Consider the following 230,145-nt stretch of genomic DNA (forward strand, 5'->3'; position numbering starts at 1 on the left):
TAAGAATATTAGGGGGGTGGGCAGGCGAAGGACTAGACTATGTGAAAAATGAACATAATATTTTAGCTGCAGTTCATTCATTTTCAACTTTGTATCCTTGTTATAAAAAAAGCGAGCCTAGACATGAAGTTGTTCCACCCATAACTTACGTTTAAGGTGCCATTTAGCTCCTAGCTTTCATATCTCAGTTTCTAACACTGGACTTGATGTGTCAAAAGGAACATAAAACAGAATTGCACACATGGGGAGTTCTTTACATGGCAATCCCACCCCACCTTTTCACCACAGCAGTCTTCATTTCCTTATTTCTAAGTGTATATATGAGCGGGTTCAAAAATGGGGTTATTGTGGTGTAGAACACACAAACCACAGGATCCATGGAGTCCTGAGAAGCTGGCCTCAGGTAGTGATAAACCACAGGTAGGTAATATATTCCCACCACAGTAAGATGGGCTGTGCAGGTTGAGAAGGCCCGTCGACGCCCTTCCCTGCTGCTGATCCTCAAAATAGCTGAGATAATGTAGACATAGGAGGTCAATATAAGGAGGAAGCAAGTCATTGCCACACTGCCAATATCTATCAACACCATCATCTGATTGAACTCTGTATCAGCACAAGCCAGCTTCAACATTGCAGGGATGTCACATAAGATATAGTCAACATCATTTCTTTGCCCATATGGCAAACGGAAGGTGAGGGTTGTCTGTATAATTGAGTTCAAACAGCCTCCAATCACTGTCCCCAAGGAGAGGCCAAGGCAGGCTTTCCAATTCATGATGTTGGTGTAATGGAGAGGCTTACAAATGGCCAAGAAGCGATCATAAGCCATCAAGGTGTAAAGGAGACTTTCTGCACATCCGAGGAAGTTGAAGAAAAATAACTGAGAGACGCAATTTGTGAAGGAGATGACTTTTCCACCGGGGATAAATCCTGCAATCACTTTGGGAACGACGACAGAAGAGAAAGCCATGTCCAGGATGGACAGATGGCAGAGGAACCAGTACATGGGCTTGTGCAACTGGAGGTCAGAAGCCACCACCCAGAGAATGAGAGAATTTCCAGACAGGGTCAGCAGGAACATGAGCAAGAAGAAGAGAAACAATGGGACCTTCATTTCTGGTGGGTATTGGAACCCTGAGAGGACGAACTCTCTTGGTGCTGTTTCATTTGCACACTCCATTGGTAAGATATTAATATCAGTTAGATAAGTTTGATTAACATTTTGGGAAGTGAATGAGAAGGTGAGATATCACTACTGATGACAACGTTTTCCAAAAGTAGGTGACACCTATACAGTTGTAGGGAAGGACATGATCTATAGAAGCAGTTGTTGGCCTCCTCCCAGCACAATGGAAACAAGTCCATTAAGGTGAATGGAGAACCGCCAAACCCACCTCAGTCTGCTCTCAGCCAATGCCCACCTCCCTGTCTTCCTAGTCACAACTGATCCAAGGGCCTGCCTGCTTCCTCTTCCTTTGTCTCTGTCTTGCCCAGAGGAGTTCTAGGGAAAACTTGCATTCGTTCGCTCTGTCATTGGCTCTGGCACCACCCACTGTCTGTCTTCTTGCCTTTTCCCCTACCATTTCCAATGGGCACCACTGTCCCAGCAACAACTTAGACCTTTGTTAATATCTTAAGGAACCCAGGTAGCAGATAATTGCTGAACAGCACAGGATTAGTGGTGGTAACTGCACCACAAGAGACAAAGAGGTGTTGCTTTCCACTCTTGTTTCCCTATGTGTTGTTTGAGAGAAGGAAGGAGGGTTTCCTTTCTAACTGTGTTAGAGAAAAGAACAGAACTAAAAGGCTCTCTACATTCAACTGTAGGAACTAGCAACAGGCACTAGGAAGAGCCCAGTTTTAAAAGGCTGAAAAAATCTTGGCTTAATAAGTCAACGTCAGGTGAACGATTGGCAATAAATCTCCTTGTCAGAATCAGCCAGACATAAAATCCATCATCAGATTTGGTATGGAAGGATGCATTCACCCAAGGCTTGGCTATAATGTGGTTCTGACATCCTTTCACCAACTTGTGTATCCATTACAAACCACTTGGTAACAAATGTGGGGGGAAAGCCTGGCTTTTCCACTTGAGTTCAGTTGGCTTCTGCATCCATAGGGCCCACTCCTCAACAGTTATTTCCTGCCCTTGAGTCAGCTTATTGGAGTTCAGTGATAAGCTGGAAAAAACAACAATGCATACAGTCACATATAATCCAACATTAGCATACTAATGCTTTTGCCATGATACAGCTCTTGAAAGACTATTCTCAATTTTTTAATCTTATTATTTATTAGATGCATATCCTGCCCTTCGTTCCATCTTCTTCCATAAACACAGTTGGGAGATGCTATTCAATACAGTTTTCGGACAGCTATTGGCTAAATTAACTCTTTGATGACACGCTTGCTATAGAACCTGGTGATAGTTCCAAGAGGAATGGTGAGAACTTCTGGCAGAAGCGAATTTGTTGTTGTCAACCTTAAATCATTTATATCATTTCAGTTTGTTTCTGTTCAGAAGACTCACCTGATGTTTCACCAAGAGCCAAGGTGGCCCCTCAGTGCAAGCTATTTCATTGGAGTTGCCGCAGATGTACCTTCACTCAGACATAACTTCAGCAAATGACAGAGGGAATCCTGAAGCTATATTCCCTTCCAGAGTGGTAGCTGTGTGATCTGCTGCAGGAGAGAACATGGAGGGTATTGGAACACCTTAAAGGCTTTCAGCTATGCTGTGGCTAGGTCAGCCCACAAATCAGATTTCCTTTCATTCATATTTGTTTCTTCTGAGATGCAGAAAGGAAAAAAAAGTTGGCATGAGGATAGCTGCAGGGGATAATCAGCTCAATGTTTTTCACCAAGAGAGGCACCATTTCATCTTCCCCCTGTATCTTTATAATACTGCAGCTTCAGTGAGTTTAAGAGCAGATCCTTGTTCGTTCCCTCTGGAGGGAATGTGCCCATCTGAGAACATGTTTATGCCCTATGGTTTCATTAGATTCCAGACAGCGTCATTTATAATATGGTTCATTTGGAGGGTGGAAAGAGAGACTGATAGTTATTATAAATTCCACTGGGGAATAATTATTTGCAATCAATGGTTTTGGATGGTCATGAGCAAGAGTCTGGGGTGAGACGGCAACTAGAAACCAGGACCTATATGAAACAGGTCATTGGCCAGAACTGATGAGCTGGAGAGGACAGTAGATTAAACCAAGGCTCAGCATGAAAGAACCACCAAAGAATCATGAGAGCTGAAGAAGAACTGGTTAAACAAAACCCAAAGGGAAGCCTGGGTGGGCAGTATCAGTCCAGAAAGTTCTTCACTGCCACCTGCAGTTCATTGGTTGACCACAGGTGGCAGCCACATACACACACAAACATACAAACCAGGAGCCCCTGACAGTTGGTCTACGTTCAGTGCCTATGAAATCAATAAGACACATTGGCATGACTGGTGCAGTCACACTGGGTGTTGCGTTGCAGGGGGTGACAAAAAAGCACTGTAGAACAGAACGTGAGAAGCAAGGGGTGCCAAATTTTAGCGTCACGCAGCCCAAAGTCTGCCAGTGAAAGCTTCTTTTATGTGTTGTAAGAAAAACTGCTCCCTTTCCCTTATGGGGTATTCCGGAGCCCATATAGAGTCCTTAAGTGTGTTCCCTATCAGTAGGAGAAAACAACATCCAGCCACTGTATATTAAGCAAAGCAGCTAGTAAGCCTGATCTTTATCAAACTGTTGCAGCAGGGTCCCCATTCACCACATGCAGGAGGGAGGAGAACCTTGAACAATGGTGTGCAAGCCCTTATATAGACTTTTTAAATTGCCCACCCTGTAGCCCAAGACCACCTCCCAAAACATCATACACACATCACAGAAGGAGGCGGTCTACAACAGAAATCCTGTCTGCCAGGATACCTGATAATGGTCACTGGTTGCATTACCTGGCCATTCTTTTGTGATGGTTAATCCTTTAGTTCCTGAATCCAGGTCACAGGCTCCCCATATTCATACACAAATACACCCTTAAGACAGGGTTTGCAAGCAAAAAGACAATGGGAAGGCTTTCCCCATTTGCCTCCCTTACTGCAGCAGAATATTTGAGTTCATTAGGAAAGCCAAAATGGCTTCAGGATTAGCTCTCCCATACTATTTCAGACACATGGTTCGTATATTTAGATATGTGTGCATTTATGAATGTTTATTTTGTATTTGAGACCTTAAAATTCTTATGGCATTCAGGTGTCCTGAATCTTTCAACATTCAGCTTCATTCAATGTCTATGAGTTCTAGTTTTATGGAGGGGGGATAAAATTTCTCTATCCACATAATTTTATAAACCTCCATCATTGAAGAGGCTTTAAAACTCTAAACTTTCCCTGCACAGTACGCAAATTCTAATGTTCTTAAAATCTAATTTCAAAAGCAACATTTGAAATTATTTCCCCTTACGATTACCAAAAGAGAGAGAAAATATATAAAATGCACACTGGAGCCCAATCATTGCAAAAGGCCTAACTAGCTGTTGCAAGAAGCAGAAATGGGGGGGGGGAGAGATCAATGAGCTCATTAACATTGAAGAACCCCTTGAGTCTACTCTAATCAATGCTTGTTTGGAATGTTAAAAAAAAATGTTTAATTGTTCACCCCCTGAAAGAGTTTAGACAGGTAGCCCAAAGGACCATCACTGCAGGGAGCTGGGTCCTGATGGACTCAAACCAATTTAAAAGATGGGACTGCTGAGATATTAGGATAGTGAAGGCTATGGAGGAGCACTGGAATTAAGCCTCTGTGTGAAATTATAATTGGGTGCAGCATTGAGTAGTCTGGGAACGGAGTCACCCTCGAGCTGTGCCCAGAGAACGTAAAACGTAATGTATGTCTCTCTTCACCAGTGTAGATAATTGGGTTCACAGAGTAAATGGCAATTTTCTTTGTCTGCCAAGCTGATGGGAACAGAGGGCAGAAAACATGGAAGAGGAATTGTCCTATCCAACTACAGGCTAAGTTTTAATATTATGGCTGTTGTCCTAAATTGAGTTTGGTCCGAAGACTAAGTACTCTGTCACTCCCTCCCTGGAGCTCTTACACTAGATGGGCAGCAGTAGAGACAAAAGGGATTGAAAATACAATGTGCGATGTAATTGGGGGGAGGGACTGTTGGTGTTTTTGTCCATGGAGTTTTCTTGGCAGGGATACTGGAGTGGCTTGCCGGTTCCTGCTCCAGGTGGATCACATTTAGTCAAAACTCTCCATTATGATCTGTCCATCTTGGGTGGCCCTGCATGGCATAGCTCATAGCTTCTCTGAATTATTCAAGCCCCTTCGACACAACAAGGCAGTGATCCATGAAGGAAGGACAGATCCTGAAGCTGAGGCTCCAATACTTTGGCCACCTCATGAGAAGAGAAGACTCCCTGGAAAAGACCCTGAGGCTGGGAAAGATGGAGGGCACAAGGAGAAGGGGACAACAGAAGACGAGATGGTTGGACAGTGTTCTCGAAGCTACGAACATGAGTTTGACCAAACTGCGGGAGGCAGTGGAAGACAGGAGTGCCTGGCGTGCTCTGGTCCATGGGGTCACGAAGAGTCGAACACAACTAAATGACTAAATAACAACAACAACAGTTGGTGTGGGGAGCAGGCTGGGTGAAAGCCAGGAAGAGGAAGGACAGAGCATGGTACTTGTACCTCTTCTGAGGTCCCATTCAAGGACATTTGGGACTTTTTAGATTAGAGGAAATGTGTGTAAAAAGGCAACATGAAATGAGTGTTTAAAATTAAGGGTAGAAAGAAATCTTTCTCCCTCTCTCATAATATCAGAACTCATGAGCATCCAAAAAATCTGAATGTTGGAAGATTCAGATCAGATAAAAGGATGCTTGGGGGGGGCGGTGTTTTAAAGGCCTCACCTCTGTCACATCTCATAGTTAAATGAAAAGGAACCTAATTCTATGGGGTTTAAATGCAATTGAAACATGTGCAGCTTTAGGTCATATGAGAGAAGGGTGCAGGGGGTAAACAATTCCAGAATTCTTAGCATTTTCCATTTCCCTTCTTAACAAAAAGAATGAAGTGCCATTTTTAGAGTAACCAAGAGGGAATAGGGAGGAAAGAACCATTTTGTGACCATGTATATATTAGGCTATATTCATACTTACAGAGCAATCCTAACCATGTCTACTCAGAACTAAGTCAATGAATTAAATGAAGCTCACGTCCAATTTACGGCCTCGGTCCAGTATATCTGAAGGAGCGTCTCCACCCCCATCGTTCTGCCCGGACACTGAGGTCCAGCGCCGAGGGACTTCTGGCGGTTCCCTCACTGCGAGAGGCCAAGTTACAGGGAACCAGGCAGAGGGCCTTCTCGGTAGTGGCGCCCGCCCTGTGGAACACCCTCCCATCAGCTGTCAAAGCGATAAACAACTACCTGACATTCAGAAGACATCTGAAGGCAGCCCTGTTTAGGGAAGTTTTTAATATGTGACATTTTAGTGTATTTTTCATCTTTGTTGGAAGCCGCCCAGAGTGGCTGGGGAAACCCAGCCAGATGGGCGGGGTACAAATAAATTATTATTATTATTATTATTATTATTATTATTATTATTATTATTTAGTGAGGTTCGGATTGCAGCCTTCAGCACTTCAATAGGACTTATGTCTAAGTTAGACATGGCTAGGATTGTGCTGACTAAACCCAAACCTCAGAAACGATGCAATCCTAGCCATGTCTACTCAGAAGTATGTCTCACTGGGTTCAATGGGATTTATGTGCAGGTAAGTGGAATTAGGATATCAGACTTATTTACTGTTACATTGTTGTTGTTCTGTTTTTTAAATGTGAACTTTTCTCCCTGCATTTGCCCCTAGGAGAAATGCTGGCTATACTGCAGAGATTTAAATACAATGGGATTATTATTATTTTCTCCCTTGAGAAAACTCTTATTTTTATTTAACAAGGAGATCTTATAGATAATATTTGCTTACAAGTTCTCAGTATGTCTCAGTTTAGGTTTTTCTCCCTTCAGAGTAGATTTTTCCATTTTTCTAACAGTTAAAATGTCTAGGGCACAATCCTGCTCCAAACAAGCAATCTAAATACAGTAGTATTGATTTTATGTGCTTAGCTTTTCTTCTACGGTGGTGACCCGCTTCATTTTGCCTCGTTAGAATCAAAGGTACCATTTTCTTCTTCTTTTTTGCATTTGGGGAAAGGGAGATACTGTTGTTCTGGTAAGCCATACTCTTTTTATACTAAAATTACAAGCATGTTGTTACTCTGTCCGCTGTGTAAGAAGTAGGAAGAAGCAGCTGCTCCTTTATTTATTGGATAATATGCAAACGGCTACTAGCTGAACCTGAGAAAAGCCAAATAATTAAGCACCTGTGCTATCATTGCCATGTGCCACTGGTTGCACCAACAGGACAATCCTAGACTTGTTTACTCCAGAAAAAAGTATTATCTTCTAGCTCCATGGGTCTTGATCCTTGGCAAGTGGCTTTATGATTGCAGCCTCCATGCTTACTAACCTGTTCTCTGTTGTGGGGTATTCCCCCTTCTCTTGTGGTGAAGAGCAGTAGACTCGTAAGCTGGTGAACTGGGTTCGCGTCTCCACTCCCCCACCTGCAGCTGCTGGGTGACCTTGGGCTAGTCACACTTCTTTGAAGTCTCTCAGCCTCACTCACCTCACAGAGTGTTTGTTTGGGGGGGGGGCAGAAAGGAGAATGTTAGCTGCTTTGAGACTCCTTTGGATAGTGATAAAGTGGGATATCAAATCCAAACTCCTCCTCCTCTTCTTCTTCTTTTTCTTCTTCAGGGATAGGTCCCATGGAGAAAACCTCACGGTGGTGACCCACTTCATCCTCCTTGGTATCCCCCATACAGAAGGTCTCCAGAACATCCTCTTCCCTGTCTTCTTACTCTTCTACATGTGCACTTTGCTGGGGAACCTATTGATCATGACCGCTGTCCTGACTGACTCCCGTCTTCACACCCCCATGTACTTCTTCCTTTTCAACCTCTCCATCCTTGACATTGGGTTCTCTTCCGTTAGCACCCCAAAAATGTTGGCCAACCTTTGGGGGCAAAGCCGAGTCATACCGCTGGGCGGATGTGTATGCCAGGTCTTCTTCTACCATTTCCTAGGGAGCACAGAATGCCTCCTTTATACCGTCATGGCCTATGACAGATACGTCGCCATCTGTCACCCACTGCGCTATCTCATCATCATGAACTGGAAGGTATGTGCCATCTTGGCTGCTGGCACATGGGTCACCAGCTCCTTCCATGCCACCATCCTCACAACCTTGACTTTCACCCTACCCTATTGTGGGCCCAGTGAAGTGGACTACTTTTTCTGTGACATCTTTCCCGTCGTCAAGTTGGCTTGTGCCGACACCCTCATCATCGAGACGGTGAGCTTCACCAACATTGGTGTTGTGCCCATGACCTGCTTCATCCTCATCCTCACATCCTATGTTCGCATTGTCTACTCTGTCCTGAGGATGAGTTCCGGGGAAGGACGGCGCAAGGCAGCCTCTACCTGTGCCTCACATTTGACTGTGGTCACCCTCTTCTTTGGCCCCTGTGCTTTGATCTATACTCAGCCGTCCCTAAGTGAAATCTTGGTGACCCCTGTGCAGATCTTTGGCAATGTGGTGACACCCATGCTCAACCCAGTCATTTACACACTTCGGAACAAAGAAGTGAAAGCAGCTTTGACTAAGCTGACAGGGGCAAAGAGAGTGACTCAGACTATAACTCACTAGCTCAGTGGTTTCCAATTACCGCCCTCCTCCCCCCGACCACTTAAAAATTGCTGAGGGTCTTGACAGACCACTTAACGATTTTACTGCCTCTTGTAGCCATTGTGATGCACTGTTTTTAGTTGTATTTTTATTGCTTCTTTTATTTATTTCTACCTTGTTTTTTATTGTATGACCTATGAATTTAAAATATAATGCAATAAATATAAGAGATAAAAGAAGCATTATAAACACAATTTAAAAAATCAATATGAATAGGTAATAGGTAAATGGTAAAGGACTTCTGGACAGTTAAGTACAGTCAAAGGTGACTATTGGGTGCAATGTTTGTCTGGCTTTCAGGCTGAGGGAGCCAGCGTTTGTCCACTGATAGCTTTCCGGGTCATATGGCCAGCATGACTTAACTGCTTCTGGTGCAACGGAACACCATGACGGAAACCAGAGCACACGGAAACTCCATTTACCTTCCTGCTACTGCAGTACCTATGTATCTACTTGCACTGGCATGCTTTCGAACTGCTAGGTTGGCAGAAGCTGGGATAGAGCAACAGGAGCTCATTCTGTCACAGGAATTTGAACCGCTGACCTTCTGAGCAGCAAGCCCAAGAGGCTCAATGGTTTAGACCACTGCGCCACCCACATCCCCTGAATATGTAATGCAGACATGCCACAGGCCACCTGAATGAAGCTTGTGGACAACTGACTCATAGACCACATTTATCACTTCTTCAATTTCTTATATTGTATTTTTATTGTGTTGCCATATGAATTCCATAGAATGCAATATAAAATGCAATACTAAATATTCAAATGCAATATAAGAAAGAAAAGAAGCAATAAAAGTACTATTAAAAGTTAAGATGAATAGTGAATGTGCTGTGCTCGCCATTCACAGCCACTGCTTCAATCACTCTTCCCAGACACACAGCGTGAACCCACCTGAATGACAGACCACAATTTGAGAACCACTCCACTAGTTCATTGAGGTTGCCATAGCTAGAGTGTGAGCTGTTGACAAGAAAACCCCGGGTTCAAATCAGCAGGTTGTTCATTTGATGACCTTAATCAAGTCACTTTTTCCTCAACTCAGCCTGCTTTAAAGGACTTTAAAAGCCCGTGTGTCTGATTCTTCTTTGCTTTTTGATACACTGTACACACTGAGATTTAAAAAAACTTTATAAGTGTGCATTTTTGTGATAAATTCAACAGTTAAAATGTAAATTTGGTGTGGGTATTAAAATGCAGATTAATGTAGAACAAGGAAATAAAATATTTTGGAATGAACACCAGGGAAATTGGCATGGACCAGAGGTACACTGATTTATCCATTCTTTGTTGTATACAGATGTGCCTAAGAGCCAAGCAAAAAGCAAAAGTCAGATTAGCTGGGATGCTAAGGAATGGTTTTAATGCTCTGAGGAGAACAGCAAGAGGGGTCTGAGGGAGACAATGCTGAAAACAGTAGTGGAATATTTATAAAAGATTGGGAGGATGCTGAGGGGGAGAATAAAGTTAGTTAGTTAGTTAGTTAGTTAGTTAGTTAGTTAGTTAGTTAGTTTATTAAAGTAGTCAGATACCGCCTATTACAATCTGCCTCAAGGTAGTGTAGAAGTTAAAAATGATGAAAGACTGACATCACAAAAATATAAATAAAATACAGCTGATGATGCAAGAGCATTGTGTTATACCTGACATTAAACTCTTTGAAAAGCTTGAGTGGCCAGGTATGCTTTTCACAATGGCCAAAAAACACACATCAACATTGGCACATGTCAAAGCTCTGAGGGAAGATGATTCCACATAATGGAGGCCATTGCAAAGAAGCTCCTCCTCATGACTGCTGCTAATTGAGATTGTGGCGCAACCAACAGGCTTAACGCAGCTGAGCTCAATGCTTAGGCAGGGCAATGGAATGACAGAGGCTCTTGCAAGTATTCTGGTCCCAAGCTTTGTGAAAGCTTTGTGACAGGTCTCATGTGGCCCAAATGGCACCACATGTGGAGCATAGGTGCCAACTCCATGGGGCCTGAGGGGGCTCGAGCCCCCTCAAAAAATTTTTTTGGGGGGCTCAGCCCCCCCAATAATCTCGGGCGCCCTTCCAGCAGAGCGCCGCCGCCGTCCCCCGCCTCCTCCCCACCTGCTCCCTCGCCAGCCAGCCAGCCAGCCAGCCGCGCGCCCTAGTCAGAGAGCCCCGGCCGTCCCCCGCGAGATTAGGGAATCCCCGGGGGCGGGGGCTCCTGCCTCGCTGCTTCGCAGCACCACCGCCACTGCCAAGGCACTGCCGGGGGGAATTTCCTTCCTCCTGGCGGTTTCAGCGGTTTAGGGCCGGAGCGGAGGGGGCTCGCCCTCTCTTCTCCGGCTAGCCCCACGTTTCCCGCATATCAGCTGTTCCGGAGCTGATTAATAGGCGCAGCACGCTCTCCCCTATTCGCTCACGAGGAGGCGGCACCACTTTATTTGCATATTCATGAGCTTATTTATTATTCATGAGCTTTCCCGGGCCCCCCCAATATTTTTTATAAGTCCGCGTCCCTGATGTGGAGAACATTTAACAGAGAACAGAAGTCTTCAAGGAAAACCAGAAGAAAACTATTTTGTAGCCAGTGAAGCAGTGTGTTGTGCTCTTGAGGATATGCTATCTTGGAACCTCTTCCACAAACGACTAACTCAGTTCCTGACTGAGATGCAGTAGCCATGTAACCTCGAGGTCTTCCAGCAGGCCGAGAGTAAACACATAAGGTTTTAAAATACGTGAGAAGTGGATGAAAGGCATGTGCATGTCAGAGCTCAGAAGGTCTGTAGACCTTTTTCTTAAATTTTCCAGGCTTTATTATGAAGTTAAAATAACAATCCAGTGAGAAATGTGATATTAAATAAACAAAAAAAGAATGAGAGAGAGAAACTGTACCAACCCATGGTACATGGGTTCATGGCCTTACCTCAAAAAATTAAGCACCTTCTCAAGAGACCACACCGTGAATTAGATGCTGCAACAAAACCCAACCTGATGCAGAAAACAAATGTTATGGATACCAAAGAAAGCTTCATTTCATTGGGATTTGCCATCCCCGTGACCGGCCTGTCAGATAATCAATGCTTTTTTCTGGGGGGGGGGGCGCAGGGATACGCATACCCCTAAACATTTTGCGAATCTTTGTACTTTTGTCCATTTACTGTATTTATTTTTCCCAATTTGAACTATAAAATGGTGGTTTTCTTGAGTGAAAATTAGAGTACCCCTAAGCATTTTTAAAGAAAAAAAGCACTGATAATAATAATAATTTATTATTTATACCCCACCCATCTGGCTGGGTTATCCCAGCCACTCTACAAATGGCCACCAAATGGAGGCAAAATCCATAGATGTGACTGCACTCCAAAATGCCCTTAATTTACAAGTCAATTTCTCGGAAATGAGGGAAAAACTTTATTAAACCAAAGATGTAAAGAAAAACCAGATGACTCATTCCAGCCCTGCGGTCAAGCAAGCAGCTGTAGCCTTGCCTGCTTCAAGATCAGGATGATGGACTCATTTACTTTTCTAATCCATCCTGCTTTGTTAAAATAGAGGAAAATGTGTTTTTATAATAAAAGGCCTAAAGCAAGGCTCTTGGTCAAAGCAAGACTCTGTTACAGAACAAGGTTGCTTGAGATTAGCGACCATCCTGCCCCCTGAAAATTTGAGGCTAGTAACAGTGCCGGTCCCCCACATTCTAGGGAAATGATATTGCTCGTGTAGGAGGTCCTAGGTAAAGGGACCCCTGACCATTAGGTCCAGTCGTGCCCTACTCTGGGGTTGCGGCGCTCATCTAGCTTTACTGGCCGAGGGAGCCGGCACACAGCTTCCGGGTCATGTGGCCAGCATGACTAAGCCGCTTCTGGCAAACCAGAGCAGCGCACGAAAACGCCGTTTACCTTCCTGCCAGAGCGGTACCTATTTATCTACTTGCACTTTGACGTGCTTTCCAACTGCTAGGTTGGCAGGAGCAGGGACCGAGCAACGGGAGCTCACCCCGTCATGGGGATTCAAACCGCCGACCTTCTGATCGGCAAATCCTAGGCTCTGTGGTTTAACCCACAGCGCCACCCGTGTCCCAAAACCACCTAGGTGCCACAGTGTAACTCACAGAGTAACTCACAGTGCCACCCGCGTCCCTTGTAGGAGGTCCTAGCCTCTCACATTTTCTGGTGAGCAACTTCTTCTGATGATACTTTGGGATTTTTTTAGCATCTGCCTCCTGGCAACATTTCTTATCCTCCATCCCCATTTTTGGATGACTACAGACTTTTAAAGAGCATGAAGGTTGGTGCCTTGCCCCTCACATTCCCTGTGCCATTGGGTTGGTCATGTAGTACAGCTGTGGCCGGTGAGGCACCATTTTTCTCCTGGCTTCCCAACACAGTAAGTCACTGAGAGTGAAATGGGATATGTGACGCACAGAGAGCTTGGCCTGGTGCAGTGCATGGCGGAGGGGCCCATCCAGGGATCCCAGCACCATATGCTGCACCAGTCCAAGCTCCCTTCCCTTCTCGGTAAGCGCTCTGTTAATAAGTTGGGAGAGCAACAGTGCCCCATCCATGTTGCTTCAGCGGCCACTTTCAGTGGCCAACCAGATGCCTCTGGGAAACTCGTAAGCAGGACTAGAACGCAAGGTCACTCTCTCCTCCTGTGGTTTTCAGCAACTGGTATTAACAAGCATTACTGCTTCTGACTGTGAAAGTCCAGCATAGCAATCATGGCTAATAGCTATGGACCTTGGTTCAGCAGCCTCTCATCTCCCAGTGTCAGATTCACTGGGTACCTAAATCAGTGGCCCTGTAGATTCTGATTTGGTGTCCTGGTCACTGCTGGACTCCAGACTCATGAAACCTCTCAGTCTAATGTTTCACAAGATTCATCCCCATTCCTGTGAGCTGATTACATCCGCAAACAATTGTTTACAAAGAATAGCTTCTCACATCGAGGGATTCCACGGCAGATACCAGCCTGCGCTGCAACCCATTGCACCACATGGACCTCACAGAGCTCCATACTAGAGTGCCCTCCCCGTCAGTTTTAGAAGGGCAACTTTTATATCTTTGTTCCTTAGAGTATAGATTATGGGGTTCAGAAGTGGAGTCAGTGAAGTGTAGAACACAGCCACTACCCCGTCCAATGGATCCTGTGATCCTGGTCTCAGATAAATGAAAACAAGTGGCACATAATAAGTCACCACCACGGTAAGATGAGCTGAGCAGGTGGAGAATGCTCGCCAGCGCCCTTCAGTGCTGTGGATTTTCAGTATGGCAGATAAAATGTACATGTAGGAAGTCAGGATGAGAAAGAAGCAAGTGGTGGCTACAAAGCCAACATCAACCATGGTTACCACCTCGTTGAGTGCCGTGTCAGCACAAACCAGCTTCAGCACTGCCGGGATATCACAGAAGATATAGTTCACCTTGTTTCTCCACCCAAAGGGCAGGCGGAAAACAAGGGCTGTCTCCATCACAGAGTGAAGACAGCCACCAAGCCAGGTACCCATGGCGAGGAAGAGGCATGTCCTACGGTTCATGATGGTGCCATAATGGAGTGGCTTGCAAATGGCCAGGAAACGGTCATAGGCCATCAGAGTGTAGAGGAAGCATTCCGTGCAGCCCAGGAAGTGGAAGAAGAAGAGTTGGCACACACAGCCCCCAAAGGAGATGCTCCCACCACCCTCTAGAAACCCAGCAATCACCTTGGGGACAATCACAGTGGAGACCGTCATGTCCAAGAAGGACAGGTGGCAAAGGAACCAGTACATGGGCTTGTGGAGCTGGGGATTGGACATCACAACCAACAAAATCAGAAAGTTTCCAAGGAGGGTCAGTAAGTAGATAAGCAGGAAGAAGATGAATAAAGGACCCACCAAGTTCTTGGGGTATGGAAAGCCAACAAGGACAAACTCGGTCAATGGAGTTTGATTTTTGTATTCCATCTCTGTAATGTAAAAATCATGGGCAACGTCAGTAAGTAAGGGGTGAAGAACAGAACTAGCAACAACAACATGCAGAACAAAAGTTATGAGTCATGAGCTAATCAGGCCCTCGATGAAATTTCTTAGAGGAGATCTAGACCGTACGCTTCAAGAACATCCAATACATAGTTATATCACATGACTTTCCCCCAAAGAATCCTGGGAACTGTAGTTTGTTAAGGGTACTGGGAACTGTAGCTCTGTGAGGGAGAAACCATAGGACTGAGTGGGGTAGTCACATGTTTTAAATGTGCATTGGAGATGCTCTGAATATATGGTGTGGATCTACCCTTAATATTGGTTTCCTTCTTGTATGAGGATTGCTAATGTATTGCTCTGTATAGCACAGCATACTTTAATACCACATAGCATAGCAGGTAAAAGTCCTTTGGGTGAGAAGGGGCTGAAAAAGGTGCCCCTTCTCAACCACACACTATATGTGATCTTAAAAGCAACACCGGGCCCCTGTTTCACATTGGCTTGAGCGGGAATACACTAAAGCAATTTGTTGCAGGTGCCACTTGAGGGAAAATATTGTGGCTGTGTTGCTCAGGGATGAGACAAAGGCATTCTGGACATACGTCAAGCCACTCCTCTTCTGTATATTTCTTTTTTTTCCCCCAAGGGTCTCAAAGTGTTTTATTGGTATTAACATTACAATAAATTCAGCAAGTTAGGTCACAAAATGACTCATAGAAAGATCATATATGAGCAGACCAAGGGTCTCCTGACTTATACTCGTAACCACCACACTAATATGCAAATCTTTTTGGTTCAAGATTTTGTTCATGGGGATGCTTCAGAATCCAAATAAATAATGAACACAGATATATTAAAGGATGCAATTTTACTGTACAGGGGCATGCTAAGCACCCTGGTTATCCATCTTAATACAGTAAAGAACAGTAACCAAGATGTTCAGGTGAATGTCCTGTCCACTAGGAACCAGTTACCTACTAGTCTGTTCATTAGAATGCTTCCAAATTAGTGCACAAACAGCTTTATCTCCCCTTTCAGAAATTTTTCTACAGAGTGCTAAGATGTTTTGTGACGCCATTCAAGTGAGTATAGAATTGCAGCCTAACTTAGATCATTCTGTGCTTGAGAAATGATGGTAAGCATCAATAACTCTTGATCTCAGCCCTTTATTCTAGCACAAACATATCTCAACCACAGACTTTGCCTCTAAAGCAAAGAAGAACTACAAAACAGCTAGGGAGTTAAGAGGAGAGCTTTCAACTTGATCTAATAAATTATTAGATGACACCTTATCTCAAAGTGTCTGTTGGCCATCTGCTCTTGGTGGAGAGAGAAGAAGCCTCTCCAAAGATGGAATCTGTTCAGAAGATAAGTCCAACTCTTCTTAAGTTAATAATCCTCTTTTGCTACTGTTGCATTCAGCTGTGGTATTCCTGACATCCTTTTCATGGTCTTTGTTATGTCAGCTCTAACCCTACCTTAAGACCCAGAAGTCTGCAGAAGCCCAGAAGGTCTCTTGTTCTGCAGACCTTACTCAAAGAGTATGGTTGCTCCCTTTCATCACAGGATGAAACTCTTTTTTTTTTTCTATACATGTTCTCCTCTGCCTGCATTTCCCCCCTCTCCCTCTTTCTTGTCTTTCCTCCATCCACTCTTCCCTTATAGAGTTTCCTCTCCTATCTCATCTTGTACATTCCTGCCAGCCTTTTCACCCCTTTCTCACTTTCTGGCTCCCTTTCCATCCTATCATTCATCCTCTTTTCTGCTCTTCATTGTCCTCACCGAGGCAGCACTGTTTCCCTTTGAAGCTCGCTCCTTTTCTCTCTACCTCCTCCATCTTCTTCCCGCGTCCCTCTTTTCTACTGCCGCAGTCTCTTTGTCTCTTCTGCGTTCCTCCTCTTCTGTGTCACTCTCCTCCCTGCCTCTTCCTCCTTATCCGCATCCGCAGCACGACTTGGCTCAGGCACTCTCACATGCTGACAATTTAAGAGTTGTTGAATGCTCTCTGGTTCCTCCCAACATGAGGCACTTGCACCCACTAGGATTCCCTCAGAATGGTTTGTGGCTATGGCCCCATGTGGTGCCTCTCTCTGTCTCCCTCAACCCCAAATGTATTTATATTCCTTAAAGCCCTATCACACCAGAAGCACAGTGACAAACAAAAATGCCATCTCCAAGCAAACTCCTTTGAGATGTTACTAGTTCAAGTAAACTGAAGTGTCTAAGACCCCAGTGATCATATCCCTATGGCTCTTTGATTGCTTATACAGTGGTATCTCGGGTTACAGACACTTCAGGTTACAGACTCAGCTAACCCAGAAATAGTACCTTGGGTTAAGAACTTTGCTTCAGGATGAGAACAGAAATTGTGTGGCAGCAACAGCAGGAGGCCCCATTAGCTAAAGTGGTACCTCAGGTTAAGAACAGTTTCAGGTTAAGAACGGACCTCCAGAACGAATTAAGTTCTTAACCCGAGGTACCACTGCATAAGAAACAGCTCTTAATAGTTCAAGTATATTGCATAACACAGGGGTCAGCAAACTTTTTCAGCAGGGTGGCCGGTCCACTGTCCCTCAGACCTTGTGGGGGGCCGGACTATATTTTTTTTGGGGGGGGGGATTAACAAATTCCTATGCCCCACAAATAACCCAGAGATGCATTTTAAATAAAAGGACACATTCTACTCATGTAAAAATACGCCAATTTCTGGACCGTCCGTGAGCTGGATTGAGGAGGCGATTGGGCCGGATCCAGCCCCCGGGCCTTTGTTTGCTTACCCATGGTGTAACACCTCATTATCATCAGCATTGCAGTCCTTTCAGGATTGACAATGACAGCTTTCACATATATCCTTTTTTTAAAAAAAAAAGAGTATTATGAAAATGCAAACATACAAAAAAAAAGGAAAATAATAATCATAACATAGAATCATAGAATTGTAGAGCTGGAAGGAACCCCAAGGATCATCTAGTCCAACCCCTTGCAATGAAAGAATCTCACCTAAAGCATCCATGAGAGATGGCCATCCAACCTCTGCTTAAAAATCTCCAAAGGAAGGAGAGTCCACAACCACCCGAAGGAGACTCTTCTACTATTGAACAGCTTTTGCTGTCAGAATCTCCTTTCTTGTAACTTGAAGCCTTTGGTTCAAGTCCAAGCCTCCAGAGCATGAGAAATCAAGCTTGCTCCATCTTCCATGTGACAGCCCTTGAGATATTTGAAGATGGCTGTCATATCCCTTCTCAGTCTCCTCTTCTCTGGGCTAAACATACCCAACTCCCTCAACCGTTCCTCATAAGGCTTGGTTTCCAGATCCATGATCATCTTGGTTGCCCTCCTCTGCACTTGTTACAGTAGGGTTCCTCAACCTCGGCCCTCCAAATGTTTTTGGCCTACAACTCCCACGATCCCTAGCTAGCAGGACCAGTGGTCAGGGATGATGGGAAGTGTAGCTTCAAAACATCTGGAGGGCTGAGGTTGAGGAAGCCTGTGTTACAGCTTCTCAACATCCTTCTTAAATTGTGGTACCCAGAACTGGACACAGTATTCCAGGTGTGGTCTGACCAAGGCAGAATAGAGTGGTATTATTACTCCCCTTGAAGTAAATCATTGTACTTTTGTTTTAATAGGATTTTATATTATGACTATGAAATATAAATGCTTTGAATAACAAATACAAATAAGCAATAAAATGGGATCAAGTCAGCATACAAAAGCAAGGCAGGGCATTTAAAATTATATGCACTGGAAATAGTTACACCCAGGATTAACTCATATTTCTCAAGATGGCAAAGTGAGTCTGAAACATAAGAAATAAAATGCCACCAAACAAGAGAACGGAAAAAACACAACAGAAGGTAGGCATTAAAATAATATAAAATGAACACCTGCAGCAGAGACTTTTTCATCAAGCTGGAAAAACTATCTTAGTTGTTTTATGGTACATTGATAAAACGCCTTGTGAGACAGACACGAAAGGTCATTCAGAAATTAATAAATGGAGACTAAAACAAGAATAATGACATTTTGCATAGACGACATTTGCCCAAATTCATCTCCTCTCTTATGTAAATCATTTCATTTGGTTCATATGTAGTTTGGGAGGAGATGTCCTGGACTCCCAACTGGAATGGTATATTTTAACTGAAAAATATCCCTGGTGGTTAGACACTGACGTCCAGAGATTATTTGACCATTTCCCCCTACCATCACTGCTTCTGCTAAAGACAAATGTTGGGTCCAACTAAAATCAGGCTGTGTCTCAGTTCTGAAGCAGAGAGAGAGAGAGAGAGAGAGAGAGAGAGAGAGAGAGAGAGAGAGACCTTACTTCTTTGTGTTCCTCATGTTTCCAAATTTGTCTTCGCAGATATCTTCTTATCTCTAGACAACATGTTTGTGTCCCCCAGAACAGCAGTGTATAATGCCATGAAACATATCAGCACATTAAAACCAGTGGGAAGTATTCTTCTCAAGAAAAATAGGCTATAGTTGCAAGAGTGCTTAGCCTTCTCAGGATTGAGTTCTTTGGTCACATGGAGTTCAATGCAGGCTAGTCTAGGGTTCAAGCTAGTCTTGGATATCACACTGAGTTCAACAGAAGCTTACATAAATGTGACTAACTTAATCTGGATCCAACTGCAGAGACATCCAGAAGCCTTCACTTGAGGAATCAAGTTTGGGGTAGCAGTATTCAAGCATTCGAAAGAATGGGGGCTCCACTGAATTCACTGGCAGTGCACCAGTGCAACTGTCTAATCCATCCTAGAGCAGTTTGGTTCCTTCCAGACTACAGCTTCCATCATCCATAGGCAGCTTGGCCAAGGGTGATGGGACCTGCTGTGCAAAGCCATGTGGAGGGCACCAGGTTGACAAAGGCTGTTCTAACAGCACCATTACTATATTAGGAATGATAGGGGAAAGAAGAAATCTCCAAGATTCTTGACCACCATACCATGTGCTGCAGAAAGCAATATACTAGTGATACATTCATCATTACATTTGAAGAGGATATGGCGGCCAAGAGGGCCAAACATGGAGTCCAGCACTCTTCCGCTGCGCAGCTTGCAAACTGTCCGTGCCGATCCAAACGTCCTTCCTCCTCTTTGGCCGGTAGCAGAGCGATCACAGCGGTTAGAAGCAATTGCAGTGTGTGGGTAATAATTCAGAACAAACACAAGGCGTTCCTTATCTCCTTAGCCTTTAATCATGTAGTATAACAGCATAAATCACACCCGGCGAAACCTCGCACATTCTTCCTCTCGCATAGCGTACAAGACACAGAACAGACTGAAACACTCAGAGTAAACCACTCCCGTACAAGTCTGTGACCATGCCTCAGGAATGTGAGACGTCACTCAGAACTCTTTAACCCTGTGAGTTCTGAAACCCTTCACACCCCCTCTCGTCTTGCATCCTGAGGGGAAACTGAGGACCCCTATTTACAGACCTCTTTGAGTTCAACTCACCTCCCATTGCCTTTTGCCTCCCACTGGCAACTATCCCAGGCAATTGTTGAATCCCTTCCACACTCCCAGAATCACACTGTGCGAAACCAACCCACGCACTGGTGACCTGAAACCTTTCAGGTGGAATCCCCTTTGTGGTGCGAGTTGACCGCCGGAGCAAGACGGACACTGAATAATTATTATTATTATTATTATTATTATTATTATTATTATTATTATTATTATATTTTAAAAATTGTATACCTCCCTACATTTGCAGGTCTCGTGGTTCACAACATAAAATCACATCAGAAAAACACAAAATGCATAATAAAAACAAGAACAAGAAGAACCCAATAATCCCACACAGACATTTTATTTTTTTTATTTTTCAAAAAATATATATTAATTTTCCACATTTATAACAAAAATAACAATTAACTCCTTCAATTTACTATCTTCCTCTCTTTTCTTATTGGCTTAAATCCATATTACTATACAACGTTCTTATTCTAATCCTAGGCCTATCAGATACTTTCAGGTATCTTCTAATTATCTTATATTACAATATTTAACTAAATAGTCTTTAAATTTCTTCCAGTCTTCTTGGTGCTCCTCTTCTTTCTGATCGTGGATTCTCCCAGTCAGTTCTGCCAGCTCCATAAATTCCACACACACATTTTAAAAGGGCATTGGATGTCAGTCAGTCAATGGCCTGATTAAAGAGGAACGCCTAAAGGTGTATAATGAAGGCACCAGGCGAACCTCCCTGGGGAGAGCATTCCACAAACTGAGAGCCACTGCAGAAAAGGCCCGTTGATGTGGATCCACCCTCCGGATCTCTCACAGAGGAAGCACACTAAGAAGGGCCTCACAAGATGATCTCAGGGTCCAGGTAGGTTCATATGGAGAGAGGAGATCCTTGAGGTATTGCAGTCCTAAGACATTTAAGGCTTTGTAGGTCTAAACCAACACTTTGAATTGGGCCCAGGAACTAATTGGTAGCCAGTGCAGCCCAACCAGGATAGGTGTACAGTGGTACCTTAGTTCTCAGATGCCTTGGCTCTCAAATGCCAAAAACCCAGAAGTAAGTGTTCCAGTTTTCAAACATTTTTTGGAAGCTGAACGTCGAGTTCAGCTGTCGGCTATTGTTTCCAGAGCACCTGCACCAATCAGAAGCTGCGCCTTGGTTTTTGAACATTTCAGAAGTCAAACGGACTTCCGGAATAGATTGAGTTTGGCGCTTTTGTTTTTGCTATTTATTTTGCGTTTTTATTTCTGAGGCTTTTTCAGTTAATTTGTTTTTGTGACTATGTGGAACCCAGTCCAGCTACTGATTGATTGATTGAATGTGTGACTGTGGAAATGGATAAAAGCCCCCCATCTAAACAATGACTATCATCTTTGCAGGTAAAAAAAACATTTTTTTAAATTTTTATCATCTACAATACTGTCTTATTTATTTTATAGTACAGTACATTAATTATTGCTTTCATTTTATGGATCAATGGTGTCGTTAGAGAGTAAAATTCATGTTAAATTGCTGTTTTTGGGGTTGTTTTTAAATTACTTTCTATGGGAAAGAGCGCCTTGGTTTTGGAACACGTTGGTTTTGGAACAGACTTCCGGAACAGATTAAGTTTGAGAACCAAGGTACCACTGTAATATGCTCAAATATGCTCAATAAAAGGCCAAAATGTTTATTCCAAGCATGCACCCTTTAGGAACATGATGTTCCTTAATGTGCCATCAACTGTGGGACTGTCTGCCTCCTCATTAGTTTCTTCAGGGCTGCTTTCACATCCTTATTGCGCAGAGTGTAGATGACTGGGTTGAGCATGGGTGTAACAACATTGCCAAAGATCTGCACCGGGGTGACCAGGACCCCACTCAGAGACGGCTGGGTGTAAATCAAGGCACAGGGTCCAAAGAAAAAGGTAACCACCAGAAGATGGGAGGCACATGTGGAGGCCGCTTTGCGCCTCCCCTCCCCAGAATTCATCCGTGCGATGGAGTAAATGATGCGGACATAAGACAAGAGGATGAGGAAGAAGCAGGTCACACCCACAATGCCAATATTGTTGAAGCCCACAGCTTCGATGGTGGTAGTATCTGCACAGGCCAACTTGACGACTGGGAAAACATCACAGAAGAAATAATCTATTACATTAGGGCCACAGTAAGGCAATGTGAACGTGAGGCTGGTGAGAACGATGCCCTGAACAGAACTGGCGAGCCATGTACCTGCCGCCAAGATGATGCACACCTTCCAGTTCATAATGACCATGTACCGCAGTGGGTAACAGATGGCAATGTAGCGATCATAAGCCATGACGGTATACAGCAGGCACTCAGAACATCCCATAAAATGGTAGAAGAAGACCTGGGACATGCACCCCCCTACGGAGATGGTCCTGCTTTGTCCCCAAAGGATAGATAACATTTTGGGAGTGGTGACGGAAGAGAAACCAATGTCTAGGATGGCCAGGTTGCAGAGGAAAAAGTACATAGGGGTGTGGAGATGAAAGTCGAGGAGGACGGCCGACATAATGGTCAGATTTCCCAGCAAAGTGCAGAGATAGAAAGCCGAGAAGACAGCAAAGAGGATGGCCTGGAGGCCTTCAGTGTTGGGGATTCCGAGGAGAATGAAATGGGTCACTACTGTGTGGTTCTTCTGGTCGGACCCATCCCTACAGCAGCAGAAAAATAAGAATGTTCATGTTGTTTCTCCTCTCGTGCTCTGAATCGTGATAGGAACATGGGAAGCAGCCTTAAACCACATCAGGCTATCTGGCGCAATATGGTCTACACTGACTAGCAGTGTCCCATACCCTCCAACCTTTATCCGATGAAAATAGGGACGTCCCATTCCATAATGATAATTTTACTGTTTATACCCTACACACCTTACTGGGTTGCACCAGCCACTCTGGGCAGCTTCCAACATATATAAAAACATAATAAAACATTAAACATTTTTTTAAAAAAAACTTCCCTATACAGTATTGCCTTCAGATGGCTCAAGGGTCCAATAACTCCATACCCTCCAACATTTCTCCAATGAAAATAGAGACTTCCTAAGGAAAAGCTGGACATTCCAGGATCAAATCCGAAACTCGGATGGCTATTGTAAATCAGGAATGTCCCTGGAAAATAGGGACACTTGGAGGGTCTGCTGTCATGTCAGGACAACTTTAATCCACTTTAATTGCAGAAACCTAAATTTCCTGTTATGCCCTCCTACAAAATCCAGGCAGTCAGCAGCCACCTGTCTCTGAACCCTAAGGTTTCATTAAACTATTGTAGCTAATACCCACTGGTGCCCTGCCACTCCCTTCATTTTTACACTACCATTTCAAAGCCACCTAATCCTGCAACTATTGGCACTTCTTGAGCAGCAAATCCCATAGTTGTTTTATGCATTTATGTGAAGAAATAAAGCAATGTTTACCGTGCAACACTGGTGACGTGGAAAACCAATTCAGGTGCCAGAGAAATTTGGATGCAAAATGAAGCCAATTCCCCATAACTCCTTCACCATCATTGTGATGCCACCAGCTATTCTCACATCAGCCACAACAATTTGGTTGTGGAAGAATGCCATCTCTCACAGATCTACTCACACACACATCTGCCTTTTGACTTACCTACAGGATGCATTCAGTTTTCCAGAGCACATAATTAGTGCAGAAGAAATTAATGTTCTAATTCAAACTCATGCACAACTAATGGGAGAATGAATTTTAGAGACATTACTCATGAACACCATACATAGTGCCACACTGCTCCTTAACTCCAGTGGCTTCACTGCTTTTATGCCATCCTCTTTTGCTCATCCTGGTGTCTCAACCAGGTTTGTTTGTTGTTTAATAGTTTGACAACCATAAGGGACTTGATCCCTGATGGCTCACCAGTTTCCCAAGCCTGAAACCTCCAAGGAGATAGCAAATGAAGTGCAATGGTTTCATCATTTCAGACATTACCTTATGCAAGATGCATATGTTTCCCAGTACGTTTCCGAGCACAATTCAAAGTGTTGGTGCTGACCTTTAAAGCCCTAACTGGCCTTGGCCCAGTATAGCTGAAGGAGCGTCTCCACCCCATCCTTCTGCCCAGACACTGATGTCCAGCTCTGAGGGTCTTCTGGCAGTTCCCTCCCTGCGAGAAGTGAGGTTACAGGGAACCAGGCAGAGGGCCTTCTCGTGGTGGCGCCCGCCCTGTGGAACGCCCTCCCACCAGATGTCAAGGCAATAAACAACTATCTGACGTTTAGAAGACATCTGAAGGCAGCCCTGTTTAAGGAAGTTTTTAATGACTGATGTTTAAATGTACAGTCGTACCTCGGGTTACATATGCTTCAGGTTACGTATGCTTCAGGTTACACTAACCCAGAAATAGTACCTCGGGTTAAGAACTTTGCTTCAGGATGAGAATAGAAATCGTGCTCCGACGGCGTGGCAGCAGCAGGAGGCCCCATTAGCTAAAGTGATACCGCAGGTTAAGAATAGTTTCAGGTTAAGAACTGACCTCCAGAACGAATTAAGTATGTAACCAGAGGTATCACTGTATTTTTAATCTTTTGTTGGAAGCTGCCCAGAGTGGCTGGGGAAACCCAGCTGGATAGGCAGGGTATAAATAAAAAATGATGGTGGTGGTGGTGGTGGTGGTGGTGATTACAAGATGGGGAAACATCACAGAAGAAATACCACTTCTGGGGGCTCGTGACCAGGACTCATGAACAGAGGTGAGGGATTGGCGGAGGAGGCTGAAGAGAGTGAGCTTGTGTCTTTTGGTTTAAGGCTGGTTGGTTGTCTGAGCTGTTTGGAGATTTGATTGTGAGTTTGTTTGTGGGTGTGGCTGTGTGCTCTACAAGAGCACAGGGTCTGAGGGGGAGGGGCTACTGCTGAGAGGAAGGCAGGCTGAATGAAGAAGTGAGTTGGGGGAGGAGTTAGCAGCCAGCAGCTGTTCTACTTAGCTGTAATATCAGGCAGACACTCTTTACACCCCTTAATCTGTATGTCTCCTAAAAAAAAGAAAGTCCCATCTGGCAGCTATCATTGCAGGGCAGGAGTCCTTGCACATTGTAATGATATACGCTTTAGAACGGAACTGCGTTATGGGTGGATTTTTGCAAAATCGGTAAAACGTTCCCCCAAAAAGCTCAACAACTTTGACCTAAACAAAAAAAAACTCAACAATTTTGTCCAGATTTTCACTTTCAGGAATACTAAGAGCATCAGCATTGAGGCCCAACAAGATGTGATGTTGGGAGACGGTATGTCTACCTAATAATAATAATAATAATAATAATAATAGCAGACACACGATGCTGGATTGGGATCACATTACTTTGGAGTGAAAGTTAACCCTTTCTCTCATGTTTAATTTTTTTTTTTAAATCTCTCCCTAAATTTATTTTCATTCTGCGAAGCAAAACGTACAGGTATTGTAAGTATACCTGTATGTGGTGCAAATAACAGATTCAGTTTAGCTAGTGTGAATCAGGAAAACAGGCATGATCCCAGTCTGAATCAGGGCCCCTCACAACTGCAATTTATATAAGTAATAAATTAAAAGGCAACTTTCTCAAACTTTTAAAAAACTTTTAGAAACAGATCCTGATCATTGATCTCTTGAAACATCTACTTTGACTCCGAATAATTATATTAATAGAACAGTAAAGCATACAGATGGGTGAACTTGTAATTTTTTTGTTAATCTCCATTTCTCCTCTTTCTCTCATTTCTCCACATTTCCACATCAGCTTGCAATTTCTTTTTTTAAAAAAACTCATGAAAACTCATCATATTAGGGGCAAATTCCTCATAATATATGAACTTTTATACATGATTGTGCTTAACACACACATTTTTGTATACATTTTTGTAAACATTCATTTTATGGTCACTTTATCTTGCTGTATATGTTTTGGTACACATTACAGTATTTGCAGTGCAAAATTCAGTGCAAATTTTGAAGGATGTGTTTTAGTTCATGTATCATTTCAGGAAGTGAGAACTAGGTAGGTCCACCTTTAAATGTGAACTGAATCAGATGTTTCACCCCAGTGAACGAGGTGGTGCTGAAGATACCTCTCACATGCCTCTAATGTTTCTGATACAAATAAACTGGCATGCAATCGTCATCTTCGGAATTTCACTTGTAGAACTTGTAGGAATTCCACTTCTCAGATGGAAGAAAGTGGACAAACACTTATTCTCAACAGTGCCAGAGAGAAGAACAAACTTTAATGGGCTCAAGTTACAAGATGATCAATTCCACATGAACCTCAGGAGAAATTTGTTTATGGCAATGGAGCCAGTTAACTACAGGCGTGGTAAGCTCTGCGCTGCTAGAGGTCTTCAAAGAGAAGCTTGGCAGCCATCTTTGTGATGATGGATTTATTTTATTAAGCAGGATGCTGGGGTAAATGGTCTACAAGGCTTCCACCAAACTCTATGACTCTGTATCCTGATTCAAGCCATTTGTCATGGCAATGGTGCATGTTGTGTGCATGTGTAATAAGCTATACTTGCCATCCTTCTTTTGCTTGAGGCAAGATGGTGTTAGGATATTTCCGTTCCACCTTAAAAGGGAGCAGGCTGTGAGTTACAGAGTCTGCGTATTTCCTGTTTTCACAGGATGTTTCTGTTGTGTCTTTGCTTTTGTCTCTCTCTGTGTTGGAGACACTGACGCAGGCAGTCATGTCTTTCTTTGCACTGATCAAGTAAAACTTGTAAATAGTGCTCTCCTGAGTGCGACTTTTGCTGTGCATTATCTGCTGATAAGAGTGTGCATGAGCTCTGGAATGTGGCAAGATATTTTCTAGAAACTCATGTCGCTAATTGCTGATACTGCGTGCCTACGGGAGATCGATGGATCGTCCGGCAGATGGCTTGGGGCCATGATGGACTTTGTCTCCCTGGCAGTATCCCAACAGATGGTTGTCCAATTGAATCACTGCAAGAGACGTTCTCAGGCAAACCCATAATAACAAGGCTGAATTCTCCAGTGCACCTTCCTTCCTCAATCCCCGATTGCAACGGCAAGAAAAGCCCACTGGAAATGTGTGAGTGGATGCTCACAGGTCAAGCATCAGGGATGGAGGCTTCCTACAGCTTCCACATCCCCTCAAAATACTTGACTGTGCAGCCAGTTCACTGCTTAGCCACAGGTCAACAAAGCATGTTGGGCACTTACACATGTACATCAGTTACACACGTTTGTCCTGTTGGGGAAAACCATGTGCTTGAGATGGTTTGGATATGACTACGGCTTGGGTAGGCAAACTAAGGACCGGGGGCCGGATCCAGCCCAATTGCCTTCTAAATCCGACCCGCAGACAGTCTGGGCATCAGCGTGTTTTTACATGAGTAAAATGTGTGCTTTTATTTAAAACGCATCTCTGGGTTATTTGTGGGGCATAGGAATTCATTCATTATTTTTTTCAAAATATAGTCCACCGCCCACCCCCACCCCTAAGGTCTAAGTATGGACAGTGGACTGGCCCCCTGCTGAAAAATTTTGCTGACCCCTGGACTACAGTCTTCTACTCAATCATTTCTCCAAGCCATTTTCAGAATACGTCATACTATTATTATCATTATTATCATTGTTATCATAAGAATAATCTTCATCAACATTGTGGTCATTGTCCAAAGATCCATCTAATCTAGCATTGTGTTCTCACATTGACCAAGCAGATGCCTATGGGAAGCCTGCTAGCAGGGCATGAGCTAAACAGCACCCTACTTATGATTTCAGAGACATACTAGTAGCCATTGGTAACTTTATCTCACAATAATTTTTCTAAAACCCTTTGAAGGCCATCCAAGTTAGTGGCCATGACTATATCTTGAAAGTGTAAGATGCAACCAGAAACAGACCTTAGAAAGATCTGTCTGAGCATACACATGGGAGAGGAACTATGCTTTCCTGCCTCCTAGTCTCAAGACAGCAGTTTTCATCTCCTTGTTTCTCAGAGTGTATATGACAGGGTTCAGGAAGGGAGTCACTGTGGTGTAAAACACAGCCACCACCCCTCCCAGTGGATCTTGTGCTCCTGGTCTTAGATAAGTAAAGGTTAGAGGAATATAGCAGATCATTACAATAATGATATGGGATGTACATGTAGAGAAGGCATGCCGTCGCCCCTCAGCACTACGAATCTTTAGGACTGCCAAAATAATGTACATATAAGAAATAAGGAGAAGGAAAACACAAGTCATGGCTACAAGACCGACATCAATCAAGGTCACCATCTCATTAAGGGTTGTATCAGCACAGGCAAGTTTCAGCCCAGCTGGAATGTCACAGAAGATATACCTCACCTCATTCCCTGGTCCATAGGGCAAGCGGAAGGTGAGAGCTGTCTCCATGGCTGAGTGCAAACAACCACCTGCCCATGTGCCAATAGCAAGCCAGAGGCAGGCATTGCGGTTCATGAGGGTGCCATAATGGAGAGGCCGGCAGATGGCCAGGAAGCGGTCATAAGCCATCACGGTGTAGAGGAAGCATTCTGTGCACCCCACAAAGTGGTAGAAGAGTTGGCTCACACAACCAGCAAAGGAGATGGTCCCACCACCCTCCACAAACCCAGCAATCAATTTGGGCACCACTGTGGTCGAGGTGGCAATGTCCAAGATGGACAAGTGGCAGAGGAACCAGTACATGGGCTTGTGCAGCTGTGGTTCACCTATCACAGCCAAGAGGACCAGGAGATTACTAAGGAGGGTCAGCAAGTAGATGGACAAAAAGAAGCAAAATAAAGCAGCATGTAGCTCAGGTGGGTATGGAATCCCCAAGAGGACAAAATACATCAGTGCTGTTTGATTTTCACACTCCATTCTTTGAATGCCTTTAAGGTTTGTCACTACAATGTACAAAAGAGAGTGACAAAAAATATGAAGCTGTGGCAAGCTCTGTGTAACATTTTGGATATCACACCAAGCTCTTGTCATTTGTTATCTGAGAGAAGGGAAGTGGTGAGATGTGGAATATCCATCTTTTCCACCCTAAATTCTAAAGATTTATGCGCCATCTCAGAGTCTTGGTGCAACAATCATGCTACTTCATCCCCAGGGTTCATTTCAGTCACGGTTTATCAGTACTTTCTTCCAGAAGCTATTTTCAGATACATTCCGCATATAAGCCAGGAAAATGCAAAAAGAGAATGCTTTTAAATAACGAGCACCATACCTTCTCCACTCCTATCCTTCCTCCGGACATACAAATGGACAAAATAAATTGTGGGGAAAGAGTTCTAGGTTGGAGGACATGATATAGCCAGACTTGAATGCTGGTTTCTCTACATTTAGTAGTTGGTCACTTTTCTCCCGCATATTCCATGCAACTGAGGAAAAGGTTGTAATCTGATAACAGTCCTTATCATAATGGAGATTCTTAGGAAAGAGAGGTCTAAGCAATACAGGTTGTGGACTTAAGTCCTGAAGACACAGAATCCCACCTGCTTATTCATATTGAGATGCCCAGTAGAAAATGTTCTGTGCCTTTTTCGTGCCTTCACTCAACTATCTGGAGAGACAGCCAAGTTTTAACCCTGAAATAACAGATGGTGTTCAATGGCCAGCACAGCAGAATGAGTGCTCTCCTCTAGAGGTCCAAGTTTCTCATCATAAATCCATTCCTAACATTCTTCCACAGCTCTGGATATTTCCTATAAGTTCTTCCCTTTTTTATAGTACTGTGTTTGTGTCTGATCTTCTTTATATCCTCTCCCTCCCTTGTGCATTTCTTTCCTCCCTAGGTTTCTGATTTCCAGGCTTTGGGGATTTGAAGGCATTTCTGAACTCATGATTGTGCTGTGTGTTTTGATCATAACTATGTAACTTGGGCTTATAATAACTCCATTTGGAGTTATATCAGATTTTCAAAACATCATCATGCCAAAGTGAAAGGCCATAATTCAGTGGTAGAGCACATCTTTTGTGTGCAAAAGGTCCCAGGTATTGTTGGCAATACTATGCTGGATGGACCAGCTGGATGAACCAGCTTCCTACATCCACGCTGAATTTACTGTTTCAAAATACAAGCTGTGCTTCCTTTCCCCCATACATGTTCATGGCTTCCTTTAGTTTTCACGGGGAACAGTATTGCTGCCGAAATTAATAACAGCAAACAGGCCTGTTGCCTTTTCGTGGTTGGTAGGGATGAAGCCTGGAAGACCAATAGGAAGAGGAGCTAGAGACAACGATAGGCAAAGTCACTCCCTGATTGGTTGGAAGTAAGAAGGCAGGCAGTTGCGGAATCACCGACAACAGACTGAAGCTGGCACAGGGAATACCCAATTCACCCCAATGAACCAATCTCCACTACTCTTGTCTCTTGCACATAGATTTTTATTATTTGTAGCTCGAACCAAGTTTCTACATAACAAAGTCCCTACCTGAAAGCAACTGTATGATCTAAGAGACCTTACACAGGAGCAGGCGATCTTTCAGGTTACCTAGTCTCTGTTAAGAATAATTGTTTAATGCAGTGGCATAGCGTGGGTTACCAGTGCCCGGGGCCATGCAGAGGGGATAGTGGTAGGGAGGTAAACAGGTGGAGTAGGCATGCACATTCAACTGCCTAATAGCATCCGCATCACCTGGGAGATCACAGCTGCAGAGATACAAAAAGAGTCATTCATTGTCTGCAGAGGTCACTTCCTGGTTCACATGGAGAAGCTGTTTTCAATGGAAACCAGCTACGGAAGCAAGCAACTGTATTGAGGCAGCACCGGATGTTGAAATTTTGTATCCCCGAACAATATTGCACCCAGGACAACTTGTGACTCCCCCCCCCCATGCTATGCCACTGGTTTAATGTACATTGAAATGGAAGATTGAAGCATATTTTTGGAGTGGAAATTTTTTTATTTTGAGATAAGAGCCAGTTTTTGTTTATCCAGCAGCTTCTACACGAACAAATAAATAATAATAATAATAATAATAATAATAATAATAATAATAATAATAATACAGTGGTACCTCGGGTTAAGTACTTAATTCGTTCCGGAGGTCCGTTCTTAACCTGAAACTGTTCTTAACCTGAAGAACCACTTTAGCTAATGGAGCCTCCTGCTGCTGCCGTGCCGGCAGAGCACGATTTCTGTTCTTATCCTGAAGCAAAGTTCTTAACCTGAAGCACTATTTCTGGGTTAGTGGAGTCTGTAACCTGAAGCGTATGTAACCTGAGGTACCACTGGAAGAAGAAGAAGAAGAAGAAGAAGAAGAAGAAGAAGAAGAAGAAGAAGAAGAAGAAGAAGACCTCTAAGGTGACCTGGCAGCTGATTGTCAGCCAATGCACTTCTCTCAGTACAGGTATAATAGATGCATATCCAGTTGCTTCACTCGACAGCCTGCCTGCACCAGTTCTGCACCAGTTGCTGCTTCCAGGACCTCAGGACCACATTTCCCCATGTCACTGGTACCAACATGCACTCCAACCACTGAATACTTCCCTTCCCTGCCCTGACTCTGTAGTGACATCTCTTTCCTTCCTGAGAAAGACTTTCATTTAAAAAAATTTTTTTAAAAAACCTTAACTTCACATCACCATTTTCTCACACTGCTTCACATAGTCAACTACAATTCAATGAGTGATGTGAAGAGTTACAGCTCCATGGTACAGTATCTGCTTTGTTTTCAAAAAGTCCCAGGTTCAATCTCTAGCATCTCCAGCTAGGACTGGGAAAGGACTTTGTCTGGAACCTACCCCTCCCTCTCTCCTACAGACACTTTTAAAAAGCCATAGAATGTTAATCAGCCAGACAACTGGCTGAAGGGAAATGTTTTCACCTGGTGCCTAAAGATATGTAATGAAGGTGCCATGCAAACCTCCTTGGGGAGAGCATTCCACCACCGAAAAGGCCCATCCTCTGGACGTCTCATGGAGGAGGCACTCAAAGAAGGACCTCACAAGATTATTCTTTATTATTCTTTATTGAACTTATATACCGCCCTATACCCGAAGGTCTCAGGATGCTGATTACTGATGATGATTGCAGGGTCCGAGTCAGTACATATGGGGAGAGGCAATCCTTGAAGTATTACAGTCCTGTGCTATCTAGAATATCCATTTCCTCCAAGAGCGCCTGGATCTGGTCCACCCGCTCAAGAGCCTTGTCAAGAAGGGGAGATTAGCAACTGGCCGGTAGTTACCGTATTTTTCGCTCTATAACACACACCCGACCATAACACGCACGTAGTTTTTAGAGGAGGAAAACAAGGAAAAAAATATTCTAAACGAAACAGTGGGTGTATGATTTTTGTGGTTCATGCTGTGGCCACAGACATGTGATCTGACAGTGAGTTTGGAGTAGCCCAATGCAAAAATCCTGAAGATCCATGTGGATCCATGCTTTGTAACCATGTTTTAAGTGGGGAGGGAAGGAAAAGCACTCAAGGGACAAGGAGCACGCATGGGGTGTGTGGAGAAGGATGCTGCTAATAATGAAGAAGAGGGGTATAAGGGGAGAAGGCTCCTCTCCTCTCCCGCTTTGCTCCTTTAAAGCAAGCAGGCTCTCTGTCGCTCTCTCCTCCCCACTCAGCGGCTCTTCTCCTGCTTTGCTGTTTCAAAGCAAGCCATGGAGGAGGGAAGGAAGGGGAACCATGGATCCTCTGCTCACGACTGCAGCAGATCCCCCCCGCCACCCGTAGGCATTCGCTCCATAACACGCACAGACATTTCCCCTTACTTTCTAGGAGGAAAAAAGTGAGTGTTATGGTGAAAAAAATACGGTACTTAGATTTTCTGAATCCAGGGTTTACTACTACTTCCTTTAAGCAGGCAGGGACCACCCCCTCTTCGCTTCCAGCCCCGCAAAGCAAGGGCAAGGAAGGGGTCAAAGGGTGCATGGCTGTTGCTTCTTTCTCATGCCACCCTCCACTAGCCAGATCATCCCAGCCTCGCAAAGCAGATTGGCGCTGGCGTCACGTTGGTGGCAGGGGTTGGGCTCGTGCATCCACACCCACCTGCCAGCCCTGGATGCCAGGAAGACACACTCCACCACTGCCCTCTTGCAAGAAGGCATCGATCACTTCCCTAGCCCAGACAGCTGCCCCATTTCCTGCTACAGTGGTACCTCAGGTTAAGAACTTAGTTCGTTCTGGAGGTCCGTTCTTAACCTGAGGTACCACTTTAGCTAATGGGGCCTCCCGCTGCTGCCGCGCGATTTCAGTTCTCATCCTGAAGCAAAGTTCTTAACCCGAGGTACTATTTCTGGGTTAGCGGAGTCTGTAACCTGAAGCGTCTGTAACCTGAAGCATCTGTAACCCAAGGTACCACTGGACTTTTAATCAGCCAAGAAAAGCAAGTGTCTAGAGTACAAGTGATCGCCCTGACCGATCCAAGCAGTTTGTCGACATGCTTGGGCCTTACGAACTGAAAGTCACCCAACACAACAGGACCAGACAGGGCTCTGGACACCCCTTGAGATTCACCTGCTATAAAAGATGATTAATAATAATAATTGTTTTTATTCCTCTCCTCCTTGCTAAATAATCTTGCTTCACTGGGCCTTATTTCAGATGCATTCCAGACAATCAAAATCACTTCCTGAGAGAGGAGATGTGGCCTGAGAAGGTACATGGAAGGCTGTATTTTGCTCCCAGGCCTGAGGATCCCAATCTCTGGAAGACCAATGTGCCTTCATGTTATCATATTGTGCCATCCAGAGGTGAGAAGCTTAGTCTGATGTTCTGTTTCCAATTTGTTTCCTCCTCTTCAACGGAAAGGATCTAAGCACCCTTCATCCTCTTGAAAGCTGCCTGAACCTCCTTGTTCCGCAGAGTGTAGATGATGGGGTTCAACATTGGAGTGACCACATTGCAGAAAATCTGGATGGGTGTAGCTAACACATCGCTCAGGGACGGCTGGGTGTAGAGGAGAGCACAAGGCCCAAAGAAGAAGCAAACGACGGTCAAATGGGAAGCGCAGGTGGAAGCTGCCTTGCGCCGGCTTTCTGCCGAACGCATCTTCAGGACCGAGACAGCAATTCTGACGTAGGATGTGAGGATGAGACAGAAGCAGGCCATGGGCACCACGCCAATGTTGGTGAAGCTCACCGTCTCGATGATGTATGTGTCAGCGCAGGCTAGCTTGACCACTGGGAAGATGTCGCACAAGAAGTAGTCCACCTCATTGGTTCTGCAGTACGGCAACGTGAAGGTCAAGCTGGTCAAAATGGTGGCATGGAACGAACTAGTGAACCATGTGCCCGCTGCCAGAAGGGCACATACTTTCCGGTTCATGATGACTGTGTACCTCAGTGGGTGGCAGATGGCAGCGTAGCGATCATAGGCCATGACAGTGTAGAGGAGGCACTCGGTGCTTCCCAGGAAGTGGTAGAAGAAGACCTGGCACATGCAACCGCCTAAGGAGATGGTTCTGCTCCCTGCCCAGATGTTGGCCAGGAACTTGGGAGTGCTGATGGAGGAGAAGCCCAAGTCTACCACAGAGAGATTGCAGAGGAACCAGTACATGGGAGTGTGGAGGCGAGCATCAGTGATGATGGCAGAGAGGATGAGGAGGTTGCCGAGCAAAGTGATGAGGTAGAAAGATAGAAAGACGGCAAAGAGGATGTTGTGTATGCCTTCAGTGTGGGGGATTCCAAGGAGAATGAATTCCAAGATTACGGTGTGGTTTCTCATTTCAGATCCAACCATGTTGCTAAAGGGATATTTTTTGGTTGGGGGGAAGAGAAAAAACACACAGTCTTGGTCAGTTCTTCAGAAATCTATTTAGGATACTGAGTTGCAAAGGATCTACATCTGTTGTGAGGAATCTGTGGCCCTCCAGATGTTGATGAAATCTCAACTCTCATTAGACTCAGCCTGCATGGCTGATGGACAAGGATGATGGGACTTGTAGTCAACATCTGGAAGGTTCCCCTTCTACAGGAGCTGGAAGCAATTCTCCAATGTTTCAAACAGAAGTCTTCCCCAACCCTACCTGGAGGATTGAACCATTTGCAGCGTTTGTCAAGCATATACACCCAGAGTCAGCTCTAGATATTATTGGAGGGGTTGCAGATAAGAGTCCTAGCTCATCGTCTTCCTCCTGTCCTGACTGGCTATCTGACATAGGAGGGACACACTGTAAGGCAGAGCCTAGAATGAATAGCAGCTGAGGGAAGGAAAGCACCAGAGGTTGGGGGCTGGAAACAAGTGAGCAGCGGAAGGGAGAGGAGAGGCTGCAAAACAGATCGGAGCATCAATTGGACTGCAGATCCCTTTGAACTCTTATTTCTGAGTAGGCTACATCCTCTTAGAACTTACTTCTGAGTAAGCCAATAGGATTTGCAGCTAGGTAAGCATTTTTAGGATCAGGCTGTAAAGTGCTGGGGTGTCCAGCAATGTGCATAAATGTGTGAACTGTGCAAGTTTCTGCGGAATCTCGTTCACAGATCTTTTCCAGATAATCTTCAGGCAAAGCACCCATTTTGTTTGCTATCAAGCTTTCAGCACACTCCATGGGAATCATTCCAGAATTAGCCCTGCAGAAATCCGTGCCATGAATTCACTGTGCACCCTTTGGCCTCAGTTCCTCCATCTCTAAAATGGGAAGCTGCCCACCTCATCAGAAGGGCAGGTTGTAGCAGCTGAAGTGGGTGATCAAGGCTAAATTAGGTGCCTCCAGCAGCTAAGAGCCTGGGGTAATTCTGCAAGCATTTCACCAAAGGACAGGGTGAAGATTTTAAATGGATTTTGCAAATGCAGAAGTTATATATGAATAATAATGCAGTAAAGGCAATTATCCTGAATCAGGCTGCAGCAGAGTGAGAGAAATTCTGCTGAGAAGCCAGCTCTGGCAGGCTGCTCTCTCCATCAATTGTCACCTGGAAGTAGTTTCAGCAGAAGGAGAGAAGGGAAGCGGGAGACTCTTTTAATTAAGAACTAATTCTGGGCTCATCCACACTTACCTTTTGTCCTGCACTTTCTAGGCATGTGTTAAAGTGTCGTGTCCCAGTGGATTCCCTGCACAAACCTGTTCCGAATGCTGAATCAGAACAAATGACAATTTGGATTTTCCACATATTGCAGTTTGCTCCAATTCAGCAGTAAAGAGCAGTTTTTTTCATCCAGAAGGCAGCAGGACACAAAAAAAGTGCTCAGATATCATAGAATCATGGAGTTGGAAGGGACCGTGTGGATGATCTAATCTAGGGATGGCCAATTCCCAAGAGACTGCGATCTTCTCACAGAGTTAAAAACTGACAGTGATCAACCCCATTTTGGGGGGCTCAGGTCAAAGTTGTTGAGCTTCGTTTTTTTAGGAGGGAAAGCCCTGTTTTGGGGGGGTTCAGGTTGTTGAGCATTTTTTAGGGGAGCCAAGGTTGTTGAGCTTTTTTGGGGGGAGTCAGTGATCTACCAGTGATCTACCGGTAGATCACGATCTACCTGTTGGACGTGCCTGCCAACGCCCTGCAATGCAGGAATTTTTCACCCAAGGTGAAATCTCGCAACCTTGAGATTAAAAGTCTACCAGCTGAGCTATCCCAGCTTTGTGGCTCATTGACGTATAAACCTATTCCTAGAAACATGGCACAAAAGGAAGTCCAGATGAGCCCTCAGTGGTGAGAAACATGTGTACTACCAGGTCTTTTTATTAAGCTCCAACTCCCATCAGCCCTTGCCAGCATGGCCAATAGTCACGGATGAAGAGAACATCTGGAGGACCGCACCCTGAACTAGCACCTTAGTTTGTTTGTTTTCCCTCCTCCCTTCCTATCCCTTTTTCCCTTTGTGTCATCCCTCCTAGATTGCAAGCGGAAGAGTAGGATCATTGACCTTTGCAAGCTGTTCAGCCAGTTTGTACTGAAGAACAGGGCAAATACATTTGGTGAATTGGCAGCAAAATGGGACCTTTTGAATAAGGAAAGGTAGATGTTTAAAAAGCATTTCAACAACAAAGAAAAGGAGCTGGAGAAAAGAAATATTCTCTTACCCTGCATGCATCGAAGACAGGGAGTTACTGCATTACTTAGTTCTTCTCTCTGATGCTGAATCTTATCATCTCAGCCCACCACCAGCACCTGTTTCCTTGAAATAAAACTTCTACTGATTGATCAGAGCGGGTGGCTTCCCTTCTTTCTTTCACAAGAAAATCTACTTTGCTCTTACATCAGTTCAGTAAAAATGCAGATCTCCTGCGTTGCAGGTTCTGAAAGTCTGCACGGCCCCAGTCTTCTGGAGGCATCTTTACATCTTCTGTGTCCTTCTGTAGGGATTTGAGACTCTGGAGAATGCCTTCCAGTCTCCCTGTCTCATGGCAGTGCTCAATGAAATCACCAGCAGTGTTGCATCAGTTGTTTTGAACAGTTAATTAGCTGCCTGTAAAATGGATGGGGAGGCAGTCGTCTCTTAGAGGTGGGCTGTCAAACAAAGCCTGGGGCCTTTAAAAGATCTCTGTGGCACCCTTAGCACTCTCCAAGGAAATGATCATCTCCAGGTTTAAGGATTAGTGACTTGATAGGAAAGTAAAGGAGTTACATGTGACCTCTAAAGGTTGTGAAGAATGCACAAAGGCCATGATGGCTATGTCCTCCCTCCAATGTCACAGGCAGTATGGCTCTGAAAACCTGTTGCTTGGAATCAGAATTGTGGAGAGCACTGCTGAACTCCTGCCCTCCTTGCAGGCTTCCTATATGCATCTGGTTGGCCACTGTGAGAAAAGTATGCCAGACCAGATGGGAGCTGCAGTCCAACAGCATCTGGTGTGCCCTTCATTGGTTACCCTTGGAGTGGACGCGAGTGGCGCTGTGGTCTAAACCACTGAGCCTCTTGGGCTTGCTGATCAGAAGGTCGGCAGTTTGAATCCCTGAGACTGAGTGAGCTCCCATTCCTCCAGCTCCTGCCAACCTAGCACTTCAAAAGCACACTAGTGCAAATAGATAAATAGGTACCACTGTAGTGGGAAGGTAAATGGCGTTTCCGTGTGCTCTGGTTTCCGTCACAGTGTCCAGTTGCACCAGAAGCAGTTTAGTCCTGCTGGCCTCGTGACCCGGAAACCTGTCTGTGGACAAATGCCGGCTCCCTCAGCCTGAAAGCGAGATGAGTGCCACACCCCATAGTCACCTTTGACTTGGTAACCATCCAGGGGTCCTTTGCCTTTTACCTTTTACCCTTGAAGTAGCCATCTGGACTGTGGGAACAAAGGGTTCTATCCAACTAAGTCTTATTCAGAGTAGGCCCACTGAAATTCATGGACTTAGTCATGTTCATTAACTTCTTTTTTCCAATTATATTTTATTAAGTTTCAACACAGCATATACAATTACATCTTTTTGCTTATTTGTGTTGATTTCCCACCCAATTTTCCATGGAATTGCTGTTTCTTCCCTTCTGCTGCCCTACCTTCTATCTACCAAATCATAACCTCAATATTATAATCTAATTACTTACGTTGCTCATGGCTCAAATCCTGCTCACGGGTTCGTCATATGGTAGCATTTCTTTAAGCAGTCCAAAAAGTCATGTTCATTAACTTCAGTGGGTCTACGCTGAAGTAAGCATTGGACGGAACCCAGAAGGCTGGACCAGACAGACCTTTCATCTGATCCAGCAACCTCTTCTTACATCCTTCTGTGTGACAGTGGATCAGAGTGTCTTGGAAAGGAATAGACTCTTCTCCATTAGAAGTTGACTGTCCACCTATCAGGGATGCTGCTGCAGCTGTTTACTGACAGGAGGGTGGACTGGAAGATGTTTGAGGGCCCTTCCAACTCTAGGATCCTATCAATGGTATCCACAGCAGGGCATTGTGCTGAGATTCTGCTCCAACAGCAACACTGAGCAGGCTGGTAGCTTTTGTGCAGACGGCGCCTGGCTTCCTTCCACTGTGCCACTCATGGCACAGAAGTATACAGCAGCGTCGCTCAGTCTTGCCACGTCTTTTTTCAGCGTGGTGCGGCGAGATTCTTTGATCACGTCTAGCGTGAACTCCTCAGCAGCTGCAACAGACTTTCCATCATAGCTGTGTCCCAAGTAGGACATTGTGCTCCCAGCCTGCTTGTACCAATACATCGTGTCGTGGGACGCACTTAGGTTTTGAGTACAGTCAATCAGGATCTTGCCTCCTTCCAAGGAGAAGACTTCCTCAGGTTGCATGACTTGGCCAAAGACAAAGCACTGAGCCACTGTGTGGAAAGAGATGGTGATTATAGGAAGAAGATGCTGAAGGAAGGGCTGTAACTCACTGGGGGTGCAGAAGGTCCCAGGCTCAATCTTTCACAGCATCTACAGGTAGGACTGGGAGAGACACTCTGTCTGAAATCCTGGAGAGCCTCTGCCGGTTGATGTAGACAATATGGAGCTAGATGGAATGGAACAATCTTTGTCTAAGACCCTGGAAAGTTACTGCTGGTCAGAGTATTGGACTAGATCAGGCTTAGCTTATATGGCGCCCCCCAGAGTTGTTCCTGGACCACAACTCCCATCAGCCCCAGCCAGCATGACCAATAATAATAATAATAATAATAATAATAATAATAATAATAATTGTACTCTGCCCATCTGACTGGGTTGCCCCAGCCACTCCGAACAACTCCCAGCATATACAAAAACATAATAAAACATTAAAAACCTCCCAATACAGGCTGACTTCCGATGTCTTCTAAAGGTTGTGTAGTTACTTACATCCTTGACATCTGATGGGAGGGCATTCCACAGGGTGGGCGCCACTACCAAGAAGGCCCTCTGCCTGATCAGAAATGATGGGAGTTGAGGACCAATAATATCTGGAGGACAGCACATTGCCTAGTCCGAGGCTAGATGGACATATGGTTTGACTCGGGCCACACCGTACATTGATAGCACTATGATAGCACTTGAAACATCCATGGCTTCCCCTGAAGAATTCTGGGTGCTGTAATTTGTTAAGGGTGCTGAACGTTGATGGGCAGCTCCCTATTCACCTCACGGAACTACAATTCTCAGACTTCCCTGTGAAAGAGGATTGATAGTTAAACCATTGTAGTAATTGTATATCTGAGGGGAATAAGGGTCTCCTAATGATGTTCAGCATCCTTAACAAACAACAGTTCACAGGATGAGCTCGACTTCCAAGAGCAAATAGCAGGCTCACCAGTTGTGAAGAGCAGGGCCAGGAACATCTTTAGGCTCAAAGCTGAAGAGTAGCTGTTCCGCTGAAATGAGGAGGGTGCCTGGCCGCCCCTAGCTCTTAACAGATCCTTCTGTCAAAAGATCACCACATTATGACAGAAAGCGAGTTTCCTGTAATGCTCTGAAAAGCCTACTGATCTCGGCACACCACAAACCACCACCACAAACCGATGCTTTGCTTTCACCCTGTTTCCCCTTCTTAAAGCTGAAAATAGGAATGATCCAGAACATTCTACATACAACTCATGACCAATTGTGGAATCTGTTGTAGTTTTCTTATATAGCAGCTGCGGGGTGGCTGGGTGTAACTTAAACCAGGGAAACAGTACGGATGAAAGGGTTAAAAAACCCCATACCCCTAATCGCGCTGCTCCTATGATATTTGTAGCCCCTTGTGCGTAGAGAGCACCCTGCTTCAGTGTCTAACATGTGGAAGAACATGTGGAAAAGAAAAAGCTGTCTCTTTAAAGTCAAGAAGAGTAGAAGTTGGCCCCCTCTTCACCACACATTTAAAACAATATCCTATCACTTTAAATGGACATGGCATCCCCCCAAAGATTCCTGGGTGCTGGACTTTGTTAAGGGTGCTAAGAGTGGTTTAACAATCAATCCCTCTTCCCAGGGAATCCATGAGGTGAATCGGGGTCTCCAAATGACTCTCATGCATAGCTGTCAACTTTTCCCTTTTCTTGTGAGGAATCCTATTTGGAATAAGGGACTTTCCCTTTAAAAAAGGGAAACGTTGACAGCTGTGCTCTCATGCTGAGCGGAATTGGCCTCTGTATGTTTAGAACAATGGTTAGAAAACATGTTTTAGCCTCCATTTACAGGGGCAGAATTCCTTGGAATGAGGGAAGGAAAAGGATGAACAGGTGTGATAAAAAATTAAAAAGGAGGCCCATGTTTCAAGCTGGGGTGAAGGGAGGAGTGCAGCCTGTTCAACACAAACCGAGCATTAAAGGGTATGCCTGTACCTTCAGTTGCTGTAACTTGCTCTTCTAGATCCAATGTGTGAGACAGAGACTAGCTAGGGAAGTTATCATCAGAAACAGATACATGAAACATGAAGAAGACTTACATTTCTCATTGTTATGGGCTGTGATGTCCATGATGTAATTTGATGTCGGGACACTGGCAGGCCCCGTAATGAGATCAGAAGCCTCTCATTCTGTTTCAATCACACCTTCATCTCCTCTTCATCCTCCTTTTTTTCCAGAATTTTATCCTTCCTTATCACAAAATTTTAAAAGGCATTGATCATTCCTGGTTGTTTTCTGACCCCTAGTGGTCACTTTTGTCATTCTCCAAGCTTACCTAAAATTCGAAACAGATGTTGGGGGTGAATATAAACACCTCCTCTCTCTACTTGTATCTTCCTTCTTTAAAAACATAAGAAGGGCCTGCTGGATCAGCCATCTAGTCTAGCATCCTGTTCTCACAGTGGCCAACCAGATGAATGTGGGAATCCTCAAGCAGTAAAAAGGTAAGGGTACCCCCTGACCATTAGGTCCAGTCGCAGACGACTCTGGGGTTGCGGCGCTCATCTCGCTCTATAGGCCAAGGGAGCCAGCGTTTGTCCACAGACAGCTTCCAGGTCATGTGGCCAGCATGACTAAGCCGCTTCTGGCGAACCAGAGCAGCACACGGAAACGCTGTTTACCTTCCCGCCAGAGTGGTACCTATTTATCTACTTGCACTTTGACGTGCTTTCGAACTGCTAGGTTGGCAGGAGCTGGGACCAAAGAACGGGAGCTCACCCCGTCACGGGATTTGAACCGCCAACCTTCTGATCAGCAAGTCCTAGGCTCTGTGGTTTAACCCACAGCGCCACCCACGTCCCATGACCTCAAGCAGTACCCAAGCACAATATCCTCCCCACCTGAGGTTTCCGGCAACAAGCATACAGAGGCATTTCCTCCCCCAACCACAGTGATTCTTCAACATCAACTTCATTGGACTGGTCATTATTTGAATGCCTAATTATCGTCTTCCAAAGCAACTACTCCATTCCAAACTTAAAAATGGACAGTGTAATGCTGGTGGTCAACGAAAGAGGTTTAAAGACTCTCTCAAGGCAAATCTTTTAAAAATGTAGTATAAACACAGACAACTGGGAAACACTGGCCTACGAGTGCTCCAGTTGGAGAACAGCCTTTACCAAAGGTGTCATGGGCTTTGAAGATGCTTGAACTCAGGACGAAGGGAGAAACATGCTAAGAGGAAGGCACGCTTGGCAAACCCTCACCGTGATCAACTCCCACCTGGAAACCTATGTTCCCACTGTGGAAGGATGTGTGGATCCAGAATTGGCCTCCACAGTCACTTATGGACTCACTGTTAAAACCATGTTTATGGAAGACAATCTTACTCAGGTATGAGTGATCGCCAAAGAAGAAGAGTCAGCTTTCTGTCCCTTCTGAGCATGCTAAGTCCTCACTGAGCTTCGCTGGGTTCCCCATCCACCACCTTTTTTATTTTAAACAAGCCTAATTATACATGCCACTTCGGTGTAGATGGTGCTGGTTTGGCTACAGAAGCATTCACAAGCATTCACTGTTAGGCCCTGCCTGCACCACACATTTAAAGCAGTATGATATCATTTTAAAAAGTAATGGCTTCCCCCAAAGAATCCTGGGAAGGAACTAAAGTTCCTTGATGGGTTCTTGATGTAGTTCTTGATGGGGTTTTAATTCCTCTGAAGGAGCTTGGGGGTACTCCTGGATCCTTTGCTGTCGCTCGAGGCTCAGGTGGCCTCAGTGGCCTGAAGTACCTTCCATCAGCTTCAGCTGGTGGCCCAGCTACGCCCCTATCTGGACAGGGATAGCCTAACTACTGCTGTCTATGCTCTGGTAACCTCAAGGTTAGATTACTGCAATGCGTTATACATAGGGCTGCCTCTGAAGACAGTTTGGAAACTTCAGTTAGTGCGGAATTCAGCGGTCAGGTTGCTCACCAGAGCAAGACAGTTTGAGCATATTACACCAACTGCACTGGCTACTAATTAGTTTTTGTGCCCAATTCAAAATGCTGGATTTGACCTCTAAAACCTTGAAATGGCTCAGGACCGCAATGCCTCAAGCACCACCTCTTTCCATATGAACCTACCCGGACCCTGAGATCATCTTCTGAGGCCCTTCTTCGTGTGCCTCCTCCTCGAGAGGTGCGGAGGGTGGCAACACAAGAACAGGGCCTTCTCTGCAGTGGCTCCCCGTCTGTGGAATGCTCTCCCCAGGGAAGATCGCCTGGTACCTTCATTATACACCTTTAGACACCAGGCAAAAGCGATTCTTTTTAACCAGGCCTTTGGTTGATCCAATTTACATCCTATGCCCTTTTAAAATGTGAGGTTTTTTGGGGGGTTGTTTTTATTTTGAATATATATTTTGTGGTTTTATATTTTGATTTTGTTCTGTGAACCGCCCTGAGACTCCAGGTATTGGGCGATATATAAATTCAATAAATAAATAAATGTTTGTTAAGAGGTGCTGAGAGCTGCTAGGGGACCTCTGTTCCCCTCACAGAGCTAAAATTATCAGAATGCCCAGTTCTTCTTGACATGGAACTCTGGGAATTGTAGTTCTGTGCAGAGACAATTGTGGTTCCAAGAGAAAAGCAGTTCAGCTCTGTTTTCTGCAGCCAGTGAGAAAGGCACCCTTTTCCAGGGAGGGAGTTTTGTATGTGTGTGTGTGTGTGTGACATCACATGTCTGCGTTGTGGCAGTGGGCACCCATGGGCCTGAGAGTGAGATGCCACCCCTGACGCACTTTGATGAGGTTGCCCTGGACCCCTCTAGTTCTCCAGATGTCACTGAACTCAAACTCCCATCAGTCCCAAGCAGAATAGCAAGGGATGATGGGAGTTGTAGTCCAGCAACAACTGCAGGGCCAGAGGTTTCACATCTCGGGGAGGGGCATGAATAGGTTGAAATTGGGGGGGGGTCAGGCTTGTGGGCTCTTGCCTTCTCCTCACCACCATTACTCAAGGGCTCCTTCATATCTCACCTCACCGGGCAGCACAAAAGCACATTCACATTGGATCATAGAATCATAGAGTTGGAAGAGACCACAAGGGCCATCGAGTCCAACCCCCTGCCAAGCAGGAAACACCATCAGAGCACTCCTGATATATGGTTGTCAAGCCTCTGCTTAAAGACCTCCAAAGTAGGAGACGCCACCACACTCCTTGGCAGCAAATTCCACTGTCGAACAGCTCTTACTGTCAGGAAGTTCTTCCTAATGTTTAGGTGGAATCTTCTTTCTTGTAGTTTGGATCCATTGCTCCGTGTCCGCTTCTCTGGAGCAGCAGAAAACAACCTTTCTCCCTCCTCTATGTGACATCCTTTTATATATTTGAACATGGCTATCATATCACCCCTTAACCTCCTCTTCTCCAGGCTAAACATGCCCAGCTCCCTTAGCCGTTCCTCATAAGGCATCATTTCCAGGCCTTTGACCATTTTGGTTGCCCTCCTCTGGACACGTTCCAGTTTGTCAGTGTCTTTCTTGAATTGTGGTGCCCAGAACTGGACACAGTACTCCAGGTGAGGTCTGACCAGAGCAGAATACAGTGGCACTATTACTTCCCTTGATCTAGATGCTATACTCCTATTGATGCAGCCCAGAATTGCATTGGCTATTTTAGCTGCCGCGTCACACTGTTGGCTCATGTCAAGTTTGTGGTCAACCAAGACTCCTAGATCCTTTTCACATGTACTGCTCTCAAGCCAGGTGTCACCCATCTTGTATTTGTGCCTCTCATATTTTTTTTTGCCCAAGTGCAATACTTTACATTTCTCCCTGTTAAAATTCATCTTGTTTGTTTTTGCCCAGTTCTCTAATCTGTCAAGGTCGTTTTGAAGTGTGATCCTGTCCTCTGGGGTGTTAGCCACCCCTCCCAGTTTGGTGTCATCTGCAAATTTGATCAGGATGCCCTTGAGAATCCAGAACAGCAGAGAATCCAAATTCAAGAATACAGTTGTTTTTTCCTTCCCCTTGCAGAGAACAGCGATGCTGTACAAATGTTCGGAAACATCGTGGAAGTTTTGAACGTCCTAACTATCTCCCTTGTGGTGCCTGTCAGGAGTTCTGATCTCTGCGGGGCTGACTTGCTAAAGAATGGCAACAAAGTGAAGTTGGCAAGAGCCTGGATTGATGCAAAACAGCAGAAGGTTATATATCCTGAGAGAAGCAATGCTGCAGCCTGGTTCTTAAACTTTTCAGAAGACAACAGTGGAGAACGGCAGCTATAATCCCGAGGCTACTGCAGGTCTTTTTTTTATTTATCATTTGAAAGCATGGATCACTTGAAAAGATTTAGGGGTTGGTTGATGCTAAAATAACTTTCTTAGAGGTTTGAAATAAGACTCCTTATCAGCTTCTCCTGCTCCTCTTCTTCTTCTGCTTCTTTTAAGATAAAATAAATCTTAAGCAAGGATGTGGGTGTGAAGGCAGTTCAGACCAGGGGAAAGAGGTGTTTAATGCTCCCCAAAGCAGTTTTTCTGATCAAAATCACACACACACACACACAGCTCCTATTTCATTTGCCCCAATGTACGAAAAAAATCTGGATTCATTTTTCTCCAGCAAAATTAACAGCAGCTCTCTCTTTGTGTGTGTGAGAGAGAGAGAGATTTTGATTTTGATAGGGAAAATCTCAAGGATGGCGAGGGCTAAACAGTGTGAATTTCTCCGAAGAAACAGATTTTGTATGCAGTTTTGACTAGAGTAAACATTTTTGCGAGCACTTGCTCCTAACGTAACGCATTTTCGTATGTCATTTCTACTGTTATGTCCATTCCCCTAATATATGCATTTTTGCAAAGCTTCGTTGGCCAGAGACCTTCACTGCAAGATTTAGATAGGTGTGGATTTTGATGGATGGCTGTGTGTCGATGCTTACATTGTTTCAGAAAATGCGAAGTTAATAGGTTCATCTTTAAATGTGGCCTGAATCAAATCTCTCCCCCATCCCTTACCACCTCTGAATTAAGGTGTACTTTGGCCCCTGTATGGTTACCATAGTGAAGTTATAGCAACAATGATCTATATTTCATTTGAAGGCAATCTGGCTGCATTGCCTTATTTCTTTACCACTCTTTACAATCCTTCTTCTCCTCTCCTCTCTCAAAGGAGGGGGATTCTCCCAAAGAATCCCAGGAAGGAACTGTAGTTTATTAAGAGGTGCTGAGAGCTATTAGTAGCCCCCTGTTCTCCTCACAGAGCTAAAATTATCAGAATGGCCAGTTCTTCTTCACATGGAGCTCTGGGAATTGTAGTTCTGTGCGGAGAGAATCATAGTACTGAGAGAGAAGCAGTTCAGGCACCCTTTTCCAGGGAGGGGGGCTCAGAAGTGGAGGAAGAGTTGTGTGTGTGTGTGTGTGTGTGTGTGTGTGTGTGTGTGTGTGTGTAATATCACATGTCCACCTTGTGGCAGTGGGCACCCACAATCCTGAGGGTGAGATGCCACATATATGGTTAACTAAGAGTTGGTGGTAGGGGACATGGGTGGCGCTGTGGTCTAAACCACTGAGCCTTGGGCTTGCCGATCGAAAGGTTGGCGGTTCGAATCCCCGCAACGAGGTGAGCTCCTGTTGCTCAGTCCCTGCTCCTGCCAACCTAGCAGTTCGAAAGCACGTCAAAGTGCAAGTAGATAAATAGGTACCGCTCTGGCGGGAATGTAAACGGCATCTCCGTTCGCTGCTCTGTTTTCACCAGAAGCGGCTTGGTCATGCTGGCCACATGACCCGTAAAAACTGTCTGCGGACAAATGCCGGCTCCCTCGGCCAGTAAAGTGTGATGAGCGCTGCAACCCCAGAGTAATCTGCAACTGGACTTAACTGTCAGGGGTCCTTTACCTTTACCTAAGAGTTGGTGGTATGTGTGTACAGGGGACAGAATACATGGGTGGATAGGAAAATCATTGTGTTAAAGATCTATGGAGAAGCAGAACAGGCTTCAGGATTTTTCAGCACCAGGGTGGATAAAAATCAATGATGTTTTTAAAAAAAAACAATGGTTTTTTAAAAAAAGTAAAAATTGGATTTTAAAAATTTAAATCGGATTTTATTTTTTTAATTGGATTTTTTTAATTTAAATTGGATTTTAAAAATAAAATGCTTTTGGAGGAAAAATCTTTCTAAATATAGTTTTCTATTTAAGTTACATTATAGTCCAAAGGATTCATCAGGAAATAAGGATTTGTTTTAAGTTTTTCATGTTTGCTAAAACTCAGTCTAAGGTGTTTTTTTTAAAAAAAAAATGTTTAACCACATCAGTTAACAAACATGGATACATATGGTGTAATGTTACTGTTTTAGTTAAATAAATTGTTTAAATTGTTATTACAAAAATGATTATTTTTCTCCTTGCAATAAAGTACAGAAGAAAGGTTGTCCAAACATAAACAGTTAACTTATTAAACCTCACAAAAATTTCATAATTATCTGTCTATGTATTTCTAATAGTATAACCAAATCAGTAATTTTTGATGTAACTGTAAAAACTACTCTGAAAATTTATAATTTCAAAAATGAAACCTTCATGTGGTTGTAAATATTAAGATTATATCAGCAAGAATGAGTCTTTCTGTACAAAAAAAGATTTAAATCAAGTCTTACTGACTAGTGATTTAAATCATGATTTAAATTGATTTGATTTAAATCAAATCTACCCTGTTCAGCAGCACAGTGCCAAAGAATATATATTTACATGTAGAAGTTTCCAGACTCAATTCCTGGCATCTCTAGGTAGGACTGGGAAAGTATGTTGGTGAAGCCCTGGAGAGCCACTGCTGGTCAGAAGAGGCAGGTTGTGGTGCAGAACCTCAGGGCTGGTGGCTGAAGGTGGCTCTCCAAGCCTCTTTGTGTGGCCCTCAGTGTTTTCCATGGGCCATGCACCCTTCCCCAACCAAACCCATTCCTAGCCCTTCTTCTGCAGCCGACCTGAGTGATTTTGTCAGGCTAGAATATCCCGTTAAACTCGGATCCTGCCTCTTGTTTCAAGGCTCGGTGCGGCTTAACAGTCAATCCCTCTTCTCTGGGAATTCTGAGAATTGCAGCTGTGTGGTGGGAATAGGGGCCTCCCAATAACGCTCAGCACCCTTTACAAACTACAGTTCCCAGGATTCTTCATGGGAAACCATGGCTTGCTTGAAAGCATGGTGTGGTACTACAGTACTTTAAATGTGTAATGCATATCATTATTATTATTTAGATTTGTATACCGCCCTGTACCCACAGGTCTCAAGGTGGTTCACAAGATAAAATCACAATATAAAAACACAAAATGCATAATTAAAAACAAACCAGTAACCCCTCCATAGACTTACCATGATAGCTATATAGAACCTCCATTGTCAAAGGCAATTATGCCATTAGAGGCCAATTTATAGGGAGCCAATAGTAGGAATGGGCCATTGCTTTCATGCCCTCCTTGTGAGCTTCCCAAAAAGTCTGTTCACAGCCCGAAAAGTTCATAAGTAGAGCGCCACTACTGCACATGCATGAAGCGTAATAGAGCGCTTCTGCGCATGTGTGAAGCACACAGATCGCTTCTTTGCATGCGTGGCGAAACCCAGAAGTATACACAGGGCACAGCCTGACTCCCTCCTTTGGCAATCTTCACAGAACTTTAGCCTAATGGTTGCCATCAATTTGAGTTGAATTAATTTTATAATGAAATGATTTTAGAATGTTGTACTATTTTCTTGTTGCTAGCCGCCCTGAGCCCGGCTTCGGCTGGGGAGGGCGAGATATTATTATTATTATTATTATTATTATTATTACTACTACTACTACTACTACTACTACTACTACTACTACACTTCCGGGTTTGCTGCGTTCGCAACCCGAAAATCCGCAACGTGAAACGAATACAACCAGGGGTATTACTGTACTTTACAAAGTTGTTATTGTTCTTCACCAGATCTTCACCTGTTACAGTATTTGTAAGAATGGATTCCAAATATCATTGAATTTGTCCATGTTGCAAGTTTGTATAAATCACATATCTTCAATACATTCCTTCTGTAAACAGCTCTGAGGGTTTCTCTTTTCAATCAAACAGTATGTAGAGTGTATGAAATAATAAATAAAGGACCTTCTAGGTCACTCAAAATGTTCTTATGCCTTTTCCCTTTCTCTAGAACAGAAATGGAAGAACGTGTGGTTCCAAACTGGACTGTGGTAGCCCCAAACCAGACCTCGGTGACCGAGTTCATCCTCGTGGGGCTGTCCAATGACCCTGGGACGCAGCTGGTGCTCTTTGTGGTCTTCCTGGTGGTCTACCTGCTCACCTTGGCTGGCAATATTCTCATTGTGGTCACCATCATCCACAACCAGGGGCTGCACACTCCCATGTACTTCTTCCTGAGCAACCTCTCCTTCATCGACGTCTGCCATGCCACAGTCACTGTGCCCAAGATGCTGGCTGACTTCCTCTCAACTGCAAAGACCATCTCCTTCGGGGGCTGCGTGGCCCAGATGTTCTTCCTCCACCTCTTTGCCTGCACTGAGATCTTCCTCCTCACTGTCATGGCCTATGACCGCTATGTGGCCATCTGCAACCCGATGCATTACCTCACCATCATGAACCAGAAGGTCTGCCTCCTGCTGGCCGGCACGATCTGGTTGGGTGGCACAGTGCACTCTCTCGCCTTGACTGGCATGACCATCAAGCTACCCTACTGTGGGCCCCAGAAGGTTGACAACTTCTTCTGTGACGTCCCCCCGGTCATCAGGCTCGCATGCACAGACACCTACGTCATTGAGATCCTCATTGTTTCCAACTCGGGGCTGATCTCTGTGGTCTGCTTCGTGGTCCTGGTGGTCTCCTACGGCATCATCCTGGTCTCCCTCCGCAAACGTCTTGCGGAAGGCCGGCGCAAGGCACTCTCGACATGCGCAGCCCACCTCACGGTGGTGACCCTCTTCCTGGGGCACTGCATCTTCATTTATTCCCGCCCCTCCACCAGCTTCTCGGAGGACAAGGTGGTGTCGGTCTTCTTCACTGCCGTCACCCCTCTGCTCAACCCCATCATCTACACGCTGAGGAATGAGGACATGAAGCAGGCGCTCAACAAACTGTTTGGCAGGAAGGTGACGGCGGAGAAAAAGTGAGGGTCCGGCTGTAGTATGCGGAGGTGCAGAGGGAAGGTGGGGAGAAGGGCCCAGTTGAAATCTCACCACAGCCAGGGTGAAATCGGGCAAGCGAGCATGGATCTCAAGCACTGCACATCTTCCATGGGTTCACCGTGAAAATGTGGGGTTTGGAACATAGAGGAGAACCTGGCACTCAGAGCTTTTCAACTTGGGTACATGAGTTAAGACAGTTTCCTGATCCCCCTGATCAAATTTTGAACTCCTGCAATCACAAAAGACTTATCCTTATTATGTTACTGGGTGAGCACTTGCTGTTCACTGCTACGTTTCAAGAGTCTATGGATCAGAGCTTCTAAATGCTGAAGTGTCCATCTATGCCAACATGGCCCCTGGCAAACTTGCAAACTCTAGATTCTGTATATGGAGCAAATGAAAATAAACATGAGCAGTAAATGTTGATGAGCAAAATGCGTATTTAATAAACTTACACATGCATCTAGAAATGCCACTTGACTTGCACACTTTAGCTTGGATTTCAAACTGTGGTGGTACCTCGGGTTACATACGCTTCAGGTTACAGACTCTGCTAAACCAGAAATAGTACCTCAGGTTAAAAGCTTTGCTTCAGGATGAGAACAGAAATCATGCAGCAGTGGTGCAGCAGCAGCAGGAGGCCCCATTAGCTAAAGTGGTGCTTTAGGTTAAGAACAGTTTCAGGTGAAGAATGGACCTCCGGAACGAATTAAGTTCTTAACCCGAGGTACCACTGTATTTTGTGGAAGGGGAGGGGGCCTTCTGCTTGCTACAGAGGGGTGCATTACGGTGCACAAACTGTGCAAGGGAATCTAACAAAATCCCTGCAGCCGCCTGAAACAACTGAAGGATTTCGCCGTGTTACTTTAAAGGTCTATACAGGAGAGGCAGTGTGGCTAGGGGAAGGTTGTAACTCAGCGGCAGAGCACCTGTTTCGCATTCAGAAGGTCCCAGAATCAATTCCTGGCATCTCCAGACAAAGCTTTTACAGTGGTACCTCTGGTTAAGAACTTAACTCATTCCGGAGGTCCGTTCTTAACCTGAAACTGTTCTTAACCTGAGGTACCACTTTAGCTAATGGGGCCTGCCACGCTGACACTGCACGCTTTCTGTTCTCATCCTGAAGCAAAGTTCTTAAACCCGAGGTACTACTTCCGGGTTAGGGATGTGGGTAGCGCTGTGGGTTAAACCACAGAGCCTAGGACTTGCCGATCAGAAGGTCGGCGGTTCAATCCCCGCGACGGGGTGAGCTCCCATTCCTCGTTACCTGCTCCTGCCAACCTAGCAGTCTGAAAGCATGTCAAAGTGCGAGTAGATAAATAGGTACCACTCTGGCGGGAAGGTAAACGGCGTTTCCGTGCGCTGCTCTGGTTCGCCAAAAGCGGCTTAGTCATGCTGTCCACATGACCCGGAAGCTGTACGCTGGCTCCCTCGGCCAATAAAGCAAGATGGGCGCCGCAACCCCAGAGTCAGCCACGACTGGACCTAATGGTTAGGGGTCCCTTTACCTTTACCTTTTACTACTTTCGGGTTACCGGAGTCTGTAACCTGAAGAGTTTGTAACCCAAAGCGTTTGTAACCCGAGGTACCACTGTATTCATTTAATAAGATTTATATACTGCTTAGTTTTTTTAAAAAAAAAATCTCTACACAGTTTACACAGAATAGTATATAATATTCGTTTTTTTAAATGGCAGCAAAAGCAGAAAGACGTAGCAAAATTACGGAAATATAAATGCAAAAGATTTTTAAAACCAATGCACTGTACATAATAAAATTACATGCCCGTGTAGGCTTGCCTATTTTTAGCAGACATTAACAGCACCAAGGAAATGCCTGCCTAATATCCAGTGGCAGGGAGTTCCAGAGAACAGGCACACTAAAAATCAAGCCTTCATTAAGTGTGAAACAGGCACTTGGCAATGTGGCACTTGTAAATGTGCCCGCCCCATAGAAAGAAAGGTTCTTCCAGGCCAGCATACCTTTTTTGGAGGTATATCCTGCATCATGTGCTAGCTTTCTGCATGCAAGGAGTTTTCCCCTATAGAGGACCTGCAGTCTGAAGTGGTATAGACTGGGTGATCAGTAGAGGGTCAGCCAAACTCAAACATTGTTGGATCTCCCAGCCATACTTTGTTTCCTTTCAGGCTTTTATTCTGCCTCTGAAAACCAGTTCTTGGGAATCCCAAGTGGGGAGAGAACTGTGATTCTGAAGTCCTGCTTGCAGGCTTCCTGGAAACATCTGCTTGGTTACCTGTGAGAATGGGATAGTGAAGAAGATGGGCTTTTGGCCTAATCCACCCACCTTTGGTTAAAATGATCTAGCTAGTGATCCTCACCAGTGGCGTAGCGTGGGTTGTCAGCACCCGGGGCAAGGCAAATAATTTGTGCCCCCTAACCCGTGGATTTGCGCCCCCTAACCCGTGGATTTGCGCACCCTAACCCTAACCCCCAGATGTTGCGCCCGGTGCGGCCGGCCCCCCCCTGCACCCCCCACGCTACGCCACTGATCCTCACTGCATCCCCTGTTCTAGACCTGTGCCATGAATGGAGTTAGACTGGCTGAGTTTCCGTTGTGCAATTATGGCCAATTGTTGTGTTGTTCTCTGTCCAAATTGACACACGATTCCTCAAAACCTAAGAGGGCTTGTTAAATGACGCCAGGCTTAACTTTGACGTTTCTAAAACTTTGGGGCAACTTGCGTAAGACCTCCCCCGTGACTTAATTGTGAGAACTTCAGCTTGCAATCCTTGCTTTGATGCTCCAATTGGTGTTACACATTCTTGGCTATGACAGAATAAGAAGCATATTGAGGGAGGAAAAGCATAAAGGATCTCCAGAGCTGGCAACGAGAGGAGGCAAAGCAACATGTCATGAGTCTTTTTGCTTCCATTACTTATGGGTTGGGTAGTCCTTACTTTAACCACAACTCCTTAGGTCTCTCAAAAAACGAAACTTGAATGAAACTGAAGACTTGGATCCTTTCTATATTTGAATTATGCCAAAGGAAAACCAAAATGTAGAGACCTGATCTGGATCTAAACTTCATGTTAGTTTAGAGGCAATTTATATGCAGGATTGTTCATTTGGCCCAAGACTACACTTTATAGTAGCAATTTTATACAAAGCAAATTCAGCTCGGACTGTCTTAGAAACGCAGCCTGGAAGGATCAAAATGTGCTTTGAAGAGAGTGTAGAAATTACAAGTTCTTCTCTCTGATTCCCTTGAGCTGATCTGCGTGGCCTTCAGAGGCAGTCAGAAGAAACTGTTTTTAAATTGAACATTAGACGCTTGTCCAAAAATATCTCCACCCTAAGAATCTCCAGCACCTCCAGAAAGAAATGTAAGTGACATTTTATTCATTCAGTTGCAGAAGGGAGGGTTTGGGATTCTGTGAGTGGATGCACAGCATTCCCTGAAAGCACATATAATGCACATTTAAAGTACATTAATTCCCACCACCTCCCAAGAATCCTGGGAACTGTCATTTGTTAAGGATGCTGGGAATTGCAGCTGTGCAAGAGGGAAACTACAGTTTCTAGGATTTGTTGGGGAAGTCATGTGCTTTCAATGTGTGCAGGATGTGGTTTAAATCTATCCTATGGATTTGACCAGATCTTAAAGGAACAAAACTTCTCTGTTGAAATTCTATATGGAAACATACTCGAAATCACACCTGTCACTGAGGTCCAAAACTGGGACAAATTAGCCAAGTCCTAGCACTTGTTAATTTTTAAGTGGGTGTCAATGCATTGTTCATCAAGGGAGCCGTGTGTATTCTTCATTTGCACTACCAAAATGCAGAAATGAGATCCAGCATAATGAGAATAACATGCAGGCAAAATAGCACACAAAATTGCATATGTTAGGAGAAATTTGCACAAAAATGCTGGTGACTTTTCGCAGGGACCTTTTTGTAAAGGAAAAAAAAAATCATGAACTGATCCAGAAATGTGGAGAAATGAATTTAGGATTCAAAAATGGAAAAACTGAGAGAAACTGAAATTGAGCGATTCATCCATCATTAGACTGAACTAATGCCATCTTGAGGGACACACTTCCTTCCTTCCTTCCTTCCTTCCTTCCTTCCTTCCTTCCTTCCTTCCTTCCTTCCTTCCCTCCTCTCTCTTCTTTGCTCTTTCTGTTCTGTCATTTGCTGTAGTGTCCTTTGCATGGGCTGCTGCTGTTTTACTGTTGGGGGGGGGGGTTGTAGGTTTTTTTAGGATTGCTAGGGAGCAATCTTATGCACAAGGAGCTGGTTGGTGTAAATTAAGCCAGGCTAAAGTTACACCCTTTATAACGGGAAGGTAAACGGCGTTTCCGTGTGCTGCACTGGTGCCGGTTGCCGGAGCAGCTTCGTCACGCTGGCCACGTGACCCGGACGTGTCTGCGGACAGCGCTGGCTCCCGGCCTCTAGAGTGAGATGGGCGCACAACCCTAGAGTCTGTCAAGACTGGCCCGTACGGGCAGGGGTACCTTTACCTTTACCTTTAAAGTTTACCTTTACTTTTAAAGTTACACCAGATCCAACCCCTGTTCAGCAGCTGGGTTCCCACTGCAGGTCTGCCTAGATCTAGCAGAGGGGAAACAAGCCTTTAAAACAGTAGTTTACACCAGATTCCCTGGTTACATGATCGAGCAGAATTTTCTTAGGATCCAGCCTAGGTCCCCCACTCTCTGGTCCCACCACACTGCACAAAGACCCCCTTTTGGGCACTTACACCGGCCTCAACTTAGCCAGCTGTGCTGGGAAATTATGCCAGTATATCTCTGGCTGAACCCAGGTTGGGAATCAGCCAGCTGAGGTGGAGATCCTCTGCATCTTAAGCCACTCATACCAGCAGATCTTGCCACAGGACTGCCCCTTTGCCCCTGTTATTTGTTTTTATCTAGCCTTCTTAATCATAGTCAAAGTGGATGGCGCCTTTTTTTTTCTTGAGCCTCCTCAGGTAAGCTATGACTCAGAAGGTGGCATATCCATAAATCTATCAATAGAAATAAGTATATCTTTTTCCCCTCCTCATAGTAGGGGCATAGCAGAGAGGATGGAATTAACCCTCCTCTCTCCCACTGCCTTAGCCCCAAACTAGATCTGAACTCTGCGGCTGGTTTTTAAAATTATTATTATTTATACATTTCACTGATTTTACAATCATTTTGACATTTTAAAACATGGGTAGGCAAACTAAGGCCCAGGGGCCGGATCCAGCCCAATCGCCTTCTAAATCTGGCCTGCTGATGGTCCGGGAATCACCGTGTTTTTACATGAGTAGAAAGTGTCCTTTTATTTAAAATGCATCTCTGGGTTATTTGTGGGGGATAGGAATTCATTCATTTTTTTGTTTTTTTCCCAAAATATAGTCCGGCCCCTCACAAGGTCTAAGCGACCCTGCTGAAAAAGTTTGCTGACCCCTGTTTTAAAACCTGACTTCCTTCCACCTTTTTCTGCGGTTTCTTAAATTTATTTTTAATATCTTCTGCATATCCAAATTCACTTAACTTGTTTATTTATCTTCTTTCAATATATACTCTTACGTAACTGCGGGTTATTACAATAATCCTGCCAGTGTTTTTTATCTGTTTACTGTAAATGTTCCATAAACCATTTCCATTCTTTTATCAAAAGTTTGTTATCTTGATTACTTATTCATCCGGTACGTTTCACCATTTCTGCATATTCCGTAAGTTTTTGGATCCATTCTTCCTTTGCTGGGAGTCTGCGGCTGGTTTTTTTAGCTTAAAAAAAATTTAAAAATTCAAGGTTTCTGAATGCCACGTAACACTAATCACAGGCAAAAGTAGATTTCAACTTCCTTTTCCTTTAAAAAAAAAACAAATCAGGTCCCCTCTCCTCTTCCTGTGTATTTGGGGTGGTTCTGTGTGTTTTCACCCAAAGAGACTCCAGGCCAATCAGAATTTCAGTTTCTCATCCTCCCTGTTTCTGTCCTGCATCCCTTCCAGCCTCCGCCACAGAGATGGATGCAGTACCAGATAATGTCACTACGGTGAAGACATTTGTCCTGTCAGGCTTGACCACTAGCCACAGCACCGAACTGGCACTCTTCGTTTTCTTCACAGCTATCTACTCCCTGATCCTAGTTGGCAACGTTCTCATCGTCGTCACCATCATCTACGACCAACATCTTCACACGCCCATGTATTTCTTCCTCAGCAACCTCTCCTTCATCGACGTCTGCCATTCTTCCGTGGTCATGCCCAAAATGCTCGCTGACTTCCTAGCGGAGACGAAGACCATCTCCTTTGGGGAATGCATAGCCCAGATGTTCTTCCTCCACCTCTTCGCTTGCACGGAGATCTTCCTCCTCACCATCATGGCCTACGACCGCTATGCCGCCATATGCAATCCTCTCCATTACGGCACCATCATGAGCCGCCGGGTCTGCCTCCAGTTGGCTGTGGCCATGTGGCTGGGCGGCTTGCTGCACTCCATAGCCCTGACACTGTTGACGCTCAATGTGCCCTACTGCGGTCCCAACAGCATCGACAACTTCTTCTGCGACGTCCCTTTGGTCATCAAACTGGCCTGCGCCAACACTTACGTCTTCGAAATCCTCATCGTCTCCAACTCAGGGGTGATCTCGGTGGTCTGCTTTGTTGTTCTGGTGGTCTCCTACGTGGTCATCCTCGTTTCCCTGAGGAACCGCTTCTCTGAAGGGCGGCGGAAGGCTCTGTCGACTTGTGCTGCTCACCTAACGGTGGTCACCTTATTCCTGGGCCACTGCATCTTCATCTACCTCAGACCGGCCAAGAGTTTGGCTGCGGACAAGGTGGTTTCTATCTTCTTCACGGCGGTCACCCCTCTGCTCAACCCGGTCATCTACACCCTGAGGAACGAGGACATGCTGAATGCCCTGAACAAGCTGCGAGGCCGACAGGTCAATCTGGAAGGCAAAGGGCATTAGGAGGAAGAGGGGTGAAATGGTGCATTCATAAAAGCGCAAAGCTGCTTTATTTCGGACATCATTTGCAAACTAGTAAGAAGGAACAGCTTTTGACTACAATCAGCAAACAATATTTCATATCGAACTCAGGTATACCCCAGGATTCAGCAGTGGATATGAAACCATGTTTTTACTGGATTTATTTCAGTGCAGGCTCCCTACTGATCTTTGGAACTCCCTGCCTATTAACATCAAGCAGGTCCCTTCACTGTACTCTTTTCAAGATTTGCTAATATATGTACTGTATTTTTTGCTCTATAAGACTCACTTTTTCCCTCCTAAAATGTAAGGGGAAATGTGTGCGCATCTTATGGAGCGAATGCAGGCTGTGCAGCTATCCCAGAAGCCAGAACAGCAAGAGGGATTGCTGCTTTCACTGCGCAGCGATCCCTCTTGCTATTCTGGCTTCTGAGATTCAGAATATTTTTTTACTTGTTTTCCCTCCTCCAAAAACTAGGTGTGTCTTGTGGTCTGGTGCATCTTATAGAGCGAAAAATACGGTATATATTTCAGGCAAGCCTAGCTAGAAATGTAGAATGTCGACATGTTCTTTAATCTGGTTTTTAGCTTGTCGATTTTAATTATTTTTTATATGTGCTAAATAGTTGTTTTTAAACATTGTTTTTTTAACTGATGATTTCATTATTTTATTCCTTTTGTAAAATGCTTTGAGGAGGTTTCTTAAAATCTTCATGAAGTCAATCAATAAAATGCCCTTCAGAGTCTGCGGTCACATCTGCACCATATATTTAAAGCAGACTTGCTCCACTTTAACCCTCGTGGCTTTCCTCAAAGAATATTGGAAACTGTAGTTTCTTAAGAGTTCTGGGAATGATAGCTCTGTGTGGGGTCTCTCAACCAACTACACTTCCCAGGGTTCTTTGGGGGAAACTTGTGGCTGTTAAAGTGGTATAAATATGTTTTTAATCCAAGGTGCGCTTACAATCTGTGCCTGCTCCATGATGGACCTGTATTGGACCTTTACAAATGGAGGGGTGGGACCATAAAAGCCAGGGGCCTAATGTGGCCCTCCAAACTTCTCTGCCTGGCCCTTGAGTCTCTTCCTAGGCCATAATCCCTCTTCAGCCATTCCTCTCTCCTCAGGCCATGGCCTTCACCTGTTCTACTTCACACTATCCTTGAGTGGTTTTGTCTTGCTGGAATTTGTCCTTGAGCTCTGATAATGCCTGGTTGGAGACCAGAGGGGGTGTGAAAGCATCTGTAGGAAGTAGCCCAATGTAGCAAGGTAAAATTCATCATATGCTGCTTGGCCCATTATCAAACCCTCCAAGTGTCCCGATTTTCCAGGGACAGTCCTGGAATTACAAAAGCCATCCCGGCTTCTGATTTGATCCTGGAATGTCCCTATTTCATTTCCCCCTGCTGCTGCTGCTGCTGAGTTCAGGGAGGAGAATGACATGGTGCTTGTTCTCAGCTCCTATTGCCTCTCCACAGCTGCCACTGCCGGCCTCCTTTCTCAGACAGCTCGTAGCGGTTGCTGGAGAGCAGGTGAGGAGGAGAAGAGACCACTGCCACCAAGGACCATGAGCAACCATGAGGAACTGGCTCTGAGGGGCAGGCAGAGGGCAGAGCCGTCCTGGGTGGGAAGAAAGGAGGAGTGGAGCACAAGGAGTCTCGATGTTTATTTTTATTTTTAAAATGCTTTGTTAATTGTGCCCTTTCCTAATATTTATTTATTCGTGCCTTGTTTCTCTTTTTGTCAATCTACTGAAGAATAAAATAAAATCGGGGTGAAGGGGTTTTCTCAGGATGATGGAAGTAGTGGCACTTGCCCTTCTTCTGATAGGAAGGTGGGCAATAAATGGGGGGCTGAGGAGGGTCAGTTGGGGTAGAGTGAGAAATGTCCCTATTTTCATCTGAGGGATGTTGAACGGTCCGCATTATGCCTCTGGCTCTTCCCACCACCACTGGAATGTGGCCCTCTGGCACACCAGGCACATCCAGGTTCAGGTGCATTATGATGACATCATCACCGCAGGCCAGGTCCTGGAGGCTTCAAACCTCGCTTCAGCCTTCATGCCATGAGTTGAGAAGTTTCTAAACAAAGGTGGAGGGATGGCTCAAAGAATCTTATTCATGGCATAGAAGATGCCAGTTTCACTCAGGCCTTGGATACTACACTTGCCACTAGAGTTACCAGGACTCCTGACACTCAGATTTTGGAGGGGCTGGTTGCTCAGGGATGGTGCCTGTTGCAGTAAGGGCAAATCCTGAAGGCACATGTTGAGATAGATAGATAGATAGATAGATAGATAGATAGATAGATAGTAGATAGATGATAGATAGATAGATAGATAGATAGATAGATAGATAGATAGATAGATAGATAGATGATAGATAGATAGATGATATAGATAGATAGATAGATAGATAGATGATAGATAGATAGATAGATAGATAGATAGATAGATAGATAGATAGATGATAGATACACACACACACACACACACACACACACACACGAGGGGAGGCATGTAACTCATTGGTCAAGTAGGTAGCCAATAGGCTGTCCTCCACATATTATTTGAACATCCCAACTCTCATCAACTCCACTCTACATAGTTGGTGGTCAGGACTCATGGGGTTGTAATTAGGGTTTGCCATACAACATTGTTGACCATTTTTCTTAGGGGGGCACACAAAGTTGTTGAGCCTTGGGCTTTGGGGTATTTTTGATGTGCTCTTCTTAAAAAGTCGCCCTAGTTGCCATACGTCCAGGTTTTTGCCAATTCGGACACCATTTCAACAATGTTATTTCCAGACATGTCCAGGAAAACTCAGGTGTATGGCCGTCTTAGTAGTAATCCATCAACATCTGGAGCAACACAAGTGAGCCCGCTTTGCCCTAAGACCTAGCAGTCCTATTTGCACGAGCCTGTGTGGTGCATCCAAGGTAGCTAAATATCTTGGGAGCTGGAGGTCAAGACTGGGGAACCTGTGGCCCTTCAGATGGCCTGCAACTTTCACCACCACCCCACCTAACCATGGCCTGCTTTGGCTGCAGCTGATGGGAGTTGGAGTCCCACAACATCTAGAAGCCATATGTTCACTTCCCCCTTGGTTGATGAAAACCAAAAACCTTAACACCCACTCACTGCTCACTATCAGTATTGCTAAAGGGTCAAAGGTTGCTTTGGGCTTTGGAACACAATGGACCCACAAATGGGGTGAAGGGGAAAGATGTCTCCAAAGGAAGATGCAAAGCATTGCCGTTATCTATGTCTCTTTCCATTTTTGGTTGCGGTTCCAAAGGGGTGACTCGGGCATACACGTTTCTGCACCTATGTGCCACCTCAAGAATGCAACCCCTGTGCAAGACACGATCGTACTGTAAACAAAGCATTGAGGCCTTTGTAATGTTTGCATGTAGCTTATCTTAGAGACAGTGATATGAGGAGACCAGAACCATCCCTGGTTCCATGTAGATGAGGGATAGGGAATAATTTTCAGCACACAATTGCCTTCTGGGGGCCATATGCCAGAAGTGGGCGGAGCCAGAGGCAAAGGTGGGTGGGGCATTGGATATAAATGTTCCCTGGTTTCTCTACATTCCCCACCTCTATCCAGGTAAACCAAAGACATCATAGAGTTCAAGGGGACACTCTAGCCAGCTAAAAACCACTCTAGGGACTCAGCTATACAGCTGCAAATATAACGTTTTAAGTGCGCTTTAAGTGTATTATACAAATGTGACACTAGATGGTGATGGTGGGCTTATGGCAAATTCAATATATTTTTCAAAACTTTTTTTTTTTTAGCATTTTTGCAGCGTTTCTTTGTATGTGTCTAGATTCCACCTAGGAGAATAAAGTAAGGTCAGTGGTGGGAGTGATCTGGGGAGTTGGGGTGTGGCTGAATAGGGGGAGTGGCCTGCAGAGTATCCCAAGAGCCAGATACAGTGGTCCAGGGGCCACATTTGCCCCTCCCTCCACCCTAAGGTTTCCCGTCTCTAGCCTACACTGACTGCTAGTGGACTGAGATCTCCTCCAACCCTACCTAGAAATGCCAGGGTTTAAACCCAAGACCTCTTGCGTATACAAAGCATCTGCACCCCCAACTAAAACACCCACTAAAACACCAACTCTTTTTGCTGGCTCATCTCACCCTTCCTGTTCAGCTTTCATTAGTACAAAAGGGATATTCCTCTCACACACACACACATGATCCTTGCAATTCTTTACATCGAGAGATCATTTGGCCCCTGTCTGCGTCATGTCGTCCCACAGCAAGAAAAGAAAAAGGAAGTCTTCTTTGCTCTAATCAACTCCCCCTGGAACCTATTAAAAGTTTCTTTGATGAGGAACGGTGGATGATGAAACTTCACCAGCAAGTTTCTAAGGTTTTAATTAAACGAAGACAGAAGTTTTCGTGAGGTGGAAGAGTGATGGGCAAAAGTGCATGAGAAACTTCATAAAAGACTGTGAAGAAGGAGCTGGGGTGGAGGGAGAGATCTGCTTAAAGTGTTATATTGGGGAAGGAATAAACCTTGCAATCTGTGTCTTGTTTTGTTTTGAATTTAATGTCCCTGCCATCCTAATGAGACCGTCTCAAGCTGTTGAGTCCCAAACAGAGATGCTGTGGAGAGGCTAGTTTGACCTGGGAAGTTTTACCTCAGTCTTTGGAAGGGAAGAACACCTAGTAAAGAGAGGGAAATTCTCTGTGCATGGTCAGAGGCAATCCTTCCATTTGTTGCCGCTTTTGAAATTGCAAATTCATTTGAGGGGGGGGGGAGATTGAACTCTGGCGTGATCAAACTTCAGGGAAAGTCCACTGCTAACCTAGATGGATCAGTTTAGTATTCGTATTGATATCATGTTGTATTTGATATCATATCATGTATCATTCGTATTTGATATCATGTTGTTGATGCTAGTCTGCCCTTCACCCTAACATCCCAGCATACAGGCTGCCATAGAGAATCAAACATTTGTTTATGGAACAAACAAACAAAGAAAGAATATTTCATTTATTATTTATTCATCGCTTGCCTTTACAGCCCACCTTTTCCTCCAGGGAGCTCAACGTGGCATACATAGTTCTTCCCCTCCTCACTTAATCCCCATAAAAACTCTGTGAGGTAGGTTAGGCTGAAAGGTGTTGACTGGGCCATGACATCCAGTGAGTTTCATGGTGCCCTTTCTGTGGTCTCCCAGGGCCTAGTCCGAGGCTCTAACCACTACACCACACTGGTTCTCTTCTACCATAGGTCCACCTAGCTCAATATTGTCTACACAAGGGCTCTCTAAGGTATCAGGCAGGGAACCTCTCCCAACCCTACCTGGAGGGGAAATGGGAAGCTGAGAGAAAGCAAAACTGACAGATTCACCATCTGTACCATCTGCCAAGAGGAGGACAGCCACTCATTTCCTCAAAGAGAAGACCTTCCGGTCCCTGAGTTTCTTCATGGCGTGCTTCACCTCTTCGTTCCTCAGCGTGTAGATGACCGGGTTGAGCACGGGAGTCACCACGGTGTAGAAGACAGCCACCACTTTCTCCATGGAGAAGTTCGAGACAGGGCGGGTGTAAAGGACAAGGCAAGGCCCCAGGAACAGCACCACGACAAGGAGGTGGGCAGCACAGGTGGAGAGGGCCTTGCGCCTCCCCTCGGCGGTCCTCCCTCTTAGTGATACCAGGATGATGATGTAGGAAGCCAGGAGGGCCAAGAAACAAACCAAGGAGATCATGCCACTATTGGACACAATCAGTAGCCCTGTCAAGTAAGTGTCAGTGCAGGCCAACTTGATGACAGGGGGAACATCGCAGAAAAAGCTGTCTATGACATTAGGGCCACAATACGGGAGGCGGATGGTGAGGACAGTCTGCACCAAGGAATGGACCATGGCTCCCACCCACAGGGCGCCCACCAACCAGACGCAGACCTTCAGGCTCATGATGGACATGTACTGCAGCGGGTGGCAGATGGCAACATAGCGGTCATAGGCCATGATAGTTAGGAGGAAGATCTCAGCACAGGCACTGAGGTGGAGGAAGAAGAGCTGGGCTATGCAGCCGCCAAAAGAGATGGTCTTCCGGGCAAACAGGAAGTCGTGGAGCATCTTTGGCGCGGTGACGGAGGAATGGCAGATGTCGATGAAAGAGAGGTTGCCCAGGAAGAAGTACATGGGGGTGTGGAGACTCCGGTCGCAAACCACGGTCACCATGATGAGGAAGTTACCTGCTAGGATGAGCAGGTAGATGATAGAGAAGATAGCAAACAAAGCCATCTCAAGTCGCCGCCGGTTGCCAGTCAACCCCAAGAACACAAAATGGGTCACTGTGGTGTGGTTTAGACTATCCATTTAAACAGAGCAGAGGGAGGTCCATGCGACGAACCTGAACACAGAGGGGGAAAGCACAGATTGTCTATATATTTGTCTATAAAACACAATACTGTATTGGCCCGAAGATAAGCCACACTTTTTTCCCCAAATTCCGACCGTGAAATGTTAAAGTGCGGCATAAATTCGCAACCTTACAAAAACTGGTTTTTACGATATCGCTGCTGAAACAGACATACGGCAAAACAGAACCAAAAAAAAAATGTTTTCTTGCCGATTTGCGAGCTTGAGACTGTTGTGCAATTAACCCATAGGATTTTCTTCTACATTTGCCATTTAGGGTGTGAGTGCCTGTGGAACTGTAGCAACTGAATAGCAATTTGCAATTTTAGTGATCGTGCAGTAACTTTTGCGGGCTTGAAAGATCAAAGACTTAAGTTGGCTCGGAGTTACAATTCTACCAACTGCAGCAATTTTCAGCCTGTAACCCAATTTTAAGGGAGCGGCTTATATTTGGGTATTGTCTTTTTTTCTTTTCACCCCTTGAATTTTAAAGGTACGGCTTATTTACAGGTGCGGCTTATATTCTGCCCAATACGGTGATTTATATTGTATATCCTACATCATTGACTGTTTCCTCAGAGACTGGACAATAGGCAAAGCTGGCCGGAGACATTTTGGTTACGGCAAAGGGAAAAGATATTTCCTCCCCGCATTCCATGTACAAAAATGCCAGAGCTGCCTTTGTATACTGTATTTTTCGCCCCATAGGGCGCACCAGCTCATAGGTCGCACCTAGTTTTTTGGGGGGGAAATAAAGAAAAAAAAATATTCCCCCCCCAGGTGCGGGGCTGGGGTGGGGGAAGCCCAAGCTTCCCCCGACCCCAGCCCCCAGAACAGGGTGCTATCCGCAAGCTCTCCCACGGCTAGTGGAGAGCTTCCTGAAGCCTGGAGAGCGAGAGGGATCGGTGCACACCGACCCCCCTCGCTCTCCAGGCTTCAGTGAAAGCCTGCATTCGCCCCATAGGACGCACACACATTTCCCCTTCATTTTTGGAGGGGGAAAAGTGCGTCCTATAGGGCGAAAAATACGGTATAAGGCTGCATGCACATGGTACATTTAAAGCACATTCACAGCATGAAAGCTGCTGCATTAGTTTAGAGAAAAAGTGAGTAAAAGGGCACATGATAGAGATGCAGACAATTACCATATTTTCCCATGCATAAGACCCCCCCCCCCATGTATAAGACCACCCCTAAGTTTTTAACCCCAAATTAAGAAATTAAGTTGTTTAGCTTTTCGGGGGGGTCACTTCTGCCAATTGCTCACCCGCCTGCCCGCCACTGCCAATTGCTTGCCACAGCCACAACCAATTGCACACCTCACCACAGTTGCCAATTGTCTGTCCGCTCACCGCCACCAACAGCCCACCTGCCCACTTGCCACAGCCACCAATCACCTGCCCAATCGCCGCTGCCATTCTCCTGCTCGCTGCTGCCATTAATCGCACGCCCCCCCCTCTGCATTCACTATCCATGTATATGACGACACCCAATTTTTGCCTAATTTTGCTTAGCAAAAAGCATCGTCTTATACACGGAAAAATACAGTATGCATAATGCTGAGAAAACGGGTACAGAAAGGTTTTCCCCTTCTCTTATAACACTGCAACTTGTGGGCACACAATGTACCTGAACGTTGGAAGTCTAAAGACGTATAAAAGAAAGAACTTTTTTTTCCATATGGTGCATGGTTAAACTATGGAGCTCATTCCCACTGGAGGCCGTGATGGTCACCAACTTGGATAGCTTTAGAAGATCAGACTAATTCGTGGAGAAGGCTTTTAACGGCTACTAGCTGTGATGTTTTTGCTCTGCTTCCTGAGCTTGAGGCAATAGGCTTCTGAATACCAGTTGATGGAAACCGCAGGAGAGGAGAGTGCTTTTGTACTGGGCTGCTGCTTGTGGGTTTCCCACAGGCATCTGGGTGGCTGCTGTGAAAACAGGATGCTGGACTAGAGTCCTACATTCATATCAGACCCTCCAAGTGTCCCTATTTTCCAGGGACAGTCCTGGATTTACAGAAGCCATCCCAGTTTCTGATTTGATCCTGGAAGACCCTGCTTTTCCTTAGGAAGTCCCTATTTTCATCAGAGAAATGTTGGAGGGTATAGTAGGACGTCCCTATTTTTATTGGAGTGTATGAAGTTACATGACCCCCCCCCCCAAACCAAGGCGATAAGTTACTATACAATTTTAGAAGACGACTGAAGGCAGCCCTGGATAGGGAAGTTGTTTAATGTTTTATGATGTTCTTATATATGTTGTAAGTTGCCCAGAGTGACTGGGGCAAGCCAGTCAGATGGGCAGGGTATATTATTATTATTATTATTATTATTATTATTATTATTATTATTAAGGACATCCCTATTTTCATCCAAGAAATGTTGGAGGGTATGTCAGATGACTTCCCCACAAAAGAATCCTGGGAATGGTGGTTTGTTAAGGGTACTGGGAATTGTAGTTCTGTGGGGTGTAAACTACAGATCCCATGATTGGGAGAAGTCATGTGCTTTTAATGTATGGTGTGTACACAGCCTTACCTCAGTCTCCTCCACTGTGCTTGAGGAGCAGGCTATCTTAGACACATACACACACACATGCATGCATGCATTCATGCACGCACACACACACACACACAAACACAATGTGCATCCAGACTGTCAGTATTTTGTGGGAGGGATTCAAGTGCCTAATAATGAGTAGATTATTAGTAGTAATAAGAAGTGGCTTAAAGTGCTCTGTTGCCCTAGTGCAGAAAATCCAGTTTTAGGAAGGAAGGAAGGAAGGAAGGAAGGAAGGAAGGAAGGAAGGAAGGAAGGGGCTTTTGTGGTTAAGAAAGTGGCAGGGAAGTGCATTAAAAAATATAGAATGATCAAATGCTTAATGGAAAGATGTATAAACACGCTGTATGCAAATCCAAATGAAAAGAGGAACAGTGCTTTTTTCTGGGGGATGTAGGGGCACGCATACCCCTAAACATTTTGTGAATCTTTGTACTTTTGTCCATTTACTGTATTTATTTTTCCTGATTTGAACTATAAAATGGTGATTTTCTTGAGAGTACCCCAAAACATTTGGGGGGGGAGCACTGAGCAGGATAAATGCTCATTTTCCTATAAAATTCCTGCAAGTAAATCAGAACAAATGCTTAATAAATGCAAAATATAATCTAACTTTTGCATAAGTGTTTTGCAAGCAAATCAGGGTGAATGCTCAATAAATAGGCAGTCTGCAGAAGCCAAAAGACACAAACACATGTAAACACACACACTAAGGACAGTAGCAATTAATCTCTTTGTCCTATCTCTTTGCAAAGCAGCCTTGCCTGCAGACACATTCTATAGATTTCCCTGTACTGGTTGTGGTCGTTGTTTAGAATTTTTTCAAATAGGACAATATTTGCTCTGATACAATTTAGTCAGCTACCGTCATCATCTACCCTTGGTTTTAACTGTCTGCTAACTGACTGCTGCTATCATTCTGTTTAAACTTATTACGTTTCATTATTAATCCGTGCAAAAATGCAAACTGTGTTTTGTTGTTGTTTTCTTTTTCCTGGGCAAACTGTGTGGATGGGTTGTAGGGGGTCCATATGGACATCCTGATGAATGAGCGTCTAAACATGATTAGATCTCCTTTGACCTCAGCTCGGCTCAGAAAACCTCAGGTGCCTTTCTCAAGGAGAAGTCTGTCTCTGTACTGGAGAAGCAAGGGGGTGGGATGGGTGTTTTGCAAAATCAATGAAATGGGTCACACATTTGCTGCAGATGATGACAGCAGTCACGAAATTAAAAATCACCTGCTTCTTGGGAGAAAAGCAATGACAAACCTAGACAGCTTCTTAAAAAGCAGAGACATCACCTTGCCAACAAAGGTCCGTATAGTTAAAGCTATGGTTTTCTCAGTAGTGATGTATGGAAGTGAGAGCTGGACCATAAAGAAGGCTGATTGCCGAAGACTTGATGCTTTTGATTTATGGTGCTGGAGGAGACTCTTGAGAGTCCCATGGACTGCAAGAAGATCAAACCTCTCCATTCTGAAGGAAATCAGCCCTGAGTGCTCACTGGAAGGACAGATCCTGAAGCTGAGGCTCCAATACTTTGGCCACCTCATGAGAAGAGAAGACTCCCTGGAAAAGACCCTGATGTTGGGAAAGATGGAGGGCACAAGGAGAAGGGGACGACAGAGGACGAGATGGTGGGACAGTGTTCTTGAAGCTACCAACATGAGTTTGATCAAACTGCGGGAGGCAGTGGAAGACAGGAGTCCATGGGGTCACGAAGAGTCGGACACGACTAAACAACTAAACAACAACAATAAGTTGGTAACATGCTGGCTAGTTGTCAAGAAAAAAAATGGAAAAGAACAGTAGCTGTGGAGAAGGAGCAGGTCTGTTACCTCTTCATTCTCGCTAGAACAGACAGTAACCTGAGGCAAGATGCCTACTTCATGCATACTTCATTGGGCAATTACAAGCTCACTGGATGTTCAACCAGCTCTGGGCTGGCCATTAAAAAAGTAAACAGTAACATTGTTTTCAAAAAGCTAAAAGACCAGATTGGGGATAGTTACATTTAGTAAAGTGAGAACTGAAGCAAAATGGTCCAGGTGATAAATTCACCCAATCCTAATCCAAACCAATTTTGGCAAGAATTACATTATAATGAATTAGATATATAATGAATTGATTATATACTAACCTTTTATGCTCTTCCACATTCGTTTAATGCTCCTAACCCTTCTTTTAGCTTCTTTTAGATTCTTATAGTCTTTTATATATACCTTCTGTTTTAATAATTTTAGCTTTCCAAAACGTCTTACAGATTTTAAATGATTGTACCCCGCGCTACTTATGCTGGTCTATGACTGTAGTAAAGATTTGATTGATTGAAGAATTAGATTACATTCCTACCACTCGCTGCCCCTCAAGATCTGCCGCCTGAGGCAGCTGTCTTACTCTGCCTCATGGTAGGACCAGCCCTGTTAAGAAGGAAACTTCAGAAGAGTGCAAGATATTACCGGCCTGGGCTACACCAGGGGAATGTTTTATTGCAATATGAAGATTTATGATCTCTTTGTTTTTCTCCTTACTTTGCTCTCTTTCATCTGCCATGCCCATTTTCCTTCCTTCCCAGTCTCTCTCTCACAAATAGCCTTGTCACATATCTATGGACGGCATTCAGCTAAGTTGTTGTTGTGTGTGGAATGAGGTATGCGCATACAATAGCACCTTCTTTCCCTCTCCTCTCCTCCCTTCACACGCCACACGCCCCGTGCCCCATAAATCTGCTCTGGACACAACTATCTTTTGAAATACCAGTACACACTTCTCTGAATTTTGTAGTACAGTTCTCCAGTCAAATAATTGTGTGTGCGCGCGCATGCATCTGTGCATGCATGTGTATTAGGTTAAAGAGTACACATAACTGTGCATAATCAAAAGTAACATACAAAAATGCCTCATAGTAGGAAAAATTGCCTTGCAAAAATGTGTGTACCAGGCAAAATGGCATGCAATGAGGTACAGGTTAGGAGAAAGTCACAAAGTGCTGGTGGTTTTCATAAGGACTCGCAAAACCAAATCACAAACACATATGGAAATGTGGGAGACTGCAAGTTAAGAGTGAAAAAATGAGAATCTGAATCTGAAACTGATAGATTCACCCAGCCACCTTTTCAGACTTATATTATCTCCATTGGTTTGTATTCAATGGTAGCCCTACTCAGAGGAGACCCGCTGAAATTAATGAACCTAAGTTAGTCATGTCCACTGACTTCAATGGGGCTAACTGAGTAACCCTAGCAGTGGACACAACCCGTTCTGTCCTTGTCGAAGCAGCAAATATTTACCTGAAAGGGTCAAGAAAGCAAGCGATTGTGACAAGGTCTTCATGACTTGATCCTACCTCTTTGTTATGATCTCCCCTTCAAGCTCGTTGTTTACCCAGAGTCCTTTTGGATCCACCTCTGAGATTTTCCTTCTTCCAATTATATATGAAGGTTGAAGGTTTGTTTGTTTTCCTTGCAAGAACTCGGTGTGACATCTTGGAAGACAATGGAGGCAGAAGAAGAAGATCTTGGGAGATCTAAGCTCCTCAGACTAATTAATTCACCAAGGGGCTTGGGTGTTTGTTATTCTGAAGGTTTCCACTTGTGCAAAAGGTCTTAGGCAGATGTTGGTAGCAGCCGAAGAATAAAATGTATTGTTTCTGGAAGGTACAGACCCATAACAGAGGCTATCGTGAGCTCCTTGGAGGAAAAGTGTTGTATAAAATTCAGTAAATAAAACAAATGATGATTTTTCATGGGGGAGTTTTATTCCACTTGATTTCCATTACACTTTTTGAATGAATATCCATGGGCCTAATGCCAGACATAAAACTTTGTGGTAAAGGTGAAATAACTCTGTTCATGCTTATGGGCTTGCTTGCTTTCCCCTCCAATACTTCAGGCGTGAATATAGAAACATTTATTTGCCCACAAAAGACCACTTGGCCAGGCCTCCATGAAAGCCTTTCTCTACCTGTGGTACAGAGGGTTGTTATTTAAAAATAAATAAATAAATAGATAAATAAATAAATATCAGCCTTTGTGCTGTGCTGCTCATTGGTGCAGACCACACTACTAATAAATGGCACAGCTACAGAGGTCAGTTGAAAAGTTGGCAACCTAAGCATTCACATCCTGTACAACAGCTTGCTGTGTGCAGTGGATTCTGAAGCAAGGCAAGTTGGTGAACAGACTGCAAGAGTTCCCTTTCTTTTTTTAAAAAAAAAATGATTTTCTTTTCTTTCCTAGGCTCCTGTTGGTTAGCCAGTTGCCTGTTGCTCCTTCAAAGCTATGAGCTGAGGTTTGAATCACAGCTTCACAAGGCTCACGAGTTGAACTATGGAGCTCGCTGCCAGAGGATATAGTGACAACCAACAACTTGGGTGTCTTTTTAGAGGGATTGGACAAATTTGTGGAAGATAAAACTATCCATGGCTACTAGTCATGAAGGCTGTGTTCCACATCCATTGCTGTATTCCAGTTACTGGGAATCACACTGTCAGTTTGCATTTCTTAGTACAGAAAGTATTGATCTGATGTGTAGAGAGTTTTCCCATTTTGAAGGACCCTGGGTTTCGTTCTCTCTCTTTTTCTCTTTTTCCGTTCTGGTGTGGTGTTCTGTATGTAGCGTTAAGTTTAGTCTTATTATAAGTTATTGTAAGTTTATTGTAACGATGCCTTATGAGGAACGACTAAGGGAGCTGGGCATGTTTAGCCTGGAGAAGAGGAGGTTAAGGGGTGATATGATAGCCATGTTCAAATATATAAAAGGATGTCACATAGAGGAGGGAGAAAGGTTGTTTTCTGCTGCTCCAGAGAAGCGGACACGGAGCAATGGATCCAAACTACAGGAAAGAAGATTCCACCTAAACATTAGGAAGAACTTCCTGACAGTAAGAGCTGTTCGACAGTGGAATTTGCTGCCAAGGAGTGTGGTGGAGTCTCCTACTTTGGAGGTCTTTAAGCAGAGGCTTGACAACCATATGTCAGGAGTGCTCTGATGGTGTTTCCTGCTTGGCAGGGGGTTGGACTCGATGGCCCTTGGGGTCTCTTCCAACTCTATGATTCTATGATTCTATGATTCTAAGTTTAAGTTAAGTCTGCTGCAACTGGGTTTCTTACGGACAGTGCCAAACCGGAATGTATTGGATTTGTGACCATTCTGCTCATTTGCCTTCAGAAGCAGTAAAGCTCTGCTGGATGAAATGTCTCTGGTCTATTTTGGGGGGGATCCTGCAACGTGTTTTAAGTTTTTACTCTGCTAACGATACATTGGAATCTACTCTGGATCAATGGAGTAGAATTTAAATGACACACACAACTGGGGAGAGTGGTGTTGGGTTCAGGTTCTGCTGTAGGCTTTTCATAATAGGCATCTTGCTCGCCAAAGTTAGCGCAGGATGTTGATCCTATAATAGTGTGCCTACATTTTTACATTTCCTGTACAGTGGTACCTCGGGTTAAGTACTTAATTCATTCCGGAGGTCCGTTCTTAACCTGAAACTGTTCTTAACCTGAAGCACCACTCCTGCTGCCGCTGCGCTGCCGGAACACGATTTCTGTTCTTATCCTGAAGCAAAGTTCTTAACCTGAAGCACTATTTCTGGGTTAGCGGAGTCTGTAACCTGAAGCGTATGTAACATGAAGCATATGTAACCCGAGGTACCACTGTATTTACAATATGTCACGATTGCAATGTTCCACCTCCACCAGCAGAGGCAGCATCTAAATATTAGTTGCTGGGAATCACAATTCCCTGTGTTGCAAACAATTATCAGTACAGTGGTGCCTCGCAAGACGAAAAGAATCCATTCTGCGAGTCTCTTCGTCTTGCGGTTTTTTCCGTCTTGTGAAGCAAACCCATTAGTGGCCTAGCGGATTAGCGCTATTAGCGGCTTAGCGGGCTTAGCGGATCAGTTGATAAGCGGCTTAGCGGCTTAGCGGCTTAGCGGATCAGCTGTTAAGAGGCTTAGCGGATCAGCTGATAAGCGGCTTAGCGGATCAGCTGTTAAGCGGCTTAGCGGCTTAGGATCAGCTGATAAGCGGCTTAGTGGCTTGGGAAAAAGGGGGTGAGGGGAAAAAACCCTGCAGGAACTCACAAGACATTTTCGTCTTGCGAAGCAAGCCCATAGGAAATTCGTTTTGCGAAGCACCTCCAAAACGGAAAACCCTTTCGTCTAGCGGGTTTTCCGTCTTGCGAGGCATTCGTCTTGCGGGGCACCACTGTAATATCCAAGGCAACACGATGACCAAGTACAACAATGCGATGTCAATATAAACTCTTTATATAATCTATGCAGAACATTGAACAGTATGAAATATATGAAATATGCACTCTCTGCAAAACCAAATAAACAAATAAACAGAAATCTTATAAATCTCTGAAAATCACAATATATGCGCTCTTGGTGGATTCTCTTGAAAACATAGAACCAAATAAACGTAAGTCTTATAAGTCTCTGAAAGTCTTTGTAGACTATGCAAGTCTCTGAAAGAAGCAATGGGCCAAATTCTTATCTGGTGAAAACAAGCCATAAATTTTGTGATTTTCAGAGATTTATAAGAATACTGGGAATCACAGGTGGGCAGAATGCCATTGCCCTCAGGTCCAGCTTGCAGGCTTCCAATAGGCATCTGGTTGTCCACTGGGAGAACAGGATACTGAATTAAATATAGCTTGGGCCTGATCCAGCAGCCGGACTCCTTTTTATGTACTTTGTGAATATTCCAAAGTGCATATTATATATTCATTCATTCATTCATTCCCTATAGCATTTGATATAAAAGGAAATCTCTAAGACAGTTCTAAAAAAAAAATATAGTCAGAAGAAAATTATCCATAGCAACTCATATGAAAGCACAACAGGAATCAAGCAAGGCTCATTAGAAACAGAATAAAATGATATACAATAGATAGAATTGAGTAGGGTGCAAAAAGAAGAAAAAAGTTCAATGATTAAGAATTGAAGTCCCAAAAGGCTTAGGGTAAACTAGTGGCTCTCAATATTTTCCCTCTGGGCCACACTTCAGACTAAAAATTTGCTTGTGCCACACCAATTTATTTTTTATAGATAAGAAATACAATGGAAAACACAACTAGGATTGTCTTCAGTATCACTTGTTGTTCTTGTTCTTATATTGAAAAAATATATATCCATATTTGGCAAATCAAAAAATATTATTTTGATACTATGCTACACTGAAATGTTTCAATGTTTCTTTGATGGTCCTTGAATCTTCCACACTTGCCGTTCTCTCCTGCCACAGCTCTGTGGCGTGCCAGGCCTTTTGAGAACCATGTTGGAGGAGTACGTTTGTTACACAGGAGCGCTATACAGTTGTACCTCAGAAGTTGAACAGAAAGTCCGTTCGACTTCCAAAATGTTCAGAAACCAAGGCGCAGCTTCTGATTGGCTGCAGGAATCTCCTACATCCAATCGGAAGCCATGGAAGCTGCGTTGGACGTTTGGCTTCCAAAGAACGTTCGCAAACCGGAACACTCACTTCTGGGTTTGCAGGGTTCGGGAGCCACAATGCTCAACTCGTAAGGCGTTTAGGACCCAAGGTACAACTGTATATCAGTTTTAATTGCACAGCCCGTATTTGCCGCTATGTGATCAAATAGCACCTGAAAACAGAGACGGTCTAGAAGCACCCTGAGTCATGAAGGCAAAAGGCAAAGTAAAACCAGCAAGGTACAGATTGAAACCACGGTGTCAGGAAACTCTGCAGGCAGCTTTTTCTGCAGCCAGCTCCCATCTTCCTCTCACTGTGTCACTCACGGCACAATAGTAGATGCCAGAGTCACTCAGTGCTACTGCTACCTTGGTTAGGCGGGATGTTCGTGAGGCCAGATCCACGTCCATGACGAACTCTCCAATGGAACTTGAGCCCGTGTAGCTGGACCCTAAAGTAACCACAGCCCCCTGAGCCTCTGGTGCCTGTTTGTACCAAGACATCGTGTTATGAGATGTGATGTTCTGCTGGCAAGAAATCAGGAGTTGCTTTCCTTCCACCAAGGCAAGCTGCAAAGGCTGGAGTACTTGGGAGGAGACCCATCTGTGAGCAACTGCAGAGGGAGGCAGAGAAATGTTCATACACCCCAGGAAAAAACTGAGCTGCGTGAAAGTACATTTATATAGTCCCTAGTCCAACACACTAAAAACTGCACCATGCTGGTTCTTTTCCAGCATGTTGTTGTTCTTTTCCAGCATGTTGTTGTTGTTAATATCAGTGGCGTAGCGTGGGGGGTTCAGGGGGGGCCAGCCGCACCAGGCGCAACATCTGGGGGTTAGGGTTAGGGGGCGCAAATCCACGGGTAAGGGGGCGCAAATCCACAGGTTAGGGGGCGCAAATTACTTGCCTTGCCCCGGGTGCTGACAACCCACGCTATGCCACTGGTTAGTATTATTATTTTCTTCTTCTTCTTCTTCTTCTTCTTCATCTTTCTGAATGGGCAGAAGTTTACCCACCACCAATTCTGGAAGCGAGTACACTTAACCATCTTTTAGTATTTTGTTTCTGAAAATTTTCTTCTTTTCAGCTTATTTTATTATTGTATTTGAACAACAAATAGACAACAGAGAGAGAAAGAAAGAGGAATATGAACCTGACAAAAGCACTGCTTATTTTCCCATGACAGCACCAGAGTATCAGGACATCATTGCGGCATGCAATTATATCCCAGTCCAGAGACTCCAAGTCAAGCCAGAAAAAACAATACATCCAAATTTCTCTTGCAAAGTCTCTCAAAGTTTCCTCCACCAGTTTCTCCACAATATTGCATGTGAGGAGACTCAGTCATCGCTGGTCCATCCTGCCAATTGACAATAATTGAGCCTATGATCCTATGTCTTCCTGATCTCTGATAACACACAAATTATAGGTTAGTTTATCTATGAGCAATGTTTCCAAAAGCTGACCTTATCATTCTTCCATTGTCATTTTGTTTTCCTTCAGGATTCTCCTTGTGCCACCTGTACAAGTGACAAGGTGAGAGAAAAGTAGATGTGATCGTTCTTACCTAGGAGAAAAAGCACAGCAGGAGAAAACTTCATAGTTCAATGCAGAGTTCTACTTCAGCAATAAATCTCACAAACGCTTAGCTCCTCTAGGTGGAAGTTGAGAAGAAGGTTCCACATCACAAGGGGTCGGGGGGGTATATACTGCGGATGAAACTCAGGAAAGATAGAAACCACTTCCTTTCTTAACTTACAAATACAACCCTACAATATTTGCTTAGGAAGTTGCTCTCTTTTTTTTACTTTGGTCTTCCACTAGCGTTAGAAAGCGTTTCATGCCTTCCTCTGGTTCACACACATTGGGTACATGAACACGTTTTCATTTCTGTCTCCCCGCCTTTTTCTTCCTATGGATGAGAAACGGGGGCTTAAAAATCTGGCTCACCTCTGCCTGCATAGAGATGTAGGTCATACTCACGTTGTACATTTAAATCACATGGTGTGTCCCCCCCCCAAAAAAAATCCTGGGAACTTTGGCGTGCTTGTTTTCTCCTGCTCTTGAGAATAGGGCTCGAGGGAATGGCTTCGAGTTGCAAGAAAGCAGATTACGACTCAACATTCGGAAAAACTTTCTGGCAGTAAGAGCTGTTCGGTAGTGAAACAGATGTCAGTGAGAGGTGGTGGAGGTTTTTCCTTCCCTGGAGGTTTTTAAGCACAAGTTGGGTGGCCATCTGTCGGAGATGCTTTAGCTGAGATCCCTGCATTGCAGGGGGTTGGACTAGATGACCCTTGGGTGCCTTCCAAATCTAAGATTCTATGATTCTATGAAATTGCAGCTTTCTGGGGGGGGGATCTATGCTCCCTAGGAATCTTTCAGGGGAGCCATGACTGTTAAGGCAGTATAAATGTGCATTAAATGCAAGGTGTGGATGGCACCTGAGAATTTGAAGCTGGAAGGTAACTTGGAGGTCATTTAGAGCCAGTGTGGTGTAGTGGTTAAGAGCGGTGGACTCGTAATCTGGGGAACCGGGTTCGCGTCTCTGCTCCGCCACATGCAGCTGCTGGGTGACCTTGGGCTAGTCACACTTCTTTGAAGTCTCTCAGCCCCACTCACCTCACAGAGTGTTTGTTGTGGGGAGGAAGGGAAAGGAGATTGTTAGCCGCTTTGAGACTCCTTCGGGTAGTGATAAAGTGGGATATCAAATCCAAACTCCTCTTCTTCTTCTTCTTCTTCTTCTTCTTCTTCTTCTTCTTCTTCTCCAACCCCTTAGCCTAGCACATCTCAAAGTGAACAGGAAGCTGAGAATTTCAATTCCAAGAGTGGTTTAGCGATCCATCCCTTCTCCCAGGAAACTCGGGCAATTGTAGCTCTGAAAGGGGAACGCAGGTATCTTAACAGCTCTCAGCAGCCTTAACAAACTGCAGTTCCCAGGATGCTCTGGGGGCTGTTAAAGTAAGGTTACCAGAATTCCAGAAATGATTTCTTTCAGCTTCTGCCTTCTGGAAGAAGGGACAGGGTTATAAAGACTAGGACTAGCCACCTGAGAAACAGTTTCTATTCAAATGCGATTTTGGTTTTAAACGCAGTGTAAGGTAATCTCTATGTGAGTATACTGTATTTAATTATGGGGCATCAGAGATTCTAGGGGGCTAACCAGGCTGGGATAGCTGGGATACCAGGCTTGTTGGTTTTTGAATGTCTGGTGTAGATTTTCAATTTCGTTGTTCTGTATGGGACAATCCTATTTGTAAAATGATTGTGATTTATATATGATGCTAATTGTTAAAAGTGAAAATGATTTTTTAAAAAATAAACAATAAGATATTAAACTAAAAGGTTTAATATCAGCAAGCAAGAACAATCCACAATTCATTTCCAGTAACTCTGTTGAATAAGGAATTGTCAAGAACTGTAAGGCGGAAACTGAGATAGTTGCCTTCTATTCTCTCTCTCTCTCTCTCTCTCTCTCTCTCTCTCTCTCTCTCTCCCTCTCTCTCGTTTCATGACTGAACATATAAATCTGGTTCTCTTTCCTCCACTGAGGTGACGAGCCCCAAAACTAGAGGGAGTAAAAGGCTACCATCCTTACCTTTGTACCTTATGGTTGTGTCCCTCTGGTGGATGGTTTTAACATAACGGTCTGGCAAACGTCGCAGAAGAAATTATGTGCTGTGGAGATGGAAGGGGTGACTCTTAATGGATGGTATTCCTCTGGAGGAATTCATGTGCGCACTGGCATTTAGATTATAAGGTTACCAGATTTTTTCCAATGAATCCAGGGACACTTTAAATAAATAAATAAATAAATAAATAAGTGAGAAAGAGACAATTACAGTGGTACCTCGGGTTAAGTACTTAATTCGTTCCGGAGGTCCGTTCTTAACCTGAAACTGTTCTTAACCTGAAGCACCACTTTAGCTAATGGGGCCTCCTGCTGCTGCCACGCCGCTGGAGCACGATTTCTGTTCTCATCCTGAAGCAAAGTTCTTAACCCAAGGTACTATTTCTGGGTTAGCGGAGTCTGTAACCAGAAGCGTATGTAACCTGAAGCGTATGTAACCCGAGGTACCACTGTACTCACAAAGGGCCATGAAAACAGACAAAGTACCTAAAATAAAGTGAACTTGCAATATCAGATTTAACTAGGTTCTTACAAATTCTTGACTCAGCTATTCAGTTTTTCTTGTTTCACCCCCGGTGGGGCTGATTTGTTGGGTTTGGCGGATAGCACACTCAATGAGCACAGTTTTCTGGGCTTCTTCAGTTGTCTTGTGCCATTGATGTGTCTACTAGTGCTAAATATCTTTGAAGAGACAATTTCTTGGCTTAAGCATGGAAGACTGAATAGCTTGGCCATCTTACCATTTTTGGGCAAGTAACATTCTTGCCACTGTAGTCGCATAGATGAATAAGTTTCTGTACAGTTTAGGTAGCTCCCAAGAGAAAGGCTCCTGGGTTTCTGGTTTCTTTTTTTTTACAAAGGTTATTTTAAACATCCTTTTCATTTCATTATATATTTAGAAGACACCTAAAGGCAGCCCTGTTTAGGAAAGTTTTTTTACATTTGAAGTTTTATTCTGTTTTTAATGTTCTGTTGAAAGCCGCCCAGAGTGGGTGGGGAAACCTAGCCAGATGGGCAGGGTAGAAATAAATTATTATTATTATTATTATTATTATTATTATTATTATTATTATTATTATTACAGTGGTACCTCTGGTTACGTACTTAATTCGTTCCGCAGGTCTGTTCTTAACCTGAAACTGTTCTTCACCTGAAGCACTTTAGCTAATGGGGCCTCCCGCTGCCGCCGCACCGCCGGAGCACGATTTCTGTTCTCATCCTGAAGCAAAGTTCTTAACCCAAGGTACTATTTCTGGGTAAGCGGAGTCTGTAACCTGAGGCGTATGTAACCCAAGGTACCACTGTATATCCTTACATGTTTTTACCTGGCCAGAATGTGCCCTTGGCTTTCATACTCAGAAAGCAGCTCAAAACAGCCACCAGCACATGAATAAAAAGCAATATAAATAAGAAGGACATGAGAAGAGCCTTGAAGGATCGGGCCCATCTAGCCCACCATCCTGTTCTCACAGTGGCCAGCCAGAGGCCCTTTGCGTGTTCAGACCCAGAGACATCCCCCCTAAATAAACACACATTTGACTCAAGTTTTAGTTTTGGTTTTTGGCAGAATTTAGGCCACAACTTTATTGATTACAGAAAGTGAGTGGTTGCATAGGCTCTGGTTTGACCAGCTCCCTGCACCCTTGCAGGTAGCGCTGACCCAGAGCTCTATCATAGGTCACCCAAGGGTGAACACCTGAGGTCAGTGGAAAGCCCAGGAATGGACTATGTCCACTCCCCAGATGCTCCCCTGGACTCAGACATGGGCACAACCCCTTCTTGGGGGTTGACCAAACCAAGTTGAGTCCCTGGATTCCTTTAACACAATACCCTTCACATAGGGATGGCGAGACCGTTCTCCCATCCCTATCACCTGAACCAGTGCCTATCTGCAACCTTACAAGTTGTGACGATCAGGCGAAACCCAAATGACAACAGCCAATCAGCCAAGTGGGGAAATTCCTGCCATGCCCCTGTCCCAACAACAGACGACACATGACGGCATAGCAAGTTCAATCGCAAAATGCCCTAAATATAGGGAGAGGCCCTTTATGGGAAGCCCAAAAGGACCTGAGCATAAGAGCACAATCTCTTCTTGAGGTTTCCAGCAAACAAGTTAACTAAAGGAAACATCAGTTAACTACAAGAAAAAGGAACCCCCATCCGAAGTTGCTGACTTTTCTCTATGGCTTGCAAAGTCGCTGTCTTTAAATTTATTTATTTTTCAAGCACCAATGAAGGGCAAAGATTGCTGTCACAATCTTGGCATGCAGAACACACACATGGACGCCAGCGATCTCCCCCATGTTGATGTCCCAGCTGTGGGCCCGCCTTGCCCGCTTCCTCCCCCAGTCCTCCTCCTCTTCTTCCCCCCCCCCCACCCGCATGTAAAAAGAGTCAATGCTTTTATCCGCCACACTCATTCACCTCCCGTGCAGCCACCTCCTGTCCCCCTTTCAGCTCCTCCATGTCAGAATCCTGTGCAACACGGAAAGAAAAGGGGCTTGTGTAGGAGACAATGCCTTGGGGAGGGAGAGTGAGCCGGGGGAAGCGAGGATGGGGTGGCCTTGGTGGTGGGGAATGGGGGACTCCAGCCAAAGCGAGGGGGAGGGGGAGGATGGGAGGGGAGAGAGAGAGAGAGAGGGGTGGCTTCAGCTCACATCTCTTGCCAACTCCAGTTGCATGCGGCGAAGATGGATATGGCCAATTTGTATGGCCCCAGGAAACCAGCGGTTGCTAAAAGGGATGGGTCAGCTCCAGAGCAAGAGGGGGGAAAGGAAAGAGAGGGAAATAAAGGGATGTGGTAATAGCAAACAGAGGAGTAGTAGTGAGGGAAGAGGAAGAGTTTAGGCTGCATATACAACATTCATTCAAAGCACATTTATAACGTATCACACACACACACCCCCAGGAAAAATCCGGAGACCTCTACAATCGTACCTTGGTTGTCAAACGGAATCCATTCCGGAAGTCCGTTCGACTTCCGAAAACATTTGACAGCCAAGGCGCGGCTTCCGATTGGCTGCAGGAAGCTGCAGAACCCGCGTCGGACGTTTGGGTTCCAAAGAACATTCGCAAACCAGAGCACTGACTTCTGGGTTTGTGGCGTTCGGGAGCCAAAACGTTCGAGTTGCGAGGCGTTCGTCAACCAAGGTACCACTGTTACATACGCTTCAGGTTACATACACTTCAGGTTACAGACTCCGCTAACCCACAAATAGTGCTTCAGCTTAAGAACTTTGCTTCAGGATGAGAACAGAAATCGTGCTCTGGCGGCGCGGCAGCAGCAGGAGGCCCCATTAACTAAAGTGGTGCTTCGGGTTAAGAACAGCTTCAGGTTAAGAACAGACCTCCGGAACGAATTAAGTACTTAACCTGAGGTACCACTGTACTGTGTTCCTCAGAGAGCTACAGTTCCCAGGATTCATTTTTTGTTTGTTTAAATACCGTATATGGCGTGTCCACAGTTGAGTTACTCTTCTCAGGATCTGAGTTCAAAGGGAGTCAGTTCCCACGACCGCACACAAGGCACATTCGTGGCTTTGCGGAGTTCAGGCTTCCCGGTTCAAATGAAACCCTGGGCACTTCCAGACAAGATAAGGACTGAAAAACCAGGTAAATCAGGGCAGCCCAAGTCAGGAAGAATCAAGTTTGTTGCACGAATCTTTCAAGCTGATGTTCAGAGAAGCATAAGTGCATGCATTCCCCCTCCGCCAAACCTCTTGAGATTGTCCTCAGAGTTGCTATAGATGCAATTGCACAACCTAACCACACACACACAGAGTGCAGCCCGTGTCCAGGTAAGCAGCAGTGAGGCTGGTAGCAACGGGGGTGGGGGGACCCCAGCTTTTGACAAACCATGCTACTAAAGCCACGGCACAACCATCTGAGATGAAGCAGGAGGTGACTGAGACAGGGACTTCTTGGTGGTGGTGCCCTTGGAATTCAGAGACTCTGCTGGCACTCATATATTATTATATTTTTTATGTACAGACCCTCCAAGCTGGAGAAATGGGTCTTTGCCACAAGGGTCCACTTGTTAGGATTTTGATCTATTTGTTGTTTTTGTGTTTTCAACTGTTTTTAGTTATCTTTTGTGTAAATGCCTTGAACTGTTGCTGGATTAGAAGGCACTTAACAAATAAATAATAACATTTTTGCTGCCAGGCAATTTTTTTTTAACGTTCTCTTTGATATGCTGATATGTGTGTCTGGCTGGGAAGAGGAGTTTAAAATAGTTTTTGATGTTGGCCGTTGTCACTGCTATTTATTAGTTTATCATTTTCAACCCAACAGATAAACTGTTGCTTTTAATTGTCAGCTGAACTCCTTTTTACTGTTGAAGCATGAGCCATAAATTTTTGCTAATTAATTTCTTCATTCATTAACGTAAGAGTGACTTACCTGTTGAACCTGATGGAACTTATCTCCAAGTAAGATGTGCTCAGAGCTACGTGGTAAGAATGGAAATGGAAGAATTATTATTCAATCAATTAATCCTCTTTTGGGGTTAATAACAATGGCAGTTTGGTTTGGGTGGGGGGTTTGTCTTGTTTTTAATTGGACTGAATTGCTAACATCTCTGGACCCAGAGGTGCAAAGGAGATTAAAAGAAATAATGATAATGAAAAAGCGCTGGAAAATTAGAGTTTCCTTTATTTGTCTTTGGAAAGGCAAAGGCTGAGTCTCTGCTTACATTTAATTCTGACCCTCAGGGGTTCAGGTGACTGAACTTACCAACCGATACAATAAGACGAAAGAGGGATAGTGGAAAAGGAAGGGATGAAAGAAAGAAAGGAGCCTTCTCCACTCTTCCTAATTTTCTTGGCGCTTTCGGAGACACGACAGAGATCCCTTCTCCACCCCCTCTCAAAATCCTCTCCACTCCGCCACACACAGAAATATCGTCTCACAAAGGGGCCCGTTTTCTACCTCCCCCCAGAACCACTGAAGTAAAAGTCTTTGCGCCTTTGTGCTGGGGATTCATTAACATTCCCGTGGCGAGCTTCTCTGAGGATTTTACTTTTGTAGCTCTGGGGGGAGGTCAAAAGGCCACAGGGAAGAGGTAAAAAGGAGGCAGGGATGGTGTGGGGCAAAAAAGAAAAAAATTGAGAGACCCCGGAGGCGGATGGGGGGGGGGAGAGTCAAAGATGTTGGCTTTCAAAGGGGGATGGGAGAGAAGGATGGAGCCTGAAGGAGGTGCATAGGACAGATGGAGAGAGAATGGTGAGGTGGTGCCTAGGAGTGTGGGGACAGACGGAAGGAAGGAAGGAAGGAAGGAAGGAAGGAAGGAAGGAAGGAAGGAAGGAAGGAAGGGAGGGTTTTCTGGGAAATGAAGAAAGGAACATAAGAACAAGAATAGAACGTGTGAGCGCAACATCGCTTTCCCTACTTGTGATTCCCTGAAACTGGTACTGTATTCAGAAGCACTAACAGTGAAGGCAGAACAATAGTCATCATGGCTGATATAAACACTGATTGCCACATCCTCCACGAATTTGTCTTGTCCTCTTTTAAAGCTTTGGGACATCTTTTTTCTTTCCAAAAAGCCACAAACAAGTATAACAACAACAAAAATCAGCAGAAAAATAAATAAACAAGGTTGGAAGCTTCAGCCTCACCAAGGTTGCTAGGGCTGCCACCAACCCAGTAATGACTTGCGCGTGGCAACTTCTGCAAGCACGACTTCCACAAGTGCAGCAGAACGTCTCTCCTCCGTCTCCTGCCCTCATTTCCCTGGGTCCACCAATCCCAAATGTGCTCTGTAGGCTTGGGGGAATCCCCAGAGCAGATCTGGGGGTGGGCAGGGGAGAAGAGGAAATTCCTGCTGCAGAGGTTTGCAGAAGTCATTCCGTGCACTGATTTAGTTTGATGGAACACCCAGTGATGGAATCTGGAAAGATCCCTCAAAAGCAGCAGCGTTCGTGGAGCACATCACATGGTTCAGGAGATTCCTCCATCGGCCAATATCTACCAAAGAAAGGTGTGGGTAGCAGGTACAAGAGGGTCCCTCTATTTGTTTTCTGCTTTCCATTTTATGAGCTTCAAGGAGCACAGTCAGTGATCAAGCTTCTTATTCTCCAATGAGGACCTGGAAGACCAGGGTTCAATTGCTTAAACCTTCTCTTGGCCTAGCCTACCTCATAGGGTTGTTGTGAAGATAAACTGGAGAGAGGAGAACCGTGTACCTTGTGCCTTGAATGTAAGTGCCTCGAAGGAGGGTTGGGATATAAATGGAATAATAAGTAAATAAAAATCCCAGATTTTTCTTCTCATTCTAGATCAGAAACGGACCACTGGTGATTGTGGGCCCCACCATTCAACTCTTCAACTTGTCCATATTTTATGGACAACCAATGCAACACAAATACAAGTCAGGAAGGGCTGACAAGTTTCAGACCCTACACTACTATCCCATAAATGTTCCGGAACCCCATGAAATCTCAGCACCCCTTTAATGATCTCTTCCTCATCTTGGATTATCGCCTCCTTATTTACATACTTAGCTTGCTCCGGCAATTTAATTTGCACTTACTATTGCCGTCTTGCCCATTTCACAGAAGGGGAAAATGGAGGCTCAGCTGCCACCTTATCCAATACAATTTAAGAAGCCCATAGCTTGGATGGGTTTGAAGTGCAGTATCTGAGGACCAGCCACTCAAGCACATGATCGCATTTCTCTTAAAAGTCTGATACCCAGTCTTCCAGGCTCACCTAATGACTCACAACAAAGTGAGAGATCTGCATCTTCCTTTAAAGTGGCAGATATAGGGCAGATTCTAGTGCCTGAACCAGGGGTCAGCAACCTTTTTCAGCAGGAGGCCGGTCCGCTGTCCCTCAGACCATGTGGTGGGCCAGACTATATTTTTGGGGGGAATGAACAAATTCCTATGCCCCACAAATAACCCAGAGATACATTTTAAATAAAAGCACACATTCTACTCATGTAAAAACACGCTGGTTCCCGGACCGTCCACGGGCCGGATTGAGAAGGCGATTGAACCACATCCGGCCCCCACGCCTTAGGTTGCCTACGCCTGGCCTAAACTACCGGTAACTTTTTTGCAGGATGGGAGTCTGAGGTGCAGAGGCAGAGGGTAGCTTATAGGCCTAATGGGGAAAATAAAAACTGACCAATTGCTACATCTGGATGGCATCCACCTGAGAGAACTCAAAAGTGAAATTGCTGGTCTTCTAACAAAAATATATGTCCCTCAGTCCAGCCTCCTTACCCAAGGACTATAAAACGTCCACCAATTTTTAAAAAGGGATCCAATGGGATCCTGGAAACTACAGGCCAGTTGGCTTAACATCTGCTGCAGGAAAACTGGTGGGAATTTTTCTGAAAGGTAACATAACCAAGCGTTTAGGAAGACAAGCTTCACTGAAGCAGAGCCAGCCTGTTGGACACATAATATTAGTGAACTGTAAATCTCCGTGCATGCAAACCGCATTTGAACTGGCATAAATTCTTTGGGCCCCATCAAATAAATTTCACCTCTAGCAGGGAGTCTGGCCTCGCACCACAGAGGTGGCTGCTTTTCAGCGTTAAAAAGCAGATGCTCTCCTATGTGGTTTTTTTAAAAAAAAATTGCAGAGGACTGGGATAGCTGCAGGGAATGAAGGAGTTAATTTTGCCCTCTCCCTCTCTCTCTTCCCACCCCCTCCCTTCAATCCTTGCTAGTACAAAAGAAAAAGAGTGTTCAGAAAGATTAAGAGTTTTGCTTTTACAATGAGGTTCACAAAAGCAGGAGGCGTGTCCCTTAAGTATGTGTGAGTGTGGGAGAGGAGGGGGCTTGGGTTTGGGGGGGGTGCTGGAGAGATCCCATTCCTGAGAGAGAGAGGGATCAGGTGCCCACTGGCTCCCCACCAAAGAGAGAGAGAGACTTGGGGTCCCCTCCCCAGCCCCTCCGCAGGGATGTCTCGGAGAAAACAGCGGAACCCCCAACAGCTCATCTCCGACTGTGAAGGTTCCACAGCCTCTGAGAACGGTGGGTTCCTGGAGGGGAGGGCGTTTTCTTTTGTGGGGGGGGGTGTCAAGGAGAGCTGGCAGGTGCCATGGGTATGGGGGATGGCGACAGTGTGGGAAAGGGCGCGTCGTGGGGTGGGGGCACACCAGGAGCTGGGTGGCAAGGAAGGGGTGAGAAGGAGGCGAAAGAGAAAGAAAGTTTTGTTTCCAAACTGGAAGGAAGTTGTTAGGAAACTCCGAAAGTATGCTTTGTAACTAGCCGGTTGCCTGTATGTTCAGGGTTTGGGTCTCTCTACGGTTTACTGACACGCTCAAAACACATCTATCTAGGAGCATAAATCCTGATCGCATAAAGGTGCCATGCTTAGATACACATGCATTTTGTCTGTCGTTCTCACACGTAGTCACATAAGAACTTTCTTTCCATCCTCGTTTTCTCTCTCTCTCTCTCTCTCTGACTTACCATCAGCAACCAAGCATCCGCTAACATAATGGCCTCTACAGGAAGGATGGGCGATGAGATTTAAAAGCTTAGGTGCAGTTACCAGCACATTCAATGGGTTTTCAAGGCCCCAAAGACCAACTGACTCCCAAAATTCATGCCATTTCTGACCGCTCCACAAAAATTATCCCAGGAATCATCCGTTTGTCAATAACTACACGGTGGGTCCCTTGGAGGTGAGGGCTGAAAATCATCCCATGCTTTAGGGGGCAAGGAAGTGTTGTGTACATGAGTGATGCAATATAAATGAAATAATCATAAACCTTCCAACAACCCTGTCAGGTAGACCAGTTAACCTCACTCATGCTCATTTTACCCACTGGGTGGGCAGAACTGAAAGCGAGAGAAAATTGGTTCACATAAGGACATCTAATGGGTTGGTGACTGAAGGCCTTTCCGGGTTAGATCTCAGCTTGCCACTATACCCCACCTCTGAGCCCCATTTGCGACCCAGATATTTCCATCCTTTAGCTCCCATTGCCCCACAGATATACGTTGTTGATGTTGTTGTTGTTACTATTACTATACCACCCTTCACAGGGTGTAAATCACAGGGCAGTTTTCAATATAAAAACACAAAAATACATAACCTAGTAACAAACAAAAACAAAATAAACCCCACCACACACACCCAGTTTAAAAGGCCATATTGTTTAATTAGCCAAAGGCCTGGGAAATGAGGAATGTTTTTGCCTGGTGCCTAAAGATATGCAACGAAGGGGCCAGGCAAGCCTCCCTGGAGCCACCACAGAAAAGGCCCATTCCCATTTTGCCAGACTTCTCACAGAGGAAGCACCTCGGATGATGACTCCAGGGTCCTGGTCAGTTCATATGGGTGGACGCAGTCCTTGAGGCATTGCAATCATGAGCCCATGCCAAATTAGGCCTTAGTCCGCTACAAGAGTTCAGGCGCCTTGTAGAAAGGTCTTGGTAGAGCATGACAACTTCAGGTGACTCAAAGAAGTGAGTCAAGCTGCATTGATCAGGAAAATGGAACGAGAAGGAGGAGCCACCACCCAAGCTGACCGGTGTGAAATAATCAGCATGACCACAACCCAAGCAATTTCTTTCATTATCTACAGCCCAGTCCTAGGCACATTTATTCGGATGCAAGTTCCACTGTGCCCAGTGAGTCTTATTCCCCAGTCTTCAGGACTGCAGCCTTACACACTCTGACTAGCACCATTTTGTTACATGCCTACTCACATTCTTGTTTCCCTTGCACGCAAAGGCTGCAACCTGGCACACATTTACTTGGGAGTAAGCCTTTGCCTGAACACAGTGTGGCTTTCTTCCAAGTAAAAACAAGACTAGGATGGGGCTGTGCATTGATTTTGAGCATGGCATACAGACAGTGGGCAAGGATTTGGCCACCTGTACCCTCCCTCATTCATACACAGCCAATCCATTGCGCCAACTGGAGCATCATTTCTACAAATGTGCCTTGATTCTGCCCCCCCCCCAATTGCTACGCTGCTCTCACATGCATTTTTCTGCACCTTCCCTCTCAGGCCCACATCCTGGTACCATGACATGGCCTGTCTCACCCTCTGTTACACATGTGTGGGATACATGCCCTTCCATGCCATCGCTGCCACAGGCCACTTTCACCTTGTCCTTTCCCACTTTAAACAGCTCCCCCCCCAAAGAATTCTGGGAGCTGCACTTCGTTAATTGTGCCAAGAGTTGTTATAAGGCCAATATTCCCCTCACAAAGCAACAGTTCCCAGAATTCCCTGGGAAGAGGGACTGATACACCACTATTCTCATCGCTATTCCCCTCACAGAGCTACAATTTCCAGAATTCCCTGGGAAGAAGGATCGAACTACTGGGGGAATCGTAGCCCCAAGAAGGAAATAGAGGGGTCTCCTAACAACTCTCAGCAACCTCCGCAAACTGCAGCTCCCAGAATTCTTTGGGTGGGGTGGGGGAAGCCATTATGGTTTAACATTGCATCATAGCGCTTTAAAAGTGCAACGTGAATATGGCACAGTATTTCTGAGTGCTTTCCTCAACATCTCTCGTGTGTGTGTGTCTCCCTTCACCCCAGAGAGCCAGGAAGAGACGGTCACACACATATGCATTCTGTCACACTTCCTCACACACATATTTTTGCCACACACTGCTTCTTTTCTCTCCCGCTCTCTTTGCTCTTTGTGCTGTTGCTAAGTAACTCGCAGAGTCCTAGATAGTCTCTCTTGTGTTAAGTGAGGTCTCTCTTCCCCCATCCCCCGGTTCCCCATCACCCACCTCATCTCACTCTCCCCCCCCCCACCGCCCCTTTTCAGTCCTTTGCTTGTGGCAACTGGACTGGATTGACTCCAGCTTCCTCTAAGACTCTGTACTGGAGCGAGAAATCAGGATGGAGGCTGGTGGAGGAAAGGAGCCAATTTGATGCATCCTTTCGCTCATCTCCAAAGGAGTAAATTCAAGCTGGTGAGGTGCAGGAAAGTTTATGGTCCCTTTGAGAAAAGTTTATTTAAGGGAAATCTGAGCACAGTTAAGCATGGATTCCTGAAAGAAGAAGGACAACAACAATAATAATAATAGAATAATATATTAACTATTCCCCAGCCACTCTGGGCGGCTCCCAACAGAATATTAAAAACACAATAAAACATCAAACATTTAAAACTTCCCTAAACAGGGATGCCTTCAGATGTCTTCTAAGTCAGGTAGTTGTTTATTTGCTTGATGTCTGGTGGGAGGGCGTTCCACAGGGCAGGCGCCACTACCGAGAAGGCCCTCTGCCTGGATCCCTGTAACCTCACTTCTTGCAGGGAGGGAACCGCCAGAAGGCCCTCGGAGCTGGACCTCAGTGTCCGGGCAGAATGATGGGGGTGGAGACGCTCCTTCAGGTATACTGGGCCAAGGCTGTTTAGGGCTTTAAAGGTCAGCACCAACACTTTGAATTGCACTCAGAAATGTACTGGGAGCCAATGCAGATATTTCTAGATCGGTGTTATATGGTCTCGGCGGCCGCTCCCAGTCACCAGTCTAGCTGCCGCATTGTGGGTTAGTTGAAGTTTCCAGGTCACCTTCAAAGGTAGCTCCACATAGAGCGCATTGCAGTAGTCCAAGCAGGAGATAACCAGAGCATGCACCACTCTGGCGAGACAGTCTGCAGGCAGATAGGGTCTCAGCCAGGTTTATCATCCTGCACAAGCAAACATCATTGGACAATTTTTTGCTTCCCCAAATATATGGTGTGCACTCCAACCTGGTGCTTCCAAGTAAATGCACCCAGGTGCCCGGGTGGAACCCAGAAATAGTACCTCGGGCTAAGAACTTTGCTTCAGGATGAGAACAGAAATCGTGCAGCGGCAGCTGGATGCCCCATTAGCTAAAGTGGTGCTTCAGGTTAAGAACAGTTTCAGGTTAAGAACGGACCTCCGGAACGAATTAAGTACTTAACCCGAGGTACCACTGTAACTATGTTAAGCTCATCCAGGTACCAAACTTGCAGAGTTCCTGTGCTCTGATTGCAAATTATATAGATTTCAATTCACTTGAGAGAACAAGTCTGTTGCAAAGACCCCACAAATGTGTAGCTGCATGACTTCTTATTCCTAAATGTGATAAAACACGTTGCAAGAAACCTGAGAACCTGCTGGTGCCTCTCTCAAAAGGAAGAGTCCTTTGCTTCTGGTGGTACAGTCAAACCTCGGTTGTCGAACGTAATAAGTTCCGTAATATGAACTTCTGAAACGTTCGACAACTGAGGATCAAAGGGCGGTCAGCAAAGTCAATGGAGAAAAAAGAAAAATACTCTCTGGAAACCGTTTGGCTTCCGAAAATCATTCGAAAACTGGAGTAGTTACTTCCAGCTTTTTGGCATTCGGGAGCCAAAACGTATGATAACGGAGGCATTTGGCAGCTGAGGTTTGACTATATACGCTAGATAGAAAGTCCAACACTCCCCACATATCTGAAGAATGCCTTCCCTGGCACAGGCCAACCCAGTAACTCATCTGTTTTGCACACAGAAGGTCCTGGGTTCAATCCTTGCCATTTCCAAAAAGTTCCCTGTCTGGAACTCTGATGAGCTGCTGCCAATCAGTGAAGACAACACTAAGCTAAATGGACCAATGGTCTGATGCAATTTAAGGCAGGATTCCTATTTGGTAAGATCTGCAGGAGGGGCCCAGCTCGTGGGAACTTCACTAAGTTCAGTCAATGAGGTTATTGCATGAAGCAGGGCCTTCTCCATGGTGGCATCTCAACTATGAAGCTCCCTCCCTGTGGAGATCTGTTTATCCACTTGTTTACATTTAGGCGACGGATGAAAACGTACCTGTTTTTGCAGGCCTTTAGGATGCATTGTAACTGTTTGCCTTTGCACATCGTTGTTGGCTGTTCTGGTGGATTTGTTTCTTCTGAGGCTCTTATTCATGTGCCTCCTCCTCGAGATGTCTGGAGGGTGCCTACATGAGAACGGGCCTTCTCTTCAGTGGCTCCCCATCTGTGGAATGCTCTCCCCAGGGAAGTTTGCCTGGCGCCTTCATTATACACCTTTAGGCACCAGGCCAAAACGTTCCTTTTTAACCAGGCCTTTGGTTGATCCAGTTTACATCTTATGCCCTTTTAAAATGTGGGTTTTTTGGGAAGGTGTTTTTATTTTGATTATATATATTGTGGTTTTTATGTTGATCTTTTCTTTGAACCACCCTGAGACCTCCGGGTATAGGGCAGTATATAAATTCAGTTAATAATAATAATAATAATAATAATAATAATAATAATAATAATATTGTGCAGTGGGATTTTACTTGCGTTTTCAGTATTGCATTTTTTCTTTTTCTTGCTGTCCTAGGCTCTCACAAGAGCAAGGGTGACAGTGCTGTTTTTCTCTTATAATGGCAATGGCACCCACCTGATTTTTGATTTTATATTCTGATTTTATCCTGTGAACCATCCTGAGACCTGCATGTATAGGGCAGCATACAAATTTAGTATTTTTAAAATAATATTAATAATAATAATAAAATAAGCTTCAGTTACTTCTTTCAGGTTGCAGTTCTGTATCAAATTAAGAACTGGAAGCTAGGAGGTCACATAGGTCCTGTGTGAAGTCTTACAGTATGATAATAAGGGCTGTAGCTCTGTGGTAGAACAGGTCAATCCCTAGCAACAGAACTGGGAGAGAAACCCTTGCTAAAATCATGTTGAGTTAGATGGACCAACAGTTTGACTTGGGATAAGGCAGCATCTTGTGTTTATTCCCACAGTTTCAAAGTGGTACAGTGGTTACAGACTCCGGCACGCCGGCAGCAGGAGGCCCCATTAGCTAAAGCGGTACTTCAGGTTAGGAACAGTTTCAGGTTAAGAACAGACCTCCAGAACGAATTAAGTTCTTAACCCGAGGTACCACTGTATCTAGATGTGCACTGGCGCAGAAGATGATAACGTAGATGGGCAACTTTGTTTGCAATTTGGGAATCCATCTAAGGGGAGCCCCTCTCCTTAAAAATAGATTGCGATTAAGATTGTTACAGATTTCTAACCTAACTTTCAGGGAAAGTTAGTATGATGCTATGGGGAGAGTGCTCGACCTAGGAGACCAGAGTTCAAAACTCTACAGTGGTACCTCGGGTTAAGTACTTAATTTGTTCCAGAGGTCTGTTCTTAACCTGAAATTGTTCTTAACCTGAAGCACCGCTTTAGCTAATGGGGCCTCCTGCTGCCGCTGCGCTGCTGGAGCACAATTTCTGTTCTCATCCTGAAGCAAAGTTCTTAACCCGAGGTAGTATTTCTGGGTTAGCGGAGTCTGTAACCTGAAGCGTATGTAACCCTGAACCATATGTACTTGGTCCTGAAACACCCTGGGTGACCTTGGGGGCCAGTCTCTGACTCTCAACCTTACCTACCTCACAAGGTAGTTGTGGGGATTAAGTGTGATGGGGAAGAACCAGGTATGCCACCTAATAATAATAATAATAATAATAATAATAATAATAATAATAATTTATTATTTGTACCCCGCCCATCTGGCTGGGTTTCCCCAACCACTCTGGGCGGCTTCCATAGAAACAAAAAATACAGTAAAATATCACAGATTAAAAGCTTCCCTGAACAGGGCTGCCTTAAGATGTCTTCTAAATGTCAGGTAGTTATTCATCGCTTTGACATCTAATGGGAGGGCGTTCCACAGGGCGGGCGCCACTACCGAGAAGGCCCTCTGCCTGGTTCCCTGTAGCTTTGCTTCTCGCAATGAGGGAACCGCCAGAAGGCCCTCGGCGCTGGACCTCAGCGTCCAGGCAGAACGACGGGGGTGGAGACGCTCCTTCAGGTATACTGGACCGAGGCCATTTAGGGCTTTAAAGGTCAACACCAGCACTTTGAATTGTGCTCGGAAACGTACTGGGAGCCAATGTAGGTCTTTCAAGACCGGTGTTATGTGGTCTCGGCGGCCGCCCCCAGTCACCAGTCTAGCTGCCGCATTCTGGATTAGCTGTAGTTTCCGAGTCACCTTCAAAGGTAGCCCCACGTAGAACGCATTGCAGTAGTCCAAGCGGGAGATAACCAGAGCATGCACCACTCTGGCGAGACAGTCTGCAGGCAGGTAGGGTCTCAGCCTGCGTACCAGGTGGAGTTGGTAGACAGCTGCCCTGGATACAGAATTGACCTGCTCCTCCATGGACAGCTGTGAGTCCAAAATGACTCCCAGGCTGCGCACCTGGTCCTTCAGGGGCACAGTTGCCCTATTCAGGACCAGGGAGTCCTCCACACCAGCCCGCCCCCTGTCCCCCAAAAATAATACTTCTGTCTTGTCAGGATTCAACTTCAATCCATTAGCCGCCATCCACCTTGAGCTCCTTGGGGGGAAACGTTAGGATATAAATGCAAGAAATAAAATTAAGAGCATAGATGAAAAGTACACTGCCTTGAGCTTCTTGAAGGAAAGGTGGAATAATATAAATGCAACATTTAAATAAATATATACAGTATATTGTTGTAGGGATTCCCATATGGGGCAGCTGCATATTCCTGCATTGCAGGGGGCCAGTGGCGTAGCGTGGGTTGTCAGCACCCGGGGCAAGGCAAGTAATTTGCGCCCCCTAACCCGTGGATTTGCGCCCCCTAACCCCCAGATGTTGCGCCCAGTGCGGCCGGCCCCCCCTGCACCCCCCACGCTACGCCACTGGCAGGGGGTTGGACTAGATGATCCTCAGGGTCCCCTCCAACTCTACAGTTCTATTATTAAATGTGGCGGGGAAGAACCAGGTACAGTGAGCTCCTTGGGGTGCGGAAAATTGGGATATAAACATGGGCGTAGCCAGGAATTGGGGAGGAGGCCTTTTGTTGGAGGGGCAGAACCTCAGTTTGCTATGTATCTTTATGGATTATTATTGATCGGAGGGCAGGTGACCCTCCCTGCCCCCCCAATACAAATGCAATATTTTTTTAACCAAAATTAAATGTACACTGCCTTGCTCCTTGGACGAAAGGTGGGCTAATATAAATGCAACATTTTTTAAAAAATTGAAATGTGTCGGTTTGCAAAAGGTCCGGGTTTTTTTGGGGGGGGGCTCCTAAAAGCAGGGCTCCTCCTTCGTCCTGGCTTGCCCGCTTGCCTCCCTCCTCCTTCCCGGCTCTCCATCCCTCCGTCTCCAGGTGCGCTCCGGAGCCAGGGCGCACGGGGGCGCAGCGCCTCCTCCTTCCATCGGCGGCAGCCGCCCTCCCGACACCAGAGGTCCCTGCTGCGGCCGGGTGGGAGCCGCTCTCGGCAGCCCACCGCTCGTCTGGCCGCCGCTTGCCTCCTCCTCTTCCTCCATCCTCCGGGATCGGAGGCGGCCGGGCGGGCCGAGATGAGCGGCTCCCGAACGCACGGAGAGCAGCAGCAGCCGGAGGAGGTGGCGGCGTCGGGCGACGGAGCCGCGGGCGCCGGCGGCGACTGCAGGATGGGCGAGGCCGCAGGTGGGCTCCTCGCCCCTGTGGCTGGTCCAGCCGGCTGGGGAAGGGGAGAGGGGGCGACCTGGCGGCCGTGGCCTCCTAGGAAGGGCTGGAGGGGAAGCAGCCGGGCCCAGAGATCTCCCTCCAGGCGCCCATCTCTCCCCACGCGCTCCTGCATGCCGTCAGCCCGTTTACGCATCCATCCTAGTAGTTTATCCTGCCCCTTCCCCCCCCCCCAAAAGCCAGACAGGCTCCTATTTGATTTGCCATGCCCTGTTTGTGCCTTTCCGTCCCCATTGTCTCCATCCAGAAGTCAGAACCCCCTGTTAGCTGTTCTGTAGGAATATGGTAGATAATTTTCAGGTGTGCTTCCTTCTTTTCTGCCTTCCTTCCTTCCTCCCTTCTTTTCTAGAGAGAACGATTTATGAATGGGCAGAACCTTTCAGAGGTGGGTTGCTGGTTAAGGGGGCTTGCAAATTAGTTGGATGTGGGTTGGGCTTTCAGGTAATTAAAAAAAAAATGTTTGCCATGGTGATCCCAATCTTTCTGTTCCATTCTTAAAATTGCATGAGATCTGTTTGTCTGCCTTCCCATTTTGTAGGATGATAGGATTTTGGAGTTGGGAGGGATCCAAGGGTCATTTAGTCCAGCCCCCTGCAATGCAGGGATCTCAGCTAAAGCATCCATGGCAGATGGCCACCCAACCTCTGCTTAAAAACCTCCAAGGAAGGAGGTTCTTCTATATTTTTGTTTCCTTCCATTTGTAATAATAATAATAATTTATTATTTATACCCCGCCCATCTGGCTGGGCTTCCCCAGCCACTCTGGGCAGCTTCCAACAAAATATTAAAATACAAACATTAAAACCTCAAACATTAAAAGCTTCCCTAAAGAGGGCTGCCCTCAGATGTCTTCTAAAAGTCTGGTAGTTGTTTTTCTCTTTGACATCTGGTGGGAGGGTGTTCCACAGGGCGAGTGCCACTACCGAGAAGGCCCTCTGCCTGGTTCCCTGTAACTTGGCTTCTCGCAGTGAGGGAACCGCCAGAAGGCCCTCGGCACTGGACCTCAGTGTCCGGGTAGAACGATTTCTTTGGCATGCCTGCCACGTTTTCTGGGCTGGCAGGTTTGTTTGTATAACAGGATGGCAATGAGAAGTAGAAACATTGCTTGCTTTCAACATATGGAGGAAACAGACAGAGAAAAGTTTTTCTCCCTCTTAGGGCGGGGGGGCAAGGAAGTACGTTTTCACGTAGTGCGTAGTTAAACTGTGGAACTCATTGCCAGAGGAGGCAGAGATGGCCACCAACTTAGATGCCTTTAAGAGTGGATTAGAAAAAAATCGTGCAGGTTAAGGCTTTCGGTGGCTCACTAGCCTTGATGGCTTTGCTCTGCCTCCATGGTTGAAGGAGGTGATGCTTCTGAATACCAGAAGCGTACTGGAAACTGCAGGAAGGGAGAGAGCTCTTGTGCTAGAATCCTGCTTATCAGTTTCCTATAGACATTTAGTTGGCCGCTGTGAGAACAGGATGCTGGGCTTAGACAAGCCACTGGCATGATCCACTGGGGCTTATCTTATGGTCTTTCATTTTTTCTTTTTAAAGTATTTGCAAAACCAGGTACTTGCTGGTGGGGGGTAGTGTGTTAGGGGAGGGGGCTATAGCAAGGCAGCTGCTTTTGCATGGAGAAGCTACTGGGCTCACTGTACGACATCTCCAGCTTAAAGAACCAGAGGTCCGAAAGAGCGGCTGTCAGTCAACCCTCGCCATTGGCCAAGCTGCCTGGGGATTCTGGGACTTGTAGTGCAACGCCATCTGGGAATCCCAAGCTTGACAAATGCTGCAATAACTAGATGTATAATATAATTAATATAATACAGTATACTGTGGTACCTCAGGTTACATACGCTTCAGGTTATGTATGCTTCAGGTTACAGACTCCGCTAACCCAGAAATAGTGCTTCAGGTTAAGAACTTTGCTTCAGAATAAGAACAAAAATCGTGCTCTGGCGGCGTGGCAGCAGCAGGAGGCCCCATTAGCTAAGGTGGTGTTTCAGGTTAAGAACAGTTTCAGGTTAAGTACGGACCTCCAAAATGAATTAAGTACTTAATCTGAGGTACCACTGTATGTTTACATCAAAATATTGGCAGATCCTGAGCAGAGAGAGGGTTGTAACACAAGTTGGAGGATGTACCTAGTTGTGAGCATTAAATGGGCCAGCTTCCTTATACAGTGGTACCTCAGGTTACAAACACCTCGGGTTACAGACTCCGCTAACCTGGAATTAGTACCTCGGGTTAAGAACTTTACCTCAGGATGAGAACAGAAATTGCGCGCTGGTGGCACGGTGGCAGCGGGAGGCCCCATTAGCTAAAGCGGTACCTCAGGTTAAGAACGGTTTCAGGTTAAGAACGGACCTCCGGAATGAATTAAGTTCTTAACCCGAGGTACCGTCTACACTGGCCGGCAAAGTTTCAAGCAAGGGACATCTCCAGCCAGTGTTAAGATACTCAGTTATATAAGCTATGCACCAAATGGCGCCTTAAACCAGGGTTTAAGTTTGCCAAAATGGAATGCCTAGTTGCCATTTTGGGGCCAGATGGCTCGAAAGTCGTGTATTTTTCAATATGACTTTTTGGTTCCAGAAAGATAGAATTCTGCAGGATGTCTTGCTAGTGTGTGAAAACAGCCCAGATCCAAGGATCCGCAGGCACGCACCTCCAGATGGTGGAGACGTCAAGGCACCATCATGACGCCCGGGCATCTTCACTTGGTCACAAATGGCCAATAGCCAGGTGCAAAATGTGCCTGGCGAAATTTGAACGCTTGTTTCCAGCCATAAGAAGAACCTTCTGGATCAGGCCAGTGGTGTGTGCTGTCTAGTACAGTGCTACCTCGGGTTAAGTACTTAATTCATTCCGGAGGTCTGTTCTTAACCTGAAACTGTTCTTAACCTGAAGCACCACTTTAGCTAATGGGGCCTCCTGCTACTGTCGTGCCGCCGGAGCCCGATTTCTGTTCTTATCCTGAAGCAAAGTTCTTAACCCGAGGTACTATTTCTGGGTTAGAGGAGTTTGTAACCTGAAGCGTATGTAACCTGAGGTACCACTGTATCCTGTTTTCACAGTGGTCAACCAGATGTTTGTGGAAAACTAGCAAACAAGACCCAAGCACAGGCACACTCTCCTCTCCGGTGGCTTCCGGCTGCTGGTATTCGGAAGCATAACTGCCTCTGACCAAGGAAGCAGAGCAGAGCCAACATGGCCAATCATGGCCAATAGCCACTGATAGCCACGTCCTTTGTGCAGGGTGAACCTGGGACTTCCTGCATTCTGTTTCCGTTCACGAAAATCTGAGTGTTGTCACTAGCTTCTATCTGATCTGCAGTTGTCCTGTGCATCTTTCTGGTTAAAGATCAGGTGGGCTTGGTTGCCAGAGTGCTGTAGTGGTTGGAGTAGAGTACAGCGGTACCTCAGGTTACAGACTCCGCTAACCCAGAAATAGTACCTCGGCGTAAGAACTTTGCTTCAGGATGAGAACAGAAATCGTGCGGCGGCAGCGGGAAGCCCCATTAGCTAAAGTGGTACCTCAGGTTAAGAACAGTTTCAGCTTAAGAATGGACCTCCAGAATAAATTAAGTTCTTAACCCAAGGTACCACTGTATCTCAAGCTTTTGGTCTCCAGCTGTTGTTGGACTACAACTCCCATCATCCCTGCTAGCTGGGATGATGGGAGTTGGAGTCCAACAACAACTAGGGACCCAAGTTTGAGAAACACTGGGTTAGAGTGTCGGATTAGGACTTGGGAGACCAGGGTTCAAATCCCCACGTGGCCCTAAAGCTCCCTGGGTGACTTGGGGCAAGTTGCTCACTCAGCCTAACCTACCTGGGGATTAAATCAGAAAGAGGAGAACTACGGACACCATCTTGGAGGAAAGTATGGGATATATGAATGTGATGAATGAAATAGATTTCTGATCCAAAATAACCGCTCCCCCTTTCTCTCTTGTCTCCCTTTCTCTGCAGGAGATACTGGGGACGAGACAGCCCCCTTATCCTGCCCTGCCTGCCGTACCAACTTCAAGGATCCCTCCGAGTTGTCCGCTCACGTGGATTCCTGCTGCTCGGAGCAGCCCACCTGCTCCTCTGCGGCGGCAGCTACAGCCGCCGCTGGTCAGGACCACTCCAGCCTCTCCTCCTCGTCCTCCTCTTCCTCGGTGGAAGTCCGTCCCGAGAGCCCTCAGAGCATGGACGTCGAATCGGGGACGCTGCTGTCCGACCCAACCCAAGAAGCGTCCCTTCCCCGGCCCCCTCCCCCGCCTCCCCCAACACTGCCCGCCTCCTCCGCCTCCGTCCCCGCCGGGCACCTCAACATCCCCCTCATCTTGGAAGAGCTCCGGGTCCTGCAGCAACGCCAGCTGCACCAAATGCAGATGACCGAGCAGATCTGCCGCCAGGTGCTGCTGCTGGGGTCCCTGGGGCAGGTGGGCTCTGCGACCCCTTCCTCCGAGCCAGCCCCGGGAGCGTCTCTTCCTCCCAAGCCCCCCTTGCCGGTCTTCTCCATCAAAACAGAGCCAGGGAGGACACAGGCGTCCAGCTCCCCTGAGGTCCCCAAGCCTGCTTTCTTCCACCTCTACCACCCTTTCCCCGGGGGCGCCCGAGTGCCCAAGGCCGAGCAGCTCCTGGCTCCGGCCTTCCCCACAGCTACAGGCATCCTGGCTGCCCAGTGCTTGGGCACCGCCCGGGGTTTGGAGCAGGCGACGTCTCCGGGGCTCCTGCGGCAGAAGAACGGGGGAGGAGCGGGGGGAGGAGGGGCGTTAGAAAGCAGGCTGGAGGAGAAGCCCGGAGGGCGCCACAAGTGCCGCTTCTGCGGCAAGGTCTTTGGCAGCGACAGCGCCCTGCAGATCCACCTGCGCTCCCATACGGGCGAGCGCCCTTACAAGTGCAACATCTGCGGCAACCGCTTCACCACCCGCGGCAACCTCAAGGTGCACTTCCACCGCCACCGGGAGAAATACCCCCACGTCCAGATGAACCCCCATCCCGTCCCTGAGCATCTGGACTACGTCCTCACCACCTCGGGGCTACCTTACGGCATGTCGGTGCCGCCCGAGAAGGCCGAGCCCGGAGAGGAAACCACCCCTCCGCCCACCGCCGAACGCAAGGCCCTGAGCGCCACCGAGAGCCTCACCCTGCTGTCCGGGGCCTCGCCATCGGCGGCAGCCCAGGCCTTGCCCGGCTTCAACAAGCTGGTTCTGATGAAGGCAGTGGAGGCGAAAGGGAAGGGGGACGAGAACACCCCGCCGGAAAGGGAGACGGAGGGTGCCCGGCTTCAGCTGGGGAAGCTGGTGGGATCGCTGCCCAGCTGGGCCTTGCTAGCCAATCACTTCAAGGCGGGCACAGCGGTGGGGCCTTTCCCCTACGTGCTGGAAGCGTCCCCCTCGGAGACTTCCAAGCTCCAGCAGCTGGTGGAGAAAATTGACCGCCAGGGGTCTCCGTCGTCATCTTCTTGCTCTGCTCCCGTCACGGCCACCCAAGCTGTGGCTGGGTCCTCCTCCTCCTCTTCCCTGCCCGCTTCTTCGGGGCCCAACCAGTGCGTGATCTGCTTGCGGGTCCTGAGCTGCCCTCGAGCCCTGCAGCTCCACTACGGGCAGCACGGAGGGGAGAGGCCTTTCAAATGCAAGGTGTGCGGGCGGGCCTTCTCCACCCGGGGGAACCTGCGCGCTCACTTTGTGGGCCACAAAACCAGCTCGGCCGCGCGGGCCCAGAACTCTTGCCCCATCTGCCAGAAGAAGTTCACCAACGCCGTTAGCCTCCAGCAGCACGTCCGCATGCACCTGGGCGGGCAGATCCCCAACGGGGCGCTCCTCCCTGAGACCCCGACTTCGGAAGGGGCCACCTTGGGGGAAGGCGAGAAGCAGCAGCAACCGCAGCAACAGGCCCCTCCGCAAGACGAGGAACTGTCGGAGGAGGAGGAAGAAGAACCCACCGACGAAGACTCCCTGGAAAGTGGAGGGGAGAAGGCCGAGGGGCCCTCCAGCCCGGAACAGGAAGCTCCGGGCCTCACCAAGGAAGGGGGAGAAGCGGTGCAGGCGGAAGAGGAAGATGGTGGCACCAATGCTGCCTTGCCATCAGGGCCTGGAAGCCCTCAGCGGCCCATGCAGGAAGGGGAAGAGAAGGCGGAGGGGGAAAAGGCAGGAGGGGCAGTGCCGCAAGAACAGGAGGAGGAACAGGAAACCGGCGGGGAAGGCCCATCGGAGAAGCAAGAGGGCAGTCAAGCCAAAGAGGGGCCGACGCTGGTTTGTGGGATTTGCAAGCAGGCCTTTCCCGACAGAGCCGCATTGCGCAAACATGCGCTGGCTGCCCACCACCAGGTAAGGGAGAGACTGTTGCTCTTTCTCAGTGTCTCCTATTATAGTAAGCGTTCTGCCTATCCCCTGTTCCCTTGTCATTTCCTTCTCTATCGCTTTATTGACTCAGGAAGTTGGCTTCACTTGGCGTGCTGTCTGTCCCCCTCTAGAGGCAGAACTGGGGAGTGCAAGGCACCGTTACAGGAAGTACATCTCCCTTACGCAGTATTGACACAGGAAGCTGGTTGCACTTGGTGCGCTCTCTGCCCCCCTCTAGAGGCAGAACTGGGGCATGAAGGGCACCATTGTAGGGAATACGATACCACGTTGCCTCACAGTTCTGGAGTGTGGCAAAACATCTTTATAGCATTATAATTTTCCTTTCTTCCACCTGGACCACCCATCAGGTTAAGATCACACGGCAGTTCATGATATATTTATTTAGAAGCAACAAAATACAAGTCTGTAGCGATAGAATCCCTGTAAGCGCACATTTATTGAAGCCTGAAGGTTTAAAGTGCATCTTGGCAGTACAGCAACAGCCCGGTTTGATTACCCTAGGACCTACAAAGGCTTGCAGCTTCCTGTCCCCATGTGGTGTAGCTTGTTGGTGTTTGTTACTTCTTTTTAAATTAATGTTTTTTCCCCAAAAAGGAAATGAAAGTGGCATAGAGCAATAAAGCATGGATGCAGTAAACTAAATGTATTAAGGAAATTACCAGAAAATTTAAAGAAACCGTATGGTTTTTTTTAAAAATAACAATAATCCTGAAAGAAAAACAGCCTGTAACAACCCCCTCAACACACACACACACACACCTGAATTGTGTGAAAGCACAAAAGAAAGGAAAGCAACATTAACATAACGGAAAGGGGAGGAAGGATTTTTGGCTGAAGGCCTGTACCATGGTCGCTAGACCCTAGTTTTCTTGGTCAGAGGCCTGTGCTGCTTCCTCTCTCTCACAGTGCTTCCCAAACTTGGTTCTTCCGCTGTTGTTGGACTACAACTCCCATCATCCCTAGCTAGCAGGACCAGCGAAGAGCTAGTACAAGTTGCAATTTCACCTGAATTTGGGGGGACCCGCTTGAAGCATCCTTTGCGCCTAGCTATTTCATTTGCTTTTGTTCGATTGGCTCTTTACAAACAGCTGAAAGTCTGGGAATTCTAATGATAAACCTGATTTGCAATGGGGGTTGAATAATTTTGATGGCAGCTGTGGATCAAAAGTCTTTGAAACAGCAGAATATAGGCAGCCGTCTATATTTTGATGTTCGGCATAGCACATGTCGGCACCATAGCTGTCAACGTTTCCCTTTTTTTAAGGGAAATTCCCTTATTCTGAATAGGATTCCTCGCAAAAAAAGGGAAAAGTTGACAGCTATGGTGGGCACCATTTAAAGTGGTGTTGCTTCCATTGGGAAGCATGCTTAGAAGCCATGGCAAATGATGGAAATGGGACAGGGCCATAGCTCAGCGGCAGAGCATCTGCCTTGTATGCAGAAGTTCCCAGGTTCAGTCCCCGGCATCTACAGGTAGGGCTAGGAATGCCCCCTGCCTGAAATTCCTGGAGAGCTGCTGACCCTCCAAGTGTGCCTATTTTCCAGGGGACACCCCTGATTTAGAGAAGCCATTCAGGTTTTTTATTTCATCCTGGAATGTCCCACTTTTCCTTAGGATGTCCCTATTTTCATTGGAGAAATGTTGGAGGCTATGGAGTTATCCAACACACACACATACACACAAACCCGAGCCATCTGAAGGCAATCCTGTATACAGAAGCTTTGTTAAAATGTTTAACATTCGTTTTATTATGTTTTGGAAGCCACCCAGTAAGATGTGTGGGGTATAAACAGTAAAATTATCCTTATGGAATGGGGCGTCCCTATTTTTGTCGGAGAAATGTTGGAGGGTATGGAGCTGTTAGTGTAGACAATACTGAGCTGGGTGAACTCGATACGAGGAAGCTTCCTGCCTTCTGGGTCAAACCAGCAGCATTCCTCCCCTTGTGGCCACCCAGACCACTTTAAACCTGTCCTTAAAGACTTACACTGGCTCCCAGTATGTTTCTGAGCACAATTCAAAGTGTTGGTGCTGACCTTTAAAGCCCGAAACGGCCTTGGCCCAGTATACCTGAAGGAGCGTCTCCACCGCCATCGTTCTGCCCAGACACTGAGGTCCAGCTCTGGCGGTTCCCTCACTGCGAGGTTACAGGGAACCAGGCAGAGGGCCTTCTCAGTGGTGGCGCCCACCCTATGGAACGCCCTCCCATCAGATGTCAAGGAAATAAACAAATATCTGACTTTTAGAAGACATCTGAAGGCAGCCTTGTTCAGGGAAGTTTTTAATGTTTGACGTTTTATTGTGTTTTTAATGTTCTGTTGGGAGCTGCAGAGTGGCTGAGGAAACCCAGCCAGATGGGTGGGGGGAATAAATAATATATTATTAATTATTATTAGTAGTATTAGTATTATTACTACTGATGTGAGTGTCCGCTCAAGATGCCACCTGTGTTAAGTACCCGTCTCTTTCTTCTTTCTCCGAAAGGTTAATCTCAGTGGCCACGTGTGGAGCAGCAACCAGGCCCGCCGAGGGAGGCGCCTGCCCCTAGAAGGCCCCGTGCCGGTGCTGTCGGGGGGCCAGGTCAAGCTCCAGGACTTCCTGGGGCGCGACATCCCGGCCCAGCTCGTGGGGGTGGGCCCCCTCTCTTTCTGGAACCAGTACACGGCCTTCCTTTCTGGAGGCCTCCCGACCAAGCCTGCTCACGGTGGGGGTAGTGGTGTCGCTTCCTCCTCCTCCTCTTCCTCAGCATCCAACGCGGGCACCCACAGCCTCTTCGGATCCAGCGTCACTCCCGCGAAGGTGGCTCCCAGCGAGGCCAAGGAGAAGCCGCCAGTGGGGTCTCTGCTGCTGCTTCCGCCGCCGCCCCCAGCCCCAGCCCCGGAGGTCATCCCTGAGAACCCAGGGAAGGGGGAGAAGTAACGTCATCCTGACGTAACGCCTCCGTCAGGTAAGGCAAGGTGGAGGAGACCCATTATGGCTGCAACTTTTGCCTGGTGGTGGAGTTGGAAGCTGGGCCCTGCTGGGTTGGGTTGGCATCTGTGTCGAGGGACAAGGGAGAAGTGAAGTCAAGCTGTTGGAGAGTCACAGCGCCTGCTGTGGCTGCAGGAGCCAATGTGGGAGAGACATGTTTTGTTGCAGTTAGGGCAGACGGAGGCATCCCGTTGTGCCTCTGCAGATACACCACGGCAGTGTGGTATAGTGGTTAAGAGCGGTAGATTCATAATCTGGAGAACCAGGTTCGCTTCTCCGCTCCTCCACATGCAGCTGCTGGCTGACCTTGGGCTAGTCACACTTCTCTGAAGTCTCTCAGCCCCACTCACCTCACAGAGTGTTTGTTGTGGGGGAGGAAGGGAAAGGAGAATGTTGGCCGCTTTGAGACTCCTTCGGGTAGTGATAAAGCGGGATATCAAATCCAAACTCTTCTTCTTTCTGGGCTGTTTCTCCTGTGGTCACTTCTGTGGGTGCACAACCTGTCTGTCCATCTCCAGCCGCTGTGCAACTTTGCAATGCGGAATTTTCTGGCCAAAGCTCAGCCAGAAGTGGGATTTGTAATTCTATGAAATTCTGAAATCTGACCGGTGATAGGATTTGTGATTCACGGCAAAGGGAGGTTTGGATTCATGGGACCCAGGTGTATGGGCTTGGGTGGACGCTGTTACGAGCAGCGCCCTCGGTGGTTTGCTATGTACGCCGTCACTGCCTTGAGCAATCCACCCCCATTGCTGTTCTGCCCAGTGTATCTGCTGCTGGAAGCCATAATAATAATAATAATAATAATAATAATAATAATTTATACGCCGCCCTCCCCAGCCAAGGCTGGGCTCAGGGCGGCTAACAAGCAATAATAAAAACAAGTTGAATGAATACAACTTAAAAACAAGATTAAAATACAACATTAAAACATTAAAATGCAGCCTCATCACAGGAGGAGAAAGGAAAAAAGAAAGAGGGGGAGGGAATCAAATTGACTCCAAACCAAAGGCCAGACGGAACAACTCTGTCTTACAGGCCCTGCGGAAAGAAATTAGATCCTGCAGGGCCCTGGTCTCATGAGGCAGAGTGTTCCACCAGGCCGGAGCCAGTGTTGAAAAAGCCCTGGATCTGGTTGAGGCTAATCTAGCTTCCTTAGGACCCGGGACCTCTAGGGTGTTACTATTTATGGACCTTAAGGTCCGCCATGGGGCATACTGGGAGAGGTGGTCCCATAGGTACGAGGGTCCTACTTTGTGTACACCGCTTGGGTGGTGGGGCAGACCTGCTGCCCTCTAGATGTTGCTGAACAACCTCCCCCATCATCCCTGACCACTGGCTATGCGGGCTGGGGTTAATGGGAGTGGGGAGTCCAGCAATATTGGGGACGCCACAGGTTCCACACTCCTGATTTCACCCATGGAAACAGCTTTAAAAGGTGCAAAGCGCAGAGAACATTCCTCTTCCACCTCTCACTAGATGGTCCTTGTGTGGGGGAGATGATGGTTCGGATGTGATTGGGGAGGACTCTGCTTTCTAAAATGGGCTGTAGCTCATTACCATGGCATCTAATTTGCACGCAGAAGGTCCCAGGTCCCTTGGCATCGCCATGTACAGCCGGGAATGTCCCCTGCTTAAAAGGACCTGGAGAACTGCTGCCCAGTCAGTGTAGACAATACTGAGCTAAGATGGACCCGGCAGCCTCCAGTAAAAGAGAACTTCCTCTATCCCTATGCTCAAGGCAAGGTAGAGACATTCTGAAGTGGCAGGAAATACAGGCATGGTTTGCATATTCTTTTTCCGGAGCCAGTGTGGTATAGTGGTTAGGAGCAACAGACTCGTAATCTGGGGAACCGGGTTCGCGTCTCCGCTTCTCCACATGCAGCTGCTGGGTGACCTTGGGCCAGTCACACTTCTCTGAAGTCTCTCAGCCCCACTCACCTCACAGAGTGTTTGTTGTGGGGGAGGAAGGGAAAGGAGAATGTTAGCCGCTTTGAGACTCCTTTGGGTAGTGATAAAGCGGGATATCAAATCCAAACTCTTCTTCTTCTTTCCTCCCAGTGTAAAACTAGGGTTGCCGTACGTCTGGAATTTCCCAGACGTAGCCAGGATTCGTCAGAAAACGCTTCAATGTCCAGGAAAATCCAGACGTATTGCAACATATGTCAAAAGCGTAGATTTTGGCGAATTTCCTTTAAAATAGCTCAGAAACTTCTCTCTCTTTTTTGAGCTTTTGCAAAAGAAAGCTAAACAACGTTTGTCTCCAGTTTTTCACTTTTTGAAATACGACAACCCTGTCAAAACTTCCAGAGTTAGCAAGGAGAGGCGAGAGTAAATTGATGGGGACTTCTGGGTTGAAGGAAGGAAGGGAGCACAGCGTGTTGCTGCTAGCCTGGGAATGGCTGTCTTTTGAATGTTTGCCCAGCATCCTGTTCCCAAAGGTATCCAATTGGATGCCTCCAAGAAACCTGTTAAAAGGTGCAGAAGACCCTACTTTCAGTTCCCCGCACATTTAAGGCATTTTTAGATTTCTCCTCAGCCCCGAAAGGCTCCTTGAATAGCTTACAAATAGCAACAATGAGTCAGTCTCCGCTTGCGGTCTAAGAGACAGAACACTTAAGGAAAAAGGGGTGAGGAGGGAAGAGGAAAGCAAGCAAACACATGCACTAGTTCTTCAGTGTTACAAAGTTCATAACGATGAACAGACTTCTGAAAGTTTGGTCATCCACTCTCTGGATCGACTTTGCAGGATGCTTTGCCATGAACAAAGCAGTCCCGTTTTTGCAAGGCGGGTGTCAAAGTAGTGATTTGCAAGGAGCTAGACCACAGGGTGAGTGAGTGTGGTTTCTTTTTCCCTAACTTTTTTCTTTTTTTTCCTTTTCTTTTTTTTTAAACTTTATTCCAAAACCGAAAAAGAATTACAAACATCAAATTCAAAATCCATATTCGTTTTGTAACATAAGCCTATTACATGAGAGAGTTTGGATTTGATATCCCGCTTTATCACTGCCCTAAGGAGTTTCAAAGCGGCCAACAATCTCCTTTCCCTTCCTCCCCCACAACAAATACTCTGTGAGGTGAGTGGGGCTGAGAGACTTCAGAGAAGTGTGACTAGCTCAAGGTCACCCAGCAGCTGCATGTGGAGGAGCGGGGAAGCGAACCCAGTTCACCACATTATGAGTCTACCGCTCTTAACCATTATACCACACTGGCTAGATTAAAATATCGCTAATCGCTATAGACTTCCCTTTGCTATATATAAATGCAACGCAATTAGAAATATTATATTAGAATTTTTTATAAATTCCCCACTCCCCTTTACCCATGTGTGATCTCAATATATTTTTCTAACTTCTTCCATCTTGTTGTGTTGTTGTAGTTTAATAATTATTCAATAGATTCTTTTATAATTTCCTTGCTTACCCCTGCACGTTTTACACATTATCTATTAATATTCCAGTTCCGTAACCAACTTTTTTCTTTTCCTTTCCTATCTTTTCCAGGCGGAACTGTTTTAGCGATACCCAGGCTGGCGGGGACGCGCCCCCCCCCTTTCCCCCAAGCGCAGCCCCGCAAGAAGAGAAGCGGCTCCGGTCTTAATTTTAGCAACATTTTAGTCTTTTACTTTTAAAATGTAGCTTGGATGTCCGTCAGCCGAAAGGCAGGACCCTGTCGCTGGTCAGGGAAGCACGGCAAACACCCTGCACCCTTGGGGAGAAGAAAAAGGAAGGAAAAGTGGGTCTCATTTAGATTAGGGCAAGGATGCCGGTCGGTCCATTCAAGCGAAGGGCAGGACATCTTGAGCTCCCCAATAAAAGCAGTTTGACAGAACTACCAAGTCTTTGGCTCTTTCTTTCTACAAAGGGCTGGAGGGGCGCCCGGTTTAGCCCCCTGATGTTGACCCCCAACACACACACACACACTCTCTGCAATTGATGCAAGCCAAAAGGGTCTCTCTTCACGTACACTTCAAATACAGGTAACTCACAGTTGTGTGTAACTCACAACTCACACACATTTAACTTGCGTGATTGCACGGGTTGGGTGGAATAGATAAATGAATGGAGAGCGGAGGAAACCCAAACTTTGGTAAACAGCCCTCCACCTTGCAGGGGGTGGGGGCAGTTCCCTGGGTTCCTGGCTTTATACTTTTTTTTTAGTACAGTGCTACCTTGGTTTACAACCATAATCCGTTCCGGAGGTCCATTTGTAAACCAAAACAGGTGGTCACCCAAGGCACGCTTTCACCAATGGGGCCTCCAAAAAAAGTTTGTTCATAATCCAAAAAAAAAATGGGTGGTAATCCAGAAAAAGGTTGCAAACCGGGACACACACTTCCGGGTTTGACGTGTTTGTAATCTAAAACATATGCAAACCAAGACGTACGCAAACCAAGGTACCACTGTATACATGTGGACCCTCAGTATGTAACTTCCCTGGAAGATGCGAGTTACCTGTAGATAGCAGTCTGTCCAACAGGAGGCAGTGATGAGTACAGGGGAGTCAGAGGGAAAGAGAGCCTGCCCCCCCCCCCGCATTTCTCCTCCACTCACCCCTATACCATGTATCTGGAATATTTTATGCCTTTCTCTGAATAAGGGCTGCCTCCTGACAAAATACATCTTAACTCAATTGTATGCATTTTAATAGTTAGCATTTGCATGTGAATAAAGACAATAATTCTGAAAGAAAAAAATTAGTCTTGGGGTGGGCCCATTGAACATAATGAGCATGGTTAAACGGTCTATATTCATTTCCAGTGGTCTACTCTTGAGTTAAAGACTGATGCACTCTTTGCTTTAGAAAACTGCTGCTTGCCTTCTATCACTGTGCCATTGAGAGCGTGCTCACTTATGGCTTATGTGTGTGGTACGGTAGCTGTACTACCCAGGACAGGATGGGGTTGTGCAGGGTTGTTAAGGCAGCAGAGAGCATTGTTGGCTGCCCACTCTCCACCTTAGAGCAGATTTATGCCACAAGGTGCCATAGGAAGGCACTGGACATAGTAAAAGATCCATCGCATCCTGGTCACTGTCTCTTCGAGCTCTTGCCGTCGGGACAGAGATACAGGACGATGAAGACAAGAACGAGCCGTCTTAAGAACAGCTTCTTCTCCAGAGCGATCTCGGCCCTGAATGGGAAGCCCGGACTTTGAAAGTCATCTAATCTCCCTTGCTGTATTATACTCTATTGTTTAATTAGTGTTTTTATAGAGCAGTCAAGTAATTTCGTTGTCCCCGAAGGGGGCAATGACAATAAAGATATTATATTATTAAAAGCCATTTCCTCTTAGCCAGGATGGAAAGCTGCTTCTAGGGCTGTTTTCATAAGTATTTGTATTAAAAAGAGTTAACTTTAAAAGAATAATAATAGCTGATTCAATGATGAATTATGAACCTGATGGAATAGAAAAGTTTCCAGCGGATGTTTCGAGTTTTAAACGAAAGGCACTTGCGGAGTCACTGTTGCACTATTCCACAATACTGGGCCGATAACACTAAAAGGCTCGGTTTCTTGTTGCCAGGTGAGCTTTTGTCAACTCGGGGAATGACCAGCGATGCTTCTGCAGACGATCTCAGTGACCAAGCTGGAGTATAAGGGTTTGTGTGGTCCCTGATACAACTGTCAATTACCTGATTCATAAATAATCTCACCCTTCCCATATCCAATCCAATATACGGCTCAAGCCTTCATTGCTGTGGCACCCACTGTATGGAACTAATTCCCCTTGAACGTTAGGCTGGTGCCATCTCTGCTGTCTGCTTGTCACCTACTGAAGACCTTCCTCTTCCTACAAGCCTTTGAAACCGAGATCTTCCCCAGTAAGCACATCTGTATTGGAATTGCTCCTAAAATGATTTCTCAGTTTGTTGTTTGCGACCCTGGACTCCTTTGGATGCCATTATTTTTTTGTAAATAAAAAATAAATACTAATATTTTATTTTATTTTTAGAAATGGGACGTTGGCATCCACCTTTAGTCGACAACTGAAAAAAATAAATAATCATCTGCAGTGCTGGTTAAGCACCTTTGCAGCAAGCTTAGAAACCTCTTTCCATGTGTCAAGGAAGTGGCTTGCAGCATCCGATTCTCTTCCCCTCCCCTCCCCATCGGTTACGGATAATGCTATTTAGCGGCTTATGAGCTCAAACCCTTCCTTTGTTGCAGCTTCAACCTGGCAGCCCTCCAAAGGAGAGGGGGCACTTCCTTCTCAGAACTAATCCTCCCCACCCATCCCCATTTACCATCCTCAATATCTTTTGCTCTTATTCATCCTGCAAATTCCAGAGGGGAAGCTGCCTAAGTCTTCCAAGGTGCCAGGAGACTCCTTTCTGCTGCAAGAGACTAGCAAATTTATGGTGGCATAAGCTTTCGCTCCAGTCCATCAGATGCACGAAGTGTTATATTGAATTGCAACACACACAGAGAGAGTTGGGAGTTAGGGTGGGAATCGTGAATTCAGAGAGAAATGAACTGCAGAAAATTTAGGACGGTGATAAATAAGGGCCTTACAGTGGCAATGAATTTGCAAAACAGCCATCGATAACACAGTCATCCTGGCACTGGTATGCCAATTAATACATATAATATGCTTGGAATTGACTGCCAGAGATGGCACTGAATCTCTACCAGTATTGCAATTTAGCAGTTTCACACTTTGGTCTCCCTAAACCATGTGTAACTCAGGATCTGGCAAAGGTGAGCTCCAGTCAACGAAAGGTTATGCCACGATAGATGTGTTTTTGCCACAATAAGAGTGACACTCGTCTCCCGTTCTGGAAACTTTGGCCTTCGCTAATTAAGAGTACGGTTGTGTGTATGCTTTTTTGTTTTGTTCTTAAAGTACAATTTTTAAACAAGATCGCATTTCCTGCACCCGAAAGAAGGCCTGGATTGGTTTCTACTGTATTTGGAGATTGGGTAGAAGATAATGCTGCCCAAATATTTATATAAAAATTATATAAGTACAGTGCTTTTTTTCTAGGGGATACGCATACCCTAAACATTTAGCGAATCTTTGTACTTTTGTCCATTTAATATCTTTATTTCCCCCGATTTGAACTATAAAATGGTGATTTTTCTTGAATCCAAATGAGAGTATCCCCTAAACATTTTTTTACGAAAAAAAGCACTGTGTGTGTGTGTGTGTGTGTGTGATCCAATGGCTGTGGCTCTCCAGCAGTTCAGCTCTCATCCGTCCCAGCCTCCGGACAAAAGCATTGTACTGTACTTTCTTACGTTGGTAGCGTAGAGACTCGAACCCACTACAAAAATGGCTCCTTGAGCTTCGCCGCCTTAAGCGAAGATGGCGGCTCCCCACCGGCTGCCCCGGTTTCAGCTTCGAACTACGGGCACGCGACGGGAAGTGTGCTTCCCTTATCTCCGTCCCCCACGGGGTACTTCCGGTCCTTCTCAACCCGGCCCTCCCCTTTGCCGGGACAGCTGCTGCCCGGCTAACCGGGGGCGATGTCGGACACATGGAGCTCGATCCAGGCTCACAAGAAGCAGCTGGACTCGCTGCGGGAGCGGCTGCAGCGGAGGCGCAAGCAGGACCCCCTGGGTAAGGGAAGCAGGCGAAGGAAGCGCAGGGGTGTGGGGATAGGATAGGATAGGATAGGATAGGATAGGATAGGATAGGATGCTAGGAAGCACCAGGGCAGGGCTGCATCCAAGTAAGTCCTGCTCAGAGTAGACCCATTGGTATTAATGGACCTAGGCTAGGCGCGAATAGCTGAAGCCCATTCTCCTCTTGAGTATGGCCCGTTTGCACCATACATTTAAAGCGTTACCATGCCACTTTAAAGAGTTTTGCCTTCCCAAATCCTGAGGAATTGTAGCTTGTCAGGAGACACTCCTATTCTGTAACGGAGCTACAGTTCCCTGGGGAAAAGGGTTGGTTGCCAAACCACCCCAAGAACGGGTCCAGAACATATTTTTTTTAAGAGCCCCGGTGAATCGGATCCAGTATCCTCGCTGCGCCTGAATACATCTTCTGGCCAACATTGTCTTTGCGTGGGTGCCCGTCTGTGCATCATCTAGTTGCTTTCATTTATTTATTTTTCAATTTTATACATTTATACAATGTTACAAATCATTTTAACACTTCGAAACGCGACTTCCTTCCCCCTCTTTCAGCTGTTCCTTAGTTTTTTTAAAAAAATATTTTCTGCATATTCCAAATTAACTTAATCATTTATTCATCTGTTTTAAATGTATACTCTTATACAGGCTTCCCCAACCTCGGCCCTCCAGATGTTTTCAGACTACAATTCCCATCATCCCTGACCACTGGCCCTGCTAGCTAGGGATCATGGGAGTTGTAGGCCAAAAAAACATCTGGAGGGCCGAGGTTGAGGAAGCCTGCTCTTATAGAACTGCAGGTTGTTACAATAATCCTCCCAATGCTCTTAACTGTTTACAATTTGCTTGTACATATTCAATAAACCATTTCCATTCTTGATTTCTTATTATCCCGATTTCTTATTTTCCCGGTAAGTTTCGCCATTTCTGTGCATTCCATAAAGCTTTTGTATCCGTTGTTGTTTTCATTTATTAATTGACAGTGGCCTGTGAAGCCTGCCTTCGGAGGGCATTTGTCAATATATATGCTTAGCCTAAGATGGATGTATCCATGGTTACTGTACAGTGGTGCCCCGCAAGACGAATGCCTCGCAAGACGGAAAACTCGCTAGACGAAAGAGTTTTCCGTTTTGGAGGTGCTTCACAAAACGAATTTCCTATGGGCTTGCTTCGCAAGACGACAATGTATTGCGAGTTCCTGCTGGTTTTTCCCCCTCCCCCCCTTTTTCTAAGCCGCTTATCAGCTGATCCAATCAGCAGATAAGCCGCTAAAAGCCGCTAATAGCGCTAATCCGCTAATCCTTCAATGGGCTTGCTTCGCAAGACGAAAAAACCGCTAGACGAAGAGAATCACAGAACGGATTATTTTCGTCTTGCGAGGCACCACTGTATTTTTAATGCGAAATGATCCGGAGGGAACTGTTCTTTTCTTCACTCTTCTTTCTTTTAGTTGCTTGTCTTCCTCCATTAAAAAATTGGTTTTAAAAGGAACCAACGCCGTGTTTCCAAAAGTGGCCAGCAAGCAAGCTTCACAGCAGAACATAAGAAGCAGGATTCCTTTGAGTTCTAGTTGCTGGGAATTGCAAATGGGGAGAGTGCTATGATTCTCAGGTTCTGTTTTCAGGCTTCCTTTAGCAAGCTGCTGTGGGAGCAGAAAACTAGACTGGATGGGCCTTTGGCCTAATCCAGCAACGGCGCTCTTCTTTAATGACCTCATGTTTCCTTACATCAGACCTGAGGAATCCGGACCTGGCCCTCAGCCCTCCCTTTCGAAGCGACAGTCCGGTTCCTTCGTCCGTCACACCCAGCACTGCCACTGAGCCGGGGGATCTCGTGGCTGATCCTGAGCTTGAGAAGAAGCTCCTCCATCACCTCTCCGACTTAGGACTGGCCCTACCCACAGACGCCTTGTCTATCTGCCATGCCATTTCCACGGTGAGCATCAAAGCAACAACCCTGATTGGATGTCATTGTCTGCATCTCCCCCGACTTGCCCTCCCTAAGCAAGGTCTACATTCTTCCCATTGGTCTGTTCACTTTTAGGGACCCCCAGGTTTATTTGGGAGTCGGCACATCCTCTGCAGGATCCAATAATAATAATAATAATAATAATAATAATAATAATAATAATACTTTTCAAGATGTTACAGTGGTGCCTCGCAAGACGAAAAGAATCCGTTCTGTGATTCTCTTCATCTAGCGGTTTTTTCATCTTGCGAAGCAAGCCCATTGATGAATTAGCGTATTAGCGCTATTAGCGGCTTTTAGCGGCTTATCGGATCAGCTGATAAGCGGCTTAGCGGCTTAGAAAAGGGGGGGGGAACCCGCAGGAACTCGCAAGACTTTTTCGTCTTGCAAAGCAAGCCCATAGGAGATTCGTTTTGCGAAGCACCTCCAAAACGGAAAACTCTTTCGTCTAGCGAGTTTTCCGTCTTGCGAGGCATTCGTCTTGCGGGGCACCACTGTACATTTCACTACTTTTGAACATTTCATTAATTTTACAATCATTTTGACATTTCAAAACTTGACTTCCTTCCCCCTCTTTCTGCAGTTCCTTAACTTTATTTTTAATATCTTCTGCATATCCAAATTAACCTAATTTGCTTTTTTATTCATCTTCTTTAAATATATACCCTCATGAAACTGCCGGTTATTACAGTAATATCCTCTGCAGGATCCTAAGAGTCTTGATTGTTCTCTAAAAAGTGAGCGGGACATGGCCCACTTTGTTGCAAAGAAAAACAACTAAAGCTTTATTATTAATTTATTTAAACTCCCACCTTTTTCCCTGACGGGACTCAAGGTGGCCTACAGATAAAAACAAGAATCACTAAAAAAACATAGGAAAAAAACGAATAACGAACAATAAGACATTAATAGAATTAAAACTTTATACATATGTAAAACCAGTTTAAAACTTACAAATAATTACAATAAAAACAGAATGGCATTAGCTATGCTTCCTCCCCATCAGGGCACCCTAAAGCCATGGCTCTTTCAGTATGATTTTCTGCCCCCAGATGCACCCCCAAATTCCACTCTTCGGTGGCAGAGGCTCCCAGAGGGGCCTTGCAGATCATTAAAATCAAAACACCAAGACAGTCTGTGTCCAGGCTTATACAGTCATACCTTGGATCTCAAACACCTTGGCTCCTAAACAAATCGGCTCCCGAACGACCAAAACCTGGAAGTGAGTATTCTGGTTTTCGAATGTTCTTTCAGAAGCCGTATGTCCAACGGGGCTTACAGGGCTTCTGATTGGCTGCAGGAGCTTCCTGCAACCAATCAGAAGCCGCGCTTTGGTTTTCGAATGTTTTGGAAGTCGAACGGATTTCTGGGACGGATTCTGTTCGACCTCCGAGGTATGGCTGTAATTTAAAAGACATGAAAGGAAGACAAGGATGGGGAGTGGGGAGGGGAAAGGTTGCTTGGGCACTGGTTTTTAAAATTAGCTTTCTTATAATGACCAGATGAGATGGAAACTGTTCTGGTAGTTTGATGGAACAGCCATTACCACATGAGACAAAGGAAGAGACGAAAAAAGCAGGCTGATATCTCAGCAGAGCCAAGGGACCATCCCTGCCTCCCATTTGCTCCAGCAATTTCCCCTCTCTCTCCAGAGCAGAGCAAAAGCTTACATGTTCCATATAAACTCGGTGAGGTTAAGCAGTTTATTTGTTGCTGCTTTGCTTAGTCTGTTGCTGTTTTGATCGTGACAGGCTGGTCTCATAGAAACATAGGAAGGTGTCTCAGTATACTCTACACTGACTGGCAGCCTCTCTCCACGGCTTCAGACTGGTGTCTCCCAGCCCTACCTGGAGATGCTGGGGATTGAACCCAGGACCTTTTGCATGCAAGGCAGATGCTTTGCCACTGAGCCACAGCTCTTCCTCTCCCCTGTTGTCTGATGCTGCCAGTCCACACCTCCTCAACCTCCTCTGACTGGCTTGCTCCTTGTCCCGCAGCCCGAAGCCCCCGCCACTCAGCGGAGCGTGGAAAGCCTCTTGCAGAAGTTTGCAGCGCAGGAGCTCATCGAGGTCAAACGGGGCCTCCTCCAGGATGACGACCAGCCCATGCTGGTCACCTACGCTGACCACTCCAAGCTCTCCGCCATGATGGGTGCCGTGGCCGAGAAGAAGGACTCCGGGGAAGGGGTCGGGCCCGGAGGGCCAAAGAGGAGAGCCGGGGAGCAGGACGCCGGGGTCCCCGCCTCTGCCTCCGGGGCTGCTCCCTCTGCCTTGGCGTCTTCCGAGGTGCTCAAGGAGCCCCCCAAGAAGTCTCGCAAGCAGGCCTCGGACCTGGACCTGGAGATCGAGAGCCTACTGAGCCAGCAGTCAACGAAGGAACAGCAGAGCAAGAAGGTAGGGGAGGGAGTGAGGGACAGCCGCTAAATCCCAGGGTGGTCGTGAAAAACCAGCAGAGGCTGGTTCCTGAGGGCAAATGGCGCACTGCCTCACCAACCCCAGCCCGCCCTCGGCCAGCCCTCACTTGCCCGTCTTATCCTGAGGATGCCACAGCCTGCCAACTTCCTTCTCAAGTTTTCTTGTAATTCACAGCCATCTGTTCCCTTTGGCAGTATCCTGAGAATGCCCTCATCAATAATAATAATAATAATTTATTATTTATACCCCGCCCATCTGGCTGGGTTTCCCCAGCCACTCTGGGCGGCTTCCAACAGAACACTAAAATACAATAACCTATTAAACTTTAAAAGCTTCCCTAAACAGGGCTGCCTTCAGATGTCTTCTAAAAGTTTGGTAGTTATTTTTTCTCTTTGACATTTGGTGGGAGGGCGTTCCACAGGGCGGGTGCCACTACCGAGAAGGCCCTCTGCCTGGTTCCCTGTAACTTGGCTTCTTGCAGCGAGGGAACCGCCAGAAGGCCCTTGGCACTGGACCTCAGGCAGAATGATGGAGGTGGAGACGCTCCTTCAGGTATACTGGACTGAGGCCGTTTAGGGCTTTAAAGGTCAGCACCAGGACTTTGAATTGTGCTCGGAAACATACTGGGAGCCAGTATAGGTCTTTCAAGACCGGTATTATATGGTCTCGGCGGCCGCTCCCAGTCACCAGTCTTTTCAGGCCCACTTTTGTTTGAGATAGAACTACAGTAATCACAATACACAAAGTGCAACAGGCTGAATAATCATAACAGTGAACATTTTATTGGTTATTTCCTAATGTAAAGATCTAGCCCAGTATGTTCAACATATACAGTTCATATATACGGTATATAACCTATGGTAATGCATTTCGTCTTTTTTCTTATCTGTTTCTTCTTGTGAGTTCCTGTGTAACACAATCCTTAGGTAAAAATAGAAAAGTCTTCAAGGTAACGAGAACAACACAGCTGATGTAGACTGCTGGTGCAGGTACAAACTGCTAACGTGGGCAGAACAAAGTGTCCGGATAGCTCCCTTGTTTCACCCCGAAGGGCTTCCTCAGCTGATATTAGATCTATACAATATAAATAAACGCATAGTAATACAATATCATTTATATGTAAGTTAAACAATGGGGGAGCTAGGATACAACCTTGCTTAACTCCCTTTGTGCCTGGCACGGCTCCTGTGAGCTTCCCATTTGTAGAGCTACGCACTTTCAGCACAGTGTTTTCTTATAGGCATTTAATCAAGAACAATAATCTTTTGTCTATTCTTGAAGTGTTCAACTTATCCCAACAGTCTTATTCAAGAGATTGAATCGAATGCAGCTTTCAAATCAATGAAAGCTGCATAGAGCACACTACCTGGTTTCTTAACACAGTGTTTCCCAACCTTTTTTGGGCAAAGGCACACTTGTTTGATGAAAAAAATCTCGAGGCACACCACCATTACAGCCCCGTGACGTCAGCGCGCAGCGTCACACCGGGAGGGACGCACGAAAGTGTAACTTTCAATTTTTTTCCCTCCCCCTTGCCGGGGAACCTCCAAGCTTTGGGGGTGGGGGGGGAGGAGGCAGCAAGGCGAGGGACTGAGGGACTCCTCCAACGACAAGGGTTGGGGAAGAAGAGAAAGGGCTATTCCGCTCCAGTCACGGGAGGGGAATATGTACTGGCCCAACTGGTGTGCGGTCTTCGGAAAGCGGGGTGCGGGAAGGAAGCCTAGGCTCGGGGTCCACCAACCTCGGCGGAGAAAGGCAACAACCGGAGCCGATGACGAGCCGGCGCGTGCGTGCAGCGGCTGGCCTCGAGCTCGGGAAGCTGCACGCGGCGATGTTGACGCGGGGCGCGGGAGAGCTTGGGGGCGGGGCTGGAGAGAGAGAGAAAGAGTTGGCAGCACCAGGCGCTGTTACTTATTGCGCTGCGGACGCTGCCAGCAACTGCGGTGGTTGTGCGGCCGCCGCCGCCGCAGAACGTCCTCGTCAGCCAGCTGAGCTGCCTGGCGGCGTAGGGAGCCGAGGGGCGGGGCTTCCTTTCTGAAGGAGCTGAGGGTGGGGGTCCTCCGGCGCCTTCGGCGAAACTGTAAATAAAAACTGTAAATAAAAACTGTAAATAAAAACTGTAAATAAAAACTGTGGCTGCATTGTAGCTACATCCTGGCCTCGGATCCCCGCGGGATTTGCCTAATCCTTTGGAAGCCCCCTCCCCTCCCCGGCCCCCCATTGTTCTGTCGGGGGTCCCGCGCCCCCCTCTCGCCTGTCCCCCGGGCTTTGTTCTCGGTTTGGAGAGGCGGCGAGGCTCAGCTCCGGCTCCGGGAGGCTGCCTTCCAGCCCGCGTGCGCCCCGGGAGCCTGGACGGCGAGGACGGGAAGGAAGGCGCTTTGGGAGGCGCGGGGCGCCGTCCCGCCACCGCCTCTCCCAGCAGCCCGGCAGGTAGGGGAGGGCGCGGAGGGGCACCCGGCGCGGAGCTGGGAGCCTCCGCGAGGCCCCGGCACGGAGCTGGGAGCCTCCGCGAGGCCCCGGCTCGACGGGGCGGGATAAAAAGGCGGCGCCGGCTCGCAGCGCCTCCCCGAGCACCCTTTGCACTCCGACCGGCGGAAGCGGAGGCTACGCGGCTGCGGCCGCCCAGCCTGGCCGGGGATGGCGGGGCGCCAGGTACCGGCAGCCCTCGAGGGGAGGCGCCGGCGGCGTCCAGGGACCGCGCCTGCCGGCCCGGGAGGCGGTGCAGCGCCAGATGTTGCCGCTGCTGGAGAGCCTCCGAGCCCCGGGAGGCTGCGCGCGGTGGCGGCGGCGTCCAGGCGCGCTGGGGGATGCGGGAGCCGAGGGGGCGCCCGCGGGGGAAGGGAAGGGGAACCCCCTCCTCTGCAGCGGGGCCAGAGCAGGAAAGTGAGTGGGAGGCGGCGTCGCCGCTTTAACCCACGTTTCCTTTTTGAAAGAGAAACCAGTGTTTCCCAACCTTTTTTGGACTCGCTCGCGGCACACAAGGCAACATCTCGCGGCACACTTGTGTGCCGCGGAACACCGGTTGGGAAACACTGTCTTAACATACTTATCTATAAAATGGGCTAGTACAAAGCAAAGGTCTGTAGCTGATCTGCCTTGTCTAAATCCTGCTTGCTCTTTGGCAAGAATAGCATCATCAGTTATCCAATCAACTAGCTTATTGTAAAGATGCTTTACAATAACCTCCTTTTTAGACTAAGTGTTGCCCTTGAAGAAGTCAGCAGGGAGGAAGATGACAGCAAAAAGAGAATTAGTTGGCTCCAGCTCTGGCGCCACCTGCTGTTGGCCTCTCTGCTTTCCACCCAATGAGCACCAGCCAGCCCTGGCAAGATTTGTTTTATTTTAGGATTAGGCATTTACAGCCTTCCTTTCATTATGCAGCCCCAAAGTGGGTTATGTAGACCTCAGTGCAATACCTGGACATTTGTACTGGAGGTGTATTTTGATCTCACCCCTAAAAGACCTGTACAGAAAAAAGGCATTCTTGATCTGGCGTTGAAATGTATACACAGTTGTACCTTGGAAATCAAATGGAATCCGTTCCAGAAGTCTGTTTGACTTCCAAAACATCCAGAAACCAAAGCGCGGCTTCTGAATGGCTGCAGGAAGCTCCTGCAGCCAATCAGAAGCTGCGGAAGCTCCGTCGGATGTTCAGGTTCCAAAGAATGTTTGCACACCAGAACACTCACTTCCTGGTTTGTGGCGTTCAGGAGCCGAAACGTCCAAATACCAAGGTGTTCATGATCCAAGGTATGATTGTAATGAGAAGGTCAGATGCACCTTGGAAGGTGAAACATTCCACAGCTTGGGGGGCCACCACAGAGAAGGCTCTCTTGTGTACTGCTGCCCCACGAACTTCACTGGCTGGCTGAAATGGCCAGCAGGGCATCCCTGCAGATTGCAACAGGTCTGCATGCTTGGGGTCTAGAGTCCATAATTCCCCCAGTGTGCTGTCTCCGTGGGTGGTCAGTTGGACGCTGTACCCTAGGGGTGGGGGACAGAATCTGGCCAGCAAGAAGGATGCTGAGCTCCTCCCCCCCCCCCCGCTGTGGTGGGTGTGTCCGCACACCTGTCAGTCAGCTGATATCACAATGACATGAAGCGTTGCAACGTCAACGAAGAAAATCCTTGATTCTTTCCATTTCAGGCGTGGCTTCAAACTGTGACTGCAAAGGAGCATTTTTGCCTTTGCATCCTGGCTCAAACTCAACAAGTGGGGCTTGCAGTCATTTAGATCCAAGCCCTGCTTTCAAGAAGGATTGGCCGCATGTGGGAGCTCCCGATATGAATGACATATACCCCCCCTTAAAAAGAAACCCCCCCCAAGACCTGCCCTCTTAGCAGGCAATGTGGATGGAGACCAAAAATGAAAATTAATTCCAGTTGGAACCACGAAGACTGGAAGCCCAGGCAATTTTGCATGTCTTTCTTTCCCCTGACCTGGTCTCGGCCTCCTTGCCTCCCCAGGTGAGCCAGGAGATCTTGGAGCTGCTGAACACGACAACGGCCAAGGAGCAGTCCATCGTGGAGAAGTTCCGCTCGCGAGGCCGGGCGCAGGTGCAAGAGTTTTGCGACTACGGAACCAAAGAGGAGTGCATGAAGGCCAGCGACGCCGACCGGCCTTGCCGAAAGCTCCACTTCCGGTGAGCCTCTGGGGTTCGGTGAGCCCCGAAACAGTTTTGGAAATGCCGCAGGACTTCCACAAACTTTTAGAGCGGGATCTGGGAACTCAGGCTTTTCGCCATGCTGTGTCTTGGCCTTGCTTTATAAAACCAGCCCCAGTGAATCAGACTAAAGATGCAGGTGACCCACTTTCTGAAGACAGTTCGGAAACTCCAGCAGGTGCAGAACGTGGCTGCCAGGTTGCTAACCCACGGGGCAAGATCGTTTTAAGCATGTAACGGCAATCCTGGCCCAACTGCACTGACTGCCAATTAATTTCTGGGCCCATTCAAAAGGTTGGTTTTGACCTATAAAGCCTAAAAGGGCCCAGGACCGCAATACAGTGGTACCTCGGGTTACAGACGCTTCAGGTTACAGACTCCGCTAACCCAGAAACAGTACCTCAGCTTAAGAACTTTGCTTCAGGATGAGAACAGAAATTGTGTGGCGGCAGCGGGAGGCCCCATTAGCTAAAGTGGTGCTTCAGGTTAAGAACAGTTTCGGGTTAAGAACGGACCTCCAGAACGAATTAAGTTCTTAACCCAAGGTACCACTCTACCTCAAGGGCAGGCTCTCACCATATGCACTGATCCAGACCCCGCATTGATCAGCTGAGGCCCCTTCCATGTGAGGTCCAGAATGTGGCAACATGAAAACGGGCCTTTTTTGCAGTGGCTCCCTGCTTTTAGAATACTCTCCCTTGGAGAGCTTCACTACATTAAACCATCTATGGTTCCCAACCTTTTTGTTGTTGTTTTTTTGGGGGGGGCCATGTCCCACCTAAGCACCTCGAAAATCCTGATTCTCCCCACCCTCCCGTGACATATACCATATTTTTCGCTCTATAAGACGCACCAGACCACAAGACGCACCTGGTTTTTGGAGGAGGAAAACAAGAAAAAACAAGAAAAAAAAATATTCTGAATCTCAGAAGCCAGAACAGCAAGAGGGATCGCTGTGCAGTGAAAGCAGCAATCCCTCTTGGTGTTCTGGCTTCTGTGATAGCTGCGCAGCCTGCATTCGCTCCATAAGACGCACACACATTTCCCCTTACTTTTTAGGAGGGAAAAAGTGAGTCCTATAGATTAAAAAATACGGCAATTCTTATTATTAAAAAAGTGAACTCCTATTCAAGTGGAGGAAACCTAAAAGGCCGTTAACTGTTAATAACTCATTCTCAAATTGCCCCCCTTAAAAATCAAATTGCCCCCCTGTGGGAACCATGGATCTATATCCTTTTAAATTGTGTGGGTGATGGGGTGTTATTGTTTTGTTTGGTACTGTGTTACACATTTTTGTGTTTTCATACTGTAAACTGCCCGGCGATCCTCTGACGAAGGTAGAGAAATTTAATTAATAATGATAACAAAATTCAAAACAGCAACAATTAATTGCACATTTATTCAAAATCCAGCTAAAATGGTTTAGTTGAATTAATCGAACAAAACTGATGAATTTGATCCAGCGATGCCAGCTTTTCAAAGTCCGATAGTCATTTACAACTCCAGTGCCCCCGCTGCCAACCCCTTGCCTCTTAGCTCCCACCACCAATAATCCCATCACTGATTCCACTGCTTTTGAGAACCACCAGTTTAGATTAACTTTAATAATAATAACCGTGCCTTCAAGGGGGTGGGATATTTAGTTTGCCATTTTATTTCTAATTTTTAAGATAGGCTGCCTTTCGCACGGGCCTTTCAAAGTGGCGTATCAAAAAGCCCAAACCCAGAAATAGATGAATCCTGTTAATATCACATCCAGTCAAGCAGTTCGGGGGGGGGGGGTCAGAGGCTTCACATGAAACGGTCCAAGGTGGACGTGAAGCAAGATATCGTCTAGTGAAGCAGCCAGCCACCCCTTCTCCTTGCAGCCGCATCATCAACAAGCACACGGACGAGTCTCTGGGGGACTGCTCCTTCCTCAACACCTGCTTCCACATGGACACCTGCAAGTACGTCCACTACGAAATCGACGCCTGTGCCGACCTGGACGCCCCTTGCGGGCGGGAGCTGAGCTCGGGCCAGGAGCTGGCGCTGCCCCAGGCGGTGGGGAGGGACTCCAGTGTGGACCGCCTTTTCCCTCCACAGGTACCCAGGGCTGGCCGCAGCGGATATCTGCAGCGGTAGGGAGGCGGGGAGGCATCCATGACTTGGTACGAGGCAGGATCCTCTGGATGCCGCCTTAATTACAGCGGTCCCTCGGGTTACATACCTCTCTGGATATGTAATCTTCGGGTTGCAAAAGCAGCAAACCCGGAAGTATTTTTCCGGGTTTCGCTGCTCGCGCATGTGCAGAAGTGCTCTATCAGCCGTGCACAGAAGTGGCGTCTCTGGTTACAGATTTTTGGGGTGCGCAGCGACCCCTGGAACGAATTACAGTGGTGCCCCGCAAGACGGAAAACTCGCTAGACGAAAGAGTTTTCCGTTTTGGAGGTGCTTCGCAAAACGAATTTCCTATGGGCTTGCTTCGCAAGACGACAATGTCTTGCGAGTTCCTGCTGGGTTTTTTTCCTCCCCCCCCCCTTTTTCTAAGCCGCTAAGCCGCTTATCAGCTGATCCGATCAGCAGATAAGCCGCTAAAAGCGCTAATCCGCTAATCCGTCAATGGGCTTGCTTCGCAAGACAAAAAAACCGCTAGACGAAGAGAATCACAGAACGGATTATTTTCGTCTTGCGAGGCACCACTGTACCGCATTTTTCACTCTATAAGATGCACCAGACCACAAGACGCACCTAGTTTTAGGAGGAGGAAAACAAGAAAAAAATATTCTGAATCTCAGAAGCCAGAACAACAAGCGGGATCGCTGCGCAGCGAAAGCAGCGATCCCTCTTGCTGGTCTGGTTTCCGGGATAGCTGCGCAGCCTGCATTCGCTCCATAAGACACACACACATTTCCCCTTACTTTTTAGGAGGGAAAAAGTGAGTCTTATACAGAAAAAAATACTGTAAATCCGTATCCAGAGGGTCCACGGTATTTTGATTTTTAAAAGCACTTCTCCATGTTCTCTAAGGCATTCCCTTCCCCGTTTCCTCTCTTTGCCCCCAGTGGATTTGCTGCGACATCCGCTACCTTGACGTCAGCATCCTGGGCAAGTTTGCTGTCGTGATGGCCGACCCGCCCTGGGACATCCACATGGAGCTTCCGTACGGGACCCTCACGGACGACGAGATGAGGCGCCTCAACATCCCCGTCCTGCAGGACGAGGGGTTCCTCTTTCTGTGGGTCACCGGCCGGTATGGGACATTAACCCAGCTTGTTCTTCCTCCCAGGATCTCCCCTTTCCCCTTCATCCTCATGACGACCCTGGCAGGTAGGGCAGGCAGAGGGATTGCATCACCCAGTGAGTTTGGTGGCCGAGACGGGATTTGAACCCTGGTCTCCGGGGTCCAGCAGTCTAACCACTACACCAGGGATTCCCCACCCTACAGCCCTCCCCATATTCTTGTGCTCTGAATCCCATCAGCCCCCAGGCAGCAAGACCCAGAGTCACCTCCAGAGAACCAGGAAGAACCTGGCTTCTTAGAGCAGTAGATAGATCCATGTTAGGTCTAAGTAACCTTTTCGGGGCCAGGAAGGGGTGGAACAAGAGGAAAAAGCAGATGGAACAATGAATCCAAATGCTGCTTTGTACTGTAGGCTACGGTCTGTACACACAGAACTCTAGCCTCCATCCAGGCAAACACGAGGCATTCTCAGAGGTCAAGCACAGCCAAAATACGGAGGCTGTGAAGTAGGGGCCCATGTGGCCTGGGGGCCAGTTAAAAGAGGCAGGAGGGCCACATTGAGATTCTCCCACCTGCGAGGTAGGATCAAGCTTGTTTTGGAGTGGGGAAGAGTGTTAACAGCCTCAACCCAGTCAACTATGGGGCAACAAGAGACAGGGGCAGAAAGGGTCTTTCTCTTATGAGCAGCCATGATTCATTCACCATTCATATTGCTCTTTTCTCTCTCCATTGCAACCGCAAGGGCCATGGAACTCGGCCGGGAGTGCCTGAATCTCTGGGGGTAAGTGCATTCTTACAGCCGGTGGAGGGTCTTCTCCTTTCTGTGACCCCTCTTCTTCCTGCTCAGTTTCACTGCTGTCCTCCCCCCTCCCTCTGCTTTCTAGGTACGAGCGAGTAGATGAGATAATCTGGGTAAAAACAAACCAGCTCCAGCGCATTATCCGGACGGGGCGGACAGGCCACTGGCTCAACCATGGCAAAGAGCACTGCTTGGTAATTGGGATGGGGAGAGAGGGAAATTAGGTTAGGAATCCCATGGAAACGGAAAGCATACAGGAGTCCTGGTTATTTTTGGGTGGAGGGAGACGCACAGGCAACGGTATATTCACTGCAGCGGATAGCTCAGGGATAGCCAACGTTGTGCCCTCCAAATGTTGTTGGACTCCAACTCCCATCAGCCCCAACACTCAAGAGATGATAGATGTAGTCCCAACACTATCTTTGCAAAAGCTGCTTTTAGCAGCTTCACCTTAGAGGGGAAGGTAATGCCTTGCCCCTTCTTTTGAGGAGCGGTACAACAGAGGACGCAAAGCATTGCGTGTAAATGGGCACAAGTTACGGAGGAGCCCGATTGTGCCTGAACCATCTTTTTCTGCGGGCAGGTCGGGGTGAAAGGAAACCCCCAGGGCTTCAACCGAGGTCTCGACTGCGACGTCATTGTGGCAGAGGTAAGGCAGAGAGTTGGGTCAGCCCAACATTGGATCCAGGGGCGGTGGAAAGATCCCCCCCCCACACACACAATATTTACTGTCTGTGAAATTTACTGTCCCACAGGTACGCTCCACCAGTCACAAGCCAGACGAGATCTACGGCATGATCGAGCGGCTCTCACCCGGGACCCGCAAAATAGAGCTCTTTGGGCGACCCCATAACGTCCAGCCCAACTGGTGAGCGTCACCCATCCCTTTTGACCCTGAACCGCTGAATGACCTCTCAACTCTCTCTTTAAGATTTGAACTCTGCGGCAAAGCCCATGGTTCTCATTACAATGCTGCTTTGACAGAATTTAGAAATGTGGTCCATGGTTCGATCCCTGGGACCTCCCAGGTAGGACTGGGAATATCCCATCTGCAGCCCAGGAGAGCTGCTGCCAGTCAGTGCAGACAGTACTGAGCTACACTGATCAGTGGGCTGACTTGGCATCCTTTGCTGTTCCCAATCCAGCCCAAGCCATGCGAGGAAAGGGAATGATTTTTATTCCCTTTCTGGGACCCACTTGAAAATTTAGCTCTAGAATCTTAAGTCTGTCCAGATTGCTCGACAGATTTTCAAACTTCAGAATAAATTTCAGAATTTGTTTGTGCTTTTTAAAGGATGTTGCTGAGACTATACATCAGACACGTCACTGAGCTCCTCCTAGTGCCAGATTAAGAAGTCACCCTATATTGTTTTTTAAGAAACTCAACCCCAAATAGTCTTTGGAAAGGTTTAAGACAGGAGTAGCCATCCAGATGTTGTTACCCTCTCCCATCAGCCCCAGATGTGGAGGGCACGTTAGCCACTCCTGCCCTACACAAATCAAAGTTTGCATCTCTCTCTCTTAAACCTGCTGAATTAAGTCTCCTTTAAAACCATGCCAACCGTTGTGGCCTCCCTAACCAAAGAATTCCTGGCATTGTAGTTTGACAAGAGCATCCCTGCTTCAAAGAGCCTCAGCTGCTGGAAACATGTGAGCTGCTGCAACCCCTATGCAGCATTTGCAGTCAGCCAGGTCAGAGCTCAGCTTGAGCGGAGCAAGCCTGCCTGGCAACCGAAGATGGGAGAAGAGCATTTTCAGACCAAAGGTCCATCTAATCGAGGACCCAGTTCTCACTGGTGCCCCAGTGGGAAACCAGCAAGCAGACTTGTAGCACAGGCACAGGCATCTCCCCTCCTGTGGTTTCCAGCAACTGGGATTCAGAAACATCACTGCCTCCAGTTGTAGAGGCAGAGCATAGCCAATGTAACTATTAGCACCTCGATGGCCCTCTCTTCCCCAAATTTGTCCAATCCTCTTGGAAAGCCATCCAAGCTGGTGGCCATCCAATGAGGCTGTTTTGCTTCAAGGTGCAACTTGGCGGCAACTCTAAATAGACAGAGATCTGGTGATCTGATCTGGGTAGGTGGCAGATACTGTTATTGCTATTATTTAGGGGGCAATCCTATCCACTGGAATAAGTTGGGTTAGGATGCAGCTGATCTGTGGCTGAGTGAAGAGCCTGAGCTCAGCCAAAGATACCTTGGCATTCTCTTCCCACTTACGAATCTCAGCAGCTGATAGTTTTCCACCAGCGCCCTTTAACCAATCCTTCACTCAGCCTCACACTGGAACCACAACACAGGTTTTATATAGACCCCCTTTCCTCATTACCTCCACCCTCCCTTAATCCTCTCTCTCTCTCTCTCACATCTTAGGATCACGCTTGGTAACCAGCTGGACGGAATCCACCTGCTGGATCCAGATGTGGTGGCTCAGTTCAAACAACGTTACCCAGACGGAATCATCTCTAAGCCCAAGAACATGTAGAGGGGAGACAAGGGGAGATTTTAGTGCGATGGACCAAAGGGGGTGTTTTGCAGGGGGTGTTGGCAAAAGGAATGGATTGTATTCTAATATAGGGTGTGTTTTTTTTCTAAAATAAATAAAACAAAATGGATTCTTTCTCCATAGCCGAGACATGTGAAGAATGTGGGACGTAGAAGCGAGAGCCCAGTTCCTGTGGAAGATGCTGTTTAGCCCCCTAGAGGCACTTGGTGATCGATAGGTAGAAGGCTGCAACTCCCTCGATCCTAACCCACCCCTTATTATTCTGCCTGTATTCCTTGCTGGTGGGTCTTGGAAGCAGCTCACCAGCAAGGTGAAGCTTCTGGGCACAGGAGAGGGGATGGGGAAAACCTTGCTCCTGGGCTTTGAATTGTCCCACTGAAAGGCTGCATGAGATGAGGTTAGGGTTTTGCTCCTACCCTCTCCTCCCTTCAGGGCAGGGGGAAATTCCACGCAAGGTGAAGATGAGCTCCTGCTGCTCCTTTCCCTCTTGTGTGAAGCTGGCTGGTTGCTGTGGCTCTACGGTGCTGGATCCCAGAACGGAGCGCAGCTCAGTGGGAAAGAATGTGTTTTGCATGCAGAAGTTTCCAGATTTCAGGCACAGAAGGAGACCCCTATGTGCTTCTGCAAGGAGCTGGAGACTGAAGGCAGAGGGCTGTGGCACTTCTACGCTCATGCCAACCAAAACAAGACGCCCAGCTTTGGGGCAAGAGGCCACTACCCACCCCCTTCCAATCCATTGGTGGGAGGACGTCCCTAAATTGTAGAGGCTTTCTATTTGCTCACCCACGGCGGAAGGACTGCTCCTATCTCCGCCCGCCTCCTCCTCCTGCAAAACAGCACATAGCAGGCCCTGGCCAATATCCCTCTTCCAGCTTTAATTGGCTCCATCAACAGAAACATACCAAGGGATAGTGTATAGAAAATAATAATAATAAAGGAGGAAGGGGAGTCCGCAGCACCCAACCGGGATGACGTCTTCGCTTGTCGATGGTCTTCAGCCGATGGCGCGAATCCTGCCCGCCCAGCCCCATCCCACAGTAGCATGGCGATTTGTGTTTTTTTATGTTTTTGATCGTCCTTGGAAAAAAGTGTACGTAGGAACGCAAAACTGTCGTTTCCCCAACCCCGCCCCTGCTGCTTCCGCCGCAAAAGGGCCGGGGGTTATTTCACAAAGACAACGTTGTTGTTGGAATTGCGGGAGGCCAGCCAAGCTAGAAACACATCCCTGTGAATGAGAGACAGACAGACAGAAGCAGAGGTTAAGTCAACAGGCAGGAGGTATATGCAGCATCAGTTCCTGCAGGTGCAAAGATCCTTACTCTTACAACTTGCACAACAGGAGTGGGGAGCCGGTGAACCTCCAGTATCTTGCCTAGCACTGACAGGGAGATATATATATTTAAAAATGCACTTTATTTCATGTCCCCCCACCCCAGCGAGCTGGCAGCGGCCCTCCTTTTTTCACAGCAGCCTGTGCTTGGGTTCAGTCTCGGTCCGCCCTCATAACCTGAGCTTGCCATTACAAAGAAGCGATAGCAGCAGTGTGTCTTGCTGTGTGCCATTTGCAGTGCATTGCTGAACTGGATGTTCAATAATGAAGACCTGGCGGATGCTTCTCTCTGACCTGACTGGCTTGCACATCTTCGTTCCCTGCTCCCAAGCCATGTGGCTTGGCTTTGCTGAGGCAGCTGAAACTATTTACTCTGTGTATTCAAGTAGGACTGGTGTGTGTGTGTGTGTGTGTGTTTGTGTTTGCACTGCTCCCTCATTTGTCTGCAGAGTGTCTAGTCCTCACAGAGGAAGAGGATAGACTGTACACCCTCGGCTATCAGACTTGAAAACCCATTGTTTAGCCCAGACACTGAGGTCCAGCTCCAAGGGCCTTCTGGTGGTTCCCTCCCTGTGAGATGTGGTTACAGGGAACCAGGCAGAGAGCTTTCTCAGTAGTGGCGCCCACCCTGTGGAACACCCTCCCATCAAATTTCAAGGAAAGAAACAACTATCTGACTTTTAGAAGACATCTGAAGGCAGCCCTGTTTAGGGAAGTTTTTAATGTTTGATATTTTATCACTTTTTAAACATTCTGTTGGGAGCTGCCCAGAGTGGCTGGGGAAACCCATCCAGATGGGCGGGGTATTATTATTATTATTATTAGGCAGCCCTGGCTGCCCACCCACCTGCAATGTTTAACCACACACTCGTTGCTGCAATACTCGTTGTCCCATTCGCTGTTGGCCACCGGAGGGTTATCGCAGCCTGCGCGGACGCAGCGAGGGTGCGGGGACAAGGCCACAGGCGATTCAGACACTAGCTCCACGTGCATCGGTGTCGGAGACTCCACCTGGGGCAGGGGAGAAAAAACTAAAGTAACTATGTGCCTTGTTGGATTTAGTCAGTCGTGTGCCTGGGGCAAGTAAACCTCGATTCCAAGAAATCAGGAGAGAAACATACATAGCAAAGAGTCTCATTTTCCTCCCCCTTCTGTGCTGTTTTTCTCAGGCCAATGTGAGAATGGGATGCAGGACTCAGACGGGCCTGATCCAGCAGCCAGGCTCTTCTTGCATGCATGCGTGGGTGGGTGGGTATAGGCTCACTTGCACCCTGGTACAGCTCCAAGGGCCTTCTGGCGGTTCCCTCAATGCGAGAACTGAAGTTACAGGGAACCAGACAGAGGGCCTTCTCGGTGGTGGCACCTGCCCTGTGGGACATCCTCCCATCAGTTGTCAAGATTTGGATTATAGTATTATAAAAGATGCAGCAGGAAATGATGAACAATAGGCCCCACAAAAGGGAAGAGGGAAGCCCAGGAGATTCTCTGGAATCTCATTTCTGTGTTGTATGTTGGATATGGACTGTAAAACTTTAATCTGAAAAACCAAATAAATAAAAGTTTCCTACATGCAAGCAAGCAAGCACCCACCCACCCTGCTCAGCCCTCCTCACCTCCGGCACCACGTCTACGGGCTCTGGGGAAGCTTGGAGTTCGGCGCTGGGCCTCTCGGGGCTGCCTTCTTCCGTCCGCAGGGCGATGGGCTGGATTTGCAGGGCAGGTGGGGGCAGGATCTTGATCTGCAAGGGCGGTGGCGGCTGCTGCAGGTTGAGGCGCACCTTCTGCTGCAGGGGCGGCTGCTGCATGGCCTGCAGGGGGGGCGGCTGCTGCAGGATGGCAACCGGCTGGGCCGGCGGCTGCTGGGGCATCTGCTGCAGGGGCGGGGGCTGGAGCCGCGGCAAGTGCATGGAAGTGGCCGCTGCCGCTGCCGCCAGCACCGAGCGGGTGACGATCTGGGTGGTGCCCGTGCCGGCCTGCAGCTGCCCCAGCTGGATGCCGCGCGACGTGACCATGGTGGCGGGGATGACCGTCACCACGCCGCCCTGCGAGGTGACGGCCAGGGAGGACGGCAGCATCTGCTTGGGGATGATGATCTTGGTGATACTGGTCTGGCCCCCCGCCTGGGGCCCGCCCCCCGAGGTCACCACCACGGTGGGCTGCGTCGAGACGACGGTCGGGGCAGGAGGGGGGCTCTCCAGGGCCGGTGGGGTGGGCGGCATCGGGGCCGGGGGGGAGGCCGATTCCACGGCGGGGGCCGGCTGCTCGGAAGGCGAGGAGATGGGGTCCAGTTCCACCGTTTCTACAACCGTCTGCGGAGTGGAGGGGAAGAGAAGAGTCAGGAATCTGGGGGAAAACAATCTCGGGGGGCTTTTGGGGTCGCCAGGCAGGCGGCGGCTGGTTAAGCTTCCAAAAGAAAAGAGAAGGAAGGGGAAAGGGGAAGGCACAGAAAGCTTCTCCATTATTGGGGGCAGCTGATCTTCCGCTTCCCATTCGGTCCCCGAAGAAGCGTCACAGAAAGGTCCCTTCCCCAGGGAAGAAGAGGAGTTTGGATTTGATATCCCGCTTTATCACTACCCAAAGGAGTCTCAAAGCGGCTAACATTCTCCTTTCCCTTCCTCCCCCACAACAAACACTGAGAGACTTCAAAGAAGTGTGATTAGCCCAAGGTCACCCAGCAGATGCATGTGGAGGAGCGGGGACGCGAACCCGGTTCACCAGATTACGAGACTACCGCTCTTAATCACTACACTACACTGGGAGGGAGTAAATAGCTGCTCCTGACCCGATCCAGTTAAGGGAAGGGTGGGCAAGCCAGGAGTGTTGTGTTTTCTCCTCTACTTCTCCGCAGGCACCTAGGAAGTAGTCTCTAGTTAAACCACAGATTGGGCCACCAGAGGAGATGCACATCAGCAGCAGAGCCCATGCAGGAAGTCTCGCCTTCGATACTTGGCGTCTCCAGGGAACAGGTGACAGGAATATAGGAACTGGCCACACCCACTGGTCCATCTATCTTAGTCTTTCCCAAACTTTGGTCTCCAGTTGTTTGAGGACTACCATTCCCATCATCTCTGACCACTGGTCTTGCTAGCTAGGGATGATAAGAGCTGTAGTCCAAAAACAGCTGGAGACCCAAGTCTGGGAAACACTGAGCTAGCTCACTACTTTCTATGCTGGGTAGCAGTGGCTTTCCAGGAATTCAGGGCAGGAATATTTTCCCCAGCCCTACCTGGAGATGCTGAGAATTGCACCTGAAACTTTCTGTATTCAGAGCAGATGCTCTCCCACTGAGCGACGGCCCTTTAAGCGATGAGACAGAAGACCCCTCTCCTTTTTTCAGCCTGGAAAGCCACTGCAGGACAGTTCTGGGCTGGAAGGGCAGGCTTCTCTAGCCTTTGCAATCCTGGTACCTTAAATTTGGAGAACAACTCCCGTCAGACAGCATGGCTGGGGCTGATGGGAGTTGTAGTCCAAAGGAATCCAAAGGCACCAAGTTGGCAAAGGCTGTTCTGTCTGCAAGAAGGGTAGTTTTCTAGGTTTCTTGCTGTGTCCATTGAGGCAGGAGAGGAGAGGGCAAGACAGCTTCACACCCCTGCAGTTCTGGGAACAGCAGAGGCAAGAAGGCTCATCTCTCTTACCTGGCACTCCTGGTTGTCACGGTAGGCCGCCAGCGCTTTCAGGTACTCCTTTTTTGCTGCCTCCGTTTTCCGCTTGTACACCTGGCAGGGAGAGAGGAAGGAAGGCTGTGGCAGAGGCTCCCTTTTTTAAACCGCACTGCTTTGCTGCACCCCTGACGCACCCCAAATTGTTAGGGAAAGCAGAACTACAGACTGCAGCTAGGACAGGCAAACCACAGGCATTGCTTAGCAGAAAGCCTGAAAAATCAAGAATCACAGAGATGGAAGGGACTCTGAGGATCATCTAGTCCAACCCCCTGCAATGTAGAAATAGGCAGCCGTCCCATATGGGGATCAAACCTGCAACCTCGGCATTATCAGCACCACGCTCTAGCCAACTGAGCTATCCAGGCTGATCATTCCGTTCCGTCAAAAGAAGCATGTGATCAACTGAATAAAACGCCTTGCAATTACTCAGTCTGCAGTTTTCTAAAAGAAAATGCGTATTGTTGCATTATTTTTTTAAAAAAATGGAAGAAGAGGAATTCCTTCCTATGGGGAAGACTTTTCAAAGATGAACGCTGCAGTTTGCATTTTCTTTTTTAAAAAGTGCTCTCTTTAGAAGCACAAAATTGGACAGGACCTTGGAGGTCTCTATGCAATGCAAAATCTACAACAAGAGGAGGGGTGAGCAAACCTATGCAGCTGTCAGATGCTACTGGCTGGGGCCACAATCCAAAACAGCTACCCATCCCTCTGTAAGGGCAACGCTGCACGTTCACAATCTCCCCAATGTTTCTGCTTTGCTCCTTTGCAGCTACAGCCTCCTCCTCAACCCCTCAGCGATGCTGTCCCCCCCCCAAAAAAAACACCCTCCCCAGCCCCTCCCACTTCTCCCTCCCTCCCCGCTGCCCAACCCCCTTTGGCACGCACTTGCTTCTGCTCCTCCCCCAAGCTGTCCCACATCGAGGCGACGATCTTGGAGACCTCGCCGAAGGTGGCTTTGGGGTTCTGCCCCTTGATGGCAGCCTGCGTGTCGCGGAAGAAGAGAGCATAGGCCGAAACGGGCTTCTGGGGCTCGTTGGGGTCCTTTTTCTTCTTCTGCTTCTTGGCCGGCTTCTGCTTCTTCCCCGCGTCCACCGCCACCACGGGCGCCACGACCGGCGCAGGGGCCGCCAGGGCCATCACCGCCGGCTTGGCGACAGAAACTTGCTGCAAGGACAGAGAGGGAGAGGGTCGGAAATGAGCTCCATGGGGCAGAGGGCACGGCGGTGGCAGCAGCTAGGGGGGATTCGCCCATAGGGAGGCGGGTAGAGAACCAATTCCGCTTTGCTCAGTGCATAATCCCAAACCGTTCCCCCCACTCGGATCTCATCAACGATGATAAGGAATAGACGGAAAAGGCAGGCAGGCAAACAGCAGCTAAGCTGGGCTGGCAGCATTCAAAGCAATTGAAAGGAAATGGCCTAACCACAGCACAGGAGAGGAAGTGGGCCACTTTTGCATGAAACAACAGGCGTTTGAAAGAAAAAATGGAAAGGAGAGGCCCTTGCTTTTAAAACGGATGGGGAAACCTGCAGTCGTCCAGAGGTTGCCGGAGGACAATTGCCAGCCCAGTCCACTCTCTTTCTCTCACCGTTGAGGCTGCGGGGAGTTGGAGCCTAGCCACATTGGGAGGGTCCCGGGTTAAGGGCAGCAAGATGTCCTGGGCAACAGCCCCCAAACCAAAATAGCCGAGAGCCTGCAGGGGGCAACAGGTGGATTGAATTCACCACCTGCTCACCTGACCCAGACGGTCATTTAATCATAGAATTTTGGAGCTGAAAATGACCCTGAGGGGCATCTGGTCCAGCCCCCTGCAATGCAAGAATCTCAACTACAGTGGTACCTCTGGTTATGTACTTAATTCATTCCAGAGGTCCGTTCTCAACCTGAAACTGTTCTTAACCTGAAACACCACTTTAGCTAATGGGGCCTCCCGCTGCTGCCGCGCTGCCAGAGCACGATTTCTGTCCTCATCCTGAAGCAAAGTTCTTAACCCGAAGTACTATTTCTGGGTTAGTGGAGTCTGTAACCTGAAGCGTCTGTAACCTGAAGATTATGTAACCCGCGGTACCACTGTAAACGCATCCATGAAAAATGGCCATCCAATTTCTGCTTAAAATTGGAAATGGAATGGGGGAGGCTGACTTATCGCGTTTGTTTTTTAATCTTGCCCCCCTCCCAAGTAGTTCAGGGCAGTGTTAATGCTCCCCTCCCCTCTCCTTTTATCCTGGCAACCCCCCCCCCGTGAAGTAGGACAGGGCAGTGACAGATCATAGATCACCTGGTGAGTCTCATGGCAGGGGATCTGGACCTCGCGCCATCCCAGTCTGACACTCTAGCCCCAAAGTGGGAACCTTTTCTCCTTTTGTTGTAGCCCTGAGGCAACATGCCCTGGTGGAGGAACCTCCCAGGAGCCACATATCAGTGATGGGTGGGCAGGGCCAGAGGCAAAGCAAGCAGAGCAATGGGCGCTCATGTTCCATCCATGCAAAAACAAGAGGAATCTGCACATGCGCAAACCGACTCTGGACACCAGCTGTTCAGGCTGGGACACCCCTGAATGCCATCAAGCCAAGACTCACCCGCCGGATCTCTTCCGTCTCTTCCTCGTGCATGGAACTGGTGGGCGAGGGGGTGGGCGAGAGCCGCTCCTCGGGCGACTGAGCTGCGGGGGGCAGGATGGCGCTGCCCCCCAGGCTGAGGCCCAGCTGCGAACTGAGCTCCGACTGGTCGATGGTGGTCAGCTGGCCATGCCCCATCAAACCGGAGCTGATGTCCGCCATGGGCACATCGATGGTGACGGGCGGGTTGGCGCTGTATTGCGTCCCCATGGGGTGGTCCAAATCCTGCAGAAGGAGAATTCAGGGTCGTGTCAATGGTTACAGAAAGGTAGAAATCTGTGCAACGGTCTGGCCCTCCAGTAAGAAAGATGCCCAACAGCTCCTGTCCCCTCCGACTTGGAAAAAAACCACACACTCCTCCTGCGGCATTACTGCCTCTGGCCATGGAAGCAGAGCATAGCAGCCATTGATAGCCTTCTCCTGCAAGGAGTCCCTTGCGTTGTGTATCCTCTCTTGTTTCACTTGGGCTGAAATGTAGAGAACAGCACATGTCTCGGCCAAAGCCCTCTGCGCTTGTCAGAGGGTTTGGGGGAGAACCAGGAGCTTATCTTGTTTGCTGATAACAGCAGCACACCAGACTCCTGCCATTTCCTGCTGTGCAAGGAAGACGCTGGTGAAAGAAGGAAATTCAACCCCTGAGCTAACGTCCCTGACCAGCCTGAATCCGTTTATTATTGAAGCCTAATTACCGTATTTTGCGCCCCATAGGACGCTCCGGCCCATAGGACGCACCTACTTTTGGGGGGGGGAAATAAAGAAAAAAATTATTTCCCCCCCCCCCAGGTGCGGGGCTGGAAGAACCAGGTCGGGGAACAGCGGGAAGGCGCGCTCTGCCTCCCCGCTGTCCCCCGAGCTTGTGGGGCTGGCTATGGGGAGAAGTGCACTGATCCCGGGACTACAGGCAGCTCTGCACGGCCATCGGGAGGGGGACGGGACTTCGCGCCCCGCTCCCGGTGGCCACGCAGAGTTGCGCTGAGCCGGGGACTGCAGGCAGCTCTGCGCAACCCTCGGAGCCGGTCTAGGGTTACATAACCTAGGGTTGCGCAGAGCTTCCTGAAGCCTGCATTCGCCCCATAGGACGCACACACATTTCCCCTTCATTTTTGGAGGGGGAAAAGTGTGTCCTATAGGGCGAAAAATACGGTACTTACATGTTTTTAAATGGGTGTGTGAATTAATAGAATGTTTAATTGCACAATGGAGCTGACTGAAAAGCTCCAAGCGAATGGGGTTTGGTGACGGGACACAGACGGCAAAATGGGTTCCTGTTCAGGATTTCAGCCAGCTGTGGTGTCTTCTAGGATGCTCTCATTTGGGAGAAGCCCAAGGTTGGCAAAAGTACAAAAAAATATATATATATTTTGAACATGCACACACCCCAGCCAAAAACAAAGGAAGGCTGAGAACGTTCTTCAGTGACCACAGAATGCTGCAGGTCAATAGGAACAGAAAACCGGAAAACTGGGAAGTGGGGGAAGAGTGAAATGCTATCCTTGGAAGGAATGGCTGGCTGGAAACTGGAATAGGAGCACTCCCACTAAGAGGAAGAATACGCTGTAACATTTTGTTGCAGGTCCCACTTATAAATACTCCTCCTCCTCCCTGTCTGTCTCTGATGTCTTTTTGGTGCTTAGCAACTTTCTGTTGAGCCAGGCCATTGGCCCACCTAGCTCAGTATCATCAACACTGATTGGCAGCAGCTCTCCAGGGTTGCAGGCAAGTCATCTTTCCCAGCCCTACCGGGAGATGCCGGGGATTGAACCTGGGACCTTTCTGCATGCAAGGCAGATGATCTTCCTCTGAGCTACAGCTCCACTGAAGACCCTCCTTTTTTTAGTAAGCCTTTTAAGCAGTGATCTGTATCTAAGCCTCCATCTGTACTGGATATGAACTTACTTTTACACATGGAAGTATTTATTTATTTTTAATTGTTAAAATCATTTTTTATATATACGACATGAAATTGGGCAGTTGCTTTTGCCGCTAATATTTTCATTGTTCGGACATTTTTTGGGAAGCAACTGAGGAATGGAACACAGAGCCAGTGTGGTGATGTGGATAGATTGTCAGGCTAAGATTGTCAAAGAGACCAGGGTTCAAATCCTAGACTTGGCCATGAAACTCACTGGGTGACCTTGGGCCAGTCACTGCCTTGCACTCTATCCTACCTCGCAGGGCTGTTGTGGGGAGAACCATGCACGCCACCTTGGGCTTATTGGAGGGAAAGGGGGGGCCACGAAGGCAACAAACTGAGGACTTCTAAAGGAAATCACGCAGTGTGGAGATTGGCAACCAGCTGAAGTGAATCGCAGCACTGACAGAAGCCGCCCCCCTCTCACACACCAATGTTTGCTGCGGCCAGAATGGCACAAAGATGATTTCTGGAATTGTGTTGGGGAAAACAGCTTGGATGCTTCTGGCATTTTCCTCCCCACCTCCTGAAGCCAGCTCCACGAGAACGTGGGGCAGTTCTCCTCCGTGACAGCTAGGAATTGAACCAACTTGCCCTGGCCCGTGAGAATCTCTCGAAGGGTACGGGCAAATTGAAAGCTAACACACGATAACCTGCAAACCAGATTTTGCCCCAGAAGATGTTGTTCTGCCCACCAGGGGAGTCATGTGATGACTGCATGAACTCTCAAAACTATGTAAGGCAGGGTACTCACCATGGCCAGCCCCCCGCTCAGCAGTCCCCCACCTTGCTCCATGAGACCAGGGCTGATGCCCACAGGTATGTCAAGCGCCTGCACCCCATACTGGGCAGAAAAAGTGGTGTCTGGGGCAGTCACAGGGTCGCCCAGGTCCTCAAAGTGGCCAACCACGTCAGAAACGGCCAGGGAGGGGTCAGCGTCCAGCGTGATGGGTGGGATCTCGAACTCTTCATCCCCCAGGCTTGGCGTGTGGAAGGTCTGAGCAAAAGGGAGGGAGGAAAAGAGAGAAAGAGAGACTTTGATGCAGATGTACAAACTTAGGAAAGGCACACTACACTAGATCAGACGTTGTCCATCCAGCCCGGTATGGTCTATTCTGAACAAAGTGGCCCTTTAGGGTCCCTGCTGGTGTAGCTGTTAGGGTGTCTGACTAGGACCTGGGAGACCCGAGTTCAAATCCCCCACTCAGCTGTGAAGATTGCTGGGTGACGTTGAGCCAGTCACCGCCTCTCAGCTTAATGTACCTCACAGGGTTGTTGTGGAGAGGGGGAAAGAACCATATGTGCCACCTTGGAGGAAAGGTGGGATGTGCAAACAAAAATAAATAATAAAAAGCGACACTTATTTAAGGATGCTTCTTAAGTTCTGATTTTCAGAACAAGGCGATTCTCAATTTGCAAGCTTTTTAAGCTTCAAAGAGGAACACACAGAGCAAAACACTGAAGCCTGCTCTCCCCCTTGTTTTCATTCTCTGGGGTCTCAGACAAGAGGACAGTTCCTTGAAACTGGAGGCACCAGGAAATGAACCAGGAGCCTTGTGCACAGCAAAGCATTTGGTCTGCTGCGAGCTGCAGGTGGCAACGTCTCCCCAGTTCCTGCCATCCAGCACTTGCATTCCATGCCCTCCACTGCCAACTGCCCTGCACCCTCAGCCCCTGCAAGCAGCCAAACTCACCTCGGCCCCTGACAAAAAGGGGTGCGCTGTCCCGGTGATAGCCAGGTAATTCTCATTTCCTCCAGGGAACTTAGGGGGAGAAAGGAAAATATTAGCAATCCTTTTATTTATTTTTCTTCCACCACAAATGCAGCCTCACCCCAAGTCCAATATAACCAGACAAATCCATGGTGTAGCGCCACTCACACTTTGGGAACTCGTAAAACCATCACTTGTGGCCTCCACCTCCGCAGTCTTAAAAAGCTCATTAGTCAGAAGTTGATACTGAATAGCAACAAAGGAAGCCACCTTAAAAGGAGTCACACCACTGGTCTATCTAGGTCAGTACAGTAGTGCCCCACAAGACGAATGCCTCGCAAGACGGAAAACCCGCTAGACGAAAGGGTTTTCCGTTTTGGAGGTGCTTCGCAAAACGAATTTCCTATGGGCTTGCTTCCTGCGGGGTTTTTTCCCCTCCCCCCCTTTTTCCCAAGCCGCTAAGCCGCTTTTCAGCTGATCCTAAGCCGCTAAGCCGCTTAACAGCTGATCCGCTAAGCCGCTTATCAGCTGATCCGCTAAGCCGCTTATCAGCTGATCCGCTAAGCCGCTTATCAGCTGATCCGCTAAGCCGCTAATCAGCTGATCCGCTAAGCCGCTAATCAGCTGATCCGCTAAGCCCGCTAAGCCGCCAATAGCGCTAATCCACTAATGGGCTTGCTTCGCAAGACGAAAAAACCGCAAGACGAAGAGACTCGCGGAACGGATTCTTTTCGTCTTGCGAGGCACCACTGTACTGTCTACACCAGGGGTTGTCAACCTGGTCCCTACTGCCCACTAGTGGGCATTTCAGGATTCTAGGTGGGATGTAGGGGGTTCTACAGCACAAGCTGAATCCTCCTTGCATTGGGCACTGGTGGGCTTTAAGGAAATTTTACCATCAAGAAAGATGCATTAGTGGGTGGTAGGTATAAAAAGGTTGACTACCCCTGGTCTGGGACGCAGGTGGTGCTGTGGATTAAACCACAGTGCCTAGGGCTTGCCAATCAGAAGGTTGGCAGTTCAAATCCCTGCGACGGGGTGAGCTCCCATTGCTCGGTTCCTGCTCCGGCCAACCTAGCATTTCAAAAGCACATCAAAGTGCAAGTAGATAAATAGGTACCGCTCCGGCGGAAAGGTAAATGGCGTTTCCGTGCGCTGCTCTAGTTCTCCAGAAGTGGCTTAGTCATGCTTGCCACATGACCCGGAAGCTGTACACCGGCTCCCTCAGCCAGTAAAGTGGGATGAGCGCCGCAACCCCAGAGCCATTGACGACTGGACCTAACAGTCAGGGGTCCCTTTACCTTTGCCCCTGGTCTACACCGACTAGCAGCTGTTCTCCGTGGCTCCAGGCAGGAGTTTCTCCCAGCCCTACCTCGGGATAAGAACACATAAGAAGAGCCCTGCTGGATCAGGCAAAAAAGCCCATCTAGTCCAGCAGCCTGTTCTCACAGTGGCCAATGAGATGCCTGCAGGAAACTCGCAAGCAGGACCCAAATACAAGATCCCTCACCCCTCCTGTGGTTTTCAGCAACTGATATTCAGAAGCACTGATGCCTCCAATTGTGGCTAGTAACATTGTGGCTAGTAACCTTCTCTCCCACGAATTTGTTCAACTCTCTTTCAAAAGTTGGTGGCCATCACTGCCTCCTGTGGCAGCAAGTTCCATAGTTTAATTACGTCCTGTGTGAAGAAGTGCCGTCTTTTACCCAACATTCAGTTTTACTGAATGCCCACGAAATCCACCCTTTGAGTTAAGTTAGGCCAAGAAACAGTAAAATTGCCCAGGGTCACCTAATGTGGTTGAGCGGCAAATGAATTTCAACCTGGGCCTCCCTGGGCCTAGCCTTGCCACGCTACCACACTGAGAATAATGCTGCTTTAAAGGTCACCAGTGCAGTGTCATTCAGCCAAGTGGCAGGGCTGAGTGATATCTGCTTTGCAACATTGTGATATATCACCAGCTAAACTTCACAATATACTGATATGCCAAGATGTCTGAAATAAGGATGGAGCTATGTAGAGGCACTAGCTAGCTTCACGGTTTCCCCCACATTGTGATTTTTGCATAGCACACACAAACATACATCATGATTCGCGATATATTGCCAGGTCAAAAATTATGAAACTGATTATGACGATATGGACATCAAACCAGTTCCGAATGATATATAGGTACATCACCAAGTAGTGGGGGAATGAAAATGTCATCTATGGTGCCAAGGCTGTCCCCTTGCTTTCACCCACTGGCCTCACCAGAGGTCTAAAGAAGAGTCACACGCCAGCAATTTTTTTAAAAAAAAGACATTCAAACTACTACTGAGCCTTTAGCAGGCATCAGCACACAAAAAGCTTTTCGCAGCACTGAGACCAGCATTTTCTCCTGCTAATGTCTGCAAATTGAGCAGCTGTTTAAGAAAGCACAGCAGCAGAGGCCAGTAATCTTACTGAAGCAGAAGCCAAGAAGCTTAACAGCCCAATCCATCACCCTACCCAATTGCTACACTCTAAACCTCTGGTGCTGTGCAGTTATTGTATAGTGATTGGGGGGGGGGGTGCTGCATCCCTCGAGTGTTGCTGCCAGTCAGAGTAGAAAACTAGATGGGCTTATCATTCGACTCATTAAATGCCGCTTTGTATATTCATGTTCCCCATACCGAATGAATGAATGAATGAATGAATGAATGAATGGAAGAGACTCGGCTGAAAGGGACTCTACCATTTTCAGAGTTCCCGCCCTCCTCTGTTGGACAGGCCTGGTTTCTAGGCTGAGGGCCAGACTGGGGGCTTGTGTGCACAAGCATAAAAACTCACTGCTGAACATTCCTGCCCCAATGCTCCAGGTCCTGGATAACCATAATCTTAATGGGTGTGGGAGGAAGTATGCTGCAGTTGCCTAGCAACCGCACAAGGTTATCCTCAGCTTCTTCTCATGGCAAGGGCACAACATGTGGATTCCATGATTGTAATATCTGCTTAAACACAGAGGGTTGTGTGTTTGAGCCCCAGTGGAGCCACTATGATTTAAGAAGCCAGGACGGCTGAGGTGCCTACAAAGTTTGGAAGAGTTTGGATTTGATATCCCGCTTTATCACTACTTGAAGGAGTCTCAAAGCGGCTAACATTCTCCTTTCCCTCCCTCCCCCACAACAAACACTCTGTGAGGTAAGTGGGGCTGAGAGACTTCAGAGAAGTGTGACTGGCCCAAGGTCACCCACCAGCTGCATGTGGAGGAGCAGGGATGCGAACCCAGTTCACCAGATTACGAGTCCACCGCTCTTAACTACTACACCACGCTGGCTCTCTTGTCACCATCTCCCCTGAGTTATGGGTTCAAATCCTACTCCTGACAAGTAACGCTTGAACTGACTGCAGCTGAGAGACAGAGGAAACTGTTTCCTGGTAGAAGGTCCCAGGTCGAGTCCCCAGCATCTCCAGGTAGGGTTGGGATTGTTCCCTGCCTGAAACCTTGGAGAGTCACTGCCAGTCAAGTGTGGGCAATGTTGAGCAAGATGGGCCAGTGGTCTGACTCAGTATAATACAGTTCCCTATGCTCTAAGAGAGCAGAGAGTTGAAAAAATATTAAAACACATTGGAATTCCTATTTGGTGCTTCTGAACACATACATACAGCCAAGCACAAATGTGAATTTAGAACTTCTTAAGCCTTCCTGCCACTTCAGACTCCCTGATTTACAGCCCCCTGAACACAGCTCCATATGTCGTAAGCAGGTCTGTGGCAAGGACAACTACCTGTAGTCAATTTTAAGGTCAGAAAATCATTTCATGCAGAGGCACCTTGTAATAAGCAGCGTCAGTGAGCTAAATGAGTGGTACTTTGACCTTCATCCAAGCACATGCTCCAAGGCACTCCTTGGATCCAGGTAGTCCCAAGGTGCCCTGCCCAAGATGAGCAATGACATCACTGCCTCACACAGTTTTGAAAGACTATAAAGGGCAACTGAGCATGCTATGAGAGGAAACATCTGCAGTCATCATGCAGCTCAACTGTATTCCAAGCTAACATGAGCAGACTAGATACAACAAGGGGTAGGGCAGCCTTCACCAATCTGATTCCTTGAAGATGTTTTGGACTATACTCCCATCACTCCCAGCCAGCATGGCCAGGCTAGCTGGGGCTGATGGGAGTCGTAGTGCAAACCATCTGAAGGTAAATAGGTAGGCAAAGGCATGTGTAGTTGGCACACAACTTCAGGTTCGGAAGAGCCCAGAGGTCACTGGATCCAACTGTCTGTCCCAGCCAAGCAGGGCACATCTTACACTCAAGTCACACCAATGGGACCAACAAATGTCAAAAGGATGATGTGCAAGTGGTTGAAAGTGTGCAACGCCAAAGTGCTCATGGAGGAGTAACTTCAGATGGACCATACAGACCAAACTATAGGAGGAGAACAGCTATATGCAAAATTAGTTTCTACCCAATCTATCCTGGGAGGGGTAGATATTCTTTCCTGGAGAGATCAAAACTGAACAAATGACATTCAACTGATTTCCTCCCAAAAACAAACTTATATGGACTCAAGTATATTCTGATCAACATTTTATTGCCATTTCGGGGGTATTTAAGATGTGTGTATGTGATGTGGAGAAGAGACACAGAAGGAAGATCACAGGCTTTTAGAGAACAAATGCCATTTTTGTGCACATGTAAGGTAGGACAATCTGCAAAGAGCTTCCCATGAGCAACCCATGCCACATTTATCCATGTTACTAGGAGTGAAGCACCCACAATGGGGGTGGGAATCCACAGCTGGCATTAGTACAAGATGCAAGCTGAACTTATTCCACTCTAACCCAGCACAATCCAAGGTCTGAACTTTCACCTTTGTGCCCCGGAATGAACTCCATTAAATATTAACTTGCTTCCTGGTGGAACTCTCACCCCCACTTCCAAGGCATCCCCTTCCCGCAAGGACACCCCCTTTCTCCCCACAACCTTCCTCAAACGTCCCCAACTGTGTCATATCTCTGATGTGGGGTTCAACCCACAGAGGATGAGCCGGCCAGTGGCTACTAGCCAAAAAATCTAGAGGGGTCCTCCACATCCTCTCAAATGACAAGAGGCGGCGAAAAGAGAGATTTTTTGGGGGGATAAGAAGTTAGGAAGATGGACAGGCTAGGAGAGGCCAAGTTGGGCCCAAGGCAACTGCTGAACCCCGCACCCCTCCCCTCTTTTGCCGTCAGTTGGGCTCCTTAAGGATACGTTGGAAGGTACCAAACACACAATCGGGGGGGGGGATACACTGGACCCCCTGATAACCTCAGCCCCATCCCATTCCCCTTCCTCCCCAGCCCCATATTATGCCCTTTCCCTCCACAGAGCCAATCCCATGGGGACCCTTTTTAAAAGGCATGGGGGACCCACCGTCACCCACCCCACCCCCCAGAGTGGTTGTCTCAGGGTCCCTACCGCCAGTTAGGCTCTCTTACCTCCATGGCCGCAGCCTCAGAGCCTCGCCGAAGAGAGGGGGAGACCCCGCCGCACTCTCCCCCTCCCCCCCGTCTTTCTTCCCCAGCTCCTCAACCGGAACCGGAAAGCCCTTCCGCCCACCCGACCTCAGGCCGGGAACGCGCGTCACTTCCGCCCGGCCTTCCCTCCGCTGCTATTTATTACTTCTCTGAGGGGAACTATTAGGGCAAATTTCCTTCCCACTCAGCCCCGCACGGTCGGACGGCCGCGGCTCTTTCTCTGAACACGCCCGCCTGAGCCGCTGAGGAGGAGAGGATAGAGCCGAGTCGAGGAGGAGGCTAGAGCGTAGTGCAGGGCAGGAGGAAGGGCAGATGCTAGAGCGTCCCTACGCACACGTCGGGAGAGGGTAGTAGACCAGCGGATGTGACGTAAAACGGCCGGTTCGGCAAACCGCCTAACGGTTCGGGTTGTTCGTTTGTTTTTGCAGGAGGAGGAGGGGCTGTGACGTTAAACCGCCAGGGTGCCTAGAGCGACGCAGGAAACGTGGCTCCGGCCAACGAGGGACGGGCCAGAGCGGCCGCGGAAAGGACCGATTAACTCTGTAGCCACCGGCTTGCTGGAAAAGGTGCCGGAAAAGGAAAACCAGAGCGTCACAGGACGGGGGAGGGAGGGAGAGGAAGGACAGGGAGCGCGAGAGCAATAGACATGGCGGCTGTTGAATGAGCTAGAGTGGCCCCTGGAGAACCTCCAGGCCGGGGCTGGGGTTTAGGGGGGCTTCAGAGCCATGTCCTACGCCTATCTCTTCAAATACGTCATCATCGGGGACACCGGTATGGGCGGGGAAAATGAGGGAGTTTCAGCCTCGGGTCGGGGGTGGGGACTGTGGGGGCGGGGATATTACTATTTAAGGCAAATGTGAACTTGCTCACCATGTATATACATATACATACATAGAGAGAGAGGTCACTATTTAGGTCACTATATAGAGTGTGCGACCTTACATCAACCCTGTGAGGAAGGACACCGTTGATCCCATTTTGCAGATATTGACCATCTGACACTGTGTAAAAGGACCACTTCCTAGCTCTGGGTTCCCCAACACAAGGCTACAAATCCTGTGCACTTTTGTTTTGTTTTGTTTGTGACATTATTTATAGTCCGCCCCTTTTTTTGGCACAGCCCACCCAAGGATGCGTGACGTTTCCTAAAATCACACTAGAATTAAAAGGACAGAACAAAGCACAGTTTTAACTAGCAAAACACAACATCTGCTTGGGAGTAAGCACCACTGAACTCTGTTTACTTCTGAGTAAACATGCATAGAATTGGGCTGTCAGTGTGGGAACCACGGAAAGGCTTGGATAGGTCTGCCTTACATTTTTGTTTTTTTAATTCCTCCTCCCTGTACTTCTTAATCACAGGGATCTTAGACCCACTGATGATGCACAGGTATAAAATCGCTGCTGTAAAAAAAAATCACTGTCTAAACACATATAACCCATGATGACAGGTTACTACAGTTCAGGAGGATTGTTGCATTATGTTGCAATAATAGTATAGTAATAGTAACAACAGCAGGTTTCAAACCCTGTTGAAAGCTGGAGGTGGACAGGACAGGGCAAAAGGAAGCATTTTCGGTTTGTTTCTTTTGCAAAGAGATACAGTACAGTCATACCTCGGGTTGCGAACGTGACTAATCTAGGAGGAAACCTGGGAAGTGGACACAAACGGAGTTACAGAGGCAAGGTGTCATGAACAAAAGCGCCTCCCTCAGCTGATGCCTTGTCTCCACTGGCTCTCTTCAGTATTATAATGTAGATCTTTGAGTAGGCTGAACAGCAGTAATATTATCAATTATACACAGTAATCTTAATGCCCAGTCCCACCCTCACCAACCATACACAAGGTTTGGGTAAGATGGTCTAAGCTCAGAAGCCAAGATCCTGCAAAGTCCCCGCAGACCAACCATACTATATCTTACATATAATCTTACAAGTCTCTCTAACACTGAGCCTCCCTAAGCGGTTTAGTCATGCTGGCCACAAGACCCAGAGAGCTGTCTGAGGACAAACGCCAGCTCCCTCAGCCTGAAACAAGACGAGCGCCACACCCTCTAGCCAAGTTTGACTGGACTTAACCGTCCAGGGCTCCTTTACTTTTACCTTTTTAGCTGCCAGTATAGAACAGAGAGGTGGTGAGATTCAGTTGTGCTGTTGATCAAAGCAATGGAAGATGGGAGTGGTTTCACGTCTGCCAACCAAATTGTGGAAGTGAAATAAAGGGTCTCTGTTTTTCTACAAGACAGTAGGAGTTATTGCCTACAAAGCCTTAAAGGGATGGGGAGCTTGGGACACTGCGGATGTTGCTGGACCACAACTCCCATCATCCCTGAATACTGTCAGTGCTGGTTGCTGGGGGTGATGGGAGATGGAGTCCAGCAATATCTGGAGGCTCATGGGTTCTCCAACTCTGCCTTAAATGGTCCTTCACATAGCCTGTCATCAAACCCTCTTCTCCCACATTTTCCTGCCTAGCCACTGGATTCATCATCAGGTTAGGTGGAAGACTGGGCCTTTTAAGTCACAGAGCCAAGCTTGTAGAGGCCCTTACTTCAGGAAGTCTGTTTGCCCCTTAGTGAAGAGCAAAGACATTCTTGTTTAGCCATGCCTGCTTGCCTTTTCTCCCCGAATTATGGACCATGTTGTTTCTGGGCAGTGTTACAAAATTACAAATATAAAACAAATGGAAAATATAGCAAAAAGCCTGGTGTGCTCTTGTCCATGGGGTCACGAAGATAGATAGATAGATAGATAGATAATACTTTATTCGGCTATAAGCCCACCAGGTAAAACCAATCAGTAAATAAAATAGCATTTTACATTCTAAAATATCAACTAAAATATTTCAACGCATAATCTCCTTCACATTACATGCAGTCTCTAGATGTACCATATTGTGGCCTTGAATATAAAGATGGTGGATAGAGTTTACTAGATTTTAATAGTCATGCAGCATTCCATGAAGTCTTTTATATGAAAGAACAGAGTTCAGGAATCTTGCAACCTGTAATGTTCTATAAGAGTCGATGTCCTGGAGTAGATAGGCTAGATGTAATTCAGGTGGTTTAGCAACAGTTTCCAAAATGATTGAACTCAGAATCCTTGATCGGGGAACAATATATAAAGGACAATTAAACAAGATATGATAAAGGGATTCTATTGATTTGTTGTCACATGCGCATAAAACAGGTTTTACCGTTAGAAAATCTATTGTTCAGCACATTTGAGGGGAACACATTAAATCTGGCTCTAACAAAAGCGAATCTATGCGACGCAACCGATAAGGTAGACAGATATTGAGGTATCTGGGACATAAATGTAATGCCCTGGTTTATCGGGGAACATGTACCTCCACCTGTAGTAAGATTTTGTTGCAAGTCAACCTCCTCCAATCTTTGTTTGATGACCTTTTTTGCTGTAATTAGATCTAAGTTTAGTATGGGGTCACGAAGAGTCAGACATGACTAAACGACTAAACAAAAACAACAAGCAAAACATACATTTAAAAACAACATTAATAAAGCCAGTGTAAGAGCCACATAAAAGGGAGCATGACAGCTGTATAAAGAAGGAACTACTGTATATATGGCAAATAAATAAAGTCTCGAGAGAAAGTGTGGAAATTCTCCCAAGAGGTTTGCAGAGGCTTCCTTGTAACTTGTACAACTCGAGGCCAGTCCATAGGACAAAGAAGGCCCCTCCCCACCAACCAATTCAAAATGCTGGTTTTGACCTACAAAGCTTCAGGATCTCAACACCTTAAGAACTGCCTCTCCCCATATGAACCGACTCAGACCCTCTGCTTGTCATCCAAAGCCCTTCTCTATGTCCCCACTCCCCAAGAGGTTCAGAGGATGGCAACATGAGAACGAGCCTTTTCTGTGGTGGAATGCTCTCCCCAGAGAAGCTCGCCCAGTGCCATCGTTACATGACTTTAGATGCCAGGTGAAAACAGTCCTCTTTGCCTTTGGCCATTAAACAATCTATGGCCTGTTAAATGTGGCCAGGGGGGGGCTGTTATTATGCTTGTTTGATGATTATGCTGTGTCTTATGTTTTTTATTATTATGGTGTGTAAATTAAGTTCCTAATGTTGTATACCCCCCTGGAATATTTGGATAAAGGGCAGTATATAAATTGAATAAATAAATAAAATTAAAACAAAAATAAACATCAGTTGGTCCTCTGCCAGCCTCCACCAGGGGCAGCACTGTCTGTGGTCTTCCTTGTTGCAGGTGTTGCCTTTGTAGAACTCTGCTGGGAGCAAAGCTAGAGTTGGTGTCTCTGCTTGGCACTGGCATTTGTGGGCCTTTTTCCTTCCATCCTATGGGTCTCAATGGGCACCAGCCACCACTGATCAAAGGGTTTTGTTTGTTTGTTTTTGTACAACAGCTTCTGAATTTATTTTCTTTTTTTTTCTCCAAAGGTGTTGGGAAATCCTGCCTCTTGTTACAGTTCACAGATAAGCGGTTCACAGCTGTCCATGACTTGACCATAGGTGAGTCCCCAATGGGCCTTGGGGTATTATTTAAGCAGGGTTCCAGAGGAGGGAGTGTTGTTGCATGTATTTGGAATGGAGGAACAAAGCTGGGGGGACACGAAACCCTACAGCTGGGCGGTAGGGAGAGAACAGGGGGGCACAGAGGCTCCTTTTCAGCGTGTACAGAAACGCAGTCCATAACAACAGCACCATCTCTCTCTCTTTCTCTTGTGTGTGTGTGTGTATTCTTCTTCTTCTTTGGCGATCACTCGTGACCGAGTAAAATTGTCTTCCATGAACACGGTCTTAACAGTGAGTCCGTAAGTGACTGTGGAGGCCAGTTCTGGATCCACAAGTTTTTCCACAGTGGGGACATAGGCTTCCAGGCGGGAGTTGATCATGGTGAGGGTTTGCCAAGCATGGCTTCCTCTTAGCACGTTTCTCCCTTGCACCCTGAGTTCGAGTGTCTTCAAAGCCCACGACACCTTTGGTAAAGGCTGTTCTCCAACTGGAGCACTCGCAGGCCAGTGTTTTCCAGTTGTCAGTGTTTATACTACATTTTTTAAAAGATTGCTTTGAGAGAGTCTTTAAACCTCTTTTGTTAACCACCGGCACTACGCTTTCCTTTCTTAAATTTGGAATAGAGTAATTGCTTTGGGAAACGATAATCAGCCATCCTCACAACATGGCCAGTCCAACAAAGTTGATGTTGAAGAATTATTGCTTTGACACTGGTGATATTTGCTTCTGCCAGTACACTGGCATTAGTTCGCCTGTCTTCCCAAGTGATGTGTAAAAATTTCCGGAGACATCATTGATGGAATCTTTCGAGGAGCTGATGATGGCATTTATAAGTGGTCCATGTTTCACAAGCATACAGTAAGGTCTCTGTGTGTGTGTGCGTGTGTGTGCATGTGCATATGTATATATATGTAAGTATGTACATACACAGAGCCACATAGGCAAAAAGGGTCTCCACTCTCCAGGAGCCTGCAATTTAAAATAAAAGAGTGACACAGAGAGATGATGGGAAAAGCCTGGAGGAATGAATGTGGTTAAGACCAAAGACACATGCTTAGCAGTTTGGATAGCAAGTGGGAATGAGGAGGAAGAAGATAACCCATGAGGATAAAGGGGGATTTGAGTAGGGGCAGAAGAAGGGGGGTGCAGTGGGGGGTAGGGTGCCCCAGGTGTCACCACTGAGGGGGTGATAAAATGCTGGCGGCACTCACCGCAGGTTCTGCAGCACGCCCGAGCCACTCATCTCTCCTGGGAGTGACGCAGTGGCTTGGGCACCCGCAGGCTCCGTGCTGCCCCAAACAGTCCGCCTGCTGCCTCCCCCTCAGCTGTAGGGCAGCTGAGTGGGAGGAGACAGGCTGACTCCTCGGAGGCCCCATGGAGTGTCCTGCCCCAGCTGGCCCCGCCCCTGGGTGCAGGGCATGCGCTGCTCCAGGTGCCTGATCGGCTTGCTCTGCTGCTGGATTTGAGGACAACAGGAAGGAGAGAAAAGATGCCACATATGTATCCAAGCCAGGAGTTTCATGTCTAAGGACCAGTGAGGGAGAATGGGTCGCTTATAGGAGCAGAAGACCTTTGATTGGCTGAAGGTGGTAGAACTGGAAGGAGTTGGGGGGGGTAATTCACAGGCCGGGATATAATGAGAAACATGGGTTGAATGATATGGCGGGTTGGGTTGTGGAGAGTTCCTCCCCTCTGAGCTTTCTCCTGTTCTTCCATTTCTCCACCAGGTGTAGAGTTTGGTGCACGGATGGTCACCATTGACAACAAAAAGATCAAGCTGCAAATTTGGGACACGGTGAGCTCCCCTTGAAGCCTTGACCCTTTGCAATTGCGAAGGAACGATTTTGGGGACTGGAGTGCCAAAACAGAGCAAGGGCATTTTAGCTTCACAGGGATCATTTTGTTTTAGTTGGTTGTCTATCCCCATCTTGGGCATCTGCTCCCAGCCAGAGCTCCAACCTGTTTCGGTTTGTTTTAATTAAGTGTTGACAGGCAGGAAATTATTCCTCCAGCCCTGTTTAACCAACTGCTCCAGGGCTGCAGAGTTGGAAGGAAGAAAGGAACAAATTAGGAGAATAGAGAGGCTGGAATTTCAGGAGGAGGGGTTGTGGGTCCGAATTTTGGAAAGTGGAGGGGGGAGGGGGATTGAGGGCTAAGGAGACCGGTTTACACCATACATTTAAAGCACTCTTACATCAGTTTAACAGTCGTGGCCCCCCACTGCTCCAAGAATCCTGGGGAATGTAGTTTGTTAAGGGTGCTGCTGCAACAACTACAATTCCCAGAGTTCCCTAGAAAGATGGATTGATAAAGCGCTCTAGGAATTGTTGCTTTCTGAGGGGAATAAAGGTCTCCTTGCAACTCTCAGCACTCTTAACAAACTATATTTCTCAGGGATCTTCGGGGGAAGCCATGTTTGTTAAAGTGGCATAGTACTTTAAATTTATGGTACAGATATGCCCTAAAACAGGAGGCCTCTATTCCAGTTAAAATGCCCAGGGTTTCCTGGGAAGAGGGATGGAAAGGGGATGAGTGCTATAGGTGTGGGCATGCTTAGCTAGTACAGTGGTACCTCAGGTTACATACGCTTCAGGTAACAGACTTCGCTAACCCAGAAATATTACCTCTGGTTAAGAACTTTGCTTCAGGATGAGAACAGAAATCGTGCTCCTGCGGCGCGGCAGCAGAGGGAGGCCCCATTAGATAAAGTGGTGTTTCAGGTTAAGAACAGTTTCAGGTTAAGAACGGACCTCCGGAACGAATTAAGTAAGTAACCAGAGGTACCATTGTAGTTTAGACAGCTCCATTTTTTTGTGTTTCCTGATTGGCTCTCTCCCACTCCAAAGGCTGGCCAGGAATCCTTCCGCTCCATCACTCGCTCGTACTACAGAGGGGCTGCCGGAGCTCTGTTGGTGTATGACATCACCAGGTGAGGACAAGGCTCTCAATGGCTACTAGCCATGACGGCTATGCTCTGCCTCCACTGCTGGAGTAATTCTGGAAATTACCCAGGAGAGGAGGGTGCTCCTGTGCTCAAATCCTGCTTGCGGGTTTCCCATGGGCATTGGGTTGGCCACTGCGTGAACAGGATGCTGAACTAGATGGGCTACTGGCCTGATCCAGCAGGCTCTTCTTACGACGTCAGACCATGGGTCTTAGGGTCCGCATGGCTGAGAATGTGCTGCACAGAGTTTAACTTGGGGGAGAGGACAGGGACTTTATGTTCCACTCACTGCTGGCCCAGATGAGTGGTGGAACTTTAGGCTCCTACTGCACACCCTGACCTAACTTTCTTGCTCTGTGCAGACGGGAAAGCTTCAACCATTTGTACACCTGGCTAGAAGATGCTCGGCAGCATTCCAGCTCCCACATGGTGGTCATGCTCATCGGCAATAAGAGGTATCCAGTCATCTTCTGCTTTCCAACTCACCTGTTCCCCCATCCCCACCGGCCAAGGACTCGGGGTAGATCATGGGTAGGCAAACTAAGGCCCGGGGGCCGGATGCGGCCCAATCGCCTTCTCAATCCGGCCCGCGGATGGTCCGGGAATCAGCATGTTTTTACATGAGTGAATGTATCCTTTTATTTAAAATGCTTCTCTGGGTTATTTGTGGCGCCTGCCTGGTGTTTTTACATGAGTAGAATGTGTGATTTTATTTAAAATGCATCTCTGAGTTATTTGTGGGGCATAGGAATTCGTTCATTTATTCCCTCCAAAATATAGTCCGGCCCCCCCACAAGGTCTGAGGGACAGTGGACCAGCCCCCTGCTGAAAAAGTTTGCTGACCCCTGGGGTAGATAATAGTGAATTGGGATGTTTGTATATTACTTTATGTGTAAATCACCTTGAGGTGGTGGTTTAGCTGATTTGTAAATTAAGTGGAATAAATAAGAACAAGAATATATGTGCATTTGTTTTAGTATATGTTTGCACTGTATTGTGAAATCGCTTCAAGGTGCTTCGTAGGGAGTGATTCATAAATTAAATTATTATTATTATTAATTAATATTTCTTGCCTCTCTCATCCCGCAGTGACTTGGAAAATCGGCGAGCTGTACGGAAGGAAGAAGGTGAGGCTTTTGCCCGGGAACACGGCATGGTTTTCATGGAGACCTCTGCAAAGACAGCATCCAACGTAGAAGAGGTGAAGAAAATCTTGGGTGTTTGCCTACCCCCCCCCCCAGTTCCCTTCCAGTCCGTGTTTCCTTTTGGGCCAGGAAAAGCATTCACATAACTTATTCTTCTTACCGCATGCAGAAGAACATATACTGCTTATATTTCTTATACTGAATCAGACCACTTTTCCATCAAGCTCAGTATTGTCTACACCGGTGGTTTTCAACCAGTGTGTCATAGCACCCTGGGGTGCCTTGAATGTGATGGTCAGGGGTGCTGTGGGCAACACTGGCCTCTGTCCCTCTTTCCTTCCCTCCCTCCTCTGATGCCCTCTCATGTCTCTGCCTGCCAAAAGCTTGCACAGCTGTTTGTTGCAGCAGCCCTGGCTACAAGCTCCACAGGCAAATGGTGCCTCTGGGGCTGGCCAGGGGGTGCTGGTTGCCAGGAGTGAAGGCTGCCTTGGAGTAAGCAAGCAAGTGGGCGAGGGAGCCCAGCCAGCCAGTCCACCAGCCCTTGTTGTTGGGAATGGAGGCTAGTGAGAGGAGGGCAAGCAAGTACTGTACTGGCCTTTCTTGTGCTTGCTGTGTGCAAGGCCTGCCTGGAAGCTGAGTGCCCACTGCTGCCCCTGCTGCCTCCCAAGGTAAGGTGCTGGCTTCACATTCACCTTTGGCCAGTCTCCGTTGGGATACTGAGGCTGGGTGTATCCTCTTCCCAGGATGGGGGCAGATCAGAGACCGGGGGCAGTGGCAGCAGCTGCCCAGAGGACTCCTAAGTAGAGGGGAGAGCAGAGAAAGCTGAGGGAACACTCCACTAAGGTGTTCAAAAAAGGGCGAGAGGCTGCCAGCTCTGCAGGCAGGGGGTGACATAACTGGCTCCTGAGTGGGTGCCGCAGAAAGAATGTAATTGGCCAAGGGAGCCATGGACTCAAAAAGGTTGAAAACCTCTGGCCTGCACGGACTGAAGGTGGCTTTCCAGAACTTCCAACAGAGTTCTCTCCCAGTGCTACCCAGAAATGCTGGGAATTTACCTTGTGTATGCAAGACGCATGTTATAGAATCATAGAATGATAGAGTTGGAATAGACCACAAGGGCCATTGAGTCCAACCCCCTGCCAAGCAGGAAACACCATCAGAGCACTCCTGACATATGGTTGTCAAGCCTCTGCTTAAAGACCTCCAAAGAAGGAGACTCCACCACGCTCCTTGGCAGCAAATTCCACTGTCGAACAGCTCTTACTGTCAGGAAGTTCTTCCTAATGTTTAGGTGGAATCTTCTTTCTTGTAGTTTGGATCCATTGCTCCGTGTCCGCTTCTCTGGAGCAGCAGAAAACAACCTTTCTCCCTCCTCTATATGACATCCTTTTATATATTTGAACATGGCTATCATATCACCCCTTAACCTCCTCTTCTCCAGGCTAAACATGCCCAGCTCCCTTAGCCGTTCCTCATAAGGCATCGTTTCCAGGCCTTTGACGATTTTGGTTGCCCTCCTCTGGACACTTTCCAGTTTGTCAGTGTCCTTCTTGAATTGTGGTGCCCAGAACTGGACACAGTACTCCAGGTGAGGTCTGACCAGAGCAGAATACAGTGGCACTATTACTTCCCTTGATCTAGATGCTATGCTCCTATTGATGCAGCCCAGAATTGCATTGGCTTTTTTAGCTGCCGCGTCACACTGTTGGCTCATGTCAAGTTTGTGGTCAACCAAGACTCCTAGATCCTTTTCACATGTACTGCTCTCAAGCCAGGTGTCCCCCATCTTGTATTTGTGCCTCTCATTTTTTTTGCCCAAGTGCAATACTTTACATTTCTCCCTGTTAAAGTTCATCTTGTTTGTTATGGCCCAGTTCTCTAATCTGTCAAGGTGGTTTTGAAGTGTGATCCTATCCTCTGGGGTGTTAGCCACCCCTCCCAGCTTGGTGTCATCTGCAAATTTGATCAGGATGCCCTTGAGTCCATCATCCAAGTCATTGATAAAGATGTTGAATAAGACTGGGCCCAAGACAGAACCCTGTGGCACCCCACTAGTCACTCTTCTCCAGGATGAAGAGGAATTTCATGCCCATCTTAGCTGTCATGAGGACCAGAAACTGAAGTCCCCATTTAGACTTGTATGACTGGCATTGGAGGCGTACAGAGGTTCCTGGATTCTCCCAGGTCCATTTAACTGTGCAGTTTTCCAATTAGGTGGGGGGGGGAATGTAGCTGATGTGGAGTGGGGTGGGGGGGCCTGCTAGCCTCCTTACCACACCATATCTAGATGGTTATTTGTGGAATATGGTTGGGGGGGGTGCGGAGTGGTGGGGGAAGAACCCAGCTCTCTTACAGTTTAGAAAAGCTTCTTTGCCTGATTGCTTGAAGGTAATTCTTGTTTGCTACAGGGGACACATGAAGTAACTGTTTACAAGCCCAATCATGTATTCTACGGACAATAAGGGCTCAGAGAAGAGGGGATTTGCTGATGCTCAGGTCCATCTTCCTGCCATGGCTAGCTAGCAGCTATCTGTGATACCCAGCAGCTGCTGGAGAGTTCATCCTGTACAGCCTTCATTAGAATGGTTTGCCTGCATATATTTTGGCCTGTATCGTTCCCTCTGGTGGGGACTGAGCAAGCTTAGCCGGGACAGAATGCTGACTGTGGATTTGGAGGAGGAAAACAGAAAAACGGGATGGGTAGACAGTATGGAATGCAGTGCCCTGGAAGAGGGAAAATAACTCCCCCTCTGTACTAGTGCCAGACCCATTTCTGTGTCCCATTTTGATGTGCAGGATAGGAACTTGTCTTTATTGCTGTATTATTTTACCCATCTTGCTTGTTTCTTAAAAAAACTTTCCCCCTTCTATCTACTCCTTCCAGGCCTTTCTCCACACAGCTAAAGCCATCTATAAAAAGATCCAGCAAGGCCATTTTGATGTTAACAACGAGGCAAGTCAGACCTAGTGGCCTCCCTTGATGGCCCATCAAATTTTGTGATGGGGCTGGGGTGGGGATTGGCTAATGGCTATGTGTGTCAGTACAAGTAGTTCTCAGATTTGTAAAGTGATTTGTATTAAATTTTAACGCAATAAAACTTGATTTTGTATATTAAGATACTAGCGAACATAGGTAAAAAGTAAAGGTAAAGGACCTCTGGACGGTTAAGTCCAGTCAAAGGCGACTATGTGGTGCGCCGCTCATCTCGCTTTTCAGGCCGAGGGAGCTGGTGTTTGTATACAGACAGCTTTCCGGGTCATGGGGCCAGCATGACTAAACCGCTTCTGGCACAATGGAACACAGTGACGGAAGCCAGAACACACAGAAATGCCATTTACCTTCCCACCAGAGTGAAACCTATTTATCTACTTGCACTGGTATGCTTTTGAACTGCTAGGTTGACAGAAGCTGGGACAGAGCAACAGGAGCTCACCCCGCTGTGCGGATTTGAACTGCCAGCCTTCCGATCAGCAAGCCCAGGAGGCTCAGTGGTTTAGACCACAGTACCACCCACGTCCCTAGCGAACATCGAGAGCTGCCTTATACCAGCTCAGACGATAGTCACATTAGACTGTAGTGATAAACCATCACTTAATGCTACATGAACAAGCCTAGTTGCCTCCTCAGGTCATGCTCTCCTGTCATCACCTTTCACATGGCTAGGAGAAGATAAAGTGAAAGCTTCCGAGCTTAAATGTAACTTGTTGCTTAAACGCAAACCAAGATAATGGTTTGAACATGAACTATGGTTGTTGTTTTTTTGTTTTGTTTTTTAAACCTACATCAAACCATGTGCTGGTTGAAACAAAACTTAGGGTTAAATCATGTTCCTCAGCTGAGACAAACAAAAAGCTGTGTTTAAAAGAAGGTAAATGCTTCCAGCTTCCTCCTGCTCATGCAGAGAAGGAGAGCAGAGAATGTACCGGCTGGAAGGAGGCAAAGCTCATTCACGCAGCACTAAACCAAGGTTTAGATTAGAAGATTATACAAATTAATGGAGGCTATTGATGGCTCCTAGCCACGGTGGCTATGTTCTATCTCCACAGATGGAGGCAGCAATGCTGGAAACTACAGAAACCCAGTTTCAGACTTTTAAAAGACTCGGTTGAAGGAGTCTCTTGGAGGAAACAGCCGCTGCCTAGAGCAAGGGTAGTCAATGCTGTGCCCTCCAGATATTGCTGGTCCACAATTCCTATCAACATCTGGAGGGAACAAGATTGGCTACTCCTGGCCTAGAGGGACCGCCTCTTTCTGCGGCTTGCCAAAATGGGCTTGGGCGGTCGCAGATGGTATCATTCAAGCGGTCAAAGCAGTCCTGGCTTTCCTTCGGATTATTGTTAACTAAGCCCTTTTATTTCTCCACCTGCAGGGAAACGGCATCAGGATCGGCCCCCAGGAACCCACAGGAAGATCCTCCGCCGGCCACGGTCGTCAGGCCTCTGGAGACCGGTCAGGTTGCTGCTGAATTTCCCCTGAAGTCCATCCAGGCTGGGGAACACACGGGAAGATGCCTCTTCCATATCATGCTCTCTTTCTCTCTTTCGGTTTCAGGCACCACACTGGGGGCAGGAATCCTTCAAGTTCACCTTCCCTCGACCTTGTTACAGCCTATCTCTGCCCTAGAGTTGATTTTGACTGGTGGCTGTTGGGGTGCTAGTAGTAACTCTTCCAAAAACCTCCCATTTGAGGACCTCTCTTCACTCCCTCGTAGGCGAATGGTGCTTCCAGGTTTCTTCCTCCACCAATCTGTGCCTTTCCTCCAGCAGTTTCCTCTTCTAACGTTGGAGCTTTCCATTGCCCACACTTTGGGTTCACAGACGCCTTGGCAGAGGAGCTGGGGAGAATGTAATCCAGGCCAATCTAACCAGTCTTAGATTTTAAGATCTACTGCACTGTTGTTTCAGCTTTGTATTAAATATTTCCATGTTTGACATTATTCTCTGACATGTCTTCTTCTTTGTTTTCTTTGGTGATCACTCGTGGCCAAGTAAAATTGTCTTCCATGAACATGGTCTTAACAGTGAGTCCGTAAGTGACTGTGGAGGCCAATTCTGGATCCACACATCCTTCCACAGTGGGAACATAGGTTTCCGGGCGGGAGTTGATCATGGTGAGGGTTTGCCAAGCGTGCCTTCCTCCTAGCACATTTCTCCCTTTTGTCCTGAGTTTGTGCTTCTTCAAAGTCCATGGTAAAGGCTGTTCTCCAACTGGAGCACTGGTAGGCTAGTGTTTCCCAGTTCTCTGTGCTTATACTGCCTTTTTTAAGGTTTGCCTTGAGAGCGACTTTAAACTTCTTTTGTTGTCCACTGGTATTTCGCTTTCTGTTCTTAAGCTGGTAATGGAGTAGTTGTTTTGGAAGACGATAATCAGGCATCCAGACCACATGACCAGTCCAATGAAACTGATGATATCTCTGGCATGTATTTATATATTGGGAGAAGAAAGGAAAAATTGATACAGTGGTACCCCGCAAGACGAATGCCTCGCAAGACGGAAAACCCGCAAGACGAAAGGGTTTTCTGTTTTGGAGGCGCTTCGTAAGACGAATTTCCCTATGGGCTTGCTTCGCAAGACGAAAGCCCATAGGGAAATCTCCGGGGACCTGTTTTAAATTGCTGGCGGTCGGGAGCAAAGACTTTCGCCCACAGCCGGCCTTCAGAAGAGGTCCTGGACCTCTTCTGAAGGCCGGCGGGGGGCAAAAGTCTTTGCTCCCCCCCCACCTGCCTTCCCGGGACAGCAGAGACTTCTCCGCTGCCCCGGGCGATCTTAAAATGCTGGCGGGCGGGAGCGAAGCGTTCGCTGCCGACCCCCAGCATTTTAAAATCTCCCCAGGACAGCAGAGAAGTCTCCGCTGCCCCGGGCGATCTTAAAATGCTGGTGGGCGGGAGCGAAGCGTTCGCTGCCGACCCCCAGCATTTTAAAATCTCCCCAGGACAGCGGAGGCTTCGCTCCCGCCCGCCAGCATTTTAAAATCGCCCCGGGACAGGAGGGCTTTTAAAATGCTGGCGGTCGGCAGCAAAGCCCTCCTGTCCCCGGAGCTTGCGGGGAGGGAGGTGGGAAGAAGGGCTTTTCTTCCCACCGCCAGCCTTCAGAACATCCTTCTGAAGGCTGGCAGTGGGAAGAAAAGCCCTTGTCCCCCCCCCCCCCAGCCTTCAGAAGAGGTCGGGGGACAGACTGTCCCCGGACCTGGTCTGAAGGCGGTTTCCATAGGAACGCATTAATTGATTTTCAATGCATTCCTATGGGAAACTGTGCTTCGCAAGACGAAAAACTCGCAAGAAGAAAAAACTTGTGGAACGAATTAATTTCGTCTTGCGAGGCACCACTGTATATTGAATGGACTTGACTGTTTTGCATCCTGCCATGGCAGCTCCATAACAGAAGCTACCAACAAGCATCAAAACCACTTGCTTTGAGCGCAGTGACATCCTCTTTGCGGGCAAGAGATAGTATCTCTGGCTATTGGAGTAAACAAAGGAATGTGCTTTGTGCCTAGGCAGAGATCTTTAGAATATACATATAATGTATACATTTCTTGATTGTAAAATCCTCAAAGCAGTTTACAAAGAGAGTAAGACAAAAGCACTGCAGTAAAAATAGTTTAAAACAACTATGTAAAACTTCTCCCAGTGGTGCCTCGCAAGACGAAAAGAATCCGTTCTGTGATTCTCTTCGTCTAGTGGTTTTTTCGTCTTGCGAAGCAAGCCCATTGACGGATTAGCGCTATTAGCGGCTTTTAGCGGCTTATCAGCTTATCGGATCAGCTGATAAGCGGCTTAGCGGCTTAGAAAAAGGGGGGAAGGGGGGGGAACCGCAGGAACTCGCAAGACATTTTCGTCTTGCGAAGCAAGCCCATAGGAGATTTGTTTTGCGAAGCACCTCCAAAACGGAAAACTCTTTCGTCTAGCGAGTTTTCCGTCTTGCGAGGCATTCGTCTTGCGGGGCACCACTGTATAAAACACATTAATGTTCTACATGTCTGTGTAGGTTTCAGAGGGAGTATCCCAGCTGATGGGAACCTCAGGTGGGGAGAATGCTGTTGCACCCAGGTCCTGCTTGTGAGCGCCCCATGCACACCTGTTTGGCCTTTGTGAGAACAGGGTGCTGGACTAGAGGGGGCATTGGCCTCATCCAGTAGGATTTATGCTCATCCGGCTGCTGATCCTTTTAAACTGGAGATGTGAGGAACTGAATGTGGCAACCTACTAAATGCAAGGCATGTGCTCTTCCACTGAGTTATAGCGGGGTGAGGATGCATACATGCCATACATTTAAAGCACACATACTGGGGGGGGGGGGTTTAATGCGAGCTGTAGCTTAAGGGTGCTGGGAATTATAGATCTGTGAGGGTAAACTACAGTCCCCACAATTCATGGTGGAGTGTGTGCTTGAAATGGAAGGTGTATATGCAACCATGGCCTGTTCTGCAATTTATTAAACTGAAAGGGGAGATCTGTGGGTGATTAAATGCAGGGGTAGTCCTTTCTTTGATGGAAGAATGATGTATTTCAAAGGGGTGGGAGTGATACATTCTGCAGAATGCCAAAAACACATCCAGAGGTGTTCCTGCATGGGCATTTGTTTAGGGAAAAGATTAAGACTGTGGATTATAAGGGTCCATCCCAGCTCTACAATTTTTATGTATGCTTCCCTAGAAGTAAGCCACACTGAGCACATTAGGATTTATTTCTGATAAACCCCCGAAAGAGTGCTCAGTAAAAAAGCTCAATACTCAACTTTTTTTTTTTAAAAGAACAACTTGTGTCCTCTGGACTGTCACTTTTTGAAATATGGCAACCCTAATGGTCCTTCATCATCTTGGAAAAAGATGATCTGGGTATGTTTAGTCTGGATAAGGGGATGTTGAGAGGATATATGATAGCCATCTTCCAATGTCTCAAGGCCAGGAATGAATCACGGAGCCTGCAAGTCAAATCCCACTTCCTTGAGACGAAATACGAAATACCATATGGTTTCACTACTTGAGGGCAAAGTCAGATTTTCTAGCTTTCATTATTATATGGACCAGCATCATCATATGGACCAAGAGACGGAAAATAGACCAGGCAGGCATGAAATCTGTTCCATGTCCCAAACTGCTCAGGCTCAGTTTTCCTCCTCTGTGAAATGGGAAACTAACCACAGTGGCCTGCCTTGCAGGACTGTTATAAAGGGCAAACAAATAAAGGGCAAAAGCGTATGCATATATCACAAGCAAGGCTGCTTTTGCAATGGGGCCACAATTCTGGCCCCCCACGCCTCTCCATCCCTCCCAAGATGGCTTCCCCATATAGGCGCCTAACGCATTGCCCGTCTGCCCGGGCGCGGGCCGCGGCAAGATGATATTGCCACCTCTCCACAGGCCCCCATGGTTTAAAAACAACAGCCCTTCAAAAATACTGTATATTACTTTTATTTGTATTGGTGGCACGAAATAAATCAGGCGACTTCCTTAGACAGCCTCTCCACGAGCTGGAGGCCCGCTTCCCTTCTCCCCCTCCCCCGCCCCACTCCGGAGAGAGAGAGAGACTGACTTCCTGGAAGGTTCTCTCAACCTAACCTGCTGCCTGGCCCCGCCCCCAGGCCTCCCGGGTCCTTCGTCGGCGGCCGTAGCCTGGCGGAGGAGCGGTGGGCGTGGCTTGGAGGGCCCCCGAGAGAAGTTAAGTTGCACCGTCCATGCTCGGCTGCCTTGTTCTCTCTTCTCTCTCCTTAGGAGAGGGGAGGGGGGCGGGAGAAGTGGCTCCTTAGAGGGTGAGTCCGCGTGGGGGGAGGGGACCAGGCCCTCAGGTAAGAGGTGCTATTATATTTTTTAAAATATAAAAAGGCCTTTTCCTCTTTCTCTTCACAAACCCACACGAACGCGGGGGGGGGGAGGGAGAGGGGGGAGGATTATTATGGGATGGCCCTCTTCACGATGCAGGCCCGATGCGGGGACGTTCCCCTCCCCCTCCCTCACCGCCGCCGCTCTCCTACGGCGAGTGAGAGGGACCATTTCTGAAGGGAGGGGGAGGGCCCTTCGCTTTCCGCCCTCCGGGGTTCGCTTAATGGGAAAGGTGGGAGGGAGAAGCCAAACCCAGCTTTTGCAGAGGGGGAAGGAAGAAAAAGGCTGCTTGGGTGTATTTCCTCCCTCCACCCCCTCCAAAAAAAATATCCATGTCGCATTCTCTCTTGTGCATTTCTCTCCCTCCCCCGTCCCTGTCGGCTCTTTTATTTTGTGTGTGTTTTCATCGCCATCCGGTTTCTAGTAAAGGTTGGGGAAGGAAGGATTGCACCCCTGCTAAAGCCCTTGCACACACAGGCCGGCTCAGAGGAGGAGAGGAAAAGGAGGTGGATTGATCTTGGATGAAAAGAAGGGAGCTGGATTTGGGGAGAAGAAGGAGGAGGCCGAGATCTGGGTGGTGGGTGGATGTTGCATCCAGGAAGGGGAATTTCGGTGGACGTTTGTCGGGAGCAAGCTGTGCGCAGAGAGGATGGCCCTCCTGCACTGCATGGACCTTTTGCGTGTGTGGGTCGTTACGTGCAGAAGTTGTGATGGGGTGGGAAGAGAGCATGCGGGCACAGTCCTACGAGGAAGTGAGTCCCCGTGTTGCCACATGGAGTTTGGCACGGAGCGGGTGGTAGGGTTCCCTGATGTACTGCCGAACAGCAGCAGTCTTCAGCACTGTCAGCTCCAGACGCACCTGGAACCTGATTGTGCATTTGGGGAGCAGTTTCTTGCACGGTTTTATTGTATATTTGTAGGGCTGCCCATCTTGGAGCAGGCTGTAACTTGGTAGTTCAGATGTTTAAGAGCTTGCACGTGGGAAAGCTTTTAAATGCAAATGTGTCTGGTTTTGAAATCGATGAGTGGCCAGGTGAGAAAGTGGATCTACAAGTGCTTGTCAGCTTCCTAGCCATTTGTGTGCGAGAGGGACTTGTCAATGGATGTGTTCTCGCAGACAGAAATTTCAGCCTTTCGCATGGCATCTTTTTTTCATTTCTACACATCTGCGTCTGGGAATGGCTTTCATATGTTTTATCACAAAAGTATAGGAGGAAACCAGTGCAGATGTCTCCTCTGTTCTCTGGTGATACTGACAAGGTCAGAGGAGAGTCTAGTCAGTCTCCACCTATGCTAGGAAGAATTTGCCCATTCACTCCTTTCCCCTGTTGCTTCAATGTTTATTCACAGTTGTTGATGCAAAGGCTTTTTTCCTAACAGTTTCAGTTTTTTGGGAGAGTGGAAGTGGGGATAGTGAAAGAAACGGCAGAGGGGTGGGCTGGAATGATACCTGGGCTAGAGAGATTTGCATGCAGCTAATTTTCTTATCTCCATTTTTCTGAGACAGATAGATATTAGGGTGGGACATGTGAAAGTGTGTTTTATTGTGTTGTTTGGACCAGTGATTGGGAAGGAAGAGGTGTGATCTGTAGTTCAGATTGTTTAGGAAAATATTCTGATATATTGAGAGTTAAACCACAGTCCTGAGACATGGGTGTGGAGGGGAGATTTTCTGCAGTGTTCATCAGATGTTTTAGTCTCTTGCCCCATGCAGACTTGGAAACATTTTCAAGGTTCTTGAGAATCAACATTTGATTTGTTAGGCACACAAGTAGCTGAATACCTGATATATTTCTAGTCTTGTTGATGTATGTTTCTTTCTCTTTCCCCCTCCTCTTTAGAAGGCGACTGCAAACCTACGCTATTTACTTGGAAGTAAATTCTGTTGGAATCAATGGGATTTACTCTCGGGTAAGTGTAGCTTACAATAGGGGTGGAAGAAAATGTTGGGGAAACAGCAACTAGGAAGGCTTCAAGCCTTTGCATGTGTTTGAGGGTTGAGCTAATATTGATCAGCCCACATTGTCAAAGATGGTTTGTGGAGGGAAAAGGAAGCAGTGGAACTGAACAATGATTTCAGCTGAGAATGGCCTTTTCAGTTTCCAGAATTCTAATAACTGATTTCAGTGCAATCTTGTACGTGATTCGTCAAAAGCAAGTCCCAATTTGAGTGGGACTTAGTCCCAAGTAAGTGGGTATAAGATTACATCCATATTTAACTTTTCCCCATAATATCTATGAATGCATATTTAGTCGCTTAATGCCAGTGCTTTATCTTTTGACTTCCACTATCATGTTCTGAGAGTTAGTATGGTTTAAAAAATGGTGAAAGGATGCATCCCTTTGCCCTGCCCCCAGTCATACTGCATATGGTGAAATAAGGATTATAATCTGCTCTAGTTGTTACGGAGCCGGGGAGTGGTTGTTGTTATGGAACAATTAACATGAGATGTCTGGGTGGGTGGAATATATTATACTGTCTAAAGGTGTCCATAAGCTGGGATGAGGAAAATGTACACTTGGCATTCATGTACTTTTTAGTTTGGGGGAAGGGGAGAATTATTTTTTTATAGGCAGTCTTAGAAACCCACCAGAGGTCAGTCAATCCTGGGCATCCTACTATATGCATTTTCTCCCTCAGCCAGCTTTTGTTCTGAATATTTTCAGCAGTTAATGTTTTGAAAACCTCACTTTCTCTCTGTAGCCAACGACTGGTGATGGTGCTTCTGCTTTTTGAGATGGGTTGGTCTGTGGGTGGCATTGGCTTCAACGTAATGGAGAAGCCAGAGAATGTTGCAACAATTGGGCAGGTATCTGCCATGGGTGGTATAGGGCAGTGATGGGGAACCTGTGCCCCTTCCCAATTGTTGCAAGGCTGCAACTCCCATCTTCCCTGATTCCACTGGCCATGCTAATGGGAATTTTAGTCTGACAACATATTGAGGGCCACATGTTGCCCGCAACCTCCTTAAAATTATTATTTATTGGACTTAATAGTTTTTTTAAAAAAACAAACTTAATTTAAGTTCAAAGTTAATTGCAATATAATGGAAAGCAAAAGTTAAAATAATAGAAAGGTAAAAATAAACTAAAAGTTAAAAATTTTGAGATACATAAAAAGCAGTCTTAACAAATCCCACCCACTGAAAGAGGCTACAGTGTCAAAAAGTTAAAGAGCAAAAGCTTGGCTTAAAAAAAAAAGTTTCTCCCTGGTGCCTAGAAGTAGCTAGTGATGGTGCCTAGCATGCCACCCTGGCCAGAGCATTCCTTAAGTGGGGAGCCACCGCTGAAATGGCCTGGTCTTGTGTTTCCACCATCCAGATTTTCCTCCGAGAGGGCCCACTGAGAAGGAGCTCAGATGAGGAACACAGGGTCTGGTTTGGTTCATAAGGGGAGAGGAGGCGAGCTTTAGCCCATCATTGATCAGAGTTGTCATTTGGTCTTCTCCACGTGCCCTAATAGTCCCTGATAATTTATTTCCCACAGCTGCTTGGCAAACTGGGGAGCCAGCTGGGCTTTTGTAGGCAAGCAAGGGCATCAAGGTCCTGGGACATTTACCCACTGCAAAAGCTGACTGTGACTTCAAAAAGGCCAGCAGGAAATCCCCAAAGCCTCCAGAAACACCAACCAGGATTCATCAAGCTTTGAGTGAGGACTTTCCTAATATGTCTCCCACAAAGATGTGTTGTTTTGAGCTCCCATGACCTTAAACCAGGAGTGGGGAACCTGGTCCTCTCTAGATGTTGCTAGACTACAGATCAGCCCCAGCCAGTACAGCCAATGGTCAGGGATGACGAGGGATTTGGACCAGCATCTGGCGGTCCAATGGTTCCCCAGTCCTGGTCTGGGAATGGCAAGTTCCATCCAAGACAGGTTTCATGTTTGATGGACCTCCCAGTACGTTTCCAAGCACAATTCAAAGTGTTGGTGTTGATCTATAAAGCCCTAAATGGCCTTGGGCCTGTATAACTGAAGGAGCATCTCCACCCCCATTGTTCAGCCCAGACCCTGAGGTCCAGCTCCAAGGGTTTTCTGGTGCGGTTCCCTCACTGTGAGAAGTGAACTTAAAGGGAACCAGGCAGAGGCCTTCTGAGCAATGGCACCTACCCTGTGAAATGCCCTCACGTCAGATGTCAAGGAAATAAATAAATATACAACTTGTAGAAGACACCTGAAGACAGCCCTGTATCAGGAAGTTCTTAAAGTTTGGTGTTTTATTATGTTTTTATATGTGTTGGAAGCCTCCCAGAGTGGCTGGGGCAACCCAGCCAGATGGGTGGAGTATAAATAATAATTACCTTACTATTGTTATTATTTGGATGAAATGTTCTAGCTGGGCACACCACCTCCTTGCTGTTGTGGCCACTGCTCTTTTTGCTTGTCCTCTTCTCCTGGGCCAAGTCCAGACCAGCTGTCCAGAAGGAGAGTGCAAGGCAAGAGGGAGAAGGATGCTTAATCTCTGCAATATGGTCACTATTTGTCTGCTTGGAGAGGTAAAGTGACTGGGCATTGAGAGCAGTGAGGGACAGGGGTTCTGGAAGTTGGCTGACAGCCTGTTTTGAATGCCGAAAGTCCCAGGTTCAGTACCCAGCATCTCCAGGGAGAGGCCCCTTTCAGAAACCCTGGAGGATTGTTGCTGGTCATTGTGGACAGTATGAAGCTAGATGGATCTAGTGGTCTGACTCTGTAACACAGCTTCCCATGTTTCTATTGGCCCAGTGTGAAGCTCCCCGAGTTCCCACTGTGCATATCTCTGCAGAGACAGTGCAGATGGAGCCATGGACACAGCTGGTTGTGGAGTGTTAGCTGTGTGCACACTGTCAGTTTCCATGCTCTCCTGAAAGGCTGCTGCTCTTGAAGTCTGAAAAGAGGAAGGGGTTCATTTGCCGTATTCCCATTGTGATGTGTTCACTGCATTGCTGCTCCTTTGGGAGAAAGGGCAGGATAGAAATGCAATAAATAAGTGTTGAACAAGGTGACTGGCATGTGACAAAGTTGCTCCTGCCTTGGGGGCAGGGGGTTGGAATAGGTGGTCCGCCTTGTCCTTCCTGAACTCAGCAGGATCATCTTCTTGCTTTCTTGGTTTGCTGGAAGGAAAGCGGGCTGTGTTAATATGGGCTTGCAAATAAGCCACTTGCCTGGCCTACCTAGTGTCAGTTTGCATAAATGCAAAGTGGGATTAGAGGATAAAAGGAGCCCCGATCTGTCATTTCTGTGAAGAACTTGTGAGGGGGTTTGCTCCTGTACTAATTGTAGACAGGGTCACCGATGAGCTCTTTTGTGCTGTTCCCTGATAGGTAGCATGTAGTTTTGCAGGAGGGTCGCTGAGCTAGCTTTCTGTCTCTCTTCACAGTGATCTTTCAGCAAGGTAGTTCTTGGGAGCACAGTGCAGTAAACTCCATCCCATTGCGATCGACGTACTTAGAATAAAGTATTTTACATGGGTAAAATAGGTGTCATTTTGTGTCACACTGCTGGCAAGAAATCTTCAGAATTGGTCTTCCTTCAGATATAAAGTTACACACCCACTGACACATATATACTTTTTCTTGACTTAAATATATATTAACACAAGCATTATATGTCCAAATAGATAGCCAAACAAGCTTTGCATCGAAAGGGCAGTAAATAGTGGATGATGGGTTCTTTATTTTCCTAGCCTTGTGTAAGTGTAAGTCTCCTGGCAACTACAAGGGCTCACGGGATCCACTTTCATTGTCCATCTGTTCATCCTTGCACTGCAGGAACATCACTTAAAAGTCCATGAACTTCTGCACATACCAAGGATTTTGCCAAAACAAAGTTAATGCCAACAGTAATTTCTGACAAGAAATTTTGGGTGCATGGCAAAATCTCTGGCCCACCCTAGTGGGACTTAAGTTTTCTGCACATTTGGTAAACTGCCAAGTCCCAGTGTCCCCCCCCCCCCCGGGAGCCCTCTGCAAATAGGTAGCTTGCGGGGGTGGGTCTCATATAATGGCTGCTTGAAGGAAATATGCTGGCTCACGGCAGCCCCTTAATACTAATATTAGCGGCATCAATCTTTGTTAAATAGCCTAAAATGGGAAGCAGCGATTTAAAATGTTGGTGGAGAGAGAATGGGGAACACAATTGCCTTCAAAATGCTAGAGTAATTTTTAAAGTAGGGTTTTGTTCTTGCATACGTGTGTGAGTAGAGCTGTTGATGTCTTTCATTGTTTGTCCCCTTTTCTTCTCCAAAGCAGGGGAAAGAAATGAGGCCAGTCCCAGTCTTCCTCTTTAGATTCAGGGGCAAAGATGCTGATGTAGCAATATAGAGCAAATTGAGGTGGGTGGAGGCGACTTGCCTCAATGTTTGCTGGTGGTAGGAATGAAAGGAATAAGCTGAAGTTTTTAAAACGGAGAGGAAAGTGAATGAGGGGCATCTGTGTGTTGCATTCTGAGCTGCAATCCGACTTCAGAGCCCTTTCCCTTCCTCTTAGAGAAGTGATACACTTCCTGTGTGGGATTGTAGCCTGGCATAACTACCACGCCTGGTTTTGCAGAATTTCACACGGGATTAGAATCCTAGTTTGCATCCTCCGCTCAGCAGGCATGCCTTGTAACCCAAGGATTGTTTTCAAGGTCATCCAATTCCTCCCCCCTCCCATCCTCTCTCTTTGAGATTAAGATGGAATGAAACACACCCACTCCCCTCGCTTCCGTTGCCTGCTCTCTTTATCCCACCGCACAGAGTTGACTCGGAAAGTTGACGAAAATGGATTAGGAAACGGTTGACGTCCTGCATGTGCCTGGTCCGCATGCAAGCACTGGACCCGTCGGAATCTAGAATTAATCTGCATCTTCTATCCTGCTTCAATGAAGTTGCAGTGGTTTCAGGCCACGTTCTGAAGGATTCGTGTCCCGTGACCTGGTGATAGCCAAGTGTCAAAGGAAGCTGAGCTTTGAACTGGATTTGGCTAATCACCAAGTGAGTTCAAACCGCTGGACCATCAAGGCTGCTCAGTGTCTGCTGGCAGTGGCCAGTGAGATGCCTCCGGGAGGTTCAGGAGCAGGGCATGATGGGAATATCCATCCCCTCCTGCTAATCCTCAGCATCTGGTGATCAGAGCTTTTGAAACATTGACGTTTTAATGGCTATTGTGGCTAGTAGGCCAGATTCCAGAAGACAAGTTGTGTTTTAGTCTGCCACAAGGCAGACAGCTCTCTGTCTCTCCTTAAGGGGAACGGGCCTAATCCAGTTGACACTAGGCACCTTTTAAGTTCATTGATTTAAGTGGGAAAAAACTAATTAACAACTCTATATGCAGTCTCATGCCGGATAAGCAACTTTCTCCCCAATCAGAGGTGAATTTTAAAGTGCTTTAACTTTAGACAGTCTTACCTGGTGGCGCTGGTAATGCATATTATCATTGTTCACAAGTTACATTTTCATCACAGATTTAACCAGAACGTGTCCAGGTACTGAGGGAGAAAACACGGACACATGCCTTTCCCAGATCCTTTGACTTATGCGACTCTGTGACTAAAAGTGAATTTATCCCACAGGTATCTTTCTAGCTGTGTTCCTCTAGTGCAGCCACATCCAACTCCTTAGAGGCCACAATGTACTCCCAGCATACAGCAACTGGCAGTGATCTACCCATCTTTCTTTTTTTATTTTGGGGGGTGGTATGCAAGCCAACAAGCAGGGGGGTGGCTCCAAACATATTTATTTAGTAAGATTTGTGTACCACTTAATTAAAAAAACCCCTCATAAGCGGTTTACACAAAACGTTATAAAATGCTTGTTTGTTTATTTATATTTTCAATTTATTTTCCCACCAAAAAGTAAATAAATAAAACTTTACAGATTTTGACGTAGACCATAAATTTCTTTATCCATTGACTTCCCGTCCCCACCATGCTTTCCATATTTGCCCTTAAATGCTGCAGATTTCATGTATAACATCTAATACTTCCATTTTAACCTGTTTATCTTAATAATTGATGCCGATGCTCATATTTCAAATCCTGCTCGCGTTATAAAATGCTTGCTTAAAATAGGCAGAATAAAATTACGAATATAGATAAAAATCAACAGATTTTGAAAACAAATGTACATGATAAAATTTACACGTCTGGGTGAGCTTACCTAACAAAAAAAAACCCCGGTGTGAACAGGCATCAAAAATACTACAGGTAACTCACATCTTAGGCTTATTTAACTTACTAGATTGCAGCTTTGAGCAGGGGGAGGAAATAAGTAAATGTCTATTTATTAACACCCATGCATGCATGTATTGGATCTGGTAAGGCTTGGGGAAGGTGGTACTAGGGGGCTGGTAGCATCCCAGGGTCTTCAAAGGCAGAGTAAGCCAGCCGGGAAGGAGGCGTGAGGGCTGTGACAGGGTCCTAGAGTCCTCCTTTCCACAGCCAGGTAAGCTCTTGCAGGACTTTGTGAAGAAGGATTAAGGGCTCTAGGACCCTGCGGAAGACCTTGCACCTCCTTCAAAGCAGGAAGGATCTGGGATGTTGCCTGAGCCCTTGCACCACCTTTCCAAAGTTGGGTAGGTTGGGGCCCAAGGATATCTGGTGGGCCACAGATTAGCCACCCCAATATAGAACACTGTTAGATCGTTCAGAGCATTTTGTCGCTACTATATCTGTAATCCTGACAATATCCCTGCAAGGTAGGCCAGTTGTGTTTGCACCTTGCAAAAGTTGCTAGAGAGCCAGTGTGGTGTAGTGGTTAAGAGCGGTAGTCTCGTAATCTGGGGAACCGGGTTCGCGTCTCCGCTCCTCCGCATGCAGCTGCTGGGTGACCTTGGGCCAGTCACACTTCTTTGAAGTCTCTCAGCCCCACTCACCTCACAGAGTGTTTGTTGTGGGGAGGAAGGGAAAGGAGAATGTTAGCCGCTTTGAGACTCCTTAAAGGGAGTGAAAGGTGGGATATTAAATCCAAACTCTTCTTCTTTTTAGACTAAGAACAGCTGAAAGCTGTTGGGATGCGTTTGTTGCTGAGGTGAGACTTGAATCATGGGACTCCCTGACTCCTTATTATTGCTGTTCTGAACTTGCAATAGAAATCCGGCATTTTCCTGGGTCATAAGCCTCATGGTATCGACCACAGGGTGGCTAAAGCAAAGCTTGAACGTTACTTCCAGCTGTCTCGTAACTGCCAAATTCAACCTTGAGTTACCCGGGATGTTTCCTGGTTGTTAAGGCGTAACTAAAACTTGTGTGTGTCGCTCGCCGTTTACATGCTGCTTTTCACCATTAAAAAATGTTCTCCTTAGAGCAGCTTACCAAGCAGCAAGAACCACCCAGTAATAAAAACCATAAGAACATAAGAAGGCAAGGTGTGCTGGATCAGGCCAAAGACTTCTTGTGATGCCAGCATGTGACATTAAGAGATGTAGTCCTTAGTTTAGTCTCATCATACCTGACCATTGAGTATGCTGATTGGGGCTGGCAAGAATTAAAGAGTCCAGTAAGAGTGACATCTATGTTGTACATTTAAAACACTTAAAACACCTCAAAAGAAGAAACTGTAGTTTGCCATACACTGAGCTTCAATTCCCAGCACCCTTAACTAACTGCAGTTCCCAGGTTTCTTTGGGAAGAAGCCCTGGCTGTTGAAGTGGTATGAGATTGCTTTAACGTCATGGTCTAGACTCTTTAATTCCTATTAGCCCAAGTCAGCATCGCCAACGCTCAAGGATGATGGGAGTTGTAGTCTAGTCTAGCAGCATCTGCAGGGCCACAGGTTCCCCATTCCTGTTTTAGGGCTTTGGCGGTTGAACTGTGCTTGGAAACCAGGGGACGTGAAACTAAATTTGGGGTGGAGTGATCAGAAATTGTTCCAAGCTGCCACTGCATTTGGGATGCCTAGATTGTTGCTTCAGTTCATTGAGAACATAGTTTGAAGGTTCTCTCTCTCTCTGAAGAGGGACTACTTGGTGGGTGTTTGCAGATGGGATATATCCTCATGGTTTGGAAAGGCTTTGCGTGGTGTGCGTTGCGAAGCTCCCATTGTGCAGGAAGCTTCCTTGCTTGCTTGCTGGAGATGTGCTGTTTGGTTAACTTATCCGTGAACAGAACTTGCTCGTTCATGTGAACTGTAGATATAAGGGAGACTACCTATTTGGGACCTATTTTTTTATATCTGTCTATCTAGGGGAGGGGCTTGACTTGCAGAACTCTGTGACATAGATTCTGGACCCGCTCAGTGTTTTGAGGCATCCAGACGTTTGCATTGTGTGTGTTTCTTTGGCAAGGAGGGTGATCTAAATTGAGCAAGTCATGTGAATTTATGTAGTGGGGGAGCAATAAATATCCTCATCTCCCCAGCCCTATATCATCACATCTCCCGTCTTGTGAGCCAAATCCTAGCCGCCTAAAAAAAAAAAATGTTTTTTAAAATTCTGGTGTTAATGTTACAATATATTTAGGAGGGGGGAAATGCATGTACTTGACCAAACAGTATATCCAAAGGCAAAACAGGAAGGGGAGGGCTCCTCTTGTGGCAAATGCCCCAGTAGGATCCTACCCTTCCCCCTCTGTTGTGGGGCAAAGTGTTTGGCATCCATACATGTGTATGAACGCTGTTGTTTGGGAGTGTTGAAGGAGTAGTTTTTAATTCGTACGACTGATACGAGTGGTAGTTTTTCATCTTTCAGTTGAATTGGCCAAGAGAGTCCCCAATTAAATGGAGAAAAGTTACAGAGGGGAGTGTTTTTAATAAAAGCGCTTAATGAAACTGCGGGTAGAGTTATTGTCTCTTTTCCGACAGGGAGGAAGGAATGCTTCTTAGGTGATGTCTCTAGCTTATATGCATCATCAGTTGTAGACTTTCGGTTGTAGACTTGGGTTTTTTTTTTAAAAAAAAGTAAGTTTCTTGCTTCAGAATGGTTGCCTTTACTGATAAGCAAAATTTGAGAGATCAATCAGCCGCTCATACAAATGACCAGTTAAAATTATTTTAATTACTTTTTGAGCCCTTGAAACAGTACACATAATGCATGCAATGCACCCAAGTGGATGGAGAATTATTATTATTATTATTATTATTATTATTATTATTATTATTATTTTAAAGTGTGCTGCTGAATAATCACAGTGGACGTAAGTACTGGTGTGGTGGGGCTCCCCACCTTCGAAAATGGATACCCCAGCGGTTTGGGGTGGGAGAGGAAGCAGCCAGGATAAATGCACCTATGTATGTATGCATAGGCCTATGATAGGTATTTGAGTGTATATGCATGCACATAGAAATTGGGGGGAGGGGGGGAGGTGTCGTTTTTTGTGCCATTATATCGAAATGCTCCGCTGTGCGGATGGGATGTATTTCTGCCCCTCCACAGACACACATGAGATGCAGGGATGCAAATGAGCAGTGACAGGGGAGGGGGGCAGCCCCTCTTTCTCTCTGCAGTGAAGCAGAGGAAAGAGGCTGGCTGGCACTCTGTGTCTGGCTAGCTGAAGGGGGGAGTGGGAAGAGAGAGCGGCTGGGCCTGGCTCCCCCTCCCTCCCTGCACACGGAAGGAAGGAGGTTTGGAGGAGGAGCTGTTGCCGCTGCTCTGGGGCTGGGTAGGATCCAGGATCGGATGGGGAGACCTTGGGGGTGGAGGGGGGAAGGCAGCTTCCAGCGAGGAGGGGGGAGGGGAGGCGGATTGTGGGTAGCAGGAGGTAAGCGGGGTGGGGTGGCTTGGGGACGGCGCCGAAACTGGAGACAGCAGGGAGGCGGGGTTGGGGGTTGGGGAGGACTGGGGCTTGCAGGTTTGGGGGTTAAGGTGGAAGGAGGCAAAGGAAGGAGGGAGCTGGCACTCGGATGAGGAGGAGGTAAAGAGGGGGGGCACGATGTGGAGCTTGTAAGGGGAGGGGTGGCTTGGCTGCCGGGCGGAAGGAACGCCGGGGCTGCAGAAAAATGGTGGGTTCAAGAGGTGCTGGGGTTCACGGCTGGGGGTGGATTTGGGTTTAGGCAGGGAGGCTATGTAGGGAGCTCCGTGGGGATGGAAGAGGGTGGGGGGAGGCATGCCGGGTTGCAGCGTGCAGAGAATGGGGTGCATTAGGGGGCTGGGAAGGCAGAGGTGTGCAGACAGGCGGAGAGCAAGGCTTTGGGGGAGGAAGGATAAGCCCAGGCTGGGTGGAGGGAGGATGTTGGGGCAGTTGGGTGCAAATGGATGGAGGAGAAACAACCGCCAGGTGGGCTGGAGGGAGAAGCAGGGGCCCTGGTGTGAGGCTAGCTAGGCAGGGGGAGAGAAGGAAGTGTTGGGAGGCCAGGGGATTCAGCTCAGAGGTGTGCAGGGGTCCAAAATTGGGTTTGTTGGCAGATGCGAAGTGATGGGAGAAAGCCCTTGAAATAACTAGAGGGGTGTGAGGAGGATAGGAAGTGGGGTACAAGGATGCTCACCCCAAGAAAAAGGGTGTGCATGGGGGAAAGGGGATGGATGTTGTTTTAGTGGGGGCTGTTTAAATCAGTAAAACAGCCAAGGAAAGCAGGGGGAGTGGAAATTCATAGTTTCAAGTTAAAAGGCCCACTTGTTCCGTTCTGTTTTTTCTCTTGAGGCTGTTTTTGGTCTGGGTGTCTCGACTGGAAGGGTCAGGGGTGATTGCTGCTGGACTAGAACTCCCTTCACCCTGACTCTGATGGGAGTTTGAGTCTGTCAGCATCTAGAGGGCCAGAGTTTTGCTGCACCTGACCTAGGGCATGAGCAAGGGAACACAGAAAAGAGTACTTCCTCCTGACAATGACTTGCTAACTTTTAGGTGTTGTGCATCCTCAGATCTCCTTCTTGCATTTCTCCCCACCCCCTTACAAGACCTCTTCTTTGGTTTTTTTATAATATGCAAATTAAATTAAATCAGCTCATTGGTCAGTTGAAAGGCAGATGATACACCTTAGCCGACTGGTCAATGGACATTCCTATCTTTTAGAGCAGGATCTCCAACTGTCTCTCTCCAAAGGTGGTCAGGCTCCAGGCTCCCTTCAGCCTCAGCAGGCGTGGCTGATTCTCAGGGTTCATGGAGGTTTTCCCACCTCTGGAGGGCACTATGGCACCCACCTGTGTTGAAGGGCACCCATAGGCGATGTGGTCTCTGTCTGGCTTTTCCAGGACAAGCAACTCTTGTGTCCTTGGAATTAAGGAGTAAGGTGAAAGGATTCCAAAATTGCAGAGAATCTAACCTGTCCAATGCATTCTGGCTAATTAAAAATAAAACAAAACCCAACCCTACTGGTTAAAGATCAGATACACAGAAACACATTTTGGCTTTGAGTTTAACCCTGGAATAGCCTGCTATGCACAGAAGCAACCACAACTTCTTCGCTTTATTTTTGCATCATCCTCCTCCACCAGAAATTGTGCCACTCGCGGACCATCCACCAGTTGCTTCAGATGCAATTTTTAAAGAGGCATCTCATTTTGCCAGGCCCATAATATGGGGCCCTGTTGTTGCTAAATTTTTATTTCAATAATCCTGTCCTCTCTTATTTGGGTTATTTTTTAAAAAAAGTTTTATTGTGTTTGTTTATTTAATTTCTATACCGCCCTTCATCCAAGTATCACAGGACAGTTTGGAATATACCTTAATGTTGCATTTTTTTGCATCTGGCTTAGGGATTTTTAGAATAGATGGTGCTTTTTGGCAATCCTTGCAAGGGAAAATCTGTAGATAATATTTCCCTGGAAGTAGTTACGTTTCTGCAGCTGTCATCAGGCTCATCCACACTTGTTCTAAGAACAGGAACGCATTCTCTCCACAAGGAGGATGGTGCAAAGCTGACTCAAAGTCCTGTTCTCCTTTCCCTGGAGCGGATGTAGTTGCATTGCCAAGAGGTATAGACATCCCTGGAGAGGCAAATTTCTCTTCCACTAACTGTTCGGGGTAGAGAGTGCATTGTTGCTAACTATTAATAATGATTTTAAGAGAAGAACCTTTTAATTGTCCTTCCTCACACAATCTTTTCTCCTAGGACCCATTCATATGTCAGAAATAACATAAGCATGGTTTTGGGGGTATGGGAATTGCTGGGCTTTGCACTTTAGAACATATAGTGGTTCCTCTGGTTACGAATGGAATCTGGTCTGGAGGTCCATTTATAACTGGAAATCGCTCATAACATGAGGCACGCTTTCGCTAATGGTGTCTCCTGCTGCGTGTGCGTGCTTCTGGCATGCGATTTCCGCTCGCATCCTGGGGCAAAGTTCGCAACCAGGATCAGCTACTTCCAAGTTAGCAGACCTCCTAACCTGGAGCATGCGCAACCAGAGGCGTTCACAACAAGAGGTACCACTGTACATTTATTTAACATCATTTATATACCACTTGATTGCAGTAAAACCTCTAAAGCTTTCTGCAAGAAATATTAAAACCACCACTGAAAGTTTAAAACCAATTAACATTGTTAGTAAACTAGAAAAAGATCAGAACCCATTGACATTCACACATCCGGATAGGTTTGCATAAATGAAAATGTTTTTCAGCGGGTGCCAAAAAGAGTTCAGCAAAGGCACCTTGCCTGATGTCCACAGGTGGGGAGTTCCAAAGTTCAGGTGCTGCCACACAAAAAGATCAATTTCTTACAACTGCAGAACGAGTGGCACCTGTAGCAGTGCTAATTTTGCAGATGGATGTGGCAGAGAGGGCACATGGGGGGCAAGGCTTGCATTTTTTCAATGCCTTCCTGTGTAAAAGAATTCTCTGCCTATGAAAAGATATAATGGACTGTTGGGAGACACCGAGTCCTTTGGTTCCTGCTTCATATTGAGTCAAAAAATTGGTTCCTCTAGCTCAGTGCTGTTTCCACTGACTGGCAGCTCTGCAGTGTTTCAAAGAGGAGTGTTTTCCCAGCCCTAATTGAGGAGGCTGCAGATTGGACCTGCTGCACCAATGAGCTACACCTTTTCCCCTAAGGGCACTCTATCCTGGAAGACATTATTCCAAAACTCTTCTCTGCCCTTCTTTGCGCTTGGATGCTTGAAACAAATTCTTTATTTCTGTTCTGCGTTGGGTGATTCATTACTATTTTTGAAAAATTGTGTGGCACATATTCTCAGTGCAAATTAGGCAGGAATCCCATGATGAACATGGCTCTATTTGGAGGGCATTGTGTTGACGTGTAGCCCTGAACGCCTTCAGGTAACTGCTAAATGACGACGCTTGCTGTAGATTTCCAAGCCTTTCTGGGTTCAGTGATCCCAAATGAGAAGCCACTCATAAACTGAATAACTGACCACTCTAGGAAACTCTAGGAAACTGGAGGTCGTAGCTCTATGGTGGAGCACATCATTTGAATGCAAGAAGATCCATGGGTCAATCTGGTACAGTGGTGCCTCGCAAGACGAAATTAATCCGTTCTGCGAGTCTCTTCATCTTGCGGTTTTTTCGTCTTGCGAAGCACGGCTATTAGCGGCTTTAAGAAAAAGGAAACAAACTCGCAAGAACTCGCAAGACATTTCGTCTTGCGAAGCAAGCCCATAGGGAAATTCGTCTTGCGGAACGACTCAAAAAACGGAAAACTCTTTCGTCTTGCGAGGCATTCGTCTTGCGAGGTACCACTGTATCTCCAGACCAATGATATGGACTCAGCTGCTACTTCTGTGGGCTAAACCAGGGGTGGGGAGCCTGTGGTCCTCCAGATGTTCTTGGGACTCCCAACTTCTATTGACCAGTGTCCAAGGAGTTATAGCCCAGCATCGCCTGGTGGGCCACAGGTTCCTCAACCCTGCCCTAGGGAGTCACTGCCAGAAGTGTACCAGATGAACCAAAGCTCTTGAGTCCTATTTGTGTAAGCACTTCCTATGTTTCTCTGTAATTCTTTCTGCACTGTTCTCAGCAATGGGTTGTTAGTTTCTCTAGTTAGATGGGAAACCTGTGGTCTTGTAGATGGAGCTCCCACCACTCCTCACCGTTGACCATGTTGGCTGGGACAGATGGGAGTTTGAGTCCAGCAATGCCTGGGGCCCCAGGTCCCCTGTCCATGGCTTAGATCCTTATGCAGGTTCTCCGCCATTTTAAACGTTCAGGCTTGTCTCCCAACTAAGTCCAATTTAGAGGAGACCCAGTGAAATGAATGAATTTAACTTAGTCCTATCTATTAACTTCAATAGGACTAGCATTGGACCCAATATGTTTAATTTAAGCTGTTGGCTCATTTACACGTGCTCTCAATGCTGCCGCTTGATGCCTAGATCTTTACCAGATAAAGAGTTCAGATATGCTCTAGCAAAAATGAGTGGGTGGTAATGGAATGCCTTGAAGATGGTGCCTGTTAATAGACAGGAGAAGCCATTGAGTTGCGCATCGGATGATTGAAAGTTTGTAGCCGCCTTCTGGGGGTCTGTTATTTGAATTGGAAATGGCCACTCTCCTGTGTTTGTTTAATTATCTGCATATCTTACTAAAAAGGAGTTCCAAGTAAATTGGAACATAGGAAGCTACCTTATGCCAACTGCTAGCTATGTTCTGCCTCCCTGGTTAGAGGCAGCAATGTTCTGAAGACCAGTTGCTGGAAACCACAGGAGGGGAGAGTGATGTTGTGCTCTTGAACTCAGGTCCTGCTTGCAGGCTTCCCGTTGGCGTATCTGCTTGGTCACTGTGAGAACAGGATGCTGGGCTAGACAGGCTGTTGGCCTGATCCAACAGGCTCTTCTGTTCCCACTTCTAGCCCAGTATTGTGGCCATGGACTGGCAGTGGCTTTCTGGGGCTTCAAACAGGGGCCTTCCTACTGGGAGAAAGCAGAAATTGAACATGGGACCTTCTGCATGTAAAGCTGGGGGCCATTTGAGCCCTGGGATTCTAGAAGGTCATTGTTTGTTGCACAGGATATTCCTAAGGAGGGCAATGCTCAGATGTGGCCCATGCAAACGCTTGGCTTATCCCCTCTCTATGCATGCCTGGTGGTATTAAGAGTTAAATTTTCCTGTTTTTTGCTCCTTTCTAAATGAACCAACCAGATACTTCCAGTTCCTATGAATTTTCGAACTTGGAAGAGGAGATGGGGGGCATAGAGAGGTGTGTGCTTCTACTGATGGGTGCTACTGGAATGTAATCTGATAGAGCTGTTGTGTGTTTTAATTTGTGGGGGGGGGGGGAGAGAACAAAGCAGAGAGGTTCTGGGACTGGAACAGGTGTAAAAAGCTGTATTTTGTTAGTGGCCTTTGGACACTCTAGGATATTGAAATCTGCTGTGTTGCTTCTTACTTAAAGCCCTACACTTTCCTCCCTTCCAGCCAGCTCTAGACTGCCTTCTTCTTGCTTCATGAGGCTCAACCCCACCTGATTGTGACCCTTGGACCACTGCAGTTGGGGAGGGGCCCCTCCAGACAGCCCCCTCCCTCAGCCAGCAGCCGAACCTCTCTCTTCTGCCATGGCTGACCCCATAATGGACCTCTTTGATGACCCCAACCTCTTCGGCCTGGACTCATTGACGGATGAGAGCTTCAGCCAGGGGGCCCCAGACCCCATTGAGGAGGCCCTGGGGCTGCCAGGCGGTGCCTTGGACTCCCTGGCAGGGGGCGCCAAAGAACAGCCTGCCCCTGCACAGCCCGAGCCTCCCCAGCCGCAGGCCCTGCCCCTCTCGGACGCGCAGCCCGAGGCTGTGCCTGAACTGCCGCAGCAGGATCAGCCAGGGCTCCTGCAGGCCCCCCAGGACCAGGAAGTCCTCAGCCAGGGCAACCCCTTCATGGGCGTCTCCTCTGCCACCACCACGACAGTTGCAGTGCCGTCCTCATCTGCCGGAGGGCAGCAAGGCACCGCTGTCACGGCGGCCCCACCTGCTGCCCCGAAGATTGTCATCTTGAAAGCGCCGGCAGGCAGCTCGGTGACGGGGGCCCACGTGGCCCAGATCCAAGCCCAGCCCATCGGGGCCGCCAACGGGGGCAAAGTGACCTTCGCCAAGGTGCTGACAGGCACCCCACTGCGGCCGGGGGTCTCCATCGTCTCGGGCAACGCGGTGCTGGCCACCAAAGTGTCCCCTGGAGCGGGGGCCCCAGCCACACTCCACCGCCTGGTGCAGCCTGGCCGGCCTGTCAAGCAGCTGGTGCTCCAGCCCATCAAGAGCCAGCCGGGGGGCAGCACTGGAGCCACGCCCCTCAAGCCTGCCGTCACTCTGACCTCTACTCCAGCACAGGTGAGCAAGCAGAAAGCGGTCGGGTGTGTTGGGGCGGCCGGCTCGGGTGGGATACTGATCCAGGCAGCATGGTGCGGTTAGACTTGGACCTGGGAGACCAGGGTTTGAGTCCCTACTCGGCCATGATGCCCCCTGGGTGACCTTGGGCCAGTTCCCACCTCCCATCTTAACCTGGTGTTTCTGAAACTCTGGCCTTCAGCTGTTGTTGGCCTACAACTCCCATCATCCCTAGCTAGCAGGACCAGGGTTCACGGATGATGGGGGTTGTAGTCCAACAACAGAGGGAACTGCTACCCTTGAGAGAGGTTCCCCTGAGAGAGGAGCTGTTTATACAGCACAATATTTGCCAATGATGGAACAATACAAGGCAGCTCCTTTATATCCTTATTCTGGATCACTGGCTCTAAGGCTAGGGGGTCACTAGAAATTCAGGAGTCTCTAGATCAGGTGTGGGGAACATAGGAATCTTCCTTATACTGAGAATCGAACAGTTGGTCCATCTAGTGGGTAGGGCTGATTCTTTCCGTTTTCGTGTATATAAGAATCTCGCCACTGTAATGGTATATCGGAGTAACCTTCCTTAATGGGAGTGGCAGCTTCTTAATGTATTAGGTGCTGAGATTTTTTTTTTACGGCTCTTGAATCCCCTTTTCCTCCCTACAGGGTGAGTCAAAACGCATCACCTTGGTCCTCCAGCAGCCCCCGGCGGGTGGAGGCGCCCCAGGGCAGCGCCACGTGGTTCTGGGCAGCCTGCCGGGCAAGATTGTACTCCAGGGGAACCAGTTGGCGGCCCTGAGCCAGGCCAAGGGCGCACCAGGGCAGCCAGCCAAGGTGGTCACCATCCAGCTCCAAGTTCAGCAGCCCGGACAGCAGCAACTCGGCGGCCAGCCTGGGACCCAGAAGATCCAGCTTCTGCAGCAGCCCCCACCCACCTCCTCCGGCCAGCAAGGGACGTTGGGTGTGTCCTCCGTACAGCAAGCCCAGGTGGTGAGCGGTTCGGGGCAGAGAGTGACAGTCCCCCTCAAAGTTGTGTTGCAGCCGCAGGTAAGGGCAGCGCTTCTGCCACACTTCTGCTTTGGGGGTATCTTGGTATACGACAGCTATAGAGCACCCAATGAAAATCACGATGGGGACCGCAGGGGCCTCAGTTCCCTTGGGAGTGCTGGGGGTCGGGGAGCTCTGGTCATGTTAGCAGAGGCACAATCCAACTCCCTTGGGAATCTCTGCCTTAGCTTGGAAAAAAAGAAGAAGCAAATTTCTAGCTCTCGTGATAGTTTTGGAAATGTGTGGACAATGTTTGCAGAGATCTCCAAATCCAGAGCGTTAACTGAATGAGACATGCTTTGTCGCAGCTAGGCCTTCCTTCTGCATTCTGGTGAACGGCAAAACCAGAATAAACTGCAGGCAGCGACAAAATTGCGGGGGAAACGCTGTTGCAGTTTAGCATTCATACATGATGCGGAACTGAACATGGACTTGTTTTGTGTGGGAATGGGATTCCCTGCCTGCCAGATTGTAGTTGCTTTCGCACGGAGATCATGAGTGATAAATCATGGAAACAACAGAAGCAGGAAGGTAAGGGAAGGTAGCGTTTACCCCTGGCATTAAAAAAAAATAAAACCACCTAGGTTTTCTTAAAAAAAGTTTTTAGAAACTGGTACACACCAAACCTGCTATTTGCCTCCAAAAACCTTTGGGGCATAAGTGTGTTCAGTTTTTAAATTAATAATTTTTAAAATGCTGGAGTGTGTCTTGATGAAGTTTTCGTTGGCTACCTGTAATCTCAACTTTTTTTATTGTGCTGTATTTTTTTTAAAATAATGTTTTTTGTTAAGCCACCTTGAGCTCTGCTGTGGGGGATATGGAGACACAATATTCCAGTTTTGGTCTGACCAATGCAGTCTAAAGCAGCACTATGACTTCCTTTGATGCCACCTAGAATAGCACTAGCTTTTTTTGCTGCTGCATCACCCTGTTGACTGCTATTAAGCTTGTGGTCTATTACGACCCTTAGATCCTTTTCACCTGTACTACTGGCAAGCCAGGTGTCCTCCATCCTATATTTGCTCATCTGGTTATTCATGCCCAAGTGTGGAACCTTACATTTGTCCCTGTTGAAATTCATTTTGTTAGCTTGGGCCCATTTCTCCAATCTGTTAAGGTCGTATTGAATCCTGTTGTTCATATGCTGCCGAAATCTACCTAGCTACCGATGGGTGGAAAACCTAAGGAACGTTTTTGGACTTCAACTCCCATCAGTCCCAGTCAGCAAAGGAATTGCTGAGGGATGATGGGACTTGTAGTAGTAGTAGTAGTTATTAATTTTTCTACACCACCCATCTGACATGGGTTACTCCAGCCACTATGGGCAGCTTACAACAGAATATACAAAAACACAGCAGAACATCTGACTTTAAAAGTTGCCTGAGACAGGGCTGCCTTCAGGTGTCTACGGAAGGTTGCATTGTATACAGTGGCAGCTCGGATTACAAACTATCTGTTCTGGAAGTCCGTTCTTAAACCAAAATCATTCTTAAACTGAGGCGTGCTTTCCCTAATGAGGCCTCCCGCCACCGGTGCCCTTCCACCGTTCAGGTTCCGTTCTTAGACCAAGGTAAAGTTCGCAAACTGGGACACTACTTCCAGTTTTGCAGAGTTCGTAAACTGAATCGTTCTTAAACAGGACTGTTCTTAAACCGAGGCACCACTGTAATGATTTATATCTTTGACATCTGACAGAAGGGCGGGTGCCGCTACCGAGAAGGCCCTCTGCCTGATTCCCTTTAACTTCACTTCTCGCAGTGAGGGAACCACCAGAAGGCCCTCGGAGCTGGACCTCCGTGTCAGGGCTGAATGATGGGAGATGCTCCTCCAGTGTTACAGGGCCAAAGTCATTATTGAATATCTGGAAGCTTGCAGGTTCCCCATCCTTATTGTAGGATATACTGGTCCTTTGTTAGTGCAGCTTTTGTCAGCCTGGCCTTCTGTCCGGACCAGGGTGCTGTTGCCTGGATGCAACGTGCATCTGTTTTTGTAACACTTCCCCATCCTACCCCGCCTGCAGGCCAGCTCATCGCAGGGCAGCTCCTCTGGGCTCTCAGTTGTGAAGGTGCTGAGCAGTAGCGAGGTGGCCGCCCTCCCCTCCTCCAGCGGGACGGTGCGGAGCAGCTCGGACGAATCCCGCAAGCTGGAGCACCAGAAGAAGCAGGAGAAGGCCAACCGGATTGTGGCGGAGGCCATCGCCCGGGCTCGGGCCCGGGGCGAGCAGAACATCCCCCGCGTGCTGAACGAGGACGAGCTTCCCAGCGTGCGCCCTGAGGAGACGGGAGAGCGCAAGCGTCGCCGGAAAGGCGGAGGCGACCGCGTCCCCAAGGAAGAGCGGCCGCGCAAGGGCAGGGGCCAGGGGGGATCGGGGAAGAGCAAAGGAAGAGGGAAGCCCAGGTGAGAAAGGCGATGGGGCAGGATCCTCCGTCCCACCTCCCTTCCTCTCGAGCAGGCGAGCCCATTTCTCATTCATTCTCTCTCCTTCGCAGCACCATCACGCCAGTCGTAGGGAAGAAGCGGAAACGGAACGCTTCCTCGGACAACTCGGACGCTGAGGTCATGCCGGCGCAGTCCCCCCGTGAGGAGGAGGAGAGCAGCGTGCAGGTGAGACCGGGTAGGGAGCATGTCTGGGGCAAGTGATGTATTGGTGTGCATGAGGAACAGCTCTGGTTTTCTTGTGGATTAGCATCCCGAGTTACTCAACATTCCCATCATGCTCCGTAATCTTTCCAACATCCTGGCACAGGAGCCTGTCATTAATTGTTTGCAAAGTTATTGCAAAGGTCAAGTCTTCCTGGCTTGACTTTTGGATCCCCCATGCTTCTTGGAGTGAGTTGTGAGAAGGCATAGACCAATGGTAGCCCATGTGGTGCCCTCCAGATGTTGGGGACTTCAGCTCCCATCACCCCAGACTATTGATTATGCTGGCTGAGGCTCATGGGAGTTGGAGGCCATCACGTTGGTTACCCCTGGATTATACAGTACTTGCAGCATTTAAAAGGGTTTGCATAGTTGTTCCTTTATCATTCCGTGTTTTTGGCTCCAAATAACCCAGACCTCGCCTATATGTATTACACAGAAAATTGAGGTGTTTTGCTTTGCTTTTAAATGTAGAAAGCTGGTGTGATTTTTTTATCTGTTTTAAATCTATTATTTTAACTTCAAAAGTCTAAAACATTGTTTTTAATTTATCTTATTGAGAATGTTTTTGTTTTTTCATATTTGTAAACCGCTTTGAGGGTTTTGTTTTTAACAATCAACCAGTGTATACATTTAATGAGATAAAGAAATTAAATTTGTAGCGTTCTTCCTAAGTTTCAGTAAAAAATAGTTATCGCAAAGTGAATGTTTGTCTTAACCCCAGCTGCGTTCTCTCAGCTCTGGAATCTTTTGTGTTGTGAAAGCGGGGACTGTTTTGTCTTCAGCTCTCACAAACAAGGCTGTCCACAGAGCTCCATCCTCCATAGAGTGGCACCTTGGTTCTCAAACTTAATCCGTTCCGGAAATCCGTTCCAAAACCAAAGCGCGCTTTCCCATAGAAAGTAATGCAAAATGGATTAATCCGTTCCAGACTTTTAAAAGCAACCCCTAAAATAGCAATTTAGCATGAATTTTACTATCTTAACGAGACCATTGATCGATAAAATGAAAGCAGTAATCAATGTACAGCAGTCACAGAATCAATCTGTAGCTGAACTTGCTTCCACACAGTCACAAAAACAAAACAAAAAAGGAGCCCCCCAAACAAAAACATGAAATAAATAACAAAACCAGACAGACCTCAGCGTAACACTCAAAAAGGAAGTGTGGCACTCAAATCAGAAGCGTAACACTCAAAACGGAGCATGTTTGGCTTCCAAAAAAAGTTTGCAACCCGGAACACTTACTTCCAGGTTTGCAATGTTTGGGTTCCAAGTTGTTTGAGTACCAAGGCATTTGAGAACCAAGGTACCACTGTATTGATATACTCCATATTTCCCTGCAGAAGCGGCGCTCGAACCGTCAGGTGAAACGGAAGAAATACACCGAGGACCTGGACATCAAGATCACGGATGACGAGGACGACGAGGAGCTGGATGTGACGGGGCCTGTCAAGGCCGAGCAGCCGCCAGCCCCCGAACCACCTGCTCCGGAGCCGATTCCCGAGGGGGAGACGCTGCCTTCCATGCAGTTTTTTGTGGTGAGGCCTCTTGTCTGGTCCTCTCCTTCCCAGACCAGCTTCTTTTCAGAGTGGCTTAGTTGGGCTTCCCCAGCCTTGCTGTGGAATAAGCTTATATACCGGTTCGTGTAGTGGAGCCCCATCAGTGATGATTAGCTGTGCTTCTTAAGTAGAGCCTCCTTGTACAGAGGCAGTGTGCATCTTATCAGGTGCCAAGGGGGCAAATCAATGATGGAGGGTTGTTCCTACTTGGCAGGCTCCCCAGAGGTTTCCGGTTAACCGCTACTGGAAATAGGATTCAGGATTCAAGGCTGCCTTTCTCTTCCTTATTTAATTGCCTCTCTCTATCCTTTCTGTTCCAAAGGAAAACCCCAGTGAGGAAGATGCTGCTATAGTGGACAAAGTTCTATCCATGCGGGTAGTGAAGAAGGAGGTGAGAACATTTTATCTGCTACAGGGGGGTGAGAAGAGATGAGCTTCCTGCAGCATGCTAGCTCCTGCCCATTTATTATTATTATTCCCCTATAGAGACGACTTCTTCCAGCTTACACAACGCCACAGCTCGCTAAGGCAATAGTGCCGCCTTTTGGCAGTATTGTTTCAAAGCAGTCTTAGTGTTGCCCGTAGAAGACTAGCTGTGTACAGTGGTGCCCCGCAAGACGAATGCCTCGCAAGACAGAAAACTCGCTAGACGAAAGAGTTTTCCATTTTGGAGGTGCTTTGCAAAACGAATCTCCTATGGGCTTGCTTTGTAAGACGAAAATGTCTTGCGAGTTCCTGCGGGGGTTTTTTCCTCCCCCACCCCCTTTTTCTAAGCCGCTAAGCCGCTTATCAGCTGATCCGATAAACCGCTAAAAGCCGCTAATAGCGCTAATCCGTCAATGGGCTTGCTTCGCAAGACAAAAAAACCGCTAGACGAAGAGAATCACAGAACGGATTGTTTTCGTCTTGCGAGGCACCACTGTAGTTAACTCCATTGCGTACCCCAGTGCTCTTTTATCTGTTTATAGCAGTGGTGCTATAATCACCACTTTATATAAACACTGTTTATAGCAGGGACGTGGGTGGCACTGTGGGTTAAACCACAGAGCCTAGGACTTGCCGATCAGAAGGTCGGCGGTTTGAATCCCCGCGACGGGGTAAGCTCCCGTTGCTTGGTCCCTGCTCCTGCCAACCTAGCAGTTTGAAAGCACGAAGTGCAAGTAGATAAATAGGTACCACTCCGGCGGGAAGGTAAACGGCGTTTCCGTGCGCTGCTCTGGTTCACCAGAAGCGGCTTAGTCATGCTGGCCACATGACCCGGAAACTGTCTGTGGACAAACGCTGGCTCCCTCGGCCAATAAAGCGAGATGATCACCGCAATCCCAGAGTCGGTCATGACTGGACCTAATGCTCAGGGGTCCCTTTACCTTTACCTTGTAGCAGTGGTAGAGAAGCAAATCCAGCCCTCCCTGGAGTTTGGCATCAAGTAGTTCCCAAGTTCATACTTCAGCAGACAATCTGGGAATACACACAAAGGGCACTCCTAATGCTTCCTTTGCAGCTGCGGCTTGAAATCAAAGCAAAGACTCCTACCGAAAGCAGGACTTTGCCCTTAGCGGACCACAAGCCCTGCTTTCTGCAGGGATCAGTTCTACTTGGGAAGTGCAAAGATGTGCTGAACGCTGGGCTCACGTTCTATAAAGCAATTGAAAGTGCAGTTATGAGGCTCCTGGTCATTCCTTTGTGGATACAACCTTACCTGCCCCACACCTGATGACCCATGGCTCAGGTGTAGGCCGGGCAGGAGAAAATGACCTCACGGGCCAAATTAAGCCTCTGGGTTGGAGGTTCCTCATCCTTGGCTTATAGTAGAACCACTTTGAGTGGTAAAGCGAAAGAACGGTATTGGGGTGGGGGAAGAGCACTCCATGGGAAATCAGGTGACAAAGTTTGAGGGAGAGGGATGATTTTGTATATATTTGTATGTGATCATATGTGAGCCCAGGCGCATCAGAGGCTGATAGCCAGAGACAACATTTTGTGCATCATTTCTGTTCTGTGCGCATTTCCTTCCTTCCACCCTCCGCAAAACCAGCGCCGGATTTATTTATAAGCTAAACAAGCTATAGCATAGGGCACTGTTCTCTTGGGGGCACCCAAAAGAATTAAGGAAAAAAACTGGATGTACGTTTCCAAAATATAAGATACAAACCAGATAAATAAAACCTAATACAGCAACAGTGTTTTGTGTTGTGTAGGCTCCTGTGAGGTAAGTAATGGGCCCTGCCTGCTAGGCTGCTCCCTAAAATATCACTGGTTTGCTCATTTCTATATATAGGGTGCCTACATTCTGCATGGATTGGTTGCATAGCAACATGTGTGAAGGGCTTTAGATACCTATTAGGTCAGGCTTCCACAACCTCGGCCCTCCAGATGTTTTGAGACCACAATTCCCATCATCCCTGACCACTGGTTCTGCTAGCTAGGGATCATGGGAGTTGTAGGCCAAAAACATCTGGAGGGCCGAGGTTGAGGAAGCCTGTATTAGGTCCATAACTTACCATATAGCATATATTCAACACAAAAAAAACAGTGGCAATTTGTTGTTGACAAAGGACAGCTGGACATATAAAGGGCCCCATTATCTTCAGTAGCTTAGGGCCTCATCAAACCTAAATCCGACCCTGCCACAACTATTACATCCCTGTTTCCTTTTCTTTGGCTCTCTGATTTCACTTTCCACCCTCTCCCGTTTACAGCTTCCCACCGGACAGTTTACAGAAGCGGAAGAATTCTTCGTGAAATACAAGAACTAGTGAGTAGGACGTGGCTTCTTGTGAAGGCCCGTGCTGTAGCAGCTAGAGTGATGCACTAGTACCTGGGAGATCAGGGGTCAAATCCCCGCTCTGTGTGACCTTGGGCCAATCACGATCTCTCAGCCTAACTTCCCTCCCACTGGGATTGCGAGGATAAAGGCGATGCCTATTGTATAGGATGATGCCCATTGCAACTACAGTTACCTTGGTTCTCAAACTTAATCCATTCCGGGAGTTGGTTCGACTCCCGAAACCATTCAAAAACCAAGGCACAGCTTCCAATTGCCTGCAGGAGCATCCTGCACACAAGCGGAAGCCACGTCGGGCATTCGGCTTCCAAAAAACGTTCACAAATCCTGCACACAAGCGGAAGCCACGTCGGGCATTCGGCTTCCAAAAAACGTTCACAAACCGGAACACTTCCGGGTTTGCGGCGTTCAGGAGCCGATTTGTTCAACAACTAAGCTGTTTGAGAACCAAGGTACCTCTGTAGTAGGGGGAGAGGCAGGGAGGACAACACTAGGAGGAGCCAGAGCAAATGGCTGGCGGACTTCTGCTCAGTTCTAAAGAGGCAACACTGAGATTAAGAAGAAACTGACCAACAGCCAATGCCACCCTCTTGTAAGTAAGGCAGGCAATTGGGGATGGGATGGAAACAGACAGTTCAGCTACCACTGACAAATTTTAAAATCTGCACACAGGCATATATAACTATCTACTACTGGAACTAGGGATGTGTTAGAGTGAATAATGGTGGCTTACCCCTGGCTGGTGATAAAATCTAAGCACTTTTTTCCAGAGGGAATCTGTGGTGGGCTTAGGGGCTGCCATAGAACCATCAAGTTGGAAGGGTCCCCAATAGTCATCTAGTTGAATCCCCTGCGATGCAGGAATCTCAACTAAAGCATCCATGGCAGATGGTCATCCAACCTGCTTATGAACTGATAGATTGCGCATGCCGCACAGGGAGTATTTCCCCTTCCTGTTAGGTACCCCTTTTTATGGTCACCCTAGAGATTTTCAATGTATTCTTATTCTCTTTCTCCCTTGCTTCCTACCCCAAACCACATCCTGCCTCTGCGTCTTCTCCAAGCTCCTACTTGCACTGCGAATGGGCCACCATCGCTCAGCTGGAGAAGGACAAGCGGATCCACCAGAAGCTCAAGCGCTTTAAGACCAAAATGGCCCAGATGAGGCACTTCTTTCACGAGGTACCTAAGGGACTAGAAGCTTTTTCAAGAGGAAAGAAAGCTGAGGTCCTCAGCAAGCCCAGATTCCTTCCATGGGGTGCACACCCAGGTCTTGCCCACACCTCCTGTGTTTTGTCTCCGTAGGACGAGGAGCCCTTCAATCCAGACTACGTGGAGGTTGACCGCATCCTGGACGAGTCGCACAGCATTGACAAGGACAATGGGGAGGTGTGTTAGTGTCTTGGAGGAGGTTGGGCACTGCAGGAGGGTTTGTCGCAGATTGTGACAGCCAAAAACAGCCAACTCCTTTTTCAGCCTGCCCCCCAAGTCTGTCAATTGGCTTCAGAGGCTCTTTCCTATGTCCCACCACCTCTGGAGCTTTGACAGGCGAGCACAAGAGGCAGAGACTTCTTGGTGGTAGCACCAGAATTGTAGAACTCCTGTCCTGGGAAAGATCGGTCAGGTGCTAACTCCTTCCCATTAATGTTAAAGACGTATCTGTTTCGAGGGGCTTTACAGTGATGACTACTTACCGTATTTTTCCGTGTATAACACGCCCCCTATTTTGGGGGACTCCAAATTAAGAAAATGGGGGTGATTGCCCAGAGTTGTTGAGCTCTTTTTAGGGGGCAATTACCAAATATCGTTCACCAGCCTGACCTGTGCTTCGATGTCCCCCCTGTGCACTTTCCATGTATAAGAGGAGCCCAAATTTTTAACCTACTTTTTAAAGAAAAAAATGTAGTCTAATACACAGAAAAGTAGTGTATGTTCCCTGAAGTATACTGCTGCTTTTGAAATGGATAGACGTGCACACACTGCTTACTCCTAGACTTTTTCTGTTTTCATGGCACTTTTTATTGATAGCAATAAAAGGTGGTAGGAACCTCTGCTTCACAGTATCTGTAGAAGTGTGTATACACACGAAAGCTCATACCTAGAAGGCTTATACTTAGTTGGTCTTTAAGCTGCTACTGGAATTATTTAAAAAAAATATTTTGGGGGAAAGATTCTTTTAAAGACTATCTTAAGACAAAAAGACTAGATTCTCTTAAAGGAGTTCTTTATTATTTTAATAATAATAATAATTACTATTATTATTTGTCATCTTGTTATTTATTGGGCGCTGTGGTCTAAACCATTGAGCCTCTTGAGCTTGCTGATCGGAAGGTCGGCGGTTCGAATCCCCGCGATGGGGTGAGCTCCTGTTCCTCGGTCCCAGCTCCTGCCCACCTAGCAGTTTGAAAGCATATCAAAGTCCAAGTAGATAAATAGGTACCACTCTGGTGGGAAGGTAAACCACATTTCCATGCGCTGCTATGGTTTAGCCAGAAGCGGCTTAGTCATGCTGGCCACATGACCCGGAAAAACTGTCTGCGGACAAACGTCGGCTCCCTCGGCCAGTAAAGCGAGATGAGCGCCGCAACCCCAGAGTCGTTCACTACTGGACTTAACTGTCAGGGGTCCTTTACCTTTTATCTCTTTTTTAAAGAAAAAAGTTTGCTTGTTCTTGAGCAGCTCTGAATATAGCTGTACAGGTGCAAAAAATAAAAATCTATTGACTAAATAAAGAGGCTATTGTAGCTTGCAAATGGACCCTAAGCATGCACATGTCTCTTGAACACTCTGCAGCCGGTGATCTATTACTTGGTGAAGTGGTGTTCGCTCCCCTACGAGGACAGTACGTGGGAACTCAAAGAGGACGTGGATGAGGGGAAGGTCCGGGAGTTCAAACGCATCCAGTCTAGGCACCCGGAGCTGAAGCGCGTGGTGAGTGACACCTCTGCATTTCCCCTTCCCCCAGAATTCTTGATACGTGGACTTCTCTGCTATGTGGATTTATCTTCTGTGGTTGTTGCAATTAGGTGGTTGTTGCAATTTTGGCTCAGGGTAATGTTGGAACACCTGCTTCTTTGCTCCAAGAAATAGATCCCTGGCCCAATTTCTTTTAGCCTATTTTACTTCATTGTTGTAAGGCTAAAAGAGAGTGGGACAGAACCATGTATGCTTCTTTGAACTACTTAAGAGGAAAATGAGATATAAGTGTAATAAATTTTCATTCTTCCTACCCCCTTTTAATTTTTGCTTTAAAAATCAGGATTTTGTTTTAATTTTTGCAAGTGAGGATGATTGCATCTGTGTGAGGCTTTGCACCCCACTGGTTTTTCAATATATTTATATGATTTTTTTTGGTTATAAACTGTGATCAAGACAATATTTTTTTTAATCTTTTAATATTTGAGCATCCCTAAATGTGACTTTTTTTTAAAAAAAAAGGCAATTCATAAATGAGTGATTTGGTTATTTCAATGGGTCTTTGGTTTGGGTGTTTTGGGTTTTTTCCTGTTGGTTGTGGTTCTGATTTTTTTTAAAAAAAGTTTTAATGCTCACTGTATATTCCTGTTGTATGGGCAATCGTTTCCAGAAGATATTTGTATTTCGAGGAGTTTAGTGATCTGACATGGTCATGTCTTCCTGCCTCTGTTTACTTTCCCTCTCTATCTCTTGTTCTGCTCTTTGATGGCTGAGAACAGCCTTTGATTTGTTGGAAGGAAGTGATAATGCAGGGTACCTTCTTTTTTATATATAAGATATTTATTAAAGATTTTTGGATATTAGAAAAAATAAAAAATATAATAAACAATTAAAAACACACATTAATTTTCAATGACATAACTTCCATACCCTTATTTCCTCCGACCTCCTCATACTTCCCTTCTTTGTATTCCAGTTCAATTTGTTAGTTCAGCAAATCCTTACCATTAAACTTTTACCCATTTATAATCCTTTTTTCATGTCTCCTAAAGCATTACAGCTGGAAACCGCTTAGTTTCTATCCAACATCTTTCTAACATTCATTCATTTTACAATATTTCTTTAAATAGTCCTTAAATTTCTTCTAGTCTTCTTTCACCGACTCGGATTCTGCCAGATAATGCAGAGTACCTTCTGACCCTCTTTGATGTTAGACATTCATTGGATGAACATGTGGTATTGGAAGAGGAGGCTAGCTAATTAATAATCTGCACTAGTTAGTCGGGCAAGGCATGTAGGCTAACAAGTTAGCTATCTGTAAATCGGATGGTTTTGGGGCATAGTTCTGAGAAGCTTGTGCACAGACTGTTGACCCCAGGGCCGTGCAACCTCAGGCTACCTGGGGGTCACTTTGCCACTTCTTAAGGGCTTCTCAGTGGCAGGTCGAAGTGCTTGCTTGATAATGTATGTCATGCTTGCTGTTTAGAATAAAATCTTTAATCTTCTCACTCATGTGTGTTTGTATTGCTTCTGAATCTCATTAAAAGAGCCACCTTGCATTTAGCAAGACGCCTGTCCATTTTATTTCTCGCTAACCGACTTGGATTTTTTATCTGGGGGTGAGGGAAGGAAGGCGGTATTAAAATCTTCTTAATAAATAAATTCCAGTCCTGATACGTTAATGAGAAATCTTTAGAGGTTGTTCTATCTGCAAGGATGGAGAATTGGTGGCCTTCCTTTCACCCCTGACCTTAGGTCGTGCTGAATTAGGGCTCATGGGAGTTGGAGTCCCACAGTATCCCGAGTCCCACAGGTTCTGCAGCTCTTGATTCCTGAGGTGCAAAGCTCTATACTTTTCTCCTTTCAGGCCCGTCCCCAGGCTGGTTCCTGGAAGAAATTAGAGCTGTCTCATGAATACAAGAACGGCAACCAACTGCGAGAGTATCAGCTGGAGGGTGTGAATTGGTTGCTGTTCAACTGGTACAACAGGTGAGCCCAAGGGAAGGAGAGGAGAAGAGCAGAACACTCTGCTGTCATCCGCATTTGTATCCTGGGTGCTAAATCAGGGAATTAAAGGTATGGTGGGTTCTCTCATCTGTATATATACAGGGTCAAAGAGCTGTATAGAACAGTGAAACACCCACTCCCATCTATCTGGGAATGAGAATACAGTGGTGCCCCGCAAGACGAATGCCTCGCAAGACGAAAAACTCGCTAGACGAAAGGGTTTTTCGGTTTTGCGTTGCTTCGCTAGACGAATTTCCCTATGGGCTTGCTTCGCAAGACGAAAACGTCTTGCGCTTTTTTAAAAAAGCTGCTTGAAGAGGCGCAGTTGCGACGGACCGTGCTTCGCAAGACGAAAAGACTCGCGGAACGAATTCTTTTCGTCTTGCGAGGCACCACTGTACAGTGGTACCTCGGTTACATACGCTTCAGGTTACAGACTCTGCTAATCCAGAAATAGTACCTTGGGTTAAGAACTTTGCTTCAGGATGAGAACAGAAATCGTGCTCTGGCGGCGCAGCAGCAGCGGGAGGCCCCATTAGCTAAAGTGGTGCTTCAGGTTAAGAACAGTTTCAGGTTAAGAACGGACCTCCGGAACGAATTAAGTACTTAACCCGAGGTACCACTGTAATAGAATTTTAAGAGTTGGAAAGGGACCCCGAGGGTCATCTAGTCCAACCCCCTGCAACGCAGGAATCTCAACTAAAGCATCCATGACAGATGACCCTCCAACCTCTGCTTCAAAGCCTCCAGCAAAGGAGAGTCCTCTATCTCCCACGGGAGTCTTTTCCAGTAATTGTTAGCAGCTCCATTCCAGCTTCGTAAGATTTCAGCAGGTGTAGTGTCTGTCCCTCCCTACCCCCCACAAACTTTCAAGCTTCTCTTCAAACCCTTGAGGGCTAAAATCTTGCTTACTCCAAGGCAAAATCAATCTGAAATTATTTGGGTGGTGCATTGTCCATCCAGTTCAAAATGCTGCACTTCCTTGGTCCAACGGGCACAGTACTGCTTTCAGTGCAATCGTACGCATGTAGTCTCAAGAGGTGATGATATTTAATCCCTATAGGATTTGTTTAGGGTTTGCAGCCTTAGTTCCTTAATATCCCAGCTATTAATAGACAGACTGGCTCCTGAAAGCCCCCCAAAAAGAACGACCGCTGAGTCTGCCCTGTCTTCCTCTTCAGGCAAAACTGCATCCTGGCTGATGAAATGGGCCTGGGCAAAACCATCCAGTCGATTGCCTTCCTGCAGGAGGTTTACAACGTGGGCATCCGGGGGCCCTTCCTGGTCATTGCCCCTCTCTCTACCATCACCAACTGGGAGAGGGAATTCAACACCTGGACCGAGATGAACACCATCGTCTACCATGGCAGCCTCGCCTCCCGCCAGATGATCCAGCAATACGAGATGTACTGCAAAGATTCCCGGGTATGGTATTTCCCCCAAAAAGCGGTTTACAAGAATCCAAGCACATCCCATCATATGGACCAAATTAGTCTAATCCAGAGCAGAGCTGCTCTTGTGTTCTTAATTAAACAAAACGATTTCGTGCTTGGGTAGGATGGCTCCGAGCTTATGAGCCAGAGGAATGGAACACAGGCATCCAGATGAGAAACTGGCTTGACTCTGATCCTCCTGGGTCTTCTCGTTTGATTTCTCAATTTGTCAATGAGCAGGTAGTCCCCTATTTGTCCATATCAAGAGATCTACAAAGTAGCTTTTCGATGGGAAAAGCTCTGTCTTGAACGCACGATCTTTGCTTGGGAAGGGGGCTCTGGAGTAGTGCAAAGATGGAAGAAAAAGGGATTCTTGGGTATTGCACTTGTCCCTGCCTTCCTGAACACATCCTCTGGGGATTTGAATGTTACTATCAATGGATTATGACACTTCAGCAGTCAGGTTTATCATGACCTGGGGGGTGGGGGGTAAGGTAACGACAAAAGTGAGCATTGGGTGATGGTTGAGATGAAGAATTTTGTTCCAGTGCCATGTCTGCTTACACAGTCATCCCCGCCCAAAGGTATCTGGGAGTTATAGTTCTGCAAGGTGCAAGTTTGGGGATTAAACCCATCATTCTGAACTGATTGCAAAGCTACAGTTCCAGGCTTCCTACTTTTTCTTTTTTTGTGGGGTAGGGGGATTTGATTGCATCTTCACAATCTCATCTGCCCCTTTACAGTTTCTGTTCATTTGCCTTTGGATTAATAACAACAACAAGAAGGACTAGCAACTTAATAAATAAAAATACATATGTTGGGGGAGAAAGCAAAAACCTTGAGTAACTTAATGCTCATATACTATCTGAATGCCTTCTTTTCTGTCCCCCAACAGGGCCGCCTGATTCCAGGCGCATACAAGTTTGATGCCCTGATCACTACTTTTGAGATGATCCTGTCGGACTGCCCCGAGCTGAGGGAGATAGAGTGGCGTTGCGTCATCATTGACGAAGCCCATCGCCTTAAGAACCGCAACTGTAAACTGCTGGACAGTCTTAAGCACATGGACCTGGTAAGGGAACCCTATTTTTTGCTTTCCTGCCTTCCCCGGTGTCAGAAGTCAAACCTTATTTCTAGCTTACAAGGGTGAGACGAAGTACACAACTTTGGGAAAATGAGTTTCTAGCCCTTAAGATTGTCAAGCAGGAGTGGGAAGCCTTTTTGAGCTCTGCAGACCACCCACCTGTCAATCACCTGGCATCTCAGTGATGTCAAGTGCAAGATGCTTTGAAAAGCAATGGGGGTTCTCCCACCCCTTCATTTTAGCAAGGGATGGGATGCAGGCCCCTTTCTGAAGCAGGGAGGGGGTTGCAACAGAATCTCCTGCTAAAACAAAGGAGAGGTTTTTGGGGAAAGGGATTCATGAGTCAGATTAGATGCCCCAGTAGAAGTGCATAGGCCAAACCACATGATGTCTCCAGTGTTGAAGGGTTCAGCGTAGCCCCATAGAGCTTTGCCTTTTCTCTCCTCCCCACATCTAACAGAAATAATGATATCAAAGTTTTTTGGACATATATGTGCAGTTGTTTGATTTGCCACTTGTAGATGGGGGTTGGTAAGCAAGGCTCAACTTCCCTATCCTCAAACCTCGGATAGACCTGCAAGCGAGTCTGTTGGCATAAGTGCCAGTCTCTCTGTTCTCCTGTTACCTAAAACCTTGGGGCTTATTTGAGGGCTTGACTTATTTTGCAGTTGCTCACATACATGCACCTGCACACATTTCATCTATGGGGCAGGCCTGAGCTTGTGCATTGACACCTCCCTTTGCCTTTGCCTTCCCCCTTCTTCTAGGAGCACAAAGTGTTACTGACCGGCACCCCCCTCCAGAACACAGTGGAGGAACTCTTCAGCCTCCTGCATTTCCTCGAGCCCTCCCAGTTCCCCTCAGAATCAGAGTTCCTCAAGGACTTTGGTGACCTCAAAACTGAGGAGCAGGTAAGCAGCGGTACTCGGCCCTCGCCCTTCCTCCACTGGCTTCTCCCTCAGCTTCACTTCCCATGAAGGGAATTTCAGAGACTGCAGAGTGTAGCTCTGGATCCACAGAGGGCCTTTTCAAGGGGGTGGGTGGGCTTCACCACTGTGCTTCTTTCAAGGCAGTGGGCATAACTCCCTCTTGTAATTGGGTATTATCCGCTCCCGGGACCCAACCAGCCAGTCCCTTCCTACTAGATTTTAAAAGCCATGGTGGGCAGGAGTCAGATAATTGCCCCCTCACCACATGAGTGTCTACATCATCTGCCTGCAGCAATTGAAACTGATCCCAATGTGGCGACTTCCACCAATTTTTTTTCCAGGGCAGTCAGATTCCCCATTACTCTCCCAATTTAACACACTCTATCCATCCGTCTTTCTTTCTTTCTTTTTTTCTTTCTGTAGAGGGCGGGTCTCCTTTCTCTTTAATGCCTTGTATCCCGCTGTCCCTCACCCAGCAGACATAGACCCCAGGAGTCCTGGTTCCAGCATTCTGACCATCTCACCTATTTCACCACTTCTTGCTCTCAAACCATTCCAATAAACACTACTTGGTTAATTCTCTGTGTGTCTGTCTCTCTCCACCTCATACACACACGCACACACACACACGCACACACACGCACACACACGACTGCTGCCTCTGCTCTCTCCACTTATCAACCCACCAACTCTTTTGCCAACCTCCCTTCCCTCCTCTCCTTACATCTCACCCACCTCCTCAAAGCTTGCCCCAGCCCTTTTCAAGGAGGATGGGAGGCAGCTTGGCAGACCATTTTCTGCAGCAGCACCCCTGCTTTAAACACCACTCCTGCTTTGTTTAATACAGAGGGGGAGGCACTGCCCACTCACCTTGAAACAGCTCACCTGGGCTGCTTGCCACCCGAACTGCATGCTTGCTAGCCTGCCTGCCTGCTGGTCCGTCGTCACGTTGGGGTTGCCATGGCTGCCATGAACTGTAGCATGACAACAGCATGGCAATCTTATTATATAGTAAGATATCCACGCACAACCCAAGGAGATGAGAAGAACCACATGGGAAGCTTTTCTTGGGCACTCTTGAGTTCCTCCTCCATCTTCGCCCTTCCTCCCAGATAGGCCCAGCCGTTAAAAGAATCTCTTCTCTGTCCACCCTCCTAGGTGCAGAAACTGCAGGCCATCCTGAAGCCCATGATGCTTCGGCGGCTGAAGGAGGACGTGGAGAAGAACCTGGCCCCCAAGCAGGAAACCATCATCGAGGTGGAGCTCACCAACATCCAGAAGAAGTACTACCGGGCCATCCTGGAAAAGAACTTCAACTTCCTGTCCAAAGGGGCAGGGCACAGCAACATGCCCAACCTCCTCAACACCATGATGGAGCTACGCAAGTGTTGCAACCATCCCTACCTCATCAACGGCAAGTGTTTGTGTGTGTGTGTGTGTGTGTGTGTGTGTGTGTTTGCTTTTTAAAATTACGGCCATATCTCTGCTCCCGAACATCTTGGGAGTCGAACATTCCAGCTCCCGAACGATCAAAAACCAGAAGTGACTGTTCTGGTTTTTGAACCTCCGACGGGACTTCCGCGGCTTACGATTGGCTGCAGGAAGTTCCTGCAGCCAATCAGAATCCGTGCTTTGGAAGTCAAATGTTTCAGATGTCAAACAGACTTCCGGAACGGATTCTGTTCGACTTCCAAGGTACGACTGTACAGTTTTACAATGACATATCCAACATACAACATAAAGACCAGACTTCAGAGAATCTCCCGGGCTTCCCTCCTCCCCTTTGCGGGACCTATTGTTAGTCATTTCCTCCTGCATCTTTTATCATAATCCAAATCTTTTACATCTCCGTTATATCCAAAATTCACCATTAAACTACAGGTGTTACTCCAATCCTACTAACAATTTTAACTGTTTACAATGGTTTTTAAGATAAATTATAAATTTCCCCCATTCTTTATTAGAATTTGGGTCTTCCAGATTTCTGATTCTTCCGGTCGTTTTTGCTGTTTTGTCATAATCCATCAACTTAATCTGCCATTATTCTCTGGTCTGGACTTTATCTTCTTTACATCTCTGGTCCAATAACATCCGAGCACCTGTGGTCGCATACATAAATGATGTATTCATCAACGGCAAGTTAGCCGGGTGGGCAGGAGGGGGGTGGAGATCATTTCAGAGACAGAATTTCTGATATGTTGGATCAGTAGAAATAGGGCAGGGCTGGTTTTTAAAAGCAGGTCTCTAGTTCTCATTACATTGGGGGAGTGGTTTTCGGTATAGTTTCAGTGCTTTCAGGCTCTTTGCCTTTTGGCTTCAGGGACCCTGTGAGTCTATTCTGACATGCCCTCTCTCTTGCTCTGCCCCCTCTGCCGAATCAGGTGCCGAGGAGAAGATCCTGACTGAGTTCCGGGATTCCTGCCACCACCACCTGCCCCATGATTTCCCCTTGCAGGCCATGGTGCGCTCCTCTGGGAAACTGGTGCTGATTGATAAGCTGCTCCCCAAGTTGAAGGCCGGCGGGCACAAGGTGCTGATCTTCTCTCAAATGGTCCGTTGCCTCGACATCCTGGAGGACTACCTCATCCAGAAGAGGTGAGGGCTTGTGCCAAGAAGAGACCTGGGAAACTAGGGTTCAAATCAAAGTACAATGATATTTGGAACACACTTAAATGTCATTTATAAATAACCCTATATGTATTTGGATAACATTAACACACACACATATCTATATATTGGATAAGCATGTATGAAATTGTAGTTCTTTGCATGTGTAGTGATATATTATACTTTCCCCCCAGTCACTGACTCATAGTCTTATCCGAAAGGGGAGCGGGGAAAGTCATGTACAGTGGAACCTCGGTTGTTGAACCCTTCAGAATCCGAACAATTCGGAACCCAAACGTCAACAACCCGGAAGTGAATGCTTCCGTTTTTGAACGATTTTCAGAAGCTGAATGGCTTCCGAGTTGCGTTTTTCAATTTTCCCCCCCATTGACTTTTCAGCCAGCAGATTGATCCTCAGTTTTCAAACATTTCGGAAGCCAAATGGTCTTCCAGAACAGATTAAGTTCAAAAACCAAGGTTCCACTGTATTTGCACATTCTTGTCTTCAGCCCACTGGGGGTGGCAAATTCAAGACACACATACCAGCCTGGCTTTGCGGCATGCCATGCTTAGGACCATTAGCCTCTTGCCTTCCTGCCGGGGGGTTCTTAACTCTTGTGACTCCCTGTGGCACCTGTATGGGGTGCCACCTCTCGTTCAGCCTTCGTGTTCCCTAATTACCTTGCCCCTCCACGCAGGTATCTCTACGAGCGCATCGACGGGCGAGTGCGGGGGAACTTGCGGCAGGCGGCCATCGATCGCTTCAGCAAGCCTGACTCGGATCGCTTCGTTTTCCTGCTCTGCACACGGGCAGGAGGGCTGGGCATCAACCTGACGGCCGCCGACACTTGCATCATCTTTGATTCGGATTGGAACCCCCAGAACGACCTGCAGGTACAGCAAGCGGGGACACCTTCAGGGTGGGAAGAGCCAGTCTTCTGCCAAGGGGGGTGTTGTCCACAGACAAAGCTCTGAAGTCTGCTGAGTGAAAACATGTATTACCCACCCCCTTTGCCTACCAAGTAACTTCAGGCCCACCTTTTTTCTCTTATGGCCTAACCTAATTTGCAAGTTTGTTGTAAAAATCAGATGGGATCACCTTATGCATGCCATCCTGGGCAAGACAGGACAGGCTACAACTGTGATGGATAGATTATAGAATTGTAGAGTTGGAAGGGACAACAAGGTTCATCTAGTTCAGGGGTCAGCAACCTATTTCAGCTGTGAGCTGGTCCACTGTCCCTCAGACCATTTGGGGGGCCGAACTATATTTTGAAAAAAAATATGAACAAATTCCTATGCCCCACAAATAATCCAGAGATGCATTTTAAATAAAAGGACACATTCTACTCATGTAAAAACATGTTGATTCCCGAATCGTCCGCGGGCCGGATTGAGAAGGCGATTCGGCCACATCCGGCCCCCAGGCCTTAGGTTGCCTACCTCTGATCTAGTCCAACCCCCTGCAATACATGAATCCGCTGCACCAACGTAGGGCTCAAACCCATGACTTTGAGATTAAGAGTTTCATACTCTGCCTATTGAGCAATACACAGATACTGAGCAGTACACAAACACACCCTTTCCTCCTTGTATCCAAGCATTGGGACATGGGTGGCGCTGTGGTCTAAACCACTGAGCCCCCTGGGCTTGCCATTCGGAAGGTTGGCACTTTGAATCGCCACAATGGAGTGAGCTCCCATTGCTCTGTCCCAGCTCCTGCCAACCTTGCAGTTCAAAAGCATGCCAGTGCAAGCAGATAAATAGGTACTGCTGCGGTGGGAAGGTAAACAGCGTTTCTGTGTGCTCTGGTTTCCATCAAGGTGTTCCATTGCGCCAGAAACGGTTTAGTCATGCTGTTCGCATGACCTGGAAAGCTGTCTGTGGACAAACACCAGCTCCATTGTCCTGAAAGCGAGATGAGCGCCGCAACCCCAAAGTTGCCTTTGACTGGGCTTAAATGTCCAGGGGTCCTTTACCTGTATCCAAGCTACCTCTTTGTGTCATAATTTGGCACCTATCCCCTTTCCCCAAGAATCCCTTCCATTTGTCTCCCATCCAGACGTGGTTTTAGAAATGGGAGATCTTTGGGCATTCTAGGACCTTTCTGTTACCGGATGGTAGTACTAGCGTAAAACGGAATGTTATTCCAGGGCGGGTTGCAAAGGCAGTAGCATTGTAGTAATTTGTTTTATGATGTGTTATGATGTTACATTATGACTTGCAATTTTACTTTTTATTAAAAGAGGTCAGAAATGGAATTATGAAAATAACACTATATATGTATGTATGCCTACTTTTTCCATAAATGTAAAATCAATCTTTATAATTGCAGTGAATATTAATTACTGCCTCCCAAGGGCCTAAACTTTAACTCTCCTTGCTCCTGTTTCTGGCCACTAAGAGGAGCGTTCTTTTGAAGAAAACCACAATTTTCTCTGTCCCAAGAGGGGTCTGTGCAGTGGGTGTATCTCTCACATGCTCAGTTGCCTTCTCCTGCTCTTGTCTCCTCTTCCTTCCAGGCCCAGGCACGCTGCCACCGTATCGGGCAGAGCAAGGCAGTGAAGGTCTACCGCCTCATCACCCGCAACTCCTACGAGCGAGAGATGTTTGACAAAGCCAGCCTCAAGCTGGGGCTGGACAAGGCCGTCCTGCAGTCCATGAGCGGGAGAGAGGGCAGCATCGCTGGGGTAAATAATGTCGGTGACAATGGGTGGAGAGGCAGTCATGGGTGAACTTGCAAATGTGGAGATTTGCAGATCTAGGCTGAAGTTTCTCTAGGAATGTGTGTCCAATTGGGAGCCTTCCCCCTGCCCACCTTCCTCCCCTCCCACCCCGAAGAAGCATCTATTCTAGCTACTTGCATCACACTGCTTTTTTCCAATATAGTTTTTATTGAATTTCCTGTTTTTTACAAACTGACTTCAACTGTTTAGTTGCATTGTTTCATGTACTGACTTCCCACCTCCACAGTGTTTTTATTCAAACTCTTTTCTTCTGCATTATATATCAGATTCTTGTCTATTACCAAAATCCCCCCACTCATCCCCTTTATCATTTTTATCCTGCTGCTGCTATCTCAAATTCTGCCTGCGATTTCATTTGTTCCAGGTGCTTTTCCAAATAGTCCAAAAAAGGCCTCCATTCATTGTATAAAAAGTTTGTCACTTTGATCTCTTAATATTGCTGTCAGCTTTTGCATTTCCGCGTAGTCCATAACTTTTAAAAGCCATTCCTCCTTTGTTGGAAACTTATTTCCAGTATCAAAAATGTCCATATTCTGCTCTGGCGTCTTTGCATAATATAATTTTGTGTATTTCTTCATTCAGTCATAAACATTCATGTACACCATCCTCTGATTTAAAAAAGAAAAACCCATTGCACGTTTGCAATATAAGAAAATATCAAAAGCGGTACGCAGTTTACAGCATTTGCATCCCATTCTTCAGCCAGAAAGGCTTTCAAAGCACTTTGCGTACAATAAAGCAAAACCTTTGCTACCCGTAGGCTTATTGTCTTAAAGGCACGGCACACAGGGAAAAGGGGAGAGGACGGCAAGGCGGGGTTCAACCTCAGACTCCAATTCTTGAAGTTACATAGTGGTTCTTAATCTTAACCAGCCGGAACAGAAATTTTTCAGGGGAAGGTGTCTCCTCCTTATTTGAGTTGAGCTTTTCCGCAGAGCCTGATAGAATGATTCCTGCTTCCATTCCAAAGCAGGTCAGAGAAGATGGTCTTCTAATCTCCCCGCCCCCCTTGTCATTGCCTCCTGTTCCCCTCTCAGATCCAGCAGTTTTCAAAGAAGGAGATCGAAGACCTGCTGCGGAAGGGAGCCTATGCTGCCATCATGGAAGAGGACGACGAGGGCTCCAAGTTCTGCGAAGAGGACATTGACCAGATTCTGCTGCGGCGGACGACCACTATCACCATTGAGAGCGAAGGGAAGGGCTCCACCTTCGCCAAGGTAATTGCTCTTTAGCTACCTCCTCCTTTTGAGGTTAGGGGAATTGGAGATTGATGGAGGGGAGGCTTTGCTGAAGGAAGTGAACAGGAAAGCGTGTGCAGAGGGCCAGAACAAACTGCACCAGTTGCTGGAAACCACTGGAGGGGAAAGGGCACATCATCCTCATCATCATCATCATAATTTGCTTGTTTGTACTCAGATTCTTCTTGCTTGTGGGTATCTGGCTGGCCACTTTTGAGAACAGGGTCTGAACTTAATAATCTGATCCAGGAGGCTCTTAATTTTTTACATTGTGTGTTCCTGGCTGACTCACTCCTACCCAAGCCATGAAGTATAGAAACCCATTTGTTTTGTTTTAAAACTAAACCAAACCTGCCGGGTTCCATAGTAGAGATGTTATGCTCACTAAGGGTACATGTCATGTTACAGTAGGATAGCCAACCCTACCCCCATAAATCCTTTTTAAAAAATATTCTCCTCTCAACTGGAATCTAATTGTTGACTTAACAAATGTAACTTTCTGTATGGAAGAAATAAAAATATATTAGTCTTGTTTTTAAATATATATATGTTCTCCTCTCCCAGGCGAGCTTTGTGGCCTCAGAAAATAGGACGGACATCGCCTTGGACGACCCCAACTTCTGGCAGAAGTGGGCCAAGAAGGCAGACTTGGACCTGGATATGCTCAACAGCAAGGTGTGTTGAGGAATGGGCTTGGGAGGGGAAGGAGCCTGCCCCCATCATCAATTCAGGCTTTGATTGGCCGCATTAGTAACATGAGGACTTCACGAGACACTTCATATTCTGAGGCATGGTGTACTTTTTTTATTAAAAAAAGTGAGTTGTATTTCCTTCCCCAACCCTCAGCCTGTCTTAAATTATTATTATTATTATTATTATTATTATTATTATTATTATTATTATTATTATTAATAAAATCAATATTAATAATTATAATAATTAATTATCAATAATTATATAATAATAATAATATAATACCCAATAATAATAATAATAATAACATAACACTCAAACCTGAATATCAAAATATAAAACCATAAAATGCATAATCAAAATAAAAACAACCCAATAACCCACCACCCCCAAAAACCCATATTTTAAAGGGCGCAGGATCCTCACAACATTTAAAGGAAGACAATTCACAAACCTGGACCGGAGCCACTCATTAGAAAGAACATGATCTTTCTAATTCCCGGTCAGCGCCATCGGCAATGGCGGAATTCCTCTGATTCAGAGGAACCCACTCCGCTAAAATCGGGTCTTGCCGCCGCGGCGAAGGCGGAGACCCTCTAAAAATCCCAGGCGGAAGAAGCCTGGGAACGTGGGATTCGGCTCACACCAAGAGCGTCCCCCCTACTCACAGGGAAACCCCTTTTCGGGGGTTCCGAAGTGACGTGGGGTGAGTGACGCGGTGTTCGAATCGACTGCTATTTTTGCGGAGTGAAGCCGCACAGCCGTTGTCTGAGAGGGCTGACTTTTTTCTGTGGACATTCGGATTTCAAACAACAACCCGTGAGTAGTACGGAAATTGGATTTTTAAAATATTTTTTAAATTTGGCACTGATCTGGGAAGGTCCAAACAGGAAGTCCGCCTCCCCTTTCTGTAAACAATCTAAAGCAAAGAACCTCCAACTAAGGTCGTGGAGAGTTTTATTTTTATTTTTTTTCTTCTGTAAAAGACTTTAATTCTACTGATTGAGATTATAAGAAATTTTATTTGGAAGCAGGGGAGCCTGCAGGAGAAGAACTAAATTTGGGAATTGATGTGCCACCCCCCCCCCCCAGACCCGGGAGTGGTCCGTGAGAGCCCGTTGATGAGGAATTGAACAATTAGCTGTCAAGATACAAAAAGAGGACTTGGTTTTTATTGTCTACATTTGCTACAAGCTTATGTTTAAAAAGAAGGAAGGACTGTTACAATCTAACGGATGGGACTTTTGGGTCTGTGCTGAGAGGAGTAAAAAGAAACTTAAATCCCCCTAGAGGGAACTTTGGGTCAATGCATTAAGAACCAGCTGAGAAACTGTTTTTTGACCTTGATACGCTTAAGAATGGCACTCAGAAAGGAAATTCAGTTTGAACTGAATAGGACATTTTTTCTCTTGGGAAAGTTGCAAGGTCAAATAAGTGTTTTGACTACAAATGTTACAACTTTGAACACAAGAGTGAGTACCAGCAATGAACTTGATAAGAACTCGGCGCAGGAATTTTATTTAACTGAACAAACAGGGAAATTAGAGAAGGGGAATAATGTTGTCTTTGAAGAGAAGAAAGGGGGAGCCGTAACCCTGCAGAGCCGAAAGGTGAGCTGCAATTCGAGGCCTGACATGATGGTAATAAGGAGAAATAAATTTTCGAAGATGGAAGCCTGGCTTGAATTGGAAAGTGAAAGATGGAGAGATCCCCTTATGTGGAGATCAGATGACCCTTGGATTATAAATCTGATTCAGGTGGAAGTTGGAGTTACGGGGACATTTGGATTGGAAAGGAGAATGAAACAAGATTTGGAATATCCTATAGGCCTTACCTTCAAGTACGGAGGTTTGGCTGGAAGGAACGTGGATGCTGTTGAGTTGGAGCATCCCCGAGATTTGGGTTTCAATATCAAAGACTATCAAAAAGACTGGCAGAGGAGTCATGAGAGAGATTTAAGAGCCTCTGATTGATGGTTTTTTGATGGTTTTTTTGAGATTGATGGATTTATGTTGAGGACTGAAACCGGGAAGGGGGTGTGGGTGGAATAAAAATTGGGAACTTAAAGTGCATATAATATAAGTTGCTTTTTTGTTTTATTTGTATAAGAGTTGGGAAATTCGTGGAAGGGATTTTTTTTTCCGACCTTAGGGAAATGTTTTAAGAATAAGTATTGATATATAGGTTTAGATGAGAGTTAAGATCGGATAAAGTAAAAGTAAAAGTGGCTTTTAAAAATATTGTAAAATTAAGGATTTTGTTGATAAGATGTTTGAAAAAGAAATTTATGTGGTATTGGTAAAAAGATATAAAGGATTAAGTAAAAATGAATTGATGAAAGAGAGAATGCAAAGCTACAGTATTTTAAAATAAATTATTAAGATAAAAATTAGGTTGGAAGGATTTGCTAAAACAACAATTTAAATTAGAATACAAAAATGGGAGGTGTGAGGAGGTCAAGGAAATAAGTAAAGGAAGAAAGTTATGTAAAGGTTTGATTTGTTTCTTTTTCCCTTTTTCTTTTTCTGGAATGTTTGTATTTTTTCTGTCCTTTTTAAAATTTCTTTTTTTTTTCTTTGTTCTTATTGTAACTTTTAAAATCTTGAATAAATATTATTTTCAAAAAAAAAGACCATGATCTCACAAAGGTCTGCAGCAATATTTATTGGCAACCAAATTGGGCCAGGTGCCTTTTTGATAAAAAGGCAAAAATAGCTTTGAAATAAGAGTGGGAGAAATTAGCATTAGTTATTGAACAGATGTAATGAAATAAATGCTCCCTGCTGCCTCCACAATAAAAGAAGGCGGTCCAGCCTTCACATATCTTGATGAAGGCAGGGGGTGGTTTTACTTTTGGGCATTGCCTTGTGGGAGGGGTTGGTGCTTTGCTAGACCAACCTAAGGCCTTGTCCTTTCTCCCCTCCGCAGAACAACCTGGTGATTGACACCCCCCGTGTGCGCAAGCAGACGCGCCACTTCAGCACCCTGAAGGATGACGACCTGGTGGAGTTCTCCGACCTGGAGAGCGACGACGATGACCGGCCGCGCTCGCGACGCCACGACCGCCACCACCACCCGCTCCACCACTCCTACGGGCGCACGGACTGCTTCCAGGTGGAGAAACAACTGCTAGTCTATGGGTATGTGGCACGGGGAAGATTTTGTTGGTTGTGGGTGCAAACTCACCAGCATACGGGCAATGTTGTTTCTGGGGCTTGCAGAGCAGGTGGACTCTTTTATAAATCCGCTTTAGAAGCAGCGATCGGCTTACAACACAGGGCAGTTCTCTGCGTGCTTACTCAGGAGTAAGTGCCGCTGTGTTCTATAGGAATTAATCTCCGGTCAGCATGCTTAGGTTTGCAGTTCCTGGCGAGCAAGGGAACTCTTCCTTCCTTCCTTTCTCTCTCTCTCTCTCTCTCTCTCTCTCCACCCCCCCTATTTTTTAAAAATTTTATTTATACTTTTCAAGTTTATACATTTCACTAGTTTTGTACATTTCACTAATTTTACAATCATTTCAACATTTCAAAACGTGACTGCCTTCTCCCTCTTCCTGCGGTTCCTTAAATTCATTATTAATATCCTCTGCATATCCAAATTAACTTAATTTGCTCATTTATTCATCTATTTTAAATATATACTCTTATAAAACTGCAGGTTATTACAATAATCCTGCCAGTGATCTTATCTGTTTACAATTCATCTGTAAATATTCAATAACCCATTTCCATTCTTTTATAAAAAGTTTATTATCTTGGTTTCTTTTTCTTCTGGTAAGTTTCTCTATTTCTGTGTATTCCATAAGTTTTTCTTCCAGTAGCACCTTAAAGACCAACTAAGTTAGTTCTTGGTATGAGCTTTCGTGTGCATGCACACGAAAGCTCATACCAAGAACTAACTTAGTTGGTCTTTAAGGTGCTACTGGAAGGAATTTTTTTATTTTGACTATGGCAGACCAACACGGCTACCTATCTGTAACTGGAACCATAAGTTTTTGTATCCCTTCTTCCTTTGCTGGGGCTTCTGCTTCTTTCCATTTTGGGGCAAGTAGCATTCTTGCCTCTGTACTAGCATACATGAATAAGTTTCTATACATTTTAGGTAGTTCTATCCCTATAATTCCCAAAAGAAAAGCTTCTGGGTTGTTGTTGTTTTACAAAGGTTATTTTAAACACCCTTTTCATTTCATTATGTATCATTTCCCAGTAAGCTTTAACCTTACTACAAGACCACCACATATGATAAAAAAGAGCCTTCTTTCTCTTTACATTTCCAACACTTATGTGATTTAGTTTTCATATAATTTTCACTTAGGCTGTAACATGCTGTAAATTTTATATCCATATTCCACAATCGTTTCCATGTGTATATTATGCCAATATCTATTGCCCAATGTATCATTGAGGATTTTACTTGCTCATCCTTAGTCTTGACAAAAGACAAAGCAAGGGAACGGCTCTGACTTTGCCAATCTTTCCTGACAGCTGGGGCCGCTGGCGGGAAATCCTGTCGCATGGGCGGTTCAAGAGACGCATGTCTGAGCGGGACGTGGAGACCATCTGCCGGGCCATCCTCGTCTACTGCCTGATGCACTACCGGGGCGACGAGAACATCAAGGGGTTCATCTGGGATCTCATCAGCCCGGTTGAGAACGGCAAAGCCAAGGAACTTCAGAACCACTCCGGTAAGCCTCCCTTAATTTCTCTCTCCGTTGTCGTGAAGGGCTTGGCCAAGCTGGGCCTGCCATTTTACATTGCCGCTGTCTTGGGATATCGCAAGATGTGGGTTGTTCGGGCGAGGGGGGGAAGCAAATTCAAGCATGTTGGCAAATTCAAGATGGCGGGACTCTTGGGGAGGGGGGATATGGATGGCTTTGCGGGAGTCAGGGAGGTTCTTTCTGTCTCTTAAACTTCTGCTTGGGTGGCAGTGTGCATGGGTTCTTTTTTGAAATATGTTTGAGCTCAAGATACGATGGAAAATCTGGGGTGACCCTAATCCCTATTGCACTGGTTCCATGTTATACCTAGAGAGCCATGCCCCTGCTCTGAGCTCACTTCCTGTTCCTCGGGCAGGCCTGTCCATCCCAGTCCCACGAGGCCGCAAAGGGAAGAAGGTCAAGTCCCAGACCACTTTCGACCTCCAGAAAGCCGAATGGATCCGCAAGTACAACCCCGACACCCTCTTCCAGGATGAGGGCTACAAGAAGCACCTTAAGCACCAATGCAACAAGTAAGGATGGGATGCGATGCAAAGGGGTCTTGTTTTGACACACCAGTGCAGCTAGAGAGAGCAGGTCCCTTTCCCCACTTTAACTCTCAAACCCATTCCAACTGTTCCTTCGGAATAGAGAGAAGCCCCATCACAGCGCCACTGTGGTAGAGAAATAGTTGCAGGTACTTTGCTCCCATCCCCAAAGCTATAGCTTTGCAAACTGCTTGGTTTCTCAGGGCGTGGCCGGCTGCAGTCCATCCCAAAAACCACAATTGCATACAGTCGTATCTTGGAAATCGAACGGAATCCGTTCCAGAAGTCCGTTCGACTTCCAAAACGTTTGAAAACCAAATCGCGGCTTCTGATTGGCTGCAGGAAGCTCCTGCAGCCAATCTGAAGCCACAGAAGCCCCATCGGACGTTCGGCTTCCAAAAGAACGTTCGCAAACCAGAACACTCACTTCTGGGGTTGCGGTGTTCGGCAGCCAAAACGTCCGAGTTCCAGGGCGTTCGGGATCCAAGGTACGACCGTAGATCTAAGTTGGTGTGGAGAGTGGTAACATGACGTGATTTCTCAGGGGTTGCTCCCCTCTAGGGAAAGTGCACCTGGTGCCTTCGCAATCAGCTTTTAGGTGGCAGCCTAAGACATTCCTGTTTCCCCAGACTTTTGCTGGTTAATTTCCACCCTGTTTGCAGTGTCCATCTTTTAATCGTGTGTGTGTAGGATTCGCCCTTTTTATAGCATTGGTTTGATGAGCGCTTTTAGTAAATAGTTCCACTATATTGTATTTCTTCCTTGCTTTCATTTTTGAATGTGAGTTTGGTATACTTTTATGGCTCTGCTAGGCACTTTCAGACTTTTTTTCTGAGGAAGACGATGAATAAATCTAATGAGTATTAGTGGTAGTGCTGTCCCCATTGCCCTTTCTCTTCTGATTTTTTTTTTTCTGCCTGCAGAAAGAAAAATGTCAAATGAGATAGCTTACGATTTTTCTCCAATCTTCAGCATGTGTATTCCTCCTCCCTGCCACCAGACTGCAATCCATATGTGTTCAGACTTGAACAACAACAAAAAAAGATTATCACTGTCCTCTTCCAGTTCCCTAGGAGAGAGATAACAAGGGCAGAGTCTTTGATATTGTCAGGTGTAGCTAGCAAAGGGTGCACAGTTCTTTCCTCCATCTTTCCCCACTTAAAGTCCTTGTTCTCTCCCCAGAGTTCTCCTACGTGTCCGTATGCTGTATTACCTGCGCCAGGAGGTGATTGGGGACCAAGCCGAGAAAGTTTTGGCAGGCACTATTTCCAGGTAATATTTCATTTATTTATAAGTTGCATTTGGGGGGGGGGTATTTTTTAAAAGCCTGCCTTTCCTCTTAAGCAGCTTTTAGAGTTGCCTGCATGTGTCTTCCCCAACTTCGTCACACAGCAGCTCTGCGAGGCAGGTCAGGCTGAAAGATGATCCCCTAGTGAGTTTCGTGGCTGAAACTCATCCCTGAAATGGGAGCTGTAGCTTCCTAGCATCCTTGTTTACAGATAGGAGTTTAAGCAGATAAGAAGAAGAATAGAATTGTAGAGCTGGAAGAGGGACCCCAAGGGTCATCTAGTCCAACCCCCTGCAATGCAGGAATCTTTTGCCCAACTTGAGGCTTGAACCCATGACCATCTAGTTCAGCATCTCATTCTTCCAGTCACCAACCATGGGAAGCCTACAAGCAACAAACTGAGTGCAAAAGCACTCTCTCTTGTGATTCCCATTGTGATAGCTATTGATAGCCTTACCCTCCATGAATTTACCTGTAAAAACAAAATGTCACGTCCCTCTTAAAGCCAATGCTTTTATGTTCACTATTCCGGGACTGATCACATCCACCCCACTTCCTGTTCTCTATGACCTTCTAATTGCATCTGTTCCCATAGAACATTATACTTCCGTGAACTCCACTGCCTCTGACGCTTTGTTTTCTCTCTCTCGTGTTTTTTTCTCTTCCTCTTCCCTCCTGCCTTTGCTGCACCCCCTTCCCAAATGTTGTTTGATCCTGCAGTGAAATCGACATGTGGTTCCCACTGGTGGACCAAGCAGAGGTCCCTACAGCCTGGTGGGATACAGAAGCTGACAAGTCCTTGCTCCTTGGGGTCTTCAAACATGGTAGGTGCTGCTGCAGTACCATTCTGGGGAAGGAATCTGAGGTCACATCCTGTTTTGAGCAGCGCTTACAGTAGCATACGAAGGCTGCCTTGTCAAGACGATAGGTTCATTTAGATCAGTATAGTTGAAACAGCCCTACCTGGAGATGGCAGGAATTGAACAGGTGCTCTACCACTAAACTATAGCTCTCATTTATTTAGATGTTTGGGTTAGGATTATGCTCTACAGTTCTGCTACAGCCCTTCCTGTTCAGTGTCTTGCCTGATAGCAGGTTAATTCCCAGCTTTTTCACCCCCTCCATTAAAATTCCATAGGCCACGTCCTTCCTTTCAAAGTTGGTGTGTGGCATTTGTTTTTCATTTTTATTAATTTTCAAAAAAGAAAAGGTTATGCAAGATTCTGCAAATCCAAACAAGATCAGTTGACAATATGCATTGATATATCACTGTCAAACAGAGACATGAAATAACACCGAAATAAACAAACCACAGGTATGTGAACTCATGGAAGGTAGCGACTGGAACTATTCATAACATAGACATGACGGTTAAACATGGCAAGGTTACAAAACATGGACCCTATTATACCAAGGGAAAGTAATTCAATGTTTATGGAGTGATGAGCAAGTGCTGTACGACTTGAGAACCATTAGGTTGGGTAGGGAGTTGTACATTTGGTTCCCTTCCAATTCTTCGATTCTATGATCATACGGGAAACTCTCAACATTAGTGATACTTGGAGGAGATCCATCAAAATAATTGCACGTTTAAAGTACTGTATTTTTCTGTCTATAAGATGCCCCCATGTGTAAGACGCCCCCTAATTTTTGACATTATTTTTTAGGGAAAAAGCCTAGTCTTATACACGGGGAAATGCTTTATTTAATATGATTAAATAAAGATGACAGTATAGAATCGAAGGTCCGTGGATCTTCTCTGAGATTGGGTGCAGGCAAACCCCGAAATCTCTCATCCCTCTGGCACTCCTTTCAGGCTACGAGAAGTACAACACCATGCGAGCGGATCCTGCGCTCTGCTTCCTGGAGAAGGCTGGTCGCCCTGACGAAAAGGCCATCGCTGCCGAGCATCGCCTGGATGTGGGAGAGGGGTGAGTAGCTGGTGCGTGGGGAGAGGGGGCCTGAAGAAGCACACCTGTGATGACTTGCCATGCTAATACCGAGGCACTGGGTGTCAGTGAGTTCAGCTTGCTTCTCGCAGGAAGTCCTGAGGTGTGTCTGTATGAAGGGGATTGGAGGAGAGCTGAGATTGAAGCGGAAATGACGAACCAGTTCTCTCCCTTCTTTTGCTGGCAGGGTCGATTTCGACAAGGACTGCGAGGACCCGGAGTACAAACCAGTGGGAGGCCCCGCCAAGGAGCCAGATGATGAGGTGAGATCCTGAGCCAGCGCAGTACGGGAGCCAAAAACGTTGCCCCATGTCGCCCCCTTCGCCTGGTTCCCAGCTTCTCGCAAAGGCTCTGAGCTCTACAGCCCCGTTAGTCTTAAACTGGTGGTGGTGGCTGCCTTTTTCTCCCAGAGGGGAAGTGGGAAGAGTGACACTCTGCCCCACTTCTTCTTTCAGCTCTATGTGCTTTTCAAGGCTCAAATTAACTCTACTGGGTCCTTTTGAAAAAGGAAGTGCATTTCTGGGTTCACTTTCTTCTCCTTTGGGGAGGAGAGGAATGACCAGCGGTGTTGGTGTTCAAAAATCTCAATGTGCCCACAGACTTAAAAAAGTAAAAAGAAATCTATTCCCCCCCCATGTATATTTTATAGATATTAAGCTAATATTAAGTTATTGGTTACATGTATTATACACCCAATGCGCCTAATGGCAATAAAATCCAGAATAAAAATTTAAAAGATTACAAACAAGTAAGCAATATGACCACAAAATCAGATAAGAGCAGGAGAAAATGGCAGCAAAATTAAATTGGAAATACTGGTTCGAATGCAGAATACCACATGCCAAACAAATCAGCCCAGTAGGTCAGACATTAAAATGAAACAGATTTTGCCTGTTGATTGAAGGCCACCAAGAATTTGTATTAGGAGCTTGATTTTTAAAAAGGGATATATATTTTTAGGGGGGGTCTCTTTTTCATTTTGGTGGTATGTTCTGAGTGTGGCCCCTCTATGGTTGGAGTATCTAGTCAGAATAATTGCCCTTATTTCTGACACCAGTCTCTCTGCCGCAGGGTGACCCACTGATGATGATGGATGAGGAAATATCTGTGGTGGACGGTGAAGAAGGTAAATACTTGCTGGCTGAAAGTGCTTGTCAAAGGAGGCGATGGAAACAATACTTTTCTGGGAGGGGTACTAGCTGTGTGTCGGTTGTGTTGCCAAGGGGGACAGGAATCGCCGTGACGCAGCTTGCGCCTTCCCTTCAGGTCAGCCGGGGAACCTGTTCTGGCCCCCAGCCTCGGCCATCACGGCTCGCTTGCGAAGGCTGATCACCGCCTTCCAGAGGAGCTACAAACGCGAGCAGCTCAAGATGGAGGCGGCGGAACGAGGGGACCGGCGGCGACGACGCTGTGAGGCCGCATTCAAGCTGAAGGAGATGGTGCGGCGAGAGAAGCAACAGAGGTAAAAGCTCGGGGCTTGGCTGCGAGGCCGTCGAGGGGCACGTCTTCACAGTAGCCTGGGCTGAGGTGACCCCCAGTTCCGGAGCCAGAAATGCACAGGACCCCTGAAACAGGCGTAGCGTTACTTTATGAAGACGATGGGGGCATTCTGTTTAGTAGGACTGCCACACCCAATTAAGTAAATCTTAAGGTTCAGTGCTAAGCACATATACCAAGGAGTAGGTTCCATTGAGTTGGTTGGGACTTGCTTCTGAATAATCATGTTTAGGGTTACCCCGCTAGAGAGTCGGTCGGTTGGATGGATGGATTTGCATATAAGTAAAAAAATAAAAATCAGAATCAGGCGGTATGCCTTTGGGTTATATTCTTGGCCAGGGAAACCCTACTCGTGAGTAGACCTACTGAACATCTATTAATTTTAATTGGTCAACTCTGAGTAGGATTAACCTTGGCTATAACCCTTTACTTTTTATCCTGCTTTTTAGGGTGCCAATCCTTCCAAGGCAACAAGAAAAAAGACATGAAACAATAAAAAAGTTTTAAAAATACCAAATCCACCCATTGTTATTTTTCTTTCTTTAAAAAACCTCAAGCATGCAGTAGGATGAACTGTTGAAAACCATCAGGGATTATCCATAAAAAGAATATTCAGTAAAAATACTAGAAGAGAGAGACATTTTCAGTGGCCTTTGTCAAAATGGGGAGAGCATGAGGGCAGAATGGAACTCACAGGATGGGAGTTCTAAAAGTGTGAGATCACCAATGGGCATTTTTTGGGGGGGCGGGAATACCTGTCCCTGGTACCTGCCAGTGTGGTCTGATCTTCCTGATTGGTGAACCAGGAAGTGGTTGCTTAGCCCCGCCCCTGCATCAGCCAGCCATTGGCTTAGGAGGGGGGTGGAGACTTGGGATCGGTTTGGTTGGGGGTTCTCCTACGGAGACATCTAGCGGGTTTGCTCTTCCCCAACCCTGCCTCTCCTCCAAAGGTGGACACGCCGAGAGCAATCCGACTTCTACCGCGTCGTCTCCACGTTCGGGGTGGAGTACGACCCAGACACCATGCGCTTCCACTGGGGCCGCTTCCGGGCCATGGCCCGGCTGGAGAAGAAGACGGACGAGAGCCTCGCCAAGTATTTCCACGGCTTCGTGGCCATGTGCCGGCAAGTGTGCCGGCTGCCTCCCGCAGCAAGCGATGGTTAGTACCTGGGGGCCACGGTGGGTGGGAAGTGGCCAACCCTCCGCATTGGCCATTGACCAGGCTGCCCAAGCCTGATGGGAGTTGGAGTTCCAAAGACACCCAGAGGGCACAAGGTTGAGATGTAAACTATAGAGGGGCTGGTCCAATCAGAGTTCGATCTGCCTTCCTTGCCACCTCTTGGCCTACAGGAATGTGCAGTTGTTTCTGTGGATGGTGAGTGGGAGGTCAGCCGTGGTTATAGTCTCTTCTCTCTTCCAGCTCCTTCAAATCATAGTCCTTGCCTGTTTGTGTTGCTTACCCACCTCCATCCCCAACCTGGGCTTCCATAGCAACATTGGAAACTGTCTTACACCGAGTCAGATCAGTATTGTTGGTACTCAGTGGCCTGGCTCCCTAGGATTTAAGGCAGCCCTACCTGGAGAAGCCAGGGATTGTACCTGGGCCCTTCATGCGAGGCAGATGCTCTCCTGCTGAGCTGCAGGCACTTCTGGCATGCTACTCTCTGGACTCAGCTGACCACCCCTCCTTTTTTCCTTTCCCCTTTTGAGTTTTCACCTACAGTGGTACCTTGGTTCCCAAACTCAATCCGTTCTGGAAGTCCGTTTGTCTTTCAAAACTTTCGCATACCAAGGCGTGGCTTCTGATTGGCCCCGGAAACAATGCCAACAGCCGAAACAGACGTTCGGCTTCCAAAAAAGGTTCGCACACTTCCGGGTTTGCGACATACGGGAGCTGATTTGTCCGGGAGCCAAGCTGTTCAGGAACCAAGGTACCACTGTATTTGGAGAAGAAAATACAGCAGTAAATGCCAATGTCTTGAATTGCGAGGTGTATAAAACAAAAAGGTTAAATCTCAATTCCCTTGGTTTCTTAGCACCATACATAAAATACGATAAAATGAAGTCATGTAATCCCTACTTTAGCATGAGCTGGAGGGAGCATCCGTCCATGTGCCTCCCTCTTGTTAAGTAACACATCCTTCCCCCTTCTCCCTCCCAGAGTCTCCAGACCCGACACTGTTCATTGAGCCCATCACGGAGGAGAGGGCCTCGCGCACCCTGTACCGCATTGACCTCCTGCGGCGCCTGCGGGAGCAAGTCCTGTGCCACCCGCTCTTGGAAGAGCGCCTCGCCCTCTGCCAGCCTCCGGGCCCCGAGATGCCTCCCTGGTGGCAATGCGGGCGCCACGACGGAGAGTTGCTGCGTGGCGTGGCCCGCCATGGCCTCAGCCAGACCGACGCTACCATCATGCCGGACCCGGACTTCTCCTTCTTGGCCGCTCGACTCAACCACATGCACAGTCGGGCGGGGAGCACAGGGACGCTGCCACCGCCACCCCCGCCGCCTCCTCCGCCACAGCCTTTGGGGCTGCCTCTTTCTGGGGCTGCCGTGGTGACAGCGGCCGCTCCTCCTGCCCCCCTGCTCTTGCCGCCGCCCTTGCATGAGCTCCCAACTCCGCGACAGCAGCCCACAGCCCTCCCCATTAAAGTTGAATCGGTGGACGACTCGGACTCAGAGTTGGACCTCAGCAAGATCTCCGCTTCTTCGTCTTGCTCTTCTACTTCGGGGTGCTCCGATGATAGCGACGGTGAGGAATTTTCCCAAGGGGTTTTCTGCCCCCCTTCTCCTCTGACCTCTCCACTGGAATATGTGAATCCCCACCTGTTCTTCCATTGTGGAAATCCAGATGGGTGTACAGAAGGGTCCCTAGTGGTCTCCTGTTTAGGCACAGACTCAGATGAGCGAAGGTGGCTTCTTATTTGCGCTCAGACCCATGCCCTTTCAGAAACGATTGCACGCCACAGTCGCCCTGCATGCGTCCTTCCTGGGGCGTTACGGCGTGTCGGATTTTCCTACTCTCAAATTTCCAAAACGAGGGGTGCTAAAAATCGGGAAACACAACTTGGGTATTCAAAATATATTTTGGTTAAATGAAGGTAATTTAGTTTTGCTTGGTAAGTAAAACGTGTGTGAATCATTACAAATGATTGCCAAGTACTTGCAGTTTACAATATTAAAATTATTTTTATTATCACCTGAGATCTTCAGAAGGTCAAATAAACATTCTTTGGTTTTTCAAAAGCAGTTTTATGTGCTTCTTCATCAAATGCAGGCATACCAAGCTAAACGTTGTCCAGTCACAAAAATAATAGCAGATTTGAATTCCCCACACCCCAAAACATATTTGAAAGAGCGCTCGCTGAGGAAATGTGCAAAGGTTAGGTTTATCCCCCTAAAATGGCATGCCTTGCTAGGGGGTGGCCCCATGCTTTTTCATTCCAGCTATTGCACTGTCTCCTCTAGGTAAAGTGCGTTCGCATCTTCAGGCAGCACAAAAAAAGCCCCTCAACCAGGCTTTGTGTAGGTTGTCATCTCTGCCTGTTTTCACTATGTGTTTCTCCACGGCGGCACCTCTCAGGCTCTTTCTCTCCCCCCCCCCCCGGTCTTCTTCCCTGCCAGGCGAAGAGGCCTCTTGTGGCGGGAAGCTGTTTGAGGAGGAAGAGTCGTCGCTTCTCTCTCTGCCCACCTCCCACGAGGGCAACTCCCCACAGCCCAGCGCCTCTGACCTGCTGTTGCAGGAGCGCCAGCGGGCCCACGAGTGGCCAAAGGTAACAGGTTGAGCAGAGGGAGGTGGTTTGTGGCTCTGTAAGTTGTGCTGGAGTGGGGGACAAGCTCCATCTAAGTGCATCCCGAATTGGATCGCCAGGGGTCCAGGGAATCTCAGGCCGAAGAGCCAAGCTGTACTGCACTCCAGGCCCCTCTTCTCTGGCCCATAGGGACTCTTCCCCAGCTCACATTCTCTTTTAAGTGTCTTTTCCCTGGCTGGAATGTGTCTTTGGACGCTAGCAACGTTTCCCTGCTTGCCTGGCTGAAAAAATCAGAGTGTGGGGGGGGGAGGTGAGGGGGTGTAGGAACTAGCATGGGCTAGTCCAACTCCCTGAAATGCAAGAATATGCCGCTGTCCCGCGTGGGGATTGAACCTACAACCTTGGTGTTACCAGCACCACACACTAACCAACTGAACTATCCGGTCCTGGCCGTTCCCATGCCTTTTTTTTAGGCTATTGGAAGTGGACCAGTCAGTGGAAGAGTATCTAACTGAATGCTCATCTTTTTCAGTGGTTCCCAGTTCAAAGCACTGGCATTTGTCCTTTTAAAACCTTATGCCAAGGAGTGGGGAACCTTTTGTCCTCCCAGATGTTGCTAAACTACAACTCCCATCAGCCCCAAGAAGCATGGCCAGGGGCCCAGAGAGTGTAGTTCAGCAACATCTGGCAGGCTAAAGATTCCCCACATTTGTCCTACACGACTTAGGGTCAGGGTACCAAAAGGAACACACTGTCCCAGCTTGTCCATGTGAATGAAGGAGAAAACTCAAAAGCTGCATTTTCTCAAAGACTCCATTTTCTTGGTAGTTTTTATCTTAGTATAACTGTGTGAACTTCCACTAACCCTTCCCCGTGGGGAGGGGGGACTCAGTTTAAAGATAATAACCATAGCAACCAGTACTCTGGCGCCCTGGAGGAATGCAAGAACTCAGCTAGGCATTGCAGTTACATTTAATCTTAAACTATTGAATAAGGGTGGACTGAACAATGTAGACAGCTAATGAATGAAGATGTTGATGAATGCATGCTTACTAAAGAGTTATTCTTAATTGTCCTTAAGTTCAGTAATATATTATTAAAATGTGAAAGTTGGGGAGCGCGATTCAGAGGAGCGAAAAGATTGCCGATTGTCTTAGATTTGTTGAAATGGGTTATAACTGCTATAGAATGCATTCTTGTGACCAGACTTGTACAAGAGTGCTGCTTATTTGTACGCCGTTGCAGTTGTCTTCTCATTTTTCAGGAAACTGTCCCTGCGTCCGCTTGTAGCAACAAAGGCCTAGTTTTCACTTAAAGCCCGTGTTTGTTTGGCTTTCTATTGGGGACCCCCAGTCAGCAGACCCCTCTTTTTAAAACCTTTGTTTCGTGGACCTGAGTCCGAGATGCAGCAACTGGTTACGAGAGAGGGCCTTCTTAGTGGTGGCACCCCAGTTTCTCAAATTCTATCCCCTGCCAAGCAGATTTGGGTTCCTTTCAGCATGGCTTGTACACAGCCCTCCCAAATCAGCCAGTGCCTAATAATCTGCCGTTCTCCAGAAGCTGCTCTAAGGTTGTGAAAGAAACCGATGTTTGCATAGTTCCTGTAAGAAATAGTTATCCACAGACTGATCCCAGAGCGGCTTGCGAAGATCAGCAATGAGGCACGATAAGAAAATACAGCTCAGTAATAAGAAATGGGCTTCTGTCCCTAAAAGGGGAAGGGAGGGGGTTTAGGATGATCCAATTTCCAGATGGAGGAGTGCCAAAGTGAACTTGGAGGATATGCTCTGCCTGTGGTCAGTCCTGACGGCCTCTTGTTCTCTTCCTTCTGCCAGGACCGAGTGCTCATCAACCGCATCGACTTGGTATGTCAAGCAGTGCTCTCTGGGAAATGGCCGACAGCGCAGCAGGGCCAGGTGGGATCCTGCCTCATGCAGGGAGAAGGCCTCCCCCGCCTGCACGGGGAGTACACCAGCTCTCCCATCCCCCACATCTGCCCCCTGGCGTCGCAAGAAGAAGGGACCGCCTCCTTCACCCGCCTCCGGCACAGCGGGCAAGAGAAGGAGTTTACCGTGCAGATCAAAGATGTGAGTGACAGCCGGGCTGAGGGTGGCAGAGCAGCCAACGTCTGTCCCCCTGATGTTCAGGCTGGCAACATACGCCAAGGAGGTTTGCCTGTGATGACTTGCCATGCTAATACCGAATCTCCCCTGATCAGAGCCGAGGCTTTGGTCCGGAGATGGATGAAGCAATTTCACTTTTTTGCACTGAGGCACCTCCGTTGTACAGCCTTTTTTAAAAAACAAAAACAAAAAACAAACTGTTGGTTAAGGGTCAGTGGAATGAAAGAGAAGTGAAATATTGAAATCAGATTAAAAAAATAAAATACAGTAAACAGAGATTCTTTGCCAACCTAGTTCTCTCCAGATGTTGGTCTATAGCAGTGTTTCCCAAACTTTGGTCTCCAGCTGTTTTCAGACTACAATTCCCATCATCCTTGACCACTGGTCTTGCTAGCTAGGGATGATGGGAGTTGTAGTCCAACAACAGTTGGAGATGTGTGTTTGGGAAACACTGGTCTACAATAACTCCCATTCTCCGTGACCTGGTGGGAGTTACTGTTCAGCAGCATCTGGGAGGGCACCAGGTTGGGGAAGCTCCTTTAGGGAAGCAGGTCTTGCTATTGCCCTGGTCTCTGCCTTGGGCCTCATACTATTTTGGCCTTGCTTTCCCACTTGAAAAAGGATCCATTATCAGTCTCTTCCCAGGGGGTTTGCCAAGGCTGAAGATGTAGCCAAGCCCTCCTTTGCAGTCCGGATATGACAAACGCAGGAGAGGTTTTCTTGGTTGCTTTCACAATACACGAGACTGAAGTGGCCGGTTTTCTTCATACTTAATATTTTGGGGGAGGTGTATCAATTCCCTCTGATCTAATGCTCAAAGGTACTCCATTTTAGGGAAGCATCAGTGGAGGAAGCGACAGAGAAATAGCCTTGCTTTCTGTTGAGGCTCAGTATAGATGGGAATTTTCGGTGGTGGGTGAAAGTACTTCCTGTAATCAAAGAATTAAAGAGTTGGAAGGGACCCTGGGCCTCATCTAGTCCAACCCTCTGCAATGCAGGAATATATAGCTGTCTCATACAGGGATCCCAATTCTTACAAGGTTGCTTACAGGCTACGTTGAAACGCATTTGTAAGATAGTCGCAAAGTATAAGAAGCATCAGGATCCTTCCCACAGTTGGCCAGGAGACAGGGATGGAGGAGACAGTCTTACTGCAGAGTAAGCTGTGAGGTTGTCTTTGCCTGCCTCCCTTTTCCTTAAAGCAGATTTAGTCCCATACCTGCCCCCATTGTAAGTGCCGCCCTTGGGTCAAAAGCATTTCCCCATCCTTTTTTTATATATACACTTTTATTGATTTTTAAACATATTAATTCCAACATTCATACAACATAACTTCTCATCTTATACAATATTTTTGGACTTCCGTCAATGCCTCTGATGATTTTCTGTTCTTTATCATTTATTAGGCATTTCTTAATTTCATATTACCCTTACAGTGGTGCCTCGCAAGACGAAATTAATCCGTTCCGCGAGTCTCTTCGTCTAGCGGTTTTTTCGTCTTGCGAAGCAACCCGATTAGCGCTATTAGCGGTTTAGCGGCTATTAAAGGCTTAGCGGCTTAGCGGCTAAAAGGCTATTAGCGGCTTAGAAAGGGGGGGGAGCGAAAACAATCGCAAGACTTGCAAGACTTTTTCGTCTTGCGAAGCAAGCCCATAGGGAAATTCGCCTTGCGACGTGCATAGAAAAACGGAAAACCCTTTCATCTAGCGGGTTTTTCCTCTTGTGAGGCATTTGTCTTGCAGGGCACCACTGTAATTATCCTTAACTAATAATTCTCATTGTCTTTTTTTGCAATATTTCAAATAAGTCACCTTACAAAACTTCTTGCAAACCTACTAGCGTGATCTGTTCATCACAATTACTTTTCAAATAGTCCGTAAATTTACTCCAGTCTTCTGAGAATCTCTGGTCCCGCAGGTTTTGAATCCTTCCTGTTAGTTTATCTAATTCTGCATCGTCCATCAGTTTCATCCTCCATTCAGCATTTGAGCCAGTTTGGTGTAGTGGTTAAGAGCAGTGGACTTGTAATTTGGTGAACCCGGGTTCGCTTCCCTGCTCCACCGCACGCAGCTGCTGGGTGACCTTGGGCCAGTCACACTTCTTTGAAGTCTCTCAGCCCCACTCACCTCACAGAGTGTTTGTTGTGGGGGAGAAAGGAAAAGGAGATTGTTAGCTGCTTTGAGACTCCTTAAGGGGAGTGAAAGGCGGGATATCAAGTCCAAACTCTTCTTCTTCTATTTCCCCATCCTTGGCCTAACCTCTCGTGCTGTCCCTAGGAAGAGGGAATCAAGCTGACCTTCCAGAAGCACAAGCTGGTCCCCAACGGCACTATGCGCGACCGCCCCGCTCTCACTCAGAAGAAGAGTAGCAAGAAGATGGTGGAGGTAAGAGATGGGAGCCTCTGCTGTCCAGAGGACGGGGAGCGGAGGGAAATGTTTTGGTGGGGCACCCTCCCTTTTTCTTTCCCGTCTTACCATCTCTCTTGGGTCTCAGCTGGAGCTGCAGTGTCTGGAGGCACTAAGAGGCCCCGATATCGACCTCGAGGCCCGTATCCCGGTGGTGAACAAGACGGACGGGACGCTTTTGGTGGGTGACGCAGCCCCCCGGCGAGCCGACCTTGAGGTGTGGCTGCAGGCCCACCCAGAGTACGCTGTCGACCCTCGCTTCTTGGCGGTGAGTGTTTGCAGACCCACCTCCTCCTCTCCTGCTTCTGGGCTTTTCAGACCTTCATGTTCCCTGTCCCAGTGAACAGTGGTAGGGCATCTGCCTTGCATACAGAAGTCACAGCTTCAGTCCCCATCATTTCCAGGTAGAGATCTCCCCTGTCTTGAATTCCTGGGCAGCCACTGCCAATTAGTATGGGTAGTACTGAACTGGAGGAACCCAGTGGTCCCTGGTCAAAGGCAGCTTCCTATGTTCCCATTTGTTCCACGCTCAGCATAGTTTTCTGTCCCCAAGAGTGGCATGGCAGTAGTAAGAAACAAAAAGGACCATTGATAAAAACAACAATGCGTGCAAATTCAACAGCAGCGGGTATTTTGTATACATGGTAAAATCAAAGAGGATTTTCATCAATGAAAGAATGCTTTCATTAACAGTTCTTAAAAGCCGGGGGAAATTGTCTATCTGGTGCCCAAATGATAGTACTAAGAACTCCAGGAACATAGCAAGCTTCCGCCTTTTACCGAGTCCAGACCCTTGCTCCATCTCATTCAGCTTTGTCTACACTGACTGGCAACAGCTCTCTAGGGTTTCAGACAGGAGTTTCTCCCAGCCTACCTGGGGATACTGAGGATTGAACCTGGCATCTTTTACTTTGCAGCTGAACTATGGCCCTAGGTAGGCCTCCTTGGATGTTAAGCCTCTCAAACACCTTTTCATTCCAACTTTGGGTTCCAGGCCCCCAAGTCAACATGTCCATTTCTGGTTTCCTTGACTGGGATATTTACTCACTTATTACAGCTGTACCTTGGAAGCCAAATGGAATCCGTTCCGGAAGTCCGTTCGACTTCCAAAACATTAGATAACCAAAGCGTGACTTCCGATTGGCTGCAGGAACTTCCTGCACGCAATCGGAAGCCGTGTCAGATGTTCGGCTTCCAAAGAACATTTGCAAACCAGAGCATTCACTTGCAGGTTTGTGGCGTTCGGGAGCCAAAACGTTCGACTCGCAAGGCATTTGGCTTCCAAGGTACGACTGTATTATCATTTATATCTTCTAATAGTCTCAGGGTAGCACAAGTGGCTGTTCCCTCCTTTGCTCCCATTTTATCCTCACGGTGACCTTTTTTAGGTAGGTTGAGACGTTAAGACTGTCCCGATGCTCATGGATTTGAACTCCTCGAGATTTCCCTGTTGATCCAAGTAATTTGCGTTCTCTCTGCCTCTGGATTATAGCTTCCCGTCAGCATAGGGGATCCTAGTACAGATTACAATGCCCTCTTTCTGATAGCAATCTGTAGACGAGAGCCTGATTTTGTACAAAACAACTGAAACAAACCTTTTCTGGATCTCTAGGGTTCAGATACACATGGCCCACCCTTGCTCCACAGGACAGCGACTAACTCTTATCTCTTTTTTCCTCTCGCCAGTACATGGAGGAGCGGCGGAAGCACAGGTGGCCTCGCTTTCCCAAGCCTGTTCCAATAGAACCGGCCTGCCTGATGGGTTTGGAGCGGATGCAGGCAGCCAGCATCTCTGCTAACGGCAAGAAGGTGATTAAACTGCAGCCATTCCCTCTCGCTCTTTGCATCTGGAATTTCCTGTCCTATTATAGCTAGCCAAAAAGGCTTCTGGTTTCTTTCTATAGCCGTTCGGTAATAAGAGTCTTGATTTTTATTTGCTGTTAAAAATGGCAGCTGAAAAAACTCACGCCCTTCACAGTTTTCCTTTATCCTTTTTTTTTTTTAATGAGTTTTGCATTCTCCCTGGTGATCTGTATAGAGACATGCCCTACAAATGGCACGCATGGAGACAGTTTGAGGCAGGCAATAAAGATGGGAGGGAAGGGAATAGCCTACTAGATTTTTCCCTCCTCCAAGTGTTAGAATCATAGAATTGTGGAGTTGGAAGGGAGGCAAAAGCCCCCCTAGTCCAACCCCCCTGCAACGCAGTATTCTCTTTTACTTCTCCCTAGAGCTTCCTGCCCGATCCCACCATGAACCGCCTCCTTCCCGGACCAGTTGGGGCCGAGAGTGCCCAGAAGCGGGGCCGCCAGACCCCCATGGAGTTTTCCAACATGATGGCTCTGATGGGTGCCGGGCGGGTCCAGCTGGGCGCCGCGGGGCCCCTCTCCTTGCACCATGCCCACTTCCAGGCCAGCACGGCCCACGGCTCTCCCTTACAGTACATGCCCTTTTCGACTGCCGCCGCTGCCGCCTCAGCCTCCGCCGCCTCGTCCTCCGCTGCCGCAGCCCTGCTCCACCCTGGCCTGGGCCACCCCGGCTACGCCACGGGTGCCTTGCACCTGGGCCACCCACAGGCCGTGGACGAGGACGACGAGGAAGACGAGATGGACGACTTGTCTCAGGGCTACGCCAGCTCGGAGCGGGACTTCTCCTTGCTCGACGACGACCCCATGATGCCAGCCAACTCCGACTCCAGCGAGGAGGGCGACGAGGAGGGCGACGACTGAGCATTTTTCGCGCCCGCAAATGGGCAGGACGCAAAACAGGGTCCAGTTGACTGGGACTTAGCCGTCTCCTCGTTGTTGAATTTGACAGGCCCAGGGACAGGCCAGTTGGGTTCTCCCTCGTTCCGACACACACGTGGCTTGCGGGAAGGGCAAAAAGCGAGAGGTTCCTTCCAGCCTGGGAAGGTCCGGTTAGGCAACCGCTCTCCTTGCGTGGCTTACTGTTTTTTCTTTTTTTAACAAAATATGGCTGTTGGTTTGGTTGGCGAGCCCTGCCGGCATTTGGTATCCATTGTGAAACTGTTCTTGTGAGCTGCAGTCTTGATCTGCCTGGGCAGCAAGACCACAGCGGGGGCCCTGTCTAGTCGAGACGATCTGGGTATAGTTAGCAGCTCCTCTTCTCCCCCTGCCCCACTCCCCTTTTGGCTCTCCCCCCACAGCCTGTTCCATTTCTCTCCTTCCCTCCCTCCCCCCCTCTCCCCCCCACCCCAGGTTCATGTGCTGTAACATAAATGCGAAAAGAGGGTGGGGCCTCCCCCTTTCTCTCCGTCCCCCTGTCTCCATGTGGGTGGGGTTTATATTTATAAATATGTAATATGTCTTGTGTAATATGGCCGAGGCTGTGGGGTTGAACTTGTGGGGGAGTCAAGTCACGGAGGGTGGGTTTTTGGGGGGTGGGGTGGCAAGGGGCTGTGGGGGGAAGAGAAGGTAGAGCTTCCTGTAGCTGGATTTCTCCTTTTTTTTCTTTCATTTTTTAATAAAAGGAACAAAATGCACACACACACACGGGAGAGAAAAAACCAATTCCACCCCCCATCCTACTCCTCCATGCTGTTGTATCAATTGCATAAAAATCTTCCTGAGAATTGGGACGTGCATCTGTGTTGTCTGGTGTGTGTTTCTCTCTTCGTCCTTGCAAATAAAGAGTCATGCGAAGTCCAAGTAAAGCAGGCATGTCCAAAGTCCGTTTCGGGGGCCTAATCCGGCCCGCCAGTCGGTTTAATCCGACCCCTGCAGCAGTTTATTTCCTGGGGTAAAATCCCACCAAAAAAAACCTCTACAACTTCAATCCTTAAAAAAGAAAAGGTCAACAACTTTGGTTGGCCCTTCGATCGGCCTTCACGGCCCTTCACTTCATCAAACCTGGCCCTCTTTGAAAAAAGTTTGGACACCACTGAAGTAAAGACTTAGGATCTAGACAGCGCCTCCCCTCCCCCCCCCCCACTTCCTAAGAGGTAGTACAGTGGTACCTCTGGTTACGAACTTAATTCGTTCTGGAGGTCCGTTCTTAACCTGAAACCGTTCTTAACCTGAGGTGCCACTTTAGCTGATGGAGCCTCCTGCTGCCGCCGTGCAATTTCTGTTCTCATCCTGAAGCAAAGTTCTTAACCCAAGGTACTATTTCTGGGTTAGTGGAGTCTGTAACCTGAAGCGTCTGTAACCCGAGGTACCACTGTATATCTGTTTGGGACAACTTATACCTGTTTTAGTAGCAGAACTCATGCTTTGTACACTAAAGGTCCCAATTTCAGTCAAAGGCTCGGAGAAGGAAGCTCCTCTTTCAAACCCAGGAAAAGTGCTGCTAAGCAGTGTACAATACAGAGCTAGACTGCCCAGTAGTCTGATTTGGTGTAAGTTGGCCTTCTGTGCTGTAACAACCTTTTTTCAATTACCGTATTTTTCGCTCTATAAGACACACCGGACCACAAGACGCACCTAGTTTTTGGAGGAGGAAAACAAGAAAAAAAATATTCTGAATCTCAGAAGCCAGAACAGCAAGAGGGATCGCTGCGCAGTGAAAGCAGCAACCCCTCTTGCTGTTCTGGCTTCTGGGATAGCTGTGCAGCCTGCATTCGCTCCATAAGACACACACACACATTTCCCCTTACTTTTTAGGAGGGAGAAAGTGAGTCTTACAGAGCAAAAAATATGGTATTATTTCATACCCTCAAACTCTCCCTACCATCGATTCAGGCTGCAATTTTTTGGCATGCTTTCCTGGCAATAACGTCCACTGTGTCCTTCAGCACATGCGCCTAGGAGCATCCTTCACGGTGCCCTGTTTTTGCTCTGATCCTGAAATGCCTACCCTCCATCAGAAGGGCCACAGCTCAGGAGAGGAGCATCTGCTTTGTGTGTAGAACATCCCAGGTTCAATTGCCTACGTCTCCAATTGGGGTTGGGAGAGATGTCTGCTGGGAACCCTGAAGACCCAGTTCCAGCCAGTGTCGACAATATTGAGTTTGATGGACCAGTGGTCTGACTCAGTACGACTTCCTATGTTCCAATAGATGGATTGTAGCTCTCCCACTGAGAATCGGAATTGTAAAGTTGGGGAGGGGACCCTGAGGGTCATCTAGTTCAACCCCTTGCAATGCAGGAATATGCAGCTGTCCCATACGGCGATCGAACCTGCAGCCGTGGTGTTAGCAGCAGCACACTAAGCAACTGAGCTATCTAGGCTGCTTCTCCGTTTAAAAAATGAAAAAGCTGCAAGGATGATTTCTCAGCCAAGCAATTTTCCCATGCTGCCTCTTCCTTTTTTTCCAACTTGCTGTAAGGTGTGAACTTGAGAGCCCTGTGGCATCAGGCCAAAGCACTGTTCTCACAGTGGCCAAGCAGTTGCCCATAGGAGCACAACGGCATTCTCGGCTCTTGTGATTCCCTGCAACTGGCATTCAGAGGCACGCTGCCTCTTGACAGCTGTGGTGAAACACAGCTATTGTGGCTAAAAGTGTGAGTCTTCCATAGATTTATCTGATCCTCTTTGAAACTTTAGCTGTCAAATATGATGTTGGTTTGTTTGGAACAATGACTTGGGTTCAAGAGAGAATATCCATCCTTCCTTTTGGTGGCTACCTGCACCAGTTAGGCATAAAGCACCTTGAAAGAAGGGACCCACAGCCAAAACGTGTGATCAGCCATTTGAGCCCAGGATCTTGCATGCAGAGTCCAAATATTATGGCTTATAGTTGTTGCTCATTACTGGCTCAATCCCTGGCATCTCCAAGTAGGGCTGGGAAAAAGACCCCCATCTAAATTCATGGAGAGAAACTGACAGTCGCTATAGGCAGTGGTGGAGAGTCGCCTTACTAGGGCAGCTAGCTTTGAGCTTTAACACTTTCCTTTTACCACCCTGCCCCACCCCAAGCCCTGATCTGCCTTTAAGAGCTAGCATAACGCTTCTAACGGAATGAGCTAGACCAGTGTTTCCCAACCTTTTTTGGGCAAAGGCACACTTGTTTGATGAAAAAAATCTCGAGGCACACCACCATTACAGCCCCGTGACGTCAGCGCGCAGCGTCACGCCGGGAGGGACGCACGAAAGTGTAAGTTTCAATTTTTTCCCCTCCCCCTTGCCGGGGAACCTCCAAGCTTTGGGGGTGGGGGGGGGAGGAGGCAGCAAAGCGAGGCAGGAAGGAGAGCGCGGCTTGGCTGGGTGAGCTTTGGTAGGGGCAGGGAATGAGAGCCGCGAGGCGGGCGCTGCCCGCCGAGCTCGCAGGCAGCCAGGCAGGCAGACTGCGTGAGCCCTGCGCTGGGCGGCCTCTCCTCGCCGCCCCGCCTCTCGCCGCCCGACTCGCCCGCCTCCCTCCAGGCAACATCTCGCGGCACACTAGTGTGCCGCGGAACAGTGGTTGAAAAACACTGAGCTAGACCCTAGTGGTGCTTCAAAGTTCAAGCAGCAAATACATTGATGATTCCGTTTGGTTAAAAATGAGGTGCCACCATTCATCGCTTGATACAAGAGCTGTGGGTGCCAGAACACAACAGGTGCCATGGACTAAAAATAAAAATTATGGCACTTTGTACAATTGTACATTTTGTACACACACTAAGCACTGGCTTTTAACGGACAAAGGGGTGTTATAAGAATTCTAAGGTCTCAAATACAGAATAAATATTCATAAATGCGCACACATCTAAATATATAAATCATGTGTCTGAATTAGTACAGGAGAGCAATCCTGAAGCCAGTTTGACTCTCCCAATGACCCCAAATATTCCTCTGCAGTAAGGGAGGCAAATGGGGAAAGCCTTCCCATTGTCTTTTCACTAACAAATCCTGTTTTAACGGCATATTTGTGTATGAATAGGGTGAGCCTGTGACCTGGATTCAGGAGCCAAAGTATTAACCACAAAAGAATGGCCAGGTAATGCAATCAGAGACCATTTCTAGGTATCCTAGCAGACGGGATTTCTGCTGTAGACCAGCTTCCTATGATAGATGGATGATTTGGGGGTGTTCTTTGGCTAAGGGGGTTGGACAATGTCGAAAATCTTTAAAGGTTCCTGCACAATTTTGTTCATGGTCTCTCCCTCCTTGGAAGGAGGAGAGGGAACTCTGAGGCAACAGAAAAATACCTGCCTTGTTTTCCACTGGATCCTGCCTCCATACATCCTTCTCTGACTGATCACAGACGTGAGGGACTCAAGAGTCCCATGAGGAGCTGGGCAGCAACAACCAAACCCCAATTTTTACATCAGGAGCATTATTATTGGGCGTGCTTGTAGCCAATTTTTATCTAGGCTAGGGACCTAATCATCCGCCAAAACCAGAGCACAGCCTCCTTTTCTCTTTCACTACACATGCTTACTGAGATGGAACATGGCAAGCTTTCATCAAGCAGCCATATGCTCTTGTGCATAGACGTCGTTTTACTTCTGTTTTTGTCATACTTGCTCTTATTTTGAAGGCAAATTTTGTTTTCAAGAACTCTCCTGTGGGTGTCTTGACCGTCAGCTCTGTCAACTGCAGCCAACAGCTTGAGCTTTTCCTAAGTTAGTGTTGGCAGCTTTTTGGACACCGTTGACAGAATTTTCTTGAAGAGAAGTTATAGGCGAAAGTCTTCCAGTGGTAGAAACTTTGGTCCAGATTTCATTTGGGTACCATTGGTTTTGGCAGAGATGGTTTTGCAGGATATCTAGCAGTTCCTGTAAAGCAGGCTTGGAGAAATGGTTGGCCTTCTTGCTGTAGCTGAACCACACTTCCCATCAGTCCCAAGTAGCCTGGCCAAATGATGGGAGCTGTAATTCAGCAACAGCTGGAAGGTCAGAGGTTCCCTACACCTGATGTAAAGTGAGCAATGAGTCTCTCTCCACCACCCAATCCACCTCTTCTGCCCTACTTTACTCAGATATTTGCTTCTTCCTTTACATTTGTAGGTCAAAACAAAACATCAATATTTTGGGACAATCTCGTAGCCAAATGATTAAGAGGTGATAGAAGTTTATAAAATTTGTGCATGCCATGTTGAAAGTGGATAGAGACCTTTTTCTCCCTCATAATACTAGAACTTGACATTCGATGACACTAAATGCTGGAAGATTCAGGATGGGCAAAAGAAAGGACATCGCTGTGCATAGAAACTATAGAACTCACTCCCACAGAAGGCAGTGATGGCCACCAATTTACACAGCATTAAAAGAAGGCTAGATGAATTCACGGAGGAGAGGGCTACGCTCTGTGTTAAGTTGTGGGTGAACATATCAGACGACACAGCGATTCTTCAGACAGCTCTTGTTTATTCACAGGCCAGAACAGAACTGGGCTGAAGGGTTCGGCCAACCTAATTATATAGAGCTCAACTACAAGGCAACAGTAACAACTTTCTGTAACTATCCATTCACTGAACATCACTTCCAATTCCTTATTTGCATATGTGGACCTGAGTGAAAACTATCTACAGTATCCCCCTGCTGGCCCAGGGTGAGAACTTCAGTACATAATACTCTGCCATCATTCAGAGCCACCAATGCTTCTGAATACCAGTTGCTGGGAAGCGCAGAAGGGAAGGAGAGCGTTCTTGTGCTTGACTCGTACGGGAATAGATGGCCCATTGGCCTGATCCAGTAGGAGTGGCCTGCGTTCTCAAGAAAAGCCTGCTGGCCCAAGCCAAAAGCCCATCTATTCCAGCATCCTGTTCTCACAGTGGGCAACTAGATACCTTTGGCAGGACCATAAACAGGACCTGAGCACCACAGCATTGTTCTCCTCCCGCAATTTCAAGCAACTGGCATTCGCACTGTTTTACCTCCCTCTTCTTTCCCTTGGCACCATAACCAAATGGTTATGATCGCTAATGCTTTTTGGAGACAGCCATGCAGGCAGTATTTAAAATATTGCTCCCCTTGCAAAAGGCTTTGTAGTGTCCCAGAGGTGCAAATCTCTCTCCCCTTGTTCTGCTTTGCCACCTGGTAACACAAACCCTCCAAGTATCCCTATTTTCCAGGGACAGTCCTGGATTTACAGAAGACATCCCAGTTTCTGATTTGATCGTGGAGTGTCCCACTTTTCCTTGGTACATCCCCATTTTCATCAGAGAAATGCTGGAGGGCATGGTAAAGGTAAAGGTAAAGGGACCCCTAACCATTAGTTCCAGTCGTGGCCGACTCTGGGGTTGCGGCGCTCATCTTGCTTTACTGGCCGAGGGAGCCGGCGTACAGCTTCCAGGTCATGTGGCCAGCATGACTAAGCCGCTTCTGGCGAACCAGAGCAGTGCACAGAAACGCTGTTTACCTTTCCGCTGGAGTGGTACCTATTTATCTACTTGCACTTTGACGTGCTTTTGAACTGCTAGGTTGGCAGGAGCAGGGACCGAGCAACCGGAGCTCACCCCGTTGCAGGGATTCGAACCGCCGACCTTCTGATTGGCAAGTCCTAAGCTCTGTGGTTTAACCCACAGTGCCACCTGCGTCCCCAGGAGGGCATGGCAGGGCATCCCTATTTTCATCGGATAAATGTTGGAGGATATGGCGTTCTCCGATCCCAAACCAAGGAGATAAGTAACTAAAAAACCCTGCATAGGGAAGTTGTTTAATGTTTTATTGCCTTTTTGTAAATTCTGGAAGTTGTTCGGAGTGGCTGGGGCAAACTCGTCAGATGGGCAGAGTACAAATAATCAAATTATTATTATTATTATTATTATTATTATTATTATTATTATTATTATTAC

General features: G+C 47.1%; 14 protein-coding genes across 19 annotated transcripts; 7 read left to right on the plus strand and 7 right to left on the minus strand.

The window, feature by feature from the left end:
• Positions 1–253: 253 nt before the first annotated feature.
• On the minus strand, positions 254–1,180 carry LOC310692606 (olfactory receptor 10G6-like; the record flags this gene model as incomplete). Its single annotated transcript, XM_083473549.1, has 1 exon — positions 254–1,180. The coding sequence occupies one exon, from the start codon at positions 1,178–1,180 to the stop codon at positions 254–256; it is 927 nt and encodes a 308-aa protein (XP_083329675.1).
• A 5,582-nt stretch (positions 1,181–6,762) lies between these two features.
• LOC310692607 (olfactory receptor 10D3-like) lies at positions 6,763–8,771 on the plus strand (the record flags this gene model as incomplete). Its single annotated transcript, XM_083473550.1, has 2 exons — positions 6,763–6,779; positions 7,820–8,771. 2 exons carry the CDS (start codon positions 6,763–6,765, stop codon positions 8,769–8,771), a joined length of 969 nt encoding a protein of 322 aa, XP_083329676.1.
• A 5,030-nt stretch (positions 8,772–13,801) lies between these two features.
• LOC310691440 (olfactory receptor 10G6-like) lies at positions 13,802–14,725 on the minus strand (the record flags this gene model as incomplete). The annotated part of the gene is made up of 1 exon (XM_083471232.1): positions 13,802–14,725. One exon carries the CDS (start codon positions 14,723–14,725, stop codon positions 13,802–13,804), a length of 924 nt encoding a protein of 307 aa, XP_083327358.1.
• Positions 14,726–21,925: 7,200 nt separating this feature from the next.
• LOC310692608 (putative olfactory receptor 10D4) lies at positions 21,926–23,866 on the minus strand (the record flags this gene model as incomplete). The annotated part of the gene is made up of 2 exons (XM_083473551.1): positions 21,926–22,877; positions 23,835–23,866. 2 exons carry the CDS (start codon positions 23,864–23,866, stop codon positions 21,926–21,928), a joined length of 984 nt encoding a protein of 327 aa, XP_083329677.1.
• A 4,246-nt stretch (positions 23,867–28,112) lies between these two features.
• LOC310691442 (olfactory receptor 10G6-like) lies at positions 28,113–29,033 on the minus strand (the record flags this gene model as incomplete). Its single annotated transcript, XM_083471234.1, has 1 exon — positions 28,113–29,033. One exon carries the CDS (start codon positions 29,031–29,033, stop codon positions 28,113–28,115), a length of 921 nt encoding a protein of 306 aa, XP_083327360.1.
• Positions 29,034–33,929: 4,896 nt separating this feature from the next.
• Positions 33,930–34,841, minus strand: LOC310691447 (olfactory receptor 10D3-like; the record flags this gene model as incomplete). The annotated part of the gene is made up of 1 exon (XM_083471240.1): positions 33,930–34,841. One exon carries the CDS (start codon positions 34,839–34,841, stop codon positions 33,930–33,932), a length of 912 nt encoding a protein of 303 aa, XP_083327366.1.
• A 14,619-nt stretch (positions 34,842–49,460) lies between these two features.
• Positions 49,461–51,014, plus strand: LOC310692462 (olfactory receptor 4E1-like). The gene has a single exon (XM_083473406.1). It carries the CDS (start codon positions 49,462–49,464, stop codon positions 50,425–50,427), a length of 966 nt encoding a protein of 321 aa, XP_083329532.1. The 5' UTR covers position 49,461; the 3' UTR covers positions 50,428–51,014.
• A 2,661-nt stretch (positions 51,015–53,675) lies between these two features.
• LOC310691426 (olfactory receptor 4E1-like) lies at positions 53,676–57,383 on the plus strand. Its single transcript, XM_083471218.1, has 2 exons — positions 53,676–53,787; positions 56,406–57,383. The coding sequence occupies exon 2, from the start codon at positions 56,420–56,422 to the stop codon at positions 57,365–57,367; it is 948 nt and encodes a 315-aa protein (XP_083327344.1). The 5' UTR covers positions 53,676–53,787; positions 56,406–56,419; the 3' UTR covers positions 57,368–57,383.
• A 5,404-nt stretch (positions 57,384–62,787) lies between these two features.
• LOC310691518 (olfactory receptor 4E2-like) lies at positions 62,788–63,726 on the minus strand (the record flags this gene model as incomplete). Its single annotated transcript, XM_083471367.1, has 1 exon — positions 62,788–63,726. The coding sequence occupies one exon, from the start codon at positions 63,724–63,726 to the stop codon at positions 62,788–62,790; it is 939 nt and encodes a 312-aa protein (XP_083327493.1).
• A 21,548-nt stretch (positions 63,727–85,274) lies between these two features.
• SALL2 (spalt like transcription factor 2) lies at positions 85,275–106,975 on the plus strand. Of its 3 annotated transcripts, XM_083472243.1 has the most exons (5): positions 93,592–93,790; positions 94,179–94,214; positions 97,790–100,137; positions 102,659–103,121; positions 106,648–106,975. In XM_083472243.1, exons 1-4 carry the CDS (start codon positions 93,682–93,684, stop codon positions 103,091–103,093), a joined length of 2,928 nt encoding a protein of 975 aa, XP_083328369.1. In that variant the 5' UTR covers positions 93,592–93,681; the 3' UTR covers positions 103,094–103,121; positions 106,648–106,975. The 3 variants fall into 3 exon arrangements, with proteins under 3 accessions (XP_083328371.1, XP_083328370.1, XP_083328369.1); XM_083472245.1 differs by lacking the exons at positions 93,592–93,790; positions 94,179–94,214 and adding an exon at positions 85,275–85,392; XM_083472244.1 differs by lacking the exon at positions 94,179–94,214 and having other exon boundaries at positions 93,520–93,790.
• Positions 106,976–110,544: 3,569 nt separating this feature from the next.
• On the plus strand, positions 110,545–126,415 carry METTL3 (methyltransferase 3, N6-adenosine-methyltransferase complex catalytic subunit). The gene is made up of 11 exons (XM_083471157.1): positions 110,545–110,705; positions 112,458–112,660; positions 114,691–115,086; positions 119,575–119,750; positions 121,640–121,856; positions 122,816–123,003; positions 123,737–123,775; positions 123,879–123,987; positions 124,377–124,442; positions 124,549–124,661; positions 126,169–126,415. Exons 1-11 carry the CDS (start codon positions 110,612–110,614, stop codon positions 126,278–126,280), a joined length of 1,713 nt encoding a protein of 570 aa, XP_083327283.1. The 5' UTR covers positions 110,545–110,611; the 3' UTR covers positions 126,281–126,415.
• A 741-nt stretch (positions 126,416–127,156) lies between these two features.
• TOX4 (TOX high mobility group box family member 4) lies at positions 127,157–143,573 on the minus strand. Its single transcript, XM_083471156.1, has 9 exons — positions 142,983–143,573; positions 137,518–137,586; positions 136,578–136,820; positions 133,873–134,136; positions 132,179–132,457; positions 131,267–131,347; positions 129,245–129,940; positions 128,479–128,642; positions 127,157–127,526 (listed from the first exon to the last, which is right to left on the minus strand). The coding sequence occupies exons 1-9, from the start codon at positions 142,986–142,988 to the stop codon at positions 127,463–127,465; spliced, it is 1,866 nt and encodes a 621-aa protein (XP_083327282.1). The 5' UTR covers positions 142,989–143,573; the 3' UTR covers positions 127,157–127,462.
• A 49-nt stretch (positions 143,574–143,622) lies between these two features.
• On the plus strand, positions 143,623–156,547 carry RAB2B (RAB2B, member RAS oncogene family). The gene is made up of 8 exons (XM_083471268.1): positions 143,623–143,792; positions 147,447–147,518; positions 149,249–149,316; positions 150,368–150,450; positions 150,828–150,920; positions 151,555–151,666; positions 154,495–154,563; positions 155,981–156,547. Exons 1-8 carry the CDS (start codon positions 143,747–143,749, stop codon positions 156,074–156,076), a joined length of 639 nt encoding a protein of 212 aa, XP_083327394.1. The 5' UTR covers positions 143,623–143,746; the 3' UTR covers positions 156,077–156,547.
• Positions 156,548–160,209: 3,662 nt separating this feature from the next.
• Positions 160,210–224,058, plus strand: CHD8 (chromodomain helicase DNA binding protein 8). 4 transcript variants are annotated; one of them, XM_083471077.1, is made up of 39 exons: positions 160,227–160,362; positions 162,274–162,343; positions 177,629–178,527; positions 179,191–179,571; positions 181,592–181,968; positions 182,061–182,175; positions 183,557–183,751; positions 184,095–184,163; positions 186,472–186,527; positions 187,622–187,739; positions 187,863–187,946; positions 189,351–189,488; positions 191,341–191,462; positions 192,662–192,905; positions 193,809–193,985; positions 194,765–194,908; positions 196,085–196,340; positions 197,308–197,521; positions 198,232–198,427; positions 200,056–200,223; positions 201,318–201,497; positions 202,083–202,193; positions 205,140–205,351; positions 206,696–206,895; positions 207,239–207,440; positions 208,638–208,727; positions 209,464–209,567; positions 210,560–210,674; positions 210,880–210,955; positions 211,764–211,818; positions 211,959–212,154; positions 213,140–213,348; positions 214,351–214,938; positions 215,811–215,959; positions 217,774–218,025; positions 220,338–220,445; positions 220,555–220,734; positions 222,153–222,275; positions 222,698–224,058. In XM_083471077.1, the coding sequence occupies exons 3-39, from the start codon at positions 177,766–177,768 to the stop codon at positions 223,193–223,195; spliced, it is 7,464 nt and encodes a 2,487-aa protein (XP_083327203.1). In that variant the 5' UTR covers positions 160,227–160,362; positions 162,274–162,343; positions 177,629–177,765; the 3' UTR covers positions 223,196–224,058. The 4 variants fall into 4 exon arrangements, with proteins under 4 accessions (XP_083327202.1, XP_083327205.1, XP_083327203.1 ...); XM_083471076.1 differs by lacking the exon at positions 162,274–162,343 and having other exon boundaries at positions 160,210–160,362; XM_083471079.1 differs by lacking the exon at positions 162,274–162,343 and having other exon boundaries at positions 160,210–160,362; positions 207,284–207,440.
• Positions 224,059–230,145: the final 6,087 nt, after the last annotated feature.

The sequence above is a fragment of the Podarcis liolepis genome, assembly GCF_965112155.1.
Source record: "Podarcis liolepis genome assembly, chromosome: 13".
NCBI classification, from domain to species: Eukaryota; Metazoa; Chordata; class Lepidosauria; order Squamata; family Lacertidae; genus Podarcis; species Podarcis liolepis.

Excerpts from the sequence above, each read along its gene's own strand:
- LOC310692462 (XM_083473406.1), top strand. The coding sequence starts at position 49,462 with ATGGAAGAACGTGTGGTTCCAAACTGGACTGTGGTAGCCCCAAACCAG.
- LOC310691426 (XM_083471218.1), top strand. The coding sequence starts at position 56,420 with ATGGATGCAGTACCAGATAATGTCACTACGGTGAAGACATTTGTCCTG.
- SALL2 (XM_083472243.1), top strand. The coding sequence starts at position 93,682 with ATGAGCGGCTCCCGAACGCACGGAGAGCAGCAGCAGCCGGAGGAGGTG. Across the intron at positions 94,215-97,789 it reads ATGGGCAGAACCTTTCAGAG|GAGATACTGGGGACGAGACA; the intron begins GTGGGTTGCTGG and ends CTTTCTCTGCAG. Across the intron at positions 100,138-102,658 it reads CGCTGGCTGCCCACCACCAG|GTTAATCTCAGTGGCCACGT; the intron begins GTAAGGGAGAGA and ends TTTCTCCGAAAG.
- METTL3 (XM_083471157.1), top strand. The coding sequence starts at position 110,612 with ATGTCGGACACATGGAGCTCGATCCAGGCTCACAAGAAGCAGCTGGAC. Across the intron at positions 121,857-122,815 it reads ACCGCCTTTTCCCTCCACAG|TGGATTTGCTGCGACATCCG; the intron begins GTACCCAGGGCT and ends CTTTGCCCCCAG. Across the intron at positions 123,776-123,878 it reads GAGTGCCTGAATCTCTGGGG|GTACGAGCGAGTAGATGAGA; the intron begins GTAAGTGCATTC and ends TCTGCTTTCTAG.
- TOX4 (XM_083471156.1), bottom strand. Across the intron at positions 132,458-133,872 it reads AGACGGAAGAGATCCGGCGG|CAAGTTTCTGTCGCCAAGCC; the intron begins GTGAGTCTTGGC and ends CTGTCCTTGCAG. Across the intron at positions 131,348-132,178 it reads TGGGGGAGGAGCAGAAGCAA|GTGTACAAGCGGAAAACGGA; the intron begins GTGCGTGCCAAA and ends TCTCCCTGCCAG.
- RAB2B (XM_083471268.1), top strand. The coding sequence starts at position 143,747 with ATGTCCTACGCCTATCTCTTCAAATACGTCATCATCGGGGACACCG. Across the intron at positions 143,793-147,446 it reads CGTCATCATCGGGGACACCG|GTGTTGGGAAATCCTGCCTC; the intron begins GTATGGGCGGGG and ends TTTTCTCCAAAG. Across the intron at positions 150,921-151,554 it reads ATGCTCATCGGCAATAAGAG|TGACTTGGAAAATCGGCGAG; the intron begins GTATCCAGTCAT and ends CTCATCCCGCAG.
- CHD8 (XM_083471076.1), top strand. The coding sequence starts at position 177,766 with ATGGCTGACCCCATAATGGACCTCTTTGATGACCCCAACCTCTTCGGC. Across the intron at positions 187,947-189,350 it reads TTGACAAGGACAATGGGGAG|CCGGTGATCTATTACTTGGT; the intron begins GTGTGTTAGTGT and ends AACACTCTGCAG. Across the intron at positions 189,489-191,340 it reads ACCCGGAGCTGAAGCGCGTG|GCCCGTCCCCAGGCTGGTTC; the intron begins GTGAGTGACACC and ends TTCTCCTTTCAG.